This window comes from Gobio gobio, assembly GCF_949357685.1.
Source record: "Gobio gobio genome assembly, chromosome: 20".
Taxonomy (NCBI): domain Eukaryota; kingdom Metazoa; phylum Chordata; class Actinopteri; order Cypriniformes; family Gobionidae; genus Gobio; species Gobio gobio.
The window spans coordinates 43492485-43773721 of record NC_137113.1 but is presented as its reverse complement, the minus strand read 5'-3'; the positions used below and the strand labels follow the sequence as shown (position 1 = coordinate 43773721).

Below are 281237 nucleotides of genomic sequence, written 5' to 3'. Positions count from 1 at the left end.
TATTTGATTAATAGAAAGTTCAAAATAGAACTTTGAAATAGAAATCTTTTGTAACATGTCTTTACTGTCACTTGAATCAGTTTAAGGCATCCTTGTTGAATGAAAGTATTAATTTATATCTTTAAAAAAAAAAAAAAAAATATATATATATATATATATCTTACCCCAAATTTTAAATTGTAGTGTATCACAGTTTCCACAAAAATGTTACCACAACTGTTTTCAATATTGATAATAATAAGAAATGGTATTTGAGCAGCATATTAGAATGATTTCTGAAGGATCATGTGACACTGAAGACGAGTAATGATGCTGAAAATTCAGCTTTTATTTACTGTAACCCAGCAAATGACTCATTGTGGAATGTGCCTATAGGTGAAAGACCGCCTCTGCAGAAGAAAATCAACGCCTACTTCATCATTGCAACTTTGGCCCCGCCCACTGGTGTGTTAGTGAGATGACGAGGAGAGAAGAGACACAGGTTGGACTACAAATAACATTACCTTCCAAAGGATCCTAATGCTAGGAATGTGGTTATTTATTGTCAACAATGTGAATGTCTTAGTTGAGCATTATGTGTTTGTATTCTGTACATTTCACTGTGGATTCTTTGGTAATTAGTTGCAATTTTGGCGCAGGCTTTGCAAACAGGCTTTTACGATATGGACTTGACAGTAATGCCACGACATGTAAATAACTGTGTTAATTCTAATGCCTGATCTGTGACCAGTGATTTCTGATATGTAATGACTCATGTACAGTCAGATATTCTTTGTCTATGTGTCAGTAAATCAAACCAGTGACTAAATGCTCACCTATGCATTGTTTCTCTTAGTAAGATGAACATAATCTGTCATTTAAACTGATTATATTGTAAATAGAAAGCGATCAAAGAACGCTCCCTTTACAATTGCTGGAGCTGTCAATCAAACAGCACTATTATAAAACTCCTATTATAAAAGTCTCTTTTATCTATAGTCTTTGGTTATAATCTACAAATCTACATTGTGTTTGCACTGTTAGTTATGATGAAAGTGTTTGTTAGTCGTGTTGCAATGACGAGATCGCTGCACAATCTAAATATAATGCCATAGATCTACAGTAAATATAATGCTAGTTAACCTTGAGAGTGCTGTAATAGTAAAAACGTGCTAAAAGTTTTCGAAAGAGTTCCACATGTAATACTAGCTATTTATGCAAAGATTTTCAATCACATGTTCAATCACAGCAGTGGGCGTTTACACTGAAGTCTCACAGCAGCCAATCACAGCAGTGGGCACTTACACTAAACTCTCACAGCAGCCAATCACAGCAGTGGGCACTTACACTAAACTCTCACAGCAGCAGGGCTAAAATTATTTTTCTTTTTATTTCTTTTATTTCTAAATTATGACATTTTTAGAAAAATCATACTAAGATTATAAGTGTGCCACAGTAAATATTATAAAACAATGCAGTTCATGAACCCTTTTAAAAAAGCTTAATTATTCCAAACTTTGAATCAGTTTTGGCCAGTGTGTACATTTTAAAGAGGTAGATATAATTGAGAATTTAAATACAAATAAGATATTTGCACATGCACAACATCTTGTACCTCAATATCAAGTAAGAGACACATTATTTACCAGTCCAGGTAAGGTACGCAGGCAAGTTTAGTGCCGGATGGGTAATCTCCACAGTAACTCTCAGACGCTCTCTCTTCTCTTTCCTCAATCTCACAGTGTTTATATATGATGGATCTATGTCCTCATCATTCTCTTCCATATGCTCGTTCGGCTCATGTTGTTTGTCCTCTTGTACTGATTTCTTTCCTTCCACGCATTCACTCATCTTTTCATATTCTGCATTATGGTCCACACTAGGCGGCCGGATTTCTGTAGAACAAGCCAAAAGTTTGTTTTGAAGGTTGTTCTAGATGTTATGCTGAGAAATGTTTGCTCTATATAAGAAATATTGGCATGCTTACTGCGTGCTTGTCCTCCTCTGCGACTGCCACTTTCCTGTCGTCCTGTAGACCTCACCAAAGCACAAACGCTCTTGAGCTCTAGTTTCCCCTCACTGTTTTCTCTCTCTCTCTCTTTTGACAAAAGCTTGGAGACAGTTGTGCCACCAGCTGCCCAGAGCAGTTCAGCCGCAGGCTTTCCTCCAGAGAGAAGAACGGAGAACATTCCCACACCATCTCTGCTCCAGTGAACCGACAATGTTGGAGGGATTGAGGGAGCCACTGAGAAAAAAGACAGAGAAAGAAAGGTGTGAACAACAAAATGTGTGCAGTGCTTGCATATGCTCATATCTGATGCTCTAAGGCATTGTGGGTGGTTGTTAGAATGTTGCTTTGTGGTTGCTATAGGGCTTGATTGCATCAAAAGAGCTCATACCCATCAGTCTCTATGCTATTCTGGTCTTTAGATATGGTTTTGGTTGTTCTGTTTGATCATCTTCCTTAGTTTTATCATCCTGGAGTTGAAAGTCAGATTATTAGAAAGTTAAAGGTGCAGTAAGCAATTTCTGAGAGACTGTTGAAAGCGGATCAGACTGAGCAGCACAACACATTTGTAGCCAATCAGCAGTAGGGGCGTGTCCACTCATGATAGGGGAGGAGAGAGAGTGTGCCAATCAGCAGTAGGGGGCGTGTCCACTCATGATGGGGGAGGAAAGGGAGTGAGTTAATCAGCAGTAGAGGGCGTGTCCACTCATGATGGGGGAGGAGAAAGAGTGAGCCAATCAGCAGTAGGGGCGTGTCCACTCATGATGGGGAAGGAGAAAGAGTGAGCCAATCAGCAGTAGGGGCGGGTCAACTCATGATGGGGGAGGAGAAAGAGTGAGCCAATCAGCAGTAGGGGCGTGTCCACTCGTGATGGGGGAGGAGAGAGAGTATGCCAATCAGCAGTAGGGGCGTGTCAACTCATGATGGGGGAGGAAAGGGAGTGAGCTAATCAGCAGTAGAGGGCGTGTCCACTCATGATGGGGGAGGAGAAAGAGTGAGCCAATCAGCAGTAGAGGGCGTGTCCACTCATGATGGGGGAGGAAAGGGAGTGAGTTAATCAGCAGTAGGGGGCATGTCCACTCATGATGGGGGAGGAGAAAGAGTGAGCCAATCAGCAGTAGAGGGCGTGTCCACTCATGATGGGGGAGGAAAGGGAGTGAGTTAATCAGCAGTAGGGGGCGTGTCCACTCATGATGGGGGAGGAGAGAGAGTATGCCAATCAGCAGTAGGGGGCGTGTCCACTCCTGATGGGGGAGGAAAGGGAGTGAGTTAATCAGCAGTAGAGGGCGTGTCCACTCGTGATGGGGGAGGAGAGAGAGTATGCCTATCAGCAGTAGGGGGCGTGTCCACTCGTGATGGGGGAGGAAAGGGAGTGAGTTAATCAGCAGTAGAGGGCGTGTCCACTCGTGATGGGGGAGGAGAGAGAGTATGCCAATCAGCAGTAGGGGCGTGTCCACTCGTGATGGGGGAGGAGAGAGAGTATGCCAATCAGCAGTAGGGGGCGTGTCCACTCGTGATGGGGGAGGAAAGGGAGTGAGTTAATCAGCAGTAGAGGGCGTGTCCACTCATGATGGGGGAGGAGAGAGAGTATGCCAATCAGCAGTAGGGGCGTGTCCACTCGTGATGGGGGAGGAAAGGGAGTGAGTTAATCAGCAGTAGAGGGCGTGTCCACTCATGATGGGGGAGGAGAGAGAGTATGCCAATCAGCAGTAGGGGGCGTGTCCACTCATGATGAAGAAAGATGGCTGAGAGACATTACAAAAGAGAAAAGGTCAGGGGAATATCACTGGAAAAAAAAGGGTTATGATCAGGCAAGAGCTTTAGGACCCGCATTAATTTTAGAAAAGCTTTCCAGCACTGGAGAGACCTAAGCGGGAAGGCCTGAAAATGGACTAAAAATTCTGCTCCATATATGAGTATTGGTTTTGCTGTGTTTCACAGAATCAAGATTTGCTGTAATATTAGCTATAGTGACAATTTATTAGTGTCATTGTATAAACTGTATGTTCATGTTTTTGTTCTTCCTTGTCGTTTGTTTGTCGTTTATTTTTTTGCAAAGCATTATTTTCCTCTTCAGCTGATAAAGAGACATGCACTCTTGGGTGGAGCAATGAAGGGAGCGGTGTGTTTGTTTTGGTTGATTTCAAATATCAACTGGGTTTCTCAGAAATCACTTTCTGCAACTTTAATAGCACTCACTTTTATAGCAGGACTCTTTAATAGAGTCCTTAACAAGCCACACGACCATAGCAAGTCATATTAAACATAAGACGTATTAAACATAAAAAATGGATAAATCAATTTATCTCTATGTATGATATCCATTTACATTTCTTTTTTTAAATGAGAAACATCCTTATTTCTTTCTGGTGATGACGGACAGCTAAATATTTACACACTACCATTCAAAATGTTGGCGTCAGTAAGATTTTAAAAATAAATTATTAGTTTTAAATTGAACTTTCTATTCATATATTTCTATTGATATAAAAAAAAATAATCACGGTTTCCGGTGAATATGAAGCAGCACAACTGTTTTGTGTTTCAACATTGATAATAATAATAAATGAAGCAAAGCAGCATATTAGAATGATTTCTGAAGGATCGTGTGACACTGAAGACTGGAGTAATGGAATAAATTACATTTAAAAAGTGTTCAAATAAAGAAGAGTTATTTTAAATTGTAATATTAATTATATACTGTATCTGATCAAATAAATGCATGGGTGAACATAAGAAAGTTCTTTCAAAAACATGTTTTTTTTTTTAAAGAAATCTTTTTTGAGTGTGCCCTTTTACCGATATGAGCATTTCTCCAGACTCTCTCCACAGGTTTCAGGAAGGAGCAGTGTGCCACTCTGCAAACGATCTCTCCTCCCCTCGCTGTATCCTCCAGCGCTTTAAGTAAGGCTTTTGCTCGAAATGTCCTCGGGAGAGTTTGCAAAGGACCCCAAAGCTCAGCTCCGGCTTTGATTTCCCCTTCGCTGTCCTCTCCCTCTTCAATCTCATTCCCTCTTAGATGCAGCCATTTAACGGAGATTTCAGGGGGGTAGAAACCAGTTATGTCACAGGCGAGGGTCAAAGGTCCCTTCTCAGCAGATGGAAGGGGAGAGATGATTTCTGAAACTGTGGGCTTTTTTATGAATCCTAAAAAAAGAGAAAAAGTCAGTTATTTGATGTAAAAATAATTTTTGTTGTTAATGTACGTCCAGCCTTGGAATGGATGATACTGCTCACTGCAAATGATCACTTTACTCGTATACTGTATGTATGCAAATAAAGTTGGATATAATCTATAACTTTATATGATAATAATTGCATTTTGCAACAATATAAATAATCACTCAGCTGTGAATTTCTTTAAAGTATTACTTTACCTGAGTATATTGTACACCGATCAGGCATAACATTATGACAGAGAAAGAAAGGTGTGAACAACAAAATGTGTGCAGTGCTTGCATATGCTCATATCTGATGCTCTAAGGCATTGTGGGTGGTTGTTAGAATGTTGCTTTGTGGTTGCTAGGGCTTGATTGCATCAAAAGAGCTCATACCCATCAGCCTCTATGCTATTCTGGTTTTTAGATATGGTTTTGGTTGTTCTGTTTGATCATCTTCCTTAGTTTTATCATCCTGGAGTTGAAAGTCAGATTTCAACATTTCAACAGATTTAACATTATGATAGGTGAAGTGAATAACACTGATTATATCTTCACCACAGCACCTGTTAGTGGGTGGGATATATTAGGCAGCAAATTAACATTTTGTACTCAAAGTTGATGTGTTAGAAGCAGGAAAAATGGGCAAGCGTAAGGTTTTGAGTGAGTTTGACAAGGGCCAAATTGTGATGCTAGACGACTGGGTCAGAGCAGCTCCAAAACTGCAGCTCTTGTGGGCTGTTCCCGGTCTGCAGTGGTCAGTATCTATCAAAAGTGCTCCAAGGAAGGAACAGTGGAGAACCAGCGACAGGGTCATGGGTGGCCAAGGCTCATTGATGCACGAATGTGGCTGGCCCGTGTGGTCCGATCAAACAGACGAGCTACACTCAAAAAAAAAAGGTTCTATATGGCACCAAAAATGGTTCTTGGCTCGTAATCATAAGGGAACCTTTTTAAGTGCTATATCGTTCCAATTTTGGTGCTTCAGTGGTTCTTCAGAGGTTCTACACCGGTTCTTTGACTAAGGTGCTATATAGCACCGCTAACCGCTAACTAAGGCTCTATAAAGCACCGCTACCATATACAGAACATGTTAAGATATGGTGCTATATAGCACCAAAAGTGGTTCCTCTATGATTACGACGAAGAACCATTTTTGGTGCCATATAGAACCATTGTTTTTTAGAGTGTACTGTTGCTCAAATTGCTCAAGAAGTTAATGCTGGTTCTGATAGAAAGGTGTCAGAACAGAACACATCGCAGTTTGTTGCGAATGGGGCTGCATAGCCGACTCCAGTGGTTTAACCTCAATTTTATAAAGCGGCACAAGTGCTTTGATTGCGCAAAAAAACATAATTGACCACTTTATTTACAAAATATGAATCTCCAACGCGCGTTCACTTCTGCTCTCGCGTCAACATAACACGAACACGTCGTGGTGCTCCCGTGAACACGTTTTCATTAAAAATATCTTAATTTGTGTTCTGAAGATAAATGGAAGTCTCCATTTCACAAATTTTCATTTGTGGGTGAACTAACCCTTTAATCTTATTTACAAGAATTCAGTTATTTCATTCCAGCGTTCACCTCTAGTTTCCCGTGTGATGGGTTGTTTTAAGGCCATGTGGTGAACGGTGACCCACACCCTGGTCTCCCCTCTCTCCAGCTCTGCATTGGGCAGCCTGCACTGGCTCATGGCTGAAAAGAAGCCTTGAGCATCAGGCCGAGGAGCTGCCAGCGCTGGCGGGACGGACACCGGGCTCAGCTCCCCACCCTCACAGAACCAGCGGAAGGTGATGACGTCCGGGTGAAAGTGAGAGGCCTGGGCTACCATTGTCACAACACCTGGGGAGAGGGTCTGTTACTGGCAGCCTTTCATAATGATGCGTTTAGTTTGAAATATTTTTATGTGTGAACTGTATGTGATACCTCCTTCCTCATTTGGCTCTGAGAACTTGATCTCTGAAACTTCAGGTGGTGCTAAACAAAAAAACAATACGATGTAAACAAATGTAAACATGATGAAATGAAAATAGATATAAACCTGCATCTTGTTTTACATGCTAAAAGAGAACAAAAATCTAGAACCAGGAACCAGTAGCTGAAACCAACGTAAGGTGAACCTCACCAAGCCTGGGTCAACATGTCTGGGTCATATTTCACTCTAAAATGTATCTACAAATAACTATTTTTTAAATCCAATTCTCATAACTGTAATGTAAAAACAAACAAACAAAAATGTAATATATATTTATAGAACTATTTAAAATTAACTATATTTGCATTTATTTAAAAAAATATTGTATTATTAATTTAGAATAATTGGAGGTACAAAAAAAACCTAATGTCTAAACACATTACAATAATGACATTAGGGAAAATGTGATTAATTGTCATGAAAATAATGTCTAATGATAAAATATTAATGGTGATAAACAGGCTTGATTTTCTTTGTGCAAAATATAATGTCTTCCAATTTAAAATTTTGGGTTGATATGAGACATGTGGACATGTTTTCGAGAGATTTTCCCAATAGCTTCACAGTAAATAAAGCAAGCTGCAGATACTGTAAATCATGAGGTGAACATATGGTGCGTTGAAGTCACATTAGAAAAATCGTATTTATGAGTTGAACGCAAAGTAATGTCACCACAAAGTCGTAATTACGAGTGGGAAACTTTTTTCGAGGTGGGGTGTGTCAGTGACAAAACATGTTGTATACAATGGATGCAGCATCTATAATGGTAGATTTGTTAAAACATTTTTTTTTAAATTTACAATAAAACGATATAATAATTTGCATGATTGAATTACAACAAAAAATATATAAAACACAATTCAATTAAAAAAGAGCAAAAAACCTCATGCACATTTTTTATTAATCGTTTTGAAGAGGTTAGAAAATCCTGCTCTGACCAAATTAAATTAAACACACGTGACATCATAATTACGACTTCCCAACTTGTAAATACAAACTTCCCAGGAGGACTTGAACGCACCAATACACCTCAACATGCCCTCTGACCTAGAATAGTAAACTTGTCGGACACTCTCTCGGCCACAATCTTGTCTTTCCCCTTATACGAGATGTGGCATTTGAAGACTGCGCCCTTGTGAATGGACAGGTTGGGTATAAATGTGACAGAGGAGAACAGTTGTTTGTTTAAGCTGGAGGTTGAGCGCGGTGGCATCTGAGTGTGTAGCTTGTAATATCCTGAGACAGTAGAGGGCAGCAGAGGGCCTTTCTCTGACACCACAGCCACACGAGAGTTGCGAGGAGTGTAGGAAGCTGAGTGAAACGAATATCTTTTCTCTGTGTGTGTGTGAGAGAGAGAGAGAGAGAGAGAGAGAGAGAGAGAGAGGCACATACAGACAAACAGCCAGTTTAATATATAAAATATCCCATGTGTAAATCAACCACTTTCATATCAACTACATGTGTAACTTTACCATCTGCTTTTGTCCATTTGACTAAACGAAAGCAGTGCGAAAACATTCAATGCATTTAAATGCCAGTTTAAAACATCAAGTATGGGGTTGCATAGATAACTAGTCCTTTAGTTTTGTTACTACTAATCTGTGTTTACTAGTTCCGGATAATAACTTCAGTTGCACTTATTTTATACAAATTCACAGCAAAGTTCCTCTATCCATAATCATTAGATTTGATTAATAACCTGTAATGGCCAAATATATAATGGTCTGCTTGCTAATAAAGGGTGAAGGTGAATACATAGTGGTCTTAGTTTGCTGATACCTTTGTATGAAGTGTCTGTGATGGGCACATCATTCAGAAACCATGTCGTTTGTACCCTGTCTGCCAACCTGCCTTCCACACTGACAGTGACTCTGCCTTTCTTACCCACAATCACTCTGGGTGGCAGAACAATCGCTGAGATGTTCAGAGACTTCAGCTTCTCTAAGAAAAAGAAATGCATTAGAAAAAGAGAGGTTAAGATGTTAGCATTTCCATTCAGCTCACTGGCATTCTGCCATCATTCATTCAGTCACTAGTGACTATCCTGACCTGTCACATTAAACATAAAAACATATGACCATTTCATGCTTTTAAGAGCTTGCTTTCCAATAATGTTATTTCATCAGAATGCATTGATTCTTTTAAATACCCGCCAATGGAGAAAGACGCTTTTTGCCCCAGAATATGCAGGTATAGCATTTACCTCCAGGGCTAGCACTAGCAGAACCATGCTAACAAAGAAAAGCTTGATCCCTTTCTTTCTAATATAAAGTGACAGTCACATTTTCAGGTTATTGGATGAATCAAGCAACTCCCATTGAATCATCAATGGGAATGCTAACAGAAAGCTTTCTAATAATATTTTATTAAGTCATTGGTGTATAACCAGACTTACCATCCCTTCTCTTCCAAGAAAATCCAAAGCAGAGCAAAAAAACAAGGGTGAGTGAAATGATCATCATCGCTACTGAAGCCTTGGCTGACTTATTCAGACCTGGGTTTTGTACTGAAAGAGATCAGAGCATTACATGAAATAAGATATTTTTCTCCATGGACTTGTTTTCTATAACATTTCACACACTTCATCTTTTATCCAAGTAAAGGTGCACTGTGTAAATTATAGCGGCATCTAGCGGTGAGGTTGTGAATTACAACTGCCCACCGCTCACCCCTCCCTTTCGAAGCACAGAGAGAAGCTACGATGGCCGACAGAGGACAAAGATGTCGTTGTCTGAGACAGCAGAGAGTAGCTAGCGCTCTGTAGAACAGTTTGTCCATTTAGGGCTACTGTAGAAACATGGAGGCGAAAAATGGGGATGACACCGGGGACCGGTGGTGTATGCAGATAGAAATGGCTCATTCTAAGGTAATAAAAACATAACGGTTCATTATGTAAGGTCTTTATACACTATTGAAAACATAGTTATGTATATTATATTGCATTTCTGTCAATAGATCCTCATAATATTACACACTGCACCTTTAAAACACAACAATAGTCAAATGATGCTTTCAAGTCATGTCGGAAAAATTGTATTTATGAGTATTTACGAGTTGAAGATTGTATTTACGAGTTCAACGAGTTGATTACGGTTTTCCTTTGTTCTGTTCCCGACACTCGTTTGTCGTCTTGGTTATTAATATGATTATAGACTTATATATACAATATATAAGTTCCTGTGTTTTCAGTGTTCTTTGTCCGGTCTGGTTAATGCCTGTGTTGAGATTGTTTGCCTGCCTATATTTGTGTTGACTTGTGTGGATTATTAAAGACTTTCTGAACCTATCCTTCTTCTTCATTGTGTGATCTGCAACCGAGCGTGACAATATTGCTCTTACCAAAGTGATTTGAACACAGCTGACATCATAATTACGACTTCACAACTTTCAAATATGAACTTGAATGCACCAAAAGTAGACTAGGGATGTCCAATCCTCCTCCTAGAGTGTAACATTCCAGTAGAATTTAGGTCTAACCCTAAATCAGCACACCAAAACCATCTTTTCCAGATCACTATAACTTCCGGGCAGGTGTGTTGTGATATATACTCTGCAGGAATGTTGTCCTCAAGGAGCAGGATCAGACACCCTTGACTCTTTCCTTTGAGTTCCCAGTTGAACAGGGATGAGCAACTCTGGCCCTCGAGATCCACTTTTGTTTTGCAGAATTTTGCTTCAACCCTAATAAAACATACCAGAATAAGATAATCAAGGTTTTCCGGATTATTTGGGAAAAGCTACAGGCTGATTAGGGTTGGAGCTAAACTCAGCAGGAACGTGGATTTCAAGGGCCAGAGTTGCCAAGCCCTGCAACTGACTATTTCCTCTTTGTTGATTGGATCCTGAAGGACAATAAACCTGTTAATCTTGGTACAGCTTATCATTGTATTTGAATACAGAATACTGCAAATAAGAAGTCCTTTATCCCATACCATGTGGGTCAACGGTGGATAGGTTAATGGTTCCATAGGCAGGTTCTTGCACATTGTGTTGCTGGGCCACACATTTCACCTCTCCTCCTCTGCTTCTCTCCTCCACACTCAAGGTGTGATACTGATGTCTCCTATACATTCCATCCTCATTCTGGATGGACAAGGGAAGCTCAGAAAGAACCTTTCCATTCTGGATCCATAGAATGGATACGTTGTTAGGGTAGAATCCACTGATGTCACAGGAGAGGGTGAGTGGGGATGAGTGGGAAGATGAGGGAACACTGGAGAGAGTGACCATCGGGAGAACTAAAAAAAGAGAGCAGAAAAGTATCAGTAATCAACCTTAATTACACATTAGTCTATTAAAACCACATTATCTTGTAGGCTATGTTGATTTTCCAGATTAATAAAGGACCATGATTGAGCAGTCAACTTTCAACTTTAAATGGTCTGTAAGATTTTGGAAAGCAACTATCGCCTAGTTTAGGGGTGTCCAACCCTGCCCCTGAAAGGACACTGTCCTGCAGAGTTCATCTCCATCCCTAATTAAACAACCCTACTGATCAAGCTAACCATTGGGATTATTAGAAATTCCCCAGCAGGTAAGATGGAGCAGGTTGGAGTCAAACTGTGCAGGACGTTGGCCCTCCCGGAGCAGGAGTGGACACTACTGGCCTAATCTGGCTTCAGCCAATGAACACGTATTTCCAAAGTATTCTTAGACATCAGAGAATGAAACAACTGCTTCATAGGCATAAGGGCCAGCACAGACGAGTGAACCATCTCGAGAACGCATTGCATAATTGCATTCTGTCCCAAATTATCCCAACTGATGTTCACAAAGTCTAAAATACAATAGGCCAACTCTTCAACTCAAGTCCTGGTGGGCCAGTGTCCTGCTGGCTGTAGTACCAATCTCACTGGTAATTTGCAAGTAATTCTGAACACCTTGATTAGCTTGTTGAGTGTGTTTGGTTAGGGTTAGTGCTAAACTCAGCAGGACACTGGCCCTCCAGGACTGGAGTTGAAGTGCCCAACCACAGAGTGTCCCATTTGTCGTTTTATGATTCAGGAAGGTGTTTATGAGCAGCACCCACTTTAAGCCGTCAATGCATCCTTTTGCAGAAATAGCAAACTGTACAGAAGACTTCTTCCTGACAATCTGTAGGACTTTTCACACGGCACTTAATCCCGGCATATCATCATTCTAAACCCTGCTTTTAACACTGGGTAAAAAAGTGTTTCATACTTGTGATTTAGAAGCGGGGTTAGCACCTCTTTTTTCCTGGGTTTATGAAACCCTGCTTTCGGAGCAGGGTTTGCACTTTTGCTGTGTTACAAAGTGGTGTTACAATATTATCTACAGCTCGTGCTTGATCATGAATGGGCCATTCATAATTACGCTATCTCACACTGGGCCCCGCCCCATGCTTGGGATGGCCTTGACGTTTCATTCTTATCCTTTATAGGATCCTTTTATAGTCTGAAAAGTCCATTCAGTATAAACTTGATAGTACTGTTGGCAATGCATCATATGAGGATGCGCAAGGCTAGAGCCTTTATGGTAACAGGTCGCATGCTGGGTTCAATGACACTGACACTGCAAATATGGAAATAAGGATGTTAACTATTTCAAGTGTGAAAAGTCCTTTTTTTGCGTTAGGTCAGCAAAGTGAAGGACCAAAAGGCCGGTGATTTGATCTACTGGCTTTGGATAAAGTGGACCAATTGTTTAAGAATAATGTAGTAATTTCATGCAAGTCGAAGTAGAACAACCATAATCTATCCATTACATCCTGATAGTTTTTCAGAACAAAAACTGACAACATCAAGAAGGTATTTCCTTCATCAATTGCAACTGATGTCTGAGGCAAATCCCACAGCATGAGGTGCACAATCCTGCAAATTGATTGTGACATGAACAAGCCACTTGATTGAGTGGTGAAATGCATGTAACTAATATTAAATAAGATGCATTTTTTCAATACATGTTGTACTGTTAAAGCAAAAGTTGCATTCTGTTTCAAATGAATGACATCTACCAATCAAATGTGTAAATTCTGAATACCTATAATGTGAGGCGTGAACTTCTGTAGGATAGGTTTCACCAGGGCTCTATGTTGCACTTCACAGCCAAAGCTTGTGTTCTGGTCAGAGATTTCAGGAATCAAGGTCAGCCAGCTGACTGCATCATATAGCCCGTCCTCTGTACGGTTCACTTGCAGCTTTTGGGGTTCTTGAATTTTGTTTCCTGCCCGTGTCCAGGTAAACATGATTTGTGGCGGACTAAAGCTCCTTGCCCAACATTCGAACACACTGTTTTTTTTCAGGACAACTTCAGGTAAGATGATGGAAACCCGTGGAGGAACTGTAAGAGATTTAGAAAGCAACTCCAATGTTCATCTTGTCTGGGACATGCATTTGATATTGTATTCATTTATATATGAATAAGTTGGACATTGGTCCACTGTTTTTCAACAACAGTCACTATTTCGTACAAGTGACCTATGTGAGATGCACTTGAAACTCACCTAGTATTGCCAGAGTCACATCTGTGAAGTAATCGGTTTCATTGTAGCCCACCCTACACTCATACACCCCCTGCTGGTCTGGAGTGGCATTGTAAACAGTCAGTGGGAAGGAGCCAGTGAACGAAGCAGTTATGTTCAAGAAGAAGCCTGGTTCAGTGTGATTCCTTGAGGCAATGACTAAACCATTGAAGGACCAGGTGATGTTTAAGAGGGAATCATCAACTAGAGGCGGCAGTGTTAAGGAGCAGTTGAGGACAGCCGAGGAACCCGGAGACACAGAGACCTCTGCAGAGGAGCCTGCGTTTGAGAGAATGCCAGAAAAACATGAAAGGACAAGCATTTCAAATTTCAGACTCTTAAGGTCCGTGATTTTTGACGCGCAAATAATTCGAGCAATGGTTTTATTTTTTTATCAGCTGTTTGTGTAATGAGTGCTTCCACACTGAACGCGAATGTGCTGTGGTGAAAAAACAATGTTTATTTTTTTCGCTTCAATGTCGATTTTTTAACTCTTGCGGCGACAGAAAAGGCTTCAACCAATCACATACAAGGAAACAAAAGTCACGAAATGTCCAGTTGATGTCACTAGCTGTTCAATAAACATTAACCTATCCCATTTCTCATGAGATTACTGCAGCTGTGCTTGCCCGATGTAGGCTACAGACAACGATAACAGAACCTTTTGAATTAAAACTTGTCGATTTTTTTCTTAACCTTGTGTCCGCGACTATGGAAAGTGGATGTGTTTCTGTCAGTTACGACTATGGCACTTAACCCTTAACCAATCACAAAAGACTGGGCTGTCTGACCAATGAGAGCAGACTAGGTTAGCGGAAAGGAGTTTAGAGAGACCGTATCTTTGAACAAACTATTTTCAGACTTTAGAAATGTGATGTGCAATGTACATAATAAAAACATTTATGTTATTCTACAATATTATTGGTCTGACTGTACTAACGTTGTTGTGTAAGAACTGAACTGAGCTGGACGATGACATCATTTTTTGTTTTTTGCAGAGCTGCTTTATAGATAAACTAATGTAATAATTGAAGATCTTTACAACAGATCTGAATCAACACTGAACTGATTTCAGCTGAACAACAGCCGAAATGCAACATTTTTCTGTTATCAGTGTAAAGCTGCTTTGAAACAATCTGTATTGTATTACACAATATAAATAAAGGTGCCTTGGAAGCATGTAAATCTATTGTAGGAGACCTCCAAAACGAAATGATGAACCTTTAAAATAGCATTATGGGCACAAGCGCAGTTGCTCTAAGCCTGTGCTTGATTTAGGACTGCTTAAAAATTTTGGTGGTAACACATTGAGCAAACCTCTGGTTTTAAAGGTTTTAAGAAAAGCACTTGAATGCAGGGGGACTGTCATTTTATTAAGTGTACTGCAAGTTGTTTTGAGTAAAACTCATCTGCTATATAAAAATGAACTAAGCCTTCTTACTACCTCTCTATATGTAGACTACGCAGGATATTATTATTCCAATGACTAGATAACACAAACATACTGAAAACTTTATTGGCTTTTGTCTATCTAAGTTCAAGTGTTCTCCTTTGTTTACAATAAAATACAATACTTATTTATAAAGCACATTTAAGAACAACCAAGGCTGACCAAAGTGATGTAGGGAAAAAAAACAAAAAACAAAAAAACAAAATGAATTTACACACAACAATAGTAAAACAATAATCGAACCTAAGATCAAGTATTGAAAGCCAAAGAGAATAGGTCTGGTCTTTAGAGCAGATCTGAAGGTGGAAATAGAGGGAGCTAATCTGTGAATATGTAAAGAGGTAGACTGTTCCAAACTGTATTTCAGATTTTTTTTAATGCATGCTGTATTGACACCAAGGGCCCTATCTTGCACCCAGCGCAATTGACTTTGTACACCGACGCATGTGTCATTCCTATTTTGCACCTGCGCAAAGCGCGCTTTTCCCTCCACAGAAGCACGTCGCTAAACTAGTGAATGAACTTGCGCTACCTGGGCGGTTCAGCGCAAAAAAGGAGGCGTGTTCCGGCGCAAACAATCCCTGGTGCTATTTTGCTGTTCCATTAAACAATTGCGCCACTGACCAGAAAAAACCTAGTCTAAAGTCAGTGGCGCGTTGCGCGTTGTTCATTATGCTATTTTAAGGGCGCATGCTTGACCATAATGTATAGCGTGCACAACGCGCATACACTTTGCTCATGTAATCTACACAGATGCAACAGTTATTTTTGCAAATCATAAATTGTTACACTAAAAAAATATTAACACATGAGATGACGGAAATCATTGTGGTGTGCCACGAAGATGTGAAAAAATAGGCATAAATCTAGCTTACAAATGATTCAGGCTAATTGTAATAATTAAGGATAAGAACTGTTTGCCCAATAGTGGCAAGACATATATGTATATAAGGACATCTGACAAATTGGTTTGTCCGTCAAGAACCAGGAAAAAAAATCGACTGAAAAACTGAAAAAACTGAAAGACTGAAAAAAAAAAGACTGTGAAATCACCTTAACCATAATGTACAACATTACAACTTCACTTCTCTGTCTTTCACTGCTCTTACAAGAACATCAGTCTCCTCGGCTGTGAACCGCTCCTGGCGTGCGCCTGGTAAATACGCCATAATAATAGCAATCCATAATGGAACTTGCGCACCTGCTTTTAAAGGGAATGTTGGATGACGCTCGGATTGGTTTATTCACGTTACGCCCAAACCACACCTATGAATAATGAAGCTACTTCAGACCAACCCATTTTAGATTTGCGCCGGGCGCAAGAGCCATTTATCCCGCCGGGAAAATAGCAACAGCGCCGAGACCCGCCCACAAAGTTACTTGCGCTTCGCGTTTTGACACTTGCGTTTCAGATCGTTAAAATAGGGCCCCAAGGGCCCTATCTTGCACCCAGCGCAATTGACTTTGTACACCGACGCATGTGTCATTCCTATTTTGCACAAGCGCAAAGCGCGCTTTTCCCTCCACAGAAGCACGTCGCTAAACTAGTGAATGCACTTGCTCTCCCTGGGCGGTTCAGCGCAAAAAAGGAGGCGTGTTCCGGCGCAAACAATCCCTGGTGCTATTTTGCTGTTCCATTAAACAATTGCGCCACTGACCAGAAAAAACCTAGTCTAAAGTCAGTGGCGCGTTGCGCGTTGTTCATTATGCTATTTTAAGGGCGCATGCTTGACCATAATGTATAGCGTGCACAACGCGCATACACTTTGCTCATGTAATCTACACAGATGCAACAGTTATTTTTGCAAATCATAAATTGTTACACTAAAAAAATATTAACACATGAGATGACGGAAATCATTGTGGTGTGCCACGAAGATGTGAAAAAATAGGCATAAATCTAGCTTACAAATGATTCAGGCTAATTGTAATAATTAAGGATAAGACCTGTTTGCCCAATAGTGGCAAGACAGATATGTATATAAGGACATCTGACAAATTGGTTTGTCCGTCAAGAACCAGGAAAAAAAATCGACTGAAAAACTGAAAAAACTGAAAGACTGAAAAAAAAAAAGACTGTGAAATCACCTTTACCATAATGTACAACATTACAACTTCACTTCTCTGTCTTTCACTGCTCTTACAAGCTCATCAGTCTCCTCGGCTGTGAACCGCTCCTGGCGTGCGCCTGGTAAATACGCCATAATAATAGCAATCCATTATGGAACTTGCGCACCTGCTTTTAAAGGGAATGTTGGATGACGCTCGGATTGGTTTATTCACGTTACGCCCAAACCACACCCATGAATAATGAAGCTACTTCAGACCAACCCATTTTAGATTTGCGCCGGGCGCAGGAGCCATTTATCCCGCCGGGAAAATAGCAACAGCGCCGAGACCCGCCCACAAAGTTACTTGCGCTTCGCGTTTTTACACTTGCGTTTCAGATCGTTAAAATAGGGCCCTAAGTGCGCTAAATAAATATTTAACATAAAAACGAGGAAATAAAAACGAATTAAATTATCTAAATTAGGAGACAAAATCTACTTTACAGGACTATTTATATCAGCAACAAAAATAAAATTATAATAATAAATAATAATTATTAATAATAATAATAAACACTTATGTACCATTGTGAATTATTTGTTTGCTTATTTAATATCTAGGACTATTAATATTTTCCATTTTAATGAAAGGAATGTGGAATATCTGTGGAATATCTGAATTAACTTGGACATTTATGGATTTAAATGTGAATCACATAGTTTTTGTTTATATTTGTCCCTCATTCAGGTTTTGGTTATCTTCAATAATGTAGGAAATACAAATTATTAAGACTTTACTGCAAAATATTGTAAACAGTCACAAGCATCCAGTTGGTTTTAAACTTTAAAAATGCAGTTCAGGACAATTACAAAATCTATTGCACACATTAAATAGCACACAAAGCCTTTAGAGAACTTTAACAATACATTTGGTGAGAAAAAATGTGTTGTTGCTGTAATGAGACGCATGGGCTAGTACTCACCTGGTTTTATTAGGCCCAGCAGCCATATATAGAACAGGACTTTAAACTTCATAGCGATTTACTGGAGTGCGAACATACTCCTTATCGTTACTCGATTTCTTCCTTTCATTGCTTCTTGCTCTTTGTATTGCATGCTGAAAAACACACTTATATAGGGACAGGGGACAGTAGGCGGGGATCAAGCAGGCAAAGGAAAAGATACATGCTTGTGAAAAGGGGGTGTACAAACTTTATATCTACTGTTCAATGCAGTCATTCAGTTTGATCCCTAAGAGAGAGAGAGAGAGAGAGAAAGAGAGAAAGTTAAATGGTGTGAAGAGGGTAAACATGGGGTACTAAGAGAGGGAGAGAGAGATGTTCAAAGACACATTTAGGACAGTGGTCACTTAAAATTCAATCTGGCCTCCATCCAATGTTCTGGACTACTTTACATTCATGCTGTATAGTGACCCAACTCAAAATGGGGTTCACCAGCAATCTTGGGCCAGTTAAAATAACTGTACTTCCATTAGGAGGACACGGAGAAGACACCTTGTACCATTCAACTTCATCTGTCTGTCTCCACCTGTGGTGAAACATTAACTAAATAAAGAGTTTAAGAAGCTCGTACTATACCATATTTATAGCTGTGACCACACAATAACTAGCTTTATTAGTGGATGGGAATATTATTGTCCAATCAGGTCTATCTATAAAGATACTGTCATTTGTGTTCAGTTGAATCAGTGATATATCAAAGCCTGTCATATCTCACAAGACAACGCCACAGATTAGATAAATATAGATATCACTGCATAACACAAAGCTTGCTTGTTGTCTTTTCAACTAATACTCTTCTCATTCATTTTTTTCAGATTCTTTTTTATTATGAAGTGAAAGCCTTTTTTATTTTGTAAATGTTTTATTATTTTTTGGCAGTATTTTAAATATTAAACAATAAAGCACTGATTCTATTCTCTTTCTCAAGTTCAGTTTAGAGACTTCAAAGTAAGAGTCTTCAGAGAAACTAGGGGGTTAAATTCAGTTTAGAAAGGTAAAGTGAGGATGGACTATGGTGAAAGAGATATTACAAAGAAAAAGAGTAAAAAGAAGATTTACAGTGACGGAAGGAATGAAAGAGAGAGAATATAAGGAACACAGGGCCCCTCAGAAAGGAATAAAGGGGCCACTGTTAGACATTTCAAAGCTTATTTTAACACTGTTGTATGTTAGTTCATCTCTATATAATATGATGAAGAATGAAAACATTATTGCTACAAGACACACTTGTTTGACCAACTGAATTTTTGAAAGACATTAGGAAAAAGAAAGAAAGTCATTGATTGGGCTTGCAAAGCTTAAAGGGATAGTACACCCAAAAATGTAACTTAGCCCATAATTTACTCACCCTTAAGTCATCCTAGGTGTATATGACATTCTTCTTTCAGACAAACACAATCAGAGTTATATTACAAAAGTCCAGGCTAATCCAAGCATTATAATTGCAATAAAAGTGCTCTGTTTTTGAAGTCCTTAAAAAATGCACCTGTCCATCGAACAACGTGCTCCACGCGGCTCCGGGGTGTTAATAAAGGCCTTCTGAAGCAAATCGATGCGTTTGTGTAAGAATGTCACATGGTGTTTTGGTGTTGGTTCATGTTTCATGTGTTTAGTTCATCACGTTTACTGTCATGTTTCTAAGTTTGTCTTGTCCTTTCAGTTTCCTGGTTTTGTCATGTGTTTCATTGTCATGTGATTCCTATGCCCTCATGTGTTGTGTCATGTCATTGGCTAATTGTCTCATCACTGTTCACAGGTGTCACTTGTCTTGTCATTTAGTCTGTGTATTTAAGCCCTCATGTTTGCCGTGTGTCCTTGTCTGTTATTAACGTTGTAACCCGTTGGTGGTGAGGTTTCTTGTCAAGTCTGTTTTGTTTAGTCTAGTTTGTCACAGCCAAGTTTTGTTTGTTGTTTTGCCAAGTTTTGATTTATGTTAAGATTTATGTTTGGATAAATAAAGAACTGCACATGGGTTCAGCAACTTGCCTCCAGTGAAAACTGTTACAGAATAACAGACCGCCATTATGGACCCAGCAGTTACCATTGCCCACCCTTGTCAAGGCCAGCGTCCCATTGAGGACTATGTCAGAGACTTCATTCGTTTCATGGATTTTTTGCCCTGGGATGAGACCTTGCTTAAAAGGTGCTTTTGTTCCGGTTTGGACTCTTCCAAACTGACTTTTCAGCCCTCATGCCATCAGAGGAACACCCCTGCATCTTTTGGCAATACATTGACTTTATTTTGTTTTTAAGTGGTCATGCTCCAGCCCACGTCCATGAAGGGGTACATGGAGGCCACGAAGGCCACGCCTCTGTGGCCCCCTGAACTGCTGTTGCCGCCATGGCCGGTTGAACTGCCGTTGCCACCATGGCCGTCCACGGCTCCTGAGAGTCCAGGTCCTCCCACGCCTGAGGGTCCAGGTCCTCCCATGCCTGAGGGTCCAGGTCCTCCCATGCCTGAGGGTCCAGGTCCTCCCATGCCTGAGGGTCCAGGTCCTCCCATGCCTGAGGGTCCAGGTCCTCCCATGCCTGAGGGTCCAGGTCCTCCCATGCCTGAGGGTCCAGGTCCTCCCACGCCTGAGGGTCCAGGTTCTCCCATGCCACAGGGTCCAGGTCCGCCCACGCCACAGGGTCCACAGGGTCCTGGTCCGCCCACGGCACAGGGTCCTGGTCCACCCACGCCACAGGGTCCACAGGGTCCTGGTCCGCCCACGGCAAAGGGTCCTGGTCCGCCCACGGCACAGGGTCCACAGGGTCCTGGTCCGCCCACGGCACAGGGTCCTGGTCCGCCCACGCCACAGGGTCCAGGTCCGCCCACGCCACAGGGTCCAGGTCCGCCCACGCCACAGGGTCCACAGGGTCCTGGTCCGCCCACGGCACAGGGTCCACAGGGTCCTGGTCCGCCCATGGCACAGGGTCCTGGTCCGCCCACGCCACAGGGTCCACAGGGTCCTGGTCCGCCCACGCCACAGGGTCCACAGGGTCCTGGTCCGCCCACGCCACAGGGTCCACAGGGTCCTGGTCTGCCCACGCCACAGGGTCTACAGGGTCCTGGTCCGCCCACGCCACAGGGTCCACAGGGTCCTGGTCCGCCCACGCCACAGGGTCCAGGTCCGCCCACGCTCCCAGGCCCGGCCATGTCACGTCTGGGTCCGGTGCCCCTGCACGGGCCTGACTCACCATCCCTCCCCCAAGACCGCCCCCCAAGACTTTTTTGTTTAGACTCTTTATTGTTAGGCCATTGATGTGTTGGTTTTGTTTGGGCGTCAGGGGCCGCCCATAGAAGGGGGGGGGGGGGATCTGTCACATGGTGTTTTGGTGTTGGTTCATGTTTCATGTGTTTAGTTCATCACGTTTACTGTCATGTTTCTAAGTTTGTCTTGTCCTTTCAGTTTCCTGGTTTTGTCATGTGTTTCATTGTCATGTGATTCCAATGCCCTCATGTGTTGTGTCATGTCATTGGCTAATTGTCATCACTGTTCACAGGTGTCACTTGTCTTGTCATTTAGCTCTTAGTATTTAAGCCCTCATGTTTGCTGTGTGTCCTTGTCTGTTATTAACGTTGTAACCCGTTGGTGGTGAGGTTTCTTGTCAAGTCTGTTTTGTTTAGTCTAGTTTGTCACAGCCAAGTTTTGTTTGTTGTTTTGATTTGTTTGGATAAATAAAGAACTGCACATGGGTTCAGCAACTTGCCTCCAGTGAAAACTGTTACAAAGAAAAATATCCATATTTAAAACTTTATCAAGTAAAGTTCCAGCCGATCGCCCACATTCCAAACAATATAAATGATGCCTTTTTAGAGCATTTATAAGGAAAATACCAGTGGGCGAGTTCATGCACTGCAAGCCCAACATCAAGCAAAGTACACTTTTCTCGCAGGAAAGGAAGCCTGTGAATGTCCTTGTAATTCGCTTCAACATTTCCAAACTTTATGAAAGATTATTTTATTCTGTGAGATCTGGTTGCAAGAAACCAATATCCGGACCACTCACTATGCATTTTTTACCACACAAACCTAAGGCACATCTTCCATTAAATAGTCCCAGAAAAGATTTTGGCGCGTTTTTGGAGTGGGTGCTGGTGATCAACGGATTGGCATTCCCCATCTGCCCAGCGGAGGACATCACCAGCTTCACTCTCGACCCGAAACCCCGCCAGCCTTTACCCACACACTGCCTGGAGCGAACGCCAGAGCCCACCACAGACAGTGAGCCCGAACCTGCCGTGGTGCATGAGCCAGTAAAGGAGGACTGAGCATACCATCGCCTGAGCCCACCAGAGAGTCTGACCAGGTATGCGGGATTGATTGTGGAGTACGAGAATGGAATACGGAATGAAGGAAACACACTCCCACAATTACACACTGCCCACAATCCCACCACTGAGGGTGAGCTGCTGCTTAACTCTGCAGGTTATTTTTAGGATTTGAAAGAGGATATTTCCCTGTTTTTCCCCATCTGACATTGTAAAACTTTACACATAAACCTACATTTTATATAGGCTTCTCTCAAGAAATTGATAAAACACTATAAAAACATTAATAAGTACAACTCTTGCTTTACCAAGTCTAAAAATATGCATTATAATGTCATATGAATTTGCGTGTAGCAAATTCGAATTAATTACCAGATGTGTTTAACAACCACAGGGAATACCTGTTGATTACTAAGTAGCTAGTTGTGCTAAAATATTTGTGCGCATTTTTAGACGCCTACATATTTTATCAGGGCTATGTCACACAGCTGTGATGCAAAGTTTCACACTCTTCTAAAGGCTAAGATAACTTTCAAACATAAACTTTATACAGGAATTATGTGTATATAGGACATCCATGTAACATTAAAGGGTTAGTTCAACCTAAAATCAAAATAATGATGTAAGTGAAATATCCTATGTTTTGTCTGGTTTTAGCAAAATAACAGTACTTGGTAAAAGTATGTTAACATTCAAAAGACCAAGAGGGCACAGCACATATTGTGAAATACCAATTATAATAAATACACGAAATCCATTCGAGTTTGTAGTTTGTAAATGTGTAAATGTGGTTTTGTAAATTATGTTTTAGTCATCTTGTTCAGAAAGCAGATGACACTGTTCACATTTGTGTGTTGGACTGTGTGTGTTTTTAGGTGAAGACTCTTTTTGAGAGCTGTCAACATTCAGTGTTTATAGGAATAAATACATTTAAGTGATAGTTTTTCTGTTTGAGAATGTTTGACTAAATTGACATTTCTTTTAACTTTACAGCTGTCTATGATGTGGGATCACATGACCCATCAACACAATTTGCACATTCATTAAAGTTTGTGGCTGTTAAACAAAGGTCCACACTCTGGTAAAACCCGTTGACAAAATAAAAAAAAATGATGTGTGTAAATTATACCACATTTACAAATTTTTCACAATTACTCACAAATGGATTTTGTGTATTTATTATAATTGGTACTTCATAATATGTGCTGTGCCCTCTTTTCTTAGTTATTTGGTCTTTTGAATGTTATTGAATGCAATTCCTGTATAAAGTTTATATTTGAAAGTTATCTTAGCCTTTACAAGAGTGTGGAACTTGCATCACAGCGGTGTGACATAGCCCAAAATATGTAGGAGTGTAAAAATACGCACAGAGGTTAGTAATCAACAGGCATTCCCTGTGGTTATTAAACACTTCAGGTAATTAATTTAAAATTTAGGTTTGTCAGAAGCTTCTGCATTTGTGACACACACATGTATAAATGTTTAAGCCTTAAAGGGTTAGTTCACCCAAAAATGAAAATAATTTCATGTATTACTCACCCTCATGATGGCTGATTTCAAAACAGTGCTTCATGAAGCTTCGGAGCGTTATGAGTCAGTGCATTAAATCAGCGGTTCAGAGCGCAAAAGTCACATGATTTCAGCAGTTTGGTGGTTTGACACGCAATCTGATTCATTATTTGACTCGCTGATTCATAATGCTCCGAAGCTTTATGAAGCAGTGTTTTGAAATCGGCCATCACTAAATAAGTTGTTATTTCGTTTTTTTGGCGCACACCAAAAATATTCTCGTTGCTTTATAATATTATTATTGAACCACTGTCCTCAGATGAACTGATTTAAATATGTTTTTAGTACATTAATGGATCTTGAAAAAGGAAATGTCATGGCTGGCTATGCAGGCCTCACTGAGCAATCGGATTTCAACACAAATATCTTAATTTGTGTTCCGAAGTCTTATGGGTGTGGAACGGCATGAGGGTGAGTAATAAATGACATTATTTTCATTTTTGGGTGAACTAACCCTTTAATTTTACATGGATGTCCCAAATACACATAATTTCTGTATAAAGTTTATGTATAAGGTGTGACATAGCCCTGACAAAATATGTAGGCGTGTAAAAATATGCACTAAGATTTTGTCACAACTATTAGTAATCAACAGGTTTTCCCTGTGGTTGCTAAACACTTCAGGTAATTCATTTGAAATGTAGGTTTTCTGCTTTTGCGACACACACACACACACACACACAAACACACACACACACACACACACACACACACACACACACACACACACACACACACACACACACACACACACACACACACACACACACACACACACACACACACACACACACACACACACACACACACACACACACACACACACACTCACACACACACACACACACACACACACACACACACACACACACACACACACACACACACACACACACACACGTTTGTTTTTGTGAAATGTGAGGACATTCCATAGGCGTAATGGTTTTTATACCGTACAAACCGTATTTTCTATCCCCTTACACTGCCCCTGCCCCTAAACCTAACCCTCACAGGAGACTGTGCAGTTTACTTTCTGTGAAAAAAACCTCATTCTGTGTGATTTATAAGCATTTTGAAAAGTGAGGACATGGGGAACGTCCTCATATTTCACCCTCTTTTTGTAATACCTATGTCATACCCATGTCATTATACACATTTGTGTCCTGATATTCCAAACACACACACACACACACACACGCATACACACACACACGTAGGCAATAAATGTTTAAATCGACTTTGGATAATTTAGTTTTAACCCATGCTTTTGAGAATCATGGTTTTAGTTTTGAAAAATACAGAATTAAAGAAATAACTATATGGCTAACTGGGAAAAAATAACTGTGGGTGTAAGTGAAATATCCTATGTTTTGTCTTGTTTTAGTAAAATACTTGGTAAAGCAAGAGTTGTATTAATGTTTTTATAGTGTTTGATCAATTTCTTGAGAGAAACATACATTTTATATCAACCCGTTCTCACTTCCAAGGCATCAAAATCTGAAGCATGGTCAAGTGGCTTTTGCGTTACAATGAAGACGTTAAAGGCACCCCTAGGCGTAATTTTTCGACATGCAGGGTGCTTTAATGATTTCAATGAGAAACCTTTGGCATCATACACAGACGCGTTGGGCATGGGAATATTATCGTCATGATGAAATTATATGGGTTATGATTTTGCCATTATGACATGTTGGAGCACCTCAATGGAGCACCCTGCACATCGATATAGTGACGCCTAGGGGTGGCTTTAGCGTCTTCATTGTGATGCGAAAGGCACTTGACCATGCTTCAGATTTTGCCACCTTGGGTGTGAGAATGGGTTGTTTATATAGGCCTTTCACAGACGATTTTTAAGCGATTGCAGCGCCTGACCTAGACTGCTGGTCCTATGTTGCTCTCGTGGTACTTTGATGGCACATGTGATCGTAAGGCACCTGCAGCGCCGATCAAAGACGGACACATTTTCTAACCAGAATGCATTGCATTTGTCAGTCGGCAGCCAATCTTTGTGGTGCTGCATGAAGTCAAACCAGCCTATTGGTTTGTCTCTGCTCTGTTTGCTTTTGGCTCATTGTTTGCTTCCAGGTGTTCTTTATTATGTAATTAGTCAATTAGTCCTCATATTTGCCTTGTTACTTTATTGGGTATTGAAGTGAGTTGCTGTCTTATGTTTCATGAGTCATCGTCTATAGTCAAGTATATGTTCATGTTTATAGATTATAGATAGATCAATTTTTTTTATAATTTGTTTTATGCTTTGGATTCTCACCTTATTAAATAAACTGCACTTGGGTTCATTACATCATCTTCCTCGTCTGTTTCATGTCAGCACTGTTACAAGCACATGGCCAACACAAACAAAAAAGCAGGAGCCTGAGGGGGCCATCAACTGTTACCCATATTCTTCAAAATATCTTCTTTTGTGTTTAGCAGAAGAAAGAAATTCATATGATATTATAATGTCAATATGCACTGTTGTGGCCCTGTGTTAGCAGAGTAAATCTGAACCAGCCATCTCGCCAGCTCAGGTGTGGAATCACACCAGTAATAATCAAACTGCATTGACATATTCCTCTCTGCGTTTCAGGCTGTGTCAAGTCTTTACAAGGGGAAAAAGAACTCGAGGTTAAGAAGTGAAAATGAGTCACCAAAACAACACCAGAATCTGAATGTATACGTCAAACATAAATATTTGTGTCAAATGCGAACAGCTGGCTAAAAATACACCAGGAAACGTATCGGTTACGTATGTAACCCTTGTTCCCTGAAGGAGGGAACGGACACATACATCGAACGTGACCGACTGAAAGGGAACTGAATTTTTGAAATACTTTGTTGATGGAAAAAAAAGATATTAGATTAGATTAGATTCAACTTTATTGTCATTACACAAGTACAAGTACAAGGCAACGAAATGCAGTTTAGGTCTAACCAGAAGTGCAATAGCAGCAAGTGCAGGATATACAACGTTTGCATAAGTGCAGGACATGGATATGTACTGAGTATATATAAATATATCTATAAATAGAGAGATGGTTATTACTATAAACAGAATTTACAGGTGAATATGTACAGTGAATAATATACAGATGGTTATTACTATAAACAGAATTTACAGGTGGATATGTACTATGAATATAATATAATATACAGATGGCTATTACTATAAACAGAATTTTACAGATAGAGGTATACAATGCTATGTTAGGCTAAAATGAGGAATATGGCAGTGGATTAAGGCAGTGCAATAAATTATGGACAGAAGCTATTCGAAAAAAAGTGTAAAAGTGCAGTGGAAAGTGATTGCATATTACATTTAGAAGTACGGTGCAAAATGCAAATGTAAACAGTAGGTACTGTAAATCGGCAGTGCAAATGAGCATAATACAGTTAAGGTATGGTAGTGCAAAATGCATAAGTAAACAGTTGTTACTGTAATAAACAGTCGGTAGTGCAAATAACAAAGTGAAGGCAGATGTGAGGTAGGAGAGTTATCAGTATATGAGGGGAGTGGATCAGCGGGGGTTTGAGTTCAGTAAGGAGACAGCTCTGGGGAAAAAACTGTTCTTTAGTCTGCTGGTCCTGGTCCGGTGGATCCTGAAACGCCTGCCGGAGGGCAGGAGAGAAAACAGTCTGTGGGCTGGGTGAGAGGAGTCCTTGAGGATGCTGCGAGCTCGATGCAGACAGCGTTTCCTCTGGATGTGTTCGATGGCAGGCAGTGGAGTCCCTGTGATGAGCTGGGCAGTTTTCACCACCCGCTGCAGTGCCTTGCGCTCCGCAACAGAGCAGCTCCCATACCATACTGCCACACAGTTGGTCAGGATGCTTTCTATTGCGCAGCGATAGAAGTTCACCAGGATAGCAGAGGAGAGCTGATTCTTCCTCAGTGTCCTCAGGAAGAAGAGGCGCTGGTGAGCCTTCTTGACCAGGCTGGAGGTGTTGGTCGTCCACGACATGTCCGCCGAGATGTGGATCCCCAGGAACTTGAAACTGGAGACACGTTCAACAGCCATTCCATTGATGTGGATGGTGTCGTGTGTGCCTCTTGACTCCTTCCTGAAGTCCACGATGAGCTCCTTCGTTTTGGTGGTGTTGAGGAGCAGGTTATTTTCGGTGCACCATGTGACCAGGTGCTGGATCTCCTCCCTATAGGCAGTCTCATCGTTGTTGCTGATGAGACCAATCACTGTTGTGTCGTCCGCAAACTTGACGATAGAATTAGATCCATACACAGGCTTGCAGTCGGCGGTGAAGAGGGAGTAGAGAAACGGGCTTAGCACACAGCCCTGTGGTACACCAGTGTTAAAGGGGTGGTAAAACACATTCTTTTGAAGGCTTGACTGTGTTTGTGGGGTGCACTGTAACATGTGTTCATGCTTCGTTTTAAAAAAAATTGCCTTATTTTTCATATATTTGACCTTTATTCTACACTGCTCTGTCCCTCCTTGTAAAACGGTCTGATGCTTTCCGGGTTGTATGAAGCCAGTCCCTCAAAAATACGCGATGGGCTCAGATTGGTTAGCTGGCCCAGTGTGTTGTGATTCGCTAAACGCCTAGTGCACGTATGTCGAAAACGTCACGCCCCTTACCGGAGGCTGTGCTTTGGTCAGTGTTAGAAACAACGGCGTCAATAAAACCATACCAATCTGAGCCCGAATCAGACCCAGAACATTTTAGGGAAGATGATCGAGCAGAACCTGTTCAGTCCTCAAGAGTAAAGACTGCGGATCTATAATGATCGCTACTGAATGGCACTTTAACTTTTGTATTTTTAGAACGATTATAGCCAAATATCTGTCGCAAGAACTAACCCAAAACAAACACTAAGCACTGGCTTTAACTAGTAAGTTAGCCAAATCACACACAGAACCATGTTTAGCATGCCTGTAGATAAACAATACATAAAAGCTCTAATCAAAGAATCATTTACACTAATGTCAGGTTCGCTGTTGAGATTTTAACGTTAGTGTTTGTAACGTTAGGTGTTCGTCGGATAACGTTAAGTATGAATGAGCATTTAACAGACTGGTTTGCAGAACAGCGCTGTCATCTGTTTACTTCCTTGCTACAACCTATTACAGGAAAACACATCGATGAAAAATAAATCAGACTTACAGGTTGTGGCCCGTGAACAGCTTCTGTTTGTAAATCCAGCTTTCAGGACAAGCCGTGGTGCATATCCTGTATTGAACTCGCGAAGTTTGTGGAAGTTTGTGTTGTCCTCCGTGAAATGTGCAGCGCGCGCGTCATGCATCCACGCACCGGCAGTGTTTTTTTCACGCAGCTGACGTTGTGCAAATCTGGCATTGAAATCGCGAAGACGGTGGATGTTTTCCTCTGTTAGATGTGCTGCAGGGAGCCCTGCGCGCGCCTGATTCCCCGCTGACTCAAACACACGTGCATATAATATGTTTTATGTTAAACGCTCTGCAACGCACCCCCGTCCCAAGGAAGGCTGAACAGAGCAAGTACCCCAGACCTGCAATCCGGATGAAAATAACAGCGTTTCCTCGGCATCGCGGCAACAACACTCCAGCCTACTATACCACAACAGCGCCGCGATACAAAATGGCCTCACCCCCCCTTATTTAATATTCTCGGAGGAGGGGTTGTAATGGCAAAAATTAATTCATTGACATCACTAATAAGAGACAAACCATAATCCAATTGTCTTTATAAAGATTTATTTTCCTTGCAAGGAAGAGCCACGGTCAAACGCAGCCGCTCGAGGCTACCTTGAGTGTGAACTGGAGACACAAAGAAGCCACAAGCTTCTTATACCCCCAATGTCTAAATAACCCCCTCAGTAATTTCCCATACATCTGGCGAAACCCACTGAAGGTTTCGCCTTGAGCAATTAAAAGCAAGAAACACAATGGTCCTTCATCTGTAACAACAGACAGAGTATCACCTACTCTTAATCAGCATATCTATTCAAACGCATAGATGCTAGTCAGGAATTCCAATTCCAAGAGCCATAAAAGATAAAAGGGACAATGTATGGCTTCCACAGGTGGGGCCTATTTGATCTGACTCATTTAAAACACAATAGAGAAAACAGGTCTGGAAGATTAAATCTTCTGTGATTAAATTTTTCCCCAACAATTTCCCCCTTTTATCATTCTTTGATAACTTGCAAAAAAGAAAATTTTTAAATGTGTATATAATAAAAATAGAAGTAGTAATAATAGTCACTCATCACATTCATTAAAGCTGGGTAACAGCAACCTGTCGAGTCTTTCTGTGGCATGAAATGGTTTCTGTCACCACAAACCCAAATTACAGCATGCAAAGTGTCACTTGGTTTGCTAAACGTACAGGTAAAACCTGTTGTGATACTGCCTATCACCGCTGTGCAGTTCCCTGTGGTCGAATTCTTGATGTCAATTCTGACTCTGCAGTCAGATCACCCTGCTTTCACGTTCAGCTTCAGTCTCGGGATCACACGCACACATCTCCTTGAACATGCATCACTCTCAATGGTGTAATCAACATGTCTGTGTGGTTATACCGCTGCGTTCTCTTGCGAGCAGACGTTGGATGTTTTGTTGGAATCTTCCCTTGCTCGATGTCCGCTGCAGCTCTAAGCACCACCTACTGGATTCTGTAGGCTTGAAATAGGGTTTAACTTGAAAACTGGTTGGCTCAGCACCACGTTGTGCCAGTGTCTCTGCTCCTGAGATGATAACGGCAAATGATGTTTATATATCTGTTCGCACAGACGTTTGCCTCCTGCTTCTCTCTCCTCTCGGCTCCTCCTCCCCGATCACTGGTGGGACCTTTCTACAATGGCTCGCATGCACCCACGTCGATCTCTCTCCGCTACTTTGACGGCAGTGTCGTCAGAAGCCTGACAAAAGGCCCTAGCCACCTTTCCGCCTTCCAGCTTTTCGTACTCAGGTCCTGTTTTACCACGTGATCTCCTGGCTTGATGTTGTGCAAGGGAGTCTCAGCCGGTTTCCCCTGTAGCAGCTTTCGCCTGCACACATACACCAGACAACAGAGAATACATTTCTTTGCAATAATTCACAATTCTATTGATGCAAGCTATTGTTTACCCCCTTCCACTCCCATGAATGGTGGTCTTCCAAAAAAAATGTCTCAAACGGGCTCAGATTTACTCAAGGCCTTTTCTCGTTTTCATGTATTTCAATATGCATCAAAATGCGAAATTTTCAGCAAATATTGTAACCCCCTTATAAACTTCATTCATTTGAGTACCATTACCATTATCATTCCCCCTTTGGCTGCAGGCTCGCCCATGCAGCCATTTATCATAATCATTGAAAATATTGTTGGGGTAAACAAGGCTTGCCATCACTTCTTGTCTAGACGCCATTTTGCACATTCACACATCATTCATAAGTTTCCAGCCACGTCTCCACAGGTGCTTCTCCGCTGCTGTGGCAAATGCCTGCATACTCTGTAAGGAAATCAAAGCATTTGTGTTAGTTTCAGATAATAAAATGCATTCTGGTTCCTTTGACTGCTGTGCTGCCGCGGCCTTCGCAGCCGCATCTGCTCTCACGGTTTCCTGTTGAAATAAACTCTTTGTTGTTAGTTACGCTGCGCATTTAAGTCTTAACTTGAAAGTTTCCCATAAACATACTGAAAATATCCAATAAAATGAAAGACAAATCCGTATTTCATCTCTGTAAGCCGGGCTAAGTCAGTAATCACTGTCACTGCTCTCCCATCATGTTAGGGGTGTGTGATACCTCCAAAATCCAAACATTCCAACTTTCTGCTATCAACCGTTTGACGACACACACATCCCTAGGTCAGACCCACAGTCACTCCTCAGAGACTAAACGCTTTAGAAAACATATATGAAAAACAAACAATCAGTGGTTCTTTTGATTAATCAAAATCATAACAGACCTTTTTGCATTCACTCAAACTCAAACTAAACAATACAAATAAGTAAGATAGATAATAATCCATCTTAGCGCTTTAAATCTCTACATAAAACATCTTTGCCCACAGTTTCTCACTGTGCATCACATTCTTATCAACCTTCCTTCAGTCAGTCGTTTCAACACAATTCTTCACAAACTACCCTACTTACTATTTCCAACAGACCCATTTTCACTCATCATAGCCCACCTCATATTTAACCATTAACAAATATAAATCTAAATTTGTTAATGTTAAATATACTTCATCGAAATGACAAAATTATCAATTTGTATTACGTTCGATCAGCTCGTTCACTCATCTTTATCTCGTGACATCATACTTAATCATACTCAATACCCAATTCTTTATCAAAATCTTTTCAGCTCCTGTTATCAGTAAACAAAATTAATTAATTAATCAATTAGAATTTCTTTTAAAAGTACCCTTTTCTCCATGCCCTGTCCATTAAAACTCCTCTTATGTCATGTAATTTGGCAGTGATTCTTATCATCAAACTTGCCACATCAATTTCTTTAACGCTGGTTAAAACCAGTCTCTATTTTAAAAAGCATTCATATTTCAATATCCATTTTAGCCTAATTTGACTTTGGTTGTTCACAATCCCTGTCAGAAATCCTAATTTTTTATTTTTATTTTCTATTTATTTTTTGTTTCCTGTATGAATCAAAATATGTCTAGAAGTTATCTAGATATTTTTTTTAGAAGTTATCTTTTTGGTTCGCCCTCCGGCCTTTCGTAAATATGAGGGAGTCTCTAGATCATTTGGATAGTGACTTCAGTTAAATTGTCACTTTGTCTCTTAATTAATCCAGAGATTAATTCAAACAGTCTTCATCCATGACAAATTTGGTCATAATTACTAGTGACAGACAGAGCTGGATGTCCAATCCACTTAAAGCTCGTCCAATGTTCTGATCATCTTTTCATCAGTTTCACTCAGAATAATCAACTTCCTCTAAAGTTTTTTTTTGTTTTGTTTAACTTAACCCATCTGTAATGATAAAGACACTAATTCCAGAGGTTACTGACACACTACACTCAATCATGACACATAAATATGAACTGCTCATTCTCAAGATGTGCTTTTACATGGTCTCTTAACCAGTTTCAAATATGTCCGTTCATTAGTTGTTTATTTTTAGAAAAGTCAGCTGGGTTGTTTTGTTCTGATATCATTGTTTTTGTGTAGTCTCAGCTTTAACTGAGCAATAACAGATAGAGTACAATCCCTGTTTCCAGCCTCTCTCTCTCTCTCTCTCTCTCTCTCTCACCCAGATAATATTTTCAACAGTCTTCTAAGACTTTAACTATAATGTTAAATTCATTAACCCTTAACTATAATGTTAAATTCATTAACCCTTCACAAAGTTTAGAAATTTCATAGTGTAACTTATTGTTTCAAGTTATCTTTAGTTTAGATACCTTTGTTATTCAGACCTTCTCTTTAAACTTCAAAAGCCGTCCTCATCTTAAAGCCATCACCATGTCTCTGAATTATGCCTGCTGAAGTAAACTCATAATAACATTAGTTCCTGATCACACAGTTTTCCTGATACAAATTAATAAATTTTGTTCTGTTCTCCGCAAGGTTAAGGATGATCAGCATGGTCTCAGCTGGCTCTTGAATGCCAATCTCGTCATTGCTCTTTTCTTCAGGGTGTTTCCTGGCTCTCAATTTATGCGGTATTTGGTGAGCGGTATAGAGGGGCCAATATTAGGGCAGGGGCTGCTGTGTCCAGTCTTGACCTTGGCCCTTACGAAACACAGCTTCCCCCCCCAACAGAGATGCTGCTGGCCTCACAGACATCTGCCTCACCTCTCATACACACCTCACATAAAACCCCCTCCTCCTTTTTTTTTTTTTTTTTTTTGGTAGGGGGTCCAAGGCGACTTATCGTGATTTCCCTGGCTTGGGTTGCCACCTGTCAGGCCGTAGGAAGTCTTACCCGTCATCGGGAACAACCACATCGTGCTCAACCTCGTCATCGCTTTGAGATCTTTGACCCTAAACAGGATCCTATATTTTTCTGGAGCCTTTTGGAAAGTGCATTCAAGAGTCATCAGAGCCATCTGGTCTGCTTTCAAATTAGCAAAAACATGGAGACAGGTTAATTATAACACAACTTAATCACTAAAATCCATCATACTTCTTCAAAGACGCAACCTAACAGTGCGTGGATTACACTCAGTGAATTTAGCCAAAACAACTCTCCATTCCATTTAATGTTCTGCTACATCTGTGACTAAGGCCATCAGTTCTGTACATGGTGAAGGCTAAGAGTAGACAGAAGTTACTGGTCATATCATACATTAATCAAAATTTCAGTTCAATTTCCGTCTTATTGCCCTCTTGATGGCACCTTTTTATATCTTAACAAATAACTGTCTATTGTGTTCACATAATGCCCTGTGCTTTTACTCATCAATATCTTCTATCATCTGTGGCACAGGCTCATATATCAGCTTTGAGCTGGTCTGGGATGAGAGAGAGACTCTGAGGCCTTCAGGGCTGGTACACTGCATTTTCATAAACCTTTCACTCCTCACACTAGCTCAGCGTAAGATCTGGCTTTGTTTTCAAATAAATGAGACATTTTCCTTTTAACTCTATCCTTAGACAGAAATCACATTTTCAAATGATCATAACTTTATATTTGTCTCTTGCCCCCAAAATGAATTCAGAAACTTTAATTTCCACTCAGATTGAGTCTCTGTTACTCAAATTAGGCCACGTGGTGGCCGGATTGAGATTACAAATGGTTTATTTCAGATCAGCACAATCTTATCTTTTGAAACCAAAACATCAATTTCTAGGGTTTTCAACATTTTAACACCTATAGTTATTTCAACAACCCAATATTCAGTCAAATCATCATTATCAGAGTTTTGCAAAGGTGAGAAGAGCAAGAACATATTTATTATATCTTTTTCATTTAACTCGGTTAATCAGGATTTATATATTTTATATATCTTTTACAACATGTTTTATCATCTTTAACTTTAATTTTAACCTCATATTAAAATTATCTCAAATCCTTCCTTCAAAAATAATCACTAAAGAATTTATCAAGCTTATTATTTTCTCATTTTCTTAGTGTAAATCTCTGTTTTATTCTTTTTTTTTTTTTTTTTTACTGATTTCATTTACAGAATTTAGTCTGGTGGCCTGATTTGCCACACTTTTTACACCTTATGGGTGTTCAGACACAGTTATGTGCAAAATCAATTGCCCAGCTGAGCACAATTAAAACACTCTCATCTTTAGCTTATGGAGCAACTTTCAGCAACCTGTGTGCTCCAAAAGTGGCAGTCTGTCTGAGAACAGAGCTCGCTCGAGGTCCAATAAAACAGACAATGGCTTGCAATTTATGGTGCTTTATCAAAGTTTATCTGCTTTTTCACCAACATTATTTTTAGTTACTCAAATTGTATATCTCCCTTCGGGTATGGCACCTCCCCCATTTTATAAATTAATGAATATGTACAAACATCTACAAATTTGAATTTTCTTGTTCTCTCTTTGTTTGTAGCTAGTCAACTTCCAATTACAATAAAAACATTTCTGCCCATTATCTTCATCAGTCCAGCAAATTTCTTTGAAGTCAGGGTTTCAGAGCGGAGCTGCTTACAGCATTTGCTCTTGTTCATCTTACAATCTTTATACCGACTAATCAAATTACTGATCATATCACTCAAATTGTTAGCTAAAATTTAGTCAAAGTTCATACTCGCCAGCGATCTTTAAACAGCTGTGGCATTTTAATTTCTCCGTTTCATTTCTCCACAGTCAATGCCTCTCACACCCAGCATTTCGGTGTCTGCTCACAGTTCTCACACGCGTTCTCACAACAGCCCATCGATTTATCCTTTTCCTTCAACTGACTCTTTCACAGTCCCAGTCCGGTCACTCAGCGGTGACACTCAAATCATGACATTTAATGAACTTCGTATACGTTGCATGCATTTCTGGCCATATAATTTTCTCATTTGATAAAATACCGGTGTCTCATATTCAGCTAGCTTGCTTTGGATTTCCCCATATTGGCAGTCTGACTCTGTGGCTTTTCGCGCGCGCTATTAATCTGTTGGACGTCTCCGTACAGATCTGATCTCTTCACCCAAGATCAGCCGGGCGGACGCTCGCTATAGCGCCCGATTTTGTGCCCTGGTTACCTGACCGCGGGCGGAACCAACCCAATCTAGGTAATATGGTTCCCAGACCAATCTAGGTCTTATTTATTCTCAGACCAATCTAGGTCTTATTTATTCTCAGACCAATCTAGGTCTTATTTATTCTCAGACCAACCTAGGTCTTATTTATTCTCTGACCAATCTAGGTCTTATTTATTCTCAGACCAACCTAGGTCTTATTTAATTGCCCACGTGATTTCAGTTTTTTTTTGTTTTTTTTTTTTTAAATTTTTTTTTTCGTAAAAAACATAAATTCACGCTGCATTTGCCACAGATTCAGACTTCCCTTATGGTTTATCCCTATCAATTCAATTTTCAATTTAACCAAATTTCTATAAAATAAAATAAAATTCCCCCTGAATTTTTTAAAAGTTTGTCTCTTACCAGAAGCGCCCCGTTGCCATCGGATTTGTTTTCTCTGATTCCAGTGGCTGGACCCTCCGGACACCCCAGAGCAGTCAGGCCCTTCTCCCTCAATCCTACGGGGTAAGGCTGTGACTCTAAGTCCAGGATGATCAGTCACCGACCTGCTCTCGGGGTCCAGAAGGCACATCCAAGGAATCCCACAATTCTGACACCAACTGTAATGGCAAAAATTAATTCATTGACATCACTAATAAGAGACAAACCATAATCCAATTGTCTTTATAAAGATTTATTTTCCTTGCAAGGAAGAGCCACGGTCAAACGCAGCCGCTCGAGGCTACCTTGAGTGTGAACTGGAGACACAAAGAAGCCACAAGCTTCTTATACCCCCAATGTCTAAATAACCCCCTCAGTAATTTCCCATACATCTGGCGAAACCCACTGAAGGTTTCGCCTTGAGCAATTAAAAGCAAGAAACACAATAGTCCTTCATCTGTAACAACAGACAGAGTATCACCTACTCTTAATCAGCATATCTATTCAAACGCATAGATGCTAGTCAGGAATTCCAATTCCAAGAGCCATAAAAGATAAAAGGGACAATGTATGGCTTCCACAGGTGGGGCCTCTTTGATCTGACTCATTTAAAACACAATAGAGAAAACAGGTCTGGAAGATTAAATCTTCTGTGATTAAATTTTTCCCCAACAGGGTTTATGTAAATATTGAGCGTGTTGATGTCACCAACCCTGGAGGAATGTGTGTAGTCGCCTACTGGCCATTTGCTGTAGTTCTTAGAAACTGATTTCTTTAAAAGCAAATATCTCCCTTTGCTTTAAACTTTGAACGTTGTAACTTTGCAGATGTTGTTTATGCTCAAGCAGCAACATTACACGTTAGCTAAAGTTAGAATAGTGAAATCGTGGTTTACCACCCCTTTAAGAGTGATGGATGTGGAGCAGGTGAATCCTGAACGAACATTCTGGGGTCTGTCAGTTAGGAAGTCCAAAATCCAGTTGCACATTGAAGTATTGATGCCCAGGTCTCCAAGTTTGGCAATTAACTTGGTTGGGATGACAGTGTTGAATGCTGAGCTGAAGTCAACAAACAGCATGCGTGCGTAAGTGTTTTTATTGTCCAGGTGAGTGAGCACAGAGTGCAGTGCCATGGAAACGGCATCCTCTGTGCTCCTATTGCTGCGCTAGGCAAACTGGTGTGAGTCCAATGTGGATGGTAGAGAGTCTTTTAGGTGTTCCAGGACCAGCCGCTCAAAGCACTTCATGACGATGGGTGTGAGTGCTACAGGGCGGTAGTCATTAGGGCACCTCGGGCTGGAGTGTTTTGGCACTGGCACAATGGACGTGCGTTTAAACCATGAAGGTACAGCTGCTTGGGCAAGAGACAGGTTGAAAATGTCTGTAAAAACCTCAGCGAGCTGCTCCACACATGCCCTGAGAACACGACCAGGGATGTTGTCTGGTCCAGCAGCCTTGTGCGCTCTGATCCGGCTCAGTGCCTTGCAGACATCTGTGGTGGAGAGTGTGATTGGTGGGTCAGCTGAGGGTTTGAGCTTGGTGGCAGTTTGTCTGTTGTCTCTTTCAAAGCGAGAATAAAAGTAATTTAGCTCATTCAGGAAGTTGACATCAGTGGCTGCGGGGGTGGAGTGGGGGGGTTTGTAGTCACTGATGGCCTGAATGCCCTGCCACATGCGTCGAGGGTCAGAGTTGGAAAAGTGACCCTCTATCTTTAGCTTGTAGCAGTGCTTGGCCTGTTTGATCCCCCTCTTCAGGTTTGCTCTGGATGTACTGTAGGCTTGTGCATCTCCTGATCTGAAGGAGATGCACAGAAGATCTGAACTTCTGTATGAACTTCTGTATGAAGTTTGTGGTATAACTGAACAATATTAGCGATATTTTAGATCATATCATCATGATATCACAACGATGACTTTACTTTTAACTTCTTAATGACTATTAACTAATTCAAAATGAATTCAAAACTCATAACCACAATGACATATTACTTAAAAATTTGTTAATAATCATGTGCCTCAACAAGTAAAGTCATAACATAACGATACCTTCTGTAAATCGTTAGCTAATGATTAATTAAAAGCAGACAACTGGAAGTTGAAATGTATGGCTTCAACCCGTTGTGATAATTAACACATTAATTTACATTATTAGTTAATATAATATGTTATTAAAGAATTAATACATGATGACACATTTAATTAATAGCAGTTCATTTATTATTTAATCTATTAATCATAGAATCTTCATTAGTTGCTGATGCAGTAATCATTAATAAATGGTTTAGTTCTTCATGAGTCATACATTAACTCATGATTATTTGTGCATTAGTTAAGCATGATTTAATGCATATTAGTGCACCTGTATTGTTGTAAAGTGTTACCGATATTCTCATATTACCATGATCTTTTATATATCAAAAGCTCAAGGAAAGTTGATTTATCACACACACACACATGCACGCACGCACGCGCACGCACACACGCACGCACGCACGCACGCACGCACGCACGCACGCACGCACGCACGCACGCACGCACGCACACACACACACACACACACACACACACACACACACACACACACACACACACACACACACACACACACATTGGGTTTTCATGTTTTATGGGGACTTTCCATAGGCGTAATGGTTTTTATACCGTGCAAACCGTATTTCATATCCCCCTACACTGCCCCTGCCCCTAAACCTACCCATCACAGGAGACATTCTGCATTTTTACATTGTCAAAAAACATCACTTAGTCTGATTTATAAGATGTTTTCCTCATGGGGACCAAAAAATGTCCCCACAAGGATGAGGATTTCGGATATTGCCATCCTTGTGGGGACATTTTGTCCCCATAACGTAGGGATTGCCAGTCCACACACACACACACACACACACACACACACACACACACACACACACACACACACACACACACACACACACACACACACACACACACACACACACACACACACACACACACACACACACACACACACACACACACACACACACACGCAAGCACGCACACACACACACACACACGTAGGCTATAAATGTTTAAATCGACTTTGGATAATTTAGTTTTAACCCATGCTTTTGAGCATCATGGTTTTAGTTTTGAAAAATACAGAATTAAAGAAATAACTATATGGCTAACTGGGAAAAAATAACTGTGGGTGTAAGTGAAATATCCTATGTTTTGTCTTGTTTTAGTAAAATACTTGGTAAATCAAGAGTTGTATTAATGTTTTTTATAGTGTTTTATCAATTTCTTGAGAGAAACATAAATTTAATATAAACCTGTTCTCACTCCCAAGGCATCAAAATCTGAAGCATGGTCAAGTGGCTTTTGCGTTACAATGAAGAAGGGTGCTTTAATGATTTCAATGAGAAACCTTTGGCATCATACACAGACGCATTGGGCATGGGAACATTGTCGTCATGATGAAATTATATATTGGGTTATGATTTTGCCATTATGAGATGTTGGAGTGTGATTCTCAATTGAATCAGCCAGTATAATTTTATTTACATTTATTTTATTTACACTATTTAGACATGTTTGATCATGTTACTAACCCCATCCCATCCCATCCCTAAACCTACCCGTTTGTATGTAATATGATATAAAATACAGGATATATCAGGCAGATACGACTGTGTTACATCTGTGTATCTGTCTGTTTGACTTTAGGTTTTGTGTATGGACTTCCTGTTTTCGTTTGTCACATGTTCCTTTGTTCATTTTCCCGCCACTCATCTGTCTCCATGGTCACCCTCGTTAGTTTAGTTCGGTTCAGCTGTGTCTTGTCTAGTAACTTGTTACTGTCTGCTATTTAGTTCTCTTGTCTCCTTCAGTCTGTGTTCGGTCTCGTTTATGTAAGGTGTATTGCTACCTGTCTGTTTCCTGTTCAGTAAACCGCCGTTTGAGTGTTCTACTTCCTTGTCTTGCCTCCTTGCCTGAGCGATTGTAACAGACTGCATGTACATTGTTCAAAAAGTACAAATATTCCAAGTGTTCCAAGGCCAAACGATTGATTTGTGTGAAGAAAATCCCCAAAAGCGATCCGCGTCTCCATCCATCCACCGAAGATCATGCACACATTCAAATTTCAAAAATTGCCGCCCCGAAGAAATGTTACATCAGATTTTTGGTGAGTTTTTGCAAAAAATACCTGTGACTGTACTTTTATTTGCCTTATATTGTTTAGAAGTGGGTAGGTTTAGGGCAGGAGTTGGGTTAGTTGCAAAATATAAAAGTAGCCCATAAATATACATAAAATCATGTCTACTTTTACAAATGCAAAGAATTAAACACATCTTGATCTGAAGAATGGGGCAAACAACTAAAATCAATGGAGCACCCTGCGCTTCGATATAGTGCCTAGGGATGTATACGCCTTAGGTTAAACGCCTAGGGATGCCTTTAGCGTCTTCATTGTGATGCGAAAGGCACTTGACCATGCTTCAGATTTTGACACCTTGGGTGTGAGAATGTGTTGTTTATATAGGCCTTTCACAGACGATTTTTAAGCGACTGCAGCGCCTGACCTAGACGGCTGGTCCTATGTTGCTCTCGTGGTACTTTGATGGCACATGTGATCGTAAGGCACCTGCAGCGCCGATCAAAGACGGACACATTTTCTAACCAGAATGCATTGCATTTGTCAGGTGGCAGCCGATCTTTGTGGTGCTGCATGAAGTCGAACAAGCCTATTGGTTTGTCTCTGCTCTGTTTGCTATTGGCTCATTGTTTGCTTCCAGGTGTTCTTTATTATGTAATTAGTCAATTAGTCCTTGGGCCCTATCTTGCACCCAGCGCAATTGACTTTGTACACCGACGCATGTGTCATTCCTATTTTGCACCCGCGCAAAGCGCGCTTTTCCCTCCACAGAAGCACGTCGCTAAACTAGTGAATGAACTTGCGCTACCTGGGCGGTTCAGCGCAAAAAAGGAGGCGTGTTCCGGCGCAAACAATCCCTGGTGCTATTTTGCTGTTCCATTAAACAATTGCGCCACTGACCAGAAAAAAGCTAGTCTAAAGTCAGTGGCGCGTTGCGCGTTGTTCTTTATGCTATTTTAAGGGCGCATGCTTGACCATAATGTATAGCGTGCACAACGCGCATACACTTTGCTCATGTAATCTACACAGATGCAACAGTTATTTTTGCAAATCATAAATTGTTACACTAAAAAATATTAACACATGAGATGACGGAAATCATTGTGGTGTGCCACGAAGATGTGAAAAAATAGGCATAAATCTAGCTTACAAATTATTCAGGCTAATTGTAGTCTAATAATTAAGGAGACCTGTTTGCCCAATAGTGGCAACTTCTGGCAAGACATATACGTATATAAGGACATCTAACAAATTGGTTTGTCCGTCAAGAACCAGGAAAAAAAAATCGGTGAGGGTGGACGCAGCGATGTCCTCTGCTGGCGTCAGGTCCTGAGTAGAGGCAGATCCACCTCCCGTTACACGGCGTGCCCGATTGATGCTGGCAAGCTTGGACTTTCCCCGTTTTCTGATGTCATTGTAGCGCTTGCGGCACTGGTACGACGTCCTGGGGATGCTAGCTGATGAAACAATTGTGGCTATTTCCTCCCACGCCTGTTTAACCGACGCTATTTTGGGTGGGTTTCTCCCATCCCCATTCAACACAACTTCTCTGTCTTTCACTGCTCTTACAAGAACATCAGTCTCCTCGGCTGTGAACCGCTCCTGGCGTGCGCCTGGTAAATACGCCATAATAATAGCAATCCATAATGGAACTTGCGCACCTGCTTTTACAGGGAATGTTGGATGACGCTCGGATTGGTTTATTCACGTTACGCCCAAACCACACCTATGAATAATGAAGCTACTTCAGACCAACCCATTTTAGATTTGCGCCGGGCGCAAGAGCCATTTATCCCGCCGGGAAAATAGCAACAGCGCCGAGACCCGCCCACAAAGTTACTTGCGCTTCGCGCTTTGACAATTGCGTTTCAGATCGTTAAAATAGGGCCCCTTGTTTATTTAAGTCCTCATATTTGCCTTGTTACTTTATTGGGTATTGAAGTGAGTTGCTGTCTTATGTTTCATGAGTCATCGTCTATAGTCAAGTATATGTTCATGTTTATGGTTTATTTAAAGTTTTGGATTTTATAATTTGTTTTATGCTTTGGATTTTCACCTTATTAAATAAACTGCACTTGGGTTGATTACATCATCTTCCTCGTCTGTTTCATGTCAGCACTGTTACAAGCACATGGCCAACACAAACAAAAAAGCAGGACCCTGAGGGGGCCATCAACTGTTACCCATATTCTTCAAAATATCTTCTTTTGTGTTTAGCAGAAGAAAGAAATTCATATGATATTATAATGTCAATATGCACTGTTGTGGCCCTGTGTTAGCAGAGTAGCTACATCTGAACCAGCCATCTCGGCAGCTCAGGTGTGGAATCACACCAGTAATAATCAAACTGCATTGACATATTCCTCTCTGCGTTTCAGGCTGTGTCAAGTCTTTACAAGGGGAAAAAGAACTCGAGGTTAAGAAGTGAAAATGAGTCACCAAAACAACACCAGAATCTGAATGTATGCGTCAAACATAAATATTTGTGTCAAATGCGAACAGCTGGCTGAAAATATACCAGGAAACTGAAATTTTGAAATACTTTGTTGATGGAAAAAAAGATATGAGTTTCTGTATGATGTTTGTTAAATAACTGAAAAATATTGGAGATATTTTAGATTATAGTGAACTCACACTAAACTAGCATAATGAGAGATTAACACAATGATATCACAACGATGACTTGTTTAGGCACATGACTATTAACTAATTGAAAATGAATTCAAAACTCATAACCACAATGACATATTACTTAAAAATGAGTTAATAATCATGTGCCTCAACAAGTAAAGTCATAACATAACGATACCTTTTGTAAATCGTTAGCTAATGATTAATTAAAAGCAGACAACTGGAAGTTGAAATGCATGGCTTCAACCCGTTGTGATAATTAACACATTAATTTACATTATTAGTTAATATAATATGTTATTAAATAATTAATACATGATGACACATTTAATTAATAGCAATTAATTTATTATTTAATCTATTAATCATATAGAATCTTCATTAGTTGCTGATGCAGTAATAATTAATAAATGGTTTAGTTCTTCATGAGTCATACATTAACTCATGATTATTTGTGCATTAGTTAAGCATGATTTAATGTATATTAGTGCACCTGTATTGGGTTAAAGTGTTACCGATATTCTTATATTACCAAGATCTTTTATATATCAAAAGCCCAAGGAAAGTTGATTTCTCAATTCTTAAATTCTTAAAACTTAAAACAATACATTTAGAGAGAACAACGTGTTATTGCTGTAATGAGACTCATGGGCTGTACATATTGCACACATTCTGATTTCAGTTGTGGCTTTATTTCCATCATAACCAGTAAAGATGCTCTCATGTAAAGGAAAAACTGAATATATTAAATAGAATATCATCAAATCATTTGAAACCAAACTCTTATTTGTGTTTTAAAAGAAAATAGGTTGTGTTTTAGCTATTACTCACGTCACCTTCATGCATACTTTAATTTACTGCAAGGAACGAGACGAGACAAACCTGTTTTATTATTTAGTTCTTTGTCTACTTCTTATTGACCAGAAAGACACGTCACACAGAGGGTATTTAAAGAGAATAAAAGAGGTAAGACACATCTCTTTCAATTTCTCTATCACAGCATTTCACTTCAGCCATGGAGTTGTCAGTGATCTTGCTCAGCTTTATAGTCATGATGAGTATGGAGGGTAAGTTTGATCATGAGTATATACAGTATGTGTGTGTTTGCCTAGTCAGATGTTAATGTGAGTGAAGATTCACTGAAAATCATTTTCTTAATCACTATTTTGTTTTTCCATGAATATCAAAACATATTTTCTGCTCTTTTCTCTGCAGGCTCAAATTCACAGACATACGGTAAGAGCAGCACAAGATAAATCATACACAAGTTATATTGTGCTAATAGGGCTGCACGATTTGGGGGGAAAATTTAATTGAAATTTTCTGATTACAAATTGTGAGTAAGATTTAAATTTGATTAAAAAAAAAGTTTGCTGTGCTTGGTTGTAGGGCTGCACAGTTTGGCCAGAATTTTGTGATTATATATCAATATGGCTAAAATAATAATAATAATACCATTTTATATATATTTTTTCTTGTTATTATGCGTCACCGCGGTGCCACAAAGCCTGTCACAATCGAAGGCTCTTCAAATGCAGCCTCCAACTTATCTAATGAAGCAAAAAAATATATAAAAACTTTAAAGCGGTTCAAATGTTTATTATATACAGATATGGACCATATAGTGAACATATTTAGACCGTTTGTGAACCCTGTTTTGTTTTCAGACAGTTTAATATAACTTTCAAAAAAGTCCAGTAAATATTACTGTCGCTCATCAGCTGCAGCTGTCACAGTTGCTAGGCGTCAAGAACAGTCCTCCGTAGAATAGACCATCCCATTTAACAATGCTCTGTCCTTCCTTCACGGTCTTTGAAGGTGTGGCCTTTGAAGTCCCAGTCCTTCGAAGGATGTAGCCTCTGAATTGGCACACTTGAGCCCATAGGACTGCTTGCAGGAAATTATGACATTATGACACAGATAGAGGAAATTTGGTCCGACTGTCAAGGTTGCACTTACATTTATGCTAATAACGTTTGAACTGTAAGTGCTAGAAACACATTTCTTTCCCTCTGATTCCTTGGATCAAGACTATTCGATTGCATACTATGATTCATTTAGAATTTTTTGAAAAACCAACTTCACCAAATTTGCCTCAGATCATCTTGCAAGCAAAAAGTTATTAAAAGCTTTTTGATAATCCGAACTGTTCTAGAATAATGCACAGAAGTAGTGAAGAATAAAATAAGCGTGCAAGCTTAGAATAAACAGACCGTTATCGTTCATTGGTGTGGACGCTAATATAGTTATAGTTATCTTTATAGTTATTGTTCTTGGTGTGAACAGGCCTTAAAGGATTAGTTCACTTTTAAATAAACTTTTGCTGATAATTTACTCACCCCAATCTCATCCAAGATGTCCATGTCTTTCTTTCTGCAGTCGAAAAGAACGAGCAGTATTTATGCTATTATTTTACCTATTATCAGACGAACGTGATCATCTCTGAGCTCCGCCATAACTTTCGTTAAGTGAGGTCAAAATATGAGCGTGGTCATAGATATATCAACCGTAGATGCCTCATTCTACTGATCCGTGCAGGCGCTAATGAGGCATCTACGTGCACATCTATGACCATGCTTTGAAGCTGTACTGAAACATTTGGACCTTGAACCGTTTGGAGCCCATTGAAGTCCATTATATGGAGAAAAATCCTGGAGTGTTTTCATCAAAAACCTTAATTTCTTTTTGACAAAAGGAAAGAAAGACATGGACATCTTGGATGACATGGGGGTGAGTAAATTATCAGCAAAGGCTTATTTAAAAGTGAACTAATCCTTTAACTTTTGTGTTTGGCCCCAATAATTGCTAATAATTTAATTATTAATTCAATAATACATTTATTATTGTCATTACTACTACACTCTAAAAAAAAAGGTTCTATATGGCACCAAAAATGTTTCTTGGCTCATAATCATAGGGGAACCTTTTTTAGTGTTATATAGCACCAATATTGGTGCTTGAGTGGAACCACTGAAGCACCAAAATTGGTGCTATATAACACTAAAAAAGGTTCCCCTATGATTACGAGCCAAGAACCATTTTTGGTGCCATATAGACCCTTTTTTTTTTTTAGAGTGTAGTACTAAATGAAAATGTAAAAATGACTGCATTATTTCACTGTACAATAAAATAATAGTCGTTAAGGAAAATAGGATAATAAGTATTGTTTTTATTTTATTTTACATTACACCTGTAGAATAATAATACTAATATATATGGTTGTATTAAGTTTTATTTTGACAGCAGCAAACCACAGGGAGTCCTCATTTATTTTTCCGATAAGTGCTTCTCATTAAAATGGGAACATAATAATGAGCTGTTGGGTTTCACTCTGAAACAATCTATTCACATATTTAAACAGCAGTCTTATCACAATCTCGGTTTTATTTGATTAGTCGTGCAGATTTGTGACATATAATTTATTGTCTGCAGATTGTGGTGTAGCTCCCCTGAATACACGTATTGTGGGTGGCACAGATGCTCCTGCAGGTAACTGGCCCTGGCAGGTCAGTTTACATTACGATGGCAGACACATCTGTGGAGGAACCCTGATCCACAACCAGTGGGTGATGACGGCTGCTCACTGCATAGTTTCGTAAGGGCTGCTTTATGACTTTTAAATCTTTCGCAGCTTAACTTTTAAACTATGTTTCCATAAGCAAATTTACTAAAACTTTCTTTTACAACAGTACTAACTTCGACAGATGGAAGTTGTACTTAGGAAGAGAAACCCAGAGCATGTTGCTTCCCAACGCAAATGAAGTGGAAGTCAGTATTCAGTCCATCCTTGTCCATCCAAAGTACAACGACTCCCTTTTGAATAATGACATCTCCCTGATGAAACTGAGTCAACCTGTGAACTTCACTCAATACATTCGTCCAGTCTGTCTGGCATCTAAAGAAAGTGTCTTTCACAATGCCACAACCTGCTGGGCTACGGGTTGGGGAAACATTGGCAAAAACGGTGAGTGTCCTAAAACTAGTGATTCATGACTTAAAGATATGTATTTGATGCAGTGTTTGTTTGCAACTAATTTTAACTTTATTTTATTTTAGCTTGTAAATTATTATAATCATAGACTGCTAAACAAATAAAATGTAATCTCTAATAGAGGTTCTGACAAAAGAATAACTGCTGCAGTCTATTTAAAAATATATATCATGAATTTGAATGAATTTTTAAAATCTTTTTGAATGAATGATTCAACGCATCTCTTCAATGAACGATTCAGTGAAACATTTTCTTAACAGACCCCCAAACCACCCCCCGCCCTTTAAAATTAATTCCCCGGACTCCGCCCTCTCGTTCCCCCCCGAAATCCAGCCTAAATTCAATCTGTTCATCATATAGGCCTAAACCGATCGAGTCTCTTCAGAAAATTTGGACCAAACCGCTTAATTAATATTGATTAATTTTACAAAAAGGTCTTAATTTGTCTTCAGAAGATAAACGAAAGTCTTACAGGTTTGGTCTTACAGTTTTGAGTGAACAATCCATTTAATGTTTTAGTGTGGTGGTGGAACAATTTTCCATTAATGGTGTTTTCGTATTGTGGTTTTAGCTGGATTAAGCTGGTCAAACTGGTCTCCCAGCTGGCCAAGCTGCTGTTCAACTGGTTTTTAGTTAGTTAGCTATTACCAGGTTGCCAACCAGTTTAGGCTGGGTATGCTATTTTTTAAAGAGGGGTAAACATGTCATTAACACACAAACACTGTCTCTGTGTATGACAGAGGCTTTGCCTGCTCCCCAGACTCTGCAGGAGGTGGAAATCCCGGTTGTGGGCAGCTCACAATGTAGCTGCCAGTATAAGCCAGTACTTGATATTACAATCACACCACAGATGATTTGTGCTGGGAGAACTAGTAAAGGAATCTGTCAGGTGAGTCAAACAAAGGAAAATTCTGTCATTACATTTTCTAAGAATATTCTGTGCATTCTTTTTATATATATTTATATCTTTTTACAGTATATTGTATATATAATGAGGACTGGGACTATCAAGCTTGAAAATGAGAAATAGCATCATAAAAGTATCTTGAAAGTAGTCCATATAACATTCATTACAAATTGTAAAGTTGTGTAGTAAATTATGTCTTCTGAAGCCCTAGGGTTGGCATGAAACAGAAGTTACGATAGTCTTTTCTTCCCTATTGTAACATACACTATATTGCCAACAGTTTTGGGACGCCTGCCTTTACATGCACATGAACTTTAATGACATCATATTCTTAATCTGTATGGTTATATATGGAGTTGCCCCACCCTTTGCAGCTTTAACAGCTTCAACTGTTCTGGGAAGGCTTTCCACAAGGTTTAGGAGTGTGTTTATGGGAATTTTTGACCATTCGTCTAGAAGTGCATTTGTGAGGTCAGTCACTGAAGGCCTGGCTCACAGTCTTCGCTCCAATTCATCCCAAAGGTGTTCCATCGGGTTGAGGTCAGGACTCTATGCAGGCCAGTCAAGTTCCTCCACACCAAACTCGCTCATCCATGTCTTTATGGACCTTTTATGGGCCATACCCAAAATGTTCCCACAAAGTTGGGAGCATTAAATTGTCCAAAATGTCTTGGTATGCTGAAGCATTAAGAGTTCCTTTCACTGGAACTAAGGGGCCAAGCCCAATCCTTGAAAAACAACCCCACACCATAATCCCCTCCCCACCAAACTTTACACGTGGCACAATGCAGTCAGGCAAGTACCGTTCTCCGGGCAACTGTCAAACCCAGACTCGTCCATCAGATTGCCAGACTGAGAAGCGTGATTGGTCACTCCAGAGAACACGTCTCCACTGCTCTAGAGTCCAGTAGCGTCGTGCTTTACCCCACTGCATCCCACGCTTTGCATTGCACTTGGTGATGTAAGGCTTGGATTCAGTTGCTTGGAAGCTCTCTACGCACTAAGGCTGCATCTAATTACTTTTTTGTTTTGTCGCTTAATCTATCGATAATTTTTTTATTAGTCGACTAATCTAACAAATATTTTTTACAGATTATTTTAATAATCCTTTGCCTAACTTTCACATAAATCAGTACAACTTCTACCATTAGTATAACAAACTTTTATTAAATAATCTTCTAATAAATACTTCAACTTATTTGAAATTTCCCATTATATAAAATAAAGTCGCAGAATTAAATCACAAAAAACACGTCAGGGCATGTCTGCCATTTAAATACTGCCTAATACAGTGCAACAAATACCTGAAATGCAGTTTAATGCAGTTTTATCGGTAAGTGCAGCGGCCATGTGGGGCGTGCAAACGGTGACATCGTTTTTTTTAAAAAGAAATCTTGCACACAGCGTTGCCTCTTCCTGAGAAATAAAAATGCAATAATAACATCACTAACATATCAAAGAGGTTAGTGAATATGTATATAATTTTAACATGAAATCTATGAATGATGACAATATTAATTGTATTTCAGAGAGGTTGGTGTACTTATGCCATTTTATAATAAAATATATGTACACAAGAAGCATTTTAAACATTATTAGTGCATAAGTAATGATACTATTCATCATAAAATGTATACAGAGTAGACCTAAGTAGGAAAGGTTGTTTACTATAATATCTTATTAATTACCATATTTGAGTATGATTTACTTAAGTGACTTGTGCCAATAGTAAACGAAAATGCACTTTTATCTGCAAAGGTTCACATACAGGAGCTTTCAGCAGTGTTAATGTATATCTAGTCGTCCATTTTGAAAATCTACAAGTGCATAAACAACTTCTAACAACTGGCAAGTGTACTGAAAGTGTCATTGCCAGACTAAAGCTGAATTTAAAAGTTAAAGTCCACTTTATTGTCACCGAAGGGCAAAATAAAATACATGTGATTAGCATTATTATATAGCACATTCGGAGGTAATAGCCGATGGCTTTAGCTCTAAGTGGCAGACATCAACTAAATATTTTCAACTAAAATACATTTTCAACTAAATTACTGACTGAGCTGTACAGCCGAAGCAAATTCTATTGCATTATTTTCCTGTCTAACACTGTGAAGCTGCTTTGAAACAATCGCCATTGTAAAAAGTGCTATATAAATAAAGGTGACTTGACTTGACTCTAAGTAGAGTCAACCGGAATACAGCAGATAAGAATGCAACACTCCCAAAATTCACTCTAATAAATACCGAAGTTCCTTTTAGATTTTGGCTTTAAGTGATAAATTATCATTTTCACTATGCCCGGGAGCAGAAGTCGCCATTCTTCTAGATGAATGTAAATAATGTGACGCGTTGACGCATTTCACGCACATCGACATATTTTCGTAGTCGTTGCAGCCCTACTACGCACTGTTGTTGAGCTAATATGAAGGCCACACGAAGTTTGTCTCTCGACACGAAGAGGTCTGTAGCTATTGACTCTGCAGGAAGTTGGCGACTTCTGCGCACTGTGCACCTCAACATGCGCTGACCCCACTCTATGATTTACGTGGCCTACCACTTCGTGGCTGAGTTGTTGTTGTTCCCAATTGCTTCCACTTTGTTATAATACTGCTGACCGTGGAAATTTCACTAGCTCCTGAGAGCGACCCATTCTTTCACAAATGTTTGTAGAAGCGTCTGCATGCCTAGGTGCTTGATTTTACACACCTGTGGCCATGGAAATGATTGGAACACCTGAATTCAATGATTTGGAGGGGTGTCCCAATACTTTTGGCAATATAGTGTATGTCTAAAACGACTTCTTGAATAAAAAAAAGGGCAGGACTTGATTTTGTCCATGGGGAATTGATTGAATATGTGTTTTGCTGTTGGTCGATCTCATGTGAGTGACAGGTTTTCAGAGATGGAAATTATCTTGATTAAATATTATGAGGCATTATGAGTTCATGGTGACTATAAACAACCCTTTTTGACTTGTCTTGATTCTCTATCTGCTCTCTGCTTCCCTCTGCAGGGAGATTCTGGAGGTCCAATACAGTGCAAACAGGGATCTGTGTGGGTCCAGGCTGGGATCTCAAGTTTTGGGACGAGCATTGGCTGTGCCATGGAAGGTTTCCCAGAGGTGTTTTCACGTGTCTCTGAGTTCAACACTTGGGTCACAGACAACGTGAAGGGAGCCACCATTGGCTTTGTGACATTTAAATCCAACGGCACGGACGGCAGCTTTACATGCTCAGCCACAGTTCACTTCTCCCTCTACTCTAGTTTTATCATTCTCTTCACCGCACTCATCTCAAATTTCCTCACACTCACTGTCACTTAAAACTGACTCTCACACACACACATGCACCTTTGATCTAACAGGTTAAGGTGAAAAGGAATGTGTGACAGAAAAAAATATGCAGTGAAATTCTGAATGACTTGAAAAGGACATAAAACGCTGATTTTCTGTTTATCGAGAGAAGCTATCCTTCGCTGGTAGATGCTGTAATACAAAAACCAACCTTCTCCTCTGACAGCTGTTCAAATATATCTGTGTATTGTGATGAAATATGATGAAATATTTTTTTTTTTGAAAGCTACATATAAATTGCAAATATTATATTATAGTAGATGCTACCAATGCCCAGTTTTGGAGGGCCCTTAACAAAAAGACTTGTTTTTCTGCAGCAGGCTGGTCAGCTATAATGACATTCAGAGCTGGGGTTACTGGCTCAAAATGTGCTCAAAATCATGTTTAAAAAATGCTGATTCTCATTGCCATAATACAGTTCAATTGTCACAGTTATGCTCAGTTGTGGTTTTATTTTCTCTCAGTCTGCTTACCGGTTTCCTGTGTTCCTTTGTTGTAGTCTTTAGTTGCCGTGGACACTCATGCAGAGTGCACCTGTTCGTGGTTTAGTTATATACTTAAGTTCCTCCTTGCATTCAGTTCATAATAATGTGTCTTAAAAAGTCTCCCTTTTAATTGTGGATACAAATATGACAGGTTTGGTAAAAATCTAGGTTACATACTCACAGAGCTGCATGTACCTGCTGAGCACATCATTGAGATGAGATCAATGCTAACAGACTGCTTTCTCCAGTTATACATTAGACCTTTTTCATGGGCAGGTTTATAATCATTAAATTAGGTAAGCGGCTCACATATTGAACTTATTTGAATAGTTAATAAAATACATTTCATATATAAATTAATACAATTTGCAACATTCAAAGTTGCTAAAAATGATGATACAGAGAGCACAAACTTGTGAAAGCAATCAAACACTGTGTTGGTAGGCTGGTTCTTTATTCTTTTGGCAAATAAAGAAAATATACAGTGAAAAAGAAAACAACAAATGCAAAACTGTAAGGGGTTCAGCCACAGAAATATGAAATGGGGGCGGCCTGGAGGATTTTTGTTTGGTCAGTTGCAATGACACTTATTTACTTTGACATAATTGTCAAATGACAGTGGAAAAATGACCATAGGAATAAAAGTGAGTATGGGTCACATAATTTATTAATACAATACAATCAAATCTAACAAAATAATGAAATAATAAAATCTAAATAGACTCACCTAAAGGATTATTAGGAACACCTGTTCAATTTCTCATTAATGCAATTATCTAATCAACCAATCACATGGCAGTTGCTTCAATGCATTTAGGGGTGTGGTCCTGGTCAAGACAATCTCCTGAACTCCAAACTGAATGTCAGAATGGGAAAGAAAGGAGATTTAAGCAATTTGCAATTTAAATGATTTGTTACCACTGTGCAGGCTGCTGGTGGTGGTGTAATGGTGTGGGGGAAGTTTTCTTGGCACACTTTTGGCCCCTTAGTGCCAACTGGGCATCGTTAAAATGCCACGGCCTACCTGAGCATTGTTTCTGACCATGTCCATCCCTTTATGACCACCATGTACCCATCCTCTGATGGCTACTTCCAGCAGGATAATGCACCATGTCACAAACCTTGAATCATTTCAAATTGGTTTCTTGAACATGACAATGAGTTCACAGACTAAAATGGCCCCCAGAGTCACCAGATCTCAACCCAATAGAGCATCTTTGGGATGTGGTGGAACGGGAGCTTCGTAGCCTGGATGTGCATCCCACAAATCTCCATCAACTGCAAGATGCTATCCTATCAATATGGGCCAACATTTCTAAAGAATGCTTTCAGCACCTTGTTGAATCAATGCCACGTGGAATTAAGGCAGCTCTGAAGGCGAAAGGGGGTCAAACACAGTATTAGTATGGTGTTCAATAATCCTTTAGGTGAGTGTATATTTGATGTTAAATAGAGTGCAACAGTCGGGTTTGATTTTTAACAAATAACTTATAAACCCTATTATGCTATTTTAAAGGCTCCTACAATAGGTTTACATGCATCTAAGTAAAAAAAATATATATATATTTTTTTCTCATAGTATGCATTGCAGCATCACCTCTTTTCTCAGTGTCTGAAATGGTTCGATAAAGGATTCAGTCTCTCTAATCCCCTACTTTCTGAGAGCCTACTCTCCCGTCTGATTGGTCAGACAGCCTAGTTGGTTGTGGTTGATCTATTTGGCTCTGATTGGTCAGATGTCCCAGTTTGCTGTGATTGATCTATGCGCCTCTGATTGGTCAGATGGCCCTGTCATTTGTGATTGTTCTAATGCTTACAGCATGTGTTGGGGTAATTTCTGAATTTCAGCTCGAGATGCTTCCTCAGCCCTTTGCATTAATTACTGTGCAAGTCCTCAATCTTTAGAAGTGCATGCAAAGTGGATTCACTTTTGCAGCAATGAAAAGTCGACATGTCGACAACATGAACCAAACTCTTCCAGTCTCAGGCACAATTACAGTGTTTGAGGACGGGCCAAAGCAGACATCGTTCGCGGGCAGCCAATGAAGACCTAAACTGGCATTATGCATTATTTGTAACAATATGTAGGTTTGTGCAGAAATTAAGACTGGAATTACTGACGATTCATTTCAGGCAGTTTAGAATCAGTTATTTTCTTGTCTTTGAAACTGCAGAGCTTTTATACTCACAAAAAAGCTATATTACACAATCCATTAAAGGTAATATCTAAAGCATAACAGGGGCACTTTAAAAACCAAACTACATTGTGATATGTAATGAGAGCATTTGGTTAAATCACTGAAACGCAACAGTATGTTCTTCTTTCAATTTAGTAGGCAGTGTTGGTATTTAACACTTTTTGGCATTTAACAGTATGTATACCTTATGTATATAAGAAGTAGTAGTTGTAATATTAATAGTAATAGTAGTATCAGTAATCTGGTGGATTTTGTAGGCAGGTTAAGACTGGATTTAGATTTTTAAAACTACTGAGGTTCTAAGTTCAAAGTATTTAGGATGCTGATTTTTAGAAGGCAGCTGTCTGACTCTGAGGTGGGGAAGGGGAACATGGTCTGTGTCAAGCAAAAGTCTAATCATATTAATTACCTTTATGTGTCCGACGTTTAGAGTGATACATAAAAGACATTACCATACTGACTGTAAGTGGACTGCGAAGTGGACTTCACAGGGTATTGTGATGTCGTTACATTAATAATCCACTAGATGGCACTCAAGCTCCTTGGGTTAAAGATAGTAATAAGAGAGCAGAAAAAGAGAGAAAGCTGAGCATGTGCTTGCATGTTACCCTGCTTGTGCATACGCTATTAAAGTTGTAATTAAGTTGAATAATCTTGCTTGTACTTCTTGTCATGAAGACATAACAAAATTGGCGACGAGGACGATTTTTTTTCCACACGATTTTTTGAGGATGGCATCAGTAAGTGCTCCGTTTCCCAGTCAATTTTTGCCTTGTCCCGGTGAGCCCGCTATACCACTCGTAACATGGCTGAGAATGTTTGAGAATTAGGCTACATGCTCGTCATCAATGCTACTGGAGATTCCTGGCCAGAAGCCAGAAAACGGGCTTTACTTCTTCACTGTCTCGGAACTGAAGGTCAGAGACTATTGTATACATTGCCTGATACCGGTGACGATCTTGCAGCTGCTATTAAAGCTTTGGAGGAGCATTTCATTCCAAAACGAAATGTGGTCGTGGAAAGACATGCCTTCAGGAAACGAGTGCAGAGGACAGATGAAACGGTACTGCAATATATTGCTGCATTGAGAGATTTGGCCACTACTTGTGAATTTAATGACAATCTTGATGATATGCTGCGTGACCAGCTTGTAGAAAATCTTGCTACCCCTCGCATTCGTGAACGATTATTAGTGGAATCTAAATTGACACTGGAGACTGCAATTACAATTTCCACACAGCTAGAGGCCGCTGATGCACAGGCAAAGTCTATGGCTTCAAGCAGTTCTGCTCCAGTGCAAGCCGTACATGCCACTCCTGTGACTGGACGACAGCATCCAAAGGCCAAATTCAAACGTACCTCATCAAAACCTCATTCTGCTTCTTTAGCTCGGACATGCTTCCGCTGTGGCTCCACTGGACATCTTGCAAACGCACAGAACTGCCCTGCCGCATCTGTGAAATGTAAAAATTGTTAAAAGACTGGACACTTTGCTCGAGTCTGCCGTTCTGCTCCTACTCGTTCAGTGCATTCAATTGAATTACCAGAGGTCTGTATTCTCTACCTACCTGGAACATCTGACCGCTTGATGTGTGATGTGACTATAAATGCTGCGTCTGCTGTTAGACCTGTCTCTCTTCAACTTACAGTTGACTCTGGTTCATCAGTGTCCATTCTGCCAAAACAATTGACCTATCGGTAAGCCCCGCCCCCCTTAGTTACTGTTGCTAACTCGGACAAACAAACGGAGTTGCTATATCTTACAATGTACAGCTGTCAGTGTGAAAACCTTATCCCAAGATGTTTTTGGACACAGAATGTAACGTATACCCCGTCCGAATGATGGCCAAACTTTACTGATGGTTTATGAAGTTTATTACATCGTTTTTCACTCAAAAAAATCATTGTAAGAGCTGAACAAACAAAGCATAAGTGCGCCTTAACATCTCATTCACAAACTTTCTCTCTCTAGCCCTCTCTCCGTGGCATTACCATTAACATACACAGCAAATTACACAAAAACACTCACAGTAAACAGACATATACACAGACCTTATGCCTTTTCGGGGGTGCAGTTAATAACTGGTGAACTTTGTATCTGCAAAACAACTCAGATAAACTGCGTGCGAGCTCTCCCTGTCACTACCCGTCCCGTAGACTATAATACCCGTCAAAATAGGAGTCCTTATAAGACAGATAGTGCAGACATTTAAACATATCTAAACTCACAGAAATAAAAATAAATATGGTGAGAGATTAATTTGGAAGCCATGGTTTACAGATCTCAATGCAAACGGGAGAAGCCTCTTGTTACGATCGCAGATGATAACACCCAGGATCAACACTGTTCGTGTACCGCAGGGTAAGATTACATAAATTCACATTTAATCAGCAGTTTAATATGGAGAAATGCACTGAAATGTAGACATTCGTGTTTCTGACATACACCGTTGCATGAGAACAGTTAGTTATAGTTAACTTAGTCGGTTTGTACGTTAGCAGGGAATTACTAACTTTAATAATAACTTAATGAGAGTATGACAAACAGAAAATCCTCTCAGGACACCTGGAATCAGTGTTGCAGTACCTCAGGCACGACGCTTAGCATTTTTGTAGCATAAACACCATCAAACCGATGACAGCTTCGGATTTTCCAATGTTTCTCTATGGCGCTGACACCTAAAGATGTCCAAGTTCCGGTCCCAGCGCAACTGATACTCAACTGCTATTGGTAAACCTGATAAAGGGACTTCAACTTCGATTTGATGGAAACACTGTGCTGCCGCCGCCACAATCTGCTTCAGTTTGTGCCCTCTCCACTCCTCCATCACAGCGTACTGCATTGGGCTGTGTAAAAAATTTTACACACAAGGTTAACATTTCTGACTGTGTACCTCCTGTCAGACACAAACTGCGTCGCTTACCATTTTTTGTCAGAGATGCTGTTTCCGCTGAATTGGAACGACTCTTGCATGCTGGTGTAATTGAAAGTATTGACTCCTCTCCATGGGTTTCCCCGATTGTTGTGGTCCAAAAGAAAACAGGGGGGATCCGCATGTGTGTGGATCTGCGAGGGCCCAACCAGGCAGTTATAGTAGACAGCTACGCATTGCCACACATGGAGGAGATGATGACATTACTGCAAGGTGCAACTGTATTTTCGACTATAGATTTAGAAAGTGCGTATCATCAGGTACCTCTTCATGACGACAGCCGGGACCTAACTGCATTCATTACACACGAGGGGCTCTTCAGGTTCCGCAGGGTACCTTATAGTTTGGCATCTGCTCCATCTGCATTCCAAAAGATGATGGTTATCATTCTAAAAGGACTTCAGAACGTTGCAAATTATCTAGACGATATCATCGTGTGGGGACGCTCTCTACAGGAGCATGATCAAGTACTAGAGAATGTGCTGCAACGTCTCAAAGATGCAGGGTTGGTGTTGAATGAGTCAAAATGTCAATTCAGAAAGCAGAGCTTGAAGTTTTTAGGACACATGGTGACATCACAGGGTATTCAGCTGGATCAGGAACATCTCTCTGCAATAATCGATGCACCTGCGCCATCGGATGCTGTACAGCTACGTTCTCTACTTGGTCTCCTCTCATGGTACAACAAATTTATTCCTAATTTCGCTTCCGTAGTGATGCCTCTGCGTGCGTGCCTGAGAGATGAGAGTGGATTTCACTGGTCCAATGAAGCTCAACAAAGTTTAGCTGAAGTCAAAAAGCTACTTGTAAGCAGTCCTGCTCTCGCACTATTTGACCCGGAGCTGCCAGTGGTCATTTCTACTGATGCGTCTGCTTACGGACTTGGCGCTGTCTTCGCACAAATAATCACTGATGGTCATGAATGTACTGTCGCTTTCGCATCCAGAACACTCACCCAAGCTGAACAGAAATACTCCACTGTCGAAAAGGAGGCTCTGGCGTGCGTTTGGGCAGTGGAGAAGTGGAGGACATACTTGTGGGGTCGCATATTTACTCTGTGGACTGACCACCAAGCTTTGACGACTTTGCTGACCACAAAAGGGACTGATAGAGCTGGCATGCGCATAGCTCGATGGGCTGCTCGGTTGCTCTGTTTTAATTACTCAGTTGAGTATCGTGCTGGATCTGAAAACTACACTGCAGACTGTTTGTCCCGCCTGCCCCTGCCTCTTACTTCAGATGTTGAGTGTTGAGTCGGATACAGAGCCCGGATTTGTTGCGTTTCTGTCCATTGGTTCGACTGCCATATCTCAGGATGAATTTGCTGGTGCCTCTACTCGTTGTTCTGAACTCTCTGCTCTTCGCACACAAATTGTCCGTGGCTGGCCCCCATCTTCTGCTGCTCTGGATCCTGTTCTACGCCCATATTACAAGCTGCGACATGAGTTCAGTGTGCAGGCTGATTTTGTGTTTAGAGGGTCTCGACTGGTGGTACCTGGAGAACTGCGTGAATCACTGATCCGCATTGCACATGAGGGCCATCAGGGGATTGTGAGAACAAAACAACGCCTGCGTGAGCTGTTTTGGTGGCCCAAAATGGACACACTTGTGGAAGAAAAGATTACCACCTGTCAGTTATGTCTTGCTCTAGACACAAAACCGCGAAAACCTCTGCTGTGCCTCTCCAGCCTGTTCCTTTACCATCTGCGCCTTGGGAAAAACTGGCGATAGACATCGTCGGCCCTTTCGAGACTGCTGTCTGGGACTGTCGATACGCTCTGACCCTCACTGACTACTATAGTAAATGGCCCGAGGTAGCCTTTACTGCATCTATTGCAACAAAACAGGTGACGGCTTTTCTTACCTCCGTCTTCAGTAGACATGGCAACCCGACCACTCTGGTGAGTGATAATGGGCCTCAGTTTTCTTCACCAGAGTTTGCTGCTTTCCTGAAAGACAGAGACATTAAGCACATTCGCACATCAGTCTATCATCCGGCTTCAAATGGAGCTATTGAACGCTTCCACAGAGTTCTGAAAAGTACAATTCAATCAGCAATCCTACAATCAGCACCATGGAAAGCAACAGTGACGGACTTCCTGCAGATCTATCGTGCTACACCTCATGCTGTGACAGGTGTTTCCCCCTTCGAATTGCTTCATGGAAGGAAGATGCGTACTCGCCTCAATGTCTTGAAACCCTCACCTTCTGGTCATGACCCTAAACAACTGCGGAAACGTGTTTCAGCACGTCAGGATGTCATGAAATCTCGCTTTGATAACAAGCATCGAGTGCGTCATTCATCTTTCCAAAAAGGGGATAAAGTGCGCATAAAAAAGTCAGGACATGTACCAAAAGGACACCCAAAATTCACTCCTCCTGTTGAGGTTAAGAAAAAAGTTGGCCCTTACACCTACCTCTTAGACGATGGAAAGAAGTGGCATGCATCGTGTCTTGCCCCTGTGCCGACTAATGTACTGGATAACAGATTGACCATAAATGCAGAAAAACTGATTCCCTCTCAAGTTCCACTGTCTGAAAAGTCAGTTACTTCTGATGCTTGTTCACGTCAGACACGTCAAAGACGTGAGCCAGCTTGGCTAAAGGACCAATGTTTACTAATGGTTTACTAAGGTTACTAATGTTTATTAGTCATTGCAGCTGACATGGACTTGTGCACACACATTCACACACATTAGAGTACTGAATAGCAGTTGAGTATACTTGTTCATGTTGTTTCTTTTAAATGCTCATGTGTACTCATTAATGTGTTGCTTAGTGTATTCTTATACATGTGAAATTGTTAATACAGTAAGGATTTAATGTTCTTTATTCTATTTCATGCCAATTGTTGGCTACAGAAAGAATTAATTTAACTAAGAGGGGAAATGTGATGTCGTTACATTAATAATCCACTAGATGGCACTCAAGCTCCTTGGGTTAAAGATACATGCGAAGTAATAAGAGAGCAGAAAAAGAGAGAAAGCTGAGCATGTGCTTGCATGTTACCCTGCTTGTGCATACGCTATTGAAGTTGTAATTAAGTTGAATAATCTTGCTTGTACTTCTTGTCATGAAGACATAACAGGTATTCCACCATCTTATGTTCATTTGGAAGGGTACTGCGAACGACATAGGGAAGAAGGGAACATCGATATATCACTTCCCAGGAAGTGGAGAGTGAAAATCTCCTAAATGTCATTGCGCATCACATTACCTGACTGAACTAACGATCGAGCTGAGCCATTGGAAGAAACGGCTCTGCAATAGAGGAGTTTACGTATGCATTTGAATATTCATGTTCTTTGGTACATCTAATGCCTCAGAAATGTTTTGTAGCCCCTTACCTTAGTTATACTACCTTTCAAAAATAAGATCCCGTTGATTCTTCATAAGCTCTTTGTGGCCCATGGCTCTTGTAGTAGCCTAGCGTGCAACCAAAAAAAACTTAATCAGAGTTAATCAGAGTCACTTCAGATAAATACAGATGTGTACTATTATGAGCTTAATGATTAGTTAATTCTGTTAAAAAAATTTTTTTTCAGTGGCATTGCATAGTTTGTAATATCACATTAAAGGTGTAACAGTTCTGAGTTTTAACAGGGGTGTGTAGACATTTTATTACCACTGTACATGATTGTACATTGTACTGTATTTTTCAACATGCCCTCTTCTAAAGTGAAGAAATGTTTGCTTAACTTGTGCTCCATGCTGCCATTGGCTGAAGCAGATAACGTGATCTATTACAAACACACACACGCATGCACGCACACACCTTATTGCTATACTATTGATACTATTGATACTGTGTTTTTTTTTTTTTTTTTTTACATTTGTAGACAGTGTTGGCCTCCGGCAGAGCTTCAACCGGATCCCGAGGGAGGCTGGAGATATTGAGTCCGAGTGGACCATGTTCTCCACCTCCATTGTCAAAGCGGCTGCTCGGAGCTGTGGACGCAAGGTCTCCGGTGCCTGTCGAGGCGGCAATCCCCGAACCCGGTGGTGGACACCAGAAGTAAGGGATGCCGTCAAGCTGAAGAAGGAGTCCTATCGGGCCTGGCTGGCTTGTGGGACTCCTGAGGCAGCTGACGGGTACCGGCAGGCTAAACGGACTGCAGCCCGGGTGGTTGTGGAGGCAAAAACTCGGGCCTGGGAGGAGTTCGGTGAGGCCATGGAAAAGGACTATCGGCTGGCCTCGAAGAGATTCTGGCAAACCGTCCGGCGCCTCAGGAGGGGGAAGCAGTGCCCTACCAACGCTGTTTACAGTGGCGATGGGCGGCTGTTGACCTCAACTGGGGATATTGTCGGACGGTGGAAGGAATACTTTGAGGATCTCCTCAATCCCACCGTCACGTCTTCCATTGAGGAAGCAGAGGCTGGGGGCTCAGAGGAGGACTCGTCCATCACCCAAGCTGAAGTCACCGAGGTGGTCAAGAAACTCCTCGGTGGCAAGGCACCGGGGGTGGATGAGATCCGCCCTGAGTACCTCAAGTCTCTGGATGCTGTGGGGCTGTCTTGGCTGACACGCCTCTGCAGCATCGCGTGGCGGTCGGGGACAGTGCCTCTGGGATGGCAGACCGGGGTGGTGGTCCCTCTTTTTAAGAAGGGGGACCGGAGGGTGTGTTCCAACTATAGGGGGATCACACTTCTCAGCCTCCCCGGGAAAGTCTATGCCAGGGTACTGGAGAGGAGAATTCGGCCGATAGTGGAACCTCGGATTCAGGAGGAACAGTGTGGTTTTCGTCCTGGTCGTGGAACACTGGACCAGCTCTATACCCTCTACAGGGTGCTGGAGGGTTCATGGAAGTTTGCCCAACCAGTCCACATTTGTTTTGTGGATTTGGAGAAGGCATTCGACTGTGTCCCTCGCGGCGTCCTGTGGAGGGTGCTGGGGGAATATGGGGTCCGGGGTCCTTTGCTGAGGGCTGTCCGGTCCCTGTATGACCGAAGCAGGAGTTTGGTCCGCATTGCCGGCAGTAAGTCAGACTTGTTCCCGGTGCATGTTGGACTCCGGCAGGGCTGCCCTTTGTCGCCGGTTCTGTTCATAATTTTTATGGACAGAATTTCTAGGCGCAGCCAGGGGCCGGAGGGTGTCAGGTTTGGGGACCACACGGTTTGCGGATGACGTTGTCGTGTTGGCCCCTTCTAACCAGGACCTTCAGCATGCACTGGGACGGTTTGCAGCCGAGTGTGAAGCGGCTGGGATGGGGATCAGCACCTCCAAATCCGAGGCCATGGTCCTCAGTCGGAAAAGGGTGGCTTGCCCACTTCAGGTTGGTGGAGAGTTCCTGCCCCAAGTGGAGGAGTTCAAGTATCTAGGGGTCTTGTTCACGAGTGAGGGGAGGATGGAACGGGAGATTGACAGACGGATCGGTGCAGCTTCTGCAGTAATGCGGTCGATGTACCGGTCTGTCGTGGTGAAGAAAGAGCTAAGCCGTAAGGCGAAGCTCTCGATTTACCGGTCAATCTACGTTCCTACTCTCACCTATGGTCATGAGCTTTGGGTCATGACCGAAAGGACAAGATCCCGGATACAGGCGGCCGAAATGAGCTTTCTCCGCAGGGTGGCTGGGCGCTCCCTTAGAGATAGGGTGAGAAGCTCAGTCACTCGGGAGGAACTCGGAGTAGAGCCGCTGCTCCTCCACATCGAGAGGGGTCAGCTGAGGTGGCTCGGGCATCTGTTCCGGATGCCTCCTGAACGCCTTCCCGGGAAGGTGTTTCGGGCATGTCCAACCGGGAGGAGGCCCCGGGGAAGACCAAGGACACGCTGGAGGGACTATGTCTCCCGGCTGGCCTTGGAACGCCTCGGTGTCCCCCCGGAAGAGCTAGAGGAAGTGTCCAGGGAGAGGGAAGTCTGGGCATCTCTGCTTAGACTGCTGCCCCCGCGACCCGGCCCCGGATAAAGCGGAAGAAGATGGATGGATGGATGGACAGTGTTGGTATTTAACTCTGTTTGGCATTTAACAGTATGTATACTGTAGGTTTCCACTGAATGAAGCCCGAGCTTGACACTTTGTACATTCTCTTCGTCCAAGTCCACATCAATAAATCCACATAACCGCTCGTGCAAAAATGAATACGTTTAGCAACAAAAAACATAATCACAAGAATATTACAGAAAATAAAAATAAAAAAGGGAAGAGAGAGAGAAAAGGTAAAAAAAACTGTGAGGCTCCACTCTCTGCTTGCCTGACTCAGATAACTTCACAACTTCCCCTCGCCATACTCACGAGAGTATTCCCCAGCAATTAAAGGTGCATGCAGTTAAAGGTAAAAATGCGATAACAGTCCTCTATTCCAAAATATCACCTGTAATATAAATGCACTCTAAATTATCCACACACATTTTAGATAATTACACAATTAACTCCTTGCATTACTGTAAATATTAACTGAATATAGAAACTGCAAATATTCCCTTCAATTTCCTCCACATAAACACTGTAAATTTAAAATTGTATATTCACCGAACATATTTAATTGTGCTCAGTCAATCTATGAAGTCGAAGTGAAAAATCCACGTTGGATGAACAAGTCCTACGTTCGAAAAACTGTGTACGCATGTGCAAAATTCACTTGAGGAAAACCGTTCGTGTGGAGATTTCAAATGCGGAGCACAGGAGCGCGAGCACGAACAGACTGCAGAGCCGAACCAGCCGGTGCTGAAGAACGAAACAAACATTCCCAACACTGTAAAAAAAAAAATTGGGGGAAAAATTGTGAAAATAGATTATTACATATTGGCCCAATAAATGACTTCCAAATAATTATCCCCATGCAAAAAGATGCACTGTACTAATCATAGCTTAAGGTCTTCATTCAAAATTAAAACTGTATATTCACTAAACATATTTAATTGTGCTCAGTCAATCTATGAAGTCGAAGTGAAAAATCCATGTTGGATGAACAAGTCCTTCGCCCGAAAAACTGTGTACGCATGCGCAAAATGCACTTGAGGAAAACCGTTTGTGTGGAGAAGATTTCAAATGCGGAGCGCGGGAGCGCGAGCAGACTGCAGAGCCAAACCATCCGGTGCTGAAGATCGAAACAAACATTCCCAAGAAAATAGAGATATTCATTGTCACAAGACGTTGTTGGTGAGTATTGAGCACTGAAATTATTCTCCAGAGTTTTGCTTCATGACCCGGTATGAAGTTTAAAAGACATTTTGTATAATCACAAGTTCATGCATTCATTAGTTTCATGAGCGTGTTCTCGTTTACCACATACAGTAATTATCTAATGGTAGCCAATAGTTTTATTTTCCTCATGTCTTATATGTCTAAAATAATAGGTAATAAGTAAATTAAAGGTCCCATGGCATGGCATTTTTCTATTATTTTATAATGTTTCCTGAGGTGTACTTATATTGTTAGTATGATTGAAATGTCATAATTTAGAAATAAAAGGCATTTTTTCTATACTGTTATTACCCTTCTGGCTGAATGCTCTGTTTCAAGGGTTTATAACGTCTGTTGTGAGACTTCAGGGAAAACGCCCACTGTTGTGATTGGCTGACATCTTTGCATTTGAAATGAGTGTTAGATTATGTGGCGGAGGGGGCGTGGATTAGCGAGGCACTGCAGTGCACGCACTGACTGCATGCATGAGAGAGAGAGACTGAGAGAGACTGACTGGGCACTCGTGAACCACGGAGAGCTGGAGGAAGAGTTGTTGAGAGCGCTGTGCTGTTAGCGCAAGCTTATTTGTAGCTGAGCGTTCTGAATAAACAGTCCCAATCACGCGGACTCTGTCTTCCACCTTATTTTACAAACTTTGTAACACATGTAATGTACCATTACAGCCGTCGAGATGAACGAATCATCAAAGTGTGGATTATAGCATTATTTTATGATCTATTCCTATCACATGAAAGGCTGCAGTGATGAGCATTGAGTACACAGGCAGTCTGTTGATCACGTGAATGCAGTGATTCTCTCATTGCAGCGCGTTTTCTCTCACAAAATGCTTTCACCACAACTAGCAGCAACACGACATCGATATGAATACAGTAAGAGCTTTGTTGTGCAGCATAACAGTGTCATTCATTATAACGGCAGTTTGGGCAAGTGTGCAGATACACTCGCGCCGTGTGATTGACAGATTGATTGCCAATTGCCTCCGGTAACCTGGACTAACCACAACACAAACAGACCGCGACCAAAGACAAAACATAATATGCAGATAAGTCCAATAAACATCTATGGATTAATTTATCTGTTGTCTGTGTGTGTTTATAAAGGGGATTTGGGAAAAGATGCGATAATGGTGTGAATATGTGTGTGTCATGTATGCTACTGAAGCGTTAACCTGACCCTTGTGTGCACCCAAAGGTAGGAAACAATAAACCAGGTGGATAATGGATCAAATGTGCGTGTAAAATGTAGTGCTGCCGTGATCGTGACAGAGCCCTCTGTCACACAAACATTATAAAGAGTGTTCTTTGATCGCGACGTGTGATTGACAGCTTCAGCCATTATAGAGAGAGTGTTATTTGATCACTCTCTGTAGTTTAATCACTTAAATAACTGATTTGTTTCATGCTACTAACAGAAACGATCGTTTTAGTCACTGGCTTGATTCACTGATGCATTACGCTTAGGGCATCAAGATGGCGATCGTTAAACGATCTAGAAAGAAAGTCTGAGTGAACTTGAATGATTAGCTACACATCAGAAATCACTGATCACAGATCAGGCATTAATGAACACTTTTACTCACTGTTTGTCACGGTACTGTCGAATCCATATTGTAAAGTCTGTTTGTAAAGCCTGTGCTGACATAAACTGAATCCATTTTCTCCGAATGCTCTGGGCGGGCAAAGCAGAGGAAGGGGAGGTAACCTTTCCTGGTATGACGTCATGCCAGGAAAATTCCAGATCAGCTCGTCTGAGCTCTCATTTTCTCAAAGGCAGAGAAAGACAGCCAGAACTCGGTTTACACCCATCACAATTTCTAGCCACTTGGGGACCATACATTTTCATGCCATGGGACCTTTAAGTCATTTGTGTGATATATGCGGCATGCGACCGTTGAACACGGTGACGTTAGATTGCATTTAGCGTCAGCCTCTTTCAGGGCTTAAGTTATTACCTTTAAATATCAAACACGTCAAGCTGGTGATTTTCTTATTTGTCCATTCATTCGTCTCATCCTCATTATATAATGAAGTAACTTCTGTTCTGTCACTTGCCAGATGTGATGTAGGGGAACTTTGTCATTAATGTTAGGTTTTATTTTTATTTGCAGGATTTTAGCCTATGCAGTGGCGTTTTCTTCACCACATTAAGGGGAGAAATTTGGCATTTTCTTCACCACATCAAGATATCCTGTTATAAGACTTCTTTGAATATTCAGAGTTTTTCCTTATTGAAAATGATGTATTTTCACCAAGTATCCTGTGTTGGAATTTACTTGTTAATAAATTAATGCGATAAAATGTCAAACCTGTTGTCTGTGTTCATTTTGCTTAATACATTTATTTTTTTTAGTCATTTTTTGTCTTTTGGGACAGAGAGAAATAAACAATTGTTACTACAATTTAAAATATTTAATTGGACCAACCTCACAGTTTCACTGTAAAACATTTCTCCAATTTAAAATTGTCCTCTAATGTAAAATGAGAGTTAATTGCATCATCCCTCTCTTCTTCTCTTTCCAGCAAATCTTTATTTTCTTCACTAGTGTTTTTACTTCCTCTTATCCCCTCTTCTGACAAATTTCTAGAACCATGCACCTCAACTAATGCTTTAGCTAACATATCTGCTTTCTCTATATCTTTACTAGCCTGTAACCCCCCCCCCCCCATTTTCCAATACTGGGTACCCCCACTCTTGTACTCCACTCATTTTCGTTATCATTCCCCAGACTTTCTCAATTGGTGTGCTTCTCCCTATTGAATCACAAAATGTTCTCCAATACTTCCTTTTATACTTCCTTTGTCTTTCTAACCACTGCTTGCATTCTTTTATATTCTATAAAATGTTGGACATTATGAGTATTTTTTAATACCTTAAAAGCCTTATTTCGTTTCCTTACTACTTCACTACACTCATCGATCCACCACGGAACAAACGTCCTCCTTTTCATGGCTTCTTTTCTTAAAATAGTCTGATTAGCAGCTCCAATTATTGCCTCGCTCACATTTTCATTAAATATTTCTATATTCTGCTCTCTATTTATATTTTTAAAACTTGTTTCACTTATCTCTCTAAATTTATCCCACTCTGCTTTTCCAAATACCCACCTTTCTGATACATCTTCTAATGTCACCTTACTTGCATTACCTAGTCTACATAAAATGGGGTAAAGATCACTTCCTACAGTTGATTGTTTCAAAACCTCCCACACACAAATACCTGCCAAGGACTGTGACACTAATGTCAAGTCTAAACATGACTCACTGCCTGTACTACAATTAACCCTCGTAAAACTCCCATCATTTAAACACACAAGTCCCAGTGCATCCATCAAATCCTCCACTATCAAACCATTCCTATCCGTCCTTTCCCCTCCCCAAAGAGAACTGTGAGCATTAAAATCACCGCACCAAATTATCCTTCTACTATCTAGTCCTTTTATTGCCTCCAATTTTTCCAATTCCAAATTCTGACATGGATTATAGAAATTCACAATAACCAACCTACCATCCCCTAACCACACTTCAACAACTACATTCTCCAACTCTTTCCCTTTTTCTATTTCTCTATATGATACACCTTGCCTAGCAAAAATAGCACATCCACCCCCATTACCCCCTTCTTTATCCCTTCTTATATGGACACATATTACAAAATCTAAATTAGGTTTAAACCATGTCTCTTCAACACATATTATGTCAGGTCTAAAGCCTCAAGAAATCCTTTAAATTCTTGCCCAGTTGACAGTAGACTCCTTGCATTCCACTGAAGAACTAACATTAAAATTAATCTTGTGACCATGATTCCTTGCTTAACTATTCCTGTTTTTTAAGCTCTTCTTGAACCCCTCTCCCAGTCAATCCTTGAATATTTAAATATCTTGCTGCACTTTTTACAATAATTTCAATCTTCTAAGACCTCTCTTTTGCTTGTGTAACCTTTGGTTAAATATAAAAATACCCGACTACGCCACCTAGGTTCCTTCTCTACCCAGGAAAGTATGAAGTAATACAAATAACCCAAAAAGAAAGTTAAACCAAAAAGAATTACAACAAGAGAAAGGACTCTGCTGGTTCGGATTGCACTGAAGACGGAGACATGACTTTCCAAAAATATACCAAATTTATTTATCACAGGGGTAAAAAATCATTCACTTAAAACATCAAAATAGGTCTCAAATACAGCTTACCAATTAATACCGACAGAAACAAGAGACCACAATTTGACCACTTTAACAGCAGGGAAAAACACAGCAAATCCGTGAGTAAACAAAACGTAAAGCAAGTGTCACACCAAATAAAAAGAATATCAAAAGAAAGCAAATACACTCCCCCTTCTGTTAAGCCCCAATATCACAGTTCCAGCTACCGGCAGATATAACTGGCAAGTAGATTTAATACAAGACTAACAGAAAAGAAAATAATTACACCACTCAGTCACAATAACATCATATTTCACTTCTCAATTAAAACTAATATTAATATTTTTTGCACTGCTTTAAATGGACCAGGCTACCAGCATATCAATTTACTATAACTTAATAGCCCATCGAACATACATTAGGCTACGTCAGTATTTCAACACATTTCTTACGAGCAGCTCGTTAAAGAGCTCGATCGTTAGCGGTTCAACACTTCAATATCCGCTGCCGTCAGTTGTAGGCTACTAGGACCATGAAACAGTGACAAAATAAATATAATAAAAACAAAACACAAAAAAAAACAGCAGCTAGCACTCTTGGGCCGCACCTGCAATAAAAACACTAATAATAAATACATTGATTAATGTCCCCGCTGCCAAAATAAGACACCAATTATAACACTTCTTACCTCGTAGGGGAATTTAAGCTATAGTAACCTTTAGGTTCCCTGCGCTCGCCACTTCACGCACGCACACATTCCTGATGGCAAACATAGGCTATAGTGATGTTACGTATGACACTGAAGCGTCGATGCGCGTATCGCGCATGCGACACATTTTGTAGTGAAGCTCCGTATCGGGGTGTGTATTGGTTTCCTAGAGTCACGTGATCCATGACAAATGAAGCCTCACTTTCTGTCCAATCACGTGCGCGTTTCACTTTGCGTGTCAGAAGCTTCGAACCCCCAGATCTATTTTGACCTCACTCAGACCGTCACCGCGGTCTTACCTTGAATGACGCCATTCTTTCGCCTATCCTTGAGACCTAATAACAACAATGTCAGGTGACTGACCCTAGGGGTTGGCTATATAACATCCAGGTGAACCAACCACTTCCTCTTGCCTTTCTCGCCTCATCTGAGACCGAAGCGGTAGAGCGCGTTTTTTGTGCTTCATTTCTACAGGAAATGAAGAAAACGTTCGTGCAGGTGCTTGTCCAAGTCCCTGAGGATTGTTGGATTCTCCACATTTGTATATTTAGGTGCGCCGTTGGAACGCACTTCGGTGAGTTTTTTTCTCTTTAGTTTCATAAGTTTGTTTACAGGTGTGGGTCAGCTGTTCGCAGCAGACAGTAGTTTTTTTTTTTTTTCATTTTTTGCTGCGTGTTCGCACGTAGAATGATGGATATATAATATGATTAGGAGTTCTGTGCGCAGACTTATTTTTTCTGTATTGTTGTGAATAATTATTTTCAAACAAATACCATATAGTTTATATATTGTATTATATATAATACAATATATAATTATATATTGCCGCCATGGCCTGTTGAACTGCCGTTGCCGCCATGGCCGTCCACGGCTCCTGAGAGTCCAGGTCCTCCCACGCCTGAGGGTCCAGGTCCTCCCACGCCTGAGGTTCCAGGTCCTCCCACGCCTGAGGGTCCAGGTCCTCCCACGCCACAGGGTCCAGGTCCTCCCACGCCACAGGGTCCAGGTCCTTCCACACCACAGGGTCCAGGTCCGCCCACGCCACAGGGTCCAGGTCCGCCCACGCCACAGGGTCCACAGGGTCCTGGTCCGCCACGCCACAGGGTCCACAGGGTCCTGGTCCGCCCACGCCACAGGGTCCACAGGGTCCTGGTCTGCCCACGCCACAGGGTCCACAGGGTCCTGGTCCGCCCACGCCACAGGGTACAGGTCCGCCCACGTTCCCAGGCCCGGCCATGTCACGTCTGGGTCCGGTGCCCCTGCACGGGCCTGACCCACCATCCCTCCCCCAAGACCGCCCCCCAAGACTTTTTTGTTTAGACTCTTTATTGTTAGGCTATTGATGTGTTGGTGTTTGGGCGTCAGGGGCCGCCCATAGAGGGGGGGATCTGTCACATGGTGTTTTGGTGTTGGTTCATGTGTTTAGTTCATCACGTTTACTGTCATGTTTCTAAGTTTGTCTTGTCATTTCAGTTTCCTGGTTTTGTCATGTGTTTCATTGTCATGTGATTCCTATGCCCTCATGTGTTGTGTCATGTCATTGGCTAATTGTCTCATCACTGTTCACAGGTGTCACTTGTCTTGTCATTTAGTCTGTGTATTTAAGCCCTCATGTTTGCCGTGTGTCCTTGTCTGTTATTAACGTTGTAACCCGTTGGTGGTGAGGTTTCTTGTCAAGTCTGTTTTGTTTAGTCTAGTTTGTCACAGCCAAGTTTTGTTTGTTGTTTTGCCAAGTTTTGATTTATGTTAAGATTTATGTTTGGATAAATAAAGAACTGCACATGGGTTCAGCAACTTGCCTCCAGTGAAAACTGTTACAAAGAAAAATATCCATATTTAAAACTTTATCAAGTAAAGTTCCAGCCGATCGCCCACATTCCAAACAATATAAATGATGCCTTTTGTAGAGCATTTATAAGGAAAATACCGGTGGGCGAGTTCATGCACTGCAAGCACAACATCAAGCAAAGTACACTTTTCTCGCAGGAAAGGAAGCCTGTGAATGTCCTTGTAATTCGCTTCAACATTTCCAAACTTTATGAAAGAATATTTTATGGAATTCTGTGAGATCAGGTTGCAAGAAACCAATATCCGGACCACTCACTATGCATTTTTTACCACACAAACCTAAGGCACATCTTCCATTAAATAGTCCCAGAAAAGATTTTGGCGCGTTTTTGGAGTGGGTGCTGGTGATCAACGGATTGGCATTCCCCATCTGCCCAGCGGAGGACATCACCAGCTTCACTCTCGACCCGAAACCCCGCCAGCCTTTACCCACACACTGCCTGGAGCGAACGCCAGAGCCCACCACAGACAGTGAGCCCGAACCTGCCGTGATGCATGAGCCAGTAAAGGAGGACTGAGCATACCATCGCCTGAGCCCACCAGAGAGTCTGACCAGGTATGTGGGATTGATTGTGGAGTACGAGAATGGAATACGGAATGAAGGAAACACACTCCCACAATTACACACTGCCCACAATCCCACCACTGAGGGTGAGCTGCTGCTTAACTCTGCAGGTTATTTTTAGGATTTGAAAGAGGATATTTCCCTGTTTTTCCCCATCTGACATTGTAAAACTTTACACATAAACCTACATTTTATATAGGCTTCTCTCAAGAAATTGATAAAACACTATAAAAACATTAATAAGTACAACTCTTGCTTTACCAAGTCTAAAAATATGCATTATAATGTCATATGAATTTGCGTGTAGCAAATTCGAATTAATTACCAGATGTGTTTAACAACCACAGGGAATACCTGTTGATTACTAAGTAGCTAGTTGTGCTAAAATATTTGTGCGCATTTTTACACTCCTACATATTTTATCAGGGCTATGTCACACAGCTGTGATGCAAAGTTTCACACTCTTGTAAAGGCTAAGATAACTTTCAAACATAAACTTTATACAGGAATTATGTGTATATAGGACATCCATGTAACATTAAAGGGTTAGTTCAACCTAAAATCAAAATAATGATGTAAGTGAAATATCCTATGTTTTGTCTGGTTTTAGTAAAATAACAGTACTTGGTAAAAGTATGTTAACATTCAAAAGACCAAGAGGGCACAGCACATATTGTGAAATACCAATTATAATAAATACACGAAATCCATTCGAGTTTGTAGTTTGTAAATGTGTAAATGTGGTTTTGTAAATTATGTTTTATTCATCTTGTTCAGAAAACAGATGAAACTGTTCACATTTGTGTGTTGGACTGTGTGTGTTTTTAGGTGAAGACTCTTTTTGAGAGCTGTCAACATTCAGTGTTTATAGGAATAAATACATTTAAGTGATAGTTTTTCTGTTTGAGAATGTTTGACTAAATTGACATTTCTTTTAACTTTACAGCTGTCTATGATGTGGGATCACATGACCCATCAACACAAAATTAATTTGCACATTCATTAAAGTTTGTGGCTGTTAAACAAAGGTCCACACTCTGGTAAAACCCATTGACAAAATAAAAAAAATGATGTGTGTAAATTATACCACATTTACAAATTTTTCACAATTACTCACGAATGGATTTTGTGTATTTATTATAATTGGTACTTAATAATATGTGCTGTGCCCTCTTTTCTTAGTTATTTGGTCTTTTGAATGTTATTGAATGCAATTCCTGTATAAAGTTTATGTTTGAAAGTTATCTAAGCCTTTACAAGAGTGTGGAACTTGCATCACAGCGGTGTGACATAGTCCAAAATATGTAGGCGTGTAAAAATACGCACAGAGGTTAGTAATCAACAGGCATTCCCTGTGGTTATAAAACACTTCAGGTAATTAATTTAAAATTTAGGTTCGGCAGAAGCTTCTGCATTTGTGACACACACATGTATAAATGTTTAAGTCTTAAAGGGTTAGTTCACCCAAAAATGAAAATAATTTCATGTAATACTCACCCTCATGATGGCCGATTTCAAAACAGTGCTTCATGAAGCTTCAGAGCGTTATGAAGAGTCAGTGCATTGAATCAGCGGTTCAGAGCGCAAAAGTCACATGATTTCAGCAGTTTCGCGGTTTGACACGCAATCTGATTCATTATTTGACTCGCTGATTCATAATGCTCCGAAGCTTTATGAAGCAGTGTTTTGAAATCGGCCATCACTAAATAAGTTATTTCGTTTTTTTGGCGCACACCAAAAATATTCTTGTTGCTTTATAATATTAATATTGAACCACTGTACTCAGATGAACTGATTTAAATATGTTTTTACTACATTAATGGATCTTGAGAGAGGAAATGTCATGGCTGGCTATGCAGGCCTCACTGAGCAATCGGATTTCAACACAAATATCTTAATTTGTGTTCCGAAGATGAACGGAGGTCTTATGGGTGTGGAACGGCATGAGGGTGAGTAATAAATGACATTATTTTCATTTTTGGGTGAACAAACTCTTTAATTTTACATGGATGTCCCAGATACACATAATTTCTGTATAAAGTTTATGTATAAGGTGTGACATAGCCCTGACAAAATATGTAGGCGTGTAAAAATATGCACAAAGATTTTGTCACAACTACTTAGTAATCAACAAGTATTCCCTGTGGTTGCTAAACACTTCAGGTAATTCATTTGAAATGTAGGTTTTCTGCTTTTGCAACACACACACACACACACACACACACACACACACACACACACACACACACACACACACACACACACACACACACACACACACACACACACACACACACACACACACACACACACACACACACACACACACACACACACACACACACACACACAGGTTTTTTTTGTGAAATGTGGGGACATTCCATTGGCGTAATGGTTTTTATACCGTACAAACCGTATTTTCTATCCCCTTACACTGCCCCTGCCCCTAAACCTACCCATCACAGGAAACTGCACAGTTTACTTTCTGTGAAAAAAACCTCATTCTGTGTGATTTATAAGCATTTTGAAAAGTGAGGACATGGGGAACGTCCTCATATTTCATCCTCTTTTTGTAATACCTATGTCATACCCATGTCATTATACACATTTGTGTCCTGATATTTCACAAAAACATGCCCCCCCCACACACACACACACACACACACACACACACACACACACACACACACACACACACACACACACACACACACACACACACGTAGGCTATACATGTTTAAATCGACTTTGGATAATTTACTTTTAACCCATGCTTTTGAGCATCATGGTTTTAATTTTGAAAAATACAGAATTAAAGAAATAACTATATGGCTAACTGGGAAAAAATAACTGTGGGTGTAAGTGAAATATCCTATGTTTTGTCTTGTTTTGAAATACTTGGTAAAGCAAGAGTTGTATTAATGTTTTTATAGTGTTTTATCAATTTCTTGAGAGAAACATACATTTTACATCAACCCGTTCTCACTCCCAAGGCATCAAAATCTAAAGCATGGTCAAGTGGCTTCTGCGTTACAATGAAGACGTTAAAGGCACCCCTAGGCGTAATTTTTCGACATGCAGGGTGCTTTAATGATTTCAATGAGAAACCTTTGGCATCATACACAGACGCGTTGGGCATGGGAATATTATCGTCATGATGAAATTATGTATTGGGTTATGATTTTGCCATTATGACATGTTGGAGCACCCCAATGGAGCACCCTGCACATCGATATAGTGACGCCTAGGGATGCCTTTAGCGTCTTCATTGTGATGCGAAAGGCACTTGACCATGCTTCAGATTTTGCCACCTTGGGTGTGAGAATGGGTTGTTTATATAGGCTACAAAGGCTTTTACAGCCGATTTTTAAGCGACTGCAGCGCCTGACCTAGACGGCTGGTCTCATGCTGCTCTTGCGGTACTTTGATGGCACATGTGATCGTTAGGCACCTGCAGCGCCGATCAAAGTCGGACAAATTTTCTAACCAGAATGGATTGCATTTGTAAGGCGGCAGCCGATCTTTGTGGTGCTGCACGAAGTCAAACCAGCCTATTGGTTTGTCTCTGCTCTGTTTGCTATTGGCTCATTGTTTGCTTCCAGGTGTTCTTTATTATGTAATTAGTCAATTAGTCCTTGTTTATTTAAGTCCTCATATTTGCCTTGTTATTTTATTGGGTATTGAAGTGAGTTGCTGTCTTATGTTTCATGAGTCATCATCTATAGTCAAGAATATGTTCATGTTTATGGTTTATTTAAAGTTTTGGATTTTGTTTATAGTTTGTTTTATGCTTTGGATTTTCACCCTATTAAATAAACTGCACTTGGGTTGATTACATCATCTTCCTCTTCTGTTTCATGTCAGCACTGTTACAAGCACATGGCCAACACAAACAAAAAAGCAGGACCCTGAGGGGGCCCATCAACTGTTACCCATATTCTTCAAAATATCTTCTTTTGTGTTTAGCAGAAGAAAGAAATTCATATGATATTATAATGTCAATATGCACTGTGGTGGCCCTGTGTTAGCAGAGTAAATCTGAACCAGCCATCTCGCCAGCTCAGGTGTGGAATCACCTAATCCCACCAGTAATCAAACTGCATTGACATATTGTTCTCTGCGTTTCAGGCTGTGTCAAGTCTTTACAAGGGGAAAAAGAACTCGAGGTTTAGAAGTGAAAATGAGTCACCAAAACAACACCAGAATCTGAATGTATACGTCAAACATAAATATTTGTGTCAAATGCGAACAGCTGGCTGAAAACATACCAGGAAACTGAATTTTTGAAATACTTTGTTGATGGAAAAAAAGATATGAATTTCTGTACGATGTTTGTGATATAACTGAACAATATTAGAGAAATTTTAGATCATAGTGAGCTCACACTAAACTAGCAGAATGAGAGATTATTGACTTGTTTAGGCACATGACTATTAACTAATTCAAAATAAATTCAGAACTCATAACCACAATGATATATTACTTAAAAATGTGTTAATAATCATGGGCCTCAACAAGTAAAGTCATAACATAATACCTTTGTAAATCGTTAGCTAATGATTAATTAAAGCAGACAACTGGAAGTTGAAATGCATGGCTTCAACCCGTTGTGATAATTAACATATTAATTTACATAGTTAATATAATATGTTATTAAAAAATTAATACATGATGACACATTTAATTAATAGCAATTCATATATTATTTAATCTATTAATCATATGGAATCTTCATAGTTGCTGATGCAGTAATCATTAATAAATGGTTTAGCTGAGTCATACATTAACTCATGATTATTTGTGCGTTAGGCATGAATTAATGTATATTAGTGCACCGTATTGTAAAGTGTTACCGATATTCTTATATTACCATGACCTTTTATATATCAAAAGCTCAAGGAAAAGTTGATTTCTCACACGCACGCACGCACGCAAGCACGCACACACACACACACACACACACACACACACGTAGGCTATAAATGTTTAAATCGACTTTGGATAATTTACTTTTAACCCATGCTTTTGAGCATCATGGTTTTAATTTTGAAAAATCCAGAATTAAAGAAATAACTATATGGCTAACTGGGAAAAAATAACTGTGGGTGTAAGTGAAATATCCTATGTTTTGTCTTGTTTTAGTAAAATACTTGGTAAAGCAAGAGTTGTATTAATGTTTTTATAGTGTTTTATCAATTTCTTGAGAGAAACATACATTTTACATCAACCCGTTCACACTCCCAAGGCATCAAAATCTAAAGCATGGTCAAGTGGCTTCTGCGTTACAATGAAGACGTTAAAGGCACCCCTAGGCGTCATTTTTCGACATGCAGGGTGCTTTAATGATTTCAATGAGAAACCTTTGGCATCATACACAGACGCGTTGGGCATGGGAATATTATCGTCATGATGAAATTATGTATTGGGTTATGATTTTGCCATTATGACATGTTGGAGCACCTCAATGGAGCACCCTGCACATCGATATAGTGACGCCTAGGGATGCCTTTAGCGTCTTCATTGTGATGCGAAGGGCACTTGACCATGCTTCAGATTTTGCCACCTTGGGTGTGAGAATGGGTTGTTTATATAGGCTACAAAGGCTTTCACAGCCGATTTTTAAGCGACTGCAGCACCTGACCTAGACGGCTGGTCTCATGCTGCTCTTGCGGTACTTTGATGGCACATGTGATCGTAAGGCACCTGCAGCGCCGATCAAAGTCGGACAAATTTTCTAACCAGAATGGATTGCATTTGTAAGGCGGCAGCCGATCTTTGTGGTGCTGCACGAAGTCAAACCAGCCTATTGGTTTGTCTCTGCTCTGTTTGCTATTGGCTCATTGTTTGCTTCCAGGTGTTCTTTATTATGTAATTAGTCAATTAGTCCTTGTGTATTTAAGCTCTCATAGCTCTTGCCTTGTTATTTTATTGGGTATTGAAGTGAGTTGCTGTCTTATGTTTCATGAGTAATCATCTATAGTCAAGAATATGTTCATGTTTATGGTTTATTTAAAATTTTGGATTTTGTTTATAGTTTGTTTTATGCTTTGGATTTTCACCCTATTAAATAAACTGCACTTGGGTTCATTACATCATCTACCTCTTCTGTTTCATGTCAGCACTGCTACAAGCACATGGCCAACACAAACAAAAAAGCAGGACCCTGAGGGGGCCATCAACTGTTACCCATATTCTTCAAAATATCTTCTTTTGTGTTTAGCAGAAGAAAGAAATTCATATGATATTATAATGTCAATATGCACTGTGGTGGCCCTGTGTTAGCAGAGTAAATCTGAACCAGCCATCTCGCCAGCTCAGGTGTGGAATCACCTAATCCCACCAGTAATCAAACTGCATTGACATATTCCTCTCTGCGTTTCAGGCTGTGTCAAGTCTTTACAAGGGGAAAAAGAACTCGAGGTTAAGAAGTGAAAATGAGTCACCAAAACAACACCAGAATCTGAATGTATACGTCAAACATAAATATTTGTGTCAAATGCGAACAGCTGGCTGAAAACATACCAGGAAACTGAATTTTTGAAATACTTTGTTGATGGAAAAAAAGATATGAATTTCTGTACGATGTTTGTGATATAACTGAACAATATTAGAGAAATTTTAGATCATAGTGAGCTCACACTAAACTAGCAGAATGAGAGATTATTGACTTGTTTAGGCACATGACTATTAACTAATTCAAAATAAATTCAGAACTCATAACCACAATGACATATTACTTAAAAATGTGTTAATAATCATGGGCCTCAACAAGTAAAGTCATAACATAATACCTTTGTAAATCGTTAGCTAATGATTAATTAAAGCAGACAACTGGGAGTTGAAATGCATGGCTTCAACCCGTTGTGATAATTAACATATTAATTTACATAGTTAATATAATATGTTATTAAAAAATTAATACATGATGACACATTTAATTAATAGCAATTCATATATTATTTAATCTATTAATCATATGGAATCTTCATAGTTGCTGATGCAGTAATCATTAATAAATGGTTTAGTTGAGTCATACATTAACTCATGATTATTTGTGCGTTAGGCATGAATTAATGTATATTAGTGCACCGTATTGTAAAGTGTTACCGATATTCTTATATTACCATGACCTTTTATATATCAAAAGCTCAAGGAAAAGTTGATTTCTCACACACACGCACGCACGCACGCACGCACGCACGCACGCACGCACGCACACACACACACACACACATGTTTGTTTTTGTGAAATGTGAGGACATTCCATAGGCGTAATGGTTTTTATACCGTACAAACCGTATTTTCTATCCCCTTACACTGCCCCTGCCCCTAAACCTAGCCCTCACAGGAGACTGTGCAGTTCACTTTCTGTGAAAAAAAACTTGTTCTGTGTGATTTATAAGCATTTTGAAAAGTGAGGACATGGGTAAAGTCCTCATATTTCACCCTCTTTTTGTAATACCTATGTCATACCCATGTCATTATACACATTTGTGTCCTGATATTTCACAAAAACATGCCCACCCACACACACACACACACACACACACACACACACACACACACACACACACACACACACACACACACACACACACACACACACACACACACACACACACACACACACACACACACACACACACACACACACACACACACACACACACACACACACACACGTAGGCTATAAATGTTTAAATCAACTTTGGATAATTTACTTTTAATCCATGCTTTTGAGCATCATGGTTTTAGTTTTGAAAAATATAGAATAAAAGGAATAACTATATGGCTAACTGGGAAAAAATAACTGTGGATGAAAGTGAAATATCCTATGTTTTGTCTTGTTTTAGTAAAATACTTGGTAAAGCAAGAGTTGTATTAATGTTTTTATAGTATTTTATTAATTTCTTGAGAGAAACATACATTTTATATCAACCCATTCTTACTCCCAAGGCATCAAAATCTAAAGCATGGTCAAGTGGCTTCTGCGTTACAATGAAGACGTTTAAGGCACCCCTAGGCGTCATTTTTCGACATGCAGGGTGCTTTAATGATTTCAATGAGAAACCTTTGGCATCATACACAGACGCGTTGGGCATGGGAACATTATATTGCACAGACTCGTCATGATGTAATTATACAGGTGCTGGTCATATAATTAGAATATCATCAAAAAGTTGATTAATTTCACTAATTCCATTCAAAAAGTGAAACTTGTATATTAAATTCACTCATTATACACAGACTGATATATTTCAAATGTTTATTTCTTTTAATTTTGATGATTATAACTGACAACTAAGGAAAATCCCAAATTCAGTATCTCAGAAAATTAGAATATTCCTTAAGACCAATACAAAGAAAGGATTTTTAGAAATCTTGGCCAACTGAAAAGTATGAACATGAAAAGTATGAGCATGTACAGCACTCAATACTTAGTCTGGGCTCCTTTTGCCTGAATTACTGCAGCAATGCGGTGTGGCATGAGTCGATCAGTCTGTGGCACTGCTCAGGTGTTATGAGAGCCCAGGTTGCTCTGATAGTGGCCTTCAGCTCTTCTGCATTGTTGGGTCTGGCATATCGCATCTTCCTCTTCACAATACCCCATAGATTTTCTATGGGGTTAAGGTCAGGCGAATTTGCTGGCCAATTAAGAACAGGAATATCATGGTCCTTAAACCAGGTACTGGTTGCTTTAACACTGTGTGCAGGTGCCAAGTCCTGTTGGAAAATGAAATCTGCATCTCCATAAAGTTGGTCAGCAGCAGGAAGCATGAAGTGCTCTAAAACTTCCTGGTATACGGCTGCGTTGACCTTGGACCTCAGAAAACACAGTGGACCAACACCAGCAGATGACATGGCACCCCAAACCATCACTGACTGTGGAAACTTTACACTGGACCTCAAGCAACGTGGATTGTGTGCCTCTCCTCTCTTCCTTCATACTCTGGGACCTTGATTTCCAAAGGAAATGCTTTCATCAGAGAACATAACTTTGGAGCACTCAGCTGCATTCCAGTCCTTTTTGTCTTTAGCCCAGGCGAGACGCTTCTGACGTTGTCTGTTGTTCAAGAGTGGCTTGACACAAGGAATGCGACAGCTGAAACTCATGTCTTGCAGACTTCTGTGTGTAGTGGTTCTTGAAGCACTGACTCCAGCTGCAGTCCACTCTTTGTGAATCTCCCCCACATTTTGGAATGGGTTTTGTTTCACAATCCTCTCCAGGGTGCGGTTATCCCTATTGTTTGTACACTTTTTTCTACCACACCTTCACCTCTCTATTAATGTGCTTGGACACAGAGCTCTGTGAAAAGCCAGCCTCTTTTGCAATGACCTTTTGTGTGCAATGACCTCCTTGTGCAAGGTGTCAATGGTCGTCTTTTGGACAACTGTCAAGTCAGCAGTCTTCCCCATGATTGTGTAGCCTACAGAACTAGACTGAGAGACCATTTAAAGGCCTTTGCAGGTATTTTGAGTTAATTAGCTAATTAGAGTGTGGCACCAGGTGTCTTCAATATTGAACCTTTTCACAATATTCAAATTTTCTGAGATACTGAATTTGGGATTTTCCTTAGTTGTCAGTTATAATCATCAAAATAAAATAAAAAATAAACGTTTGAAATATATCAGTCTGTGTATAATGAATGAATATAATATACAAGTTTCACTTTTTGAATGGAATTAGTGAAATAAATCAACTTTTTGGTGATATTCTAATTATATGACCAGCACCTGTATATTGGGTTATGATTTTGCCATTATGACATGTTGGAGTGTGATTCTAAATTAAATCAGCCAGCATAATTTTATTTACATTTATTTTATTTACACTATTTAAACATGTTTGGTCATGTAACTAACCCCATCCCATCCCATCCCATCCCTAAACCTACCCGTTTGTATGTTATATGGTATAAAATACAGGATATAACAGGCAGATACGACTGCATGCACAATTAATTCAAAAAGTACAAATACTCCAAGTGTTCTGAGGCCAAACGATTGATTTGTGTGAAGAAAACCCCCAAAAGCGATCCCCGTCTCCATCCATCCACCGAAGATCATGCACACATTCAAATTTCAAAAATTGCTGCCCCAAATAAATGTTACATCAGATTTCATAGTGAGGTTGCATTGGCTCTCCTATGTATTTATACTGTTTTGGTCAGTTTTTGCAAAAAATACCTGTGACTGTACTTTGATTTGCCTTATATTGTTTAGAAGTGGGTAGGTTTAGGGCAGGAGTTGGGTTAGTTGCTCCAAAATATAAAAGTATTCCATAAATATTCATAAAATCATGTCTACTTTTACAAATGCAAAGAATTAAACACATCTTGATCTGAAGAATTGGGTAAACAACTGAAATCAATGGAGCACCCTGCGCGTCGATATAAACCCCTTTTCCACCAAGGCAGTGCTAGAGCTAGTTCAGAGCCAGAGCTAGTCCCAGTTCATAGTTGGTTCGACTGAGGAGCCTTCTAAGAACCGGTTTGCTTTTCCACATGCTGAGAGCCACAACAGAGCCAGGTCTTACGTCACTGTATACGTCTCATCTTTCTCAGCAACGCTTATGAGGCAGCGGCAGTGTTGCCAAGTCTGTGGTTTTGCGGGTTGAAGCGACCCCAATTATGTGATATTTAGCCCCATATTGCGAATTTTAGTAGGCAACCATGCCAAAAAACACATATTTTACCCCCAAATGTGATTTTTACTGGGGAATCCCCCCCCCGGAACGCGATTGGGCTTGTTTTGAGTAGCAATTGGGCGGGTTTGTTGTGAAAACCTGGCAACCCTGGGCAGCGGGAAACACAAACACACACACACACACCAGGCTTGTTAGAGATGCATCGTCACTGCGCAGACCGATCCACGTATGATATAAAAAAAACGCATGAGTGAATCAAAAGCATAAGGAGTCATATGCTCTCGCTGGACTCGTTATCATACGGCGATCGGTCTCTGCACAGCACTGCTGCGAACAAGCCTTCCATCAACAATGCAAACGTTGCGTTACCATTGATTCACATGGCTTTACGATCCTACATCGGCATCAAAACACAACGCAAACACAGCGAATCCAACGCATTCATGCAGTTCGCCGTCATTTGTATAGACGGAGATTACAAACGAGCAGCAGCTGTTAGCTCCATTAGCTGCTATTTCAAATGTAACCCTTTTCTCAACTAAATTAATTAAAAATTTCCCTAATCAAGAAAACCCTGGATTCCCGGCAGTTGAATGTTGAATTGGCCGGAGGTTTTTTTTTTCTCTTCTTAAATTAATAAGCGCACGGTGCCTCCACCAGGGAATAATAAAGCAAAAATGAATTTACGTATAATTTACTTCCCCAGAATTTTAAATTCCTGTTAGTTTTTCCCCCAATCAATTGAAATAATAAATCAATACAGAAATTCCAAATAAGGGAAAAGGAATAACAATGATTTATTTAAACACTAATATGAAACACTCTTTGCTGGAAGAAAAATAAAGTTTAAAATAAAATTGACAACTTGTGTTTCAAAGCATAAAATAAGAAATGTAAACAATCAGTTTTGTTCAGTAGTATAAAAGTTTTTCACTCCTTACACCCTTTAGGTACTCAATAGCCTCAATCTCTCTCTGAGTATTCTAAATGATCACCCTAAAAAAACAATATACACTCTCCCTTCTTATTTTAAGTAAGAAAAAATAAATAAATAAAATAAAATACACAGAATAACTATTGAAAACTCACAATTTCTCTTTTGAATCGATTTACACACTTCACAGAATTAACACAAAATTAACTCAGTAACAACACAATAGATTAGTTTCGTCACAGTCTCTTATGAAAATAAACAATCTTTTGGCTAGCCGTTGGGGCCCAATCGTTGGTGCACTTTCAAGGGAAACGAATTCAAGTGAAACTCAATACATCCAGAGAATTTTTGTCGTAACGAATTCACTTACATTCCATCCAGGGAAATGGCGAAGCAGTGAAAAGTGATCACTTACAGCACGAGCCGCGAACAGAACACTCACGCAGTCACGCAGCCTCGGAGCGGGGTGAAAGTCCAATCCAACCGCAACGACAAAGCAGCTTGCGATGAATCTCATTCCCCAGACACTATTACGAGTCGTCTGGAGGTGCTTCTTGTGACACAATGATTCAGTTACCGTCCTTGATGCAAATTTGTCCGTCGCAATATCTCACAGTTAAGTTAATGCACCAAGCAGATGACGCAACCCAACGGCAGAATGGGTTGAAATTATACTATAGTAAAAAAATTAAAATAACACTTGAAACAAACACAATCGAGAAGATGAAAGTCCTATCTGTCACTTTGGGCCTGTACTATAAGTAATGAAGTCTCCAATAATGACGCTCACTTTCAGTAACACGAGGACATGTGCTGCAGTCTCTTCACCATGTTGTCTCTATATCGTAACTTAACGCAAATTGCGTCCGTAAACTTTTAACAATCTCAATGCTGATTGGTCAACATTAATACACTTCAGTTCAACAGAACACCTCATTTGAGTAAAGGAAAACAGTACAAATGATAAAGAAACAAAGAATGTTGGTACATTTTGTTACATTACATTATCAAATAAACAAAAAAACAAAATATCAAAAGTATATATTTTAATACTCTGCAATTTCAAAATAAGGTGTATTTTAAGGCATATTTTAAGGGGTCCCTACACACTCCCCCCACCAAAAGTCCAGTATGCCCCCATGCTGGTCATAGAAAACACCCACACCATCTAAGGAGCGACCAAGTTTTTTTAGATAGGGCTAAGACTAATTGGTACAAGTGTGGGAATATTGTTACACACCTTGCATAATGCATTCGCATTGCACCACCAAGCATGTGAACTTTTGTAGCCACTAGAAAAATACAAAGCTGCTACATTAACACTACATCGCTTGGATGCAACAGTCTCAGTATGTGGCTCTCCTAATGTATCATATATAAATCGGGTATTAAGCTTTCTCTCCCTACAGGATCTTCGTACTACAGGAGGTACCACATCTGACTGCACTTCAGTACCTTCACCACTAGTAGCTGGAGTCTGCATAGCATTGTCATGACCTACAGCCATTACATCGTCAGTCACATCAACATCAGGCTCAAGCTGAACAGCAGAAGTTTCACTTTCACATGGAGCTATAAGTGCTTCGGAACTACTATGAGAATCACAAGACCCTGAGCATTCTACATCTCGTACAGGGGTTTCAATCTGGATCTCTGCCATTGGAGGAATAACTGTCACATCCTCAACATAAAACCCAAACTCAGACTCTGAATCAGAAGAATGGGATTCTCTTGGAACGGAATCAACTACAAGAGGAGAGTTTGCTAACTCAGCAGTTTTCCGCTTCTCCTTTGTTCTCCTACGCCTCAAAGCCCTAGGTGATGGAGTAGGCATGATGTCTGTCTGTGTACGTAGCCTGACTGCCTGTCCCAAAGGCAGGATATGATTTCGATGCAGGACTTTGACTGGCCCTTTACCATCAACGGGCTTCAAACGATAAACAGGAATGCCAGAGAATTGACCCTCCACTTCATAAGGATTAGCACTCCACCTGTCTGCAAGCTTTTGTTTTCCCTTTAGGCCAAGGTTTCGAATTAGAACTCTGTCTCCAGCATTCAGACTATGGTAACGGACTTTCTGATCATACCGCTCTTTGTTACTCTGATTCATCTTTTGAGCAGTAGCTTGAGCTAACTGATGAGCTGCCTGTAATTCCTGCTTCATTTTGGCCACATACTTCAAATATGACACAGGCGAGGTATTGTCAGGGGAAACTCCAAAGCATACATCAACGGGTAATCGGGCCTCCCTGCCGAACATAAGAAAATATGGTGAGAAACCAGTGGCCTCGTTGACAGTACAATTGTATGCATGGACAAGATGAGCTATATGCTGACTCCACTGGCATTTCTGAATAGGCTCCAGGGTACCCAGCATGTCCAACAAGGTCTGACACCAACCGGCTCTCAAAATCCCTGCCCTGGTCTGAGTGTATTCGAGTTGGAAGGCCATAATGGATGAAATACTTTTCCCAAAGAGTCTTTGCCACAGTAGATGCTTTTTGGTCCCTAGTGGGAAAAGCTTGCGCATAACGGGTGCAATGGTCCGTGACCACCAAAACATTACACACATTGCGAGAATCTGCTTCGATGGTAAGAAAATCAATGCATACAAGATCCATAGGCCCTGAACTCTGCATGTGGGACAAAGGAGCAGCTCTCTGAGGCAACGTTTTCCTCTTTATGCAGCGGTCACATGTTTTACAGTAGGCCTCAACGTCATGCTTCATGTGTGGCCAATAAAATCGGTCACGGACCAGACTGTAAGACTTATCAAAGCCTAGATGTCCTATCTCGTCATGCAAAGATTTCAACACCATGCTGTGGTACTGCTTGGGAAGAACAAGTTGTCGCTTTACTCTTTGGTCACTCAGCCTAATGGTTCTGTACAACAAGCCGTTATCTATTGACAACTTCTCCCATTCTCGTTTCAGCAACTTCATCTCAGGTTGATTGTGATGGACACTACTTGCAGGTTTCTTATGACAGACAGCTTCCCACACCTCTCCCAGGCATGCATCATTTCTTTGGGCAGCTTGGAGCTCATTTGGACTAAGCTCAGGTAAGTGATCAGCAACTAATGCAGTAGCTTGACAATAAGCCTTAGGAACAGCAGACATATGGGCCCCTATCTGTTGCACAACACATCGATAAGATACACCACCTGCTCTTCTCTCCACAGACATTTCCTGACAAAGAGCTCGGACACCCGCCGCTGGAATTTCCTGCCACTCATCATCAACACTTGGGTGAGTATGTGGACGTCTGGACAAGGCATCAGCGTCGCCGTTCTTTCTGCCTGGCCTGTATTTCAGACTGAAGTTGTAGGTGGTGAGGGCTGACAACCAACGATGACCAGTCGCATCAAGTTTTGCTGACTTCAGGATATAGGTTAGAGGGTTGTTGTCAGTTCTAACCTCAAACTGGACACCGTAAAGATCGTCATGCAGTCGGTCCACAATTGCCCACTTCAGAGCTAGAAATTCCAGTTTGTGCGCAGGATAATTTCGCTCTGAAGGAGAAAGACTTCGACTGATGAAAGCAACCGGGCGGAGACCTTAATCATGCTCCTGATACAACACCCCTCCAAGTCCATCCAGACTTGCGTCCACATGCAAGACGTAAGGCTTTTGTACATCAGCAAAGGCTAGCACTGGAGCTTGGGTCAGACAATTTTTGAGTGTTTGAAAGGCAGTGTCACACTGAGCAGTCCATCGGGAGCCAAAAGGTTCAGAGATTTTGTAGCACAGCTGGGCATTACAAACAGGTGAGCTGATAGGTTTCTTTTTAGGGGATGGGTACCCCTGCAGCAGTTCATTTAGAGGCCGGCACAACTTTGAGAAATCCTTCACAAAACGGCGGTAATATCCACAGAATCCCAAAAACGCTCGAAGTGCTGTCACTGTTTGTGGTTTGGGCCAGGATACCACAGCCTCAATCTTTGAAGGGTCAGTAGATATTCCATCCTGTGAAACGATATGTCCCACATAGTTCACAGATGTCCTGCCGAATTGACATTTATCAAGGGAGATCTTCAGCCCTTCATCCCTCAACCTATCCAGAACCTTCAACAGCCGCTGTTGGTGCTCTTCAAGAGTCCGCCCAAAAACAATTAGGTCATCTAAGTACACAAGCACCTCCAAGAAGTTCATGTCTCCTACAGTTCTCTCCATGACCCTCTGGAAAGTAGCAGGTGCTCCACAGATACCCTGGGGCATACGCTCAAATTCATAAAAACCCAAAGGGCAGATGAATGCGGTCTTTTCCTTGTCGGTGTCACTCATTGGTATTTGATAATATCCACTCCTCAGATCCAAAACAGTAAACCACTTACTCCCAGAAAGACTGTGAAGAGCATCTTCAATTCGTGGTACGGTATATTGATCTGGTATGGTCCGTTGGTTGAGCGTCTGATAGTCCACACACATTCTGACCTTTCCTGACTTTTTACGTACCACTACAATGGGCGAAGCGTAGGGGCTTCGGGACTCTGAAATGATGGCAGCATTCTTAAGTTCTTGTAGATGCTGCCTCACGTCCTCCCAATCAGCTGGGGCGAGACGTCGAGATCTTTCTCTGAAAGGGCGCGAATCATTCAGTCTAATCTCATGCATAGTACTTTTTGCACAGCCCATGTCCCACTCATGAAGGGAAAACACTTCTTTTCTCTTCATCATCTCCTCACACAAACTCTGTTTTGCTTCTTCCGGCACCGGAGAATCTCCAAAATCAAAGCATGTAGGTGACAAGTCACTTTGTTCTGACTGGCGGTTGGAGGAAAGTTGTGGCACCATGGTCACTGGAAATACATGAGCAAGAGGAGTTCCTCGCTTTACCCATACTTCTCTTGTAGACGTGTTCCTGACAGTCACCATGACCCGTCGGCTGGACACAATGGATGCAGAATGAACTTCAGGTCTCACTTGCAAGTCAACAGTAAAGGTATCATCAACTTCCGCTTCATCTACTAACAACAAAGATTCTGTCATCCGACTGGGTAATTTAGGTAGACCTGGGATTTGCATAACCTGACCTGGCTTCAAGACAACAGGGGAATGCTTCACAAACCAAACTGTTCCGTGTTTGTTTGGATCACTCTGACACACATCTGTCTGCTGAATAGACTCAAATGCCTCTCGTATCACAGGATGCATAGTCAACACGTTCAGGAACTTCTCTCCAGCCTGTTTGCGACAAGACTCAAGCAGCTTCCTCACTAAGCTAGTGTTGGTCCCAACCAAAATGGCTATCCCCTCTCTTTTCAAAGGGTCTGGACACACGATTGCGAGAGTGTCAACCACCTGATGCACCCCAGCCACATTTTCAGTAAATTCAAGTCTGAGGGGTAAGTATCCATCATACGGATATTTATGCGAGCTAAGACCCCAGATCTCAAGATTTTCCACAGGTTGAAGAGGCAAGTGCTTCAGGTACGTGTCATAGAAACTCCGATACAATAGTGTGACCTGAGAGCCACTATCAAGGAGAGCTTTTGCGTAAATCCCTTCAATTTGAACAGGCACCTCAGAGACAGGCCCTACTAAACCTAGAGGCAATTGTGGCTGGCCAACATCAAGCAGAAATTAAACATGAGTGGAACGTAGGTTATCTGGAGCTCCGTGCCGTTCCGTCACTGAGCTCCACTGAAGTTTCCCTGTAAGCGGTGCATTTTCATCAGCTTCTGATTTACCTTCCTGAGATCCTCAGGTCCTTTGCACTCCCACTTCTTATGACCATCTTCACCACAGTTATAACAGAAGATAGCAGGCAGAGTTAACTTGGAAGTTTTGGGCTTGTTCATAGCTTCCTTTGTCTGACTGGGCATTTTCTGTGGGGCACGGTCAGAGGCAGGGGTCACAGTGGCCACGCTCAACAGTTGACTCACCTGAGTAGACAATTCTTTAACCTCCTTCTTCAGACTTTGTAATTCAGGCAGCACCGGCACATGGGGAGAGGCAATATTAGCAACAGAAGCTTTAACATTCTCTCGTGCAGCTACCCAGTGTTCTTCCTCTCGAACTTCCTTCATCAACTGTGAGAAAGAAGGGGGATTATGCAGAGTGTGAGTCATTCTGATTCGCAAAGCAACCATATCACTGGTCAGAGCCCCCTTAATCAGCTGCTCCATTCTGGCTCTATTTATACCGGCTGCCTCAATCCCACCCTTCAACAAGGCTCTGTGGAGAAGTTTATCTAGGTGGTACAAGAAAGCTGAAAGTTTCTCTCCACTTTCCTGGTAGGTATGGCGAAATCTAGCCATAAGGTCAGGCCCACTCTCAGTAGTTCCATATACAGTCTCAAGGGCAGCTAAGTACTCATTTGCAGTTGCTGATGGGCTACTCACTTTTAGAAACCTGACAATATCAGCCGCAGGACCTCGCAAACTCTCAACGATGCGTTGCTTCTTTGCAGATTCGGTGCATTGCCATTCACTTATCACTTGAGCGGCCTGCTCCATCCAGACTTCATACTCCTCCTCACCTGTAGGGACAGGTTTCAACCCTGAGAACAACCTCAGTTTTCTGTAACTAGGCCCATCACTAGACGTCTGATTACACCGATCTACTAATTTGCCTATGGCATCAACTAGGTCCACACTGATGTCAGATTTAGGAGGCTGATTTTCCAAAATCATGGCCTTCACTTCATCCATAGACTTGCCCTCCTGCTGTAACAAGGCTTGCAGCTTGAACTGGAACGTATCACCTTCAGAGGCAGGACCAGGGGCTACTAGACTACCCACTAAGTTCACATTCCAGGGTCCAGCTTCATTTTCTATACCTATTTCAGGAGGTATAACATCAGGATTGAGATCAGCACTGGTCTCCACTAAAATAAACAACCATCTGCCAGTTACATCACCACGACAACCACGTATTCTAGTGCGACCAAAGACTTTTACTGTGTTTAACACTTTTTCAATAGTGTCGTTACTGGCGTCCAAAGGAACATTGGTCAAAACAAGAGCACGTGAGACACTAACACTCTCTTCTCTGCTCCACTCAACAGTCTGCGACAGATCCATAATTTTGAAAATAAATGCAAGTCACTAGTATTATGGCAAAAATTAAACAAATAGTTTCTCAGATTAGCTGCTATCGCTTCACTAAATTCTAGAAGAAAATATAGACGCTGGTAAAAAGGAAAAAAAAAAAAAAAATGGATCCCAGCGGTGCCTCCAAAAATGTAACCCTTTTCTCAACTAAATTAATTTAAAATTTCCCTAATCAAGAAAACCCTGGATTCCCGGCAGTTGAATGTTGAATTGGCCGGAGGTTTTCTTTTTCTCTTCTTAAATTAATAAGCGCACGGTGCCTCCACCAGGGAATAATAAAGCAAAAATGAATTTACGTATAATTTACTTCCCCAGAATTTTAAATTCCTGTTAGTTTTTCCCCCAATCAATTGAAATAATAAATCAATACAGAAATTCCAAATAAGGGAAAAGGAATAACAATGATTTATTTAAACACTAATATGAAACACTCTTTGCTGGAAGAAAAATAAAGTTTAAAATAAAATTGACAACGTGTGTTTCAAAGCATAAAATAAGAAATGTAAACAATCAGTTTTGTTCAGTAGTATAAAAGTTTTTCACTCCTTACACCCTTTAGGTACTCAATAGCCTCAATCTCTCTCTGAGTATTCTAAATGATCACCCTAAAAAAACAATATACACTCTCCCTTCTTATTTTAAGTAAGAAAAAAATAAAAAATAAAATAAAATACACCGAATAACTATTGAAAACTCACAATTTCTCCTTTGAATCGATTTACACACTTCACTGAATTAACACAAAATTAACTCAGTAACAACACAATAGATTAGTTTCGTCACAGTCTCTTATGAAAATAAACAATCTTTTGGCTAGCCGTTGGGGCCCAATTGTTGGTGCACTTTCAAGGGAAACGAATTCAAGTGAAACTCAATACATCCAGAGAATTTTTGTCGTAACGAATTCACTTACATTCCATCCAGGGAAATGGCGAAGCAGTGAAAAGTGATCACTTACAGTAAGAGCCGCGAACAGAACACTCACGCAGTCACGCAGCCTCGGAGCGGGGTGAAAGTCCAATCCAACCGCAACGACAAAGCAGCTTGCGATGAATCTCATTCCCCAGACACTATTACGAGTCGTCTGGAGGTGCTTCTTGTGACACAATGATTCAGTTACCGTCCTTGATGCAAATTTGTCCGTCGCAATATCTCACAGTTAAGTTAATGCACCAAGCAGATGACGCAACCCAACGGCAGAATGGGTTGAAATTATACTATAGTAAAAAAATTAAAATAACACTTGAAACAAACACAATCGAGAAGATGAAAGTCCTATCTGTCACTTTGGGCCTGTACTATAAGTAATGAAGTCTCCAATAATGACGCTCACTTTCAGTAACACGAGGACATGTGCTGCAGTCTCTTCACCATGTTGTCTCTATATCGTAACTTAACGCAAATTGCGTCCGTAAACTTTTAACAATCTCAATGCTGATTGGTCAACATTAATACACTTCAGTTCAACAGAACACCTCATTTGAGTAAAGGAAAACAGTACAAATGATAAAGAAACAAAGAATGTTGGTACATTTTGTTACATTACATTATCAAATAAACAAAAAAACAAAATATCAAAAGTATATATTTTAATACTCTGCAATTTCAAAATAAGGTGTATTTTAAGGCATATTTTAAGGGGTCCCTACACACTCCCCCCACCAAAAGTCCAGTATGCCCCCATGCTGGTCATAGAAAACACCCACACCATCTAAGGAGCGACCAAGTTTTTTTAGATAGGGCTAAGACTAATTGGTACAAGTGTGGGAATATTGTTACACACCTTGCATAATGCATTCGCATTGCACCACCAAGCATGTGAACTTTTGTAGCCACTAGAAAAATACAAAGCTGCTACATTAACACTACATCGCTTGGATGCAACAGTCTCAGTATGTGGCTCTCCTAATGTATCATATGTAAATCGGGTATTAAGCTTTCTCTCCCTACAGGATCTTTGTACTACAGGAGGTACCACATCTGACTGCACTTCAGTACCTTCACCACTAGTAGCTGGAGTCTGCATAGCATTGTCATGACCTACAGCCATTACATCGTCAGTCACATCAACATCAGGCTCAAGCTGAACAGCAGAAGTTTCACTTTCACATGGAGCTATAAGTGCTTCGGAACTACTATGAGAATCACAAGACCCTGAGCATTCTACATCTCGTACAGGGGTTTCAATCTGGATCTCTGCCATTGGAGGAATAACTGTCACATCCTCAACATAAAACCCAAACTCAGACTCTGAATCAGAAGAATGGGATTCTCTTGGAACGGAATCAACTACAAGAGGAGAGTTTGCTAACTCAGCAGTTTTCCGCTTCTCCTTTGTTCTCCTACGCCTCAAAGCCCTAGGTGATGGAGTAGGCATGATGTCTGTCTGTGTACGTAGCCTGACTGCCTGTCCCAAAGGCAGGATATGATTTCGATGCAGGACTTTGACTGGCCCTTTACCATCAACGGGCTTCAAACAATAAACAGGAATGCCAGAGAATTGACCCTCCACTTCATAAGGATTAGCACTCCACCTGTCTGCAAGCTTTTGTTTTCCCTTTAGGCCAAGGTTTCGAATTAGAACTCTGTCTCCAGCATTCAGACTATGGTAACGGACTTTCTGATCATACCGCTCTTTGTTACTCTGATTCATCTTTTGAGCAGTAGCTTGAGCTAACTGATGAGCTGCCTGTAATTCCTGCTTCATTTTGGCCACATACTTCAAATGTGACACAGGCGAGGTATTGTCAGGGGAAACTCCAAAGCATACATCAACGGGTAATCGGGCCTCCCTGCCGAACATAAGAAAATATGGTGAGAAACCAGTGGCCTCGTTGACAGTACAATTGTATGCATGGACAAGATGAGCTATATGCTGACTCCACTGGCATTTCTGAATAGGCTCCAGGGTACCCAGCATGTCCAACAAGGTCCGGTTGAACCTCTCCGGCTGAGGATCACCTTGCGGGTGATAAGGTGAGGTTCTTGACTTCTTCACATTCAGCATTGTCAACATGTCAGACACCAACCGGCTCTCAAAATCCCTGCCCTGGTCTGAGTGTATTCGAGTTGGAAGGCCATAATGGATGAAATACTTTTCCCAAAGAGTCTTTGCCACAGTAGATGCTTTTTGGTCCCTAGTGGGAAAAGCTTGCGCATAACGGGTGCAATGGTCCGTGACCACCAAAACATTACACACATTGCGAGAATCTGCTTCGATGGTAAGAAAATCAATGCATACAAGATCCATAGGCCCTGAACTCTGCATGTGGGACAAAGGAGCAGCTCTCTGAGGCAACGTTTTCCTCTTTATGCAGCGGTCACATGTTTTACAGTAGGCCTCAACGTCATGCTTCATGTGTGGCCAATAAAATCGGTCACGGACCAGACTGTAAGACTTATCAAAGCCTAGATGTCCTATCTCGTCATGCAAAGATTTCAACACCATGCTGTGGTACTGCTTGGGAAGAACAAGTTGTCGCTTTACTCTTTGGTCACTCAGCCTAATGGTTCTGTACAACAAGCCGTTATCTATTGACAACTTCTCCCATTCTCGTTTCAGCAACTTCATCTCAGGTTGATTGTGATGGACACTACTTGCAGGTTTCTTATGACAGACAGCTTCCCACACCTCTCCCAGGCATGCATCATTTCTTTGGGCAGCTTGGAGCTCATTTGGACTAAGCTCAGGTAAGTGATCAGCAACTAATGCAGTAGCTTGACAATAAGCCTTAGGAACAGCAGACATATGGGCCCCTATCTGTTGCACAACACATCGATAAGATACACCACCTGCTCTTCTCTCCACAGACATTTCCTGACAAAGAGCTCGGACACCCGCCGCTGGAATTTCCTGCCACTCATCATCAACACTTGGGTGAGTATGTGGACGTCTGGACAAGGCATCAGCGTCGCCGTTCTTTCTGCCTGGCCTGTATTTCAGACTGAAGTTGTAGGTGGTGAGGGCTGACAACCAACGATGACCAGTCGCATCAAGTTTTGCTGACTTCAGGATATAGGTTAGAGGGTTGTTGTAAGTTCTAACCTCAAACTGGACACCGTAAAGATAGTCATGCAGTCGGTCCACAATTGCCCACTTCAGAGCTAGAAATTCCAGTTTGTGCGCAGGATAATTTCGCTCTGAAGGAGAAAGACTTCAACTGATGAAAGCAACCGGGCGGAGACCTTAATCATGCTCCTGATACAACACCCCTCCAAGTCCATCCAGACTTGCGTCCACATGCAAGACGTAAGGCTTTTGTACATCAGCAAAGGCTAGCACTGGAGCTTGGGTCAGACAATTTTTGAGTGTTTGAAAGGCAGTGTCACACTGAGCAGTCCATCGGGAGCCAAAAGGTTCAGAGATTTTGTAGCACAGCTGGGCATTACAAACAGGTGAGCTGATAGGTTTCTTTTTAGGGGATGGGTACCCCTGCAGCAGTTCATTTAGAGGCCGGCACAACTTTGAGAAATCCTTCACAAAACGGCGGTAATATCCACAGAGTCCCAAAAACGCTCGAAGTGCTGTCACTGTTTGTGGTTTGGGCCAGGATACCACAGCCTCAATCTTTGAAGGGTCAGTAGATATTCCATCCTGTGAAACGATATGTCCCACATAGTTCACAGATGTCCTGCCGAATTGACATTTATCAAGGGAGATCTTCAGCCCTTCATCCCTCAACCTATCCAGAACCTTCAACAGCCGCTGTTGGTGCTCTTCAAGAGTCCGCCCAAAAACAATTAGGTCATCTAAGTACACAAGCACCTCCAAGAAGTTCATGTCTCCTACAGTTCTCTCCATGACCCTCTGGAAAGTAGCAGGTGCTCCACAGATACCCTGGGGCATACGCTCAAATTCATAAAAACCCAAAGGGCAGATGAATGCGGTCTTTTCCTTGTCGGTGTCACTCATTGGTATTTGATAATATCCACTCCTCAGATCCAAAACAGTAAACCACTTACTCCCAGAAAGACTGTGAAGAGCATCTTCAATTCGTGGTACGGTATATTGATCTGGTATGGTCCGTTGGTTGAGCGTCCGATAGTCCACACACATTCTGACCTTTTCTGACTTTTTACGTACCACTACAATGGGCGAAGCGTAGGGGCTTCGGGACTCTGAAATGATGCCAGCATTCTTAAGTTCTTGTAGATGCTGCCTCACGTCCTCCCAATCAGCTGGGGCGAGACGTCGAGATCTTTCTCTGAAAGGGCGCGAATCATTCAGTCTAATCTCATGCATAGTACTTTTTGCACAGCCCATGTCCCACTCATGAAGGGAAAACACTTCTTTTCTCTTCATCATCTCCTCACACAAACTCTGTTTTGCTTCTTCCGGCATCGGAGAATCTCCAAAATCAAAGCATGTAGGTGACAAGTCACTTTGTTCTGACTGGCGGTTGGAGGAAAGTTGTGGCACCATGGTCACTGGAAATACATGAGCAAGAGGAGTTCCTCGCTTTACCCATACTTCTCTTGTAGACGTGTTCCTGACAGTCACCATGACCCGTCGGCTGGACACAATGGATGCAGAATGAACTTCAGGTCTCACTTGCAAGTCAACAGTAAAGGTATCATCAACTTCCGCTTCATCTACTAACAACAAAGATTCTGTCATCCGACTGGGTAATTTAGGTAGACCTGGGATTTGCATAACCTGACCTGGCTTCAAGACAACAGGGGAATGCTTCACAAACCAAACTGTTCCGTGTTTGTTTGGATCACTCTGACACACATCTGTCTGCTGAATAGACTCAAATGCCTCTCGTATCACAGGATGCATAGTCAACACGTTCAGGAACTTCTCTCCAGCCTGTTTGCGACAAGACTCAAGCAGCTTCCTCACTAAGCTAGTGTTGGTCCCAACCAAAATGGCTATCCCCTCTCTTTTCAAAGGGTCTGGACACACGATTGCGAGAGTGTCAACCACCTGATGCACCCCAGCCACATTTTCAGTAAATTCAAGTCTGAGGGGTAAGTATCCATCATACGGATATTTATGCGAGCTAAGACCCCAGATCTCAAGATTTTCCACAGGTTGAAGAGGCAAGTGCTTCAGGTACGTGTCATAGAAACTCCGATACAATAGTGTGACCTGAGAGCCACTATCAAGGAGAGCTTTTGCGTAAATCCCTTCAATTTGAACAGGCACCTCAGAGACAGGCCCTACTAAACCTAGAGGCAATTGTGGCTGGCCAACATCAAGCAGAAATTAAACATGAGTGGAACGTAGGTTATCTGGAGCTCCGTGCCGTTCCGTCACTGAGCTCCACTGAAGTTTCCCTGTAAGTGGTGCATTTTCATCAGCTTCTGATTTACCTTCCTTAGATCCTCAGGTCCTTTGCACTCCCACTTCTTATGACCATCTTCACCACAGTTATAACAGAAGATAGCAGGCAGAGTTAACTTGGAAGTTTTGGGCTTGTTCATAGCTTCCTTTGTCTGACTGGGCATTTTCTGTGGGGCACGGTCAGAGGCAGGGGTCACAGTGGCCACGCTCAACAGTTGACTCACCTGAGTAGACAATTCTTTAACCTCCTTCTTCAGACTTTGTAATTCAGGCAGCACCGGCACATGGGGAGAGGCAATATTAGCAACAGAAGCTTTAACATTCTCTCGTGCAGCTACCCAGTGTTCTTCCTCTCGAACTTCCTTCATCAACTGTGAGAAAGAAGGGGGATTATGCAGAGTGTGAGTCATTCTGATTCGCAAAGCAACCATATCACTGGTCAGAGCCCCCTTAATCAGCTGCTCCATTCTGGCTCTATTTATACCGGCTGCCTCAATCCCACCCTTCAACAAGGCTCTGTGGAGAAGTTTATCTAGGCGGTACAAGAAAGCTGAAAGTTTCTCTCCACTTTCCTGGTAGGTATGGCGAAATCTAGCCATAAGGTCAGGCCCACTCTCAGTAGTTCCATATACAGTCTCAAGGGCAGCTAAGTACTCATTTGCAGTTGCTGATGGGCTACTCACTTTTAGAAACCTGACAATATCAGCCGCAGGACCTCGCAAACTCTCAACGATGCGTTGCTTCTTTGCAGATTCGGTGCATTGCCATTCACTTATCATTTGAGCGGCCTGCTCCATCCAGACTTCATACTCCTCCTCACCTGTAGGGACAGGTTTCAACCCTGAGAACAACCTCAGTTTTCTGTAACTAGGCCCATCACTAGACGTCTGATTACACCGATCTACTAATTTGCCTATGGCATCAACTAGGTCCACACTGATGTCAGATTTAGGAGGCTGATTTTCCAAAATCATGGCCTTCACTTCATCCATAGACTTGCCCTCCTGCTGTAACAAGGCTTGCAGCTTGAACTGGAACGTATCACCTTCAGAGGCAGGACCAGGGGCTACTAGACTACCCACTAAGTTCACATTCCAGGGTCCAGCTTCATTTTCTATACCTATTTCAGGAGGTATAACATCAGGATCGAGATCAGCACTGGTCTCCAAAAAAAAAAATGGATCCCAGCGGTGCCTCCAAAAATGTAACCCTTTTCTCAACTAAATTAATTTAAAATTTCCCTAATCAAGAAAACCCTGGATTCCCGGCAGTTGAATGTTGAATTGGCCGGAGGTTTTCTTTTTCTCTTCTTAAATTAATAAGCGCACGGTGCCTCCACCAGGGAATAATAAAGCAAAAATGAATTTACGTATAATTTACTTCCCCAGAATTTTAAATTCCTGTTAGTTTTTCCCCCAATCAATTGAAATAATAAATCAATACAGAAATTCCAAATAAGGGAAAAGGAATAACAATGATTTATTTAAACACTAATATGAAACACTCTTTGCTGGAAGAAAAATAAAGTTTAAAATAAAATTGACAACTTGTGTTTCAAAGCATAAAATAAGAAATGTAAACAATCAGTTCCCTTTCGTTCAGTCACTACGACGTACGTTAGTGACTAACGAATGGGGGTTTCGCTTAGAAGCCAATCATCTTCATCGTGTTCAACAGCGCCCAATGGCAGTGCCAATGCCATGGGCATGCGGAATTTGCATGCGTAACTCCGCCCCACCTCGTGGGTATATAAGGAAGTACGCTGCGAACTTCGCATTATGTTTCTGCTTTGGAGCCAAGAGGATCTCTTCACTCCTACAAGCCTGATCTGAGTCATCGACAGCTTTCGAGACGAGCAGCTTTCCAGAGGCGTTGGTGTTACGGCGCGTTCCAGTGATCATCATACTGCCTGCCTGCTGATCTGCGCAGTGGTCCGCTAGACAGCTGGTGTGTGGTCCCTGGGCGCTTCGGCGTTCTCTGCGAGGCTTTCCTCTCATAAAAGAGCTTACACGTGACGCGTCCTTTTCAGGATGTCTCGTCCGTGTACTTCTGGGTGTGGTCGGTTGCTTTCCTCCTCTGATGGGCACGAACACTGTCTGGTATGTTTGGGCTTTCAGCATGCTCAGACAGCGTTCGCGGATGAGTCATGTTCTCACTGCGGGAACATGACCATCGCAATGTTGCGGTCAAGACTCCATGACCTTCGTTCTGAAGTGAGAGTCCCCTCTACCACACCCCGATCTACTGAGTCCCAGAGGCCCAGTACTTCGGCTGGTGGTCAGGGTGACTTGACGGTTACGGTGTGGAACAAAGCCCCGACGCTCATGCCTCGGGCCACACCCCCGTCTTGCACATTGCAACCCGCGAGCGTTCAGATGCAGATCGCGGGGCCGGCTCCGGCCCCCCCGCGCATCTCATTTGGCGCTCCGGAGGAGGATGCGATGTCGATCACCGCATCACAAGGTGGGCTCGAGTCCTCTGGAGATGACGACTCGGCTGTGCTGCCGCCCTCGGGCGTGCCAGCATTGCCCGAGTCAGATCCAGAGCTGACAGCCATGTTGTCTCGGGCAGCCGCGAGTTTAGGGATCGAGTGGAACCCTCCACCCTGTCCCGAACGCTCAAGGCTCGATGATTGGTTTTTGGGGGCTCGCGCTGACACCCGTCAGTCCTTGCCCTCAATACCTTTCTTTCCCGAGCTGCATGAGGAACTCACGCGGTCCTGGAAGTCCCCGTTGTCTTCCCGTGACCGTTCACTGACTTCCTCCGCCTTCTCCGTCCTCGATGGGGCGGCAGCTAAAGGGTACACTGGGGTCCCTCCAGTTGAACGTTCTGTTGCGATGCAACTGTGTCCTCAGAGCGCTTCAACCTGGCGTGGTGATCCTAAGCACCCCTCCAAAGCCTGTCGATTCACATCAACCTTGGTGTCGAAATCGCACAGAGCCGCGGGGCAGGCTGCCGCTTCGCTGCATGCCATGGCGATCCTCCAGGTCTACCAGGCCAGGATCCTCAAGGACATGCACGAGGGTGGAGTTGATCCGGGGCTCTTAAATGAGCTGCGTGCCGCCACCGACCTCGCTCTCCGGGCGACGAAGGTGACCGCACGCTCCCTGGGTCAAGTGATGTCCACAAATGTGGTCCAGGAGCGTCACCTGTGGCTGAACCTGGCCGATATGCGGGACACCGAGCGAACCCGGTTCCTCGATGCCCCCATATCCCAGGCCGGCCTCTTCGGCGGGGCGGTTGAGGACTTTGCCCAACAGTTCTCAATCGCCCAGAAGCAGACTGAGGCTATCAAGCACGTACTGCCCCGGCGGCCAGCTGCTGCCTCCACCCCGCCGCCGGCACAGTCAACTCAGTCTGCTCCACGCCGAGGACGCCCTCCTAAGGCTCCCGCCCCTCCCACCCGGTCCAAGCAGCAGCCTTCACCCGGGCCGGGTCGCGGAGGAAGCCGTAGGAAGGCGTCCAAGTCCCCTCAGGCCGCCCCGCGCCCCGCTAAACGCCAGGCCAAGCGGCGCTCCTGAGACGGACGGCTCAGGGATGGGAAATTCTTTCGAGGAGATGGTAGCAGGACCACTCCTTCCCCCGGTGGAGGGCCGGGGGAGAATCCTTTGTTCAGCTGCTGGCCCCCGGGTCAGCAGCACCCTATGTTGGTCAAAGAAAGAATTAACACTCCCATCCCTGAGCCCACAGAGTCCGGTGATGACGGTGCGCGCCACCCACGGGTCCCGCCACTCGCATCCCACTCTGTCGCCAGCCTCCTGGCAGAGCAGACCCCAGTGGAACGCTGGTCCTTCCCTGGTCTCCTCTGTCAGGACGCAGCTGTCAACCGTGCCCCCGCACCGGGACGCCCCACAGCCTCCCATGTCCAGGCCGGTGACGCTGCATCGCTGCAAGCCCACACCGGGTACGTCTGTACACCGTATGACCCCGCTGGTGCAGTTTCTGGATGTCTGGCTTCAGCTTCCAGGGCTGTCCCGCTGGGTCGAGCGGACCGTCAGGCGCGGCTACGCGATTCAGTTCGCGCAGGTTCCTCCCTGCTTCCGGGGAGTCCGTTCCACCATGATCGGGGCCAACGCCCCCGTCATGCGAGCGGAGATTGCCACCCTACTGGCGAAGGGTGCGATCGAACCTGTCCCTCCAGCCGAGATGAATTGCGGGTTTTACAGCCCGTACTTCATTGTACCCAAAAAGACCGGTGGGCTACGGCCAATCCTGGACCTGCGCGTCTTGAACCGTTACCTTCACCGGTTTCCGTTCAAGATGTTGACAGCGAAACGCCTTTTCGAATGCGTTCGTCCACACGATTGGTTTGCAGCGATCGACCTGAAGGACGCCTACTTCCATGTCTCCATTTTGCCTCGACACAGACCGTTCCTACGGTTTGCTTTCGAGGGGCGGGCATATCAGTACGCAGTTCTACCATTCGGGCTATCTCTGTCCCCTCGCGTCTTTACGAAGATTGCCGAGGCAGCCCTTGCGCCCCTTCGGCAGCACGGGGTCCGCATCCTGAACTACCTCGACGACTGGCTCATACTGGGTCCCTCTCGAGAGCAGGTTTGCGGACACAGAGATCTGGTGCTCCATCACCTAGCCCGTCTGGGCCTTCGGGTCAACTGGGAGAAGAGCAAACTTTGCCCCGCGCAGAGGATCTCTTTTCTCGGTATGGATATCGACTCGGTCGCCATGTGCGCGCAGCTTTCGAGCGAGCGCGCGCAGTCTCTGCTGACTTCCCTTCGACAACTCGAGGGCAAGAGTGCGGTTCCATTGAAACACTTTCAGAGGCTCCTGGGGCATATGGCATCTGCAGCCGCGGTAACGCCGCTCGGATTGCTTCATATGAGACCGCTTCAGCACTGGCTACGCGATCGAGTCCCGAGATGGGCATGGCGGTCTGGCACGCTCCGGGTCCCAGTGACCCGGGCCTGCTTACAGACACTCACCCCGTGGTCGAACCTCAAGTTTCTACGGACCGGAGTGTCCTTAGAACGAGCTTCCCGGCATGTTGTTGTGACAACAGATGCATCATCCACGGGCTGGGGTGCCATGTGCAATGGACAAGCAGCCGCGGGCTCCTGGACAGGACCCCAGCGCCTTCTGCATGTCAATTGCCTCGAGTTACTGGCTGTACGGTTCGCCCTGCACCGCTTCCGAGCGTTGCTGAAGGGTCAACATGTGCTAGTCAGGACAGACAACACGGCCGTAGTAGCGTACATCAACCACCAGGGCGGTCTACGCTCCCACCGTATGTCTCAACTCGCCCGCCATCTCGTTTTGTGGAGTCAGAAGCGCCTGAGGTCCCTTCGTGCTGTCCACATCCCTGGAGACCTGAACTGTGCAGCCGACGAGCTGTCACGGTTTCAGCCTCTCCCCGGAGAGTGGAGACTCCACCCCCAGACGATCCAGCTGATATGGGAACGGTTCGGCGACGCACAGGTAGATCTGTTTGCCTCCCAGGACTCTTCCCATTGCTCCCTGTATTATTCCCTGACCGAGGGCACCCTCGGCACGGATGCACTGGCGCACAGCTGGCCGTCCGGGCTACGCAAGTATGCGTTTCCCCCAGTGAGCCTTCTTGCACGGGTACTGTGCAAGATCAGGGAGGACAAGGAGCAGGTCGTCTTGGTCGCCCCGCTTTGGCACGGCCAGACCTGGTTCCCAGAACTCTTACTCCTTGCGACAGCCCCTCCCTGGCCTATCCCTCTGAGACCAGACCTCCTGACTCAGAGACGGGGCACCTTTTGGCACCCGCGTCCAGCGTTCTGGAAGCTCCACGTGTGGCTTCTGGACGGGACACGGCAGGTTTGAGTAGCCTTCCACCTGCGGTGGTCGCTACCATCACTTCCGCTAGAGCTGAGTCTACACGACGTCTCTACGCGTTGAAGTGGAACCTCTTCGTCACATGGTGCTCTTCCCGCCAAGAAGACCCCTGGAAATGCCCGATCGGGTCCGTGCTATCGTTTCTCCAGGAGGGGGTGGAGCGAAGGCTGTCTCCCTCCACCCTGAAAGTGTACGTGGCCGCAATATCTGCCTACCACGATCTCCTGGGAGACAAAAAGGTAAGTCAGCACGACCTGATCATCAGGTTCCTGAGGGGGGCGAGGAGACTGAATCCTCCTCGCTCTCCTCTCGTTCCCTCTTGGGACCTCTCAGTAGTCTTAAGTGCTCTGCAGAGGCCTCCCTTTGAGCCTTTGCGGTCGGCCGAGATTAAGTTCTTGTCTATGAAGACGGCTCTGCTGACCGCATTGGCCTCGCTTAAGAGGGTCGGGGACCTGCAAGCATTTTCGGTTGACGAAGCGTGCCTTGAGTTCGGGCCGGCTAACTCTCATGTGATCCTGAGACCCCGGCCCGGATATGTGCCCAAGGTTCCTACCACTCCGTTCCGAGATCAGGTGGTGAACCTGCAAGCGCTGCCTTTGGAGGAGGCAGACCCAGCCTTGGCATTGCTCTGTCCAGTACGCGCTCTCCGCGCCTACGTAGACATGACGCAGTGTTTCAGGACCTCAGACCAGCTCTTTGTCTGTTATGGTGGAGAGCGGAAGGGAAGCGCTCTCTCAAAGCAGAGGCTGTCTCACTGGATAGTGGACACCATTGTTTTGGCGTACCAGCAGCAAGGCCGACCATGTCCCCTTGGTGTGAGGGCACACTCCACCCGGAGTGTGGCCTCCTCTTGGGCTCTAGCGCATGGCGCCTCGCTAACAGACATCTGCAGAGCTGCAGGCTGGGCGACACCCAACACATTCGCCAGATTCTACAATCTCCGAGTGGAGCCAGTGTCCGACTATGTACTCGCCCCTACGGGTGGCCGGTAATGGGCCAGGCTCAGGTGTCTTCGCTTGCTCGCCATTCCACTCCCATGACTGGATACGTGCGATATTTTCCTCAGGTGAGCTCCCCGAGAGCCCTGAGCTCCTCCAGCACTGTCGACGCCGACATCAGTTCAGTCTGCCCCTTCGAGCCCAGACCCTCATGTCCGGCCAGGTGCTCCGTGTGCATGGTTCCCCTCCGGCGACCCCCACACGAGTATTCCCACCGTAAGCCTCCTCAGTGAGCAGGTGTCTTTCCCTTGGCAAGTCCCTGCCACCCCTAGGGTTAAAAATCCACCTTCGGCTGGTACCCTAGAGATCTTCCATATGCAACCCTCAGCGGGTCATATGTGTATTCTCTAAGTCCTCCCTACGGTAGGCATCTTGGCATTCCCTCACTGGGATATGCTTCCCAGTGTACCTTGGTAATCCTGTGATAAGTGGGAGTCCTAGGGCCTTAAGTGGCGGGATCTCACACTTACGCAGGGCACTGGATGACAGCTGAGTGGCGTTGTTGAATAGGATCCCCCATTCGTTAGTCACTAACGTACGTCGTAGTGACTGAACGAAAGGGAACGTCTCGGTTACGTATGTAACCCTCGTTCCCTGAGGAGGGAACGGAGACGTACGTTTCCTTAGCCACGTCAGCTGTGCTGCCTGGAACGCGAGGAGTTCAGTCTTGGCTCCTGCAGCAGTAACATAATGCGATGTTCGCAGCGTACTTCCTTATATACCCACGAGGTGGGGCGGAGTTACGCATGCAAATTCCGCATGCCCATGGCATTGGCACTGCCATTGGGCGCTGTTGAACACGATGAAGATGATTGGCTTCTAAGCGAAACCCCCATTCGTTAGTCACTAACGTACGTCTCCGTTCCCTCCTCAGGGAACGAGGGTTACATACGTAACCGAGACGTTTTGTTCAGTAGTATAAAAGTTTTTCACTCCTTACACCCTTTAGGTACTCAATAGCCTCAATCTCTCTCTGAGTATTCTAAATGATCACCCTAAAAAAACAATATACACTCTCCCTTCTTATTTTAAGTAAGAAAAAAAATAAAAATAAAATAAAATACACCGAATAACTATTGAAAACTCACAATTTCTCCTTTGAATCGATTTACACACTTCACAGAATTAACACAAAATTAACTCAGTAACAACACAATAGATTAGTTTCGTCACAGTCTCTTATGAAAATAAACAATCTTTTGGCTAGCCGTTGGGGCCCAATTGTTGGTGCACTTTCAAGGGAAACGAATTCAAGTGAAACTCAATACATCCAGAGAATTTTTGTCGTAACGAATTCACTTACATTCCATCCAGGGAAATGGCGAAGCAGTGAAAAGTGATCACTTACAGTAAGAGCCGCGAACAGAACACTCACGCAGTCACGCAGCCTCGGAGCGGGGTGAAAGTCCAATCCAACCGCAACGACAAAGCAGCTTGCGATGAATCTCATTCCCCAGACACTATTACGAGTCGTCTGGAGGTGCTTCTTGTGACACAATGATTCAGTTACCGTCCTTGATGCAAATTTCTCCGTCGCAATATCTCACAGTTAAGTTAATGCACCAAGCAGATGACGCAACCCAACGGCAGAATGGGTTGAAATTATACTATAGTAAAAAAATAAAAATAACACTTGAAACAAACACAATCGAGAAGATGAAAGTCCTATCTGTCACTTTGGGCCTGTACTATAAGTAATGAAGTCTCCAATAATGACGCTCACTTTCAGTAACACGAGGACATGTGCTGCAGTCTCTTCACCATGTTGTCTCTATATCGTAACTTAACGCAAATTGCGTCCGTAAACTTTTAACAATCTCAATGCTGATTGGTCAACATTAATACACTTCAGTTCAACAGAACACCTCATTTGAGTAAAGGAAAACAGTACAAATGATAAAGAAACAAAGAATGTTGGTACATTTTGTTACATTACATTATCAAATAAACAAAAAAACAAAATATCAAAAGTATATATTTTAATACTCTGCAATTTCAAAATAAGGTGTATTTTAAGGCATATTTTAAGGGGTCTCTACACAAACATGGCGGATCTCAAGTTTGTGTTCGTCTTGTTGACCCCGCCCCCAGCGCCTGACGTAATCGGTTCTTACTTCTAGCCCTGTTCTAGCCCAGCAATGTTTTGGTGCTATAAGAACCACTTTTCCTGGCTCGGAGATGGGGCTTTGTGTGTGGAAACACAAAGAACCGATTTGAAACTAGGCTCTGGCTCCGATCTAGCTCTGGCTCTGCTTTGGTGGATAAGGGGTTATAGTGATGCCTAGTGGTACCTTTATCTTCATTGTGGTATCTTCATTGTGATGCGGAAGGCACTTGACCATGCTTCAGATTTTGCCACCTTGGGTGTGAGAATGGGTTGTTTATATAGGCTACAAAGGCTTTCACAGCCGATTTTTAAGCGACTGCAGCGCCTGACCTAGACGGCTGGTCTCATGCTGCTCTTGCGGTACTTTGATGGCACATCAAAGGTCGATCAAAGTCGGACACATTTTCTAACCAGAATGGATTGCATTTGTAAGGCGGCAGCCGATCTTTGTGGTGCTGCACGAAGTCAAACCAGCCTATTGGGTTGTCTCTGCTCTGTTTGCTATTGGCTCATTGTTTGCTTCCAGGTGTTCTTTATTATGTAATTAGTCAATTAGTCCTTGTGTATTTAAGCTCTCATAGCTCTTGCCTTGTTATTTTATTGGGTATTGAAGTGAGTTGCTGTCTTATGTTTCATGAGTCATCATCTATAGTCAAGAATATGTTCATGTTTATGGTTTATTTAAAGTTTTGGATTTTTTTTATAGTTTGTTTTATGCTTTGGATTTTCACCTTATTAAATAAACTGCACTTGGGTTGATTACATCATCTTCCTCGTCTGTTTCATGTCAGCACTGCTACAAGCACATGTCCAACACAAACAAAAAAGCAGGACCCTGAGGGGGCCCATCAACTGTTACCCATATTCTTCAAAATATCTTCTTTTGTGTTTAGCAGAAGAAAGAAATTCATATGATATTATAATGTCAATATGCACTGTGGCCTGACCCTGTGTTAGCAGAGTAAATCTGAACCAGCCATCTCGCCAGCTCAGGTGTGGAATCACCTAATCTCACCAGTAATCAAACTGCATTGACATATTGTTCTCTGCTTTTCAGGCTGTGTCAAGTCTTTACAAGGAGAAAAAGAACTCGAGGAAATAGCGCTTTTTGAGAACTCAAAAATAGCGCTTCAACCCGTGCACGTGCTCATGAAGCTTAACCCTTAATCGTCCCTTGGGGTCCAGCTGACCCCACTGGACTTTTCCTCCATTTTTTAAAAGTGTTCCCTTCATCTCAGGGCCATGAGACTCTGTGACTTTTCCTAAATAATCTATCTAAACATGCACAAAAAATCTGGGCTTGATTTGGTTGTTCTAAGGGTGTGTAAAAAAAAAGTTACCGTTTAAGTCCCTCGGGGTCAGATTGACCCCACATTGAAAATGAATGGGAAAGTGTAAAAAATAAAAAATAAATCACTTTTTTTGTCAATTTTTTTTTACTAAATCCAGTATAAATCTGAAAATTTCCACATTTATATCAAGGTCTGGTCCTAGAGCATAAACACAAAGTAGAACGAACTTTCTATCTCATACACACACACGTACACACACACACAAACACACACATGTGTGTGACTGCAACAGAGAGTATTTTTATTGAAATTGGCAAATAAAATCAACAAAACTGGCATAAATCTGAAAGATTTTCTTACATAAATGAAGTACTAATACTAGAGCACAAATGCAATATGGAACAAGCATGTTCACTCACACGCACACACACACAAACACAAACACAGGTGTCTGGAGTATTTTTTTGGATTTTGGCAATGAATGGGAAAATGTAAAAAATGCTTTTTTTTTCACTTTGTTTGTAAAAAAAAATCAACTAAATCCAGTATAAATCTGAAAATGTCTACATTTATATCAAGATCTGGTCCTAGAGCATAAACACAAAGTGGAACGAACTTTCTGTCTCATACACACACGCACACACACACACACACAAACACACACATGTGTGTGACTGCAACAGAGAGCATTTTTATAGAAACTGGCAAATAAAATCAACAAAACTGGCATAAATCTGAAAAAATTCCATACATAAATGAAGGACAAATACTAGAGGACAAATGCAACATGGAACAATCATGAGAAAGAGAGGGAAAAGGGCAAATAAAAGAAAGATGAAAGGCAGCTTAACTTTTGCATAACTTGACTATGGACCTCTATTGGATAATGTGGTCATTGCACTCTCTTTCTCTTTAACTATAATTCCTAAAGTTTTTCCACAAACCTACAGATGGCGGTATTCTATCCCTAACACATAGAGCAATGTCCAAAAACTATTTATATTTATTTAAGATCATCATTCAAGTGATTTTTTCATAAAAAAATAATTTTTAATGAGCTAATTTATGACATAGTTAGGTATTTGTGCAGCAAATAGGTAAAAAACTACCAAATACCCACAAAAACACAGCATAAATGTATAGTTGAGAAGTAAATAAAAAAAATTATATATAGTTTTCCATGTAAAAAAATTATATTTCCTTATGCAATCGCTCTGTAAAAGTTTGGGGTCTATCTGACCCCAAGGGACTCAAACGTAAACCCTACTTGAGGGGCGATTAAGGGTTAAGGAGTTAAGAAGTGAAAATGAGTCACCAAAACAACACCAGAATCTGAATGTATACGTCAAACTAAAAAATAAAAAAATAAATATTTGTGTCAAATGCGAACAGCAGGCTGAAAATATACCAGGACATTTTTGAAATCCTTTGTTGATGGAAAAAAATATATGAATTTCTGTATGATGTTTGTGATTTAACAATATTAGAGACATTTTAGATCACAGTGAACTCCTATGCAGTGAACTCCTATTCTATAACTCCACTAAACTAGCAGAATGAGAGTTTAACACAATGATATCACAATGATGACTTTACTTGTTGAGACACATGACTATTAACTAATTCAAAATGAATTAAAAAATCATAACCACAATGACATATTACTTAAAAATTAGTTAATAGTCATGTGCCTCAACAAGTAAAGTCATAACATAATGATAGGCCTACCTTTGTAAATCATTAGCTTATGATTCATTAGAGCAGAACACTGGAAGTTGAAATGAATGGCTTCAACGCGTTGTTATAATTAACACATTAATTTACATTATTATTTAATATAATATGTTTTTCATAACTGCATCTGTATCTGAAGTACCACAGGAGGGAACTGTCGCCTGAATACTGACTTCCGGGTTACTGCGCACCTGAACTGCGTTAGGCTTTTCAGTTTAGCTATATATAGCGCTGGTTGCACACGCTTGTGTTGCAAAGTCTTGATATTCTGTTTGAGTACTTTTCTGAGCGATTCTGTTTACTATTGGATTTCCCTGTGTATCTGCCTTGGACTGCCTTGTGTTTTTCCCGTTAGCAGCACGACTTGGATTTGTTTGCTTAGTTCAGATTGTCTTCCTGGTTACTGACCCTGCTTGCTTACCTATGCTGTGTATCGTCTGTTGATTTAATAAACTCTCTGCAAATGGATCCACACCAGCCTGCCGAGTCCTCATTACAATGTTATTAAAGAATTAATACATGATGACACATTTAATTAATAGCAATTCATATATAATTTAATCTAGTAATCATATAGAATCTTCATTAGTTGCTGATGCAGTAATCATTAATAAATGGTTTAGTTCTTCATGAGTCATACATTAACTCATGATTATTTGTGCATTAGTTAATCATGAGTTAATGTATACTAGTGCACCGTATTGTAAAGTGTTACCGATATTCTTATATTACTATGACTTTTTATATATCAAAAGCTCAAGGAAAAGTTGATTTCTCAATTCTTAAATTCTTAATACTTAAAACAATACATTTAGAGAGAACAATGTGTTATTGCTGTAATGAGACTAATGGGCTGTACATATTGCACAAATTCAACTGATTTCAGTTGTGGCTTTATTTCCATCACAACCAGTAAAGATGCTCTCATATAAAGGAAAAACTGAATATATTAAATTGAATATCATCAAATCATCTGAAACCAAACTCTTAATTGTGTTTTAAAAGAAAATAGGTTGTGTTTTAGCTATACTGACGTCACCATCATGCATACTTTCATTTACTACAAGGAATAAGACGAGTCAAACCTGTTTTATTATTAAATGTTTGTCTACTTCTTATTGACCAGAAAGACACGTCACACAGAGGGTATTTAAAGAGAATAAAAGAGGTAAGACACATCTCTTTCAACATCTCTATCACAGCATTTCACTTCAGCCATGGAGTTGTCAGTGATCTTGCTCAGCTTTATAGTCATGATGGAGGGTAAGTTTGATCATGAGTATATACAGTATGTGTGTGTTTGCCTAGTCAGATGTTAATGTGAGTGAAGATTCACTATGGAAAACCATTTTCTTAATCACTATTTTGTTTTCCATGAATATCAAAACATCATATTTTCTGCTCTTTTCTCTGCAGGCTCAAATTCACAGACATACGGTAAGAGCAGCACACGATAAATCACAAGTTATATTGTGCTAATAGGGCTGCACGATTTGGGGGGAGAATTTAATTGCAATTTTCTGATTACAAATTGTGAGTATGATTTAAATGTGATTAAAAAAAAAGTTTGCTGTGCTTGTTTGTAGGGCTGCACCGTTTGGCCAGAATTTTGTGATTATATATCAATATGGCTAAAATAATAATTATACCATTTTATCATTTTTTTTCTTGTTTTTATTCTTCTTCTCCTATTGAGTCTATTACTGCGTCCCAATTCAGAGGCTGCATCCTTCGAAGGCCGCATTTGAAGGCCAATTGCATCACCGCGGTGCCACAAAGCCTGTCACAATCGAAGGCTCTTCAAATGCGGCCTCCAACTTATCTAATGAAGCAAAAAAAAAAAAAAAAAAAACTCTAAAAAGCGGTTCAAATGTTTATTATATACAGATATGGACCATATAGTGAACATATTTAGACCGTTGTTTTCAGACAGTTTAATATAACTTTCAAAAAAGTCCAGTAAATGTTGTCTCTCATCAGCGGCAGCTGTCACAGTTGCTAAGCGACAATAACAGTTCTCCGTAGGCTAGACCAGGGTTTTCAAACCAGGGGTCCTCCAGAAGGTTCCATGGGGTCCCCAGAAATTTTCAGAGAATAAAAAGACAAAATGGTTAAAGTCTACCAAACATTCTAACTGTTTAATTTGAAATGTTTCTTGTTGTATACATACTTTCCAGAATTGTATGTTTGCTTTGTGTCTTTCTGGTGAGTTTTTCTCACTATAGCCCCTTTGTCTCGCTCACTGCGGTTGTAAGGTAGTATTCTTAACGCAGTGCGTCAGCTGCTTACACACATTTATTGTGAAAGTTGCTTATACAAATAATTTTTCATTGAAAAATGTTCTTCAGGTTTATACATCCAACATTAAGTATAGCCAATTTAAGTTGGGAAACAATATGTTGTATTTATAATGTCACACTTACTATTTATCTTTAAAGTCTGAAAACCCCTGGGCTAGACCATCCCATTTAACAATGCTCTGTCCATCCTTCACGGTCTTTGAAGGTGTGGCCTTTGAAGTCCCAGTCCTTCGAAGGATGCAGCCTCTGAATTAGCACACTTGAGCCCATAGAACTGCTTGCAGGAAATTATGACATTATGACACAGATAGAGGAAATTTGGTCTGACTGTCAAGGTTGCACTTACATTTATGCCTATAACATTTGAACTGTAAGTGCAAGAAACACATTTATTTCCCTCTGATTCCTTGGATCAAGACTATTTGATTGAATACTGTATAGCGACTATGAGTCAGATAAAATAATAACTCAACGGGGAACTGAATTAAAATGAAAGACTCGAATGACACTATATATTATAAATAATTCAGAATTAATGTTTACCCCTTAACTTATTCGTCCGCTGATATGTAAGAACTTAAAGGGGGCTCTGTTAAAGGGAAACATGTATATCTAGCTCAAATGAATGAATTTAATGAATTCATAGGGAATTTTGAGAGTCTATTTTACAGCCGAGCAAATGACTCTTCTAGCGTTCATTAGAATGGGCCGTAAATATCAACTCTGCAGCGGATATTAATATCCGAACAATAGTGAAACACTATTTAACAGCCAGGTAACTTAGATCGGCAGTTCAAGACATTAAATTGATAAGCACATAACACAAGAACAGTTATCTTTGAATACAAACGGAACTTTATTGATTAATCTAACACATCAAACTAATATCTAACATAAACACACACGCTTGCACATTCACACGTTGCAGAAAGGAAGAAGGTGAGGAAAGAATAAGTTCTAAGAGAGAGAAATTATGAAATCCTAAGCAATCTATGCATTTATGAAACATGACCTGAAGAAACCATTGATCAGTAATTTAACCTCCTATCGTTTCTTAGGCAGGGTTATTACATTTGATCTAATGCACCAGTTCAGCTTGGAATCAAAAAGGCGTTACTTGCGTTTGTGTTTCGCGTGTCGTCTGACAAGGGGGATTCCCTTTTCCTGGCTGGACAGGGATTTTCCCGGATCTTTGATTCGCTGAAGGTCTGGTCGACGTCTGGGGAAGCCAACCACGTGGCGTGTTGGCGGCTGGATGAAAGTCTTGTGGGCGTTGTTTGAAGTTGGAGCGCGCTGTTATAAACTCGTTGTTGAGAGACTTTTGCGGCGAAACTTAACAGAACCCGAGACTTAACGGAAATAAAATAAACTTTAAGTAAAAGAAAGGAAAGTGAGAGAAAAGCAGATGGCCTGAATGAAATCGTTGTTAACCCATTTTCTCTGTATTGGTCTGTCACGATCGTCAGATCGTCTCCTGGGAGCTCTCCGTTCAGAACTCACTCTGGTCAAACTGCTAGGACTTAGCTCATCTCTGAACTGCGAACAGGCCGCGAACCAGCTCGAACCGAACTGGAACCGAACTTGAGCTGAACTCTGCACTGCTTCTGGTCTGAACTGTACAGAACTGCACGGAACTGAACTCTTCGTTCGTGTTCTGAGATTAAACTCAAACATTTGCCCATCCCCTGGATGGGTTCTGGCCAATTAGGCTTCAGGGGTGACTGTGTCTCCACCCCTCCCACAAAATTGGGTTAACTATAGAATTTAGTTTCCTGCTCTTAAGCAGAGAGTAAATTTAGACCTAATTTCTTACTATAAGGACATGATCAATTCTATAAAGATATCATTCAGCTCATCTGTTGGATTATACCCATACGGACGCACCGGTACCAAACACGATGCTTTTTCATCCACTCATTCAATAGTTACATAATTGCATGAATTGGGAGTAATGTACATGCATAATAGTCACGTGTATCAGTTGTAAACACACTAACAAGCTATGTCGAAGGCTATTTGCATGAAAGTCCAATAATCAGTTATTTGGTGCACTCCATAAGCTAACAGTTTCTGTGAGCTTGCTCGGAGTTTTAGCTGTCACGTGGAGTTCTTTTACTGGTCATGCAAAGACAGAGATCTGGTTTGTTTCTTTGTCTTGTGAACACAAAAGTCCTCTGTCCTTCCTCGATAACTTGAGTTTCGAGTCCATAGGAAGTCAGTTAATTATTAACTATAACTGGTAGCTCCGGGCAGAATCGAGCCCCCATCTCCCTCGTGATCGATGGTCGATTTCCGGGAGATCTGGAGCTGAATTGTGCTTTGTTGAAAAGGATGTTAATTTGATCGAATCATTGGAAGATTAACTCATCTATATGTCTGCGTCCATAATTGCTACATTCGTTACAATACTATGATGTAATTCTGTTCATTTAGAATTTTTTGAAAAACCGAATTCACCAAATTTGCCTCAGCTCATCTTGCTAGCAAAAAGTTATTAAAAGCTTTTTGATAATCCGAACCGTTCTAGAATAATGCACAGAAGTAGAAAAAGTGAAGACTAAAATAAACATGCGAGCTTAGAATAAACAGACCGTTATCGTTCATTGGTGTGGACGCGAATATAGTTATCGTTATAGTTATCTTAATAGTTATTTTTCTTGGTGTGAACGGGCCTTAACTCATCATGATTTTTGTGTTTGGCCCCAATATTTGCTAATTCATTTAATTATTAATTCAATAATTAATGTATTATTATTATTACTAATAGTACTAAATGAAAATGTAAAAATGACTGCATCATTTCACTGTACAATAAAAAATAGTCGTTAAGGAAAATAGGATTTTTAGAAGTATTAATCAGAAGTATTATTTTTATTTTACATTACACCTGTAGAAATACAATACTAATATATATGATTGTATTAACTTTTATTTTGACGGCAAACCACAGGGAGTTCTCATTTATTTTTCCGACAAGTGCTTCTCATTACAATGGGAACATAATAATGAGCTGTTGGGTTTCACTCTGAAACAATCTATACACATATTTAAACAGCAGTCTTATCATGATTTGGGTTTTATTCGATTAGTTGTGCAGATTTGTGACATATAATTTATTGTCTACAGATTGTGGTGTAGCTCCCCTGAATACACGTATTGTGGGCGGTACAGATGCTCCTGCAGGTAACTGGCCCTGGCAGGTCAGTATACATTACGATGGCAGACACATCTGTGGAGGAACCCTGATCCACAACCAGTGGGTGATGACGGCTGCTCACTGCATCTATTCGTAAGGGCTGCTTTATGACTTTTAAATCTTTCGCAGCTTAACTTTTAAACTATGTTTCCATAAGGTAATTTACTGAAACTTCTTTTTCGAACTCTCTTTTACAACAGTACTAACATCGACAGATGGACATTGTACTTGGGAAGACAAAACCAGAGCACGTTGCTTCCCAACGCAAATGAAGTGGAAGTCAGTATTCAGTCCATCCTTGTCCATCCAAAGTACAACGTCTTCCTTTCGAATAATGACATCTCCCTGATGAAACTGAGTCAACCTGTGAACTTCACTCAATACATTCGTCCGGTCTGTCTGGCATCTAAAGAAAGTGTCTTTCACAATGCCACAACCTGCTGGGCTACGGGTTGGAGAATCATTGGCAAAAACCGTGAGTGTCCTAAAACTAGTAATTCATGACTTAAAGATATGTATTTGATGCAGTGTTAGTTTTCAACTAATATTTACTTTATTTTATTTTAGCTTGTAAATTATTGTAATCATAGACAGCTAAACAAATAAAATGTAATCTCTAACAGAGGTTCTGACAAAGGGATAACTGCTGCAGTCTATTTAAAAATATATATAATGAATTTGAATGAATATTTAAAATCTTTTTGAATTAATGATTCAACGCATCTCTTCAATGAACGATTCAGTGAAACATTTTCTTAACAGACCCCCAATCCACCCCCTTAACTTTTTGAAGCGTCAAATGTCAGTAGCGTAGCTTTCAATGGAGAGAACAGAAATCTCACATATTTAATAAAAATGATCTTCCTTTGTGTTCAGAAGATAAACGAAAGTCTTACAGGTTTGGTCTTACAGTTTTGCGTGAACAATCCATTTAATGTTTTAGTGTGGAGGTGGAACAATTTTCCATTAATGGTGTTTCCGATTTTGGTTTTAGCTGGATCAAGCTGGTGTTCAACTGGTTTTTAGTTAGTTAGCTATTACCAGGTTGCCAACCAGTTTAGGCTGGATATGCATTTTTTTTAAAGAAGGGTAAACATGTAATTAACACACAAACACTGTCTCTGTGTATGACAGAGGCTTTGCCTGCTCCCCAGACTCTGCAGGAGGTGGAAATCCCAGTTGTGGGCAGCTCACAATGTAGCTGCCAGTATAAGCCAATTGATATTACAATCACACCACAGATGATTTGTGCAGGAAGAACGAGTAAAGGAATCTGTCAGGTGAGTCAAACAAAAAAGGAAAATTCTGTCATTAAATTTTCTAAGAATATTCTGGGCACTCTTTTAATATATTTATATATTTTTACAGTATATTGTTTATATAATGAGGACTGGGACTATCAAGCTTGAAAATGAGAAATAGCATCATAAAAGTATCTTGAAAGTAGTCCATATAACATTCATTACAAATTGTAAAGTTGTGTAGTAAATTATGTCTTCTGAAGCCATAGGGTTGGCATGAAACAGAAGTTACGATAGTCTTTTCTTCCTTATTGTAACATACACTATATTGCCAACAGTTTTGGGACGCCTGCCTTTACATGCACATGAACTTTAATGACATCATATTCTTAATCTGTAGGGTTTAATATGGAGTTGCCCCACCCTTTGCAGCTTTAACAGCTTCAACTCTTCTGGGAAGGCTTTCCACAAGGTTTAGGAGTGTGTTTATGGGAATTTTTGACCATTCTACTAGAAGTGCATTTGTGAGGTCAGGCACTGATGTTGGACGAGAAGGCCTGGCTCACAGTCTTCGCTCCAATTCATCCCAAAGGTGTTCAATCGGGTTTAGGTCAGGACTCTGTGCAGACCAGTCAAGTTCCTCCACACCAAACTCGCTCATCCATGTCTTTATGGACCTTTTATGGGCCATCCCCAAAATGTTCCCACAAAGTTTGGAGCATGAAATTGTCCAAAATGTCTTGGTATGCTGTTCCTTTCACTGGAACTAAGGGGCCAAGCCCAATCCCTGAAAAACAACCCCACACCATAATCCCCTCTCCACCAAACTTTACACGTGGCACAATGCAGTCAGGCAAGTACCGTTCTCCTGGCAACCGCCAAACCTAGACTCGTCCATCGGATTGCCAGACAGAAAAGCGTGATTGGTCACTCCAGAGAACACGTCTCCACTGCTCTAGAGTCCAGTAGCGTAGTGCTTTACACCACTGCATCCCACGCTTTGCATTGCACTTGGTGATTTAAGGCTTGGATTCAGTTGCTTGGTCATGGAAACATTTCATGAAGCTCTCTACGCACTAAGGCTGCAGCAAACGACTTTTTGGTTTTGTCGCTTAATCTATCGATTATTTTTTTATTAGTCGACTAATCTAACAATTATTTTTTACAGATTATTTTATTAATCCTTTGCCTAACTTTCAAATAAATTAGTACAACTTCTACCATTAGTATAACAAACTTTTATTAAATAATTTTCTAATAAATACTTCAACTTATTTGAAATTTCCCATTATAAAAAATAAAGTGCCAGAATTAAATCAGAAAAAACACGCCAGGGCCTGAAATGCAACATGTAGTTTAAAGAAGTCCAACAAAAATACTGCCCAACATAAACAGTACAAAAAAGGGCCTGTGTTAATTTCAGTAGGCCTAACTTCACTCAGTTCGAGTAACATTTCAAAAAGAGGCAGATAAACTACACTGTAAAAAATAAAAAGTTGAGTTAACTTAAAAAAATAAAGCAACCAGCTGCAAAGCATTTTTGAGATTACTCAACTTCAGTGGTTGAAGTTGTGCCAAATCATTTTTGAAAGTTCACTAAACTTATTTAAGTTAATTACACCTTCTTAAGTGAGTTCACCTAACTACCAGTCCAACTCAAAGAAACAAGTACGCACAACTACAGAGGTCCTGAAGTTCAGTAAACTCAAAAAAGCTGTGTAGCTGGTTGCTTTATTTTTTTAAGTTAACTCAACTTTTTATTTTTACAAGTTGATTCAACTTTCTATTTTTACAAGTTGATTCAACTTTCTATTTTTTACAAGTTGATGCAACTTTCTAATTCAACTTTCTCCAAATATCTCACCCAGATACTTGTATAGCCCTCACATTAAGAATCCAAATGCAGGAAGTACAAACCATACTGTAATTACAACACAATACAAAATACATTTCCATCATTATAGAAATTATTTATTGACAATTCTGCAAAACAGTAATTTTTTTTGCATGAGGTACATGTATTAGAAGGTGATGAAGTTCTACTCCACTCTACAATATTTATTTAAAAAAAGACTATGCTCTAAATTAGAGTACAAACTGAAATAAATAAATGCTCAACCCTATGATTATCCATATAGAGTACAGCTACTTGAAATTTTTTTGAAGGACCGGACTCTTGCGGAGCACTTGGGGTGAACAATAAACACTTGAAAAAATTCTTTAGGATAGTTCACATTGTTGGTTTAAATGAAGCCAAAGAGGGGAGTAACAACTGCAGCAAAGGTATTGCACATTATCTGGCCTAATCTGCTCTTAGTACTACAGAGAGGCACCTTATATTTGGGTTTGAGTGGATGGTGGCATCATCTTCAAATGATGGTTAAGATCCTCAGCTTCTCCCCATGTGAATGTCTTCTGGCTCTGTGTCCTGCAATAGAAATAAGCTTACAATTAGGGTCAAAACCAATTTTTTATTAAATTCCGTGGGATCACAGTGGTCCTAAACATGTGCTCATGTAACTTTATTTGGAAAGTAAAGGTGGCCATGATTTTAAAGGGTTAGTTCACTTAAAAAATGAAAATTAGACCATGATTTATTCACCCTCAAGTCATCCTAGGTGTAATATGAGTTATATAAAAAAAATTCCAAGCTTTATAATGGCAGTGAATGGTTGTCTATCCATCATATACTGTAACTGCTCCACACGGCTCCGGGGGGTTAATAAAGGCCTTCTGAAGCAAAGTGGCATGTTTGTGTAAGAAAAATATCCATATTTAAAACTTTAAAGACTAAAATAACTAGCTTTCGGTGGTCAGTGGTACGCAAGTTGACTTACGGTGAAAGAGTTACCCTTGAAGCATGCGTATTGACTGTGGCGAGCAGCGAGGCTGAGGGACCGTGAGAGCGGGACGAGGCCGCGGTCATTAGTGATGAGCGCCAACTGCGTGCCGTCGGCCTCGTGTCTCACGGAGGAGTGACGGGAGTATAAAGGAGGAGCGACGACAGTGAAGGACGAGAGAGGACCAGGCCTGGATTATAATTTGTGTTTTGTTTACGTTTTGTCATGTGTGTGCGCGGCAGTCGTCTGTGAGGGAATGCCACTTTTACTTTCCTTTTGGTGTTCATTTATTTTATTAAAGGGTGTTGAACGTTCGCCGGTTCCCACCTCCTTCTTCCCACACAAACTAACTTTACTACATTGACGAACACAGAAGCGCAGAGGATAGAGCAAAACAAAACACCGGTCATGAATTAGAGACTAAAATTTGAATTTTTAAAGAGAAATGGATTTTGATATAAGAGAAGAGAGGCTCGAGTTTGTTGCCCAGCCCTATCCATGAGAGGCGTCAAAGCTTGCGACTCTTATACATCGCATCAGGCGTTACTCTTTTAGCGCAAGCCGACTTGCGTACCACTGACCGCTGGAAGCTAGTTATTTTAGCCTATAAAGTTTTAAATATGGATATTTTTCTTACACAAGCGCACCACTTTGCTTCAGGAGGCCTTTATTAACCCCCGGAGCTGTGTGGAGCAGTTATATGATGGAGAGATGCACTTTTACTTCAAAACAGAAACCACAATTCACTGCCATTATAAAGCTTTGAAGAGCCAGGACATTTTTTATTTAACTCCGATTTTATTCGTCTGAAAGAAGAATGTCATATAAACCTATGATGACTTGAGGGTGAGTAAATCATGGTCTAATTTTCATTTTTGGGTGAACTATCCCTTTAAGCTTGTTCAAATTCATCCATCGAACTAAAACTGATAAACAGAATAATTTTCCCAAGCCCAAACATTGCCACACCTGCACCTGTGCTGTTAGAAGCATTGATGTAATTACAATGCTGATACAACGGTTCAACAACTTGTTGAATTTGTGCTGTCAGATGAAGTCAAACTGATCACTGAGAAAGTTTCAACTACGATGACTTTGTCCCCTGCTTTCTTCTCTTTCCTTTGCCTCTTGGCTGACAGAGAGCAGATAATACGTTTTGTACACCTAACAGGACCTGATAAACAGGTGAAGTATCTCAGGCATGAGTGTATATGCTGATGACACACATCTTCTTACCAGGCAAGTCCTCAGGATGTTTCCAAACTTTTCCCTCATAAACAAAGGTAGACATCTGAGAGTTGTGGCCTTTCTTTGAGCAAGCACATTGGAGTGTCTGTGTCTGAAAGACAGAAAAACAAATATGGAACAAATTATATGCATGACATGTTATATCCAAAGAGAAGCATGGGACTTAGCTTGACAGAGAGATGACACCATTCAACCTTTAACCAAAGATATATCATCACATGCTAAATAATTACCTGATGTACAAGTTGGTCTAGTAGGATCTTCTCATCTCCATACTCTGTACAACTAGATGTGTATTCATCCAACAAAGGGAAAAAGGTGCTCTCCTGTAATACTCAGCACAGACCCTGTTAAAACAGTAAGAATTAAGTGTACACGAGTTAATTTAATTAAAAATAATAATAATAATAATAATAATAAATATAGCTGCAAGCAGCAATACCGGGGCCAAGCGCAAAGAAGAAGACAAGACATGCCAAAATGGCTGGCAGTGTCAGATCAACAGGAGCAATGAGCAATTAATCACGTTTTAAGATGATTTGAAGCAAAAGGCTGAAAATGCATTGTAGTCTGAGAGTGTCAGACCAACTGCAACAATTAACAATTATACAGTTTAAGAAGATTAGGCAAAATGGCTGAAATATCATATATTGAGTCACTGATAATGTAAGTTAATGGTTTATCACTTTTGACCAATAGGTGGCACAGATACGAAATTGATGTGGTGTGGTCAGAATAAGGGAACAATGACACATGCAAAGTTTGATGCCAATATGTCAAAGCATTGCAGAGATACAGCCTCAAGAGTCATTTTGGCATAATGGCTCAACTTCGTCGTTGCGGTTTACAAAAACGGTTTCATCTATTGATGCAAAATCCCTAACTTTTTGTTGACACAGTCTGAAGATGATACGATTCGATTTTGGTGGAAATTGGACAAACGGTCTAGGATGAGTTTGAAAAAGTAGGTTTTGATCAAATAAGAACATTGAGGACAGGATGTTTGACCAAATATGGAAAAAATAGTATCTCTGTTCTCGGCATGAGCCAATGACTGTATTATGACCAGTTTCATTAAACTAGGCTAATTTAATCAAAAGTTATTAGCATGTTTGTAAATTTTGTTATAACCTCTGACCACAAGGTGGCACTGCCCCAAAACGTTTTGAGTACCTTCAAAGCATGGTGCGGAAGATATGATTTTTGGACAAACAGTTCAAAAGTTATAAGCAAAAACAGCCATTTTTTGTATCTCCGGACCAGTAGGTGGCGCTGCGCCGAAACACTGCATGTTGCCTCAAGTCATGCTTGTGATGACATGTACCAAGTTTGGATTGAATACGATAAAGCATTGTAGAGATATAGCCTTATGAGTGTTTTTGCAACCGCTACGTAAAATTTGTGTGCACGTTTATCAAAAACGATTTGACGAATCAACTTGATTTGCAAGATTTATTGTCAGCATGGTCTGAAGATGATCTGGTTCAATTTTCGTGCAAATCGGACAAACCGTCTAGGACGAGTTCGCAAAAGTAGGTTTTTTGGAAAATTAAATATGGCGGGGAAATTATCATGACCGAAAATGACGTCATAGGATGCAATTGAATCGGCATGAGCCAATGAATGTATTATGACCAGTTTCATTATACTAAGCTAATTAAATCAAAAGTTATTAGCATTTTTGTCAAGTTTGTTATAACTTTTGACCACAAGGTGGCACTGCCCCAAAACTTTTTGAGTACCTTCAGGGCATGGAGTGGAAGTCACATACCGAGTTTAGTAACAATACACTAATGCATTTGTAAAATATAGCATTTTAGCACATAATTCAAAATGGCCGACAGCCAAAATGGGCGATATGGTAAAATTGAATATCAGACGACTCGGCATGCCGTCCTGAATCTAACGAGACCACTTTTATGATTTTTGGACAAACGGTTCAAAAGTTATAAGCAAAAACAGCCATTTTTTGTATCTCCGGACCAGTAGGTGGCGCTGCGCCGAAACACTGCATGTTGCCTCAAGTCATGCTTGTGATGACATGTACCAAGTTTGGTTAAAAAACGATAAAGCGTTGCGGAGATATTGCCTTAAGAGTGCTTTTGCAACCGCTACATAAAATTTGTTTGCGCGTTTATCGCAAATGATTTGACGAATCAACTTGATTTGCAAGATTTTTTGTCAGCATGGTCTGAAGATGATCTGGTTCAATTTTCGTGCAAATCGGATGAACCGTCTAGGACGAGTTCGCAAAAGTAGGTTTTTCGGTTAATTAAAAATGGCGGGAAAATTATTATGACGGAAAATGACGTCATAGGGTGCAATCGAAATGTCTTGAGCCAAGGAATCAGAGGAAAAAAGAATTTCGTTTCTAGCCCTTATGGTTCAAAAGTTATTAGCATAAACATGAGTCAAATTTTGGACTGATGGTGGCGCTAGAGGGATTGAGTTTGAGACTCCAAATTTGCTACGGTGATATTTCAGACTGTCCTCTATTAGTGTGCCAAATTTCATAACTTTTTACCATACGGTTCTATGGGCTGCCATAGACTTCGTGGCGGAAGAAGAAGAAGATGAAATATAGCTGCAAGCAGCAATACCGGGGCCAAGCGCAAAGAAGAAGACAAGACATGCCAAAATGGCTGGCAGTGTCAGATCAACTGGAGCAATGAGCAATTAATCACGTTTTAAGATGATTTTAAGCAAAAGGCTGAAAATGCATTGTAGTCTGAGAGTGTCAGACCAACTGCAACAATTAACAATTATACAGTTTAAGAAGATTAGGCAAAATGGCTGAAATATCATATATTGAGTCACTGATAATGTAAGTTAATGGTTTATCACTTTTGACCAATAGGTGGCACAGATACGAAATTGATGTGGTGTGGTCAGAATAAGGGAACAATGACACATGCAAAGTTTGATGCCAATATGTCAAAGCATTGCAGAGATACAGCCTCAAGAGTAATTTTGGCATAATGGCTCAACTTCGTCGCTGCGGTTTACAAAAACGGTTTCATCTATTGATGCAAAATCCCTAACTTTTTGTTGACACAGTCTGAAGATGATACGATTCGATTTTGGTGGAAATTGGACAAACGGTCTAGGATGAGTTTGAAAAAGTAGGTTTTGATCAAATAAGAACATTGAGGACAGGATGTTTGACCAAATATGGAAAAATTAATATCTCTGTTCTCGGCATGAGCCAATGATTGTATTATGACCAGTTTCATTAAACTAGGCTAATTTAATCAAAAGTTATTAGCATGTTTGTAAATTTTGTTATAACCTCTGACCACAAGGTGGCACTGCCCCAAAACGTTTTGAGTACCTTCAAAGCATGGTGCGGAAGACATGATTTTTGGACAAACAGTTCAAAAGTTATAAGCAAAAATAGCCATTTTTTGTATCTCCGGACCAGTAGGTGGCGCTGCGCCGAAACGCAGCATGTTGCTTCAGGTCATGCTTGTGATGACATATACCAAGATTGATTTGAATACGATAAAGCGTTGTGGAGATATAGGCTTATGAGTGTTTTTGCAACCGCTACGCAAAATTTGTGTGCGCGTTTATCGAAAACGATTTGACAAATCAACTTGATTTGCAAGATTTTTTGTCACCATGGTCTGAAGATGATATGGTTCAATTTTCGTGCAAATCGGACAAACCGTCTAGGACGAGTTCGTAAAAGTAGGTTTTTTGGAAAAATAAAAATGGCGGGGAAATTATCATGACCGAAAATGACATCATAGGTTGCAATTGAATCGGCATGAGCCAATGACTCTATTATGACCAGTTTCAATATACTAGGCTAATTTAATCAAAAGTTATTAGCATTTTTGTCAAGTTTGTTATATCTTTTGACCACAAGGTGGCACTGCCCTAAAGCTTTTTGAGTACCTTCAGGGCATAGCAAGGAAGTCACATACCGAGTTTAGTAACAATATACTAATGCATTTGTAAAATATAGCATTTTTTGACAAAATTCAAAATGGCCGACAGCCAAAATGGCCGATATGGTAAAATTGAATATCAGACGACTCGGCATGCCGTCCTCAATGTAACGAGACCACTTTTATGATTTTTGGACAAACAGTTCAGAAGTTATAAGCAAAAATAGCAATTTTTCGTATCTCCGGACCAGTAGATGGCGCTGCGCCGAAACGCTGTATGTTGCCTCAAGTCATGCTTGTGATGACATGTACCAAGTTTGGTTTGAATACGATAAAGCGTTGCAGAGATATTGCCTTAAGTGTGTTTTTGCAACCGCTACGTAAAATTTGTTTGCGAGTTTATCGCAAATGATTTGACGAATCAACTTGATTTGCAAGATTTTTTGTCAGCATGGTCTGAAGATGATCTGGTTCAATTTTCGTGCAAATCGGATGAACCGTCTAGGACGAGTTCGTAAAAGTAGGTTTTTCGGAAAATTCAAAATGGCGGGAAAATTTTTATGACGGAAAATGACGTCATAGGGTGCAATCGAATCGTCTTGAGCCAAGGAATCAGAGGATAAAATAATTTTGTTTCTAGACCTTATGGTTCAAAAGTTATTAGCATAAACATGAGTCAAATTTTGGACTGATGGTGGCGCTAGAGGGATTGAGTTAGAGACTCCAAATTTGCTACGGTGACATTTCAGACTGTCCTCTATTAGTGTGACAAATTTCACAACTTTTTACCATACGGTTCTATGGGCTGCCATAGACTTCGTGGCGGAAGAAGAAGAAGAAGAAGAAGATGAATAATAATAATAAGAACGGGAACGGTTTCAATAGGTGCCTTCGCACCTTCGGTGCTTGGCCCCTAAATATAGCTGCAAGCAGCAATACCGGGGCCAAGCGCAAAGAAGAAGACAAGACATGCCAAAATGGCTGGCAGTGTCAGATCAACTGGAGCAATAAGCAATTAATCACGTTTTAAGATGATTTTAGGCAAAATGGCTGATATATTATATAAAGATTCACTGATAATATAAGTTAATGGTTTATCACTTTTGACCAATAGGTGGCACAGTTACGAAATTGATGTGGTGTAGTCAGAATAAGGGAACAATGACACATGCAAAGTTTGATGCCAATATGTCAAAGCATTGCAGAGATACAGCCTCAAGAGTCATTTTGGCATCATGCCTCAACTTCGTCGCTGCGGTTTACAAAAACGGTTTCATCTATTGATGCAAAATCCCTAACTTTTTGTTGACACAGTCTGAAGATGATACGATTCGATTTTGGTGGAAATTGGACAACCGGTCTAGGATGAGTTTGAAAAAGTAGATTTTGATCAAATAAGAACATTGAGGACAGTATGTTTGACCAAATATGGCAAAATTAGTATCTATATTCTTGGCATGAGCCAATAAATGTATTTTGACCCGTTTCATTAAACTAGGCTAATTTAATCAAAAGTTATTAGCATTTTTGTAAATTTTGTTATAACCTTTGACCACAAGGTGGCACTACCCCAAAACTTTTTGAGTACCTTCAAAGCATGGTGCGGAAGACATGATTTTTGGACAAACAGTTCAAAAGTTATAAGCAAAAATAGCCATTTTTTGTATCTCCGGACCAGTAGGTGGCGCTGCGCCGAAACGCTGCATGTTGCTTCAGGTCATGCTTGTGATGACATATACCAAGATTGGTTTGAATACGATAAAGCGTTGTGGAGATATAGGCTTATGAGTTTTTTTGCAACCGCTACGCAAAATTTGTGTGCGCGTTTATCGAAAACGATTTGACAAATCAACTTGATTTGCAAGATTTTTTGTCAGCATGGTCTGAAGATGATCTGGTTCAATTTTCGTGCAAATCGGACAAACCGTCTAGGACGAGTTCGTAAAAGTAGGTTTTTTTGAAAATTAAAAATGGCGGGGAAATTATCATGACCGAAAATGACATCATAGGTTGCAATTGAATCGGCATGAGCCAATGACTCTATTATGACCAGTTTCAATATACTAGGCTAATTTAATCAAAAGTTATTAGCATTTTTGTCAAGTTTGTTATATCTTTTGACCACAAGGTGGCACTGCCCTAAAACTTTTTGAGTACCTTCAGGGCATAGCAAGGAAGTCACATACCGAGTTTAGTAACAATATACTAATGCATTTGTAAAATATAGCATTTTTTGACAAAATTCAAAATGGCCGACAGCCAAAATGGCCGATATGGTAAAATTGAATATCAGACGACTCGGCATGCCGTCCTGAATGTAACGAGACCACTTTTATGATTTTTGGACAAACAGTTCAGAAGTTATAAGCAAAAATAGCAATTTTTCGTATCTCCGGACCAGTAGGTGGCGCTGCGCCGAAACGCTGTATGTTGCCTCAAGTCATGCTTGTGATGACATGTACCAAGTTTGGTTTGAATACGATAAAGCGTTGCGGAGATATTGCCTTAAGAGTGTTTTTGCAACCTTTACGTAAAATTTGTTTGCGCGTTTATCGCAAATGATTTGACGAATCAACTTGATTTGCAAGATTTTTTGTCAGCATGGTCTGAAGATGATCTGGTTCAATTTTCGTGCAAATCAGATGAACCGTCTAGGACGAGTTCGTAAAAGTAGGTTTTTCGGAAAAATCAAAATGGCGGGAAAATTTTTATGACGGAAAATGACGTCATAGGGTGTAATCGAATCGTCTTGAGCCAAGGAATCAGAGGAAAAAAGAATTTTGTTTCTAGCCCTTATGGTTCAAAAGTTATTAGCATAAACATGAGTCAAATTTTGGACTGATGGTGGCGCTAGAGGGATTGAGTTTGAGACTCCAAATTTGCTACGGTGACATTTCAGACTGTCCTCTATTAGTGTGCCAAATTTCACAACTTTTTACCATACGGTTCTATGGGCTGCCATAGACTTCGTGGCGGAAGAAGAAGAAGAAGAAGAAGAAGAAGAAGAAGAAGATGAATAATAAATATAGCTGCAAGCAGCAATACCGGGGCCAAGCGCAAAGAAGAAGACAAGACATGCCAAAATGGCTGGCAGTGGCAGATCAACTGGAGCAATGAGCAATTAATCACGTTTTAAGATGATTTTAGGCAAAAGGCTGAAAAATGCATTGTAGTCTGAGAGTGTCAGACCAACTGCAACAATGAACAATTATACAGTTTAAGAAAATTAGGCAAAATGGCTGAAATATCATATATAGAGTCACTGATAATATAAGTTAATGGTTTATCACTTTTGACCAATAGTTGGCGCAGTTACGAAATTGATATGGTGTGGTCAGAATAAGAGAACAATGACACATGCAAAGTTTGATACCAATATGTCAAAGCATTGCAGAGATACAGCCTCAAGAGTCATTTTGGCATCATGCCTCAAATTCGTCGCTGCAGTTTACAAAAACGGTTTCATCTATTGATGCAAAATCCCTAACTTTTTGTTGACACAGTCTGAAGATGATACGATTCGATTTTGGTGGAAATCGGACAAACGGTCTAGGATGAGTTTGAAAATGTAGATTTTGATCAAATAAGAACATTGAGGACAGGATGTTTGACCAAATATGGCAAAATTAGTATCTATGTTCACGGCATGAGCCAATAAATGTATTATGACCAGTTTCATTAAACTAGGCTAATTTAATCAAAAGTTATTAGCATTTTTGTAAATTTTGTTATAACCTTTGACCACAAGGTGGCACTGCCCCAAAACTTTTTGAGTACCTTCAAAGCATGGTGCGGAAGACATACCACATTTCATAACGATAGACTAATGCGTTTGTATTTTAGCACATAATTCAAAATGGCCGACAGCCAAAATGGCCGATATGGTAAAATTAAATATCAGACGACTCGGCATGCAGTCCTGAATCTAACGAGACAACTTTTATGATTTTTGGACAAACGGTTAAAAAAATGATAAAAGCAAAAATATCCATTCTTTGTATCTCCGGACCAGTAGGTGGCACTGCGCTGAAACGCAGCATGCTGCCTCAGGTCATGCTTGTGATGACATGTACCAAGATTGGTTTGAATACGATAAAGGATTGCGGAGATATTGCCTTATGAGTGTTTTTGCAACCGCTACGCAAAATTTGTGTGCGCCTTTATCAAAAACGATTAGACAAATCAACTTGATTTGCAAGAGTTTTTGTCAGCATGGTCTGAAGATGATATGGTTCAATTTCTGTGCAAATCGGACAAACCGTCTAGGACGAGTTCGCAAAAGTAGGTTTTTTGGAAAATTAAAAATGGCGGGGAAATTGTCATGACCGAAAATGACGTCATAGGGTGCAATTGAATCGGTATGAGCCAATGAATGTATTATGACCAGTTCTATTAAACTAAGCTAATTTAATCAAAAGTTATTAGCATCTTTGTAAATTTTGTTATAACCTTTGACCACAAGGTGGCACTGCCCCAACACTTTTTGAATACCTTCAAAGCATGGTGCGGAAGACACATACCAAGTTTCATAACGATAGACTAATGAGTTTGTAAAATATAGCATTTTAGCACATAATTCAAAATGGCCGAGAGCCAAAATGGCCGATATGGTAAAATTGAATATCAAACGACACGGCATGCCGTCCTGAATCTAACGAGACTACTTTTATGATTTTTGGACAAACGGTTCAAAAGTTATAAGCAAAAATAGCCATTTTTTATATCTCCGGACCAGTAGGTGGCGCTGGGCCGAAACGCTGCATGTTGCCTCAGGTCATGCTTGTGATGACACGTACCAAGATTGGTTTGAATACGATAAAGCGTTTCGGAGATAGAGCCTTAAGTGGGTTTTTGCAACCGCTACGTAAAATTTGTGTGCGCGTTTATCAAAAACGATTTGACGAATCAACTTGATTTGCAAGATTTTTTGTCAGCATGGTCTGAAGATGATATGGTTCAATTTCTGTGCAAATCGGACAAACCGTCTAGGACGAGTTCGCAAAAGTAGGTTTTTTGGAAAATTAAAAATGACGGGGAAATTATCATGACCGAAAATGACATCATAGGTTGCAATTGAATCGGCATGAGCCAATGACTCTATTATGACCAGTTTCAATATACTAGGCTAATTTAATCAAAAGTTATTAGCATTTTTGTCAAGTTTGTTATATCTTTTGACCACAAGGTGGCACTGCCCTAAAACTTTTTGAGTACCTTCAGGGCATAGCAAGGAAGTCACATACCGAGTTTAGTAACAATACACTAATGCATTTGTAAAATATAGCATTTTTTGACAAAATTCAAAATGGCCGACAGCCAAAATGGCCGATATGGTAAAATTGAATATCAGACGACTCGGCATGCCGTCCTGAATGTAACGAGACCACTTTTATGATTTTTGGACAAACAGTTCAGAAGTTATAAGCAAAAATAGCAATTTTTCGTATCTCCGGACCAGTAGGTGGCGCTGCGCCGAAACGCTGTATGTTGCCTCAAGTCATGCTTGTGATGACATGTACCAAGTTTGGTTTGAATACGATAAAGCGTTGCGGAGATATTGCCTTAAGTGTGTTTTTGCAACCGCTACGTAAAATTTGTTTGCGCGTTTATCGCAAATGATTTGACGAATCAACTTGATTTGCAAGATTTTTTGTCAGCATGGTCTGAAGATGATCTGGTTCAATTTTCGTGCAAATCGGATGAACCGTCTAGGACGAGTTCGTAAAAGTAGGTTTTTCGGAAAATTAAAAATGGCGGGAAAATTTTTATGACGGAAAATGACGTCATAGGGTGCAATCGAATTGTCATGAGCCAACGAATCAGAGGAAAAAAGAATTTTGTTTCTAGCCCTTATGGTTCAAAAGTTATTAGCATAAACATGAGTCAAATTTTGGACTGATGGTGGCGCTAGAGGGATTGAGTTTGAGACTCCAAATTTGCTACGGTGACATTTCAGACTGTCCTCTATTAGTGTGCCAAATTTCACAACTTTTTACCATACGGTTCTATGGGCTGCCATAGACTTCGTGGCGGAAGAAGAAGAAGAAGAAGAAGATGAATAATAATAATAATAGGAACGGGAACGGTTTCAATAGGTGCCTTCGCACCTTCGGTGCTTGGCCCCTAATAATAAGAACGGGAACGGTTTCAATAGGTGCCTTCGCACCTTCGGTGCTTGGCCCCTAATAATAATAATAATAGGAACGGGAACGGTTTCAATAGGTGCCTTCGCACCTTCGGTGCTTGGCCCCTAATAATAATAATGAACTCACCTAAGCTTTCAAAAACAAAGGTCACTTGTTTGCACATCAGCCAGATTCTTATCAGTGCATCACTGATTTTTTTTGTCTAAAAAGGACAAAATACAACAGAACAAAGATATATTTTTTTTTTAAAAGTTACAGTATGTTAATTTAACATGTAGTAAAATAGGCCTACTACAGAAATGGAATACTCAAATGTGAAAACAAATCAATGCATATTCAATGCAATAAACACGAAAAATTAGCAATCGCATGCTGTCTTTAACATTTTTAAAATCATGCACGTCTCATTCAAGCATGTTTCCTCATTCTTATCTAATGTGTCAATAACGTTAAATCTGTAACCTTAACTTTTGGCGCTCGGTTAATAAAAACAAAACGGTCTGCATGCCTCTTGCGGAAGAACATTGTATTCGGAGCTACTTCTCTCTGTTTATGTCTATGACGAGTCACGCCGCAGTTACTGTGCTACTCCGCGTTGCCGCTGACTGACCTAAAATAGTCCCAATATAAACATTTATTATAGGTTTAATGTAGGGATTCAGGATAAGACAAAAACACAGTTTGGAAAATGGATTCAAGATGTACTTGCTAAATATATACATTTCGTACATTTTGAACACAAAAAGTTACAAAGTGCAGCTTTAAAGGTGGGGTAGGTAAGAATTGGTTAAAAAACTTTTTTTCCAAATTTGTTTAAAATTTCTTTATATATCAATACATAATTAAAATGTAAGTACTCTGAAAAAGAAAGTATAAAAATTGAGTGTCTGTAGACCTCTCACGAATGTTTTAAAGACAGCTCATTATTTCCATTCACTCCACCTTCTTCCTTCTGGGCTCTTTCCAAAGCCACGCCCCCAAAACACATGAACGCGCTACGTCGACCGCTCAGCTCGAAGACGCATTATTTACCTGAGGCGAGCGGAGAAGAAGTGCATGTAGTGACATCATGTCAGAATCACATGTAATAAAAAAAATCTAACTTTATCATTATGAATATAAACAAATAATATGTCTTTTAGTACATATTATCAAGCTAGAATACCGATACTGGTAAATTTTAAAATACACACACAACACAGTGTCTACGACACACACAGAGACAAGATAAAAACATCAGTAAACATAGGTAGAGAATATAAAAACAAACCAAAGGCGGAAATAAACGTGCAGGTAAAGTTCCCGGTGAACATGGTAAAAGAGTTTAGACAGAGGGTAATAGCTAAAGCTAACTTAGTTCTAAAAAAAAGTTCCTGGATGCGGTGTACTAGCTTTTACACATGCATTTTGTTATCTAAAGTTACATTTTGCGAAATTCAACACGGCAGCGATCAACTTGAGCTAAGCATTTTGAGTATTTATCATCTCTACTAATGGTTCGCTAAGTGTATAACATTGTAACTTTATGCTAAGTAATGTTATGTTAGCTTTATTAGGCAGCTACGTGTGCTAGTGATACATGCTTCAGGAAAACATAAACCAAAAAAATCTATAATCAAAATGAAAGATTACCTGTCCAGCAGAAATACAGCCTCTTGAACTCTTCAAATCAAACGGGTGCGCGGCTGCGTGCATGTGGGCAGATCCTGTAGCAAAAGGGGCGGTAGCCATGGTAGCGAGAGAGAGTGACAGTCGCCCAAGCCAATCACTTGTTTCGTCCCGGACGAAAATAATGAGCGGTGTTTATTGCAGATTAAAAAGTCTAGAGTCACTCGATTTTTATACTCTCTTTTTCAGAGTACTTACATTTTAATTATGTATTGACATATAAAGAAAGTTTAAACAAATTTGGACAAAAGTGTTTTAGATCATTCTTACCTACCCTACCTTTAAGTACTAGTAACGTTACTGTACAACGCGGACAATCTAGTGATATATATTTTATATAATCTCCACAAAAATATCATCCACCCAGCCTTAATGTAGCTATATTTTGATACATACCTTCAAATGTTAACAGATTGCTAACAAGCTGACTGATCACCACATGGTTTATATGAGTTAGTTTAGTCTTTTAACATTTAACAAACAAGGTGTGCAATATATGGTGCTTAATTTAATTCATAAAGCTGGAAGAAAACGTACCTCAACCAGATGAAATCCAGTCCCTTCCACAGCGTGGTTGAAGTAGGAAACCCCGCGCAAGGTACAGCGACAACAGACTGCGCATGCGTGATGACGGGAAGTCATCAAGAAATCCAAACATTACGTTTTATCAACTTACTTGTTTCTGTTCCATGGACAAAATATTAGTAAACGTGCAGTGAAATTGTTTTTATAAGTAAACTCAACATTGTGGTCAAAAATGTGTCCACTCGACTTCAAATTTTAAACTGAGTCAACAATTTGCAAGTTGATTTTTTTTACAGTGTAACAAAAAGTCTGCATATGCAAATGTCAATATTGTTTGTCAGCAAGAGATCAAATAGCATTGCAATGTATGAATGTAGCCATGTCTAAATGCTTTGAAGTCAGGCTTGCTCTTTTTTTAGTCACAATGTTGCCGGCAACTGAGAAAAGGCCTTCAGATGGGGTTGATGTTGCAGGCACAGACAAGTAACACTTTGCTAGCATGCCCAAGGTGGGAAACCTTACTTCATTTTCTTTCCACCATTTCAGTGGATTTTCATACATATATATTAGTATTTGTAAATACTTACACAGTTGGCTCGTCGCTTTGAGGTCGGAGAGACCCAAGATGTTTTCTTTTAAGGTGCTCCTGCGAACAAAGCATAGTTTTATTCGGCTTCTGTTTAAAGTATTCCCAGACTTTTGATGATCGTGGTCTGGCTTTAAGTGATAAATTATCATTTTCACTATGCCCGGGAGCAGAAGTCGTCATTCTTCTAGATGAATGTAAATAATGTGACGCGTCAACGCATTTCAAGCACATCGACATATTTTCGTAGTCGTTGCAGCCCTACTACGCACTGTTCTTGGGTCAAACAAAGTTTGTCTCTCAACACGAAGAGGTCTGTAGCTAGTGATGGGACATCTGAAGCGAGGCTCCGGAGCTTGTGTCGAGCAAAAAGGGGCGTTCCAGATGAAGCCCCGATTCGAGGCTTGTATCGTTTCCGTGAAAATCACGTGACGATGACAAACGAGGCCTCGGTTTCTGTTGAATACGTCATTGCTTCATTCTGAGTATCGCTTCCGGATAAAAGTGGTTCGAAACCTCGCGCCTCTTGTGGGGTTTGCAGTAGGCGTTTGCATTGGTGTTGAGGTGTTGGTTGTACGTAGTAGCGAGTAGTAGCGTGTTTGTAGTAGCATAGTTATCATTATATATCATAGCTTGTATTATATATTATATTACATTATACTTAGTTTAGTAGATTATTAGAGTAAATTAGTTCAGTAGATTATTAGAGTAAATTAGCCTATATCTAGCTGTAATACCTATAATACGTATATATATATATATATATATATATATATATTATTATTATTCATTTTATTTATAGGCGCCTTTCATGACACTCAAGGACACCTTACAAAGTTCACACAAAAGATAAAAGTTTCATCAAACAATAAAGACAATACAGATAGAAATATATATATATATATATATATATATATATATATATATATATATATATATATATATATATATATATATATATATATATATATATATATATATATATATATATATATATATTATTATATGTATAGCCTCCCAGTTCCATGCACTATTGCACTCCCAATTAGCACTGCACACACAATAATTTCTTTACAATCATTTGGGCCATTCACTGTCATCACTAACCCAAAGAACTACTGAATAGTTGAACACAAAGTTGTGTGTTTGTGTGAGTTGTGTGTGCATAGGTTAATACAAGCAGAGTAAAATACTTTATTTAATACACAGGCAATAGAAAAAGGGTGTGCCCACACTATGACAATTTGGTTGCTCAGGATGAATAGATTTGTGTGCGATCCATTGCTTTGCACAGCAGGTGTCACTAGGGAGCACACTGTTTCATGAGGCTTCGGCTAAATGAACCTTTTGGTGAACCAATGGGCTGGAAAGCCTCAGTGGTTCAGAAAGCCTCATTTGGCCATCACTATCTGTAGCTATTGAGTTATGTGGCCTACCACTTCGTGGCTGAGTTGTTGTTGTTCCCAATTGCTTCCACTTTGTTATAATACTGCTAACAGTTGACCGTGGAAATTTCACTAGCTCCTGAGAGCGACCCATTCTTTCACAAATGTTTGTAGAAGCGTTTGCATGCCTAGGTGCTTGATTTTATACACCTGTGGCCATGGAAATGATTGGAACACCTGAATTCAATGATTTGGAGGGGTGTCCCAATACTTTTGGCAATATAGTGTATGTCTAAAACGACTTCTTGAATAAAAAAAAGGGCAGGACTTGATTTTGTCCATGGGGAATTGATTGAATATGTGTTTTGCTATTGGTCGATCTCATGTGAGTGACAGGTTTTCAGAGATGGAAATTATTGTGATTAAATAATATGAGGCACATGAATAAAAAAATAAAAAAATAATGCACACGGATGAATAATTTATAATAAATACTGCAATACTTCATAAAAAAGATTGAGTTCATGGTGACTATAAACAACCCTTTTTGACTTGTCTTGATTCTCTATCTGCTCTCTGCTTCCCTCTGCAGGGAGATTATGGAGGTCCAATACAGTGCAAACAGGGATCTGTGTGGGTCCAGGCTGGGATCTCGAGTTTTGGGATGAGATTTGGCTGTGCCATAGAAGGTTTCTCAGAGGTGTTTTCCCGTGTCTCTGAGTTCAACACTTGGATCACAGACAGCGTGAAGGGAGCCACCATTGGCTTTGTGACCTTTAAATCCAACGGCACGGACGGCAGCTTTACATGCTCAGCCACACTTCACTTCTCCCTCTACTCTAGTTTTATCATTCTCTTCACCGCACTCATCTCAAATTTCCTCACACTCACTGTCACTTAAAACTGACTCACACGCACATGCACCTCTGATCTAACAGGTTAAGGTGAAAACGAATGTGTGACAGAAAAAAATATGCAGTGAAATTCTGAATGACTTGAAAATGACATAAAACGCTAATTTTCTGTTTATCGAGAGAAGCTATCCTTCACTGGTAGATGCTGTAATACAAAAACCAACCTTCTCCTCTGACAGCTGTTCAAATATATCTGTGTATTGTGATGAAATTTTTTTTTTTTGAAAGCAACATATAAATTGCAAATATTATATTATAGTAGATGCTACCAATGCCCAGTTTAGGAGGGCCCTTAACAAAAAGACTTGTTTTTCTGCAGCCTTCAGGTCAGCTATAATGACATTATCAAAATCATGTTTAAAAAATGCAGATTCTCATTGCCATAATACAGTTCAATTGTCACAGTTATGCTCAGTTGTGGTTTTATTTTCTCTCAGTCTGCTTACCGGTTTCCTGTGTTCCTTTGTTGTAGTTTCCCACCAGTCTTTAGTTGCCGTGGACACTCATGCAGAGTGCACCTGTTCGTGGTTTAGTTATATACTTAAGTTCCTCCTTGCATTCAGTTCATAATAATGTGTCTTAAAAAGTCTCCCTTTTAATTGTGGATACAAATATGACAGGTTTGGTAAAAATCTAGGTCACATACACAGAGCTGCATGAACCTGCTGAGCACATCATTGAGATGAGATCAATGCTAACAGACTGTTTTCTCCAGTTATACATTAGACCTTTTCATGGGCAGGTTTATAATCATTAAATTAGGTAAGCGGCTCACATATTGAACTTATATATTGAATACATTTCATATATAAATTAATAAAATTGGCAACATTCAAAGTTGCTAAAAATGATGATACAGAGAGCACAAACTTGTGAAAGCAATCAAACACTGTGTTGGTAGGCTGGTTCTTTATTCTTTTGGCAAATAAAGAAAATATATAGTGAAAAAGAAAACAACAGATGCAAAACGGTAAGGGGTTCAGCCACAGAAATATGAAACGGGGGCAGCCTGGAGGATTTTTGTTTGGTCAGTTACAATGACACTTATTTACTTTGACATAATTGTCAAATGACAGTGGAAAAATGACCATAGGAATAAAAGTGAGTATGGGTCACATAATTTATTAATACAATACAATCAAATCTAATAAAATAATGAAATAATAAAATCTAAATACACTCACCTAAAGGATTATTAGGAACACCTGTTCAATTTGTCATTAATGCAATTATTTAATCAACCAATCACATGGCAGTTGCTTCAATGCATTTAGGGGTGTGGTCCTGGTCAAGACAATCTCCTGAACTCCAAACTGAATGTCAGAATGGGAAAGAAAGGAGATTTAAGCAATTTGCAATTTAAGTGATTTGTTACCACTGTGCAGGCTGCTGCTGGTGGTGTAATGGTGTGGGGGATGTTTTCTTGGCACACTTTAGGCCCCTTAGTGCCAACTGGGCATCGTTAAAATGCCACGGCCTACCTGAGCATTGTTTCTGACCATGTCCATCCCTTTTTGACCACCATGTCCCCATCCTCTGATGGCTACTTCCAGCAGGATAATGCACCATGTCACAAAGCTTGAATCATTTCAAATTGGTTTCTTGAACATGACAATGAGTTCACAGACTAAAATGGCCCCCAGAGTCACCAGATCTCAACCCAATAGAGCCTCTTTGGGATGTGATGGAACGGGAGCTTCGTGCCCTAGATGTGCATCCCACAAATCTCCATCAACTGCAAGATGCTATCCTATCAATATGGGCCAACATTTCTAAAGAATGCTTTCAGCACCTTGTTGAATCAATGCCATGTGGAATTAAGGCAGCTCTGAAGGCGAAAGGGGGTCAAACACAGTATTAGTACGGTGTTCAATAATCCTTTAGGTGAGTGTATTTGATGTTCAATAGAGTGCAACAGTCGGGTTTGATTTTTAACAAATAACTTATAAACCCTAAGTAAAAAAAAAAGTTTTTTGTTAGCAAATTTTTTTTTCTCATAATATGCATTGCAGCATCACCTCTTTTCTCAGTGTCTGAAATGGTTCGATAAAGGATTCAGTCTCTCTAATCCCCTACTTTCTGAGAGCTTACTCTCCCGTCTGATTGGTCAGACAGCCTAGTTGGTTGTGGTTGATCTATTTGGCTCTGATTGGTCAGATGTCCCAGTTTGCTGTGATTGATCTATGCGCCTCTGATTGGTCAGATGGCCCTGTCATTTGTGATTGTTCTAATGCTTACAGCATGTGTTGGGGTAATTTCTGAATTTCAGCTTGAGATGCTTCCTCAGCCCTTTGCATTAATTACTGTGCAAGTCCTCAATCTTTAGAAGTGCATGCAAAGTGGATTCACTTTTGCAGCAATGAAAAGTCGACATGTCGACAACATGAACCAAACTCTTCCAGTCTCAGGCACAATTACAGTGTTTGAAGACGGGCCAAAGCAGACATCGTTCGCGGGCAGCCAATGAAGACCTAAACTGGCATTATGCATTATTTGTAACAATATGTAGGTTTGTGCAGAAATTAAGACTGGAATTACTGACGATTCATTTCAGGCAGTTTAGAATCAGTTATTTTCTTGTCTTTGAAACTGCAGAGCTTTTATACTCACAAAAAGCTATATTACACAATCCATTAAAGGTAATATCTAAAGCATAACAGGGGCACTTTAAAAACCAAACTACATTGTGATATGTAATGAGAGCATTTGGTTTAATCACTGAAACGCAACAGTATGTTCTTCTTTCAATTTAGTAGGCAGTGTTGGTATTTAACGTATACCTTATGTATATAAGAAGTAGTAGTTGTAATATTAATAATAATAGTAGTATCAGTAATCTGGTGGATTTTGTAGGCAGGTTAAGACTGGATTTAGATTTTTAAAACTACTGAGGTTCTAAGTTCAAAGTATTTAGGATGCTGATTTTTAGAAGGCAGCTGTCTGACTCTGAGGTGGGGAAGGGGAACATGGTCTGTGTCAAGCAAAAGTCTAATCATATTAATTACCGTTATGTGTCCGACGTTTAGAGTGATACATAAAAGACATTACCATACTAACTGTAAGTGGACTGCGAAGTGGACTTCACAGGGTATTGTGATGTCGTTACATTAATAATCCACTAGATGGCACTCAAGCTCCTTGGGTTAAAGATACATGCGAAGTAATAAAAGAGCAGAAAAAGAGAGAAAGCTGAGCATGTGCTTGCATGTTACCCTGCTTGTGCATACGCTATTAAAGTTGTAATTAAGTTGAATAATCTTGCTTGTACTTCTTGTCATGATTTTTTTTTCCACATGATTTCCTGAGGATGGCATCAGTAAGTGCTCCGTTTCCCAGTCCATTTTTGCCTTGTCCCGGTGAGCCCGCTATACCACTCGTAACATGGCTGAGAATATTTGAGAATTACATGCTCGTCATCAATGCTACTGGAGATTCCTGGCCAGAAGCCAGAAAACGGGCTTTACTTCTTCACTGTCTCGGAACTGAAGGTCAGAGACTATTGTATACATTGCCTGATACCGGTGACGATCTTGCAGCTGCTATTAAAGCTTTGGAGGAGCATTTCATTCCAAAATGAAATGTGGTCGTGGAAAGACATGCCTTCAGGAAACGAGTGCAGAGGACAGATGAAACGGTACTGCAATATATTGCTGCATTGAGAGATTTGGCCACTACTTGTGAATTTAATGACAATCTTGATGATATGCTGCGTGACCAGCTTGTAGAAAATCTTGCTAACCCTCGCATTCGTGAACGATTATTAGTGGAATCTAAATTGACACTGGAGACTGCAATTACAATTTCCACACAGCTAGAGGCCGCTGATGCACAGGCAAAGTCTATGGCTTCAAGCAGTTCTGCTCCAGTGCAAGCCGTACATGCCACTCCTGTGACTGGACGACAGCATCCAAAGGCCAAATTCAAACGTACCTCATCAAAACCTCATTCTGCTTCTTTAGCTCGGACATGCTTCCGCTGTGGCTCCACTGGACATCTTGCAAACGCACAGAACTGCCCTGCCGCATCTGTGAAATGAAAAAATTGTTAAAAGACTGGACACTTTGCTCGAGTCTGCCGTTCTGCTCCTACTCGTTCAGTGCATTCAATTGAATTACCAGAGGTCTGTATTCTCTACCTACCTGGAACATCTGACCGCTTGATGTGTGATGTGACTATAAATGCTGCGTCTGCTGTTAGACCTGTCTCTCTTCAACTTACAGTTGACTCTGGTTCATCAGTGTCCATTCTGCCAAAACAATTGACCTATCGGTAAGCCCCGCCCCCCTTAGTTACTGTTGCTAACTCGGACAAACAAACGGAGTTGCTATATCTTACAATGTACAGCTGTCAGTGTGAAAACCTTATCCCAAGATGTTTTTGGACACAGAATGTAACGTATACCCCGTCCGAATGATGGCCAAACTTTACTGATGGTTTATGAAGTTTATTACATCGTTTTTCACTCAAAAAAATCATCGTAAGAGCTGAACAAACAAAGCATAAGTGCGCCTTAACATCTCATTCACAAACTCTCTCTCTCTAGCCCTCTCTCCGTGGCATTACCATTAACATACACAGCAAATTACACAAAAACACTCACAGTAAACAGACATATACACAGACCTTATGCCTTTTCGGGGGTGCAGTTAATAACTGGTGAACTTTGTATCTGCAAAACAACTCAGATAAACTGCGTGCGAGCTCTCCCTGTCACTACCCGTCCCGTAGACTATAATACCCGTCAAAATAGGAGTCCTCCTTATAAGACAGATAGTGCAGACATTTAAACATATCTAAACTCACAGAAATAAAAATAAATATGGTGAGAGATTAATTTGGAAGCCATGGTTTACAGATCTCAATGCAAACGGGAGAAGCCTCTTGTTATGATCGCAGATGATAACACCCAGGATCAACACTGTTCGTGTACCGCAGGGTAAGATTACATAAATTCACATTTAATCAGCAGTTTAATATGGAGAAATGCACTGAAATGTAGACATTCGTGTTTCTGACATACACCGTTGCATGAGAACAGTTAGTTATAGTTAACTTAGTCGGTTTGTACGTTAGCAGGGAATTACTAACTTTAATAATAACTTAATGAGAGTATGACAAACAGAAAATCCTCTCAGGACACCTGGAATCAGTGTTGCAGTACCTCAGGCACGACGCTTAGCATTTTTGTAGCATAAACACCATCAAACCGATGACAGCTTCGGATTTTCCAATGTTTCTCTATGGCGCTGACACCTAAAGATGTCCGAGTTCCGGTCCCAGCGCAACTGATACTCAACTGCTATTGGCTCATCGGTGTTCGATGGGAGGGGCTTACCGATAGGTCAATTGTATGAGCAGCACTTTCGCACTGTGCCCTTGCAAGCTCCCACTGCCCGTTTAGTCACTTACTTGCAAGAGCCAATTTCAGTGCTTGGATGTTTACCTGCAACGGTATCTAAATATGGCCTTACATGTACTGCACATTTCTTCATTGAGGACAATGGTACAGCTTTGTTAGGCATGGACCTGATAAAGGGACTTCAACTTCGATTTGATGGAAACACTGTGCTGCCGCCGCCACAATCCGCTTCTGTTTGTGCCCTCTCCACTCCTCCATCACAGCGTACTGCATTGGGCTGTGTAAAAATTTTTACACACAAGGTTAACATTTCTGACTGTGTACCTCCTGTCAGACACAAACTGCGTCGCTTACCATTTTTTGTCAGAGATGCTGTTTCCGCTGAATTGGAACGACTCTTGCATGCTGGTGTAATTGAAAGTATTGACTCCTCTCCATGGGTTTCCCCGATTGTTGTGGTCCAAAAGAAAACACCACATGTGTGTGGATCTGCGAGGGCCCAACCAGGCAGTTATAGTAGACAGCTACGCATTGCCACACATGGAGGAGATGATGACATTACTGCAAGGTGCAACTGTATTTTCGACTATAGATTTAGAAAGTGCGTATCATCAGGTACCTCTTCATGACGACAGCCGGGACCTAACTGCATTCATTACACACGAGGGGCTCTTCAGGTTCCGCAGGGTACCTTATGGTTTGGCATCTGCTCCATCTGCATTCCAAAAGATGATGGTTATCATTCTAAAAGGACTTCAGAACGTTGCAAATTATCTAGACGATATCATCGTGTGGGGACGCTCTCTACAGGAGCATGATCAAGTACTAGAGAATGTGCTGCAACGTCTCAAAGATGCAGGGTTGGTGTTGAATGAGTCAAAATGTCAATTCAGAAAGCAGAGCTTGAAGTTTTTAGGACACATGGTGACATCACAGGGTATTCAGCTGGATCAGGAACATCTCTCTGCAATAATCGATGCACCTGCGCCATCGGATGCTGTACAGCTACGTTCTCTACTTGGTCTCCTCTCATGGTACAACAAATTTATTCCTAATTTCGCTTCCGTAGTGATGCCTCTGCGTGCGTGCCTGAGAGATGAGAGTGGATTTCACTGGTCCAATGAAGCTCAACAAAGTTTAGCTGAAGTCAAAAAGCTACTTGTAAGCAGTCCTGCTCTCGCACTATTTGACCCGGAGCTGCCAGTGGTCATTTCTACTGATGCGTCTGCTTACGGACTTGGCGCTGTCTTCGCACAAATAATCACTGATGGTCATGAATGTACTGTCGCTTTTGCATCCAGAACACTCACCCAAGCTGAACAGAAATACTCCACTGTCGAAAAGGAGGCTCTGGCGTGCGTTTGGGCAGTGGAGAAGTGGAGGACATACTTGTGGGGTCGCATATTTACTCTGTGGACTGACCACCAAGCTTTGACGACTTTGCTGACCACAAAAGGGACTGATAGAGCTGGCATGCGCATAGCTCGATGGGCTGCTCGGTTGCTCTGTTTTAATTACTCAGTTGAGTATCGTGCTGGATCTGAAAACTACACTGCAGACTGTTTGTCCCGCCTGCCCCTGCCTCTTACTTCAGATGTTGAGTGTTGAGTCGGATACAGAGCCCGGATTTGTTGCGTTTCTGTCCATTGGTTCGACTGCCATATCTCAGGATGAATTTGTTGGTGCCTCTACTCGTTGTTCTGAACTCTCTGCTCTTCGCACACAAATTGTCCGTGGCTGGCCCCCATCTTCTGCTGCTCTGGATCCTGTTCTACGCCCATATTACAAGCTGCGACATGAGTTCAGTGTGCAGGCTGATTTTGTGTTTAGAGGGTCTCGACTGGTGGTACCTGGAGAACTGCGTGAATCACTGATCCGCATTGCACATGAGGGCCATCAGGGGATTGTGAGAACAAAACAACGCCTGCGTGAGCTGTTTTGGTGGCCCAAAATGGACACACTTGTGGAAGAAAAGATTACCACCTGTCAGTTATGTCTTGCTCTAGACACAAAACCGCGAAAACCTCTGCTGTGCCTCTCCAGCCTGTTCCTTTACCATCTGCGCCTTGGGAAAAACTGGCGATAGACATCGTGGGCCCTTTCGAGACTGCTGTCTGGGACTGTCGATACGCTCTGACCCTCACTGACTACTATAGTAAATGGCCCGAGGTAGCCTTTACTGCATCTATTGCAACAAAACAGGTGACGGCTTTTCTTACCTCCGTCTTCAGTAGACATGGCAACCCGACCACTCTGGTGAGTGATAATGGGCCTCAGTTTTCTTCACCAGAGTTTGCTGCTTTCCTGAAAGACAGAGACATTAAGCACATTCGCACATCAGTCTATCATCCGGCTTCAAATGGAGCTATTGAACGCTTCCACAGAGTTCTGAAAAGTACAATTCAATCAGCAATCCTACAATCAGCACCATGGAAAGCAACAGTGACGGACTTCCTGCAGATCTATCGTGCTACACCTCATGCTGTGACAGGTGTTTCCCCCTTCGAATTGCTTCATGGAAGGAAGATGCGTACTCGCCTCAATGTCTTGAAACCCTCACCTTCTGGTCATGACCCTAAACAACTGCGGAAACGTGTTTCAGCACGTCAGGATGTCATGAAATCTCGCTTTGATAACAAGCATCGAGTGCGTCATTCATCTTTCCAAAAAGGGGATAAAGTGCGCATAAAAAAGTCAGGACATGTACCAAAAGGACACCCAAAATTCACTCCTCCTGTTGAGGTTAAGAAAAAAGTTGGCCCTTACACCTACCTCTTAGACGATGGAAAGAAGTGGCATGCATCGTGTCTTGCCCCTGTGCCGACTAATGCACTGGATAACAGACTGACCATAAATGCAGAAAAACTGATTCCCTCTCAAGTTCCACTGTCTGAAAAGTCAGTTACTTCTGATGCTTGTTCACGTCAGACACGTCAAAGACGTGAGCCAGCTTGGCTAAAGGACTATGTTTATTAGTCATTGCAGCTGACATGGACTTGTGCACACACATTCACACACATTCGAGTACTGAATAGCAGTTGAGTATACTTGTTCATGTTGTTTCTTTTAAATGCTCATGTGTACTCATTAATGTGTTGCTTAGTGTATTCTTATACATGTGAAATTGTTAATACAGTAAGGATTTAATGTTCTTTATTCTATTTCATGCCAATTGTTGGCTACAGAAAGAATTCATTTAACTAAGAGGGGAAATGTGATATCGTTACATTAATAATCCACTAGATGGCACTCAAGCTCCTTGGGTTAAAGATACATGCGAAGTAATAAGAGAGCAGAAAAAGAGAGAAAGCTGAGCATGTGCTTGCATGTTACCCTGCTTGTGCATACACTATTGAAGTTGTAATTAAGTTGAATAATCTTGCTTGTACTTCTTGTCATGAAGACATAACAGGTATTCCACCATCTTATGTTCATTTGGAAGGGTACTGCGAACGACATAGGGAAGAAGGGAACATCGATATATCACTTCCCAGGAAGTGGAGAGTGAAAATCTCCTAAATGTCATTGCGCATCACATTACCTGACTGAACTAACGATCGAGCTGAGCCATTGGAAGAAACGGCTCTGCAATAGAGGAGTTTACGTATGCATTTGAATATTCATGTTCTTTGGTACATCTAATGCCTCAGAAATGTTTTGTAGCCCCTTACCTTAGTTATACTACCTTTCAAAAATAAGATCCCGTTGATTCTTCATAAGCTCTTTGTGGCCCATGGCTCTTGTAGTAGCCTAGTGTGCAACCAAAAAAAACGTAATCAGAGTTAATCAGAGTCACTTCAGATAAATACAGATGTGTACTATTATGAGCTTAATGATTAGTTAATTCTGTTAAAAAAAAATTTTTTCAGTGGCATTGCATAGTTTGTAATATCACATTAAAGGTGTAACAGTTCTGAGTTTTAACAGGGGTGTGTAGACATTTTATTACCACTGTACATGATTGTACATTGTACTGTATTTTTCAACATGCCCTCTTCTAAAGTGAAGAAATGTTTGCTTAACTTGTGCTCCATGCTGCCATTGGCTGAAGCAGATAACGTGATCTATTACAAACACACACACGCACGCACGCACACACCTTATTGCTATACTATTGATACTATTGATACTGTGTTTTTTTTTTTTTTTTTTTTTACATTTGTAGACAGTGTTGGCCTCCGGCAGAGCTTCAACCGGATCCCGAGGGAGGCTGGAGATATTGAGTCCGAGTGGACCATGTTCTCCACCTCCATTTTCAAAGCGGCTGCTCGGAGCTGTGGACGCAAGGTCTCCGGTGCCTGTCGAGGCGGCAATCCCCGAACCCGGTGGGGGACACCAGAAGTAAGGGATGCCGTCAAGCTGAAGAAGGAGTCCTATCGGGCCTGGCTGGCTTGTGGGACTCCTGAGGCAGCTGACGGGTACCGGCAGGCTAAACGGACTGCAGCCCGGGTGGTTGTGGAGGCAAAAACTCGGGCCTGGGAGGAGTTCGGTGAGGCCATGGAAAAGGACTATCGGCTGGCCTCGAAGAGATTCTGGCAAACCGTCCGGCGCCTCAGGAGGGGGAAGCAGTGCCCTACCAACGCTGTTTACAGTGGCGATGGGCGGCTGTTGACCTCAACTGGGGATGTTGTCGGACGGTGGAAGGAATACTTTGAGGATCTCCTCAATCCAACCGTCACGTCTTCCATTGAGGAAGCAGAGGCTGGGGGCTCAGAGGAGGACTCGTCCATCACCCAAGCTGAAGTCACCGAGGTGGTCAAGAAACTCCTCGGTGGCAAGGCACCGGGGGTGGATGAGATCCGCCCTGAGTACCTCAAGTCTCTGGATGCTGTGGGGCTGTCTTGGCTGACACGCCTCTGCAGCAACGCGTGGCGGTCGGGGACAGTGCCTCTGGGATGGCAGACCGGGGTGGTGGTCCCTCTTTTTAAGAAGGGGGACCGGAGGGTGTGTTCCAACTATAGGGGGATCACACTTCTTAGCCTCCCCGGGAAAGTCTATGCCAGGGTACTGGAGAGGAGAATTCGGCCGATAGTGGAACCTCGGATTCAGGAGGAACAGTGTGGTTTTCGTCCTGGTCGTGGAACACTGGACCAGCTCTATACCCTCTACAGGGTGCTGGAGGGTTCATGGAAGTTTGCCCAACCAGTCCACATTTGTTTTGTGGATTTAGAGAAGGCATTCGACTGTGTCCCTCGCGGCGTCCTGTGGAGGGTGCTGGGGGAATATGGGGTCCGGGGTCCTTTGCTGAGGGCTGTCCGGTCCCTGTATGACCGAAGCAGGAGTTTGGTCCGCATTGCCGGCAGTAAGTCAGACTTGTTCCCGGTGCATGTTGGACTCCGGCAGGGCTGCCCTTTGTCGCCGGTTCTGTTCATAATTTTTATGGACAGAATTTCTAGGCGCAGCCAGGGGCCGGAGGGTGTCAGGTTTGGGGACCACACGGTTTCGTGTCTGCTCTTTGCGGATGACGTTGTCGTGTTGGCCCCTTCTAACCAGGACCTTCAGCATGCACTGGGACGGTTTGCAGCCGAGTGTGAAGCGGCTGGGATGGGGATCAGCACCTCCAAATCCGAGGCCATGGTCTTCAGTCGGAAAAGGGTGGCTTGCCCACTTCAGGTTGGTGGAGAGTTCCTGCCCCAAGTGGAGGAGTTCAAGTATCTAGGGGTCTTGTTCACGAGTGAGGGGAGGATGGAACGGGAGATTGACAGACGGATCGGTGCAGCTTCTGCAGTAATGCGGTCGATGTACCGGTCTGTCGTGGTGAAGAAAGAGGTAAGCCATAAGGCGAAGCTCTCGATTTACCGGTCAATCTACGTTCCTACTCTCACCTATGGTCATGAGCTTTGGGTCATGACCGAAAGGACAAGAACCCGGATACAGGCGGCCGAAATGAGCTTTCTCCGCAGGGTGGCTGGGCGCTCCCTTAGAGATAGGGTGAGAAGCTCAGTCACTCGGGAGGAACTCGGAGTAGAGCCGCTGCTCCTCCACATCGAGAGGGGTCAGCTGAGGTGGCTCGGGCATCTGTTCCGGATGCCTCCTGAACGCCTTCCCGGGAAGGTGTTTCGGGCATGTCCAACCGGGAGGAGGCCCCGGGGAAGACCAAGGACACGCTGGAGGGACTATGTCTCCCGGCTGGCCTTGGAACGCCTCGGTGTCCCCCCGGAAGAGCTAGAGGAAGTGTCCAGGGAGAGGGAAGTCTGGGCATCTCTGCTTAGACTGCTGCCCCTGCGACCCGGCCCCGGATAAAGCGGAAGAAGATGGATGGATGGATGGACAGTGTTGGTATTTAACTCTGTTTGGCATTTAACAGTATGTATACTGTAGGTTTCCACTGAATGAAGCCCGAGCTTGACACTTTGTACATTCTCTTCGTCCAAGTCCACATCAATAAATCCACACAACCGCTCGACTCGTGCAAAAATGAATACGTTTAGCAACAAAAAACATAATCACAAGAATATTACAGAAAATAAAAATAAAAAAGGGAAGAGAGAGAGAAAAGGTAAAAAAAACTGTGAGGCTCCACTCTCTGCTTGCCTGACTCAGATAACTTCACAACTTCCCCTCGCCATACTCACGAGAGTATTCCCCAGCAATTAAAGGTGCATGCAGTTAAAGGTAAAAATGCGATAACAGTCCTCTATTCCAAAATATCACCTGTAATATAAATGCACTCTAAATTATCCACACACATTTTAGATAATTACACAATTAACTCCTTGCATTACTGTAAATATTAACTGAATATAGAAACTGCAAATATTCCCTTCAATTTCCTCCACATAAACACTGTAAAAATTTTTTTGGGGGAAAATATTTGAAAATTGATCATTACATATTGGCCCAATAAATGACTTCCAAAAAAGTAACCCCATGCAAAAAGATGCATTGTACTAATCATAGCTTAAGGTCTTCACCCAAATTTAAAATTGTATATTCACCGAACATATTTAATTGTGCTCAGTCAATCTATGAAGTCGAAGTGAAAAATCCACGTTGGAAGAACAAGTCCTACGTCCGAAAAACTGTGTACGCATGTGCAAAATTCACCTGAGGAAAACCATTCGTGTGGAGATTTCAAATGCGGAGCACAGGAGCGCGAGCACGAACAGACTGCAGAGCCGAACCAGCCGGTGCTGAAGAACGAAACAAACATTCCCAACACTGTAAAAAAAAAAATTGGGGGAAAAATTGTGAAAATAGATTATTACATATTGGCCCAATAAATGACTTCCAAATAATTATCCCCATGCAAAAAGATGCACTGTACTAATCATAGCTTAAGGTCTTCATTCAAAATTAAAACTGTATATTCACTAAACATATTTAATTGTGCTCAGTCAATCTATGAAGTCGAAGTGAAAAATCCATGTTGGATGAACAAGTCCTTCGCCCGAAAAACTGTGTACGCATGCGCAAAATGCACTTGAGGAAAACCGTTCGTGTGGAGAAGATTTCAAATGCGGAGCGCGGGAGCGCGAGCGTGAGCGCGAGCAGACTGCAGAGCCAAACCATCCGGTGCTGAAGATCGAAACAAACATTCCCAAGAAAATAGAGATATTCATTGTCACAAGACGTTGTTGGTGAGTATTGAGCACTGAAATTATTCTCCAGAGTTTTGCTTCATGACCCGGTATGAAGTTTAAAAGACATTTTGTATAATCACAAGTTCATGCATTCATTAGTTTCATGAGCGTGTTCTCGTTTACCACATACAGTAATTATCTAATGGTAGCCAATAGTTTTATTTTACTCATGTCTTATATGTCTAAAATAATAGGTAATAAGTAAATTAAAGGTCCCATGGCATGGCATTTTTCTATTATTTTATAATGTTTCCTGAGGTGTACTTATATTGTTAGTATGATTGAAATGTCATAATTTAGAAATAAAAGGCATTTTTTCTATACTGTTATTACCCTTCTGGCTGAATGCTCTGTTTCAAGGGTTTATAACGTCTGTTGTGAGACTTCAGGGAAAACGCCCACTGTTGTGATTGGCTGACATCTTTGCATTTGAAATGAGTGTTAGATTATGTGGCGGAGGGGGCGTGGATTAGCGAGGCACTGCAGTGCACGCACTGACTGCATGCATGAGAGAGAGAGACTGAGAGAGACTGACTGGGCACTCGTGAACCACGGAGAGCTGGAGGAAGAGTTGTTGAGAGCGCTGTGCTGTTAGCGCAAGCTTATTTGTAGCTGAGCGTTCTCAATAAACATTCCCAATCACGCGGACTCTGTCTTCCACCTTATTCTACAAACTTTGTAACACATGTAATGTACCATTACAGCCGTCGAGATGAACGAATCATCAAAGTGTGGATTATAGCATTATTTTATGATCTATTCCTATCACATGAAAGGCTGCAGTGATGAGCATTGAGTACACAGGCAGTCTGTTGATCACGTGAATGCAGTGATCTCTCATTGCAGCGCGTTTTCTCTCACAAAATGCTTTCACCACAACTAGCAGCTACACGACATCGATATGAATACAGTAAGAGCTTTGTTGTGCAGCATAACAGTGTCATTCATTATAACGGCAGTTTGGGCAAGTGTGCAGATACACTCGCGACGTGTGAATGACAGATTGATTGCCAATTGCCTCCGGTAACCTGGACAAACCACAACACAAACAGACCGCGACCAAAGACAAAACATAATATGCAGATAAGTCCAATAAACATCTATGGATTAATTTATCTGTTGTCTGTGTGTGTTTATAAAGGGGATTTGGGAAAAGATGCGATAATGGTGTGAATATGTGTGTGTCATGTATGCTACTGAAACCTGACCCTTGTGTGCACCCAAAGGAAAACCAGGTGGATAATGGATCAAATGTGCGTGTAAAATGTAGTGCTGCCGTGATCGTGACAGAGCCCTCTGTCACACAAACATGATAAAGAGTGTTCTTTGATCGCGACGTGTGATTGACAGCTTCAGCCATTATAGAGAGAGTGTTATTTGATCACTCTCTGTAGTTTAATCACTTAAATAACTGATTTGTTTCATGCTACTAACAGAAACGATTGTTTTAGTCACTGGCTTGATTCACTGATGCATTACGCTTAGGGCATCAAGATGGCGATCGTTAAACGATCTAGAAAGAAAGTCTGAGTGAACTTGAATGATTAGCTACACATCAGAAATCACTGATCACAGATCAGGCATTAATGAACACTTTTACTCACTGTTTGTCACGGTACTGTCGAATCCATATTGTAAAGTCTGTTTGTAAAGCCTGTGCTGACATAAACTGAATTCATTTTCTCCGAATGCTCTGGGCGGGCAAAGCAGAGGAAGGGGAGGTAACATTTCCTGGTATGACGTCATGCCAGGAAAATTCCAGATCAGCTCGTCTGAGCTCTCATTTTCTCAAAGGCAGAGAAAGACAGCCAGAACTCGGTTTACACCCATCACAATTTCTAGCCACTTGGGGACCATATACAGGCTAGGGGAACTCATATTAATGTTGAAAAACCTCATAAAATGACATTTTCATGCCATGGGACCTTTAAGTAATTTGTGTGATAAATGCGGCATGCGACCGTTGAACACGGTGACGTTAGATTGCATTTGGCGTCAGCCTCTTTCAGGGCTTAAGTTATTGCCTTTTAATATCAAACACGTCAAGCTGGTGATTTTCTTATTTGTCCATTCATTCGTCTCATCCTCATTATATAATGAAGTAACTTCTGTTCTGTCACTTGCCAGATGTGATGTAGGGGAACTTTGTCATTAATGTTAGTTTTTATTTTTATTTGCAGGTTTTTAGCCTATGCAGTGGCGTTTTCTTCACCACATTAAGGGGAGAAATGTGGCGTTTTCTTGACCACATTAAGATATCCTGTTATAAGACTTCTTTGAATATTCAGAGTTTTTCCTTATTGAAAATAATGTATTTTCACCAAATATCCTGTGTTGGAATTTACTTGTTAATAAATTAATGCGATAAAATGTCAAATCTGTTGTCTGTGTTCATTTTGCTTAATACATTAATTTTTTTTTGTCATTTTTTTGTCTTTTGGGACAGAGAGAAATAAACAATTGTTACTACAATTTAAAATATTTAATTGGACCAACCTCACAGTTTCACTGTAAAACATTTCTCCAATTTAAAATTGTCCTCTAATGTAAAATGAGAGTTGATTGCATCATCCCTCTCTTCTTCTCTTTCCAGCAAATCTTTATTTTCTTCACTAGTGTTTTTACTTCCTCTTATCCCCTCTTCTGACAAATTTCTAGAACCATGCACCTCAACTAATGCTTTAGCTAACATATCTGCTTTCTCTATATCTTTACTAGCCCCACTACCCCCCCCCCCCCATTTTCCAATACTGGGTACCCCCACTCTTGTACTCCACTCATTTTCGTTATCATTCCCCAGACTTTCTCAATTGGTGTGCTTCTCCCTATTGAATCACAAAATGTTCTCCAATACTTCCTTTTATACTTCCTTTGTCTTTCTAACCACTGCTTGCATTCTTTTATATTCTATAAAATGTTGGACATTATGAGTATTTTTTAATACCTTAAAAGCCTTATTGCGTTTCCTTACTACTTCACTACACTCATCGATCCACCACGGAACAAACGTCCTCCTTTTCATGGCTTCTTTTCTTAAAATAGTCTGATTAGCAGCTCCAATTATTGCCTCGCTCACATTTTCATTAAATATTTCTATATCCTGCTCTCTATTTATATTTTTTAAACTTGTTTCACTTATCTCTCTAAATTTATCCCACTCTGCTTTTCCAAATACCCACCTTTCTGATACATCTTCTAATGTCACCTTACTTTCATTACCTACTCTACATAAAATGGGGTAAAGATCACTTCCTACAGTTGATTGTTTCATAACCTACCACACACAAATACCTGCCAAGGACTGTGACACTAATGTCAAGTCTAAACATGACTCACTGCTTACAATTAACCCTCGTAAAACTCCCATCATTTAAACACACAAGTCCCAATACATCCATCAAATCCTCCACTATCAAACCATTCCTATCCGTCCTTTCCCCTCCCCAAAGACTACTGTGAGCATTAAAATCACCGCACCAAATTATCCTTCTACCATCTAGTCCTTTTATTGCCTCCAATTTTTCCAATTCCAAACTCTGACATGGATTATAGAAATTCACAATAACCAACCTACCATCCTAACCACACTTCAACAACTACATACTCCAACTCTTTCCCTTCCCCTGTTTTTTAAGCTCTTCTTGAACCCCTCTCCCAGTCAATCCTTGAATATTTAAATATCTTGCTGCACTTTTTACAATAATTTCAATCTTCTCAGATCTCTCTTTTGCTTGGAACGTACTGTTAATTACTTCAGCCGAAATACACAATATCTTCCTTTTTTACTAGTAACATATCTCCATCTTCCCTCTGACTTTTTGTTACAAGCTGTTCAGTTGGATGTTCCTTTTCTATTTCTTTTACTTTCTTCTCCACTCTACTCTCCCTCTGAACCAACTTTTCTGCTTCTGCATAGGATATGTGACCAGTCACAGAAAGTAGGGACACAAAATCTGGGGCATTTTGAGTTATTTACAGATTCTGAAAGTGTAGTCTCCAAGATTTCCAGCGATGTGTAACACATGGAAATCGGCTAATATTTGGAGAAGTTGTGGCCATTTGAAAGTAGGCACTCAAAAAAGCTTAATAGGGAGAAATTTGCCTCTAAAGATTGTGTTCTCACCTGTTCTCACCTGCTGGGAGTGACAATAGGGCTCATTTATATCTCATTTAGATAAGCCATACCCCCTGTAAAGCTCCCCCCTGTAAAGCTGCATGGTTTCAATCGGACTGCATACTATTAATAATAAAGGATGTGCATTGTAAATGTCAGTAATTTATCTTTTTTGACTAAAAATTATTTAGAGGCTGAAATATGTGAGTTTCATCTTTTTATAAAACCTTTTTTGTCAAAACTCTATTTGAATTTGTGCATTGTAGATAACATGTTGAAAGACACTCCTTTTTAAATCTGGCCATCATTTTTAATGTTATTATTTTAATGTTTATGTAAACAAAAAGTACATATCGATGCTAATTTTATTTGTTATTTGCTGGTTTTCTACATAAAACTTGGTGAATTGATTTCATTGTGTAGCATTAGGACTTTTTAACAGGATTCTGTGATAACCGTCATGATCAACTATGATAAACTAAAATAAACTTTAATTATGTGTTTTTATAATATAATATGCAAAGTACAATTTTCTATAAGAAAAAAATAATCTCTGATTCTGTTCTTTTCTCTGACATTTAAGGGTAACATAGGCCTACAAAGACTCTTTTAGGTCTAAAACAGTTTGGATAGTTGTTAATACAGCGTTCCCACAGCTTGGTTAACTTCAAATTCAAGAACCTTTCAAGGACTTTCCAGGTCCAGCTTTTTTTTTTTTGCATTTATTTTTGGCCATATGACAGAGGTCTGATATTCTATTTGTCATATTTCTGTTTTGCATAAAACTGAAGAATATTCGGTACATCCTATACTGTATTCTAAAATGATCTGATATTAACTTTTGCATGGATTTTATTGAAAAAAGCTTAGGCTCATGTAACCAGTCTATTTTTGCAATATTTCACGGTGTGTGAAACGCTGAGGTACTGTATAGTTTTGTGCGCGCGTGAAAATCATGGCAACGTACAACACAAAGTACCTCACGCAGGAAACACTTAACGTAATGCATAAATGCAAGTCACAAACGTAAATCAAGCATAGTCCACGAAGTGTTGGCAAAATAACACATTATCGGACCGGAGAGAAATAATATGGAATTTCTTCCAGAAAACTTCTTGCACAAAATAAATTCAAGCACTTTCAAGGACCTGTATGTATGTTTATTTTCAGTCATGTCGTTGTACACAGCCCTCTCTTTCTGCACAAGGGAAAGATGATCGTGTTGGTTCTTTACTGCTTCAGACTTTCTTTAATCTGGGAGGTTTGCACCGTATCAGCTGCTCGTTATTGCTTTAGCACTGCTCTGTGCGCGGCCAGCCACCAGGGTTGCCAGGTTTTCACAACAAAACCCACACAATTGCTACTCAAAACTAGCCCAAAACAAGCCCAATCGTGTTTCAGGGGGTTTCTCTGGTGAAAATCGCATTTGGGAGGTAAAATATGTGTTTTTTTGGCATGGTTGCCTGCTAAAATTCGCATTCACGGGGCTAAATATCACATAATTGGGGTCGCTTCAACATGCGGACATGAAAAACAGCGGCCTTGGCAACACTGAGCCACGCTTCCCTTTGAGGGCGGGGGCAATAACAAAAGAAACACGCCTCTGCTGCATGCTAGAATCTCAGAAAAACAAGCCGATTTCAACCTCAAAGTGTATGCTTTTAAATATACCAATACTGCCATCTCAAACACGGAGAGGCTTCTTCGTGATCTCAACTAACAGATTCTGCAAAAAAGCGAAAAACACCAATTTTGAAAAAAACCCGCTTCTTTCTCATTTTGCTCAAAACTTCTGCTGCCGACTTGTGTCCCTACTTTCCGTGACTGGTCACATATGTCCTTGTTAGCTCTCAGCTGTTGGACTTCTACTGCCTTCTTCCTCACTTCACATCCACCATAGGCCACACTATGTGCACCTCCACAATTAGCACATTTAATCTCTGCCCCGTCCTCACTTTTCCCATACTCATGTTCCCCTCCACACCTTCCACACTTTTGTTTTCCTTTACAACCAGCCGCAATATGCCCATATTTTTTGGCATTTGTAACATCTCAAAGGAGGAGGAACATATGCTCTTACATTGTAACTTATGTATCCCACTCTCACTTTTTCTGGCAACTCCCTTTCTTGGAAAACCAGCAACACTGACAAGCTATCAACCCTTTCTCCTCCCTTTCTTGCTTGTAGACATTTAATGTTTGTAACTTTCCCACCTTTTATGTTCAACTTCAAATCCTCCAGCTTTTCCTCAACTGGGATACCATAAATAACATCTTTCAAAAAGGGTCCATCACCTGTCTTCTTAGCTTCCTCCACAGATTTACCGCACACTTTAGCCATCTTCATCGCCTTTTCTCTCTGCTTCTCATCTTTACATTTGATAAACAGCCCATCATCTCCCAACACTTTCGCCATTCAAATTTGGCAAATTTTCTCCATTAAATCACGTGTCAATGCCACCGGACTAACTTTCCTTATATCATTTCCTTCCTTGAACCTCAGAATTAATTTAAAACCCCTTCTCGTCAACTTCCCTTCTTCTCACCACCCTAACTTCCTCTCTCCCATCTGAACCACTACCTCCTATACTACTATTATTCCTAACTCGTTTATTTCTCCGTACTTCTGTCCATTAATTTAAATCCATATCCTCATGCTCACCATCACTACTACCTGCCATCCTTAGTCCAGTCACAGATCAGTTTATGCCCCACCACCGGATGATCCGATCCACGCTTTGTCTCACAACAGTCGATTGCTACCGTCAGCGTCCGAACCTGACGACCCTTTTCGATTGGATGGAAATGGGGCCCACAACACACACCGGTGAGTAATTACTGCTAGTGATGGGCCACAAGCGATTTCACTTGCCTCTGTACTCATTTCCCCTTTAAGGCCTGGAAGCACTGCTGCCACCATGTGTCAGAAAGCTGTACCCACCACAGTCCACCTGTGTTTGTAGGGCCATGACTACCAGGTGACGAATGAATGGGTGTATACAGTTTACCTGAGTTGTAACGTTCTTTTGTTTTGCCGGCAAGCCTGGGGACAGATGGAATGAACTGAGCACTAAGTCGCAAAGCATAAGGTCCCAGTGATTTTATTCTGACAGCTGTCTCCTCCCACATGCACAAAAGAAAGTTCATAATAAGCAAAAAAATAAATCAACAAAAATACTCAAATTAAACAATACAAAACAGAAATAAACATGCTGAGAGCAGCAAACAAGGCATTAGGCCTCGCCTCTGTCAAAGAAGCCTCACATGCCACAGCCCTTGGCTGTCCCTGGCCCAACTAGCCTCCCAGCACAGTTCCCGCCAAACACTCACGGATCATACCAACTACAGGGGTCGACTTGACTACCCCCCATACCCAAGTGTGGCAAGGCGGGTTAGATTCCGCCCTGTGATTTGTGTTGAGTGACGGGGGTGACAGCCTATCGGCAGCCACCTCTGGCTTACTTAAGGCGGAGTTCAGGTTACCCGGTTATACGTCATCGTCAAAGACTTTGTTGTTGTGCGTGTGCAGTTCCGTGGGAGCCAGGTTACTGTCCGAATTAGTGCGGCGTTGCTTGTGGGTGCAGGCTGTCCTTATCCGAGGTATGTTTATTCTGACAGACTAACGTGTGTTTTGATGTGATCTCCGGTAAACCCATGTTTCTATCTTAGTGCGGCTAATGTGTTTGAACGGATGTAACATCTCTGTACGCTGGCGGGTTGCCTATTGTGAACGAGACTGCGTGTGAGTAACGTAATCCTCTGTGGGTCTAGCGATCTACTATGGGGTAGGTAAATCTAACCACTTGAATAACCGGAGGTGGGTGTTTTTTATATTCATTCATTAATCGTTTTCTCTTTTAGTGCAGTAAACCACTTGTGAGCGGTTCATCATTGTGGACTGGAGGCAAAATGCTCCATTGATAACGTCGCTAAGACGGCACTGTTGTTTTCTGCTGCCATTTAATGTCACTGATCATCGTGATTCATTCTTTGTTTTGTTAGCTTACTTTGCATCTGCATATGATTGTAAATGCTTGTTGTACTAGTGTGTGTGTGGCTAGCTTCCGAGCTGTCCGTCCATGCATGACGTAGCCGCATGTGATGGTATAATTCAGCCTCACTTAATGTATAACCACCAGCCGTTTGGTTACCCTTGAGCCCTTTGCTCTGTGTGCTTCTCAAAGATTGCGAAGTGAGCCACATTTTTCTGTTTTGTAAGCCTGGTTTTGATTTCTGTGATTTAATGTTTACTTGTGTTTTTGTGTGGTTAATTTCATTTTTGCTCATAGCCGTTGGCTGTTGCAACGTGGCCACATTGTGAACTTTTTAGGTCACCACCAGCCAGGCTAACCACTGAGCTCAGTAAAACTCATAAGTTTGCAGCCAACTGTGAATGTGTATTATATTGTGTTTTTGTTTCTTTCAGGAGCTGAAGGCCCGCCCTGTGCAGAGGAGCTAGCTGTCTGTCCTCTTTTGGTGGTGGTTCCTTCACAGAGTGTTTTGCCGTGGGCACCTGTGTGTCTTTCACCCAGTGAGTGTGAGTGTTGCGTGGAGTGGAATTTGATGAGTGGTGTGACCTTAGGACACTCCCTGTCCAGCTAGCTCCCTGCTGGCAAGCCTCAGCCCCAAAAGTGTTTTTATTTTTTGTTTTTCTTTATTTCTGGCCTGGTGCACACTTAACAGTGCAAAACTTGTCTACCTCAAAGTTTTTATATATTAAATTATTGTTGAGAAAATAAAAAAGAGTATTTTTGTATTTTGATCCACGTCTCTTGTCGTCTGTGGTCACGAACCAGCGTGTCTTGTATAAATTTCTCCGTGTAGTGAAACGGGGTGGCGTAGTCTGCTTTTCATTTAATTATACTTTTCCTCTTAAGTGTAACTGTAATTTACCTGACCCATCACCTCGCCACACAAGCATACTGGTTTAGCTCAACAGTGCTATCACATAAACCTTTAAACACAATTCTAATCATGCATATTATCATTGATCAACTGTAAACAATACAAAATAAAAGAAATATGAAAGTCAATTCAAAGTCTCTGTTCAATTATTGCACTCAACACCATTGAAACACTAGATATTGTCTCCATACACATTTCAAATCATAATCATGGAAAATTATAAATCAAAACACTTGATAACACTGTGAACTGATGTTCACGTGATGATGATCTACATGTTCATCATCACAAACTGAAATCAATGGAGCACCCTGCGCGTCGATATAGTGACGCCTAGGGGTGCCTTTAAGGCCTAGCTACTGCATAGGCTGTGTGATGCGCGCGTACCCTACACCGTACCCTGACGCACACCTCTCCAAAAATGTAACAACGCGTCAATTCTACGTGGACCGCAAGCGCTGTGATTGGTCTGCAGAACCCCTCCCTCAGGTCAATAAAAAAATAAAAAAATCTGCGATAGGAGTGTGTGTGTGTGTGTGTGTGTGTGTGTGTCCAGAAATGGGATGATAGTTCCGTCTGCTATAACACAATATTTTGTAGTCCAGCGATTCTTTATGCTAGTAAATAAATACATAGATCCGCTGAGTATAGTTTATTTATTTTCTCATTAAAACCAAAGATGTTAATCAGTAATTGTATATCAAGAACAGGGACACAATATGGTACATTTTGTGAATGAAGTCTCCGCAACAGCAATCGATTGCTCGAGCCACCGCTAGTGAAAACAGCGCCATGAGCTCTGCATGATTCAACAAACGCATTCCAGCGCCAGATCGCCTTATTTAAACTTTACTAATCAACTAGAGATGCTTAATTTGTATTAGATTCAACAACTCAAGCTGCAAGAAAAGCCGCTCTCTCACTGCTGCTGATATTCCGACATGAATGTACACATTCTACACAACAAGCTGCTTCTTCTTCCGCTGTTGTCTTGATTACACCAACATGCCCGAGGACACTGCCTACTAGCGTCTGCATGTGTAATTGCACATTGACACAGACAACAGCGCAGAAGTATAAATGCTCACGACGGCGTCGGCTACGCGTGTAGCCTACGGCGTACACTACGGCATACACTCAACGCAGAAGTATAAATTGGCCTTTAGCGTCTTCATTGTGATGCGAAAGGCACTTGACCATGCTTCAGATTTTGACACCTTGGGTGTGAAAATGGGTTGTTTATATAGGCTACAAAGGCTTTCATAGACGATTTTTAAGCGACTGCAGCGCCTGACCTAGACGGCTGGTCTCATGCTGATCTTGCGGTACTTTGAGGGCACATGTGATCGTAAGGCACCTGCAGCGCCGATCAAAGACGGACACATTTTCTAACCAGAATGCATTGCATTTGTCAGGCAGCAGCCGATCTTTGTGGTGCTGCATGAAGTCGAACAAGCCTATTGGTTTGTCTATTGACACATTGTTTGCTTCCAGGTGTTCCTTATTATGTGATTAGTCCTTGTGTATTTAAGCCCTCATATTTGCCTTGTTACTTTATTGGGTATTGAAGTGAGTTGCTGTCTTATGCTCATGAGTCAAGTCATCGTCTATAGTCAAGAATATGTTCATGTTTATGGTTTATTTAAAGTTTTGGATTTTGTTTATAATTTGTTTTATGCTCTGGATTTTCACCTTATTAAATAAACTGCACTTGGGTTGATTACATCATCTTCCTCGTCTGTTTCATGTCAGCACTGTTACAAGCACATGGCCAACACAAACAAAAAAGCAGGACCCTGAGGGGCCCATCAACTGTTACCCATATTCTTCAAAATATCTTCTTTTGTGTTTAGCAGAAGAAATAAATTCATATGATATTATAATGTCAATATGCACTGTGGCCTGACCCTGTGTTAGCAGAGTAAATCTGAACCAGCCATCTCGCCAGCTCAGGTGTGGAATCACCTAATCACACCAGTAATCAAACTACATTGACATATTGTTCTCTGCGTTTCTGGGTGTGTCAAGTCTTTACAAGGTGAAAAAAGAACTCAAGTGAAAATGAGTCACCAAAACAACACCGGGGGCCAGATTCATGAAAATCTTCTTAAGAAAGAAGATCAATTCTTAAGAAGTTCTCAAATATTTTCTTAAGAACATCTTAATTTTTTTCTTAAGAATGTTCACAGGGTATTTAAAGAGAATAAAAGAGGTAAGACACATCTCTTTCAATTTCTCTATCACAGCATTTAACTTCAGCCATGGAGTTGTCAGTGATCTTGCTCAGCTTTATAGTCATGATGAGTATGGAGGGTAAGTTTGATCATGAGTATAGACAGTATGTGTGTGTTTGCCTAGTCAGATGTTAATGTGAGTGAAGATGCACTACGGAAAATCATTTTCTTAATCACTATTTTGTTTTCCATGAATATCAAAACATCATATTTTCTCGCTCTTTTCTCCGCAGGCTCAAATTCACAGACATACGGTAAGAGCAGCACAAGATAAATCATACACAAGTTATATTGTGCTATAGGGCTGCACGATTTGGGGGGAGAATTGAATTGCAATTTTCTGATTACAAATTGTAAGATTTAAATTTGATAAAAAAAAAAAGGTTTGCTGTGCTTGTTTGTAGGGCTGCACCGTTTGGCCAGAATTTTGTGATTATATATAAATATGGCTAAAATAATAATTATACCATTTTATAATTTTTTTTCTTCTTTTTCTTCTTCTCCTATTGAGTATTAGCCTGACGTCGTCATACTCAATTCTAGTCAGAATATGAGTCTGATACTGCTCCGTTGGGCTGTGATTATGGGGCGTGTTTCAACCGAACCAGGAAAGACCTCAATTGGATAGACCTACAACCAATCAGAGCAACGGAGCGACGCATAACGTTAGTTGTCAAATGTCAACAGAACTCAACTGCACTGTGTTGCCATGTCCGCGGGTTGAAGCGACCCCAATTATGTGATAAACAGACCCAGGAATGTGAATTTTAGCTGGCAACCCTGCTAAAATAACACATATTTTACCCCCCAAATGCCTTTTTTTTCCTGGAGAACCACCCCCCCCCCCCCCCCCCCCCCCGGAAGCTATTGGGCTTGTTTTTGGCTAGCAATTGGGCGGGTTTTGTTGTAAAAACTTGGCAACCCTGTCTGCATGCACGCTGGAATAAGTAGCCTAACGTTAGAAGAAAAAGATGAGTGTAATCGATCTTAGCCTGTGTTGTAAAAAAAGAATTTAAGGATACACAGAGTACTTACCAACACGATCATCATTTCTGAGAGAAATAGTAAAGGTGAATGCATGTACGAACAAGTTCTCCGTTTAGGATTAGAACAAATTCAACCCAAGCGCCTTTGATGACGTGGATGATTACGTTACTGTTTATCATCTGTCCATCATCGTCTAAAGCCCGCCCTAACAATTTCATTGGTCCGAACAGTTTCTGTTCAGGCATAATTACTTCTCTATGTATCAAGTCCAGACCGAACTGCCCAAGTTAAAATGTTGTGGGCGGGGCTAAGTTCGGCTGGCATCCAGGCTAATTGAGTCTATTAATGCGTCCCAATTCAGAGGCTGCATCCTTCGAAGGCCGATTGCGTCACCGCGGTGCCACAAAGCCTGTCACAATCGAAGGCTCTTCAAATGCGGCCTCCAACTTATCTAATGAAGCAAAAAACCCATAGTGAACATATTTAGACCATTTGTGAACCCTGTTTTGTTTTCAGACAGTTTAATATAACTTTCAAAAAAGTCCAGTAAATATTACTGTCGCTCATCAGCAGCAGCTGTCACAGTTGCTAGGCGACAAGAACAATCCTCCGTAGAATAGACCAACCCAATTAACAATGCTCTGTCCATCCTTCACGGTCTTTGAAGGTGTGGCCTTTGAAGTCCCAGTCCTTCGAAGGATGTAGCCTCTGAATTGGCACACTTGAACCCATAGGACTGCTTGCAGGAAATTATGACATGCACAGATTGAAGAAATTTGGTCCGACTGTCAAGGTTGCACTTACATTTACTCTAATAACGTTTGAACTGTAAGTGCTAGAAACACATTTCTTTCCCTCTGATTCCTTGGATCAAGACTATTCGATTGCACACTACGATGTAATTTTGTTCATTTTGAATTTTTCAAAAAAACGAATTCACCAAATTTGCCTCAGATCATCTTTCGACCATGCTAGCAAAAAGTTATTAAAAGCTTTTTGATAATTCGAACCGTTCTAGAATAATGCACAGAAGTAGAAAAAGTGAAGAATAAAATAAGCGTGCGAGCTCAGAATATACAGACAGTTATCGTTCAGTGGTGTGGACGCTAATATAGTTATAGTTATAGTTATCTTTATAGTTATTGTTCTTGGTGTGAACGGGTCTTAACTCATCATGATTTTTGTGTTTGGCCCCAATATTTGCGAATTAATTTAATTATTATTTCAATAATTAATGTATTATTATTATTACTACTAGTACTAAATGAAAATGTAAAAATGACTGCATAATTTCACTGTACAATAAAAGAATAGTCGTTAAGGAAAATATGATAATAAGTATTATTTATTTATTTTACATTGCACCTGTAAAATTACAATACTAATATATATGGCTGTCAACTTTTATTTTGACGGCAAACCACAGGGATGATAATGAGCTGTTGAGTTTCAGTCTGAAACGATCTATTCACATATTTAAACAGCAGTCTTATCACGATTTTGGTTTTATTCGATTAGTTGTGCAGATTTGTGACGTATAATTTATTGTCTGCAGATTGTGGTGTAGCTCCCCTAAAAACACGTATTATGGGCGGTACAGATGCTCCTGCAGGTAACTGGCCCTGGCAGGTCAGTTTACATTACGATGGCAGACACATCTGTGGAGGAACCCTGATCCATAACCAGTGGGTGATGACGGCTGCTCACTGCTTAGTTTCGTAAGGGCCGCTTTATGATTTTTAAATATTTTGCAGCTTAACTTTTAAACTATGTTTCCATAAGCAAATTTACTGAAACTTTCTTTTACAACAGTACTAACATCGACAGATTGAAGTTGTACTTAGGAAGAGAAACCCAGAGCACGTTGCTTCCCAACGCAAATGAAGTGGAAGTCAGTATTCAGTCCATCCTTGTCCATCCAAAGTACAACGACTTCCTTTGGAATAATGACATCTCCCTGATGAAACTGAGTCAACCTGTGAACTTCACTCAATACATTCGTCCAGTCTGTCTGGCTTCTAAAGAAAGTGTCTTTCACGATGCCACAACCTGCTGGGCTACGGGTTGGGGAAACATTGGCAAAAACCGTGAGTGTCCTAAAACTAGTAATTCACAACTTAAAGATATGTTTTTGATGCAGTGTTTGTTTTCAACTAATATTAACTTTATTTTATTTTAGCTTGTAAATTATTGTAACCATAGACAACTAAACAAATAAAATGTAATTTACTAGAGGTTCTGACAAAATGATAACTGCTGCAGTCTATTTAATTTTTTTAATGAATTGGAATGAATTTTCTGCGCCCCCCTTTTCCAGCCTAAATTCAATCTGTTCATCATATAGGCCGAAAGCGATTGAGTCTCTTCAGAAAATTTGGACTAAACCGCTCCATTAATATGGATTAATTTTATGACCTATTTATGAACTTTTTTTAAGTGTCAAGTGTCAGTTGCGTAGCTTTCAATGGAGAGAACAGAAATCTCACATATTTAATCAAAAAGGTCTTCATTTGTGTTCGGAAGATAAACAAAAGTCTTACAGGTTTGGTCTTACAGTTTTAAGTGAACAATCCATTTAATGTTTTAGTGTGGTGGTGGAACACATTTTCCATTAATGGTATATCTGTATTTTGGTTTTAGCTGGATTAAGCTGGTCAAACTGGTTTCCCAGCTGGCGTTTAGCTGGTTTTAGTTAGCTAGCTATTATTAGGCTGCCAACCAGTTTAGGTTGGATATGCTGTTTTTTTTTAAGAAGGGTAAACATGTCATTAACACACAAACACTGTCTCTGTGTATGACAGAGGCTTTGCCTGCTCCCAAGACTCTGCAGAAGGTGGAAATCCCGGTTGTGGGCAGCTCACAATGTAGCTGCCAGTATAAGAAAATACGTGATGTTACAATCACACCACAGATGATTTGTGCAGGGAGAACAAGTAAAGGAGTCTGTCAGGTGAGTCAAACAAAAAGGGAAAATTCTGTCATTATTTATTTATTTTTTAAGAATATTCTGGGCACTCTCTCTCTATATATATCTACATCTCTCTCTCTCTCTCTCTCTCTCATATATATATATATATATATATATATATATATATATATATATATATATATATATAGATATATATATATACAGTATATTGTAAATGAGGACTGGCGTTGTCAAGTTTGAAAATGAGAAATAGCATAATAAAAGTATCTTGAAAGTAGTCCATATGACATTAATTACAAATTGTAAAGTTAAAAAAGTAAATAAAAAAGTCTTCTGAAGCCATAGGGTTGTAATGAAACAGAAGTTACGATAGTCTTTTCTTCCCTATTGTAACATACACTCTATTGGCAAAAGTTTTGGGATGCCTGCCTTTACATGCACATGAACTTTAACGACATCCCATTCTTAATCCGTAGGGTTTAATATGGAGTTGGCCCACTCTTTGCAGCTATAGCAGCTTCAACTATTCTGGTGTCACAATTCACAGTGTGAGTGCCCGTGATTACCTATCCTGGACTGTCACTCCATGACTACATTTCCCATAACCCTTTGCCTGGACTCATTAGCACTCACTGTTTACACCTGTGTCTCATTACCTCATTACCTCCACCTATATATACCATGTTCACTCTGTCATTCACTGCGAAGTCTTGTTTTGTGTAACACTGCATTTCTGAGCGTTTTCTCTGGTTTCATGTCTCTTGGTCTTGGATTACTTGCCCGTTCCATGGAACACCCTTTTGCCTGTCTCTCCGGTTTTGTTTGCCTGATTGGACTGATTACCTTTTATGACCTCTTGCCTGTTTTTGACTACGTTTGTGGATTATTCTAAAATAATGCTGTGTTTGGATCCTCTACCTTCTGTCTTTTTCTTTGCCAAGCATGGATCCAGCAGTATGTCTCGTCCGTCTACGCCAAGGAACTCACTCACTCGAGGACCACATCAGAGACTTTCTTTTTGTTGATTTACTTTCTTTGCCATGGACTCAATAAACCGTTACAAACCAAACTTGTCCGTGATGGTCATCGAGGGTCCCTGAATGAATTCCTTGATTATGCCCTTCAGGTAAGCGGCTCTGCATTCACAGTGGGAGTCGCAGAGGAAGAATGTAGCAGTCCCATCATGGCCGCCATTTCAGAGTCTCGTCTCGTCATATCTGTCAGTCCAGAGTCTAGTCTCGCCCTGTGACATTTCCTGTTTCGAGTCCGTTGTTCCCAGTTCTGTTGTTCCCAGTTCCGTTGGTCCCGAGTCCGTTGGTCCTGAGTCCGTTGGTCCCGAGTCCGGAGGTCCCGAGTCCTGACACGGCCAGGAGAGCTGTGCTTGGGTTTTATGTGGTGGCAGTCCTACATGCTTGGGAGGAGCACAGGGCTTCCTCCAGATATTCAGGGACTGTTACTGAGCAGCCTGTGGTCGTCCCGGAGGAGTGTCCAGAGATGGCTCCAGCCACTGACCAGCATCCAGAGATGGCTCCAGCCACTGACCAGCGTCCAGAGATGGCTCCAGCCACTGACCAGCATCTAGAGATGGCTCCAGCCACTGACCAGCGTCCAGAGAGGGCTCCGACCCCTGTCACGAGGAGTCCAGAGAGGGCTCCGACCCCTGTCACGAGGAGTCCAGAGAGGGCTCCGACCCCTGTCACGAGGAGTCCAGAGAGGGCTCCGACCCCTGTCACGAGGAGTCCAGAGAGGGCTCCGACCCCTGTCATGAGGAGTCCAGAGAGGACTCCGACTCCTGTTACGAGGAGTCCAGAGAGGACTTTGACCCCTGTCACGAGTCCAGAGAGGACTCCGACCCCTGTCACGAGTAAGGAGAGGACTCGGCCTCCTGTCCCGAGTCCAGAGAGGACCAGCAGAGGGCACTCTACCCCGGAATGTCACTCCATCATAGACTTCATTTCCCGGATTTATTAGCACTCACTTTTTACACCTGTGTCTCATTACCTCATTACCTCTGTCTCTTGGTCTTGGATTACTTGCCCGTTCCGTGGATTACCCTTTTGCCTGTCTCTCCTGTTTTGTTTGCCTCATTGGACTGATTACCTGTTATGACCTCTTGCCTGTTTTTGACTACGTTTGTGTATTATTCTAAAATAAAGCTGCGTTTGGATTCTCAACCTTCTGTCTCGGAGCAGTACGTTACATCTGGGAAGGCTTTCCACAAGGTCACGCACTGATGTTGGACGAGAAGCCCTGGCTCTAGGGGTGTGCGATATTGACAAAAAAGGATATCTCGATATTTTCTGGGATTTTCTCGATAACGATAATTAGACTATATTTTGCTGAGTGTGTTATTGTGCTGTATCTTGGCAGCTTTAGGACTGCTGTTGTCGGCTGACTCCTAAAGTTTTTGATATTATTCATATTCTGTGTGGTGGTTTAATTTTGTAAGGCATTGTAGATAATCGATATGCGTTGCCTGAACCACATTTGTGTGGCTATTAATACGTTTAAGTTATTTTAATGGGTAAAAAAAAGCCAGAGACTGGTGTTTTAAGACACATTTCATTTTATTGTAGCCTAAAATAAAGCTACATATATAACCTGAATGAGAGCGAGCTGAGTGACGCTATCAAGAACTCTGTGAATGACAGCTCGTCTATAAATACGCGCTCTGTGAGGCCACGTGTGCATCTCAATCAATCAGCTCCTTAGTTCAGTAGTCAGACTCGCGCTGCCTGCGGAGCCAGACGAAAGTAAGCTCTGTGTGGCCGTGCACATTTTACTTTTGGTTTTGAATTAGCGCCAATTCGGTGGCGGGTTGCTTGAATAAGGCTTTATGCGCACTCTGTGCGGCCGTGCACATTTTACTTTCGGGTTTGAATTAGCGCCAATTCGGTGGCGGGTTGCTTGAATTGTCATCTCAGTCAGCTCCTGTCACTCTCGTGATGAATGAAATCTGATGAATGACTCCTGCCGAGACTCACGGTCGACACAAGCCTAATATAGAGTAAATCACACAGTGAAAGTGTGCACTGTAAATGCGCACCCGCACTAGTCTAATCTAGACTTCATCAGGTAGTGTGTGCGTGCACTCTCTGGGTGTGTGTGAGGGATATACTCGATAATGTCAGATCGCAAATCGTTAAAACACCAATTACGATATTATCGCAGACGATATATATCGCACACCCCTACCAGGCTCGCAGTCTCCGCTCTAATTCATCCCAAAGGTGTTCTATCGGGTTGAAGTGCAGGCCAGTCAAGTTAATAAACTAACAAAAAGTCTGCATATGCAAATGTCAGTATTTTTTGTCAGCAAGAGCTCAAATAGCATTGCAATGGAGTGATGTAAGCATGTCTACATGCTCTGAAGTCAGGCTTGCACTTTTTTTTTGTCACAATGTTGCCTGCAACTGAAAAAAGGCCTTCAGATTAGGTTGATGTTGCAGGCACAGACAAGTAACACTTTGCCAGTATGGCCAAGGTGGGAAACCATGCTTCATTTTCTTTCCAGCATTTCAGTGGATTTTCATCCTTCGGAATATCATGCTCCCCAAAGTACATATGCATCTCATTCCTCACTGCTTCACTGTGAGTATCTTGATCTTGGAAGTGACCTGTGTCTTCTTCACCGTTACTGGATTTTGTGAGACAAGTATTCACCAAGCTAGAGTTCCGTTTTCTGAAGACTATCTGAATGAATGAATGTCTTTGAGAGAGAGGCTGCAGATCGCGCATCATGTTTTTTTCTTTATCTTGCAAAAAGCAAAACATTTTGTTTTTATTGTGACTGTACACACACAAAAAAGAAACATAACAGATTATAATGCAAAACACTTGCCTGAATGATAAAAAACGACAGTTATTTGAGTCTCTTTGGCACTGATAAGAAAAAAAGAGCCAATTGCACCGGCGCGACCACCGACTTGAGGGGGTTAAAGCAGTCCATGTGAGTACAGTGGTTCAATATTAATATTATAAAGTGATGAGAATATTTTTGGTGCGCCAAAAAAAACTAAATAACGACTTATAGTGATAACCAATTTCAAAACAATGCTTCATGAAGCTTCGGAGTGTATCGAATCAGCGAGTCGATTCAGTGGTTCGGAATGCCAAAGTCAAATGATTTCAGCAGTTTTGCGGTTTGATACGCGATCCGAACCACTGAATCGACTCGCTGAGCCTTCGGATTTCAACAAAAATATCTTAATTTGTGTTCCGAAGATGAACGGAAGTCTTATGGGTGTTGAACGGCATGAGGGTGAGTAATAAATGACATTATTTTCATTTTTGGGTGAACTAACCCTTTAAGATTCTTGGAACCAGCCTGGTAGGAAATGGTGAAGCGGAAGTGGGTACAGAACAATGCCCATCTTGCTTGTCTTGGATTTAGTCGTTTGGCGTTGGTACTCTAGATTCTTGTGATCCGTCAGAACCAGGAATGGATGTTGTGCGCCCTCCAATGTCTGCACTCCTCAAGAGCCAGCTTGACGGCTAACAGCTCCCTGTTGCCGATGTCGTAATTGACTTCCGCCGGGTTGAGTTTGCAGGAGAAGGCGCATGGATGGAGTCTACTTGGTTTCCCCTGCTGCTTTGAAAGGACTGCTCCCACTCCTGTGGTCGAGGCGTCAACCTCAATGATGAAAGGCTTCTCTGGATCAGGATGGACCAGGAGGGGAGCGGAGGTGAAAGACTTCTTGAGGGACTCGAAGGCTTGGGTGGCAGCAGGTGTCCAGGACAGAGACTTGGGACAAAGGAGGTGAGTAAGTGGACATGCGATGGTGCTGTAGTTCTGGATGAAGCGGCGGTAGAAATAGCAGAATCTGAGAAACTTTTGGAGTTTCTTGATGGTTGTGGGTATGGGCCAGTTGCTGATAGCATCCACCTTCCCCTCGTCCATCTGGATGCCACTGCTATCGATGTGATAGCCAAGGAACTGCACTGAGGGATGGTGGATGGTGGAGGGATGGCGTTTCAGGAGCTCCGCAACGTGGTGGCGATGTTCGGCCATACTCCGGGAGTAAATCAGAATATCATCTACATAGACCAGAACTGACTTGTGGAGGAACAACCAGAGTACCTCATGTATGAAGTCCTGGAATACGGAGGGGGCTTTGGCCAATCCATATGGCATGAAGAGGTACTCGTAGTGGCCAGTAGGGGTCACGAAGGCCGTCTTCCATACGTCCCCCTCACATATCCAGATGAGGTTGTAGGTGCTGCGGAGGTCCAACTTGGAGAAAACAGTGGCACCACAGAGATATTCTAGCACAGCGGGGACGAGAGGAAGGGGGTAGCGGAACTTAACAGTGATCCGGTTGAGTGCACGGTAGTCTAAACAGGGCCGCAAGCCTCCGTCCTTTTTCGCCACAAAGAAGAAGCTGGATGCAGCAGGGGAAGTAGACGGGTGGATGTAACCTTGATCCAGAGCCTCCTTGATGTATGCCACCGTGGCCTTCTCCTCCAGAAGTGACAGGGGATAAATCTTTCCACGGAGCACTGACTCACCCTGAAGCAGATCGATGGCACAGTCCCATGGCTGGTGTGGAGGCAGCTTGGAGGCTCGCTGGGGGCAGAAGACATCACTGAAGTGTGCGTAACATGGAGGAATGTCCACCGAACGATTCTCCACTGGACTTTCGATGGAGGTAGAGAAAAGTGACAGCTCTCTGGAATGAGGAGTAGCAGGCACTGGAAGTGCAGAGAAACAGTTCGGGAAGCAGCTGTCACCCCACTTCAGGATTTCGCCGGTCTTCCAGGAGATGATGGGATTGTGCTGCTCCAACCATGGGCTCCCTAGAATCACATCAGCGGTGGATTCCTCCAGAACCAGCAAATGTTGTTGTTTCACATGTAGGGCTCCCACTTGAAGCTGGATGGGACCAGCACAGAAGCGTACCTGTCTCCGGCTGAGGGGTCTGCCAGTTATCGAGTTAATCGGGTAAATGGACAGTGTGGTGGTAGACTTGAGCTGACGGCAGAGGGTGCCGGAGATGAAGTTGCCAGCTGACCCAGAGTCAAGAAGGGCGATAACTGGAAGTGTAACGTCGGCAGCAGTTCGGGTCACAATAGTAGTGAGTGACTTCATTTTATTAATCGAAGGAAATATAGCACTCACCATAGGACGAAGAGGACGAATAGAGCATTTAGAGAGGAAGTGCTCTGAGGAACAACAATATATGCACAGACTCTGGGTCACCCGTCTCTGTCATTCAGCGCGAGTAAACCGTGCGCTGTCTAGCTGCTTGGGTTTGTGGGCTGGTTCTGGAGGGCTGATGGACTCAGGCCGGCAGAGGGAAGGAGGAGAGAGTGGCTGGCCCTGGAGCTCTTCGAGACACGACTACATACGAGTGGCGAAGTGGATGGAGAGTTGGATGAAGCATTCGAGACCGATGAAATCCTTGTATGCAGCGAGATGCAAACGCACACGAGGGTTCAGACCCTGTCGATACATGGTGAACAGGGCTTGTTCATTCCATCCGCTAGCGGCAGCTAGGGTGCGGAATTGCAGGGCATATTCACTCAGTCATTGAATTGTCTTAATTGGTACAATTCACCATTTAGTCATTTAGCAGATGCTTTTATCCAAAGCGACTTACAAATAAGTGCAATAGAAGCAACTGACAGTCAAGGGCAACAATATTCAAGTGCTGTAACAAGTCTCAATTAATCTAGAAAGAAATAAACTTTTTTTATTTTTTTTATTATTATTAAATAGACAAACAGAAAATTAATAGAGTGATAAGTGCTATTCTTGATTGGTCAGGTGCTGCTGGAAAAGATGTGTTTTTAGATGTTTCTTGAAAATGGCTACAGAATCGGCTGCTCGAATTGAGATAGGCAGGTCATTCCACCAGGTGGGAACGGTCCAGGAAAAGGTCTGTGAGAGTGATTTCATGCCTCTTTGAGATGGCACCACAAGGTGTCGTTCATTTACAGAACGTAAGCTTCTGGAGGGTGTGTAAGTCTGAACAAGCGAGTTTAGAGGGTGAAGAGGTTGAGACTCAGTGGACACCATCAGCACAGAAGGGAAGAAAAGAGACACGTTAGTTTCAGTAAACACAATTTCCATCCCCAATTTGTGCATTATATCCCTTCCGAGTTCAGAGGTGACTCTGGAATAATAGTAAAATTGTGCATTAAATGTTGACCGTCACTTGCGTCCACAGGCAAAGGATGTGTCACTGGGCAGGAGATCGGAACCCCATCTATACCCACGGAGCGTGTAATTCTTGCTGAAACTGGGCCCTCGTATATTAAACCAGAAATAGAGGAACAACTAGCACCAGTATCAATAAGAAAACAATATTTCTTCCCATCTACACTCAATTCCAAATTTGGCAAATCAATTTTGTTGTTATCATATTTTACAGTGAGCATAGATGTGCTTGGGGTTCTATTACTCCGTAGGCCTCCCTATTGGGGAGTCCATTCTGTTTGGTATTGGTTGTCAGTCGACTTCTCCTTTTTTTCTGCCCCTCACCTTCTCCTTCTCTCCTCATCATATCTCCGTTTTCAACAATATCTTAACCAGTGGCCCATTTTTCCACAATAGTGACACTTCCCTGGCCTTCTCTCTGTACTGCCGTTGTCTGCATGAATGCAGGTTCAGTTTTAACTGTCACCCCACTGCTATCTGAAAATCCTCAAGCAGCATCTAATTCCCTCACTCGTGCACAAAATTCTTCCACAGACAACTCAGTAATTCTTGAGGTGGTTACTCTTATCAGCTGGGCCTGTGTTGGATTCATGTTGTTCAAACAGGTGTTAATAAACAGTATGATATGATCTTGTGTGGTTGGCAGTTTAGAGTCCTGCCACGCCTTTTTGAATCTATTTACGAAAGCTGCGGCTGATTCTTTTGGCTCCTGTTTAGTGTTTGCAGCATATGACATGTCTCTTTTAGAAATCACCTTTTTTTCAAATTTTTTTTGCAGCTCCTCATAAAAAATCTCTTAATGCTCTTCCTATTCCCAAAGCAGCTTATTAGGATTATCTGCGGTACCTTTACCAGTCATTTTATATCGTATTCTGTTCTCAGAGAAGGACACCCGTCAATTATATCTGTTTCTGTCACGTCCTTCCCCAGAGTTCTGAGTAATATTACTTTAAAATCTGGACCTGTCAATTGTGCATATCGTGTATGACTTTTTAGGATCTGGACATATTTCACCGGATGAGAGGGAGAAAGCAGATTGTTACATATACTTTCAATATCACTCGCCTTAGCAGGGCGTATGGAAATTTGATTTCCCCTTCTCACAAACATAAATGCAGGCTCTGTTTTCTGTTCATCGTTTGCCCGGTCTGCCTGTCTACTGTCAGCTCTGGCCCCCCCTGCCACACACAGTTCAGTCTCACTCTCTACTCTGTCTCTACTCTCTGTCAGGGTGGGGTATAGTTTTGTTTCAGGGATCAGAATGGGAAGAGGGGGATAGGTTGTTTCAATTCTTCTAATTTAGGAATATTATGTTTAGGAACATTATGTTGCTAAGTACTCGATTTGAATTCTACCGCCGGGACATGTGTCACCACAGCTGACTTGTATTCTACCAGTGTGACATGGAGTACTACTGCTGGCTGGTATGGGGGTGACTGTTTTTTCTTTTTTGAGTTTGGCCTCTCTGGACCCTTATCCCAGTATTTTTTCATTTCTTTCCATTTATTATATGCCTCTTTCATGTACTTATAAATGTCTATAATGTCTAAACACTTGTTTGACCGTCAGAGCGGATCTACACGGTCCTTCCTCCTACTGGAGGGCTATCTCAGAATGTTTTACCCGTCAGAGCAGATCTAAACGGGTCTTCCTCGCACTGGAGGGAGTACTCAAAAAATATTTGTCATTGTCATTTAAAAATTACCCTTACAGACACCTTACAGGAACACCAGGGCTATCTCTACCTTCTATGGGATCAATCAATCAATCAATCAATCAATCAATCAATCAATCAATCAATCAATCAATCAATCAATCAATCAATCAATCAATCAATCAATCAATCAATCCTACCACCACAGGAAAAGATTACTTACCTGTGATGGAGGATGACTTCTCAGTCCCGTGTTTCTTGGGAATATCCCGGACGAGCCCCCAGCTGTTAGAATTTAACTTTTAGGTGGACTATCAATATATCAATATTCTCAATCATCAGTCAATGTCCACCCCTGTGATGTGTGGCAGCAGCTGCAGCGCAAGATATCTTGGGAGAATGCCCAAGGAACCACAGACACAGTGCAGTACTATAACATTCTAAAATTTATTAAGGAAGCAAGGTCATATATAAAGGTATAAGTGAAACATGTATTTGTGTAAAATGTGTGTATGTGTATCTTAATGTTTTGTCTGGGATGTCTGGGTGTGTGCGAATGTGTCCAAGGACTACTGAATGTTTTGTCTAATTGTGAACACGTACCATGGCAGAAAAGTCAGTGTTATACAAGGAAAGTTAGAAAGTGAAGCCCAAGAAATAAGAAAATATTAACAGGTATATTGGTGCAGAGCCAGTGGTTTCTTTGTAGGAGAGCACCAGTGCCTTGAATTTGCTGCGAGCGGCTATTGGTAGCCAGTGCAGACTGATGAAGAGAGGCGTGACGTGCGCTCTCTTCGGGTCGTTAAAAACCACCCTCGCTGCTGCATTCTGGATCAGTTGCAAGGGTTTGATAGTGCATGCCAGAAGGCCCACTAGAAGAGCATTACAGTAGTCCAGTCTGGAGAGAACAAGAGCTTGGACCAGGAGTTGTGTGGCCTGCTCTGATAGGAAGGGTCTAATCTTCCTAATGTTGTATAGCGCAAATCTGCAGGACCGGGTTGTTGCAGTGGACGGAGTTATGGTTGATGATCCTAGCTGAATGGAGAGATTGTGGTGAAGTGCTGGGTTGGCTGAGACCACAAGCAGTTCTGTCTTTGCAAGGTTGAGTTTCAGGTGATGTTCCATCATCCAGGCAGAAATGTCTGTTAGGCAGGCAGCGATACGAACACCAACCGTAGGATCATCTGGTTGAAATGAGAAGTAGAGATGAGTGTCGTCGGCATATCAGCGATAGGAAAAGCCATGTTTCTGAAAGACAGATCCTAGTGATGACATGTAGATGGAGAAGAGAAGTGGTCCAAGCACTGAGCCCTGGGGAACTCCAGTAGCTAGCTTCACCTCTCCATGACACCCTGAAGGACCTTCCTGAGAGATAAGACTTGAACCACTGGAGAGCAGTTCCTGAGATGCCCATCTTCATGAGAGTTGACAGGAGGATTTGGTGGTTAACTGTGTCAAAAGCAGCAGACAAATCCAGCAAGATGAGTACTGTGAATTTGGAAGCTGCGCTTGCCTGTCTCAGTGCTTCCGTAACCGAGAGCAGGGCAGTCTCAGTTGAGTGGCCGCTTTTGAAGCCGGATTGGTTGATGTCCAGGAGGTTGTTCAAGAAACATAGAGAGCTGGTTGAACACTACTCGCTCAAGTGTATTTGCAATAAAAGGCAGAAGGGATACCGGTCGGTAGTTTTCTAAAAGTGCTGGGTTCAGAGAGGTTTTCTTAAGCAGTGGGGTTACCCGGGCCTGCTTAAATGCTGTGGGGAAGGTCCTGGTGTGAGAGAGGTGTTGACAATGTGAGTGAGTGCAGGAGTAACAGAAGAAGAAATGGCCTGAAGGAGGTGGGTGGGGATAGGGTCAAGCGGACAGGTAGTGTGGTGATTGGAAAGGATGAGTTTGGAGACTTCAGCTTCAGAGAGCAGGGAGAAAGAGGGTAGCGTGTGTGTGATATTTTTTGTGATGTGTGTGTCGGTTTGGGGTGTGGAGAATTGGCTGGTGATGGAGGAGGTTTTGTTTGTGAAGAATGATGCAAAGTCATCAGCTGTAAGAGCTGATGAAGGAGGAGGAGGAGAAGGAGGACAAAGGAGCGAAGAGAAAGTTTTGAAAAGTGCACGAGAGTCAGAGGAATTGTTGATTTTGTTGTGATAGTATGTGGCAGTATCCTCTGGTTTGATCCAGGTCTCAGTTAGGGCCATGAGACTGAGATGTGAATTGGTGGAGATAGATGAAATAAAGTCTGTTTTGTTTACAGCAGACTAGCAATTCCAGAGACCAATTAAAATGAACAGTAATGTGCAGAGGAAATAATCAAAAAAAAGATTATTAGAATTACGTCGTCTTGAATGTACAGAGCGTGATTTACGGGTGTTAGTAGTAATAGTAGAGATCTGAACGCACATAGTGAATACGGGTCAGATAGATGGAAAACAACAAATAGATGGAAAACAACAAGCCAAACACAAAAGTGTTAGAGAGAAGAGAAAGCTATACTCAAGTGCCTTGTCGGTGTCCTTGCTCGGGTGGAGTCGCTCAGAGTAGAGTCGAATGGTCTTTACACTCTTCAGTCTTCACACGAGGGCTGTCGCTTCCGCGAGGGAAGAGGGAAGTGCCTGGTGTACAGCATCCACGAGTTCCTGGGATGGATCCGGGGTGCTCATGCTGGTGTTTTTCGGTTGTGGTCTGGTATTCTGTTACAGGACAGCAAGGACAGACAACAGGATGCAGGTAATGAATGTTTATTAGATTAACCAGCAGAGTGATCGGCAGTGCAGGTGAATGAACGTGGGTGAGTTGAGATCCAGATGATGAGACTCATTCTTTCACAAATGTTTGTAGAAGCGTCTGCATGCCTAGGTGCTTGATTTTATACATCTGTGGCCATGGAAGTGATTGGAACACCTAAATTCAATGATTTGGAGGGATGTCCCAATACTTTTGGCAATATAGTGTATATCTGAGTAAAATTACTTCTTGAATAAAAAAGGGCAGGACTTGATTTTGTCCATGGGGAATTGATTGGAAGATTAAGTGAAGTTTTAGTAACTAATTTCGGGAGGAGCACGTCCAGATAATTAAACCTATCTAAACAATGGAGCATGCCAGATAATGTAACCTAATCAAACCCAAGTGGAGCACCCTCAGATAATTAAACCTAATTAAACACAGGTGGAGCACATCAAGCCAATCGATTTAATCAACGATAAGAGGTGTGTGTATATATACAGCAAATTCACCTTCTTTCGTTGACCGTTTTTATTTTTAGCATCCCTCCACCACCCCATCTCCTCACTTTGATTTATTAAACTCATTAGACGTCAACACAATCCATAATAAAATACAGTCTAGTTCTAGACTATCTTCATCATGGGGGGGACACTCTGGGTTCGGGACAAAATTCCGAGCCCGGAGCCCTCCCCCGGACAGCATGCCAAATACGCATAATCTTTTACTCCATTTAATTTGATGTAAGTGTGAACTCGTGAACTGTTTGTGTTTTGCTATTGGTCGATCTCATGTGAATTGACAGGTTGTCAGAGATGGAATGCAATGTATTTTGTAATGTAAATAATTTATAATAAATACTGCAATATTTAATTAAAAGATTGATTTAATGGTGACTATAAAGAACCCTGCTGTTGCATTTTGACTTGTCTTGATTCTCTATCTGTTCTCTGCTTCCCTCTGCAGGAAGATTCTGGAGGCCCATTACAGTGCAAACAGGGTTCTGTGTGGGTCCAGGCTGGGATCACGAGTTTTGGGACAGACCATGGCTGTGCCATAGAAGGTTTCCCAGAGGTGTTTTCACGTGTCTCTGAGTTCAACACTTGGGTCACAGACAACGTGGAGGGAGCCACCATTGGCTTTGTGACCTTTAAATCCAACGGCATCTACGGCAGCTTTACATGCTCAGCCACACTTCACTTCTCCCTCTACTCTAGTTTTATCATTCTCTTCACCGCACTCATCTCAAATTTCCTCACACTCACTGTCACTTAAAACTAATTCACACACACATGCACATCTGATCTAACAGGTTAAGGTGAAAACTAATGTGTGACAGAAAAAAATACACAGTGAAATTCTGAATGACTTGAAAAGGACATAAAACGCTAATTTTCTGTTTATCGAGAGAAGCTATCCTTCACTGGTAGATGCTGTAATGCAAAAACCAACCTTCTCCTCTGACAGCTGTTCAAATGTATCTGTGTATTGTGATGAAATATAATTTTTTTAGAAAGCAACATAAGAATATTATAGTAGATGCTACTGACCAGTTTTGGAGGGCCCTTAACATAAAGACTTGTTTTTCTGCAGCAGGCAGGTCAGCTTTAATGACATTCAGAGCTGGGGTTTCTGGCTCAAAATGTGTAAAATTGACAGATCATGTTTAAAAAATGCGGATTCTCATTGCCATAATACAGTTCAATTGTCACAGTTATGCTCAGTTGTGGTTTTATTTTCTCTCAGTCTGCTTACCGGTTTCCTGTGTTCCTTTGTTGTAGTTTCCCACCAGTCTTTAGTTGCCGTGGACACTCATGCAGAGTAAACCTGTTTGTGGTTTAGTTATATACTTAAATTCCTTCTTGCATTCAGTTCATAATAATGTGTCTTAAAGGGGCTATATGCAACTTTTTCCCCAAAATAAATGTAACAATAGCCTTTTTATTTTACCATTTATGACTCAAACATCTCCTGATGAGCATACTGACACCTTGTCCGCTCACAGTGGGTGCACCTATAAGCCTGTATCCTATTTTTCCTATTTTCTGTCGGGTCGTTTTTTTCCCGCGCTGTCTACGGATGTGACGTCACCACCGCTGCGAGAGCGAGCAGAAAATAAGGGCAGTTCTGTTTTTTGGCCACAGGTGTCAGTCTCGAGTTTAAATTTCAGAAAAACGCATATAGCCCCTTTCCGGTAACGTGCGCTCTGCGTGCCCTAAGCTGCTGTCGAATCACAACACGGGAACCGCTGGCCCAATCAGAACTCGTTACGTATTTCTGAAGGAGGGACTTCATAGAACAGGGAAATCTTTCAAGCCGTTTTGAGGACAGTGAAAACAGCAGTATACAGATAAGTATATTGTGTGAAAAATACTGTGTTTTTTTACACGCGAAACATGAACACATGTCATATTGCACACTGTAAACACAATCAAAGCTTCAAAAAAACATGAAAAACGGGACCTTTAATAAAATAAAATCAAATCTAATACAATAATGAAATAATAAAATCTAAACATATTTGATGTTCAATAGAGTGCAACAGTCGGGTTCTAGAAGTAAAAATTTGATTTTTAACAAATAACTTATAAACCCTATTATGCTATTTTAAAGGCTCCTACAATAGGTTTACATGCATCTAAGTAAAAAAAACAACAACAAAATTTTTTTTTTCTCATAATATGCACTGCAGCATCACCCTTTTTTCTCAGTGTCTGAAACGGTTCGATAAAGGATTCAGGCTCTCTAATCCCCTACTTTCTGAGAGCCTACTCTCCTGTCTGATTGGTCAGACAGTCTAGTTGGTTGTGATTGATCTATTTGGCTCTGATTGGTCAGATGGCCCAGTTTGTTGTGATTGATCTATTCACCTCTGATTGGTCAGAAATCCCATTCATTTGTGATTGTTCTAATGCTTACAGCATGTGTTGGGGTAATTTCTGAATTTCAGCACCAGTGTCCGGTTGCATAAAGCACCTTAAGTTTTTCCCTCAAGTATGATACTTAAGGGGCAATTTCCCCTTACCTAAGAGAATAACTTAAGGGTCTTGCATAAAATCTCTTAAACGGTTCTCTTAGGTAAGAGAAACATTTAAGTGTTTCACGACAGCGATCCTGGATTCACGTTATAAAGGTCTTGTTGCCATAGATATGCAAAAACTAACACTAATGCTGCATTCACACCAAACATGGATAAAACGCGAATAGAGCGTCAAATTCGCGTCTAGTTTGACTCTTGAACTTTGAATGCATTTGCGCATCCAAAGCGAGATGCAAACTTATAAAAAGCAACCGTTTGAAGCGAAATTGACGCGCGTCCTTTTGCGCTTTTCATAGTGGTTGTGTGCGGCTGCGAAATTGAAAAATACTACTGTTATTGTGTCACGAAATGTAGTTTTAAGAGTTGTTCAGTCGAGAATGTAGTTGTTTAAAGCTCAAATCTGTGGTTTATTTGTAAAGATCGCGCCTATTTAAAAATGTTGTGAGATCCCGGCAATCACGGGGAGCTTGCGCTCATGTAACCCGGCTGGAACAGCCTTACCTCGGATATAGTCCTCCTGACTTTTGCCGCTGATAAACAAGCAGGACCGGCTCTGTAAATCTGGGGGCCCTAAGCAGGATAATTTTGGGGCCCTGCCTTGCAGTGAATAATGGAGTATTGCACCGCAAACCATCAACTGTATACAATCTAACACTTACATATTTCATCTGTATATCTTTTAACATGATTGCCAACAATTATTTTACTGCTTATTAAAGTACACTCACTGAAACGGTAAAAGTAAAGATTATAGATTTGCAAATTTAAGGTCAATTTGTTGTAAACAAATAAATATTAATAATTTAGCATTAACAATATATAGCTAACTTACAACATTAGCCATAGTGGTATGCGGCTCGCTATGCTCTACTGAAGCAGCAGTAGAGTCACCTCCTCCAGCTGTTGAGATTACAATATAATTAATAATAAATACAGTATGCAGAGTAGATAAAACACATTAATTTTAAATTAATATTAAAGTACAATTAGACAACATAGTGAATTATGATTATAAAACTAAATTTTTTATTGGCAAGAGGAAAATTAGCTATGTTGAAGTTGCGCACAAAACTATTCAAAAGAAAGGCAGTGGGAAATATTTACTTGTGTCATCTCTGGTGTCAGCCTCCTGAAATGTTTCTCCACGACCACCAAAATATTTAAGAATGGCTCCTCCTGAGAAAGTGACATTTAGTTTTTTACAATTATGTTAAGGGTAAATTAAAAGAAATCCAATGTTAAATTATATTATTTAATTATTGGTTGATTAACTCTTACATACTGTTCATATTTTAAACCTTCACAGCATGGAGTGAGATATTTTTTACCTTTTATGATTACATACAGTAATACATTCACTGTAAAAAAAAATCAGGTCCCCAATTGAAAATTTTCTAGTGAGCGATCACATCTAAAATTTTCAGTTGGCCAAATTTAATTTCTTGAATTTTAATTGAATTAAAATGCATCAATTCACATTAATTCAATTTGGCCAACTGAAAAATTTAGATGTGATCGCTCACTAGAAAATGTTCAATTGGGGACCTGCTTTTTTTTACAGTGTTCTTTACTAAAATTTACCACAAATCCATTTTGCTTTTAGGTGTCTTGTATCGATCATCATTCAATAATGTTTCAGAGAGGACACTGTGTTTTCTTTAGGTTTAAATGGTCTGGGCGATTTAGCTTAACAATATATAAAATATTTCATAATAGTATATAGATTAATATTTATTAATAATCTTTAATTGCCTATTCAATTAAGACCATAAGAAAAAGCTTGTATTTAACCGCTTTATTTTAAACTTCATTTTGATTTTGACTGTCAAATGATTGCTCTTTCTCTTCCTTTTTACTTTCTTTCTCTCGAATGTTCTTAAACTATTTTTTTATTGTAATAAGCGTCTATTGAGACAAAGATTTTTCGGTTTTTTCTTTCCCAGAACTAGTGTAGGTCATGTAACGTTAACTGTTAAAAAGAAAATATATTCATAGGAGGTGGGTCTGTCTCTACGCGGTCTGTAGCCCAGAGCTGGGGCCGACGGCTGGACCATAGCGCAAGCAATGTTGATTCAGCATAATCGACGGACAGCTAACGTTATGCTGCGTTCACACCAAACGCAAATAGAGTGTCTGGCGCGAGTGATTTGATTTCAATGTTAAGTCAATGGAAAGGCGCGTTGACGCGCGTCTAGAGGTCCCGCGGCGCGGAAGGCGCTTTTCGCGCGGTGCGAATGAAGCAAATTGAGCGTCTTGCGTGATAAACTGCGGCGACGCTGGCGAGTGCAATCTGTAGTTAGGGGGCCCCCTAGTGGCGGCGGGGCCCTAAGCAGCTGCTTAGTTCGCTTATAGGGAGAGCCGGCTCTGTAAACAAGAAATGGCTCGAGAAATCACAATCTATAGCTTTGGTTCTATTATATGAAACATATAAGTTAAAAGACATTAATGACTTGTTATAACGTCAAACGACTTCTTTAATTATGTGATTTTTTCTTCTTCATCTCATACAGCAATGTACGTATGACTGTGTGTGTTCAGTGTCACAGTGGTTGCGATGTGTAATGGTCAAATCGGGATTCTTGCAACAATTTTTCATCGCTTAATGGTCCAAAGGGTTCTCCCTATCCCTTAAAATTCTTCTTGGCACATAATGATCTTCAGCTGGTTCCATAAATTCAGCCATGTCGACTTTGTCCGCGTTACTCTTAAGATTAAAAATTTCCACACCTTAAGTTACACTTAGGGAAATGGCCGTTAAGGTTTTTTTTGTAACACTTAACACTTTTTAAGGGATTACTTAAGTGAAAAAACTGCATTTTAGGGGAATTCTAAGTGTTTATGACGTTTCACTTAAAGAAACCCTTAGGTAACACTTAAGGTTTTTTTCTGCAACACCCTTAGGTTTAAGGGAAACATAAGGGCGAACTTAAGGGAAAATTACACTTAAGGTGCTTTATGCAACCGGGCACAGATGCTTCCTCAGCCCTTTGCATTAATTACTGTGTAAGTCCTCAATCTTTAGAAGTGCATGCAAAGGGGATTCGCTTTCGCAGCAATGAAAAGTCGACATGTCAATAACATGAACCAAACTCTTCCAGTCTCAGGCACAATTACAGTGTTTGAGGACGGGTCAAAGCAGACATTGTTCGCGGGCAGCCAATGAAGACCTAAACTGGCATCATGCATTATTTGTTACATTATGTAGGTTTGTGCAGAAATTAAGACTGGAATTACTGACGATTAATTTCAGGCAGTTTAGAATCAGTTCTTTCTTTCATTTATCATGCACTTTGGTCTTTGAAACTGCAGAGCTTTTAGACTCACAAAAAGCTATATTACACAATTAAAGGTAATATCTAAAGCATAACAGGGGCACTTTAAAAACCAAACTAGATTGTGATAGTAATGAGAGCATTTGGTTTAATCACTGAAACGCAACAGTATGTTCTTCTTTCAATTTAGTAGACAGTGTCAGTATTTAACACTGTTTGGCATTTAACAGTATGTATATGTCACGGGGTAGGCCAATCTGGCTGCACCCACCCCCAAGACCCGTACCACCCTTGGGGAGTCGGACAGAGGCCCGGCAAGGACGACAGACAAGGCTTCAAGTAACAATATTTTATTAACTATAAAAATGGAAAGGGGGATCTAAAATGGTGAGTCTTCTAGGCAGGGTCGTTCCGTCCTGCGGACCCGCTTCGCTGCATAGCAATCAGGTGAGTATCCAGGTAGGAGTTCCCCTTTAGAGGGTTGGCAGACACTAAGCTTGCAACAGGAAAAGTTCACTGCGAAGCAGACAGGTGAGTACACAGGTACGTAATCCTCTTCCTCAGAAATGACAGACAGGGGACTTACGGCTGGAGGGCTTCGTTGCAAAACAGTTAGACGAGCGTTCAGGTGGGAATTCCTCTTGAAGGACTGGCAGACACAGAGCTCGCAACAGGAGAAGTTCAGGCTGGAGGGCTTCACTGCAAAGCAGTCAGGTGAGTATTCGGGTATGAATTCCTCTTGAAGAACTGGCAGACACAGAGCTTGTAACGGGAAGAGTTCACTGCAACGCAGACAGGTGAGTACACAGGTACGTAATCCTCTTCCTCAGAAATGACAGACAGGGGACTTACGGCTGGAGGGCTTCGTTGCAAAGCAGTTAGACGAGTGTTCAGGTGGGAATTCCTCTTGAAGGACTGGCAGACACAGAGCTCGCAACAGGAGAAGTTCGGCTGGAGGGCTTCACTGCAAAGCAGACAGGTGAATACACAGGTATGTAATCCTCTTCCTCAGCAATGACAGACAGAGAACTTACGACTGGAGGATTTTACTGCCAAGCAGTCGGTTAAGCATTCACCTACGTGTCCCTCTTCACAATGGGCGGTCAGATAGTACACTCAAATATCTGTAGAGTACATCAGTGTTAGCCTCTTCCTACGTCGTAGAACATGACAGAAAAACTCAGGTAAGTAGTAGACGTCCGGCGGGTTTAAGTTCACACTTCACACAACAACACAGTGCATCACATCACTTCATCACTGCAATTCAACACTCAGTGGGAAATACATATATCAATGGCCGTTGCCCATTTTCTGACCTGGCATTCACGTCAGGGAGTCCCATAGACAAGAGAGAGGGGATGAGACCGATTGCCCTACTCACAGTCTCTCACAAACGATCTTATTGTCCAACGATTTCCTCCTTCCGGTCGAGTCGGCGTGCTCCTCTCCCAAACTCACAATGCCATGCCCGTTTTGCCAGCCCCACTTCCTCTTCTCCAAAGCTCACACTTCCTCCGCGATTCACAGCCCCCCAACCAACCCCAGTTTTGTGCAACCTCTCTCCTTTTATCCTACCCTAAGGGCAACGTCTCCCATCGTGCACAGCTGCCGGCGATTTCCGCTGATCACCCCATTCGCGGGGATTCTCCAAGTAGGGCTCGCTGCAGCCTGCGGTGGATATCCAACTCTGCCCACATCCAAGTGTGACGTCAGAACTCCCGCCCTGCAGCTAATTTCATTGGTTACAGTTACGGGTAGGTTTAGAGATCAGTGTTTGGTGTAGGCAATCAGTACTTAATTCGTTACAGTGACGGGTAGGTTAAGGGAAAAGAGTTTGGTGTAGGCAATCTTAATTCGTTACAGTGACGGTTAGGTTTAGGGAAAAGAGTTTGGTGTAGGCAATCAGTACTTAATTCGTTACAGTGACGGTTAGGTTTAGGGAAAATAGTTTGGTGTAGGCAATCAGTAATTAAGTCGTTACAGTGACGGGTAGGTTTAGGGAAAAGAGTTTGGTGTAGGCAATCAGTACTTAAGTCGTTACAGTGACGGGTAGGTTTAGGGAAAAGAGTTTGGTGTAGGCAATCAGTACTTAATTCGTTACAGTGATGGGTAGGTTTAGGGAAAAGAGTTTGGTGTAGGCAATCAGTACTTAATTCGTTACAGTGACGGGTAGGTTTAGGGAAAAGAGTTTGGTGTAGGCAATCAGTACTTAAGTCGTTACAGTGACGGGTAGGTTTAGGGAAAAGAGTTTGGTGTAGGCAATCAGTACTTAAGTCGTTACAGTGACGGGTAGGTTTAGGGAAAAGAGTTTGGTGTAGGCAATCAGTACTTAAGTCGTTACAGTGACGGGTAGGTTTAGGGAAAAGAGTTTGGTGTAGGCAATCAGTACTTAATTCGTTACAGTGACGGGTAGGTTTAGGGATCAGTGTTTGGTGTAAAGGCAGTCTCTACTGTGATTGATATGACCAATAAAATCTTAAAAATCGGCTGCAGGGCGGCATTGGCCTGGCCTCTGACGTCACACTTGGATGTGGGCCGGGTTGGACATCCACCGCAGGCTGCAGCGAGCCCCTTCTCGTTAGTTCCGCCTCGAAAGTTGGAAATTGTCACCTCGTGACATATACCTTATGTATATAAGAAGTAGTAGTTGTAATAATAATAATAATAGTAGTATCAGTAATCTGGTGGATTTTGTAGGCAGGTTAAAGGTCCCATGGCATGGCATTTTTCTATTATTTTATAATGTTTCCTGAGGTGTACTTATATTATTAGTATGATTTTTACATCATAAAATGTCATAATTTAGAAATAAAAGGCATTTTTTCTATACTGCTGTTTGCCCTGTGGCTGAATGCTCTGCTTCAAGAGGCGTGTCTGCTGTGAGACTTCAGTAAAAACGCCCACTGTTGTGATTGGCTGACATCTTTGCATTTTAAATGAGCGGAGGGGGCGTGGTTTAACGAGGCACGAGCAGGCACGAGTCTGCCAGAGAGACGGATGGACCTGTGTTCACTTCTCATCAGTTCTCTCAGCATGTCTCAGTTCAGGGTGAACTGTTGTTACTAGAATATACTTCAGGTTATTAGTTTATTTCTAGTCGGAGGGGCTGTCACTCATGTCAGAAAGTTAGTAACTTTAGTAAATTATGGATCAGCGCTGACTCGAGACGCGAACCGTTTAGAACGATTCAGTCCGATTTGGTGAACTGGTTCGGTTCACTAAAAAGAACCGATTCAAAAGAATGATTCGTTCGCGAACCGGACATCACGGAGACGAAGCGATTGCTAACAAAGTTATTTATAGTAACTACTGAGTTATGAGAGCGCTGTCAGTCAGCGCGAGTTTATTGTGTTTGTATCTGAGAGTTCTGAATAAACACGAGTCCCAGTCACACCGAGTCCTCTTCATCATTATTCTACCAACTTTGTAACACATGCAATGTACCATTACAGCGAGATGAACGAGTTAGTAAGTATTGAGTATAGCATTATTTCTAGATATGTTCCAATCATATGAATAGCGTCATTGACGCGCATTGAGTAACGTTACACAGCGCAAACAAAGACACAACAGCAGTAATCGAATGTAATCCAGTTTATTGTGGGGAAAGCTGGCTAGCCTAGCCCAGATATGCTCACGCTTACCCTCCTTCTGCTTAATCTCACGCCGCGTTTGGTGCCTCCGCTGTGGGCCAGATGCAGTACTGGGGGTCGGGGATGTTGGAGGCCGAGCTTCGGCGTGTGTGAGGTTTATCTCTTAAGATGTGACTACTGATGTTAAACAGAAAAGACTGTATGCACATTTTAGAACAGATAGACGCGACAAGGACGTACAAAAACACTGACTCACAAGATAGAAAACACGAAAACACCGTTCTGTCGGGAGAGAGAGAAGCCGCTGCGTGTCCACAAATAATAAATAATAAGCTACACATAAGAAATCAATGATCACAGATCAGAAGGAACTGAAGAAAGACTTCTGTTTTCATTTGTACATCCAAACACTGAGAAACTGCCAGTGTTCACTCGTTCACAAGTAACGTTAATGATCTCGAGTGTTTGCATGGGCGTGTCAGATTCTCTGGGCGGAGGGAGGGAACCGTTCCTGCTTGGACGTCAAACCAGGAGACTTCAGGATTGGCTAGTCTGGCCTGTCATTTTCTCAAAGGCAGAGAGAGACAGCCAGAACTCGGTTTTACACCGATCAACATTTCTATCCACTTGGGGACAATATTCAGGCTAGGGGAACTCATATTAATGTTGAAATACCTCATAAAATGAAAATGTCATGCCATGGGACCTTTAAGTCTGGATTTAGATTTTTAAAACTACTGACGTTTGAAGTTCAAAGTATTTAGGATGCTGATTTTTAGAAGGCAGCTGTCTGACTCTGAGGTGGGGAAGGGAAACATGGTCTGTGTCAAGCAAAAGTCTAATTATATTAATTACCGTTATGTGTCCGAGGTTTAGAGTGATACATAAAACACATTACCATACTGACTGTAAGTGGACTGCGAAGTGGACTTCACAGGGTATTCCACCATCTTATGTTCATTTCGAAGGGTACTGCGAACGACGTAGGGAAGAAGGGAACATAGATGTATAATTTCCCAGGAAGTGGAGAGTGAAAATGACCCAAATGTCATTGTGTGTCGTATCTCCTGACTGAACTAATGATGGAGCTGAGCCATTGGAAGAAACGGCTCTGCCATGGAGGAGTTTACGTATGCATTTGAATATTCATGTTCTTTGGTACATCTAATGCCTCAGAAATGTTTTGTAGCCCCTCAGCTTAGTTATACTACCTTTCAAAAATAAGATCCTGTTGATTCTTCATAAGCTCTTTGTGGCCCATGGCTCTTGTAGTAGCCTAGCGTGCAACCAAAAAAAAAAACTAAAATCAGAGTCACTTCAGATAAATACAGATGTGTACTATTATGAGCTTAATGATTAGTTTATTCTGTTAAAAAGTTTTTTTTTCAGTGGCATTGCATAGTTTGTAATATCACGTTAAAGGTGTAACAGTTCTGAGTTTAACAGGGGTGTGTAAACATTTTATTACCACTGTACTTGATTGTACATTGTACTGTATTTTTCAGCATGCCCTCTTCTAAAGTGAAGAAATGTTTGCTTAACTTGCGCTCTATGCTGCCATTGGCTGAAGCAGATAATGTGATCTATTACAAACACACACGCACGCACGCACGCACGCACGCACGCACGCACACACACACACACACACACCTCATTGCTATACAGTTGATACTATTGATACTTAGAGTTTTTTTTTTACATTTGTAGACAGTGTTGGTATTTAACACTGTTTGGCATTTAACAGTATGTATACCTTAGAGTGATACATAAAACACATTACCTACTGACACATCGACGTTTAGATGACCTCGTGCGAGTGAGTGGAGGCGGGGCTAATTTGCATATTCATTGTTCCGCATTTCAAATGTAACTGAACAAGTCTAAATGCATCTGGTTGTTGAAACCACATATGTAAATTTTACTCCTCCCAATAATGCTAAAAAAATAAACATGTGAGAGCGTGTTATAGACTATAGCCATGTGACATTGCTATGCATCACTGCAGACGAGCAGAAACTACTGCTAAATACACAAACTACTGCAAATAAATAAGCCGGAAGTATGTCGCAGATGCTCAACACACGATCATCTTCATTAAAAGTAAAGAAACTAAATGATCTTAACAGTGCTGTTTCCGCACTCTCGTATTGTGGTCTTTGATTTTGAAATTAACTGATGATTAATAAAATGCGTAATTTTCAGTGACGTGAACTCTTAAAATTTGCATATAGTGCGGGAATTGAGGATCTGATTTATATCCATTTTGCTGAGACACATTGATGAAAATGTAAATGAAATTGCTTTAATAAATCAGATAGCGATCTGATCTGTAAAACGCATGAAGTGACCATGCGTAAACAGGTCTGTGATCAAAACCCTTTGGTGATCAAAGATGATATTTAAGGAATAAAACATGCAGTGGGACTTTAATAATCCAAGTGAAGAAACACAAACGCACAGTGTGCATGTAGCACAAACAATACTCGACAATGAATGAAAGGAAATGAGGAACTAAAATACACAATGATGATTAACTCAAAGACTAACAGATGTGATCGGAAATGAGTGTCCATGACAACTGAGTAGCGGTGGTAAAAGGAGAAAAAAGAAACACAGGGATAGGGGAGAGTGTCTCAGTTTGTGTAAATCCACTTGGGGTTCAGAGTATTTATTTTTGGGTGAAAATAGTATATTTTCTCAGTGACATATTTTCTGCCAACAAGGCACGCTATTTCACTTCTTTTCTACTACAATTATGTGGTTTTGTTTATTAACTTTTTCAAATAAAATAATGGATTTTTTAAATAATTAAAAATAACAAACAAAACACAAAACACAGCTATACAGCATAGTTAAAGGTCCCGTTCTTCGTGTTTTTTTGAAGCTTTGATTGTGTTTACAGTGTGCAATATAACATGTGTTCATGTTTCGCGTGTAAAAAAACACAGTATTTTTCACACAATGTACTTATCTGTGTACCGCTGTTTCCACTGTCCTAAAAACGGCTGGTGATTTCCTCTTTCTATGAAGTCCCTCCTTCAGAAATACGTAACGAGTTCTGATTGTGCCAGCGTTTACCGTGTTGTGATTCGACCGCAGCTTAGCGCACGTGCCAGCGGGTCCTGTGTTGTGATTCTACAGCAGCTTAGCGCACGTTGGAAAGGTCACGCCTCTTAACGGAGAGATGTATGCGTTCAATAATCTCTACAGCGTCCCTGGGAAAGCCAAACAAAGGTGATTTGACTCCTGGATGAAAATAACAGCGTCTCGATGACATGGCGATAAACACACTCAACACAACAGTTCCTTTTCTCCACGCGACCGTCCGCTTTTCCACGCTGGACAGCAACAAGACCGCGCCCCCTTTTTCGCGTTTCTTTGTGGGCGGAGGTTAGTCTGTTCTACTGCTCTACTGACGTAATTAAAGAAGGAAGTACCAGGATGTAGTTCAAGCCGGCCGTTCGCTGTAGGCTTTGAAAGGGAACTTCTGTTAAATAAAATATCTCGCTTGGCATTGAACTTTGAGCTTTATAATTTTACAGGTATTATTTATGCTCTAACAGCAACATTACACACTAACTAAAGTTTGAACAATGGGATCAAGCGGAATGGGACCTTTAAAAACATAATAATAATTATGAACATTGACTCTGTCATCATTCATCCTTTTCTCATGGTTTCTCAATAGAATTCATAAAAGTATAGAATATAATGGCGTTGTTCTAATAGGGGCACAAAGTAACTGTCAGGGTTCTACACAGCCACAGATGAGAATTGCGCTGGCCAGTACACAATTATACTGACACCTACCAGCATCACACAAAAATAAAGGTTTACAGTAACGGACGCGACTATTAATGCGTTATTCGTAGTGACACATGATAGATTTATTTCGTGTTTTTCCTAGAATGGGCAGTTTGTGACGTTTTACAAATCATTCAATGGCACATGCCAATCAAATACAGACGTGACAAATAACACGTTTGAAAAAATATTACTGACTTTAATGCGTTTAATTGATATTTAAAATATCACAAAATTATGTTATTTATTTAGGATTTTGTGTCACAACACGGCGACATGTTCCGCGACTCGGTGTCAGCCAGGGGTCATGTCAGTGTGTCGCGATAATGTCAGTGACACATGCCACTATCCACTGGCACGTGCCAATGAAGACCGGATGTACCACCGGATGTGCCAATACGCATTGACATGTGCCATTAGCTTCTGTGTGTCAGATGGCATGTCACTTAATGTTAATACCGCCTCCATATCACAAACACAGACTCTTTTAAGACCTAGAAAATTATAAAAATGTGTTCTCATCTCTCGTGCAGTAAGTGGTTCAGTCAAAACGCTGCATCTGTAACTGCATGAGAGAGTAGCCTAATATATGAGCCGTTAGTTTCCCGCTGACACAACTGATAACATATATATTATTATTTTTGACATCACTACAAGGAAATAATACTATTTATTAATAAAGTCATGTAAACGCGGTTTACTTTTGTTGTCAGTTTACTGGTTTGCATGTATTTGTATATTAGGGATGCCACAATTCTCAATATAGATATTGAACCGTTCGGTAGGCCTACGGCATTCACGGTTCAATACGTGCTTGTGAATTGCGTTTTTTCCGGTTTTGCATTTAATTAATTATTTTTCTACACATTCTATAATTTGCCTCCATCTCAATATACTGAACAATGAGACATACATTCACATCACACGTTAGTGGTAGAGTTATACGTTTCATTCGCGTGCTTATGCACTGTTTTAACATGCGCTTTACCGAGCGCGCGCACTAAAAGCCTGTCAAACACGTGATTACTGGACTGAAGTAGTATTACTGAGCTAATACTGTCAAATACACACAAGTTTAACATAAACACAGTCGGTTATGTCTAAAGTGAAAGTAAAATCGGCGTGTGTCTGTAGTCTCTAGTTGCGAGCAGGTCTTAATTGACAGCAGCGCAGCCTAGTGAACACGCTGCCACTTGTCCTTAAAGGGACAGTTCACCTCTAAAATTCTGTCATTATTTCCTCACTCTAATGTTGTTCCAAACCTGTATTAATTTCTTCTGTTGAACACAGACAGTTGAATACCAGACAGCTGATGGTAGCCACTGACTTACATATTATTATTTCCTACAATGGGGACCAGAAAACAAACTGTTTGGTTTTCAACATTCTTCAAAATATATTTTCCAACAGAAGAAATAACTTTATTCAGGTTTAAAACAACTTGAGTGTGAGTGATCGATGACAGAATTTTCATTTTTGAGTGAACTATCCCTTTAATGTTAATAAAACAACAAAAGACAAAGAGAAAATCACTCGCTGCTCTTGACTGAAAAACTTAAATATAGTAGCTTTAATAAGAATCAATGTATAATTATACAATGTATCAATGTATAATAAAAAACAAGTGTATATTTTATAGTGAAGTTTATGCAGTGTTTTATTTTTACATTTATTCATTCAATTTCATACTTAAATGCTGCTGTACAGCTCTGAGTGCCAGTCTAAATCTTTATATATTTATTTTATATAGGAATGTGTACAAGGTTTTTTTTAAAGTAAAGTTTTAAGTTTAAGTAAGGTTTTTCAAGCCTTTTAAGTAAAATAAAGAAAGAGTATTGCAATAACAAAAATAGTATTTTTCTCCTTAACCTCTTGCTGTTCCTGTCGGCTAAAAATAGAATAGCAAAAAACTGATGTGAAAGGCATCAGAACCGAACCGAGCCGAAAACCGTGGTTAAAAACAGAGGTATGTATTGAACCGTGGATTAACTGTATTGTTGCATCCCTACTGTATATACAGCTGTATATACTACTAGCCCTGTATGATTTGCTAGAATAATTTGAGTGTGTGCTTCAGACTTATCCCTTAATAAAACATGAACAAATCCATACAGTGAACAACTGTATTTATTACAGTATTTTTATTATCTGACATGCATTTGACAGTAATATTATTTATTTTTCTTAAGCGAAAAAGAACTTCAAATGCAGCCACAAATCTAACACCGCCTACTGAAAAAAGTATTTTAGTTTGACAATATAACTGTATAAAAAACAGTGCAACAAATAAATCTTGGAATATAAAAAATGTTATATTAATCAGAAAATAATCTATTTACAACAAAACAAGTGAAAAATAAGCAACCATCAGGCATAATTATTATTATTAGTAGAGACTTATTATTATTACATAGAGACGTAGCTAAATCTGCTGTACAACAGTAGCCTAATATATAAAACAAACTTTTATTTTGACGGGTTGCCGTGAACACCTTTGAGTGTCTGTGTTCATGATATGACAGTTTTCTCAAATTAAATGGTACATTCTCATGAAGTGATGGTTTATGCGTTGGTGTCCTCATATAGTGACACACGGCAGAGACTACAAAGACAGTGAGCGAGTGTCCCGCGCATCTGCGCCCGTCATCCACACAGAGAGGCAGAACATGCAGGAGTAATATTTAAATAGTATTTTGCAATTTAATATTCACAGACACTAGTATATATTCAGCTACAGTCTGTAGCCTGCGACTGAACGCAGCTGCGGGTACCAAATATACTCGGGAGTCGGTACTACCGGTACTACAGTAATGCTGGAATCATCACATTTTTAAAATTTCAGTTCCGACTTGATACCGAAGTACCCATAGATATCCATAATAAAGACTAGATGTCTTAAGGCGGAGTCTCTAACGTCATCTCCGGCGGCCATCTTGTCACAGGCAGGGCTCTGTGGCTCCTGATGTAAGGCGAGTGATCTGCATGAACACAAATAATCTTATCTCACTGAAATCTTGACGGATTTACAAATGGTTTGGTTTCTTAACTGTCACGGAACGCTCGACAATGCCTCCTCCTGGTTTCACCAGATCCCTCTCTCCTGCGTATTAGAACTGCATTTTCCCCTCCTTCCTCCTCTGCTCATTATCATTGCATTATTATCACATGTGGACCCTTAGCTCACCTTTATCTGGACTGCTCTGCTCATTGTTCATTTGTGAAGTCTTGTTTCACCTATACTCTGCCTCTAGCCTATTACTCGTGTTTGCTCTTGTATTTTTGACTTGGACTCTGATCTCGTTTTTGTACCTAAGCCGCCTGCCTCTGACCTATGCCTGTTTGACTTACGTTTCCTGGATTGCCCTTCATGTGTTCTGTTTGATCTTTATGACTGCCTATCTCTGTTGGCTTACCCTTGTTAAAAAATTACTGCAGATGGATCCGAATGCCTCAGCCTCTTCGTCACAGAAGACTTTACCGCAACAGGGTCCAGCAGATTTCCTTCGACTGGCCTCCGAGGTATCTTCTCAAGCTGAGGTGCTGATCACCCATCAACAACAGCTGGTAAAATTAACAGCTCTCACCGAGGATCTTGTGAGATCCGTCCGAGCCCTATCCCCGCCGAGCTCAAGCCCCGAATCTTACCGCACCTGCTGCCATTCCACCTGCCGTCAGTAACAATTCAAACGACCCAAAATTATCCCTTCCAGAGAAATTTGATGGCTCACCTTCTCCCTGTAAGGGATTTTTGTTGCAGTGCAGCTTGTATTTTGACCAGCAGACACAGTCCTATTCCACTGATGCGAGCCGCGTTTCCTTCATATGTTCCCTACTCACTGGCCGGGCTCTGGAATGGGCTACTGCACTCTGGTATGGAAGTCAGCTCTCTTTTCCTTCTTATGATGAGTTTTTGACCCAATTTAGAGAAGTGTTTGAGCATTCAGCGGGAGGAAAGGATCCAGGAGAACTACTGCTCACGTTACGCCAGGGAAATTCTACCGCAGCGGACTACACACTCTAGTTTCGGACCCTAGCAGCTCAAACTGGATGGGAGGAGGAACCTCTAAAGCTCCTGTATCGCAAGGGATTGAACTCGGATCTCCAGGGAGAGCTGGCATGCCGCGACGACGGTAAATCCTTGAATCAAATCATGGAGCTCGCTATCCGCCTCGACAACTTGATTCGCTCCCGACGCACACCTCTCAGGTCCAGCTTCTTCGAGTGTGCTCTCCCCAACGCAGAGTCGGAGCCCATGCAGATTGGTTACACACGCCTCTCTACGGCGGAGCGGGAGAGGAGACGCCGAAATCATCTCTGCATGTATTGCGGAGAAGCGGGACATCTGAGGGCCACATGTCCGATTAATCCAGCGCTCAAGAATTCTACTGCGGTGAGTTCTAATCCCTCTTCTAAATAATTTTATGTGGATAGTTCTTTGAAGTTTAACGGACAAACTCTAAACGTAAAAGCCTTGATTGATTCTGGTGCTGCTGGAAACTTCATCGATCTTGCATTCGCCAAAACTCATTGTGTTTCTCTCCTCGCATGTGAACCTGGGGTAACCGTGGAAGCACTAGATGGGGTCTAGATGGGGTCTAGATGGGGTCTCTCCCCTGGGGTCAGGAGAGGTGCAATACACCACGCAACCCCTCACGTTCAACTTCGGGACACAGCATTCTGAGACCATCCAGTTATTCACGATTCACTCGCCCATGATCTTGGGGCTTCCGTGGCTGGAGAAACATAACCCCCAAATTTCCTGGTCTGACGGGAGGATATCCCAGTGGTCCACATTCTGTCAGATCAACTGCATGGTCGTTGTCCAAGGTACTGAACACCACAGCGCTTCCCTCAAGGGAGTGGATTTTCAGAGAATTCCCCCCGAATACCACAACCTAGCTATGGCTTTCAGCGAAACTGAGGCTTCTCATCTTCCCGCTCACCGTGCTGGCGACTGTGCTATTGAGCTTTTGCCTGGAGCTGTACCTCCACGCGGAAGAGTTTACCCGTTGTCACAACCTGAAACAGAGACCATGAGGGTGTACATTGACGAACAGCTGGCTAAAGGTTTCATCACTACCTCTACATCTCCGGCTTCCACCGGATTCTTTTTTGTCAAGAAGAAGGATGGGGGTCTTCGGCCGTGTATTGACTATCGTGGTCTTAATGAAGTGACAGTGAAATATCGCTATCCTCTCCCGTTAGTTCCAGCAGCCCTGGAGATGCTCCGTACTGCCCGGTATTTTACCAAGCTGGACTTAAGGAACGCATACAACCTGATTCGCATACGGAGTGGTGACGAGTGGAAAACTGCGTTCTCTACTACATCCGGGCACTACGAATATCGGGAAATGCCGTTCGGCCTGTCTAACAGTCCTTCAGTTTTTCAAGCTTTGGTAAATTAGGTTTTCCGAGACATGTTACAGCAGAGAGTTATTGTCTATATTGATGACATTTTGATTTTTTCTGATTCCCTTGAAGAGCATGTCCAAGATGTTCGTGCGGTCCTCACGCGCCTGATTGATAACCAGTTCTATGCCAAGCTCTCCAAGTGTGAGTTTCACCAGACACGTATCTCCTTTCTGGGCTATATTATCAGTGCGGACGGAGTCCTGATGGATGACAGCAAGGTCAAAGCCGTGGTGAATTGGCCCCAACCTTCCTCTGTTAAAGCGCTGCAGCGCTTTTTGGGCTTTGCCAATTTTTACCGCAGATTTATCTGCAATTTCAGTGTAATTGTAGCACCGCTCACATCTTTGCTTCGAGGAGGGGGGAAACATTTTAAGTGGACAGCGGATTGTACCGCGGCCTTTGCTCAGCTCAAGGAGAGGTTCACTTCTGCTCCTATCCTCCGTCACCCGGATCCTGAGAGGGAGTTTATCATTGAGGTGGATGCGTCTAACACAGGAGTGGGGGCTGTCCTGTCGCAGCGGTGTGGTAAACCTGCAAAAATGTTTCCGTGTGCCTTTTATTCTCGCAAGCTCAACTCCGCAGAACGCAACTATGACGTGGGTGATCGCGAACTTCTGGCCATGAAGACCGCCTTTGAGGAGTGGAGGCACTGGCTGGAGGGAGCTCATCAGCCTTTTACGGTACTCACTGATCACAGAAATCTAGAGTATATCAGGTCAGCTAAGCGCTTAAATGCTCGCCAGGCTCGTTGGTCTCTGTTTTTCTCAAGATTCGACTTTAAGATCACCTACAGGCCGGGCTCTCAGAATGGCAAAGCTGACGCCCTGTCCCGACAGTTTGACGGTCCTTGTGAGGAATCTAAGCCTGAACCCATTATTCCCACTACTCTCATCGTGGCCCCTGTTCAATGGGACATTATCCCTGAAATCACCGCATCCCTAAGTAATCATCCCGCTCCGCCAGAATGTCCCGTTGACCGTCTCTTTGTTCCGCCCGGGTTCCAACGCCGTGTGCTTCAGTGGGTTTACTGCACCCCCAGCGCCGGTCATCCTGGTATCGCGGCTTTGGTGGGCTTCACTCCAGTCTGATGTCATAAAGTTTATTCATCAATGCTCTGTTTGTAACACTGTGAAATCCTCTCATCTCAAACCAGCTGGATTGTTACAACCTCTGCCAGTACCACAGCGTCCCTGGTCGCATATCGCAGTGGATTTTGTTACTGATCTACCTCCTTCCCAGGGGTTTACTACTATTCTCTCCGTGGTGGATCGCTTCTCTAAGTCCTGTCATTTTATACCTCTGACTGGTCTGCCCACGGCCTTACAGACAGCCGAGGCTCTTCTCAACCAGGTGTTCCGTCTCTTTGGTCTGCCCGAGGACATTGTCTCTGACCGCGGTCCTCAGTTTACCTCCCGTGTCTGGAGAGAATTGTGCTGCAAACTCAATATCAATGTCAGTTTAACTTCTGGTTACCATCCTCAGGCCAAAGGGCAGGTTGAACGTCTAAACCAGGATTTGATTCGATTTCTGAGAACTTACTGCCACCAGAATCAGCAGGACTGGAGTCGCTTCCTGGCCTGGGCGGAGTATGCCCAGAATTCTTTGTTAAAGCCTGCCACTGGTCTAACCCCTTTTCAATGTGTTCTAGGGTTCCAGCCTCCCCTCTTCCCGTGGGCTGGGGAGCCATCCTACCTCCCAGCAGTAGATGCGTGGCTCCGGCGCAACGTGGCCACCTGGGATTCTGCTCACGTTCACTTGCAGCGCGCCATACGCCGTTTTCAGCATCAGGCAGATCGGAGGAGGCGTGAGGGTCCTCGGTATCGACCCGGTCAGTGGGTGTGGCTCTCTGCACGAGATCTCCGGCTCAAGCTCCCGTGCAAGAAACTTTCTCCTCGTTTCGTCGGACCATTTAAGATCCTTCGTCAGATAACTCCTGTTTCTTTTTGTTTTGAACTCCCTGCTCATCACAAGATCTCACCCACATTTCATGTGTCCCTTTTCAGACCCGCTGTCGCCCCCAGGAGAGAGAGGAGCCGGGAGGAGGTCGCCCCAGTGCAGACTCCTCCCATTGAGGTGAACGGTCCGGAGGCTTTCCGGGTGCGAGAGATCCTGAACTCCAGGCGTCACGGCGGGGTGTTGCAATACCTTATCGACTGGGAGGGGTACGGTCCCGAGGAACGCTCCTGGGTCAGTTTTCAGGATATCCTGGATCCCACATTAACTGCTGCTTTTCACCGAGACCACCCAGATCGACCAGCTCCAAGACCCCGTGGTAGACCCCGCCGTCGGCCAGGTCCTCGCTTCCGGAACCGCTCGCAGGGGAGGGGCTCTGTCATGGAACGCTCGACAACGCCTCCTCCTGGTTTCACCAGATCCCTCTCTCCTGCGTATTAGAACTGCATTTCCCCTCCTTCCTCCTCTGCTCATTATCATTGCATCATTATCACCTGTGGACCCTTAGCTCACCTTTATCTGGACTGCTCTGCTCATTGTTCATTTGTGAAGTCTTGTTTCACCTATACTCTGCCTCTAGCCTATTACTCGTGTTTGCTCTTGTATTTTTGACTTGGATTCTGATCTCGTTTTTGTACCTAAGCCGCCTGCCTCTGACCTATGCCTGTTTGACTTACGTTTCCTGGATGGCCCTTCATGTGTTCTGTTTGATCTTTATGACTGCCTATCTCTGTTGGCTTACCTGTGTTAAAAAATTACTGCAGATGGATCCGAATGCCTCAGCCTCTTCGTCACACAAACGTTATTAACGTGGCTATAATTATGGATGCTTGAACAAATTATGAATCATTTTATATAAGTATGTAGTTTCATAACTACATCTCTGACGTTTATAACAAACCAAACAGTTTGAAAATCGGTGGAAAATTGAGCAAGTTATGGTTATGCAAGCACCCATGAAAACAATGTTACGAGTGAACGAGCTGCCTGTGACAAGATGGCTGCCAGGTTCGCCGTTTTACTGGCTGGTTGGTCCAATCTGAAATACTGCTAAACAGCGGACATACTGCTAACGCATTTTCTTTTCTTCTTCGCTGCTCTTAACAGTGGTTGCTTGTTGCAACACAGCACAACTTCCTGTGTTTGCAATGCATTCTGAGCAGCGAAGAAGAACTGTGCAGCGGTTAGGCAATGCTAGCGGTCATAATAACTAGGTCTTGTTTAAGAAAATGGTATCGGATTGGTACATGGGTTCAAGTACTTGCTGATACCGATGCCAGAATTTGTTGTGATATCGGTGATATTTCCGATACTAGTATTGGAATTGGAACAACTCTAGTTGACATGTAGTTGCAAAGTTAGTAGAATGTCTAAAGTGTGTTGGAAACTCTTTTCCACCTTGAAGCAGAGACCAGGAGACTTGGATGTATCTTCAGCAGGATTCTTTATTGAGAATTTGAGTCTTTCGGCTGTGGTTGTCAAGTCTAACTCAAACAGTATAAAACACTGTAATTTATCTACATTTCAGGGGGAGGGATTACACAGCAGAGGAGGAGACAATCTAAGCAAAATAATGCAAATGTTGTACAGGTAAAAAGGGACACACCCCAAACATTACCGTGTCACTAGTCCTAAACCAATCGGCATTACGATTACAGGGACTCCGAGGGCCATTAGAGACAAAAGGTGAGAATCAAAGGGTGCTTCTCAATTCTTATTTGTGCATCCTCGTTTCCTTTCCTAGCTTCCTATCTCCACCCCTTCAGGATGCGAGGGAAGGACGCAAGGAAAAGACGCGAGGACGGAGGAATTGAATTAATTGAAATGATATATCCTCGCTCCCTTTAGCGTCACTTCAAAGCATCGTCAATTAATGATGACTCTACACCGCTGGATTTAGTTTGCACGTCAGGATTGTTGAACATTAGAGATAACTGTTTATATTGTAATAGTTTCAACCCCTACCAAAATACATATTTTATTTAATATTACCAGTTATTAATAACAACAAATTATTCCCAGTTATTAACTGCTTTTTATTTGTTGTTTATAGTATTACAGTTCGTCTCTTTCATTTTCTTGTGCTTTGATATAATTCTGCAACTGTCAGGTGTTGTTATTTGACATCCATTTGTGGCTTGTACATGTAAACATAATAATAATAATGAATAAACTGTGGCAAGATGTGAAGGGGGAGGAGAATTTATATGTGCGTCACGTTTAGTTGATAAAACACTTCCGCAAAGGATACACCTGTGTATCCTCGCTCATGACTCCTCAGGAAGCCTCCTCACTCCTCGATCCTTGCCTCCTGGCGGTGCAATTAGAGAATTGAGATGTCCTACAAGATGGTTGAGCTCGGTCATTTTCTGGGTCATAGGATGGAGGACGGAGGAGCGAGGAAACGAGGAGGGATATTGAGAAGCACCCTGAGTAATCTGGCTCATTTAACTTACAATGAAGAGAACAGGAAATGGCAGGCATATCTTGCTGTAAACTTTGCATAACATACTAATGTCATCATCTTTACCTCAAACTGTAAAACACTATGTATATAACGTTTTCAGTTTATATACTATTACATTGGAACCTAGATATAACAATTTATAAATTTGTAATACCACAAGTGATGGTCCAAAATAAAATAAATTGTTACTGGCTATTTTCTTGTAAAACATACTCCAGTAATATTTGTTTTATTTACTTTTATGCTTTGAAAATAAATGTTTTAAAGTGTAATGACACTTGAGTGGTTCTCTGTGAGATCGTAGAATCTCATTCTGTAAAATCCAGTCGTTTACAGATTACATCTAACAGACATTTTTATCCAAAACCATTTATAAATTAGAATACACACAGAAGCAATTAAACAAAGCCAGTAGAGGATATAATACAACTAGAGCTATGTCCCATTTAGATGTAATTACAGAGTAAATAAATCAAAGGAAATCTTTTGGAAATGTCCAAACCAGACACAAGCATGACAGAACATCACTGTAACTGCATTCTTTAACTATTTCAAAAACTTTTTATACAATATCATGCAAATGTACTCACATTAACATTTGACTAGGCAAACACACATATACTCATGCAAACTTACCCTCCATACTCATGGCTAAAGCTTAGCAAGATCACTGACAATGTGGCATCAAATTGCATTGATATAGTGTGTATCTAAACTAATAGTGAAGGAAATATAAATTACAAAATGTGTTATACAGTTTTTATATACATTTTTGCTCAAATTATAAATTATCTCAGTTGTGGCTTCATTTCCATCACAACAAATGATTTAGACTCTATTAATTGTATGTAATTTTTTATTTATTTTATTTTGTCAATAAATAAAGTTAATGCACTTGGTCAACAAGGTGGCAACAATGTCAGTAAAGAGCATACACTAATGTAAAGAACCTTTATCTCTAAGAAAGAACGAGAGAAGTCAAACAAAATTTTATTATGAACAGTTTGTGTACTTTGACCAGAAAGACACGTCAAACAGGACATTTAAAGAGAGTGAAAGAAAGAAACCTCTTCACTTCCCTTCAGCCATGGAGTTGTCAGTGATCTTGCTCAGCTTTATAGCCATGAGTATGGAGGGTAAGTTTGATCATGAGTATATGTGTGTTTGCCTAGTCAGATGTTAATGTGAGTACATTTTCATGATATTTTTTAAGTTCCCATTTTTTGAAATAGTTAAAGAATGCAGTTAAAATGATGTTCTGTCATTTTTATGAGATTCAATACAAAAACAAAAACAACAATTCTTAATCACTATTTTGTTTTTCCAGTGTGAATATCAAAACATTAAAAGAGGAAAATGCATACTTGAAAAGTTATTATTAGCGTCTCATGTCTTTCTTCCATTCTGTTGAACTCCCAAATGTTTAATTTGTTTGCTTTTTTGCTCTTTTCTACGCAGGCTCAAATGCACAGACATACGGTAAGAGCAGCACAGAATAAATCATGCACAAATTAAATTGTGGTAGGGCTGCACAATTTGGGGAAAAACTAAAATTATTAGTTTGTTATTATTAAAACAACTGCTATTTATATATATATATATATATATATATATATATATATATATATATATATATATATATATATATATATATATATATATATATATATATATATATATATATATATATATTAATTATTATATAATTATTAAATTTTATTTTACATTACATCTGTACAATTACAATACTAATATGTATTGCTTAATTTCTTAATTGTCAAACGTCAAACTTTTATTTTGACGCAAAACCACAGGGAGTCTTTCTCTTTTGTTGATAAGTGCTTTAATTACTATTTGGGAAGATGACAATGAACTGTTCACGACACGTATAAGAACACTGTGAAACACGCGACCATACATATATTTAAATCACATTTATTTCGATCAATAGCACAGCCCTAATTTGTAATCTATAATTTATTGTCTGCAGATTGTGGTGTAGCTCCCCTGAATACACGTATTGTGGGTGGTATAGATGCTCCTGCAGGTAACTGGCCCTGGCAGGTCAGTATACATTACGATGGCAGACACATCTGTGGAGGAACCCTGATCCACAACCAGTGGGTGATGACGGCTGCTCACTGCATCGTTTCGTAAGGGCCGCTTTATAACTTTTAAATCTTTCGCAGCTTAACTTTTAAACTATGTTTCCATAAGGTAATTTACTGAAACTTCTTTTTCTAACTCTTTTACAACAGTACTAACATCAGCCATTGGACATTGTACTTGGGAAGACAAAACCAGAGCATGTTGCCTCCCAACGCAAATGAAGTGGAAGTCAGTATTCAGTCCATCATCGTCCATCCAAAGTACAACGACTCTCTTTTGAATAATGACATCTCCCTGATGAAACTGAGTCAACCTGTGAACTTCACTCAATACATTCGTCCGGTCTGTCTGGCATCTAAAGGAAGTGTCTTTCACGATGCCACAACCTGCTGGGCTACGGGTTGGGGAAACATTGGCAAAAACCGTGAGTGTCCTAAAACTTGTAATTCATGACTTAAAGATATGTATTTGATGCAGTGTTTGTTTAGTTTTATTATATTTATATTAGTTATGTTTTTATTAGTCATTTATTCGTTTTTATTTTTTAATATTGCTATTTAGTTTTAATGAATTGATTTTAATATCCAGATTTTGAAATTATATGACAGTCTGAGAACACCAGTGAATTTATCCAGGGGACATTTCACCCCAAATGCAGGGCCGGCTCTATCTCTTTGGTTGCCCTAGGCGAGATTGAGTTTTGCGCCCCCCTGTTAATTGTTAAGCCCACCGGCAACTATAGTTGCCACAGTGTATAGTTGTCATTTTCCTTCTGTAAGTATTTTTCTAGATATTATCCATGTTTTATAACTTAATGACACACCAGCAGAAAACCAAATAAAGGATTTCAAGAATTGTTTTTTTTTTTTAACTTCCTTCCTGTCACATGAGACTGCCAACTTCCTACCCCTACTTCCAGGGAGCATTACGAAGGCAAACCCTCCCAAAGAAAGGTTATCTTCATGTTACTAATAAGTATTTTTTGTTGACATATATATATATATATATATATATATATATATATATATCAACATAATCATGAAGGTCTCTAGAATCATCCAAACAAAACAAATCTTACAACAGATCTTTAGTTTTTAGTATACTTAGTCAAAAGTCCAAGCGGTAACCAAATATTGAGGACCCTTCATCCAGTTTGGAATGGATGCATTTCAATCTAATCGGTCAAGGACCCTAAATCATTTTATGACTAGTAGCTTACAACCATTGGAAATTCAGACAAGTAATGAGTTTACATTTACATTATTATATGAAATCATCTACTACAGTCAGCAATTGAATACTATGGGACTATTGATTTTATTTTTTTTGTAAGATGTAATTTTTTCATCAATCTATTTATTTATTTTCATCTAACTTTTTGATACACAATGCCCTGTTAGGGCAACTTAATGGCTGCACTTTGTTCTGCACTATGTTCCACCACTTTAAGACTTTATTTGTTGTTTGTGGTGCTTTCATAATCAAACGATTATAAGATAGAAGCAGCTTTTTTGAGTTTGATTGAATGATCTTCGACTTTTACATAACAAATTTGATTATGAATAGAGATTGATCTGTTGAAAGCAGTTATTTTGAGTTAGATTTTAAATGTTCTCCTCTTATTTATATTTGACATTGAAGGCGTGCATACAACATATTTGCCCACCGGCAACTACAGTTGCCACAGATTCAAATACGATTTTCAAGAAAAAAATACAAAAACCTGGGGAAAATAAATGCAGAACATGCCATTCAGAAAAAAATGGGCTCAAATGGGTTAAGTATTTATAAAAACTATACAAACAAAAATGCTCTTATAGTTACTCCAAGACTTAAAAAGCTAATTATGACTTAAATGATACACTCTAATAAATTGCACTTACAAAAATGCTACAAAGAAAGTTGGAGGATATTTAACAAATTATGACTCAAACAATGGATGAACAAACAAAAATACTTTTATAGTCACTCGAACACTTAATCAAGCAAATTAAGACTTGAAGGATCAACTGTAATAAATTGTTCATACACAAATGCTAGAAAGAATGTTCAAGGATATTTACCAAATATTAACTCCATAAACTGTGCAAAAACTCTCTTAAGCACCTGTAAAGACACTTAAGCAAATTATGACCCATAAACTGGATTAACTATACCCTCTACAAACAAAAGTGCTATTATGGATACACTGTACTTACCACTACAAAATTAAAATATATAAGTTCTTGTAGCTCTATCCCTATCTCAAATAATAAAAGATGAACAGTTGTTTCTGGCATTTCTATTCACCTTCAAAATTGACGCAGCATTAAAATTTGGCTCGTCTGGACTTCCTTATTGTCAGTGAAATGCGTAGTAATATGTAGAAAACGAAATAGCTAGCTAGTGATAGCTTAGTGACAACAATGAAACGTCCAATACCATCCAATATTAGTTGATAATATTGATAATACGAAGTAAATTCATTTCGTTTGACACCTTTATGGCTGAGATGAGAAGACTTACCTCTATACTGGGCTTTCTTTTTATCGTCTGCCTTTCTCTTTTTCCGTCCCTGTGCACTCGAGGCTTTAGACCGCTTCATTTTTGATGAACGCGCCAGTGATGAGCACTTGCCTGACCTAACGCCTGAACGCCTGTGCTCGACAATACTCACCATCAATTCAATCTAATAATCAGGTCAAGTAATTAAACCTGTGGCTGAGGGGGCGCCCAAGGATGATCATGTTTAATAAACATTATGTTTTATTTAGCTTGTTCTAATTCTTGCTTAAAGGGTAACTAAACCCTAAACCAACTTTTTTTAGTTAATGATCTGTAATACTGGGGCATTATTAATGCTGTTCGTTGATTCGAGTAAATGTTTTGACATTTGAGTATAAAGTGTTTTAATTCTATAAAATATGGTGTAAAACCGCCAAAGTGCTGTCCTCTTAAGGTTGAACGGTGGCTACTGCAGTTGAATTTTCCTATTGGACGTTGTGGTACATCGTGACGTAGGATGGTACTTCCAACGGCTCACTATCCGCGCCCCTGGCACGAGCTCACCACGCCCTCAGAAATGTTTTCCCCAATCACATGATGAGAACGGCTTCACTCCAGTATGAACTGTCAGGTTCATGAAGTAGAAACATTATGAATGAAACTGACTTGACACTTGCTTTAACATTGTATTGAAGAAAATACGGTTAAATAATGCAGTTGTCAGTACACGTCAGGCTTTTCTTGCGATATTAATGCCGCCCGTCATGTGTACAGATAATTTTCATACATGAGACGCGCTTTCAAACCCTGACACGCAAGTGGTTGCCGCGGACGCGGTAACGAACAACAATACTGTAACGTGCTGGCGTATATAGTTTAACTTATTTGAGGAAATCTGTTTATAATAGGCTTTTAGGTCTGAACAGCTCTGCTGTTTCACTAGCATCGTCGGCATCGGGAGTTAACGCAGTTTGAGCCAGCGGCTCGCATTGATAAGGCTCTGGGTCTGTGTCTACAGACAATTCACCCTCCTCCAATTCAGGTGAAGGTAGGAGAAATGACCGCTCTGTTGCAAAGCTGGCGTCACTCCAGTCATTCTCCATCTTTGCGACTCGCGAGTCAGACAGCTGTCAATCAATCCGTCACTGCGGGTCTCAGGTGCACGCCCTCCGCTCAGCGCCGCCCTCGGTTCGTCCCCTCTGTCTCCGCTGGTGTCTGTCCACTTTTCCAGCATTTTTCAAAATTTGCCAGTGGGTGGAGTTAAGCTCTGAGCAGGGGTTTAGTTACCCTTTAATGGGAAGTAAGTTTAAGGGCGCCACTAGAGGGCGCCTGCGCCCCCAACACATTTGTCGCCCTAGGCAACCGCCTAGCTTGCCTATAGCAAACGTCATTCTCAATAAACCCGTCTCCGGCGTGATGCCTCTGATCTTTCGAATATTCCGATCTTGTTACGTAATGTCACGTACGATTGAAACAAAATAGGAGTGAGGACTCAGGTGCAGAGGAAAGTGATATTTATTTAACAAAAGAAATAAAACACAAAACAAAACCCCAAATGGGGCAAAACATAATCAAACTCATAAACAGAAACAAACTCAAAGCATACCAAACACGGGGAACCGAGAGACGTAGACATGACAACGACTCGACGAAGACTGAACACACAAAGGAACTATTAAAGGGGACAAATAAAGCAGGGAAAACAGGGAACACAGGTGGGGCAAATAAAACCAATAACGAGATAACAAGGGGGGTGGGATCTAGACAGAGACAGGAAAATTACAAAACACCACATGTGCTACACAAGACAGGACAGGCATGTGACATTACCCCCTCCTTAAGGAGCGGCTACCAGACGCTCCACTAGGGACGGGAGGGACAGACCAGGGAGGGACGGGAGGGACAGACCAGGGAGGGACAGACCAGGGAGGGAAGGGAGTGACAGACCAGGGAGGGACGGGAGGGACGGGAGGGACAGGGGAAACAAAGAGTTCAGGCGGCCAGGATGGGCCGCAGAGTTCAGGAGGCCAGGGCGGGCCGCAGAATTCAGGCGGCCAGGGCGGCTCGCAGAATTCAGGCGGCCAGGGTGGCTCGCAGAGTTCAGGCGGCCAAGGCGGCGCGGGCAGAGCAGGGCACCAGGGCGGCGTGGGCAGAGCAGGGAGCCAGGGCGGCGCGGTAAGAGCAGGGCGCCTGGGCAGCGCGGGCAGAGCAGGGCGTCTGGGTGGCGCAGACAGAGCAGTGCGCCTGGGCGATGCAGTCTGAGCAGGGACCACCGGAACAGTCGCGGAGGAAGCCTTCCTTCTCCTCCTCCTCCTCCTCCTCCGCTTCGAGACTACCAGAACAGGGTCCACCGGAACTGAGTCCACCGGAAGACAATCTACCGGAACTGGGACCACCGGAACTGGGACCACCGGAACCAGGTCCACTGGAACACGGCCCACCGGAACACAATCCACCGGACCACGATCCACCGGACCTGGATCCACCGGAACCGAGACCACTGGAACTGGATCCACCAGAACACGGACCACCGGAAGACGATCTACCGGAACTGGAACCACCGGAACTGGGTCCACTGGAGCAGGGACCACCGGAACCCGAGGAGACAGAGGAACCCTTTCCTCTCCTCCTTTGTGTGCGCTGATGAGTCAATGCTTCAATTCTAGCTGCTTCTGAAGAGGCTGCAGCTTCATCTGCCTTCCGAACAATAAGGTCCACAAATGTCCAAAAATCCAAGTGGTCGATTCCCCTCATGTACCATATTCTGAGGGGCTCATCAAGAGCATAATTAAAAAGGTCCTTAAGAGCACCATCCTTGAGCCCAGCTCCTCAGCCGCGCTGCAAAAGTCCCTAGCAAACTGCTTTGGCCCCGCCCCCTGTTGGCGGAGTAAAGACAATGCTCTGAACTTTATGCGTTCAAACTGAGGGCAGGTTTCTGTAGGCATGGGTGGCTGGTATTTACCCTTCCTCTGCTGAGTCCTCGGCATGGTCGGATCGTTTTGTTACGTAATGTCACGTACGATTGAAACAAAATAGGAGTGAGGACTCAGGTGAAGAGGAAAGTGATATTTATTTAACAAAAGAAATAAAACACAAAACAAAACCCCAAATGGGGCAAAACATAATCAAACTCATAAACAGAAACAAACTCAAAGCATACCAAACACGGGGAACCGGGAGACGTAGACATGACAACGATCCGACGAAGACTGAACACACAAAGGGGTCAAATCAACTATTAAAGGGGACAAATCAAGCAGGGAAATGAGGGAACACAGGTGGGGCAAATAAAACCAATAACGAGATAACAAGGGGGGTGGGATCTAGACAGAGACAGGAAAATTACAAAACACCACATGTGCTACACAAGACAGGACAGGAATGTCACAGATCTAATATGACCTCTGACCTGTAAAGTTGCCAGAATAATAATCATACACTGTTTGTTAATTGGCCAGAGGAGAACTGGCACCCCGACTGAGCTTGGTTTCTCCCAAGGTTTATTTTTCTCCATTATGCTCCTGATGGAGTTCAGTCAGGTCCACTTAAGTCAAAGACACCATAGACAAACATTTAGTCAACTTTTTATTGCATATTTTGCAAAGATTTACATTTGGCGGTATGGCTCTGTTGTAAATTCCCCATCCTTTTCATGAGCTCCATGAAAAGCCAAGACAGGGAACAGCAGCAGATTCTGGGGACAACCTCCCATTTTAAACTGGGAGGGCAGAGCAAATCCCCCATTTAGAACAGAGTATGCATCAATGACAACAGAATGACATGATTAAGTTAAGCAGTTTAAGGAGGAGCTGGGTTGTAAAGCAGCGTGCAGCAGAAGCGTCCAAGCAGGCAGATTGAAGTGAAGCTATGCTTAAGTAAGGCGCCCTGTTAGAGAGAAGCCAATTGAGTGCATAGGATCAGCTGAATCGGATCAGCTGAAAGGGGTGGAGTTAGAATGTCCCAATCAGCTGATAGCGGAGCTTGACTACGTGGCCTGCCAGAACTAACGCTGGATGCTTGATTTCAGTCAGGTCCACTTAAGTCAAAGACACCATAGACAAACATTTAGTCAACTTTTTATTGCATATTTTGCAAAGATTTACATTTGGCGGTATGGCTCTGTTGTAAATTCCACATCCTTTTCATGAGCTCCATGAAAAGCCAAGACAGGGAACAGCAGCAGATTCTGGGGACAACCTCCCATTTTAAACTGGAAGGGCAGAGCAAATCCCCCAACAGACCATACCAGGCTGAACTTCAATCTTCCAGCTGATTGAAGAGACAGCAGAGGATACAAAAGCAATTTCATCTATGTGAAGCTAGCACGAGGAATGCAGCTACCGTTAATGATACGAGTAAATGAATGGTAAATAGGCGATATGGCTCTGTTCTAAATTCCCCTTCGTTATCATGGTGAGCTCCATGAAATCCAAAACAGGGAACAGCAGCAGCTTCTAGGGGCAATCCTCCTATTTAATAGACTGGAGAGTAGCGCAAAATCCCCCAACAGACCATACCGGCCAATCCTCCCTGGCTCTTCCTTCAAATCGAAGAACAAAAAAAAACGTTCTGAGATGGCCGTCTACTGATTTTAATTGTAAAGATCTAATCGATCTACGTGAAACTAGCATGATGAATGTAACCAGCTAATAATAGAAGTAATTTATATTTATATATAAATGGAGCAGCACTCATAGGTTTCTAATGGATGGCTCGAGCATCGGGCCAGATAAAACGATCATAAGCGGCTGAAGAGAAATCGCCTCATGGCCTTCAATGTAGAGACAAGAGTGGAGGAAGTTGCAGTTGTAGCAGCCTCTATGCACAGATAATGAGCCATATAACGCTCTGAGGGAAGCTTGCAGTATGCATAGTAGGCGGAGACAGGAGGCAAACCAGGATCTGGACACAAGCTTTCCCTGCTCCAAGGCAAATAATGGATCCTGCTGAACAGCTTGTGGATGGCTCCTCAGTTAGGCTAACATAGATGACATAAAGCAGAGTCAGATTCAGAGATAAAAAGCCGTTCATCCCCTTTTCCTATCAGTTTAGTGTACTTAGGATTATGCTGAAGTGCTAGCAATAAATTGATACATAAGACATGTGAGGTCCTGTGACCGCGAGTAAAAATTAGCAATATATCAGGAAAAAAATACCTCTATCAGGTTTAAACTACCGCTTTAATAATATCAAATTCCCATAGTGCCTATAGCTTTAAGAAAAGCATATTCCCAATAGTGCCTATAGCTTTAAGGAAAAGCATATTTCCGAATTTCCAATAGCTACTATAGCTTGAAGTAAGCTTTTCCAATTTTATTTATTTAATTTAATTTAATTTATTTCCTGAGTCTAAGGGTGAATGAGTAATCTGTGCGATTTCCAATTTACTTATAGCTTTAAACAAGCGATTGCCAATATATTTATAGCTTTAAACAAGCATGTTCCCAGTATCAACTATAGCTATAACAACAAGCACTTCCAATATTAATTATAGCTTTAAGAATACACACTTCCAATATTAATTATAGCTTTAAGAACAAGCATTTGCAATATTAATTATAGCTTTAATAACAGCACTTCCAATATGAATTATAGCTTTACGAATGAGCACTTCCAATATTAATTATATTAATTATAGCTTTAAGAACAAGCACTTCCGATATTAACTATAGCTTTAAGAACAAGCACTCCCAATATTAATTAAAGCCTTAATATCAAGCACTTCCAATATTAATTATAGCTCTACGAATGAGCACTTCCAATATTAATATAGCTTTAAGAACAAGTACTTCCGATATTATTTATATTCATTATAGCTTTAATAACAAGCACTTCCAACATTAATTATAGCTTTAAGAACAAGCATTTCCAATATTAATTATAGCTTTAATAACAAGCACTTCCAATATTAATTATAGCTTTGAGAACAAGCACTTCCAATATTAATTATAGCTTTAAGAACAAGCACTTCCGACATTAATTATAGCTTTAAGAACAAGCATTTCCAATATTAATTATAGCTTTAATAACAAGCACTTCCAATATTAATTATAGCTTTAATAACAAGCACCTCAAATATTAATTATAGCTTTAAGAACAAGCACTTCCAATATTAATTATAGCTTTAAGAACAAGCACTTCTGTAATTAATTATATCTTTAAGAACAAGCAATTCCGATATTAATTATATCTTTAATAACAAGCACGTCCGACATCAATTATAGCTTTAAGAACAAGCATTTCCAATATTATAGGTTTAAGAACATGTGCGTTCTCAATCTCAACGATAGCTTAAGACAATATTTCCAATAGCAACTTAAGCTTTAAGAATGAGCACTTCCAATATTATAGCTTTAAGACAAGCGCTTCCAATATTAGCTATAGCTTTAATAACAAGCACCTCAAATATTAATTATGCTTTAAGAACAAGCACTTCCAATATTAATTATAGCTTTAAGAACAAGCACTTCTGTAATTAATTATATCTTTAAGAACAAGCAATTCCGATATTAATTATATCTTTAATAACAAGCACGTCCGACATCAATTATAGCTTTAAGAACAAGCATTTCCAATATTATAGGTTTAAGAACATGTGCGTTCTCAATCTCAACGATAGCTTAAGACAATATTTCCAAAAGCAACTTTAGCTTTAAGAATGAGCACTTCCAATATTATAGCTTTAAGACAAGCGCTTCCAATATTAGCTATAGCTTTAAGAACAAGCACTTCCGATATTAGCTATAGCTTTAAGAACAAACACTTCCGATATGAATTATAGCTTTAATAACAAGCATTCCAATATTAGCTATAGCTTTAAGAAAAGGCGCTTCCAATATTAATTATAGCTTTAATAACAAGCATTCCAATATTAGCTATATAGCTTTAAGAACAAGCGCTTCCAATATTAATTATAGCTTTAATAACAAGCATTCCAATATTAGCTATAGCTTTAAGAACAAGCGCTTCCAATATTAATTATAGCTTTAATAACAAGCATTCAAATATTAGCTATAGCTTTTAGAACAAGCGCTTACAATATTAATTATAGCTTTAATAACAAGCATTCCAATATTAGCTATAGCTTTAAGAACAAGCGCTTCCAATATTAAGTATAGATTTAATAACAAGCATTTCCAATATAATTATAGCTTTAAGACAATATTTCCAATAGCAACTTTAGCTTAAAACGAGTTACAAATTAACAAATACCAATTATAGAGACAAGAACAATCCAGAAGCCTTGCATTTTACTGAAAACGACTAAGCTTAAGCAATGCAGATACCATCAATTACATTGCCAATGACCTTATAGTTTTAAACAGTGTTAAAAATAAACGTAGCTTCGTGAAGATAGAGAGATGAATGAATGTGAAATTGCCAGCTGAAACATAGGCTTGATATACTTAATTTGTGGAGTGCAGATTTCTCTGAAATTGTTCTTGAGTCAGTCACATAACGTTATTAGTATAACGTCAGAGAATCCATGAAAATAATGCAGCGATGCAAACTCCAAATTAGACAGTTTATGAACCATGCCACGAAAACGGGAGTTCAACTTTACAACCTGAATGAATGTGAGGTGAACCGTGTGGGGGCGAATTGCTCTCGCTATATTTCGCACTTGCACAATTATCTTGTATTAAAACAAAACATGCATTTGAGCAGTGAGTGATTTTAACTAATAAATACCTCTCTGACGGCCACCTCTCAGGATCACGTTTGTGACGATCGGCCGCCGCCCATCGCTGCTAAACACGCCGCAAATGGAACATCCGACATATCCCAGAGCCCGAGACACAGAACCCAGTGAAACGTTTGCCAAATGGTAAAATAACAGGCTCATCAAGCGGGGTTGCGTTCGTTGAGAAAATAGCTTGTAACGTTAGAACTTGAACCGCCACACTCGGGTAAGCTGGAAAAAAAAAAATTCTTACGAGACAGCAGTTAGTCTAGTAATAAGCTGACGAAAGTATCTAACACATGGTCATAATTGTTGCTGCTCCCATGAAATAGTATATGTCCTGGTATAATTCTGCTGAAAATGCAGCTGCTCGCGTTCGTCCTACGTAAGTATGTAAATATTGAATACATTTGCAAAAATAATGCTCTCATTGCGTGATTGAATCATTAACCAACACATAGCCTACTTATCTCTCTCAAAACAAACATAGAATTGCTGTTGCTCCGTTTGATATATGAATACAAAGTGAAAGGCAATTGCACTTTAAAGAGCCTTGTGTATGCACAACATGCATAGATGATAAAGCAGACTGCACAAAATGCATAGATGATAAAGCATAGGAAAACCATAAATTCTTATCCTGATTGCAAAGCAGCGTGCAGCAGAAGCGTCCAAGCAGGCAGATTGAAGTGAAGCTATGCTTAAAGGTCCTGTTCTTCGTGATCCCATTTTTCAAACTTTAGTTAGTGTGTAATGTTGCTGTTAGAGCATAAATAATACCTGTAAAATTATAAAGCTCAAAGTTCAATGCCAAGCGAGATATTTTATTTAACAGAAGTTCCCTTTCAAAGCCTACAGCGAACGGCCGGTTAGGACTACATCCCTGTACATCCTGCTTTAATTACGTCAGTAGAACAGTTTGTTGACTAACCTCCGCCCACAAGAATACGCAAAAAAAAGGGGGCGTGGTCTTGTTGCTCCCGCGTGGAGAAGAGGAAGGGTTGCGTTTGTATAGTGTTTGTCGCCATGTCGTCGAGACGCTGTTATTTTCATCCCGGAGTCAAATCACCTTTGTTTGGCTTTCCCAGGGACGCTGTACTTAGAGATCATTGAGCGCATGCATCCCCGTTATGGTAAGAGGCGTGACCTTTCCGGTAACGTGCGCTCTGCGTGCGTTAAGCTGCTGTCGAATCACAACACGGGAACCGCTGGCACAATCAGAACTCGTTACGTGTTTCTGAAGGAGGGACTTCATAGAACAGGGAAATCTTTCAAGCCGTTTTGAGGACAGTGAAAACAGCGGTATACAGATAAGTAAATTGTGTGAAAAATACTGTGTTTTTTTTACACGTGAAACATGAACACATGTTATATTGCACACTGTAAACACAATCAAAGCTTAAAAAAAACACGAAAAATGGGACCTTTAAGTAAGGCGCCCTGTTAGAGAGAAGCCAATTGAGTGCATAGGATCAGCTGAATCGGATCAGCTGACAGGGGCGGAGTTAGAATTTCCCAATCAGCTGATAGCGGAGCTTGACTACGTGGCCTGCCAGAACTAACGCTGGATGCTTGATTTTTGGTTCCTTGCCACTGTCGCCTTTGGTTTGGCTTGCTCAGTTGGGGACACAAAATTTTCAACTTAAATATCCAAATAAATCTAATTACTAAAATAAATTAACTGTATCAACTAAATTACTGATCTGCCCACATTGTCACTGTATGATAATTGAAATGAGCTGATGACATCACCGTTTTCTCTGGAGCGGCTGTACAGCCGAACCAAATTCTGTTACATTATTTTCCTGTTTTACAATGTGAAGCTGCTTTGAAACAATCTGCATTGTAAAAAGTGCTATTTAAATAAAGTTGACTTCACTTGATTACTGTAATAAAAATGCAAAGTATTTATAGATTTATTATACCCACTTTCTTGCTGATTGAAAACTAACTAATGGCAGAGACTTAAAAAGCATAAAGCTGCAAGATTTGCAGATTTGGGCGAAGCGCGGGTATAAATACGGTAATGTGGATGCAAGGAACATTCAACTTTATGCTTCAGAGCCGAGCGGTTCGTCTGTTCCTGCTCTAATCCAGTCATCTGAGGGAGTGAATTCAACGAGTGTCGATGGTCACAATCTCACAAAGAGTATTTCCTGCTGTTCTCACACAGCCCTAAGAGAGCTTGATGCTTGATTCAATTCGTTTTTACTGTTCATACAGGCTAAAAGAGTGAGTGCACACTGAAGGCTGCACAATTTCTTGCCAGTTTTGCCATGGCCATTTCCCCTGTGCGCTTCAGAACTACAGAGAGAGATAAATTTCCCTAATTTCCCCAGTGATAAATTTCACAGACACTGCTTCGCTGTTTTAGGTTAAAGATGTCATTCCACCTGTGTGTTTCTGGATGCGGTTGTTTCCTGGTGCCAGATGACAGTCACGATTGTTGCCTTACGTGTCTAGGTATCAAGCACGCTGAGGTAGCTTTGGATGAGTCATGTACCCACTGTGGGAAGATGACCATCTCGGTGTTGTGGTCGAGACTCAAGTACCTCAGACGAGGTGGAGTCCCCTTACCTATGCCCCGATCTAGTTTCTCTTTTGGGTATCAGAAGAGGGCTACTCCAGTGAATAACCAGGGTGACTTGAGGATCACAGTGAGGGGCAACCCACTGAGTCAGTCTCCGTGGGACTCCTTTAGCACACCGCAAGCTATGGAGCTTCTGGATGAGTGTTCTGGTCCTTCCCATGGGGGGTCAGTCATTTAATTTGGGGCTCCACCGGATGACCAGATGTTGATTGCTGCATTGGAGGGTGAGCTAGAGTCCTCCGGGGATGAAGACTCAACTGCATTACCCCCTCCAAGCAGAGTGGTGTTGCCCGAGCCTGACCCAGAGCTGACAGCTATCCTTTTTTCCAAGCCACCAAGAGAGTCAGGCTCGAGTGGAGGCCTCCATAGGCTCCCGAACCCTCGAGGTAGGACGATTGGTGTCTCATGGCTTGTGCTGGTTTTCAGCGCCCCGCCTCGGTAATTCTTTGTACCCAAGAAAGGCGGTGGGTTACGGCCAATCTTGGACCTGTGAGTTTTGAATTTAGCCCTTCACAGGCTCCCGTTCAAGATGTTAACGCAGAAACGCATATTCGGATGCATTCGTCCCCAGGATTGGTTTGCAGTGATTGACCTGAAAGACTCGTACTTTCATGTCTCAATCCACCCTTGACACAGACCGTTCCTATGCTTTGCGTTCAAGGGATGGGCATATCAGTACAAAGTCCTCCCCTTCGGGCTGTCCCTGTTGCCTCGCATCTTCATGAGAGAACACATAGTTTGCACCCTCAACTATCTCAACGACTGGCTCATATTGGCATTTGTGCGAACACAGGGACATGGTGCTCAAACACCTCAGCCAGCTGGGGCTTCGGATCAACTGGGAAAAAAGTAAACTGTGCAGAGGATCTCTTTTCTCGGTATGTAGTTGGACCGGACAACACGCCTCACAGAGAAATGTGTTCAGTCTGCGTTGAGTCCAATCGTTGCTACGATGCAAGCACATACTGGTCTGTATGGACAGCACTGCTCACTTGCTGTGCCATCACCCTCCTAAGGGCCAGATACATATGCCATCTTACTCTCAGGTGAGTTCCCCTGCTGGTGAACTCTGTTGAGTCCTCCAACACATCTCGGCAGTCAGACGTGGCGGAGTGGTACTCAGCAATCGTCACCAGCCTGGTTCCTCAGTGAAAAACCTGAATGTGCCTTGCATCCGCGTCCATATTTATACCTGAACTGCGGGGGGAACACGAGATACAAATCTGTATTGGCTCGTTTAGTTTACACTCAAAGGTGATTGGCAAGATCCCAATTCATCGGTACGTTCCGGCGTGATGTCTCCGGTCCCTCCTACAGGGAACGAGGGTTACATACATACGTGTGGCGAGCAGCGAGGCTGAGGGAACGTGAGAGTCAAGTCAAGTCAACTTTATTTATATAGCGCTTTTAACAATGTAGATTGTTTCAAAGCAGCTTTACAGTGTTAAACAGGAAAATAATGCAGCATAATTTTATTCAGCTGTATAGCCATTCTGGAAAAAATTCAAGTATCATACAGTGACAGTGTGGGCTTTAGATCAATAATTTGATCAGTAATTTAGTTTAAATGGTTATTTTAGTTTATTATTTAGATGTATTTCGATGTTTAGTTGAAAAATTTTATGTCCCCAACTGAGCACGCCAAGCCAGAGGCAAAAGAGTGGGACGAGACGCGGTCATTATGGATGATGAGCGCCAGCTGCGTGCCGCATCGGCTTCATGTCTCACGGAGGAGTGACGGGAGTATAAAGGAGGAGCGACAACAGTGAAGGACGAGAGAGGACCAGGCCTGGATTTTAAGTTGTGTTTTGTTTATGTTTGGTTGTGTGTGTGTTTGGCAGTCGTCCGTGAGGGGCTGTCGCTTTTACTTTCATTTTGTGTTTGTTATTTTATTAAAAGTTGTTGAACGTTCACCGGTTCCCGCCTCCTTCTTCCCACATGAACTAACTCTGTTACATTGGTGCCGAGGAAGGAAGGACATGCTGTCGAAGAGCCCTCGCTGCTGAGGGGGATCAGGGTGCTGAGGAGTTCAGGCAGTGCGGAAGAGAGAAGACCGCGAGTGGCTGCCTGAGGCGGTGGTGCTGGAGCGAGTGAAGATCCGGTGGGACCGAGAGCTCACTGCCCCTGGGTCGAGGCGGGGTGGCTGCCGTCCAAGAGGGAGCGGAGGAGTCACCAGCGTTTGCCCTGAGCCAGAGCCTGCTGCTGTCCGCCATGTTGGGGAGGAGCAGGGAGCGCGGGACTCGCTGCCGGCTGCCCTCAGTAGGAGGAGCCACCGCCGGCCACCAGGGGCGGAGGAGGCTCGAGCCGTCCACCAAGCGTCCAGTGCCATTGCATGGCACCGCGAGGAAGAGCCTCTCGGCTGGCTGAGGACTGAGCGGCAGTGTGTCCGGGAACTGGAACCAGAATTTTTTTTCTCTTTTCTTTGCTCCTCTCTCCACTCTCTCGTCTCTGTCGCTCCTTGTGCTCCCGGCTTCGTTCTCTCACCTCTCTGTCCTTACCCCCAAGTGCCGCGGCCGCCGTGATTGCCCCCTCAGGAGTACCCCCCGGCCTGTGAAGGGCATTGGGGGTATGTGGAGAGCAGCGAGGCTGAGGGATCATGAGAGAGGGATGAGGCCGCGGTCATTATGGATGATGAGCGCCAGCTGCGTGCCGCATCGGCCTCGTGTCTCACGGAGGAGTGACGGGATTATAAAGGAGGAGCGACGACAGTGAAGGACGAGAGAGGACCAGGCCTGGATTTTAAGTTCCGTGAGGAGCTGCCGCTTTTACTTTCATTTTGTGTTTGTTATTTGATTAAAAGTATTTGAACGTTCGCCGGTTCCTGCCTCCTTCTTCCCACACAAACTAACTCTGTTACAGTACGTAACCAAGATGTTTTAAAGTATACCATGTAGCCATGGTGACAGAGGTAATCCTCTTATCAGAGCGAATGTAACAACATCAAAACTCTCCCAAATAAATAAATAACAAAAGGAGAGAAAAAGATGGTCATCTGCAAAAATATATCTTATACAGAAACAGAAATATACTTTGAAATGAACAGACTTTCAAATGCACCATACATGCACTACAGTAGCTGGACTTTCTTGTTTTCATTGACAAAAGTGATGTAAACATGCACGGTCAAACAATGGAAAAATTTTCCAGGAAGTCTGTGTGAAAGCTTTAAAAAAAAATTTTAATTAAAGTAATTACAGTGAGATTTACAGTATGTATTTTGAATTCTGTGGTGAAATAAGACATTGACTTTTTTGTCTATGGCTTTCTATATAAGTAGTTTTTCTAATTCAGTATCTTCTTTTTTATATCTAATTTTCTTCTCTTACATTGTGTTCCCATTTCACATGAACAACGCTAAAAAAGTTAGTTAGATGTCATTAACACACAAACACCGTCTCTGTGTATGACAGAGGATTTGCCGGCTCCCCAGACTCTGCAGGAGGTGGAAATCCCAGTTGTGGGCAGCTCACAATGTAGCTGCCAGTATAAGCCAGTACGTGGTGTTACAATCACACCACAGATGATTTGTGCAGGGAGAACGGGAAAAGGAACCTGCCAGGTGAGTCAAACAAAAAAGGAAAATTCTGTCATAAATTTTTTAAGGGATATTCTGGGCACTCTTTTTTATATATTCATATATTTTTATATAATAAACAAAGACTGGACCTGTCAAGCTTTAAAATGACAAAAAGCATAATACATATCTTGAAAGTTGGCCATATGATATTAATTACAAGTTATAAAGTTGTGTAGTAAATTGGCTTTTTGAGCCATACGATAGAAATTGCGTTTGGAACAGACCAAAAGTTTAAACTATTCCTCTCAATCTTATTATAAGTTGGCATGAAACTGAATTTGCGATAGTAATGATTGGATGTTTGGATGATTGGATGTTTGGATGTCTATTGGTCGATCACATGTGGGTTGTTCCACCTTTGTGCAATTAAACACGACATCAGAGATGGAAAATGATAAGGCACATGAATTAAAAAAATACAAAATGATGCAAGCGGATAAATAATTTCTAATAAATACTGCAATATTTCATAAAAAAAAGAAATATAAGATTTCATGGTGATTGAACAACCCTGCTGTTGCATTTAGACTTGTCTTGATTCTCTATCTGCTCTCTGCTTCCCTCTGCAGGGAGATTCTGGAGGTCCATTACAGTGCAAACAGGGATCTGTGTGGGTCCAGGCTGGGATCACGAGTTTTGGGACGAGCATTGGCTGTGCCATAGAAGGTTTCCCAGAGGTGTTTTCACGTGTCTCTGAGTTCAACACTTGGGTCACAGACAACGTGAAGGGAGCCACCATTGGCTTTGTGACCTTTAAATCCAACGGCACGGACGGCAGCTTTACATGCTCAGCCACAGTTCACTTCTCCCTCTACTCTAGTTTTATCATTCTCTTCACCGCACTCATCTCAAATTTCCTCACACTCATTGTCACTTAAAACTGACTCACAAATGCATGCATCAATGAGCTTACAGGTTAAGGGGAAAATTAATTTTGTGACAGAGAAAATACAGTGTGAAATTCTGAATGACTTGAAAAATATACTTACATGCTAATTTTCTGTTTAGTGCGAGTAGTTAGCCTTGGTAAATGCTGTAATGCAAAAAACATCTTTCTCCTCTGAAAGCTCTTTAAATGTATCTGTGTATTGTGATGGAATTTTTTTTTGCAAGCAACATATTAATTGCAAATATTTCATTGTATTATAGTAGATGCTATACAGAGGGTCATTAAAAGGATAGTTCACCCAAAAATGAAAATTCTGTCATTAATTACTCACCCTCATGTCGTTCCAAAGACTTTCATTCCTCTTCAGAACACAAATGAAGATCTTTTTGATTAAATCTGAGAGCTTTCTGTCTCTCCGTACGTCTCTCAGCACGTTTCAGCTTCTGCAAGAAGTTTGTTCTTGTGCGTCAAGCAGGTTCGGTTGAGCTTCTGTTAATGTTCACTGATCAATGTTCATATGTGAATAAAAGCCTAAATTAAATCTGGTCATCATATTGTTACAGTGCGTGTGCAGGCAGGCAGATGAAGACAGAATAATAAGGTTCCAACACAAAGTTTACTTATAATCCAAACAGGTAGCAGAAATACACACAATTAATATTAACCGTGACCATACAAAGAGTGACTGTGGTATAACTTAACATAATGGTGATACATATGTTAGCCTTGAGGTTATCTATAATCTTAATCCACATTTAGAAGATATAAGCATTCAAAACTTATGGTCTCTCACTTCCGCAAATACGGATCAATGATTTTGATCACATCACACATCACCCCGTCCCCTACATTATAAATAGATGCTGAAGCTGAAACCGGTCACTTGATCACACATTTACTATTTTCTACATGGTGAATGTCACAAAGTGCACTATAAAGGGGACTGGAAATGATTCAGTTTAAATATGCTTTCCATTGGGGCAAAGGAAATCTGGTTTTGCGTTAGTGACACGCAAACCGCCGCAGCTGCGGTCCAGAGACACAATAGCACAGAGTGGATCATATGTGCGAGTCAGCGCAGACCAGAAAACGTATAGGACCCATTTGAATTCTACACTGAATGTTGTATTTTAAAGTGATATGGAGGAGATCAGGAGGAGAAACGGTTATTAGAAACAGCATAGACGAGTAGAAGAGATAACACCAGTGCCATGCACCAACATAAATTACACACTTTTCAAACTACACATAATCAGCATGAATATGTTCACTGTTTTGCTTTAGTAACAGTTTTTAATTAAATCTAAAAGGGGAATCTATTAGACTGTGGCTGTCATAAAGTGCCAAATGCGGCTTTGCCGAGCTCAAGTTGTGAAAGGCCTATAAATGAAACGCTATTGGCTATTTAAAAAAAAGGGGAGTGGCTGCTTGATATGTCATGCACTGTCTTCCTATTTCAGTGAATATTTCATCAACACATTGAATAATGCTGCGTGTTTCAAGGCACTTCAGTGGGTCTTTAAAAAGCCATATCTTTTAATTGTGGAGACAAATCCGATTTGGTAAAAATCTAAAAATCTTTATATTAGACCTTTTCTGGGCAGGTTTATAATCAGGGACGGATTGACAATCTGTGCGTTCTGGAAAAGTCCAGAACGGCCGTCCAACCGAGGGCCGTCACCCGGCCGTCGGCAAAAAAAAAAAAAGAGAAAGAAAAGAGTCTAATAACGCAATATGAACAGCCAACAGCAGGGGCACTAATACAATCACTTATATGCTGCTTTGCGCAACAAAAAAAAACCTGAGAAAGAAGAGTCGGCCTACTTTAGCCAGTTTGTGATTGGTCCCCGGATTTCCAGAATTGGCACGGGCGTCACGGCTCGGTGCATGAATTTACACGGGGAAAACACGATATAAAAATAAATAAAACTTGCGCGAAAATTAATGTAATGCGGAGAACTACTGTTAGAGAGAGACGTGATGTGTGTGTGTGTGTGTGTGTGTGTGAGTGAGAGAGAGGGAGAGAGAGAGAGAGAGAGAGAGAGAGAGAGAGGGATGAGGCCCGGACGCGATGCCGCGATCGAACAGTGGAAACATAAAAACAATACATACTCCGTCATTTTGTTCATACAGGACATCATTCAAACTGCAAAGTGTTTGCTTATATTTGTGTACATTCGCAATAAAACAAAACATTGTGCTTTTGTCAAACTGTAACCTACAACTGTGATCTAACCAAAATATCTCTCTCTATCTCTCTCTCTCTCTCTCTCTCTCTCTCTCACACACACACACACACACACACACACACACACACACACACACACACACACACACACACACACACACACACACACACACACACACACACACACACACACACACACACACACACACACACACTCTCTCTCTCTCTCTCTCTCTCTCTCTCTCTCTCTCTCTCTCTCTCTCTCTCACACACACACACACACACACACACACACACACACATACACACAAAGTTTAAAAGCAAAAAATATGTATCCAAACTCATTTAAAAACAGTCTGTGGGTGTCATCTTTTGGACATTCATCATCGTATTGCATTGGTTTTCATTTCTTTCATTCACGTTGTTGTATATGAGAGGTTGTATTGAGCTCACATTTTCTGGTGGAATGAAGACTAAGGTATTGAATTAAATGGGAAAACATCAGGCATGCATTGCTACCACTCTAAACGTGCTAACATACAAGGAAGGGGGCTAAATAATTGACTACGTTTTTGTTTAACCAAAAAATCCTAGCTTGCACTTTCTGTCTTCCATCAGAGTGCAGTTTTTCCTTGTCTTTCATATTTGTGTTTATTATTGTGGAATTGGCAAAGACATGGTGGTTGTTTGTGAAAGCTTCACAGACAAAATTAATAGGGCCTAGCCATAGGTTTTGAGATGTCACTTGTTGTGAATACCTTGTCTGATAGTCTGACAGTATTGTGGCATAGTACATCCTTGCTAGTTTCTGTTGCGCACGGCTAGGGGCAAATGGCCGGATGATGGGCCTATTTGGGAGAAAGTCCAGGGCTGTTTTTTAGCCCCAGTCCGTCCCTGTTTATAATCATGACATTTTGTGTCAGTCAAGTCAGTCTGTTATCTGAAACAGCTCAGATACAGAACTGAATTAAATAGTTATTAAAATGCATTTAATACTGTAAATAAATTACTACAATTGGCAACATTCAAAGTTGCTAAAATTGATGATACAGAGAGCACAAACTTGTGAAGGCAATCAAACACTGTGTTGGTAGGTTGGTTCTTTATTCTTTTGCCAAATAATGCAATTATATAGTGAAAAAGAAAAGGAAAGGGTTGCAAATATGAAACGAGGGTGCCCTGGAAGATTTTATCCGTTTGGTCAATTACAATGACACTTATTTTCTTCGACATCATTGTCAAATGACAGTGGAAAAATTACTACAGGAATAACAGTGAGCCCAGAAATGATTCATCACACTGTGTACATGACAGAACAGACAGATGATCAAGTGTGGTCATTTTGTGTTTCTTTAATAAGCGTGGTTGGCCACGAACAGAGACTCTCCCGCTGCAGATCCGGTGTCTCCTTTGGAGACATATTTACCGATGGCTGCTGCGCTGTTGTTCTGTAGAGGAAATCAACACATGAGTTTAGTAAAATACAGGATGTCAATTTTTTTTGCAAAGAATACCACTGTGTTCATACTGGAACCAAAAATTCTGTGTGACTCAATTAAATTAGAGCCAATCTAAACATGTATGATATTTAAGAGAGGGCAACTGTCGGGTTCCAGAAGTAATATTCCCATATTTTTTTTCTATCGGGGATTTAATTTTTGACAGTAACTTATGAACCTTTAAAGAGCCCCTATTATGCTATTTTAAAGTCTCCAAATTTTGTTTTGCTGGTCTCCTACAATAGGTTTATATGCATTCAAGGTCAATAAACACTTTTCTCATAATATACATTGCAGCATCATCTCTTTTCTCACAGTGTCTGAAACAATAAAGGACTCAGTCTCTCTAACCCCTCCTTTCTGAGAGCTTCCTCGGCTCTGATTGGTCAGGTGGCCCAATTATTTGTGATTGTTCTAACGCTTACAGCATGTGTGGGGGGAAAAAACGGCCATTACCTTATCTGAATTTCAACTCCAGATGCTTCCTGAGCACTTCGTATCAATTCCTGCATGAGTCCTCAATCTTTAGAAGTGCATGCAAAATGGATTTGCTTTCGCAGTGAAGAAAAGTCGACATTTCGACAACATGTACCAAACTCTTCCAGTCTCAGGCACAACTACAGCGTTTAAGAGTGGGTCAAAGTAGACCGGGCAGCCAATGAAGATCATAGGCTGGCAATATGCATTATTTGTTACATTAGGTTTGTGCAGAAATTTAGACTTGAATTACCGACAATTAATTTCAGGCAGTTTAGAACCGGTTCTTTCTTTCAATTATCATGCACTTGGATCTTTGAAACTTTGCAGAGATTTTATATTTACAAAAAGCTATTTTGCACCATACATTAAAGGTAATATCTAAAAAAAAAACATAATAGGGGCACTTTAAAAACCAACCTACTGTGACCTACGAAGTTGTTAAAATTGGTACATGCTTTTGTTTAAGTCATCAAACCACATTATTTTAGTAAATAATCGTTTTACAGTGGAATTCCTGGTGAAAAACTACATTACCCATGATTCTGCAAAATCTTCTCCAATCGAAACATGTAAGTCATGCCAAAAGAACTCTTTAGTGCCCGTCTACAACCATGAAGCACTGCAAACTATGTTCAAGTTAGTCTCCTTACGCTCTCAAACGACTTAAAGCCGGCACGAAAATGAAGTTGTGATAATATTTTCTTCCCTTTTGGCAAGTAAAGTAGCCTATATCCGAGTGAAGCGACTTCTCAACAAGAAAAAAAGTAGGGCATCTACAGATAATCAACAGTCTATATCTGCTCTTTCTTTTTTTACCATTCATACTTCATCCCTTTTTGCTTCAAATCACAGTTTGTAATGTTGTTATTCACCTTGTAACTGGTTGGTTTTGTTCATGTTTTAATTCACTCTTTCAAAAAAAGGCTTAAAATGCCTATGAGACAAAATGATTGGGGAAAACACTTCCAGATCCAAGGCTGCTGAAAAAGTGTATAAAGTTTCACTCTCTATACAGCTATGTGCAGTGGGTTTTTAAATTAAAATTACAAACCAAATGGTTGGGTTTGTCCATATTTGACCCAAAGATGGGTTGAAACAACCCATTCTTTTTTTAGAGTGTATGATGATTAATAGTGACAACATGTAGCGTGTGGTTCAAACTGTAGGTGGGGATGTTTGACAGCTGCTATTAGTGTCTGTCATACTTTATTATGCTATGGGGTCTAAACATCCACATCAGTGGAACTGGCAACACTGATCATAGCTGTTAATTGGCATTGTAAGGTTGTTTACGTACTAATGCTCTCTTGACAAATTCATCCTGGCAGGCCTTGCCATTCTCCTTCTTGCCCCCCCAGGCTTTCAGTGCGGAGGCTTGCAGGGCACGGCCGTAAGAGAAGGTGAGGGCCCATGGTTTGATCAGGGGACACTGGTTAATGGCGCTCAGATTGATCGAGGCCTCCTCCTCACTCTGGCCTCCGGACAGGAAGGTGATGCCTTTTGGGGATAAAGATGATAAAGGTTCAAGTTGTGTCTCTTTGTTTTGCAGCTTAAAATGTGCTAATTAGATGAACTCTAAAAGTAGATTATAAATGGATACTTCAGATCGCAATGAATGTGTGTTAATCATACATAAACTTATTCTTAGAGCATTATAATGATATGATGTATCATTTACAATTACATTTATGCATTTGGCAGACGCTTTTAACCAAAGAGACTTACAGTGCACTTATTATAGGGACAATCCCCCTGGAGCAACATGGAGTAAAGTGCCTTGCTCAAGGACACACGGTTGGTGGCGACTGCTGGGAATGGGTGGTGGCGACTTGCATGTATCAATGCAATGCGTAAAAAAATCTGGGTTTTTATTTATCTAGAATATATACTTAAAGACTTGTTTGACTGTCATAAAAAGAGCTGTCATCAAATATTAGATTTTTAAGTTTAACAGCCTAATTTTTTATATTTCTTTTTCTGTAAAAATGTATATTTTCACCTCATGTTCTAATGGGGATAGTAGATGTGCACAATATAGAAAGCGCAGAAGACTGAAAGACTTTATTGACTGTTGTCATTGTTTATCTCATGGCACAAGATGATCAGATGATTGATGACCTCATATGCAACTTTTTTCAGTATTTCATTTTATTTCATGTTGTGGCTATAAGGATTTCCAATTTTCAATTCAATGTTCACGTTATATTTTGGTTGAATTTGTGAGTTAATAAAAATTTAACGGGTTGTGATAATAGGCACATAATATCATAATATTGATATATGGATCCCGGGCCGGTGGCATGTTTTGAGGTATCTGCAAATATCATATTGCTGGCTAAGAGAATCAGTGTCGGAACATATCCAATTTACACACCTAATATGTTCACATTTAATTCAATTTACATTCAATTTATAGTACATGAGGCTGAATATCTGCATTGTGGGAGTAACACAGAAATTAAGCTATAGTGTAAGCTATAAATGTTTTAATAAGACGATGACTGCGTCAGCGTGTGACTCACCAGGAACTGCAGGGGGAACAGTGCGACGCAGGGCGGTGACAGTTGCCATGGCAATTTCCTGAGGGGCGTACTTGTGGGAGCAAGAGTGACCGGCGGTCACCATGTTGGGTTTTAGCAGGGTTCCCTCCAGGTACACGTGGTGGTCAGACAGAGCCTTGTACACAGCCGCCAGGACCTTCTCTGTCACATACTGGCATCTCTTCAAGTCGTGGTCACCATCAGGCAGGATCTCAGGCTCCACAATGGGCACGATACCATGCTGGCAGAGACAACAGCAATGAATATAAATAAATCATCAGACACCTTGTGCATGTGAATACTATAAGTCAGTCTGTTTTCTGAAAGGGTCACAGACAGAAGGGAACAATTAGAATTCTAATCGCAATGAAATACAATTAAATAAAAAGGTAACACTTTACAATATGGGTGCACTAATATGCATTAATTCATGCTTAACTAATGCACAAATAATCACGAGTAAATGTATGACTCATGAAGAGCTAAACCATTTTTTACAGTTTTTCTCAAATGCTAAAACACAAAAGCCAATCCTCTAAACCAAATTACCAGTTGTCTAAACACATTTACTAAATCTAGCCATCATTTTCCAATATCATAAACACATTTCACGTGAAAACACAATTCACAAAACACAATCCTCCATTCTCATCGGTGTTGCCACAGTTACTTTGAAAAAGTACTAAGTAACGCGTTACTGGCATCACTGGTTCTCATAAATCTTAACACATTTTTCCTTGCTAAAACACAAGTTGCAAAATAACTCTGCTCATATTCTCAAATGAAAGCTCATGTGATGCAAAATGCTTGCCACAGTCAGCAATATTTGAACACAATGAACACACTTGGCGTCATTCATTACACACAGCGACTCAAAATTGAAGACACTTGTTGCTAATGCTGTGACCACATGTATAAAAGCAAGTTCAGAGTGCACAGTTTGCTGAAGATTCCAAACAAACACAATGGATGAAGGCAGAGTCAGGAATTCGAGTCAGAGGAGGGAGAAGAGCTGGCCATGGAAGAAGAGGAGCAGGCCAACAAGGGAGAGGAGGAGGCCAACAAGGGAGAGACAATGACAATGGCTGAAGCAGGACTAATACCCCTTTTCCACCAAGGCAGATCTAGAGCTAGATCGGAGCCAGAGCCTAGTTTCTGTGTTTCCACACCCAAAGCTCCAGCTCCGAGCCAGGAAAAGTGGTTCTTAAGTAGCACCAAAACATTGCTGGGCTAGAACAGGGCTAGAAGTAAGAACCGATTACGTCAGGCGCTGGGGGCGGGGTCAACAAGACCAACACAAACTGGAGATCCGCCATTGTGAAATAGCAGCTAATGGAGCTAACAGCTGCTGGTCGTTTGTAATCTCCGTCTATACAAATTACGGCAAACTGCATGAATGCGTTGGATTCGCTGTGTTTTCGTTGTGTTTTGATGCCGATGTAGGATCGTAAAGCCATGTGAATCAATAGTAATGCAACGTTTGCATTGTTGATGGAAGGCTTGTTCGCAGCGGTGCTGTGCAGAGACCGATCGCCGTATGACAACGAGTCCAGCGAGAGCACACGACTCCTTTTGATTCACTCATGCTTTTTTTTTATATATCATACGTGGATCGGTCTGCGCAGCGCCGATGCATCTCGAACAAGCCTGGTGTGTTTGTGTTTCCCGCTGCCCAGGGTTGCCAGGTTTTCACAACAAATCCCATCCAATTGCAACTCAAAACATGCCCAATCGCGTTTCAGGGGGGCTTCCCTGGTAAAAAGCACATTTGGGGGTAAAATATGTGTTTTTTTGGCAACGTATACAGTGACGTAAGACCTGGCTCTGTTGTGGCTCTCAGCAGGTGGAAAATCAAACCGGTTCTTAGAAGGCTCCACAGTCGAACCAACTAAGAACTGGGACTAGCTCTGGCTCTGAATTAGCTCTAGCACTGCCTTGGTGGAAAAGGGGTATAAGAGTCCGTCAAAACCTGAGTAGGTTCACCGTGGCCACCATTATCAGGGCATTCAGACAACACAACAGGTATTGTACTCTATTGCTTTCTTTGTCACAATACAATTTTACAAGCCTGTGATGGTAGTCTATTGGTTTCAAATCAGTTGTTACGGTATTGTAAAACATGTCAATTGACAACACACGTTTCTTTCTTTAGAGTTGAAAGAATGCCACATAGAGGTGGGAGGGTTGCCATATTTACAGCGGCACAAGAAACCCTCATTGTGGATATGGTTTGTGAGAACAACCTCATCAGACTCCGGGAGATCAGAGACAAAGTCATTGCCGATAATGTCAACTTTGAGAGCATTGATGATGTCAGCTTGGCCACAATAGACCGAGTTCTCCGGCGCCAAAAGATGCAGATGAAACAGGTCTATAGGGTTCCCTTTGAGCGCAACTCTGCGCGACACAAAGACCTACGTTACGAGTATGTGCAAGTAAGTATACATCCATGTTCACAGTACAGTTAGTGGACATACTATGTTGCTCAGTGGCCTACATTACTTCTGGACAATACTGTGCTACCTGATTGACTGTTGTTCTGAACACCTGTGCACTTTCACATTTTCACAGAGGATATTACAGTTGGACGCGATGGCCAGACCTCATGAGTACCATTTCCTGGATGAGGCTGGCTTCAACCTGCAGAAACGAAGGCAAAGAGGCCGTAACATCATTGGCCAAAGAGCCATCACTGAGGTTCCTGGCCAACGGGGGGGTAATATTACTCTTTGTGCAGCCATGGGTTTGGAGGGGCTTGTCCATCGGCATGCTGTCCTTGGGTCTAACAACACCCAACGTCACCTCACCTTCCTAGAGGAGCTAAAAGACATCCTCCTGGACCACTAACAACATCATCCTGGGCCCACACATCACATCTATGTGATCATTTGGGACAATGTACGCTTCCACAGAACAAACCAAATCAGAGAGTGGTTCACCACCAATAGTAACCACTTTTTAAACGTCTGTCTGCCACCCTACTCCCCTTTCCTGAACCCTATAGAGGAGTTCTTCTCATTGTGGAGATGGAAGGTTTATGACAGACAACCATACACTAGAGAGAACCTCCTAAGGGCAATGGAGCTGGCCTGTGTTGACATCCCAGTGGAGGCCTTCCAAGGATGAATTCGCCATTCCAGGGTGTTTTTCCCGCGGTGCCTGGCAAGAGACAATATAGCCTGCGATGTGGATGAGGTGATGTGGCCCAATGCAGGTCAGCGACATGATGCCGCACAGTGATTGTGGTGTGAATAAAGTAAATAAAAAAAACTTCACACCCTGATCATGTTTTCAAGAGTATTGTTGTGTGCAATAGATTCTGTTTTTGCATTGAGTTGTGTTACAGTAATGTACATGCAGAATTTACTAGATTTATACTCTTCATATGAAACTCACAAATCTAAATGCCTAATCCTCTGCAGAGATCTAAGAAGATCCATTACTGTAAAGTTTCTAAAAATATGCATTGGCAGTTATGAAACAAAGAACTTTCTCACAAATTGAGCATTGTGTTTTCAATTGTTTTGCTGCAGTGTGTAATGATGTGTATAGTGTTTACATTTTTGAAAGCTTCGAGCTGCTCTTTTGGTGTGAAAGTTTGAGTTTTGAAGTGAGAAGGTGTGGTTGTGTTTATGTAGCTTTAGAAAAGGGTGTTGTGTTAAGACATTGGGGAACATGGAGGAAACGTTTGTGAAATGTGTTTTAGCATTTGAGAAAAACTGTAATGATTACTGCATCAGCAAATGAAGATTCACAAAACACCCTTTTCTAAAGCTACATAAACACAACCACACCTTCTCACTTCAAAACTCAAACTTTCACACCAAAAGAGCAGCTCGAAGCTTTCAAAAATGTCCAGAGCAGCGAAGCAAGTGCATCCTGGGAGTTGTTGTCTTTCATCCACATGAGGCAAAAATACCTTTTCTGTCTTTTCTCAGTCTAGAAGGCACCAAATTCAAAAATAATTTCACATTTCTACTACATAAATGACCCAGTTTAAATACACATTCATCTTCCCAGTGCTGAAGTTCCCCTTTAAGTAACATGTCATTGTGGTTATGGCTTTTGAATTAACTTTGTTAATAGTCATGTGCCTCAACAAGTAAAGTCATAACATAATGATACCTTTGCAAATCGTTAGCTAATGATTAATTAAAGCAGACAACTGGAAGTTGAAATGCATGGCTTTGACCATTGTGGAAATTAACACATTCATTTACATTATTAGTACCAGTTACAGGACTGAAAACTATGATTTGTGTTATGTCGCTACTTGATGTTCAAAGCAAAACAGGTCTTACCATCTGGCAGATGCTGGCGTAGCGGGCGAGCACATTGGCATTCTCAATAATGGCAAGACGGGAGGGAGTAGTGGGAGTGATCTTCAACACACAACGCCATTTAGCAAAGTCAGCACCGTCTTTTTTATACTGAGCGCAGCGCTCATACAGCCCATCCAGACCTGAGACGGACATTAATATTAAAGTGTGAACTTTAGTGAGGAGAGGGAATACAATTCATAAATTAAAAAGGCTGGGAAGAGAGGTCATTACCCTGTGTGGTTGTCTCTCCGTTGGTGCCCGCCAGAGGTACAACACCCTTGTCCACCTTGATTCCTACCACCATTCCTCTCTCTTTAATCAACTGAGAGAAAAGCTTGCCATCATCAGTCTTCTGATAGAGAGTCTCATGGAAAAGGATGACTCCACCGATGCAGGGCTTGATGCAGTCATCAGCAGTGAAAAGCAATTGACGGTACAACCTTCTGTTCTCCTCTGTGTTCTCAGCATTGATGCTCTGGAACCGCTTTGCAACGCTACCTATAGCGACCGCAGGGTAAAAAGAAAGCCAGGAAATAAAGTCAGAATTCTCTATTTGGGTTAAGTATCATTTTGGAAGCATATTGAGCCTTGAGTGTACCTGTGGACTCATCAGCTGCAAGAATTCCCTTGCCGGGAGCAACGATCCTCTGAGCAATATCATTCAGCTCTTTCTTCTGATCGGGGCTCAGGAATGGATATGCGTGAGGCATCTTTACTGAAAGGGGAAGGTGAAATTGGTTACATAGTGCATAGCCAAATAAAAAAGTGCTGTTAGGAGTGTGGTACATTGATGGTTGTTTTCAAACAGGTTTCCTGAGCATCTGCCAATGGTTGGTCAAAGAGATCATTTTACCCCAGATTCACTTTATTGGTTGAGTCAATGTTGGGCTAGAATAATAATCATTAAAGCTGCAAGCAGCGATGAAAGGTCCCTCGCACCCGTTCCACCGCCACCTGGTGGCTTTAGGAAAACAGAGCACAGTGGGCAATATGCATTTAAGTATATTAAAATAGGAGGATTACGTCAGTCATTTGTATTTGCCACACTTCCTGCTACCAGCTGGTGGCGCTATGACTATAACTACATTTTGGCGTGTAGATGTCTTCAAGCCAGGGCACTTTTCAAACATGTCTAATGTATGCTTGAGTTACAACAAACTCCTGTTTCATGACGATAATAGCATGCTTTAGTGTTTAGTGTTGCATGATTTAACGTGTTTCTAGCATGTTTAGTATTTCCTGGCATATTTATATGTGTTTCATGGAGCGAATTACAGTGTAAAGCATTCCGTTTCATATTGCAAGCAGGTGCCTCTAACTAAATATTGGCTTGTAGATGTCTTCAGGCCAGGACTTTAATAAAACATGTGATGTTTGGGGCAGATCGGACATTGTATGCCTGACTTACAACAGCTTCCTGTGTCATGGCGAAACATCAGACTTTGTCAGGCGGCCATGGACACGCCCTTCAGGGAAAACTCAAGATCTTTACATTTTATCATCGCTAAGACCTTAAAGGGTTAGTTCACCCAAAAATGAAAATTCTGTCATTAATTACTTACCCTCATGTCGTTCGACACCTGTAAGACCTCCGTTCATCTTCGGAACACAAATGAAGATATTTTAGTTGAAATCCGATGGCTCAGAAAGGCCTCCATTGGCACAATGTTCTTTACACTCTCAAGACCCATAAAAGGTACTAAAGACGTAGTTACAAAGTCCATCTCACTACAGTGGTTCTACAATAACTTTATGAATCAACGAGAATAGTTTTTGTGCGCAAAAAAAAAACAAAATAACGACTTATATAGTGATGACTGATTTCAAAACTCAGCATCATAAAGCTTTGAGGCGTTATGAATTAGCGAGTCGATTCAGCGGTTTTCAGCAGTTTGGCGGTTTGACATGCAATCCGAATCATGATTCGACACGCTGATTCATAACACTTCGAAGCTTCATGATGGCGTGTTTTGAAATCGGTCATCACTATATAAGTCGTTATTTAGGGTTTTTTTGCGCACAGAAACTATTATCATCGCTTCATAAAGTTATTGTAGAACCACTGTAGTGAGATGGACTTTGTAACGATGTCTTTAGTACCTTTTATGGGTCTTGAGAGTGTATAGTGCATTGTGCCAATTGAGGCCTTTCTGAGCCATCGGATTTCAACTAAAATATCTTCATTTGTGTTCCGAAGAAGAACGGAGGTCTTACGGGTGTCGAACGACATGAGGGTAAGTAATTAATGACAGAATTTTAATTTTTGGGTGAACTAAGCCTTTCAGATTAGACTGACCTAATACGCTGTTACCTGTTGCTCAGGTTAAATCTCAATGAGGAGTTAATTACAGTGTAAAACATGCCATTTCCTGTTGCCCGCAGGTGGCACTATGACTGTATCTGAATATTGGCATGTAGATGTCTTCTGGCCAGGACTCTAATAAAACATCAAGGTCAAAGGCTTGATGCTTAATAAAATGCTTAATAAAACATGTGAAGTTTGGGGCAGATCAGACATTGCATGCCCACGGACACGCCCTTCAACGAAAATCTTTTTTTCGTTCAGATTTTGCTCCATTTTTTGCAGGTATTGGGCTGTTACATGTTTGTACCGAATTTCATACTTATACGTGAAACATAGCACTTAATTGAAATTTTGTAGGTGGTGCCATCGAGCCATTTTGCCACACCTAATTCTGAAACCCATATCAGATATAAACTTTCACCACTTTTGACGTGTGTGCAAAATTGAATGAGTTTTCGAGCATGTTTAGGTCCTCAAAAATGTGATTCATTTCGGAGAAGAATAATAATAGACAGAGCAATTCAAATAGGGTCCTCACACCATCGGTGCTCGGGCCCTAAATAGAGCTCAGTAGTCATAATGTATTTTTGTATTTTAAGTAAGCAACAAAAAAAAAAAAAAAGATTTTTCCATTGGCTTAAAGGTTATTACAGAAAATAAGCTCTATGACCAACAAAAGTTACATGTGTTGTTCATCAAGATAATGGTCACAAATGCACACACATTTGGAGCTTAAATACAGAAGTAAAAATCAAAATTTACACAACAGTTTCATGACATCAATGTCACCACCACTAAGCTTCTGAAACTCTTACAGTTTTTATTTAAAATCTACGAGTTGGACCGTTTGAGTTAGAATAGTTTGCATAAGCACAAGTATAAACACAACAAGGCTGTAAAAGCGGACTAGTGTAGATGAGTTTAGTCCATTTAGCCACATGTTAGCCACCTTTGTCAAGAAAAAAATCTGGGGTATTGCTAATGTATGACGCAGAATAAAAAGTGAAAATACATTGAGCTTTGTTTAGCACACACTCTCTGAAAAAAGGTACAGTGGAGGTACAATTTTGTTCCTTGGGGAACAAAACATAACTGTACCTTTAAAGGTACAAAATTGTAGCCTGACAAGCCAGACCCACATCAAGATGTTGGGTCTGGGAACACACCATTGGCAGGGCTCAATACACCCTCTACACACAATAGGATAGCGCTACAACCAACCAGAGCCAGGGGCGCTGCTAGCAATTTTGGGCCCTATGAAAGAATATGAGGTTGGGCCCCCCCTAACAAACCCATTCTGCACCAAACATACAAGCCAAGCTAGCTATCCAAAATCTAATACTGACCTATTACTCGAGCTTGCTCATTCTGCTGAGCGCTGCTCGCTCAACCCAGAATGCACATTGTGACATGTTGGTTCAAAAATATGTGAAATAAGTAGGGCTGTCCCCGACTAAAGTTTTTCATATATTAGTAGTTGTCCATTTTCTGCACTTTTCTGCTGTAGTGGATGCGCCAAGAGAGAAATGCACATCTTATTACATAATCAGAGAGTAGCCTATTTCTTTTCGTTTTGAATTATTCAGTTTAAAATTAGACATTTCAAGCGACATATTTTTGACCCCACAATGTCTGTGAGACGCGCTCCAGTTCACATGCAATGCTATTAATGGCGCCGACGCCTCCAGGTCACGATTATATCGACTGCTATATTTCCTAATTGTTTATTAAATCCAGCCAATTGGTTTATGAAACATTGATTAAAATTAAGATAAAATGTATACAAAACGAAATTAATTTTAAAGATAGACTTCATAGGAAACAAAATTCATTGAAATGGTCAAAATCCATGTCCCCAGACATATGCACATCTAATTATGTAGCCTTACTCATGCGGCTCACTTTACATAACTAACATATGAAATTAAAATAATAATAATATTTAAACATAGCCTAACTATGAAACTAAATAGGCTACGTTTTCTTTAACCCATGGCCGACGAAGGCACTGGCGCCTTCTGATGGATTTTTTCCTTTATGACAGCGGAAACAACTCAAAATACTCCGTAATTTTTAGCCATACAGATAAGTGCAAGACATAATTATAAACTATAAACTGTGTACTTTTATTTGTGTACACTCACAATAACAGCAAAGGCAGTGGATTCTGGGAACAGATTATTCTGCACTCGACTCCAAACTCTGTCTTCATTTAAAAAATATATTTTGTTTATTAAACGCAACATTTTTCATTTCAAAAGCATTTCTAAATTCAGTTTAAATTTCCTCTTCTCTATATGTGGCAGCAATGTGTCACAATAACCTGGCATACGTAAAAGTCGACCATTATTTACAGATGATGGTATGTTTGGACAGAAGACGAGACAGAGTTCTTTATAAAACTCATAAAAGACAATAGAATAAAAAAATGCCACAATTTATCAAGACCTTGAAGCAGATATGAGGAAGAAACACGTCATATGTGCCACTCAAGTATAAGGTGCTTTTATTGCCATTAATGCTTGGATAACACGCATGTCGCCTTCCATTAAAAATAATGGCGTGCGGTGGCCTGGGATATACATAAACTACATGGCATAATTTTTGGAATGACGAGAGGAAAAAATAGTTTTAGTCGAATAACATCAGTGAATGGGAACGCCGTTGTTTCGCAATATTTTTTTATCGACTTTTAGAAAACATCGCAAAAGTGTTGTGCAAATCTGTAATGGAAACACGGCTACTGATCAGTGCGCTAAGGCAGGACCAAACCATTTCATGCAGATACAGGGGGGTGGTCGGTCAATATGGATGTTTACTTTTTGGTCAATGGGGATATTTAACTTTTATTGCCAAAATAAGTAAAATCAAAGACATCATTCATTTGATTATTATTTGAAATATACTCCAGCTTCTTTGTTTTTAAATAGCATGCGGAACTGCGTCAACTCTGCCGTCATTATGTTAAGCCCGCCCACCGACTCTATACACAATGTGATTGGCCTGACCAGAGTTTGTTTTTTCCAGCTCGCATGCCAACGGAGAATTGCTAGACTACCCTGGCTGCAAATTAGATTTGCTGCTGCTAGGGTGCGTCTAGATTTCTAGGCTAACACAATTGGTCCTTAGGGTACAATTATACCATTGTTTTCCTTTACTTAGAGGTACAAAAATGTACCACCCCAGTGAGGGCCACTTGTACCTTAAAAAGTAAAATGTTTTACTCATTTTTTGTTTGTTGAGAATGCAGACTTTGTTTCAGTGCAAATATAAACTTAACCCTCTATGGCTTACTTTTAGCTGACTCCGTTTTAAGCTGGGAAAGGAGAATGAATTTTAATGCTGGACAAAATGACACACATGACCTTTACTGATTAGCATAACATTGTATTTGCATGATACTTTAGAAAATACCTTGGTATTTACTTTTTTTTGTCCAAACAAACATGCTTTTTGCATTATGAATGAACTTGGAGAGAAAATCATAACCTACACTTGTTAGCATTGTGCCCTAGGCTGTTACAGAAAATCCTATACTTTATATTTGGACCTAAAACATCTGCTAAATATCTACTGGTGACTCAAAGGGATGTTGTGATGAGGAAGTTTAACTTTATTTAAAACTAAATACAGATAGGGATTTTTTTGTCACCCACATTTAAATAAAATGTCTGCTATCGTCAGAGTTGCATAGAATTTTTTATGAAAATTTAGGGAAGTATACTGCGACATCATGCTTAACTCACCCTTCTCCTGCATCGTTCTTTCTTTTATTTCCTCATAGTGGCTGTCACTTGCTCTCTCTCTCTCTCTCTCTCTCTCTCTCTCTCTCTCTCTCTCTCTCTCTCTCTCTCTCTCTCTCTCTCTCTCTCTCTCTATCTTCATCAAGAGTTAAGTGTAAAGCCTTGCTTGAGGAGGCCTCCTCTCATTGTTGACCTTTATGTGAAGTATGTAGGACAAGCTCTTTTCCTGTCACCCCCCTCCATCCTACCTCTGCCCTTTTTGACACTGCCGCCTAACAGTTCAGACTATATATAAACTCGCAGCTACCAGCTGCACTGGTGTTGAAGTGCTGCCCTTGCAAGCGGGTGATTGCATAAAATAAGATCCCAAAAAGTATATGCAAAAGTATATAAAGTATATATATATAATGCAATTTGTTGTCTTTTGTTTTATTTGAAACTGGAGTTCATTAAAACCAGATTACCCAAACAAGCATGCCTGCAACCCATTGAGTAATTGATTATTTCTAACTCTCAGAGTCCTAAGCATTGATATCGATGATGCATTATTTTTTATTTTTAAATTTTAAAAATAAAATTGTGTCAATATTGCATATTATACTAAATCTATTCCTACACTTAAGTGGTCTCCTGTAAAATACCTTAAATATCATATTTAAAGGCCTACTGTACAGTTGCATTGGCCTTTATAACAGCAGGCTGAAGGTCGTATGATCAGTCTTCTGGCAATTTATTAGACTATGATGAATCCTTACGAATTCATAATTTGGAGCAGTGTTTGCTTTAAATCTAATAAATATTTACATCTATTTAAAATATTAAAAATTTTATATTTTAAATATGAAAACCTGCACACACGCATGCACGCGCACACACACACACACACACACACACACACACACACACACACACACACACACACACACACACACACACACACACACACACACACACACACACACACACACACACACACACACACACACACACAGTCGCTAGTTTATTTGGTCTTTCTGTTGTGTTTTGATTTGATTTTTCACATGTTCCTTTGTCACAGTTTCCTGCCACTTGTCTGTTTCATTGGTTACCTTCCTTAGCTAGTTTAGTCCAGCTGTGTCCAGTTAATTATCTCATTTCTGTTTGCTGTTTAAGTTCTTCCCTGTTATTCTTTGTCCGGTAACTGTTATAAGGTTTTGTTTCTGTTGTTCTGTTAAAGTTTACGTTCAATTCAATTCTTCTGATTCTTCAGTTTGTTCCTGTGCTACACACCGTGACACACACATATATAAAATATATTATATTAATATTATATATAGTTGCCTATTGCTATTTTTGTTATTAAAAGTGCATTATATTAGATATCAAATAGTCAGTAATAGTGTCAATTGATCATCCACGTAGGTAGTGACCATATTGCTGGGAGATTCAAATTGTAGGCCTACATATTTTCCAACGAAATTTTTTTTGAAAAATCAAATCTTGCACCAAAAGTCACACATAAGAAGCCTTTAGATATATAGTCAGTCTTTTGCAATATTTCACACTTGCTATGAAAATATGTGCATGATAACTGGTAAGATAATTTGCTGCAGTTCTGATGACACTTTAGACATTTTACTAACTAAGTAACTTTGCAAATGCATGTCAGCTAACTAGTAGACTGTTAGTAGACCGATTGTGTTCGGGTTAGTGGAATAAGTTGACGTTCTAGCAAAGTTGCTTATAGTAAGTAGAATGTCTGTTGGGGAGCAGCAAAATAAAGTGTTAGCATATATGCAGACAGTCTACTAATACTCTAATGATGCTAGTTGACATGTAGTTGCAAAGCTACTTATAGTTAGTTGAATGTAGACCATCAAAATAAAGTGTTACCAAAAAGGTTCTGTCTGTTTTTGTAATCAGGAAGGAAATAAATATAACTCTTGCTTCCACCTCCTCTTACAAGTGTTGTGGACTGATAAAGCCACCACACAGCCACCATGTCCTATTGCTGTTGATATCTTAATAACTGTAAAAGCCTCAATGTCTTGTCAAGACAGAATTTAGATGTGTTTTAAAATCATTTTCTTACCTCTCTTGTTGAAAGGAGAACAGACAAAGAGGAGCGACCCTTGAAGCGAGGGAGAGAGAAAGAGAGAGGTGAAGAAAAAAGACCTGGCTCAGACCACGACCAGCCAACTGGCACTGTATTTATCCAGCTTTATGACCCCTCACATTCAGCTGTCCTGCTAAAAATAGGTCCATCCTGATACTGGAGAAGGGTGGCAACATTCCCCAGCTTGAAAGAAAGCGAGGGAGACAGATAGAAGAGAGTGGAATGGAGTGTGTGTTGGGTCAAAAGACTTACAGTTGAGTGTGTTCTTGAGGAAAAAAGTTAAAGGCTGCAGGGAGACATCTAAAGAGGGAGAGATTTGAAGAACTTGGGTAGTACAAACAAGTGTCAGAATCTACAGCATGCACTGTTGTTAGAAACTTAATCTGACAATAGCAGCATGCTGACCCTTGACCTTTCGGTGGCTTTTGAACAGCTGCCGGTCAGAGCAGTAGAGTAGATCCTGGCTGAGGCCCTGAATTTTTTTTTGTAATGAAGTTACAGTTAGTTTTTATAGTGAGTGTAATACATGTCCTGTCAGAGGAATGAGGCAATACATGTATGGCGGAAAGGGAAGGAGGGTTAGTAAGGGTAGTGTTTGGAAAAACGTTGGTGCAAGATATTACGTCACCTTTAAGATGACAGGTTTTTTATTTGTAGTTAGATTCATTGTTCTTGGGACAAATATTTTTGGTGTGTTTAGGAATGAACATCATGCAGGAAATGAAGCTTATGTGCAAGTTCTGGCAGGAAGATTCAATGTTACGTCACTTATCACATTCAGACCTATACAATCAAGTCATAATTCTCAGAGTATAAAAGATCGGTAATTAACACATGTCTGAGTTCACAGATGCTGACGCCAGCATTGCCTCCATCCTCCCCACCACCACCAGGTCGGTCCCTGTCTATACCTCCCGGGGGTCGGCTGCTCCCCTGCCTTCATCTTCAGGCAGGAAATGCAGAGTCCGTTACCCTCGTGACAAGCGCTACGGACGGGGCCTACGCCAAAGAACCTCTAATTTAATACTTGCTGGTCTGTTAATAAACTAATGGTGTTATCATACTTTATCTGGTCTCCCGAGTCTTCCTGGTAGAACAATATTTCTCAACCTCATTGGGAAAGCAAAGCTTCAAAAAAACGTGCCTCTACATTCAATTCACTGCAATTTCCCAAGTGGTGTTCAATGACCACTCATGCCAATAAAATACCAACTACTTTTACTCCTTTTCACACAAATTATGATTATAATATACAGGGGCATATGATCCATAATATGTACTTATTTTTGCATAGTTCCATGGACAATAGTATGACCTCAAACACTTTTACCATAGTGTGTGATTTTTAAAACTCCATTTTGACATTTTCATCACATAACCATATCCATATGGATTTTCTGACAGAGTAAACTTTTTCGTTGCTCACCTGCATTGCACTTGTGATATGACAGAACCCTGCTGTCAACACTGCTCAGTTTTCGTGATGGTTGAGTATTAGTGAAGACACGTGGTTAACAAGCAGCATCGCTGAAGATAAGAGGAACAAGAACAGAAAAAAAGAGAAGAGATGAGCAGAAAAACAACTACAACTGACTCACAGCCACACAGAAATCAGATAAAATAAAAATAAAAAACAAATAAAATCAATATGTCACGAGAGGATGATTAAACAACTCTGAAAACAGCATTGCCATATTCACTTATTACACACCGATTTGGATGTGCAAAGTTTGTTGAAGTCTATTTGAAGTCACCATTATAGTGATTAGTGGGGATTAGTTCCCTAGTTGGGCCCTTGGCCATTGACTTTGGTTGATTTAATTCTCTTTCAGCAATTGTTGAAATATTTCATACTCCTGACTGCAATGACATACCTATTAAATATGTGCACCTTTTGGAATCAGTGACTGACAGCTGAATTTTGACATATGTAACTTCCCAAAAAAGTATGAAAGTCTTTAAAAACAAGTAACTTTCAGTTTTTAACTTTCATTATCAAGTTGTATTAGCTGTCCCATTGAAAGAGATGTTCTCTTCTCATGACCCATGTTACTAAACCAACTTATGCAATGCACACAAGCTCTTTTTAAACTTATTTGTGTACAGATCTTTTGAAACTGGAGACCATTGATGCGTTGAGATGTTTTACCAGTTTACCACTGACATTGATTTATGTAATCATAACTAAAACAATTTTCAGTTCAAGTTTCAGTTCTACATTCAACAGAGGGAGCAAAAGAAACCTCTAAATAATAATCATATAATTCAATAAATCATGTTTAAACCATGCATTGTTTTTTACATTGTTCTTTACATCATTAATGTTTAAAAAATAGAAATATGCAAGAAAAAAACAATGCTTGTCCACAAAACACTGCTTGCTCGGCTCTGGTTTGCTTGAGAAAAGCATGCATACACTGGTCCACCAGCTAGACCAGCACTATACCGGCATAAACCAGCCTGGACCAGCACTAACCAGTATAAACCAGCCTGGACCAGCACTATACCAGCATAAACCAGCCTGGACCAGCACTATACCAGCATGAACCAGCCTGGACCAGCACTATACCAGTACTAACCAGTATAAACCAGCCTGGACCAGCACTATACCAGCATAAACCAGCATGGACCAGCACTATACCAGCACTAACCAGAATAAACCAGCCTGGACCAGTACTATACCAGCACTAACCAGCATAAACCAGCCTGGACCAGCATAAATCACCCTCAACCAGCACTATACCAGCACTAAGCAGCAGAAAACAGCTTAGACCAGCACTAACCAGCATAAACCAGCCTGGACCAGACCTATACCAGCACTAAGCAGCATAAACCAGCCTAGATCAGCACTATACCAGTACTAACCAGCATAAACCAGCCTGGACCAGAACTAACCATAAACCAGCCTGGACCAGCACTATACCAGAATTAACCAGCATAAACCAGCCTGGGCCAGCACTATACCAGCATAAACCAGCCTGGACCAGCACTATACCAGAATTAACCAGCATAAACCAGCCTGGGCCAGCACTATACCAGCATAAACCAGCCTGGACCAGCACTGTACCAGAATTAACCAGCATAAACCAGCCTGGACCAGCACTATACCAGCACTAACCAGCCTGGCCCAGCACTATCAGCACTAAGCAGCATAAACCATCGACCAGTATAAACCAGCCTGGACCAGCACTAACCAGCCTGGCCTAGCACTATACCAGCACTAAGCAGCATAAACCATCTTAGACCAGCACTAACCAGTATAAACCAGCCTGGACCAGCACTATACCAGCACTAACCACCATAAACCAGCCTGGACCAGCACTATACCAGCACTAACCAGCATAAACCAGCCTGGGCCAGCACTATACCAGCACAAAGCAGCATACACCAGCCTGGACCAGCACTATACCAGCACTAACCAGCCTGGAAAATGGCGGGTAAAGAGTCAATATGCATCTGTCAGTAAGGCTCATTTTAACTGTAAAGTGACATGCATTTATCAAATGTAGTGATAAAGTAATTTTAATAAAAAATCTAAACATTAGGAAATTGATCCACAGTGGCCCTTTGTCTTGCTCACTTATTAAAGCTCTATTTTATATATAGGAAAAGGTGTTGCTTAAAGAAGGGGAGCATGAAGAAACATGCCTTACAACATGCAGTTTTACTTAACAACAAATAAGCCTTCAGTTGGTACTGCACGTATTTGTAATAGTATAGTTACGGTTATATAATATATATATAATATATATATATAACGGTTATATATAATAATAGTTTCGGTTTCTGCCGCTGGTCTACGTAATGATGCTGCCGTTGATTATGGGAAGGTGTTTACTAGGTGGACCGTTCGAATCCAGTAGGCTGTGAGAATGTGAAAATGTAACTCGTGAGCAGAAAACGTGTTGTTTGGCAGTACTTTCAGTCAAAAGAAGGCGATTCAAGTCGAGTTACATGTTCAATTTGCAATGCCGATTTGTCTCGTGGTGGGAAGGACCCTAAACAATAGCCGCTGTTAAAACATTTGCGTATGAAACATCCGAAAGAATACGAGTTGTGCATGAGGAAATCTACAGACAGCAGCCAAAATGCAGCAACTTCGGGTACGGCAAAGGAAGGACAGTCATCCTGGCATAATGTTGTCTATTCTTATTCATTTTTAAATTAAAAATACACTGCTGTAGGGATGCTAATTCGGTTAATTTTCCCAACTGACAACCGCTGCTCATTATCCGATTGATGAATTGGCATTAAATAAAAATACGATTGACGAGTGTCTGCGACCTGTTAAAAAAACACTTTTTCACAGGTTTATTTTACCGTGCAAACAGCAGCATGTACAGATCAGATAAAATATAAATAAAAATAATAAAATAAATAGGCCTACACTAAATATTTTTCACTTAAAGGGGTGGTAAAACACGATTTCACTTTTCTAACTTTAGCAAGTGTGTAATGTTGCTGATTGAGCATAAACAACATCTGCAAAGTTACAACGTTCAAAGTTTAAAGCAAAGGGAGATATTTGCTTTTAAAGAAATACATTTCTAAGGACTACAGCAAACGGCCGGTAGGGACTACAGACATTCCTCCAGGGTTGCTGACATCACCAGTCCCAATATTTACATAAACCCCTCCTCTGAGAATATTAAATAAGGAGGGCGAGGCCATTTTGTATTGCTGTGGGGAAGAGTTGTTGCGGTATAGTTAGTAGGCTGGAATGTTGTTGCCGCAATGCCGATGAAATGCTGTTATTTTCATCCGGATTGCAGGTCCACTTTGTTCAGCCTTCCTAGGGACGGGGGAGTTAGGGATCAATGGTTAAAATTTATTTTTAACTCTGTCCCTCATAATTATTACCCATATCTCGCTCTCTGTGCTGCACATTTCACGGAGGAAAGCTTCCACAATCTTCGCAAGTTCAATGCAGGATTCGCACAACGGCTTGTCCTGAAAGATGGATTTAAAAACAGAAGCTGTTTACGGGCCACAACCTGTAAGTATGATTTATTTTTCATCTATGTGTTTTCCTGTAATAGTTAGTATTTTTAATTGTACGTTGCAGCAATGAAGTAAACAAATGACAACGTTTGTTAAATGCTCATTCATACTTAATGTTATCCGACACCTAACGTTACAAACTTTTTTAAAATCTCAACAGCGAACTTGGAATTAGTGTAAAATTATTCTTTGATTAGAGCTTTTATGTATTGTTTATCTACATGCTTGTTTATCTACAGGCATGCTAAACATGGTTCTTTGTTTGATTTGGCTACTATAGTAAAGCCAATGTTTAGTGTTCGTTTTGGTTTAATAGTTCTTGCAACAGATATTTGGCTATAATCGTTCTAAAAATACAAAAGTAACAGTGCCATTCAGTAGTGATCACTATAGATCCGCAGTCTTTACTCAAAAAATCCCTTTAAGGACTGAACAGGTTCTGCTCGATCATTCTGGGTCCGATTCGGGCTCAAATTGGTATGGTTTTATTGACGCCATTGTTTCTAATACTACCAAAGCACAGACTACCGGTAAAGGTAAGGGGCGTGACGTGACGTTTCCGACAAACGTGCACTAGGCGGTTAGCGAATCACAATAAAATATAAAATAAAAATATATGAAAATATACTGTTATCCAAACACAATGTCTGACATTTTAAAACGTTTCAAGCACATTCGTTTTTAAACATTCTTTGATCGTTTTCTAACTTTTTAGAAAAACACACAAAGTTACAAACAGTCGTAAATTCCTTTGAATGGGGGGGGGGGGGGGGGGGGAGCAAAACAGATGGTCAAAACAGGTGTCCAGAACAGGTGTCCAGTCTGGTGGGAGGGAGGGGGGAGGAGGGAGGGGGATGGAATGTTAATTAGGGGGCCATAAATCAATCAAATCTGGCACTTGGTACCCTTTATTACTCTCTTTCATTGTTCTGATTGTTCACAGGTGTGTCTTGTTTAGTCATTAGTCTTTGTGTATTTAAGCCCTCATGTTTGCCTTGTTCCCTTGTCGAGTATTGTTACCTGTAAACCACTGTTGGTGAGTTCTTTGTTTAGTCAAGTCTGTTCAAGTCAAGTCAAGTCAAGTCAAGTCAAGTCAAGTCAAGTCTTAGTTTATTTAGTATCTGTTCACATGCTCTATAAAACTGCACTTGGGTTCATCACTTTAACTTGCCTCCAGTGGACTCTGTTACATATGCGCTATTAAATGCATTAAAATGTACTTGAGTATGTTTTTAGGACAATACAAATATAGTATAATGCATTTTTAAAACATTTAATAGTACATTTTCACCTGGGTCATGCTGTCATAAACCCACAGGAAGTTGAATCGAAGCTGAGATCATTAATTGATAAATGAATTAATTCTGATTTAATGGGAAATAAATATTTGTGTCAAAAGTTATTTTTTTTTTATGTATACACATCTGCAAAGCAATCCAAAAATATGGGTAAAAGATGGATATTATTTAAGGAACTAGAAATGAAAATGCACAGAAATAGGAAGTGGCCTAGTAGTTATTATTAATAATGAGAAAAAAACACTTTACTCAACTACTCTCAGGGTTTTGATATGATTCAGTGTGTTTTAAGTTCCCATTGTGGCAAGCAGCGAGGCAGAGGGACCGTGAGAATGGGGCGAGGCTGGTGGTGAGTGATCTCGTGTCTCACGGAGGAGCTCGGACGCATAAAAGGAGGAGCGACGAGGGTGAAGGGATGAGAGGGGACCAGGCCTGGACTTTACATTTTGTTTAAATTTACGTTTTATTATGTGTGTACACGGCTGTCGTCTGTGAGGGTTTATTTGTGTTATTTATTAAAGTCTTTAAACATTCTCCGATTCCCACCTCCTTCTTCCCATAACAACAAACTTCATTACACCCATTGATTAGTTATTTTGTCCTCTGTGTTAAGTTCTGTCTTCAGTTCGTTGTTCGGTGTCATCAAGGTGCGTTTTGTCTGTTTCCCTGAGTTCTCCTGTTATATATTAAAGACGGTTTCCTTTGAATCTTTGTGCACTTCCTGGTAAAACTACATGCCATTAATGTTCATTTTATGCACATTCAAACATTAACAGAGTAAGCGATTTTAGGCAACACCCAATTTAAGAATGTAATCTGATAAGACCTTAAAGCTCTATTATGCGCTTTTTTTTTTACAAGATGTTACATAAGTCACAGGTGTCCCCAAAATGTGTCTGTGAAGTTTCAGCTCAAAATACCCCACATATAATTTATTGTATCATGTTGTAAATGCACGTTTTTGAGTGAAAGGAAATGCATGCTGTTTTCTTTGTCTTCATGCATGTATCTTTAAATGCAAATGAGGTGCTGTTCCCCGCCCACTTTCCAGAAGAGGGCAGAGCCTGTACAGCTCATGCCTCGTATACTCTGCCAAAAACTAAAACATCAATTTGGTTTTGATTATCATCTCACGGTCATCCTCACGTGACATTGCAGTTCTTTGTCATCATGAAAGTTTATTATCTGCCTGTGTTTTAAAGCCACATTAGTCTAAACTTCTGATACTATATGGTTTTCTGAGCATGTGCACAGAAAGCTGGATGTCAGACGACACATCCTGTGAGTGTTAAACTAAGTTCTACCAGAAAGACTCGGGAGGCCAAATGAAGTACAATGAAGTAACACATACATCAACAGACCAGCAAGTATTATATTTAGAGTTTCTTTGGCGTAGGCCCCGTCCTTAGCTCCCATCTTGAGGGTAACAGACTCGGCATTTCCTGCCTGGAGATGAAGGCAGGGGCGCAGCCAACCCCCCTAGGAGGTATAGGCAGGGACCATCCTGTTGGTGGTGGGGAGGATGGAGGTAAATGTTGGCGTCAGCATTTGCAAACTCACTGTGTAAGTACCGATCTTTTATACTCCGAGTATTAGGACATGATTGGTTAGGTCTGATTGTAAGTGACGTAACATTGAATCTTCCTGGCAGAACTTACGCTAGGGCTTTCATTTCTTGTTCATGTCTTATTGCATTTAAACTGTCAAATACATACAAGGTTATGTCAAAAAAACACAGTGTTCACATAAACACAATCAGTTATGTCTGTGAATGCAAACAGCAAGTAAAGAAATTGCATGTGTTCATAAGATCTGTGTATTAAAGTGAAAGCAGCGATATATACAGCACCTGTTGCTAAATATGCTATTAATATGAATCAAACAACAAAAGACAAACAGAAAAAAAAAACCTCACTGCTCTTGACTGAATAACTTTAGTAGCTTTGATAAGAACACATTTCTCACTTGAATGTTGCGGTTAAATGCTCTGATGAGGCAATAATCATGGCGGACTGTGTACAGGGCGGGGCCTGAGCAATGTGGCGTTGCATTGCATAGAAAAAGCAAATGCTCGTGTGGTATTGCTATAATATACTATTTCATGATGTTTAATGTCATTTCCTGGTTCATTGCAATCTTTGATTTTATCTTTCAGGACATGATTCTTGCTTAGTTGTTCAGCAGATATGTTATGTCCACATCCTCTGCATTCTGTGCTGTCCCTCCTTAGTCATATGCACTGCCTTTTTCATCTTTCTCAATAAATTCTCTTGTTCTATGTTTGCGTTTTATATATCAGGCAGTTGGCACCTTTCATACCACCCCTGTCTCAAGACCTTGATATCACCATGGACTGGGTTATCTGCATCTGTTTCTACCTGTTTTGTGGTAAGATCAAAGAGTGCAACAATATTTCCATTTTGATATTCATCAAGGTTTTTCAAATTGTCATAAAAACTGCACAGTAGCACCTGTTGTGGAAATGTTTATAATCAAAATGTATAATGTGTCATTAAAATCCTAATGATTTTGTGTTTATATATTCAGCTTGATTGTTCTGGTTTATGTTAGGCACCTATATATTTATTAAAAAAAGATCAGGGTTGAATGCAGTTTTGATAATATTTGTTTGTTAAAAATGAGGTGAAAGACTGCTGCAAATTTGGTGATGGAGCAGGGTGAGTGAGCTCATCATTAATCATGAAGATGTAGGTTTGCAAACATAAGATGGTCACATGGTGGGCCAGTTTAGTTCTTTTCAATGACAAAGAAAAGCACCCATAAGAAGAGACACAACAGTGCTGACCACATCTGTACTTGTTTTAGGACTCTACAACTTGACAATAATCGATCACTATATCTATAGGGATCATGTTTTTATGTCCAGCACTCTGTAGTTCTTCCTACCCCTTTTGAAAGGCTTCAGACTGAAAACAAATCCATTTGGTCCTACAATGAAAATTCTAGAAGCCAAAAGGCTTTTGTAGCTGCAAAAGTAGTGTGTTATGTCCCTCATTAATTAGATGTTAAATTGTCTAGCATATTATCAGACATAACACAAAATGAGCGTGTGTGCGTTTCAGACAGTAGGGGAGCTTCAAAAGAATGACCCAAGACCAACGACTTCAATTGAAAAAGATTTAGGCCCAATCCCAATTCTATTTTATACCCCTTCGCCTTCGCCTTCCCCTACCCCTACCCGTTCCCCTTGCCCCTTGAAACCGAATGCCAAGGCGTAGGGGTGACACCACTAGCCTACTATACCATTACACGTCATCACACGTCATCATACCCAGTTTCTTTTATTAGTGTCCTGTGACATTTCACCAGTATGAACAGCATTGAAGTACGTGGGCTGTATCTAACAGAATAGCGTAGGCTATTCACTTACGAATATTTTAATTCCCTTTCTGTGTAAAGCACTTTGAATTGCCACTGTGTATGAAATGTGCTATAAAAATAAACTTGCCTTGCCTAACAGAAATCAGGCTCGAACACTTTTAACAAATTACTCACTCCCAACAGAGTTTTGCGCTGTATTTGGACTTCATAAAATGGCGCTCGTTTTCAGTTCAAAAACATATGAGCCAGAGTTTCCTAAGATGATACAGAATGATACGGAACATATAAGACTAGTGAAGCTGATTTTCCATCAGGCTAAACTGTTCTCTTTGTTTATTAACCGTTCCATTCCGTGCGGATCTGAGCCGGCCGGTACGGATATGGTTTCGTTATCTACTGTGGTACTGTGATAATGTTCATACGTTATACGCCAAGTCAGTCGTTGCCTTGGTAACGCAAGAGTTTACAGACGATATGTGATGTATCGACTGCGTTATGAAGGATGACAAGATATATATTTTTAAACTATAATTAATATGTGTTCAAATCACCCAAATAGTGCGATTAGCAAGCTACGGAGAAACTGGCAGCCAGGCGACACGCAAGTGATCGATCCATTCACTACATACACCTTTTATCCTTCCAGAGCTCCTTAACGCTCATTAACACTCGCGCCACCAGCCTCGCTCTGTTCCCACGGCTTTCGGCCCCGTCCTGCTTGCCACATATGTTACAGATTAGCACCCTGGCAATTAGTTTATTCAATGCACTGATGCAACTTCTCCATTAACTTTCATTCAGACTCTCTCCTTTGTTCATCATTCCAAGATGGCAGCACTGTATGTTGTTTTTGGAGCAGCCAAGTGCTTATCAAAATACATACTTGTATTCCCAGCTGGAAAGTCTTGATTAAGTATCTGAAAATAGCAATTTCTAAAAATGAAGTTACAGTTACTAGAGTAAAAACTAGTATTTCACAACATCGGTTGGGCAACTTCCTTATTTGAGTTAGCAGTCTTCCTCTTTGCCTCTCTCTTTCATTCTGTCTTCTTTTTCTGTTTGTTTCCACAATACCAATTAATCAAACAATATGTTGTCTTTATATAATCACTAGTACAAGGCAATTAATTGCACGTAAAATTATTTATTATAAATAATCATTTAAAACTGAGATTAATCAAATAAAATATTCACAGCCCCAAAGAACTGATAACTCTTCTATAAAAGAGTTTTGTACATGAAAATGATCATATTTGTCCAAAGTAGCTACATTTAGCTTTGATGACAGCTGGGCGCACTCATGTCACACACAGACATATTTCTTCATCCACTGTTCAGAGGAGACTGCGTAAGTCAGGCCTTCATGGTAAAATTGCGGCAACAAAACCATACTTCAGAAAAACAAAAAGCAGAAGAGACTTCCTTGGGCCAAGAAACACAAGGCATAGACATTAGATCAATGGAAAACTGTCCTTTGGTCTGATGAGTCAATTTGAGATTTTTGGTTCTAACCGCAGTGTCTTTGTTTGACGTAGAGAGGGTGAACAGATGGTTCCTGAATGTGTGGTTCACACTGTGAAGTATGGAGGAAGAGGTGTGATGTGTGGGGGTGCTTTGCTCGTGACACTGTTGGTGACTTTGTCAAAATTGAAGGCACACTTAACCAGCATGGCTTCTATAGGGGTGTTGAAATGAATCGTTTCTAAGATGTATCGTGATGCGGACGTGGACGATCATTTAACTTTATTCAGCAATCTTTTGTTGTCTGTGCCAGACTCCTACACATTTTATGTTGTAAATACAGTGCAGCTGTCACAATCACAAGTGAGAGTGCCCCTGATTACCACCTGAGGGCACTCCACCCCGGACTGTCACTCCATCACAAACTACATTACCCATAATCCTGTGCCCGGACTCATCATATTTCATTGTTTGCACCTGTGTCTCATCACCTCATTACCCCAGCCTATATAAACCATGTTCACTCTATCATTAACTGCGAAGTCTTGTTTAGTGTTTCTACTGCAATTCTGAGCGTTTCCCTGGTTTCATGTATCTTGGTCTTTGATTACTTGCCCGTTCCGTGGATTACCCTTTTGCCTGTCTCTCCTGCCTTGTTTGCCTGTTTGGACTGCTTCTGTGTATGACCTTTTTGCCTGTACTTTTGACTACGATTGTGGATTACCCTCCAATAAAGCTGCGTTTGGATCCTCAACCATTTAAGTCTCGGAGCAGTACGTTACAGAAGACTTCGCTAACAATGGATCCAGCAGCAGTATGTCTCGTCCGTCTATGCCAAGGGACTCACTCACTCGAGGACCACATCAGTGACTTTCTGAACATTGCAAACACCACCAACCTCCCGGACTTTATGTTGATTGATTTTTTTTGCCATGGACTCAATAAACCGTTACAAACCAAACTTGTCCGTGATGGTCCTCGAGGGTCCCTGAGTGGGTTCCTTGATTATGCCCTTCAGGTGAGCGGTTCTGCATTCACTGTGGGAGTTTCAGATGAGGAACACTGCACTCCCGCAGTACCCACCAGTCCAGAGTCTCATCCAGCAACGTCTCCAATCACTGTCCAGGGCCCAGTGACGTTCCCGGTCTCCATCCAGCGTCCAGAGATGGCTCCAGCCACAGACCAGCGTCCAGAGACGGCTCCAGCCACAGACCAGCGTCCAGAGACGGCTCCAGCCACAGACCAGCGTCCAGAGACGGCTCCAGCCACAGACCAGCGTCCAGAGACGGCTCCGGCCACTGACCAGCGTCCAGAGACGGCTCCAGCCACTGACCAGCGTCCAGAGACGGCTCCAGCCACTGACCAGCGTCCAGAGACGGCTCCAGCCACTGACCAGCGTCTAGAGATGGCTCCAGCCACTGACCAGCGTCTAGAGATGGCTCCAGCCACTGACCAGCGTCTAGAGATGGCTCCAGCCACTGACCAGCGTCTAGAGATGGCTCCAGCCACTGACCAGCGTCTAGAGATGGCTCCAGCCACTGACCAGCGTCCAGAGACGGCTCCAGCCACTGACCAGCATCCAGAGACGGCTCCAGCCACTGACCAGCGTCCAGAGATGGCTCCCGCCACAGACCTGCGTCCAGAGACGGCTCCAGCCACTGACCAGCGTCCAGAGACGGCTCCCGCCACAGACCTGCGTCCAGAGACGGCTCCAGCCACTGAACAGCGTCCAGAGATGGCTCCAGCCACTGACCAACGTCCAGAGATGGCTCCCGCCACTAACCAACGTCCAGAGATGGCTCCGGCCACTGACCAACGTCCAGAGATGGCTCCGGCCACTGACCAACGTCCAGAGTGGGCTCTGGCCCGTGTCCCGAGTCCAGAGAGGGCTCCGGCCCGTGTCCCGAGTCCAGAGAGGGCTCCGGCCCGTGTCCCGAGTCCAGAGAGGGCTCCGGCCCGTGTCCCGAGTCCAGAGAGGGCTCCGGCCCGTGTCCCGAGTCCAGAGAGGGCTCCGGCCTGTGTCCCAAGTCCAGAGAGGACTCCGCCTCCAGTCACGAGTCCAGAGAGGACTCCGCCTCCAGTCCCGAGTCCAGAAAGGACTCCGCCTCCAGTCACGAGTCCAGAGAGGACTCCGCCTCCAGTCACGAGTCCAGAGAGGACTCCGCCTCCAGTCACGAGTCCAGAGAGGACTCCGCCTCCTGTCCCGAATACAGGGAGGACTCCGACTGGGACACCTGCTCAGTCTGCTCCACCGTGGGGTTTTTCAACACCGTCTACACTGCTGTGGTGGTCGTCTGCTCCGCCATGGGGGTCTTCAAACCCGTCTCCGCTACTGTGGTGGTCTTCTGCTCCGCCGTGGGGGTCTCCGAGACCGTCTGCGCTGCTGTGGTGGTCGTCTGCTCCGCCGTGGGGGTCTTCAACCTCGTCTGCGCTGCTGTGGTGGTCGTCTGCTCCACCGTGGGGGTCTTCAACCTCGTCTGCGCTGCTGTGGTGGTTGTCTGCTCCACCGTGGGGGTCTTCAACCTCATCTGCGCTGCTGTGGTGGTCGTCTGCTCCACCGCGGGGGTCTTCAACCTCATCTGCGCTGCTCTGGTGGTCGTCTGCTCCGCCATGGGGGTCTTCAACCTCGTCTGTGCTGCTGTGGTGGTCGTCTGCTTCGCCGTGGGGGTCTTCAACCTCGTCTGCACTGCTGTGGTGGTCGTCTGCTCCTCCATGGCTGCCTGCGCCACCCTGGTCATCAGTCCAGCCTGCTCCTTCCTGGCGTTCTGCTGTGCCTGAGTCTCCAGGCCCTTTTCCGCTACACGGGCCTGGCCCTCCATCCCGCCCCCGGGTCCGCCTCCGCTCCACCCCCCTCCTTGACAATTTTAGGAGCGTCTTGAAGCCGCTCCTTTGAGGGGGGGCTATGTCACAATCACAAGTGAGAGTGCCCCTGATTACCACCTGAGGGCACTCCACCCCGGACTGTCACTCCATCACAAACTACATTACCCATAATCCTGTGCCCGGACTCATCATCATTCATTGTTTGCACCTGTGTCTTATCCCCTCATTACCCCAGCCTATATAAACAATGTTCACTCTATCATTAACTGCGAAGTCTTGTTTAGTGTTTCTACTGCAATTCTGAGCGTTTCCCTGGTTTCATGTATCTTGGTCTTTGATTACTTGCCCGTTCCGTGGATTACCCTTTTGCCTGTCTCTCCTGCCTTGTTTGCCTGTTAGGACTGCTTTCCTGTGTATGACCTTTTTGCCTGTACTTTTGACTATGATTGTGGATTACCCTCCAATAAAGCTGCGTTTAAGTCTCGGAGCAGTACGTTACAGCAGCGCTTTGAAATCGCTACGGCAGAACGGCGGCTCACCATTGGCTAGCTCCTTTGTCAGCATCAAACACATGCGTTATGGTGCTTACATTAACAGCTTTGGCCAATGGTGAGCCGCTGTTCTGTTATAGACATGTGCAGTAATTTTGAAAATTGAGGGTAAAATGTGTTGTGATATCAAATGTAACCAAATCGTTGACATGATAATCGTAATTGAATTGAATCATGAGACCAGTGAAGATTCACTCCCCTTATGGCTACCACAGCATTTTGCAACGACATGCCATCCCATCTGGTTTGCACTTAGTTGGGCCATCTTTAGTTTTCCAACAGGACAATAACCCCAAACGCACCTCTAGGTTATGTAAGAGCTATTTGTCCAAGAAGGAGAGTGATGGAGTGCTGTATCAGATGACTTGGCCTCCCAATCATCCAATCTAAATCTAATTGAGATGGGTTGGGATGAGTTGGACTGGAGAGTGAAGGAAAAGCAGCCAAAAAGTAGCTACTCAACACCTCTGGGAACTCCATCAAGATTGTTGCAAAACCATTCCCAGTGACTACCTCATGAGAGAATGCTAAAGTTAAAAGTTGAGAAAAATTTAAAAGAGAAAATTAAAAGTTGCGATTTTCTAGACCGATATGGCTAGGAGCTATACTCTCATTCCTGCTTAATAATCAAGGAACTTTGCTGCCGTACCATGGGTGCAGCAGCGCAATATTATGCAGAGCCTGAAAATAGTCCCCAGCATGCTCTCTCTGCAAGCAGGTTGTCACGTTGGTGATGTTGAAGGAAGTTAACGCTGTGTAATATCATTGCGCCGCTGCACCCATAGTACGGCACAAAGTTCCTTGATTATTATGCAGGAATGACAGTATAATTTGTAGTAACTATAGTTACTACATGAGTTACTACTAACTATAGTTAGTAACACGATGTAACTATACACATCACAATATGTAAATAGGATAACGTTGGCGTTATTTTGTCACTTATTGAGCAGTAGGCTAGCTGGAGCCGTTTACCTCCAGTCTTTGTGCTAAGCTAGGCTAGTGGTGGGTGCGTCAGACAGAGTTATGGCACGCACGGAGATGAGAATGGTATGTATGGACTTATCTAACTCTGGGGGATACGGTGAAGTTAAAGTCCCAAAAAGTCGGCGTGTTCCTATACGCTATTTTGCATTTACAATACATGTTAATTCATTTAAAAATGTTTAGATATTATTAGAAAAACTAGACTTTTTACAGTGTAAGATAAGTTTTATTTTACACCCCATGTTTTCTGATTAATCATATGTTTTTGTTTTTCAAGACATTGACAGTCTAAGCTGAGTGACCCTAAAAAAAACATATATTTATATATGCGTTGGTGTGTGTTGGTCTTAATTTGCATCATTTAGTATTTCCATCAGTGCTGTTGTTCAACATTGACCCTGTGACCTGGAAATACTTCACAAGAAATAATGATGTTGGCTTTGGCTACAGAGTCATACAGAGAGATACATCTAGGTGAGAGCATATTATACTGTATATATAACATATAATATATATCGTTTGGGAGGTTTGGTTATTAAATTGATTTAAATCAACCCAGAGCAATTTAAACATTAAATATATTTGAAAACACAAGTTTTTCTTTACTTTTCCATAGTTTGCTTGTGAGTGATCCTTTAGTACAATACAGCAGCAATGCAAGAGGACAAGTTTATAGCTGTGCCATTTCACAGGAAACTTGTCTGCCGCTGAAAATTTATGGTATTTTAACTTATCATATTTCATATTTTATTCATAAGTCTGTTTTGACATGTAAAATCTAACTGTTTTTATTTATGCAATGAAAGTGCCTTCTGAAGCTGTTAACATGTCTCTTGGACTTTCAATGACTAAGGATACACAATCTTCTAATTCAGTGGTAAGTTATGTTCATCCGAAAAAACAACAACACATATACACTATACAGATGCTTTATGAATATTAGAATTAATATAATAATAACAAAATAAAAAAAAAAACTTTAAATTATTTATATTTAATGTAAATACGTATGGGGCTATATGTTGTAATTCAGAAACACTTGATATTAGTGATGAACTGAACTGCAGCAAAGTCTTTAGATATACAAAGACTCATATTACTTTTTATAGAGTGCCGAAGTTATGACGTCACTTTGTAGGCCAACCCGGAAGTTAGCGGCGCATGGGTTCCCTCAAAAGCCATGCATTTTCAACAAAGAGTTATGACCCTTACACATTTTGTCTATCAAGATAATCTTTACAAATTAATCCAAAATGTATAAATTTTGAAGCTTAAATAAAGCCGTCAGATATAAAATGCTAACGGTAGGCTATAAACGGACTACAGCACACCATGGTCGCGGATCAACGTCATCATCAAGCTTCCTCAAACTTTATTTAAAAAACACGCTCACTCATTATGATCTGCGCTGTGTATGAACACTTATCCACTTTTTCATGAGAAATATTGGCCATTCGTTTTTCCAAAAATGTTAGAAACTAATTTTGTTTATGCGTGCCTCTCTGAGATTTATCTTTTGTTAATGTTTTTTCAGACAATATGATTATCACTGTGATAACATTAAATGACATAAAACACCACCCAGTCTCTTTTTGTTAAATGCAAGTTTATGTTTGATCAATAATACAAAATTATAAGTAAAATGTATAATAAGCTATACATTAAATAAAGCTAACAATTCAGTCAAACATTCAAAGTCAGTGCTAGTCGGCTAACTTACAACGGTAACGTACAGTTATAGCCTAAAAATAAACAAGTAATGAAACTTCACTTTGCCCTCAGCCTAAACGATGTGCCAGGGAACAAATTAAAGATCCATGAGAGCAAATATGGGCCGTTAAATCTCCACAAGACAAATTATAGCTGGTGACGCCACATAGACATCAGAGCCAGCGGCAGACGTCAAAAGGACTGGCCGAGGAAAGTCTACTCTCGCCGGGTAAACAAGCGCGGAGCGCCGCTGACCCACTGGAGCTCACAACTCCGAAAACACCAGATAAAATGTTAAAATAGGCACTCTTCTTATAAATAAACCACAGATTTTAGCTTTAAACAACTACATTATCGACTGAAAAAGTCTTAAAACTACATTTTGTCACACATTAACGGTAATTTTAACACAAAAAGACGTGTAAACATATCCCATGTCAGCCATTTCTCAACGAGACGAACATGTGAAGAGAGTAAACTCCAAATGTTCAAGCATCCAACTTTGCGCGAATAGCGCGATTTATTCACGCCACATAAGTTCTTCATAAGGCTGAAACGCGGGCTAGTGAGAGATTGCCTGTTTGTCACGATGACGTCTAAAGTCCCCGCCAAAGGATGTAGTCCCTTTTAGCAACTTGTTAGCAACCACCGTTTTTAAGACACAATAAAGTTTAAAAAAATCACAAGCAGGTTTTAACTAATGTGTTTTATGTCATAGATCAAAACGTGAAAATATTTAGAGGCTTTGTTAACCACAGACCTTAAACCCATTCAAAAAACCCATAGACTTTAGGGCGAGGGAACCAGAAGGGCTAAAATGCTAACTCACTTCCGCGTTTTGGCCTAGAAAGTGACGTCATAACTTCGGCACTCTATTGGGAGAGGCCCAATTGCAAATTGATTAAGTAATTGCAGCTGTCCTTAGAAGCTCTGGTTGCTATAGAAACAGTCATTGTTACGATTCACGTGCTTACTGCACATGCGCATTGGCTGGTCTAGTCTGAAAAATAAGCTTTTTTTTAATGCTACTTGAGTATAAGAAACGTCTCGGTTACGGATGTAACCCTCGTTCCCTGAGGAGGGAACGGAGACGTAACGTTAGTGACTAACGAATGGGGGTTTCGCTTAGAAGCCTATCATCTTCGAGCTTAGAGAAAACGCCCAATGGCGTGCCAATGCCATGGGGCATGCGAAATTTGCATACGTAACTCCGCCTCACCGCGTGAGTATATAAGGAAGTACGAGGCAATATCGCATTATGTTACCTGCTTGAGGAGCCAAGACTAAACTCCTGCGTTCCAGGTAGCACAACTGAAGTGGCAACGGGACGTTACGTCTCCGTTCCCTCCTCAAGGAACGAGGGTTACATCCGTAACCGAGACGTTCCCTTTCGTTCAGTCACTACGACGTAACGTTAGTGACTAACGAATGGGGGTCCCAATATAATCCCGCCACTCAGCTGTCTTCCAGTGCCCTGCGTAAGTGTGAGTACCCTGTCGTAATACTAGTACAGACGAAGGACTCCCACTTATCACAGGAATACCAAGGTACACTGGGAAGCATATCCCAGTGAGGGAATGCCAAGGATGCCTACCCGTGGGGAGGACTTAAGAGTACACATATGACCCGCTAAGGGCTGCATATGGGAAAACTCTAGGGTACCAGCCGAAGGTGGATTTTTAACCCTAGGGGTGGTGGGGACACGCCAAGGGAAGAAACCCGCTCACTGCGGAGACTTACGGTGAAATACACGTGTGGGGGTCGCCGGAGGGAACCATGCACATGGGGCACCTAGCCGGATATGAGGGTCTGGGCTCGAAAGGGCAGACTGAACTGATGTCGGCGTCGACAGTGCTGGAGGAGCTCAGGGCTCTCGGGGAGCTCACCTGAGGAGAATATCGCACGTATCCAGTCCGTGGAGTGGAGTGGCGAGCAAGCGAAGACACCTGAGCCTGGCCCCTACCGGCCCCTCGGGGGGGGCGAGTACATAGTCGGACACTGGCTCCACTCGGAGATTGTAGAATCTGGCGAATGTGTTCGGTGTCGCCCAGGCTGCAGCTCTGCAGATGTCTGCTAGCGAGGCGCCATGCGCTAGAGCCCAAGAGGAGGCCACACTCCGGGTGGAGTGTGCCCTCACACCAAGGGGACATGGACGACCTTGCTGCTGGTAAGCCAAAACAATGGTGTCCCCTATCCAGTGAGACAGCCTTTGCTTTGAGAGAGCACTTCCCTTCCGCTCTCCACCATAACAGACAAAGAGCTGGTCTGAGGTCTTGAAACACTGCGTCATGTCTACGTAGGCGCGGAGAGCGCATACTGGACAGAGCAATGCTAAGGCTGGGTCTGCCTCCTCCAAAGGCAGCGCTTGCAGGTTCACCACCTGGTCCTTAAATGGAGTGGTGGGAACCTTGGGCACATATCCAGGCCGGGGTCTCAGGATCACGTGAGAGTTAGCCGGCCCGAACTCCAGGCACGCTTCGTCAACCGAAATGCCTGCAGGTCCCCGACCCTCTTAACTGAGGCCAATGCGGTCAGCAGAGCCGTCTTCATCGACAGGAACTTAATATCAACCGACCGCAAAGGCTCAAAGGGAGGCCTCTGCAGAGCACTTAAAACTACTGCAAGGTCCCAAGAGGGTACGAGAGGAGAGCGAGGAGGATTCAGTCTCCCCGCTCCCCTCAGGAACCTTATGACCAGGTCGTGCTGACTTACCTTTTTGTTCTCCAAGAGATCGTGGTGGGCAGATATTGCGGCCACATATACTTTGAGGGTGGAGGGAGACAGCCTTCGCTCCAACCCCTCCTGGAAAAACTCAAGCACGGACCCGATCGGGCATTTCCAGGGGTCTTCTTGGCGAGAAGAGCACCAGGTGACGAAGAGGTTCCACTTCAACGCATAGGAATGCCTAGTGGACTCTGCCCTAGCGGAAGTGATGGTGGCGACCACCGTAGGTGGCAGGCCACTCAAACTTGCCACGTCCCGTCCAGGAGCCACACGTGGAGGTTCCACAGGTCGGGACACAGGTGCCATAGGGTGCCCCGTCTCTGAGTAAGGAGGTCCGGTCTCAGAGGAATAGGCCAGGGAGGGGCTGTCGCAAGGAGTATGAGTTCGGGGAACCAGGTCCGGCCGTGCCAGTACGGGGCGACCAAAAGGACCTGCTCCTTGTCCTCCCTGATCTTGCACAGGAGCTGTGCGAGTAGGCTCACTGGGGGGAACGCATATTTGCGTAGGCCCCGCGGCCAGCCGAGCGTGCCCTCGGTCAGGGAATAGAACAGGCTGCAGTGGGAAGAGTTGTGGGAGGCAAACAGATCTACCTGTGCGTCGCCGAACTGTTCCCAAATCAGCTGGACCGTCTGGGGATGGAGTCTCCATTCTCCCGGGAGAGGCTGAAACCGCGAGAGCTCGTCAGCTGCGTGGTTCAGGACCCCCGGAATATGGACAGCACGAAGGGACCTCAGGCGCTTCTGACTCCATAAAACGAGATGGCGGGCGAGTTGAGACATACGGCGGGAGCGTAGACCGCCCTCGTGGTTGATGTACGCTACTACGGCCGTGTTGTCTGTCCGGACAAGCACATGTTGACCCTTCAGCAACGCTCGGAAGAGGTGCAGGGCGAACCGTACTGCCAGCAATTCGAGGCAATTAACATGCAGGAGGCGCTGGGGTCCTGTCCAGGAGCCCGCGGCTGCTTGTCCATTGCACATGGCACCCCAGCCCGTGGCAGAGGCATCCGTCGATACGACAACATGCCTGGAAACTCGTTCTAAGGGCACACCGGCCCGTAGAAAACTGAGGTTCGACCACGGGGTGAGCGTCTGTAAGCAGGCCCAGGTCACTTGGATCCGGAGCGTGCCAGACTGCCATGCCCATCTCGGGACTCGATCGCGAAGCCAGTGCTGAAGCGGTCTCATATGAAGCAATCCGAGCGGCGTTACCGCGGCTGCAGATGCCATATGCCCCAGGAGCCTCTGAAATAGTTTCAGTGGGACCGCACTCTTGCTCTCGATTTGACGGAGGCAGGTCAGCAGAGACTGCGCGCGCTCGCTCGTAAGCTGCGCGCACATGGCGACCGAGTCGATCTCCATACCGAGAAAAGAGATCCTCTGCACGGGGCAAAGTTTGCTCTTTTCCCAGTTGACCCGAAGGCCCAGACGGGCTAAGTGGTGGAGAACCAGATCTCTAATTCCGCACACCTGCTCTTGAGAGTGGCCCAGTATGAGCCAGTCGTCGAGGTAGTTCAGGATGCGGACCCCGTGCTGCCGAAGGGGCGCAAGGGCTGCCTCGGCAATCTTCGTGAAGACGCGAGGGGACAGAGATAGCCCGAATGGGAGGACCGCGTTCTGATATGCCCGCCCCTCGAAAGCAAACCGTAGAAACGGTCTGTGTCGAGGAAGGATGGAGACATGAAAGTAGGCGTCCTTCAGGTCGATCGCTGCAAACCAATCGTGAGGACGAACGCATTCGAAAAGGCATTTCGCAGTCAACATCTTGAACGGAAGCCGGTGAAGGGATCGGTTCAAGATGCGAAGGTCCAGGATTGGCCGTAACCCACTGGTTTTCTTGGGTACAATGAAGTAGGGGCTGTAGAACCCCGACTTCATTTCAGCTGGAGGGACAGGCTCGATCGCACCCTTCGCCAGCAGGGTGGCAATCTCCGCACGCATGACGGGGGTGTGGGCCCCGGTCATGGTATAGCGGACTCCCCTGTAGCGGGGAGGAGCCTGCGCGAACTGAATCGCGTAGCCGTGCCTGACGGTCCGCGCGACCCAGCGGGACAGCCCAGGAAGCTGAAGCCATGCTTCCAGAGACTGCACCAACGGGGTCATACGGACGGCAGACGTACCCAGGGTGGGGCAGCGAGGCAGCGTTACCGGCTCGGACAGGGGAGGCTGTTGGGCGTCCCGGGGTCGGGGCACGGTTAACGGCTGCGTCCTGACAGAGGAGACCAGGGAAGGACGCACGTTCCACTGGGGTCTGCTCTGCCAGGAGGCTGGCGACAGAGAGGGATGCGAGTGGCGGGACCCGTGGGTGGCGCACACCGTCATCACCGGTCTCTGGGTCCTCAGAGACAGGAACATGAGTTCTTCCCAAGCGCTGCTAGCCCGGGGGCCAGCAGCGGAAGGATTTTCCCCCGGCCCTCCACCGGGGGAAGGAGAGGCCCTGCTTCCATCCCCTGGAAAGAACTGGAACCCATCTCTGAGTTGTCCACCTCCAGCCTGGCGTTTAACCACTCTGGGGAGCGGACTGGGCGACATCCTCAACCACCTCCACGGCGCGGCCCAGGTGAAGGCTGCTGCTGGGGCCGGGCGGGAAGAGGGAGGGCGCCCTCGGCGGCGAGCGGACTAAGGCGACTGAGCCGGCGGCTGGTGCAGCAGCTGGCCGCCGGGGCAGTACGTGTTACAGCCTCAGTCTGCTCTGGGGCGGCCGAGAACCGTTGGGCGCAGTTCTCAGCTGCGCCACCGAAGAGGCCAGCCTGGGATTTGGGTGAGTTGAGGAGGCGGGCCCGCTCAACGTCCTCCACATCACCAGGTAAGGCCAGGTGTTCTCCCGGACCACAGCTGTGGACATCGCCCGACCCAGGGAGCGTGTGGCCACCTTCACCGGCTGGGGGCGGGATCAGTTGCGGCACGCAGCTCAATGAAGAGCCCTGGGTACGAGCCCTGCCCGTAGCTCTGCAGGACCACGCCACCGAAGTAGACGAGCCCACAGGCTCGCCACGTCAAAGCCCTCTGTGGACACTGTAGTGCGCAACAGAGAGTTTAACAGTGGGGGGGAGGGGGCCCCAGTGTACCCTAGGCCGCGGCCCCATCAAGGGCAGAGAAGGCGGAGGAGGCCACCAAACGGTCGCGGGAAGCACGGGGACTTCCGGGACCGCGTGATCTCCTCATGCACCCCGGGAGCGAAAGGCATTGGGGGCGGGGCCCAACAGCTGTCAGGTGCCGCCCCCAAAAACCAATCGCGCAACCACAAGCACCCGCGACTGGGCGGAGTTCCACACCAGCGCGAGACTCGCGGCTGCCCGAGATAACATGGCTGTCAACTTTAGGTCGGATCAGGCAGTGCTGACACACCCGGAGGCGGAGCACAACCTAATCGTCATCCCCAAAGGACTCCAGCCCACCTTGGGATGCGGCGATCGACATCTCACTGCTATCCGGAGCGTGAACTGAACGAACGGGGCGTCAGAGACGGGCCGTTGATTCAGTCCAACACTCGCGGGAAGCGATGTGTAAGAGGGGGGCGTGGCCCGAGGAATGAACGTCGGGGTTCTTAAAACCACAGCACCGCCCTCAGGTCACCCTGGCCACCAGCCAAAGTACCATCTCACTTGGGGACGGTAGATTGGGGTGTGGCAGAGGGGACTCTCTCTCCTAACGGAGATCATTGAGTCTCGACCGCGACATCGCGATGGTCACGTTCCCGCAATGGAAACGTGACACATCCGCAAACACTGCCCGAACGTGCTGAAGCCCAAACACGCTTGAGCAGTGAATGCGCCCATAGACAGCAGCGGAAATCGATCGCACCCGGAAGTGCACGGACGAGCCGTCTTGAAAAAGACGTGCCACGCGCAAGCTCTTTTTGTGAGAGGAAAGCCTCGCAGTCGATGCCGAAGCGCCCAGGGAAACACACACCAGCTGTCAAACGGACCACTGCGCAGATCAGCAGGCAGGAAGTATGCGATCACTGGAACGCGCCGTTACACCAACACCGACTGGAAAGCTGCTCGTCTCGAAGAAGCTGACAGAGTCTCAGAAGGCTGTAGGAGTGAAGAGGTAGGTTCTCTTGGCTCCGAAAGCAGAAACATAATGCGATATTGCCTCGTACTTCCTTATATACTCACGCGGTGAGGCGGAGTTACGTATGCAAATTCCACATGCCCCATGGCATTGGCACGCCATTGGGCGTTTTCTCTAAGCTCGAAGATGATAGGCTTCTAAGCGAAACCCCCATTCGTTAGTCACTAACATTACGTCGTAGTGACTGAACGAAAGGGAACAACATTTATGAGAGTCAGATTTAATTGGTAATTTCACATATGAAATTTATTCATAAGCTTGGTGAACAGCTTTGGAGAATTTGATGTTTCCCCATTCAAAGAGAGGTACTTGCATGACTGAAATAGCTGCTCGAGAGGCGTTTCAAAGATGGCCGCTCAGTAAAATAATCTGACTTAAAGGGACTTTGACTGCAGCCAGCAACTTACTGCTCGTGCTCGCACTCGTGCACATGTAACGTACAAGAGACTGAAAGTGATTCGATGCCCCAATATACACACTGTGAATCCTGACGCTGTCCACACTTGCTGAGAGCGACGTTTAGATGAATATGTAAATAAACACACAACAAAAATGACAGCTGTGAAAACAGCAGTTAAGAAAGCATCTGATCATAGCGAAATGGAAATGTGTGCTTCACCAGCATCATGTCGACAGATGGGGTAATTAAAATTACACTGTTATGATAGTTTGATAATAAAGTATATTTGAGACTATAGACCAGGGGTGGCAAACTCCGGTCCTGGAGAGCCACAGTCCTGCAGAGTTTTGCTTCAACCCTAATCAAACACACCTGAACAAGTTAATCGATGTCTGAAGGGTTACTAGGAAGCTACAGGCAACATTGTAGCTACATTTCGATAAAATTAAAAACTCTCACTCTCCCTCAGGTTTGTGGTCCAACCATTCCTAAGGACTGCAAAATATTTACTACCCTCAATGGTATGTGCTTTAATATCAGTGGAGACAATGTAGTGAGTGCACCTATACCAAGTGCTTTGAGAAGTAAGTCAAATGAAGAATGACCTAAATTCCTGTCTTTTTCTATTGCTTTTCTGATAATCTATTTATATGCTTGTTTTCTTAAACCCTTCATTCACAGGCTGCCCTACAGAAATCAATATTGCTTTTCTAATGGATGGCTCTGGGAGTGTAGAAGACCTAGATTTTATTAAAATGAAAACTTTTGTTATAACAATAATCCAGAGTTTTTCCAATAGTAATTCTCAGGTATGATTATATGTTTTGATGATTCCAGACGAATTTTACCTTTAGATACTCTTAAAGTGTGGTTTGCATTGCAGCCCGCCACTAATTTAGACAGGAACTGGACTGACATGGACAGATTTTCACGTCTTTTCTTGTCTTATAGTTTGCTGTTGCACAGTTCTCCACTGGTTGTGAAATTCACTCCAAGTTTGAAACAGTCAAAGACATTCATTCTTGGAGGACAAGAATAGGAGAGATAAAACATCAAAAAGGATTTACCTACACTGCAAAGGCTATAAATAAACTTATGTATGTCACCTATAATGTTATCAATATTCTAGTATCTCAAAGTGCCTCTTCAAAATGTATTAGTGCAAAATTATTTTCCAAATCTGACATTAAGTTATTGTCTGTGTTAAAATATAAGCACATTAAGCGGATGTTTGGGTGGTTTGGAGAGAAAAGCCCTATTGAAGCCCTTTGAAATGGCAATACCTGTAAGAAATAAAGTTCATGAACAACTGTATCACTGCTTTAGACTGAAAAACATTTTGGTCCAGAAATTGCTTGTAAATTTCACAATTAATTACAAAGAAACAACAAGTAATACATTGAATTAAATGTGAAAGGACTGAAATAGTATTTTCTTGTAAAACGTACTGCGGCAATCTGTTTTATTTACAACTTTGTGTATGCATACGTTACGTATAATAGCTATCCTGATTTGTCATCTTCAAATGCTTTTCTTGTTTCCACTGTACAGGGATGAGCTCTTCATAACTGAAGGAGGGGTGAGGCAATCAGCAATTAAAATCTTAATTGTTATCACTGATGGTAGATCAAATGATGGACCTCATCTCAGAGGTGCTGTTGAAAAGGCAGAAAAGAAGAATATCATTCGATTTGCTGTTGGGGTAAGATACATACATACATCAAAAAAGGATGCAAAAGAACACAAAAAATATTATTTATGTAGTCCCCTGAAGAGAGTATCGATTTTTAAGTCAGGTCTTTTCAATGAATCTGTTGATCCAGGACAAACAACTTGGGTAGTAACACACAAGGTCCAATTATAGTTCACATTAACGGTTCACTTAACGTCAACAATGAACAATACATTAGTTACAGTATTTATTAATCTTTGTTCATGTTATATCATTATAGCTCAGTTCCAATATTAATAGACACAACTTTTAATTATAATAATGTATTAGTAAATGTTGAAATTAACATCAATCAAGATTAATAAATACAAGTTTTTATTTAGCGAAGTCCATATTAACTAATGTACCATAGTTAATTAATGTTAATAAATGAAACTTTTGTCACAGTTGGGTTGCAGTAAACAAGGAATACAGGATATAAATGCAGCAGTTTTACTTATATTAAAGGGGGTATCACACACAGTTTCTGTCAATCTCATGTCAATCTTGAGTACCTATAGAGTAGTATTGCTGCATCCTTCATATCTCCGAAAAGTCTTTAGTTTTATCATATTTATAAAAGACAGATATGCTGTACCGAGTCTTTCCGAATAAAACCGAGCGGCTGGAGGCGTATCATATCGGAGCTAAAGTGTCATGAGTGCGCGCAACTATTGTGTTGAAAGCTGTAACATCCTTAGAAAACGTGGAAAAAGTTTTGTTTTCAGAACACCATGTCATGCGCGAGAGAAATTTGTGTGTGTTTACTCATGGTTAATGAGGACATGATTTGATTTATGGACTATTGTATGTGACTTAGCAGTAGCAAGCGGAACGGTTTTGAACGTCAGACTAGTGCGTGTTCACATAGAAAAACAATGGAATAGTAGCGCATTTAAATGAAGAAGCGCGCTTTGTGTGAACTGCCCCTAGCTTTAATATGAAATAATTCATTTAGTTCAACATATTTTCTCACTCTTTGTGTATTGTTGTTTGGAGTGGTTTTACAATGAACAAACAGACACCTATAGTGGTCAGCTTGTCAAATGTATATAAACGCACACCATACATCGCATGCTCCATTGATAAATTAACTATACGTTCATGTTGTTTACTTGGTGTGCACTTACGCACTAACAACACACAGACATTTGAAGCAGTTTTACTCACCGCCTGCGGTTACAACGCATGACCGTGAACCTTTATCGTTGGGACCGTTCCATCTTTCAGCATTAGACGATCTGCAAATCCAGAGTTGAACTGGTTCGTGTTTATAAAACAATTATCACCGAAATGCAGGGAACAAACTAAAACACTTGCGCAACTCCGTTGCTGCTCCGGAAAAACAAACTCCATCCACTGTCCCCTTAACGCTAGGTTCTTTGGGAAGCTGAACAGGGTTGTCTTGTCCTGAAAACCAAAAACACACTTCTTTGGTGACATTGTTGATTTATTGAAGTCCCGTGACCTGTGCAGTGCAGCCAACGACTTCCCTAAAGCTGAGCAAAGTGCGTTGATGGGAGTGCTTTTGCTCTCTCGCTCTGGTCGACGTGTGCGCACGCACCATTTCGGGAGAAGTGTACAAGGAGGTACAAGGAAATTCCGCCCTTGTTGTCATCACATAGGCCCATACTCAAAAAAAAATTACTTTCCGAAACTTGTGAGAAACTGGAAGGAGTATTTTTGGCACAGAAATACTCCATCAAACGTCCAACTTATTTTTTAAAACTTTGGCCATGTTTCGCATGGGAATCCAAGTCTTTAACAGTGTAAAAAAACAACAACCTTTAAAACCAAGAACTTAGGACACTAGAAAACATGAACAGAACAACCAAACATAACATAATGAGAACTGACAAAGAACTGCAGGAAACACAGAGCTTAAATAGACAGACCAAACCAATCAACAAAATCAATAACAGATGAAATTAGGCTAACTGCCACACAGGAAGAAACTGGGTCAACATAGAGAAGCATGAGAGAGAAACCAAGAACAGAACAGAGCCAAACCAAAACAGAATATACACGCTACATTACACCCCCTTCTGGAAGGTGCTTCCCAGCTTAGTTGGGGGATGCAGAGCAGGGACATGGGACAGAAGATGGTGGGAGGAGCCAGGGCAGAATCCCCAGCAGAAGAGCCAAGACGCAAGACCTTGACGGAGTTGAGGGAGGGAGGAGCCATGGAGGAGGCTTGACAGGTGTAACCAGGAGGACGAGGGACTGAGATGTATCCGGTGGTGATGGAGACCCAGGCTAAGCTGAAGAGTTGACAGGACCAGGGGACATCAAAGGTCTCGGAGGGCAGGGTGGAGACACAGCGACGAGCAACCGGGGCAGAGCCAGGGCACCAGAGGATCGAGGCGAAGGCGGAGTGACCGAGGACCAAGGAGAGGCTGGAGGGAAGAAGGAGCCTGCCAGAGCTGTAGGGGTGGAAGGATGAGGGGCAGCCAAAGGCCTGGATATCTGTGGCGATGGTAGAGCAACAACTGACCAAGGTGGAGTCAGAGGGACAAAGAACCCCAGTGGAGTTGTAGGGACGATGGTCCCAGGTGGAGCCAAGGTGGTGCTGACTGCTCGACAGGCCGACGTGGAGTTATGCACCTGGTCAGACATTTCTTAGAGCTCGGGCTCCGGGACGTTCTCTCGCTCAGGCATTCGTTCTGGTGCTGGTATCGTGGTAGGCTTGGGCTCCGCATATGTGGTGGGCTCAAGCTTGTCCGTTGCTGGGGTGTCGGCTGCAGCTAGCACACTGTTTTCCTCCCCACTATCACAGAACGTGAATGGGGAACAGTTGTGGAGGAGTACCCACTCACTCCTTGAAAGTCCCAAGAGGATAGTTTCCAGGCTAGCAAGCGCACTCTTGTCTCCAAGTTTAGGCTTGTCCGGTAACAGACATTTAGGGCACTAGAAAACATGAGCAGAACAACCAAATGACATAAAAACTGAAGGAACGAGTTTAAATAGACAGAACAAACCAATCAACTAAATGAATAACAGGTGAAATTAACTAGGCTAACTGGAACACATGAAGAAACTAGGGGTGCGTCTCAATCAGTTCCTTAGGTCCTGAGCTTGTGAATCAACATATTCACAAATTCGGGCGCTGGTAAGGACAGTAAAGGACTCTGGCTCACTACACATTGGGGCATTGACGACTCTATTTCCAGCGACATGAAAACGTCCTCATTGTACAACATCATTACTGGTATATGAATAACAGCAGAGCTGATATCTTTCTGACATTACTTCAGTCTAGAAAGTGTAATCTTCAGATGATTTTTACATTCTTTTTTAACCTTTATCTTTGCACCAAACAAGATGTAACAAGATGAAATGTTCAAATGGCCCGAAAATGGCTGTCTTGTCTTTTCAATGATCAAAGATCGGTGAAGCTTTCAATGATCCCAGCACAAAGCAGCAGTTAGAAATTATTGCATCTGCTCCTGTTGCCAAACATGTGTTTAACGTGACTGACTTCAACGCATTGGACAGTATCCGTGAACAACTGGAAGAGAACATTGCAATTGAAGGTATGTTTACTGATAAGAGCAAAAAATGAAAGAAAATTGTAGATGAGAGGAATAAGGGAATTTGATTGGACAAGAAGTGTTACAAGAGTGCTGAACAATATAAACGTGCTATGCTTGCATTTGCTATGGCCAAATCACAGCCAAGCTGAAAATCATTATAACAGCATTGTGATTTTTATTACTTTTTTTTTTTTTTTTCATGTAATAATGTATTTTCTTTCAGGAGTCCAGTCCACTGGTGATTCTGCTACAATGGAGTTTGCTCAAGATGGATTTAGTGCAATGTTTACGTCGAATGTAACTACATACACCAAGGCTTTGTTTTGAAAACCAATTTTTATTCAAGCAATAATATAGGCAGCCAACAATGCAATGGATAGATCACTCACCTGCAATTCAAGGATAAAGATTATTTTACATATACACATTGACAACAACAAGCAAATAAATACATACTAACCTCTTTATTTAGGTAAGCTTGATCATGAGTTCTGTTGGAGCTTTCCAAGGGAAGGGAGGATATCAAGAACAGTATCAAAATGACCAATCATCAGATTTCCATGTGGGAAGTGAACAAGATAGTTACTTGGGTAAAACCATGCTCAAACACAGACTACAAATACATCAAGTTGGCCACACATTTATTGAGGTCATCTATATATCTAAATTTGAAAGGATACTGTAGTTTACTCACTTCCAAGCCCATATCAATACAAACAAGAATATTCTGAGTTGCTTTTTCCATATAATGACCGCATTTTGTGATCAGTGGTGGTCTGATGGTGAGTAAATTATGGCTATTATGATGGCTTTTTTATTATCTATTTAAAGTTTTGATTATCCAATGTTTTTTTTTAAAGGTTATTCAATGACAATAGCAACACGGTCTAAAAAAAAGTTTGTGATTCTGGGAGCACCAAGATACATGCATAAAGGACAAGTGAGCATTTCAATAATTGGAGGTAACACAACTAATCTGTTGGTGGAGTCACCCAAGGTACATTTGAATATTCCCCCAATGTCATATATATTTAAGTTGTTTGATAAAAAATGGAAGGTACTTGAATCTTAACTCAGTTTTATGTATTTTACAATGTATTGGGCATTGCATTTTGCTGTACCATTTTTGTTCTTATAGTATACAGTGGACATAGGATTTGATTCTGAATAGGCTTTTTCTTTTTTCTTCTTTCGTAGTCTCAGATTGGTGCATACTTTGGCGCAGAGGTCTGTGTGGTTGATCTGAACTCTGACACGAAAACAGATCTTCTATTAATATCTGCACCAACGTATACAGACTCCCATTCTGAAGGCAGAGTTTTTGTGTACTTTTATTCTCGGCAGGTAGGTTAAAATACTAATTCCAGATTATAAATTCCAGACCCCTTAGACTTTATTTTGTCTTTCAAACCTTTTGTGCTTTTTCTGGTTTTGCAGCCATTCTTCACTTTTTCTGTTGTGCTGGAGGGAATGGCAGGTCAAAGGGGTCGGTTTGGCTCTTCTCTGGCCAGTCCAGCAGATCTGAATGGTGATGGTTTCATGGATGTGCTGATTGGAGCTCCTTTAGAGGAGGATGGACAGGGCAGCATCTACATCTTCAATGGTGGAATAGATCAAATAAATCCCACATATTCACAGGTCTGCCAATTTTAGTACCTAGCATTGTAGGCTTTTGTGGACTGCCACTTAAATACCATTTCTTTATGACCTTTGGCTTGTTTTCCCCCTAAAACAGTTCCCCTTTCTTTTATTCTTTGTGTTATATTAGAGAGTTGCTGGATCATCTGTGCGCTCAGGTTTACAGTTTTTTGGACTAGCTCTGAGTCAGTCCTCCCTAGATCACAATGGAGACACTCTACCAGACATTGCTGTTGGATCAAAAGGAGCCGTTTTGATTCTTAGGTACAGTACTTTTTTTATGACTTCAGTATACACTTTTAAAAATAAAGGTCCCAAAAGGGGGGTTTCGCAGTGGTGCCAGAGAAACCTTGCTTAAAGACCCTTTCAGTAAACAGTTAGGCTAATAAAAACAGTATTTATTTACACTGCAAATATTGCAAAATACATTCAAAATAATTAATTGGTTTGAGTAGGACAAACTTAAGTTGAATAAATTTAAGTCAAATTAACTTTTATGAGTATTTAGCAGTTTCTTTTTCTTTCAAGTTCACAGAACTGATATATTTTAAAGGTGCAGTATGTAAGTTTTTCACTTTACTAAAGCATACAAATACCATAATATGCTTGCAGATATGTAGGAAACATGCTAAATTCACCTACTTGTTTCTCAGAAAACAATGCTACAGCCAGTTATGCTACTTTGAAAGTGCGCTCGGTGTCGGAAAGTCTGTTTTTGTTTTGGTCTGTGCGATAACGCACGCTGCCAGTTTACCCAATAGTATTGCACCACCCCAGGTTGCCATTGGCGGAAAGCACAGCGTATTGCTTCCATGGAAGCCAGCGAACAAACCAAGTATGTTAAATGCTTTATATTGCTGCACTCATTCAGCAAGTGCTATACAATGCTATTGTTAACATGTTAGCCAATTAGCGAGTTAGCATTTTCTGAATTGGCTTGTTATAGCAAGCTAAGTTTATACTAATAAAAATGTTCACATTGAGGTTACATAACAATTTAAGTTAAGTTAAATGTATGAATAAGTGTACTCCAACATTTCAAGCTAAGAACTATTAAAATGTATAAGTACAAAATAAAAACGATATATATAAACTTTGAATTTCGTACCTTAAAGCTGCAGTCCGTAACTTTTTTTGCGCTCTAGCGGTTAATAAACAGAACTGCATGCATATCGCGGAAGAACATTGCAGCTGGAGCTACTTCTCTCTGTTTATGTCTATGGCGAGTCACGCAGGGACTGTGTTCCTCCGCAGCGGTTCCTACCAGGAAATAGTCCCAATATAAACACGTATTATAAGTGTACCATAATGATTCAGGGTAAGACAAAAACACGGTTTGGAAAATGGATTCATGTTGTACATTCTCATTATATATTTTTTTGTAAATCTTGAACACAAAGTTATGGAAAGCAGCTTTAAAGATTTTGAGGCAACTGATTGCCTTAAAATGTTTGAGTTTTGCCAACTTATTTGGGTTTACAGTGTAGTGTGAAGAACATTTTAAATATCTAAAGAACCATTTTCCTCTATAAAGAACCTTTTGTGCATTGGGTTACATGGATGCTAAAGTTTCTACACGGAACTATCAATGTTAATAAAGAACCTTTATTTTTAAGATATAAAATAATCTAATCTAATAGAATGGACTGATTAATAATAGTAAACATACACCAAATTCACAGACCATAACATACAGAGCTCATAGTTCACTCTGATCTATTAATTCGTTATGTTTCGGAAATGTGTCTTTTCCTACAACCCCCAGGTCCAGACCAATAGTGTCTGTGGATGTGAAAGTAACCTACAGCCCATCCAAAATTTCAACCAGTGAAACAAACTGCACCAGGCCACTGGAAAACACCCTGACAGTGTGCTTCATCATGAGTGGATACAGACATGCTATAACAGGTTTTATTTTTATGCCAGACTTTGCTATTTTCAATTTACTTTATTTTAAAATACAACTATCATAAAATGTTATTTAATGACATTTTCAGATTTGGCTGCAAATATTAGCTATACGTTAAAGCTGGATGCCAAGCGATATAAGCACCGAGCATACTTCTTACCCAAAAATCCTGTCCTCAGTAATGTTGTAAATGTTACACTAGAGGAGGTGTGCAAAGACCATCCTTTCCTCATAGAGGTAAGTCATGTATCAGTCCTTTTGTGGCAGCAAAAAAACCCCACATTTCTAATTCTATAATATATACATACAACTCTTAATAGTTTTAGTATGTTAATGTATTTATGGATATGACAATGTTAATGTATTTAGTTCTGATGGAATAAAACTGCCACGCTGCTGCTGTTGCAGCAACTATGGGATTGTTGCTGGCAATAGATACACAGACACACTGCTGTGAAATGTGCTGCTGCTGCATGAATAGGCATACATAAATCGACTAGATTTAGTTACGTGGAGCAGAAGGAGGTGGAGGGTTTCAGAGGAACGGAAGGACCAGCTTACTGCGAACAGTGAACCTAATGAAACTAATGAAATGTTGAACAAGCTCATTGGCTGGAGAATAAGCAGAAGCCAATCAGTTTGTGCCATGAAGTTAAAGATGTGATTGCTAGCAGATTACACGTAAAGGACCTCATCAGCCTGTGCTATCTAAAGTTTTTTTTTGTGTGTGTGTGTATGTATGTATGTATGTATGTATTAGTGTTGTCAAAAGTACAGACCGTGATACCAATTCGGTACTGACATTTTAAAAATGTGACGCTTTGAGCGCTGTTGGGCGGAATCTTAAACACCTCTGACTGCCCATTGCGCTCACACACTCATCAAATATGTCTGAGACTGTGATTGGCTACAATGACTAGCGCTTCAAAAACATGTTATAAATATACATCAATGATGCTTTTCACAGAGCGCTTACACAGATACACACGGGAGCGTTTGAATACAGGTGCCTATCAGCCTACCGGTCCGCTGGTCGACGCTTCCTTGTGCTTTTTAAAATGCTCCCGCTTTCAAAACACTTTCAAACACTTCAGTGTGCTCTCAAACACTCCTGTGCATTGATCATTGTAGCCAATCACAGACGCATCCGATGAGCGCATGAGTACAATTGGCCAGTCAGAGGCGTTTATGATTCCAGCTCAACAGCGCTCAAAGCGTCCCATTTTTAAAATTTCAGTCCCGAATTGGTATCGCGGTCAGTACTTTTGTACACACATATATACAGTGTATATATATATATATATATATACACACACATAAATGCATATATACTACATACTACATACATAATTGTGCTTTTTATGAGAAACAATGCCAGAGTAGAATGAACAAATCTTTTAATTTATAAATGGTTCACCTTTTCCAGTCTTGTACAGAGGATTCTCTCAACCCGCTGCCTAATGAATTAATGTTCACATTTGAGGGTCTGCCCTCCCAAAGTCTAGAGAACTTAAAGCCTGTTCTCTTACCATGGATGAAGAACACTACATTGTGGATGGTAAGGGACACATAATACAATTTTTATTGTCAATATTAGTAGTAGACCTACTGTTAAACATTAGTTTCACTACTGTGAAACAGTGTGGGCAAATGTACACTTACTGGCCACTTTATTAGGTTACACCTTGCTCCTTCAACCCGTTTTTTTGCCTTCAGATCTTCTTTAATTTTTCATGGCATAGATTAAACCAGGTGCTGGAATCAGAGATTTTGGTCCATATTGTCATGATAGCATCACACAGTTGCTACAGATTTGTCGGCTGCACATCCATAATGTGAATCTCCCATTCCAGCACATCCCAAAGGTGCTCTATTGGATTGAGATCTGGTGACTGTGGAGGCGGTTTGAGTTTAGTGAACTCTTTGTCAGGTTCAAGAAAACTGTTTGAGATTATTTGAGCTTTGTGACATGGCGTATTATCCTGCTGGAAGTAGCCATCAGAAGATGGGTACACTGTGGTCATAAAGGGATAGACATGGTCAGTAACAATACAATACTCAGGCTGTGGCGTTAAAACAATGCTCAACTGGTTTAAAGTGTGCCAATAAAATATCCTCACACAATTACACCACCAGCAGTAGCCTGAAGCACTGGTACAGGGCAGAATGGATCCATGCTTACATGATGTTTATGCCAAATTCTGACCCTACCAAGTGAATGTCGCAGCAGAAATCGACACTCATCAGACCAGTCATTTTTTTTCAATCTTCTACTGTCTAATTTTGGTGCGAATTGTAGCCTCAGTTTCCTGTTCTTAGCTGACAGGAGTGGCACCGGTGTGTCTTCTACTGCTGTACACCATCTGCTTCAAGGTTTGATGTGTTGTGCATTCAGAGATGCTCTTCTGCAGACCTCGGTTGTAACAAGTGCTTATTTGAGTTATATTGTTTCCTTTCTATCAGCTGAACCAGTCTGGCCATTATACTCTGGCATCAAGGCATTTTCACCCACAGAACTGCCGCTCACTGATATTTCTCTTTTTCTGACCATTCTCTGAAAACCCTAGAGATGGTTGTGCCTGAAAATCCCTGTAGATCAGCAGTTTCTGAAATACTAAACCAGCCTGTCTGGCACCAACAACCATGCCACGTTCAAAGTCACTTAAATCATCTTTCTTCCTCATTCTGATGATCAGTTTGAACTTCAGCAGATCGCCTTGACCGTGACTAGTTGCTGCCATTAGATTGGCTGACTAGATATTTGCGTTAATGAATAGTTGAACGGGTGTACTTAATAAAGTGGTCAGTGAGTGTATATGGGAATATATGTACATTTTCTTTAACTTATTTTTATTCTAACCTCATATTACAGTTAGATTATGAGATAAACTGTGGATCAGACAACCTTTGTGTTGACAATCTCAAAGTGGACTTTAACTTTAATGGGTAAGTTAATGGTGAAGTCACAAGTTAATTTCTGCACAACTGTCATCAAACATAATTCTTTAAACATAATTCTCCTGATCCAGATCTACAAACATAGAAGTTGGGATAATGCAGGAGCTCAATGTAGTAGTGTTTGTAGAGAACAGAGGAGAAAACTCATACAACACCCACTTCACCCTCAACTACCCCTTGGGACTTTCCTACAGGAGAATTATGCCTCGAGTGGTAAGGCAGGATGATGTTCATGGCATGTGGTGTTAAAAACAGCAAGTGAAGTTCATTGTTTTACATTATAAATGGCAAGTTTAGTAGTTAAAGTGCATGATTTTTCAAAAGGAATATCCATCCATTTTTCAAACTGCTTGTCTGGTTTAGTGTTGCAGAGATGCTGGAGCCTAAATAAAGTGTTTATACAGCAGGCTGCTACAGTATATGATCATGAAACCCATGTTTTTCTGTTTGAGCAGGGCAGAGTGAATTGCCGTTCTTTAGATGGCATGCGAGGAGTTTCAGCAGGGGAGACCATCTGTCGGGTCAATAACCCTCTATTCGCAGGAAACGCTTCTGTGAGTTGAACTCTATCCGAACAGACACACAAACAGATGCAGAGGGGTTCAAAAGTCTTAGACAAAATCTGCTTTAAACAAGGACAAATGTTAAACAAATGTTATGACATAAATGTAAGAAAGATTCTGTGCTGTTTCTGTTAAGTAATATTATGGCAACGTCCATAAAACTGAAAAGCCATCACTTTTGATACAACAAGAGTCCAATCGAGCCGCAAGTTCATCCGTCAAATTTTCATTAAACATTAAAAGAGTGTAGCATTTGAGTTGCACTTAGAACAAAAAATAACTGACGGGAGCAGGTCCAGTGGAAAACAGGCTCTCTCGCATCGTATGACGTGACAGACAACTAGTTGTCCAATCTGGTTTAATTTACACAGTGCAGGTTTTCTGATGCAGTTGTGAGTTCTGTTATAGAATGTGGTTGTAAACCTTTCACCACTGGTTTCGTATCAAAATTTGTTTGTGACCTATGGTAAAGAGTGCACCATTGGCTCACCACTAATGTACACACATGTTGGAAAGTTTTTAACCTCTTAACCGGATTGAGGGCACATTCGTCCTTAAGCTTTATTTGTTTAAATTAGCTCAAATGACTGTCAGATGCAAGTGATTACCTTGACCAACTATACATCATTTAAAAGATCTAAGACTCAAGCTTCCATTTTTTACCTCTGTTTTATTCTCAAAGTCTTATAGTGACAGTAATTTGTTAATATGTGTCAGGAGTTATGAATATGAAAACCGCGTCAGTACCGTTTGATTGTAATATGAGCCTCAGCTGCTCTCATTCATTAAAAAAAACTCCTCTATGTTCATCATGAACACTCGCGACAAATCAACATCCCTCAGGGCTTTTATTTCAAAAGTATGCAGATGAGGAGAAATATTGATAGATTCTCATATGTCTGTGTTAAATTTCTAAACAGAGGACTATTTTTTATTCAATACTTCCTCAAAATGCGCAGATGTAGCCTAATCATGAGCGATGGAGACTCTTATGTGTTGTTTTCAATTCATACTGGCAGCCGGAGGGTGCTCTGTGCACATGTAGTCCATATATGGTAAAGACAGACGAAGAAGATACCATGTGTCATAATAGAAGTCCATAATAAAAGCTTCCTGAGATCGCTAAAGATGCAAATAGAGACATTTGAAGACAATAAACACACAATCGCGACGATGTATGGTTTGTCTTTGTTCTTTATACCATGTTGGGTGTATTCATAATATATTATATTTATAATGCAATGCTATTCGACATAGCTTTTATCAATTTGCAGAATATTGTAAAATGATATATTTTCTGTCTGATTTTTTGATCCGAAGCCAAATGAGACCACAGAAGGTTATTTAAAACATCCCACTTGTGATATAAAGTAATTTTGGAGAAAAAACATGGTTTTAATCTTTATTGTATTTTGATTGTGTGTTAAGCTAACATGCTAGCTAGCCAATGCACCTGCCACCTGGGCAAATACGTTATTTTTAGTAATAATTTTGAATAGACTGAAATGAAAAACCAACTGAAATGTTTCTATTGTCAACAACGGCATTTGAGGCACTTTAGATGGTGAAGTGAGAAGTTTGATCAAAGAAATGAGGTTTGAATAGAACAGTTTGAATAGATAGTCGTCAGTGATTACAATGAAGACAAAAGAATAAGATAATAAGAGCCATAACCAGGCCAGAGAAGTGTGAAAGTGTTCTGGGGAGACTGAAACTGAATGGGCAGTTTGCACCTCAAAACAATAGAGACAATAAACTGAATGGTAGCTCAGAAAAGATGGCAATAAACATCAGTTAACATTTTAGAGAAATCTCAAAATAAAATCATATGACATGATATTGAAAAACATTTAATACAATTCAGAGTTTTAGACTTATCATCTTTCAGATTTGAAATATAACATGGTCAGACATGTGGCTTCAGCTGTAGTGCACTTCTAGATTGCTAAAATGCCAACTTCAATTTTATTTTCATAAAGATATTTCATACAAATATATTTCTAATAACTTTACAAAACTTTGAAGCTTATTATAGCTATTTTTGATTATGAAAATAAATATAATTTTGAATTTACAGTAAACTGCCAAGTGTCTGCTTTCAAATGACGTTATACTTATGATTTTAGTGCAAAGGAATTATTAACTGTAACTGGGGTGCAGGCTAACAGGTTAAGCATCCTCTTTGTTTTAAAAATGTTTTATAATGATCATTTCTTACCTCATTCTTCTAGGCCATGTTTGACATTATTTACAGTATTAATAAAGAAATTTTGGACCAAAAGGTGACATTCAGTGCATCAGTTACCAGGTATGGTGTTAATTTTTTACTTTTTATAGTCAAGTGGTCTGCAGTATGTTAAGTGCTAATTTTAATATACACTTTATTGCCAAAAGTATTGGGAACCCCTCCAAATCATTGAATGCAGGTGTTCCAATCACTTCCATGGCCACAGGTGTATAAAATTAAGCATCTATACCATGCTCAACTGTTAGCAGTATTATAACAAAGTGGAAGCAATTGGGAACAACAGCAACTTGTAAAAACCATGTAAAAACACAGATTGTAGTCAACGCATTCTGAGGCGCACAGTGCGCAAAAGTCGCCAACTTCAATCAATTCAGTCAAGGGAACTTGACTGGCCTGCACAAAGTCCTGACCTCAACCCGATAGAACACCTTTGGGATGAATTAGAGCGGAGATGCAAGCCAGGCCTTCTCGTCCAACATCAGTGCCTGACCTCACAAATGCGCTTCTAAAAAATTCCCATAAACACACTCCTAAACCAGAGTTGAAGCTGTTATAGCTGCAAAGGGTGGGCCAACTCCATATTAAACCCTACGGATTAAGAATGGGATCTCATTAAAAGGGTCATGAATTGAGAAATCAACTTTCCCTTGAGCTTTTGATATATAAAAGCTGGATGAGGATATATAGGAGCTGAAAACTTCCTTGTTAGATAGCTTTTATTGACAGCTGGCTCATCAAACAAGAGATATGTGAATGTTCTTGCCTGTGCAGTGAAACGGTGCCTCAACCGAAGAAGTCGAACGCCTAATTCTGTAGCCCTGCCCACTGACTCACGCCTGTCATGTTATAGATAAATAACATAGGCCTACGCACTAAACCGGAGCCCTGTGGGCGAATCATTCCGGTTGCCGTTTTCCACACGCTTTCAAAACAATTCCCCACATGTACTAACATGGGAGCCGAAGCTCATTATAATATGCAAAACTGTTATCCAATCATTGCAGTGGGCGTTTACTTCCAAGTCTTCAGGGCGACACGCCCAAAAAAGTTCCAGGAGAGTTCCAGGAGCCAGGCTCAAAATCAGGGTAGAAAGTAGCCTATTACTTATTCATTATGATGTTTTTGAATGTAAAAACCATATGAACATCATAAGTTGACCTCAGACAACAGTATAAAAAATAAAAAAAGCCAGTTCATGACCCCTTTAAAGTTCATGTAAAGGCAGGCGTCCCAGAACTTTTGGCAATATAGTGCATCTCAAATGTATTTGAATTATATTGACATGCATAGTAGCACAAACCAAAATGTTCTGTCATTTCCAGTGGCAATACGAACCACTCTGAAAACAGTGAGCTATTAAAAATGAGAAACATCAGTGTAAAACACGCAATCTATGTTGCCTTGTTGAGGTCAGTGCTTCTATTTGCTGTAATATGATTAGAGTTACGTTTTTGATATTTGATGATTTGCTTTTCTCTCATCTCTATTCATAACCTTATCTACTGTATTCCACGTTTCTCCTAAAGGCATACAGATTCCAGCATTTACATAAATTTCACGAGTGGGAAAAACAATCTGGAGAAACCAGTGAAACAGATATTGGAGGTGCTTCTTCTTCCTTTCACCTCACATCACCACTGAAATTAAACAAGTTGTCTGAATCAATAAATCTCTTTCTGTTCATGTCCCGAAGGTGAAGAATGAGTTTAGTGAGCTAAATTTAACAGTTTTCATTAGAGTACCTGTAAAACTGGGAGCTGAAAGCATCTGGACTGACAAACAGTTAAAGGTAAAAGCATGTGCAATGTATGAATCAAGAACCCAAAGCCTTTAGCGTCAAATGCTGTGTCATTATTGTAGTCCTTATTTGTGTGGTCCAATTGGCAGAATAGCCCTTTTGAGAGAGTGCTTCGACTCGGCGCAGTAAAAAGTCATGGCTGAAAAATCCTGTTTATCCTGAGAGGATTTTTCAGCCGTGACTTTTTACTGCGCCGAGTCGAAGTACTCTCAAAAGTGCTATTCCGCCATACATTATAGTTATCCTTTTTAACCCACTTACAAAAGTGCCACATTTTATTTTCTGTCACCATAATTGGTCGTTCAGCTATTCGTGTAACTGTATTTAAATAGGGAAAACGTGGAGGTGTTTGGTCGCTTCTAACTTGATCTCTGTTTGGTACCTAATGAATGAACTGGGCTTAGTGGGCTAAGCCCACTAAGGGCTATTTCCAATAGCTCAAACAGTAGAGCATGGCGCTAGCAACGCCAAGGTCATGGGTTCGATACCCAGGGAAAGCAAGAATTGACAAAAAAATTAAAATGTGTACCTTGAATGCAATGTAAGTCGCTTTGGATAAAAGCGTCTGCCAAATGCATAAATGTAAATGTAAATGTAAGCTAAGTGCTATCAAAATGTCACCGCGCGTCAGAGCGATTAAGTGCACGCACTGGGACGAGAGAGGTATGTATCAACTTGTCTTAGTTAAGGGAATAACATAGTTTAATGTGAAAAAACGGTGGAGTATCCCTTTAATGCTAATTGCTGAAGTAACCCTTTAAATTGTCTGTCAAAGCTGGACAGCATACTTTTATGTCCGAAAAAACAACAACACTTTTGTTCCATGGAAAAAAAGAAAGACTACTGAGTTTGGAATGGCATGAAGACAATACTGTTTAGGGGTAAACTATCACTTTAAGTGTTACAAATATGTTTTTCTTTGTAAAAGATTCCTGATTGCTTTAGGGAAGAAGATGAACAGCCCGCCACCAGAGATTTTCTGAAAGTGCTCAACAAGAAAAACGTACTAGTGAGTTAATTTTAAATTTTAAATTTTGAATAAATGATTTACTTTAAACGTAAATAATTTGTCAAGTGAAACTTGATTGATTTGAATTCATCACGTTGTAATATGTTTCCTGTCAGAACTGCTCTGTGGCGGTGTGTGCAGTGTTCAGGTGTGATGTGAATCTGATGAGAAATGAAAGGAAGTTCTATAATATCTCTAGCAATGTGAGCTCTGGATGGATTGAGCAGGTATCTGACGTTACAGGGCTTGACATTTTTATTAGAAGAGATATATCTGCCATTTTAATTAACATTATTTCTTATCTTTTATAGATTGGGATAAGGTCGGCTTCTTTAGAGTTGGTCAGTACAGCATATCTAGTTTTTGATGAGGACAAATATACTTACTTCTCCGATTCTCTCAGCTCTGCACCAGTTTGCGAGGTAGTGCATACTTTCCTAAAGCATGTTATAAGTCTCTTCTGTCTATGCATCAAAAAGTGCTGGATGAAATCTTTGTGTGTGCATGTGAAGGTGAATACTCAAGTGGAGATCTATGAGGAACCCAGCATCTTAAAGGAGGTCACTGGAGGAGTTATTGTAGGACTGTTGATCTTCTCACTCATCACAGCCACCCTCTATAAGGTGCAATATACCAGCCTGTTTATAATTATTAAAGGGATAGTTCACCCAAAAATTTAAATTAGCCCATAATTTACTCACCCTCAAGTCATCCTAGGTGTATATGACATTCTTGTTTCAGACGAATAAAATCGGAGTTATATTACAAAAGTCCAGGCTAATCCAAGCATTAGAATTTGATTCATAGTTGCTCTGTTTTCGAAGTCCATAAAAATTGCATCTGTCTGTCAAATAACGTGCTTCCCGCGAAGCACATCAATTAAACTTTCGGCCGACCGCCTTCCGTGAAAAAGTGTTGAATGTTGAAAGTGAAACTCAAGGTGCGTACGTGACGTCATGACGAGCGGACCTGGTCGCGTTAGTCTTTCGATCTGCTGGGGAACTTTCAACAATTTTTCCATAAATTGAACAGGGAAGGCGGTCGGCCGAAAGTTTACTTGATAAAGTTTTAAATATGGATATTTTTCTTACACAAACGTCGATTCTCTTCAGAAGGCCTTTATTAACACCCCGGAGCCACGTGGAGCACGTTATTTGACGGACAGATGCACTTTTTATGGACTTCAAAAACAGAGCAACTATGAATCAAATTCTAATGCTTGGATTAGCCTGGACTTTTGTAATATAACGTCTAAAAGGAGAATGTCATATACACCTAGGATGACTTGAGGTCATTATGTAAATTATGGGCTAATTTTCATTTTTGGGTGAACTATCCCTTTAAGTAGAAAACTTTAACATAACAATGTATAATGCTGTGTGTTGTCTTTTCTTTTTCTCTTATAGTGTGGGTTTTTCAAAAGAAAGGCCAAGCAGCAGATGAAGGATTTAACACAAGAAGATGAAGTGGAAAATTTAGATAAAAAATAATGCAGAATCGATACATTTCTTTTTTTTTTTTTTTTTACCTCTGCATCCATAAAAATGAACAGATGTACAAAAATGAATAGTCAATTGATTCAAATATGATTCATTTCATGATTTTTTGGGTTGCTAACATAGCGAATATAACGCACACACACACACACACACACACACACACACACACACACACACACACACACACACACACACACACACACAATTTGTATGTAAATACTAGTGCTGTCAAGCAATTAAAAATAATAATTAATCACACAATGTCCTGTAATTAATCGTGATTAATCAAACCTAACATTAATGTTTTTAATATATTTTTACAATGCAATAATTTCACATTTAATCTCCACATTAATGTAGAAACAACATATAACGACAATATATTTTAAACATTTGATCTAACAGGTATTTCCCAAATGCATTGTTTTCGACAGTACATTACTCTTCTAATAGAAAACAGTATATTATTGTCAGAATTTGACCGTTTTTTTGCAGCAATTTTTTAGGAAATATTCAGAAATTTAATAAAGTTATTTTCACAGTCGTCACTTCATACAGTCATCCTTATTAAAGCTACAAAAGTTATTCTGTCAAGAGCAGTCAGTATTTTGTTCTTGGGTTTACATTAATGACAGACATCACAGCACAACCCATTCTCACTCCCAAGGCGTCAAAATCTGAAGCATGGTCAAGTGCTTTCCGCGTCACATCGAAGATCGTCGCGCTGGGTGCTCCATTCATTTCAGTTGTTTCAGCGTCAGATCAAGACGCATTTTATTCTTTGCATTTTTAAAAGCAGACATGATTTATTAATATTTTATTAATATTTAAAAGTTACTTTCATATTGTGGAGCAGCTAACCCAACTCCTACCCTAAACCTACCCCCTTCTAAACAATATAAAACACGTAACAGGCAAATACAATTACAGTCACAGGTATTTATTGCAATAACTGACCAAAAACAGTATAAAATTATTAACTCATGTTGCATTCCAAGTCTTCTGAAGTCTTCTGTCTTTATGTAAAAATAGAGTTGATCTTAATGTTTTAATCGCTGAGATGATGATCCCGCTGCTCTGTGAAAGCACAAATAATACACACAACTCTTTAGCACGATGCAATCGGTCACAAGACACACCAGAGCCAATGACATTTTACAATCAAAGCTGACGTAATGATGCAATTGGTCACGAGACATACGAGAACCAATGCAATTTCGCTATGAAAACTGATGTAACTGGCGGCAATATTTGTAATTCAGGGTTTTTCCTGGGTCAAAAATGGTCTTCGGTGGTGGCTGACAGACATGGTCATCCATACACACACACACACGCACAGTAAAAAAGTACCCACGTGATCTGCAAGCACAATACTGACAATACATTTTAAATAAATTCAAAGAAAGTTTGTAATTTTTGCTCTATCCTTCATGTTTGCTTTTGTTCCTCATTTTTACACTATTTACAGATAATTGTTTTGGTATGTATTCATATCAATATTAAAAAGTAGTATTCATAGCCTAATTTTCTGCCATATACAATTTCATAAAATTATCAGCTAGCTAAAAAAAATTTGTTCTGGGTTCACTCCAGTCTAAACTAAACTATTTATTTTACTACACATTGTGAACATAAATAAGCTGTAAAACTAACTCTTACACCCCGCATGCGTCTCAATCAGCTCCCTGGTTCAGTAGTCAGGGCACTGATCAGGACATAAGTCAATGGGCTGCTTCCCTGATCAGTGCCCTGACTACTGAACTAGAGAGCTGATTGAGACGCACCCCCACTCTTGCTAAATTGGGTTAGCACACTTGTGTTCTCATTTCAGATGTGTTCAGAGTAAATGATTAAACTGATTCGTGAGTTCAGTGTTGGATAGATCAGTTGTTCTAACCAGTCGTTAAAATTATTCGGTTCAAAGGAGTCATTAGGTCGCGAATCGGACATTAGCAGACGCGTTGTGTGCGAATCCTGTCTGTCAACACACAGAAAACACTTCAT

General features: G+C 41.4%; 6 protein-coding genes across 6 annotated transcripts; 5 read left to right on the top strand and 1 right to left on the bottom strand.

Annotated features, from left to right (window-relative positions):
* Nucleotides 1-44281: 44281 nt before the first annotated feature.
* On the top strand, nucleotides 44282-51447 carry LOC307144226 (chymotrypsin-like protease CTRL-1; the record flags this gene model as incomplete). Its single annotated transcript, XM_079846329.1, has 6 exons — nucleotides 44282-44294; nucleotides 44443-44463; nucleotides 46660-46822; nucleotides 46917-47191; nucleotides 47959-48107; nucleotides 51139-51447. The coding sequence occupies 6 exons, from the start codon at nucleotides 44282-44284 to the stop codon at nucleotides 51445-51447; spliced, it is 930 nt and encodes a 309-aa protein (XP_079702455.1).
* A 58098-nt stretch (nucleotides 51448-109545) lies between these two features.
* Nucleotides 109546-134713, top strand: LOC307117000 (chymotrypsin-like protease CTRL-1). The gene is made up of 5 exons (XM_079801638.1): nucleotides 109546-109656; nucleotides 113795-113957; nucleotides 114065-114339; nucleotides 114999-115144; nucleotides 133989-134713. The coding sequence occupies exons 1-5, from the start codon at nucleotides 109644-109646 to the stop codon at nucleotides 134295-134297; spliced, it is 906 nt and encodes a 301-aa protein (XP_079657764.1). The 5' UTR covers nucleotides 109546-109643; the 3' UTR covers nucleotides 134298-134713.
* A 23578-nt stretch (nucleotides 134714-158291) lies between these two features.
* LOC307117002 (chymotrypsin-like protease CTRL-1) lies at nucleotides 158292-175664 on the top strand. Its single transcript, XM_079801642.1, has 6 exons — nucleotides 158292-158483; nucleotides 158739-158759; nucleotides 161048-161210; nucleotides 161305-161579; nucleotides 162294-162442; nucleotides 174915-175664. Exons 3-6 carry the CDS (start codon nucleotides 161080-161082, stop codon nucleotides 175221-175223), a joined length of 864 nt encoding a protein of 287 aa, XP_079657768.1. The 5' UTR covers nucleotides 158292-158483; nucleotides 158739-158759; nucleotides 161048-161079; the 3' UTR covers nucleotides 175224-175664.
* A 22863-nt stretch (nucleotides 175665-198527) lies between these two features.
* LOC307116998 (chymotrypsin-like protease CTRL-1) lies at nucleotides 198528-217122 on the top strand. The gene is made up of 6 exons (XM_079801635.1): nucleotides 198528-198625; nucleotides 198948-198968; nucleotides 199480-199642; nucleotides 199748-200022; nucleotides 215767-215915; nucleotides 216503-217122. The coding sequence occupies exons 1-6, from the start codon at nucleotides 198577-198579 to the stop codon at nucleotides 216809-216811; spliced, it is 966 nt and encodes a 321-aa protein (XP_079657761.1). The 5' UTR covers nucleotides 198528-198576; the 3' UTR covers nucleotides 216812-217122.
* Nucleotides 217123-220095: 2973 nt separating this feature from the next.
* On the bottom strand, nucleotides 220096-236256 carry aldoab (aldolase a, fructose-bisphosphate, b). Its single transcript, XM_079801632.1, has 7 exons — nucleotides 235971-236256; nucleotides 228450-228566; nucleotides 228083-228349; nucleotides 227831-227991; nucleotides 223512-223770; nucleotides 222287-222486; nucleotides 220096-220458 (listed from the first exon to the last, which is right to left on the bottom strand). The coding sequence occupies exons 2-7, from the start codon at nucleotides 228559-228561 to the stop codon at nucleotides 220363-220365; spliced, it is 1095 nt and encodes a 364-aa protein (XP_079657758.1). The 5' UTR covers nucleotides 228562-228566; nucleotides 235971-236256; the 3' UTR covers nucleotides 220096-220362.
* An 8333-nt stretch (nucleotides 236257-244589) lies between these two features.
* LOC307144006 (integrin alpha-X) lies at nucleotides 244590-279471 on the top strand. The gene is made up of 30 exons (XM_079845928.1): nucleotides 244590-244681; nucleotides 251823-251931; nucleotides 252074-252177; nucleotides 252264-252334; nucleotides 260837-260951; nucleotides 261049-261176; nucleotides 261319-261464; nucleotides 261919-262069; nucleotides 265464-265611; nucleotides 265835-265908; nucleotides 266084-266201; nucleotides 266472-266608; nucleotides 266809-266955; nucleotides 267049-267249; nucleotides 267380-267513; nucleotides 269015-269157; nucleotides 269247-269395; nucleotides 270585-270716; nucleotides 272031-272104; nucleotides 272188-272329; nucleotides 272572-272670; nucleotides 274911-274987; nucleotides 276250-276336; nucleotides 276454-276532; nucleotides 276621-276716; nucleotides 277654-277734; nucleotides 277851-277961; nucleotides 278046-278156; nucleotides 278247-278357; nucleotides 279141-279471. The coding sequence occupies exons 1-30, from the start codon at nucleotides 244642-244644 to the stop codon at nucleotides 279222-279224; spliced, it is 3399 nt and encodes a 1132-aa protein (XP_079702054.1). The 5' UTR covers nucleotides 244590-244641; the 3' UTR covers nucleotides 279225-279471.
* The last annotated feature ends 1766 nt before the right edge of the window (nucleotides 279472-281237 follow it).

What these genes read in the sequence shown, in the direction of transcription:
- LOC307117000 (XM_079801638.1), top strand. An exon ending in GCTGCTCACTGCATCTATTC is followed by an intron (nt 113,958 to 114,064) that starts GTAAGGGCTGCT and finishes CTTTTACAACAG; the next exon opens with TACTAACATCGACAGATGGA. An exon ending in GAGAATCATTGGCAAAAACC is followed by an intron (nt 114,340 to 114,998) that starts GTGAGTGTCCTA and finishes TGTGTATGACAG; the next exon opens with AGGCTTTGCCTGCTCCCCAG.
- LOC307117002 (XM_079801642.1), top strand. Translation starts at nt 161,080, where the DNA reads ATGGGCGGTACAGATGCTCCTGCAGGTAACTGGCCCTGGCAGGTCAGT. An exon ending in GCTGCTCACTGCTTAGTTTC is followed by an intron (nt 161,211 to 161,304) that starts GTAAGGGCCGCT and finishes CTTTTACAACAG; the next exon opens with TACTAACATCGACAGATTGA. An exon ending in CAAGTAAAGGAGTCTGTCAG is followed by an intron (nt 162,443 to 174,914) that starts GTGAGTCAAACA and finishes TTCCCTCTGCAG; the next exon opens with GAAGATTCTGGAGGCCCATT.
- LOC307116998 (XM_079801635.1), top strand. Translation starts at nt 198,577, where the DNA reads ATGGAGTTGTCAGTGATCTTGCTCAGCTTTATAGCCATGAGTATGGAG. An exon ending in CTCAAATGCACAGACATACG is followed by an intron (nt 198,969 to 199,479) that starts GTAAGAGCAGCA and finishes TATTGTCTGCAG; the next exon opens with ATTGTGGTGTAGCTCCCCTG. An exon ending in GCTGCTCACTGCATCGTTTC is followed by an intron (nt 199,643 to 199,747) that starts GTAAGGGCCGCT and finishes CTTTTACAACAG; the next exon opens with TACTAACATCAGCCATTGGA.
- aldoab (XM_079801632.1), bottom strand. Translation starts at nt 228,561, where the DNA reads ATGCCTCACGCATATCCATTCCTGAGCCCCGATCAGAAGAAAGAGCTG. An exon ending in CGGAGAGACAACCACACAGG is followed by an intron (nt 227,992 to 228,082) that starts GTAATGACCTCT and finishes TGTCCGTCTCAG; the next exon opens with GTCTGGATGGGCTGTATGAG. An exon ending in ACGCCAGCATCTGCCAGATG is followed by an intron (nt 223,771 to 227,830) that starts GTAAGACCTGTT and finishes TGTCTCTGCCAG; the next exon opens with CATGGTATCGTGCCCATTGT.
- LOC307144006 (XM_079845928.1), top strand. Translation starts at nt 244,642, where the DNA reads ATGGACTGGGTTATCTGCATCTGTTTCTACCTGTTTTGTG. An exon ending in ACCATCCTTTCCTCATAGAG is followed by an intron (nt 269,396 to 270,584) that starts GTAAGTCATGTA and finishes CACCTTTTCCAG; the next exon opens with TCTTGTACAGAGGATTCTCT. An exon ending in GCTCTGGATGGATTGAGCAG is followed by an intron (nt 277,962 to 278,045) that starts GTATCTGACGTT and finishes TATCTTTTATAG; the next exon opens with ATTGGGATAAGGTCGGCTTC.